Consider the following 227,851-nt stretch of genomic DNA (forward strand, 5'->3'; position numbering starts at 1 on the left):
AGCTATCTAAATTAGTTAATTTAGCGGTATCTTCTTCCTTAGAATTTTTAATAACCTATTCCACATCTATAGCCTAAATCCTAGGGGGTTTAGGGTAGTTACTAGAGAAGTGCCTAGGCTTTCTATAATTATAGCAAGTTATAGGGGTTCCTAGCGTAGTAGCGCTAGGAGTGGCTAGCGTAGCGGATAGGGGTTAATTATTTTAAGGGGTAGTGCCTTGTTGTTACAAGTAGGGCATATAAGGTTTAGCTATTAAAGGTCTATTATAGGGTTTCTAATTAGCGTCTAAATAGGACTAGTTTCTAGAGTATTAGAAGGGGGTTAGACCTTTTCTAGATAACAGAGTAGTCTAGGTAGAAGTAGATAAGGTAGGGTATAGGCGGCGTTCTATATTAAAAGTGGTAAGATAATCTACTATAGTCTTGAAATTATTGTGCTAATTCTGTTAGAAAGCAAGGTTTAGCATCCTTAGGGAAGGTGTAATCTTTATCTAGAGGTAGTAATACTACTCTAATTAGGGTACTTCTCCTCTAATAGCAAGACTCTAGAATTGTAACTTAAAAGTAGGGAACATCTCTATATTAGTTATATATAGGCGGTTAAATACAGTCTAACTCTTAGCTATCTTATTTCTAGTAATAAAGTAAGTTTAAAGGAGGGTAATTATTTCCTTAGCTTTTTAGAATTAAAGACTTAGGGAATTAGATAGGTAACGTGGCTCTAAGTATTCTCTTGCTAGTCCTAAGTAGTGTCCCTAGACTAACGCCATCTAAGCTCTAGAAGAGGGGTAGTAATTAGCGTTAATCTCTAGCCTATCCTAAATAGATGCTTGCTATTATCTAAAAGTAGGATTAGCACTATTACTAAGTGTGGAGATATGCGGCGTCTTTTTAGATTGTCTCTTAGCTTTTATAGTATATACTATAGGGTTTAATATAGAAGCTAAAGACTAGCTAGGTTAGGTAGTACCCTATATCTCCTTATAGAGGGAGGTGTTGTACAACTAATTAGTAAGTTACTTAACTTATTCTTCTAACCTCTCCTTTTTAGATAGGGTTAACATGTATTTATCTTTAAGGGAGGTGTTACTTTAAGATTTCCTAGGAGCCTAAGGTACCTTAAGAGACGGATAGGAAGAGGGTCCTTCTAGGAGGGCGTTGTCAATTAAGTCCTCCTTATCTAATTTCTTTCTATTAGTGAATAGGCTTTTAAAAGTAGCTAAACTAGATGCCCTTCCTTTACCTTTATCTAACATTTTGTAGTTAATAAGAATAACAAATCTTTTCTTTTCTTTTAGGGGGTTTGGTTATAGGAGGATATTAGCTTTGCCTCCAATTCCTCTAGGCTTTTAGTAGTCTCTAGGTCTCTACCTTAACGCAATCTAACGCGATTTTTCTAAAGGTAATCTAGCACCACCTATAGGTCTAGAAGTCTAAACCTATAGGCTTTAGTCGTTAGAAGTTCTAATAGCTGTTCTAACTGTAGAGTTGTAGGGTTAGGTAGCTACTAGAACTAAATTAGTAGCTTAAAATAACAATAAGTGCGATATTCTTAAATGCTGTTACTAGCTAGGATAATATTCTTCTTGTAATGTAACAACTTAGGTAGGTAGGGCATCCAAAAGGTATCCTATACGACTTAAAGGTATATAGGAGTGCGCGTCTATATAGAAAAGGATAAGATTCCTACACCTATAGGTCTTGTACAAAAGGATAAGAAGAATATGCCTATCCTAACTATAGGCGAGCTGTTCTCTATATATATTAGTAAGTCGGGCCTTTATTAGGCCTGACTTAGCATAGAATAATAGGCAGGCAATTCTGCCTTATTGTTACACTTATCTTGCTAAGGCAAAGATAAGTAGCTAAGACGCTAATTGCTAGCAGAAGGAGTAGATAATCCTGTATACGCAAGCTAAGGTATACAACGTTCCTAATATTAAAGGATAGCTTATAGTACAAGATTATCTTAAAGCTCTATCTACTAGGATCTTACTAGATTAGGGTTAAACTATGTTTCAAAGGATTATTAAAAAGTTAGTAATAGGAGAGCTAACTTATAACCTCCCACAGGTTACCAAGATCTATTTATTACTGCTCTAAGAAAACAACATAAGATTAAGCTCTAAGGGTCCTAGAGTGTTTGCAACAATAGGAGCTCTACCTTCTAACTAACCTAAGAAGGAGTCTTTATGTCTATGCAGTAGATCTTACCTATAGAAACCTCCTAAATGCAAAAACGTTATTAAAGCTTAGATTAATATAGGTAACAAGCTCACCACTACTTAACAATTAGAGATTAAGAAAAAGATTAATAGGAATCCAAAATTCAAAGAGTTAAGAAAAACTCTAATTAAGTCCTATCCTATTAATCAAGATTATGGTGGTAAGGCAAAAGAAAACGCGATCACCTATCTAGGCAGTATCTAGGCAGCACTAATTAACCCTATATTAATAGCGGAGAAAACAAACAGGATCTATTTAACCATAGACTTTAAAGCTTACGCTCTATTAAAGAGTACTATCTTTAACAACAGGGGTGCAGTGCACCTAGTTAATAATATAAGCTACCTAGAAGAAAGCTTGTTTAGATTAGTTAAATATAAGATGGTTAAAGTAGGAACTTAAGCTTTTCTAATCTTAGGCAGAGGGACTAGAGTGATCCCTAATACTCTTAATGGACCAAGAGGTCTAAAAACAGAAGATTTGGTGCTTACTAACGTAGTATTAGTAGAAGGTTTTTATGTAAATATTATATTAGAAGCTTGATTGCTTAAAGCAGGAGTTTAGTTCCTTAGGCTAGATACCACCTTGTAGTTTAGATTATTAGGAAAGAGCGTTGTATTAGCCAAGTTACTGCGCAAGTTTAACTTAACTTTCCTAGAATACAAGCCCTCTACCCCTTATTAAATAATCTAAAGCATAGTGCCCAAATAACCCTAGCGATCCTAGATAACTTACCTAAGACACAATAGTAAGGAGCTTTAGCACTAATAATTAGGCTATTTAGGACCTAAGGCGCTTAAAGCTCTAGTTAAGTTAGCAATAAACGTTAGGATTAAAGGAACTCCTAGGAGCAAATGCGAGCACTACGCTATTACACATGCCTAACAGGTTATATTAAGATAACTAAGGGAAAGATTACCACGTCTATACTACTAGGTATTATAGGATCTATTTAATATGCTAATAGGTATAGCTTACAAGCAATAGATCTTAGTATTAAAATGCGACTACTTAGGAAAGCTTTATACCTATCTACTGCAAGCTAAAAACCTTAATAAGATTATGTAGGTGTTTAAAAATTTTAAGAGCTTAATACTTAACTAATATAAGCTTAGTATAGTTAAGATTATACAAGATAACGATGTTGCAACGCTCCCTTAGCGTGGCGAATCTCGCTTTTAGATCTAGGCAGCTAATAATAGTATCAAAATTAAGAGCTCACCTGTATATACCTATAAACCTAATAGAGGAGTAGAAAGAGCAGGGCAGGAGATTATAACAAAATTAATTAAAATAAGGATTAGTGCTAACCTACTAATAAAGCTCTAGCCTAAAATTATTAAAGTAGCAACTTAGCTCTATAATATAAGCCTATCCTATACTTACAATATAATATTACCTAACAAAGTGCTAGATTGTTAGTTTACTAGATACTTTAGGTAGTGGCAACCAGAGCAGATAAGGGAGGCAACTGCTAATCTCTGCCCTAATTAGAGTGGAATATACGCCTATGGCTGTTAAGCTTACCCCCTTAATAGAGATTAAGCAGCTAGGCGTTATAAGAGGGTTTTTAAGGTGAACCCTTAGGGTTATATTAGATATCTAGTAGGATACAGAGCATCTAATATATACAGGATATAGATCCCCTTGCTTAATTAAATTATTACAACGTGGAATGTTACCTTTAATAAGGATCTTTTCTACAAAGAGAAAGATCTAGAGTAGCTTTAATAGTTAGAGGCTTAAAAGATAGTTAACGTTATTAGCAAAGATAAGATCTGTGATGCAGGAGAAGTATATAAAGAGCTTAATATCTTTAATTAGCTTTATATTGCAGCAGAGCAATATAAGGAGTCTAGTAAGTAAGAAGGACTAAACCTAGCGCAGGAGCTAGGGGGTAGGGTAGAGCTAGAGAAGGTAGATAATTAGGCTAGCTAGCCTAGTAATTCACAACCCCCTAAGTAGACACCTCTAGCGTAGGTACTAAGCACGGCTAGCTTAGCACAAAGGATCTATATAAAGTCCCCTAAGCTAACAGGGCTCTAAACTCTTAAACTAACACTAGAACTAAACTTTAGTATAGGAAATAAAGGATCTATACAGGTTATAGATTAGGGTCTTACTACCTAAGATAGTAGTAATCTAACTTACTTTAACGCTATAATAGGTAGCTCCTAGGAAAGACCTAGAGGGGAGAGTGCTATTAGTGGGTCACTCTATAAGAGCACAGAGATAGGTAAGGGCACCCTATCTAGCTCTTATAGGGGTGGTAAGTAGAGCTCCTACCTACCCGCTTTAGGACTAGATTCTGTATCTCCTGCAGATCCCTTATAAGCGGCACCTAGAGCTCCTAGAAAAAGTAGAAAACCGCAAGTTAAAGGACTACCACTAACGCGTGTTAGTAAGCGAGCTTAGGGATAGGACCCTAATAAACCACTAGGAGGCTTTATAAGTATAGGGATATACATAGTAATAGATCTATTAAATATAGATCTAATTAGAAATCCCTTGCACAATCTTTTAGTACATCCTAAACTAAACGCTATAATCCACGCTGTGATCGCAGTAGTAATAGGGAGCAAATCTCCTAAAAACCCTAAAAGGAATACGCACTAGGACGCTCTACAAAAAGAGCTAAAATAATAGAAGGATCTCTATAACTACTAAATAGGATAGCAATTTAGAGATGCAGTATATAAAGAAATTAATACTCTACTAAAAGCTAGTACCTAGGAGGAGATTAATAGGCTAAATACAGGAGAGCGTCTACTCCTACTTAAATAGGTGTTTACATACAAGCTTAATTAGGATAGTTACCTAATTAAGTGCAAAGCAAGGATAGTAGTAAGAGGAGATCTATAGCTTACTAACTTAATTCATTTAACCTACGCAGCTACCCTAGTAGCTTAAACCTTTAGGACTATAATAGCTATTAGAGCTAAGTTTAACCTTAAGATATATTAATATAACGTTGTTAGAGCTTTCCTTAACGCCTTAAGGGATTAACACCCTATAGTTATCTGCGAGCTACCTAAAGGATATTAAATACCTAGGAAGTGCGTTAAGCTTAAACAAGCTCTATATAGATTAAAAGACTTACTATTATTATAGTATAACAAGCTCTTAACTACACTCTAAGAAAATAAGCTTATTGCTTCTAAAGAGGAGCTATGCCTATTCTTTAACAGAGATCGCAGTATCTTGTTAATATTCTATGTAGACGATATCCTATTACTCTATCACCAAAACTACGCAAGCTAAGCTTATAAAGTTATCTAAGCTCTAAAGCAAAGATATACTATAGAAGAGAAGGGACCTGTAAGCTAGTTTCTAGGGGTAAGAGTAATCTAGGATAGAAAGAGACAGATAATAACGCTTATTTATAATAAATACATTAACAAGATTGCAAAGAAATTTAATCTAGTAGAGACAGGAAAATTCCCTGCTACACTACTATTAAGTAAAGATATTAAAAAGAGCACTAGAGAAGCTACCAAAAAGAAGATCAAGGACTATCAGGAGCGCGTTAGATTAATCCTTTACACCTTAATTATGGTGCGCCCTAATATTACCTATGTAGCCTCCTAGCTCTCCTAATACCTTACTAACCTATCTAAACAACACTTTAATACGGTTAATTAAGTAATCATCTATCTATACTAAACTTAATACTAATTAATCTAATATAGGAATAGGGATCCTAATAAGCTTATAATATATAGTAATGCGTTATTTGCTAATAATATTAATACTTAGCAATTATTATATAGATACCTAATTACACTCTTTAGAGGACCTATTATTTAGAAGGCAGCTTAATAAGCAACTATTACTACTTTAACTACTAAGGTAGAGCTCCTTGCACTTAAGCAAGTAAGCAAAGAAGCAATAGTGTTAAAACACTTTTTAACTAAAATACACCTTACTTTAGATACTACCTAGACAATTAATTGTAATAATTAATAAACTATTAGGTTAGTAGTAGGCAATAACAAAAGGATTACTACTAAGCTGCGCTATGTAGATATTTAAAACATGTGGCTTAGGCAAGAGTATATAAAGGGATCTTTCTACATTACCTACCTACCTACTAGTAATATACTAGCTAATAGGCTTACTAAAAACGTAACTATATAATAATTTATAAGGTTTAGGGAGCACCTAAAGTTATATAATAGTAGAGTATATATTATATAGTATTAATTAAAGTAAGGTAGTATATAAGATCTATTAATATATAATACAAAAATAACTAACTATAGCCTACCTCTCTATTATTAACTAGGCAGCTTCCCTAAGGAGCTCTATCACGCGCGCAAAGCGTGCCTTAGAGTCTATAGGGAGCTACCTAGGTTGCCCTATCCTAGGATCTACAGGGGGAACCTTAGAGGAGCTAGAGTCCTTATCTTCTAATAAGGAGCTCTAGGCACTCTTAGCTATAGAAGCAGCCTTGCGCGCAAGCTTAGTAGCAGTAGCAGTAGCTTTTACTAGCTCCTGCTATTTAGCCTTGCTCTCCTTAAGGAGCACTAAGACCCTTTGCTTCTTATCCTTAAGAAGGTCTTAGCTCTTACTTACCTACTTCCTTACTAGGAAGGATAGTATAGAGCGTTAGGTAAGCTTAGGGCTATTAGTTTATTAGTATAAGATCTTACTAAAAGTATTATAAAGGAAAAATTCTTGTATAGATTATATATATTAGGACACAGCTATACCTAGAGGAGCACTACTAGTACTAAGTCCCCCTACTAGAAGAGTTATAGCACTTACTATTAGACTTATTAAAGAGCGCTAAGTGTAGATAATTTAGACAAGTTTTAGCACAACAAATACTAGGCTCTCTATAGCAGGAGGATCTTAGGGTCTCCTTAGGAGCTAGAGAGGGAGCAGGCGCAGGAGTAGGGGCCTTAGGTAGGGTCTAGGGGGGAGCAGGAGCTAGAGTTAGAGCTAGAGTAGTAGAAGCTAGAGCAGGAGCGCCTTACCTTAGCTTCGCGATCTTAGCTATAGTAGTAGTAGCTACGCGCTTAGCTACTACACACTCTATAATAGCCTTACGCTTAGTAGTAGCGCGCTCTTCTTTAGTAGTAGTAGCTTTAGCAACTGTAGCTTTAGCTGCGTAGGAGGTAATAAGGGTAGCGCGGGCAGAGCAAGCGCAAGTAGCAGGTTTTAACTTTAACTAAGATAGGTTAGTAGGGATACAGGTATAGTTTAGATCTTTAGGGTTAGATAATCTTATAACTTAAGCTATAGTAAAGATTATAGTTAGGTAGATAGAGTTATAGAGCTCTATCTAGACAATATCTACGCGTGTAAGCGCAGGCTAAACAAGGAAGGCGCGCTAGTTAGTATCTAAAGGGTAAGCTAATTTAACCCTTTAGATATACAACGCTCTTATTAGCTACACTACCTACTAACTATAAGCGCAACCACAATAACAAAAGATCTACCTACACCTAGGGGGTGTGTTGTAGGAGGGATATTAACTAGATTATAGAGTATCTTAATCCTAATTAATCCTAATTAATCCTAATTAATACCCCTGTATGACCCACTATCTAATTAACTACTAGCTTACTACCAAGTGCCTAACAAAAAGCAGGAGCTCTAGTAAGGAAGGTTTACTAATTATTTACCTTCTAGTAAGGGTAGCTAAAGCTCTATATATATAAGTACGATTGTAATAGATATAATCTAATAATCCATCTCCTAAATCATTCCTAACCTTAGTGATCCAAATTTCCACACTAGTTTATGCTATAGTTTTACTAGCTCTACTATTATTTTAAGGATCTTATATTAAGGGCTTAAACTAATAACGCTATTACTCTACTCGCCCCTACTACTTACTTACGCGCCTATAATTAGTATTAGCTTAGTGCTATTATTCTATCTACTACTAGTGCTCTAGCATTTCCTCTTTAGTCTACTATTACGCCTTTATATAGTAGTTATAGCAACAACAATATTATATAGCTCGCTGCTACTACTAGTATTACCTTCTAGCGCATTAACTAGCGTATAAACAAGACCTAGGCCTAAACTAACCTTTGTATTAATAGGCTTAAGAGCGCTGCTAAGCGCACTACCTAAGGCATTAAGACTCTTATTATTAGTATTGTTTTTCCCTTGTTCCCTTTATATCTATTCTAACGTTTATTTTCTTTAGGCCTAGGGTGCTACGCGCTAGCAAGCTATTAAAGCACTACCCTCTTCCTAATACCGCTACTACTACCACTCGTACTTATTAACTAAGTCGTCCCCTACCTACAACACACGCAAGCGCTACTACTATTACTAAGAGATATAGAGGCGTTAGAATAATATAAATAATAGTTTAGGGGGGGCTAGGGAGGGGTTAGTTATAGATAGTAATAGTATAGATACTACTACCTAATTATTAGCTATATTATAAAACTTTAGTAGTAGGGCACTTGCTTAGAGTGTTATAAGGATAATTAAAAGATTCCTCCTATACCTTTCTACTTCTTAATTATAATAAAGGTCTAAGTTATTATTCTAGTTTCCTTTTGCCCTTACTTCCTAGTTTTTATACGTATTAGGCTATTATTATACGCGGCATCCCTATACTATTCCTTAAACCTATCTAGAGCCTTAGTATCCTATACTACCTCTAGCAGGTGCTATATTAGATTAATATACCTCTTCTATTTTACTAGGACTTAACGCTTCCCTTTTCCTCTTATATTCTTTGTATAAAGGATCTCTTCTACTTCCTATTTATCTAGTGTTATATCTTTATTTTCTAGAGTAACTATTAGACCTAGTTGTAAGTCCTAAAGCTTCTAGCTTAGTAGCAGGTTATTAGTAGCTCTCTCTAGTAGATCTACATGCATAGTCTTATACAAGCTCCCTAGTAAGTCTAATACTACTATAAGTAGAGTAGGAACTTCTATTACTTTATACTTTACCTATAGCTAGTTAAACTTCTTACTTAGTTAGTTTATCTTTATATTACGCATTATAAACTAAACTATATTACCTTTTAGGAACTTTTTAGCTAGGTGTTAGGACTAGTTTATTACTTCCTATTATTATTACTATTAGAACGCGATAGTAGCTTGCGCTAGCTCTACACCCCTCTATAGGTATAATAAGAACGTTATAGCCTCCCTATAAGGATTCTTAGGCTTTACTAGTAGTAATATTAACTTTTATAGCGTGTCTATAGTATACCTATTTAAAAGTAGATTTAGCCTAACACTAGTTATACTAGAGTCCCTATTATTAAGTATAAGTTAGCAGGCTAGCAGGTAGTTAGGCTAGTTAGTCTGCTTAAAGCATACTATTATATATAGCACCGCCTACACTTCTTAGTTTACCTGCTCTATCCCGCTGTCTGTCTAAGGGTAGTATATAGTAGACAGTAACTAGTTTATCTTTATTATCTAGTATAATATTATCTAGAAGGATCCTAACTAGTCTAAACCTTAGTTAGTAATAATAGAGGATAGGAAGCCCTAGAACTACTACTAGTTATCCTAGAAGATCCTTACATAATAATTAGCTACTATAGAGACTATTGCTTTAAGCTAAACATATTTAGATAATCTGTTAGTAATAACTAATAGGGACTAGGGTTTGCTATTATCTTTTGTAGGTAGGTTAACTATAAAATCTATAAATATTTAGGACTAGTATCGTAACGCGACTAGTATAGGTTGCAATAGACCCTATTAGCGCTTCTAGGAGATATAAGCACTATAATAATAGCAGTTTTAAACATACTACATAATATCTCCTAATATTCTATCCTAATAATAGTTGCGGCGTAGTATTTAAAATATTATATTCTTTCCTAGATATCCTACTAAACCTAATTTATATACTTGCTATATAATAGTAGTTATAAGGGGTTCCTATATTAGTAACTAAATAACACCCCTCTAGAGCAAAGTGCTGTGTGCGCTAATTATATAGTCCCTAATCTGTTACTTTATATTAGCTAAAACTAGGAAAGACCTAGCGCCTTTCTAAACTATATTAAGACGTACTTAGTATATCTTATCTTCTAGTACTACTTTGTCCTATAGTATCTATATATGCAGGTTAGTAAAGAGGCTAGCGCCCTTTAGTAACTTAGACGCCTCCTCTGCTTCTAATACTGCAACCTAAATTAATTTAGGGCGCATTACTAACTATAGTGTTACTTTAGAGGAGTTTAAATCTTGTAGTTATCTACTTAAGGTATTAGGTTATCCTATAAGATAGCTAGGCCTATACTATAGGATGTACTAATATTTTAAAAGTTCCTCTGCCTAGTAGCACTATTACTTGCTTAAGCTTTAAAGGCTAGTAAAGTACTCTAAGTTTTTATAGTCTGTAAATATTATAAATAGCTTATAAACGCTCTATAACTCTACTAACTAACTTTTAAGACACTCTATAATAGCAAGCAATTTCTTATTATATATAGTATAGTTTTGTCTCTCTAGCGTTAGTGCTATAGAGTAGTAAGTAACTAGGCGCTAGACGCCCCTAACTTTTTGTAACAAGCAACCCCTAAGAGTATATCCTAAATAGTCTACTTCTAATAATATTTCTCTAGCTAGGTCCTATTATATTAATACTAGTCCTAATATAAACGCCTTTTTTAGCGCATTAAATACACTTTATTCCTCCTCTCCCTATTAGAATAGGGTGTTCTTTCTAGTTAGTTAGTTTAAAGGTACTGCTACTCTAGAAAACTTTGCGATAAAATTATAGTAGAAGTTAGCAAAACCTAGAAAACTCCTTACCTCTCTTATATTCCTAGGGGATTCCTATTCCTATACTGCCCTAAGCCTTTTAGGGTTAGGTCTAAGTAATTTGCCCGCCTTAATAATATAGCCTAGGTAGCGTACCTTCTTAATACTAAAAGCATATTTCTCTAAGTCTAGGTATAGTCCTACTTCTTTTAATAGCGTAAGTATACACTTTACTTTTTCTATATAGTTAAACTAGTCTTCTCCTAAATAAATTAAGATATTATTAAGGTAGGCTATTATATACAATCCTAGTAACTCTATAAGCGCGGTATTAATATATTATTAGAAAGTAGATAGCGCACTACTAAGACTAAATAGATATACTAACTATTTATACAACCTAAACTAGGTGCAGGAAGTAGTTAAGGACTTATAACCTTCTACTATTCTAACTTTATAAAAGGCAGCGTAAATATCTACTTTTATAAACTAATTTACGCTAGATAGTATGCGCAAAGTTTCCTTAATAAGTAGTAGTAGGTATTAGTCTAAGGTTATTATGCTATTAAGCATCTAGTAGTCTATATATAGACGCTAACTACCTAATAGCTTCTTTACTAGCAATACTAGAGCTCTAGCTATAGAAGAGCTTGCTTAGATCTAGCCCTTGTCTATTAATCTAGTAAGTTATATTCTTAGTTCTAGCAATTAATTACGCGATATAGGGTACAGGGGACCCTATAAGGGGTTAGGCTAGGTTCTATCTAGGAGAGTTATTAACTAAATATAGTAATCTATACTACCTTAATAAGGTAGCAAACTACTTGCTAACTCTTTATTAAATAGGTCCTTAAACTCCTATAGTTCTAGTAGCAACTTTATCTTTCTAGTTTTATACTTAGGTTTATAGGGAACTGTGTTACTAGAAATATAGGAGGTGTGTATATTAATAGGACTTCCCTTACTAATACTTCCTAGATATTTTATTAGGCGCAAGTTATATATTGCCTATAATATATCTAGTATATTTATTACAAAAATTTGTACCTATATATCTTCTTATTAGGGTTCTTAATTTAGCAACCCCGCTATAACTAAACCTAAGACAATAGAGATATAGGTAGGATATAGACGTCTCCTGCTTTCTTATACTATTATATTTCCTGCCTTCCTAATTATTAATTTACCTTGTAGAATATCTATAACAACGCCCTCTCTATAAAGCTATAGTCTGCCTAGTATTAGTTAATAGGAAAGACTAGGTACTATATAAGCCAAAAGCTAAGACCGCTAACTATCTAAATTATAGTCTAATACTACTAACTATAAAATTCTTATACCCTTAGCAATTCCCTAGGCATGTTGCAAGGGTCGCGGGGGAATGTTAATAAAGTTCCTACTAATCTATCTTACTAACTTTTCCTTAACCACACTAAAACACTAGCACCCTAAATTAACTATCGCTTGCATATTCTCTACTCTACCTAGGAGGAGGGGAATAAAGAAAGGAGGATTATTTAACCTAGCCTTAATATCTAGGGGATACTTAATAGCCTCTACTATTAATAATTCCTCTATTATAGTGTCCTCCTTATACCCCTAACTTAGCCTAAGGTTAGGGGTGGCTAGTTTCCTAAATTAGTGCCGCTTACTAATACTATAACTATCTTAACACCTACTAGTTACAGCAATAGGGTATTAGGGCATACACGCATAAAGTAACTGCCCTATCTACACTAGGTATAGACCTTTACTAGTTTCTATGCATTAAATAGGTCCTGTAGGATCTAGTTAGGACGTGATATTAGTAGTTTAGTAGGTGTACTTAATAAGGCTGCCACTTCTACTATATTTGTGTCGCCGTCCTAATCTAAGTTAGACTTCTACTAGGGTTCCTTAGACTTACTAGCCTAAAGGAAGCCTAGTTCTAGAGAGGCTATTTTAATATCTACTATAATTGTCTTGTATTCCTCTATAGCTGCGTTATAGTTTGTCCTAGAGACTCCCCTATTAAGGGAAACTAAGCGCATATAACTATTAAGAGATTACTAAAGTTATAAAAGCTTCTATTTATTATCCTAGTATAAACCTCCTAACTATATAAGAAGCTACATAAAATTTATAAAGAACTCTATAAAAGGCTAATTTTAGCCCTAATATAAGTATTCTAATATAACTTAGGCGCGCTCCTGCCTATAATAGTCACTATAATAGAACGCTAGGTAGTTAAGAAACCTGCTTACATCCTAACGCTTGCGTGCACTATCCTTAAAGTATAGTGCTATAGCGCGCTAGACTATAGGCAATAACTAGGACTAAATATATATAAACCTTACCTCCTTATCCCTAATAAAGACCTTATCTACACGCAGTTTAAACTCTATAGTTATTTACTAGGAGGAGAAGTTTACCTTAGTACTATTATATCTTAAGCTAACTAGGAAGGGTTTGTAATATAAGGCGGGAGAGAGCAGAGGTAGCATGTTATTAAACCTAGCGGGCTTAGAGGAGGGTTAGGATAGAATCTAATTACGTATTTCCTTGTTCTATTAACATAGTATAGCTATTATAGCGGAGTCTTAAGCCTATTATTCTATTAAACTATGGACCTATTGTATTAGCCTTTCTACTATATTAGGTTGCACCTGGTTATTCTAAATATCTAGCGCGTCTATCTCTTATTACTATTATAGTATATTTAGAAGAAGATACTAAAATATTATAGACTAGCCTTAAGGGGGGGAATACAATAAGTGTTAATAATAGTATTTAGTATCTTAAAGGAGAGATAAGCCCTCTACGCCTTTTTATAGGTATCTAGTGTGTTCGCTTAGTAGTGGTGTTAGACTTGGTCCGTCTTGTGTTAGACCTAGGCTTAGGCATAAGCCTAAGTCCTTCACACTAACCTCTTTATGCTTTTAGCTATTACTCCTAAAGATAGATCTAAGCGTCTATAATCACCTGTCTATTAACGCACTCGCTATTACTACTATTATTACTCTATCTTAGGCAACTATTTATTAGTATTATGCATTTCTAATATATGCCTTTACCCTAGAAGTTATTTATCCTTTGCTAATATTAGATAGCAAGTAAGCTAAGCAAGATAGAGTATTTAGCAAGCGCGTAATTATAGCTCTTTCTATCTACAAAATAAACTATATAATATATAATCTAGTAGCGCTATGTCTCTAGTAGTTCCTTATAGAATAATTAAGTGCGCTTAGCCTAGACTTCTATTAGGGCGTTTATATTAAAATCTAACTCTTATGCTTATTATATAGCTCTAAAGGTTTAACTTGCACTCCCTTTAGGATCCTATAGGCTAGTAACTAGTATATAGTTAGCTATAGTCTAAATAACCTATATAGGTAAAACTTACTTTCTTTATATACCTACTTTATAGGGGTTTAGATGCTTTTAGGTAGTAGTTAAGATAGCGTGTAAGGTCTAGACTCTTGTAGTCACTATATTAAGGACTAGGGCTCTAGGGAACTATTCTTAGTAGTTCCCTAGCAGACTAATAGGACCCTATAGGTACTATATAGGGGGGAGATAGTAAGGTTAATTAAAGAGGATATAGTGTAGCGTTATACCGCTTGTGTAGGTGTAGATAGTAACTCTAACTAGAACAAGTTTTGTAATATCTAACTTAGCTTTTCTATAGAACTACTAGCTATACTACTATCTATAGAGTTAGGTTTGCGTAATATGCGTTTCTTATATATATTACATGCTGTGGAAATTTGGATCACTAAGGTTAGGAATAATTTGGGAGATAGATTATTAGATTATATCTACTACGATCGTACTCATATATATAGAGCTTCAGCTACCCTTACTAGAAGGTGAATAATTAGTAAACCTTCCTTACTAGAGCTCCTGCTTTTTGTTAGGCACTTGGCAGTAAGCTAGCAGTTAATTAGATAGTAGGTTATACAGGGGTATTAATCAGGATTAATTAGGATTAAGATACTCTATAATCTAGTTAATATCCCTCCTACAATACACCCCCTAGGTATAGGTGGATCTTTTATTGTTATAGTTGCGCTTATAGTTAGTAGGTAGTGTAGCTAATTAGAGCGTTGTATATCTAAAGGGTTAAATTAGCTTACCCTTTAGATACTAACTAGCGCGCCTTCCTTGTTTAGCCTGCGCTTGCGCGCGTAGATATTGTCTAGACAGAGCTCTATAACTCTATCTACCTAACTATAATCTTTACTATAGCTTAAGTTATAAGATTATCTAACCCTAAAGATCTAAACTATACTTATATCTCTACTAACCTATCTTAGTTAAAGTTAAAACCTACTACTCGCGCTTACTCTGCCCGCGCTACCCTTATTGCCTCCTGCGCAGCTAAAGCTATAGTCGCTAAAGCCACTGCTACTAAAGAAGAGCGCGCTACTACTAAGAGTAAGGCTATAGTAGAGTATATAGTAGCTAAGCGCATAGCTACTACTACTATAGCTAAGATCGCGAAGCTAAGGAAGGGTGCTCCTGCTCTAGCTCCTACTACTCTAGCTCTAACTCTAACTCTAGCTCCTGCTCCTCCCTAGACCCCTCCTAAGGCCCCTACTCCTGCTCCTACTCCCTCTCTAGCTCCTAAGGAGACCCTAAGATCCTCCTGCTACAGAGAGCCTAGCATTTATTGTGCTAAAACTTATCTAAATTATCTACGCTTAGCGCTCTTTAACAAGTCTAATAGTAAGTGCTATAATTCTTCTAGTAGGGGGACTTAGTGCTAGTAGTACTCCTCTAGGCATAGCTATATCCTAATATATATAATCTATACAAGAATTTTTCCTTTATAATGCTTAGCAAGATCTTATACTAATAAACTAATAGCCCTAAGCTTACCTAACGCTCTATACTATCCTTCCTAGTAAGGAAGTAGGTAAGTAAGAGCTAAGACCTTCTTAAGGATAAGAAGTAAAGGGTCTTAGTGCTCCTTAAGGAGAGCAAGGCTAAATAGCAGGAGCTAGTAAAAGCTACTGCTACTGCTGCTAAGCTTGCGCGCAAGGCTGCTTCTATAGCTAAGAGTGCCTAGAGCTCCTTATTAGAAGATAAGGACTCTAGCTCCTCTAAGGTTCCCCCTATAGATCCTAGGATAGGGCAACCTAGGTAGCTCCCTATAGACTCTAAGGCACGCTTTGCGCGCGTAATAGAGCTCCTTAGGGAAGCTACCTAGTTAATAATAGAGAGGTAGGCTATAGTTAGTTATTTTTGTATTATATATTAATAGATCTTATATACTACCTTACTTTAATTAATACTATATAATATATACTCTACTATTATATAACTTTAGGTGCTCCCTAAACCTTATAAATTATTATGCAGTTACGTTTTTAGTAAGCCTATTAGCTAGTATATTACTAGTAGGTAGGTAGGTAATATAGAAAGATCCCTTTATATACTCTTGCCTAAGCCACATGTTTTAAATATCTACATAGCGCAGCTTAGTAGTAATCCTTTTATTATTGCCTACTACTAACCTAATAGTTTATTAATTATTATAATTAATCGTCTAGGTAGTATCTAAAGTAAGGTGTATTTTAGTTAAAAAGTGTTTTAACACTATTGCTTCTTTGCTTACTTGCTTAAGCGCAAGGAGCTCTACCTTAGTAGTTAAAGTAGTAATAGTTGCTTATTAAGCTGCCTTCTAAATAATAGGTCCTCTAAAGAGTGTAATTAGGTATCTATATAATAATTGCTAAGTATTAATATTATTAGCAAATAACGTATTACTATATATTATAAGCTTATTAGGATCCCTATTCCTATATTAGATTAATTAGTATTAAGTTTAGTATAGATAGACAATTACTTAATTAACCGCATTAAAGTGTTATTTAGATAGGTTAGTAAGGTATTAGGAGAGCTAGGAGGCTATATAGGTAATATTAGGGCGCACTATAATTAAGGTGTAAAGTATTAATTTAACGCGCTCCTAATAGTCCTTAATCTCTTTTTTAGTAGCTTCTCCTATACTCTTTTTAATATCTTTACTTAATAGTAGTATAGTAGGGAATTTTCCTATCTCTACTAGATTAAATTTCTTTGTAATCTTGTTAATATATTTATTATAAACAAGCGTTATTATCTGTCTCTTTCTATCCTAGATTACTCTTACCCCTAGAAACTAGCTTATAGGTCCCTTCTCTTCTATAGTATATCTTTGCTTTAGAGCTTAGATAACCTTATAAGCTTAGCTTGCGTAGTTTTAGTAATAGAGCGATAGGATATCGTCTATATAGAATATTAACAAGATACTGCGATCTCTATTAAAGAATAGGCATAGCTCCTCTTTAGAAGTAATAAGCTTATTTTCTTAGAGTATAGTTAAGAGCTTGTTATACTATAATAATAGTAAGTCTTTTAATCTATATAGAGCTCGTTTAAGCTTAACGCACTTCCTAGGTATTTAATATCCTTTAGGTAGCTCGCAGATAACTGTAGGGTGTTAATCCCTTAAGGCGTTAAGGAAAGCTCTAACAACGTTATATTAATATATCTTAAGGTTAAACTTAGCTCTAATAGCTATTGTAGTCCTAAAGGTTTAAGCTACTAGGGTAGCTACGTAGGTTAAATAAATTAATTTAGTAAGCTATAGATCTCCTCTTACTACTATCCTTGCTTTGCACTTAATTAGGTAACTATCCTAATTAAGCTTGTATGTAAACACCTATTTAAGTAGGAGTAGATACTCTCCTTTAGTTAGCCTATTAATCTCCTCCTAGGTACTAGCTTTTAGTAGAGTATTAATTTCTTTATATGCTGCGTCTCTAAATTGCTATCCTATTTAGTAGTTATAGAGATCCTTTTATTGTTTTAGCTCCTTTTGTAGAGCGTCCTAGTGCGTATTTCTTTTAGGGTTTTTAGGGGATTTGCTCCCTATTACTACTGTAATTATAGTATAGATTATAGCGTTTAGTTTAGGATATACTAAAAGATTATGCAAGGGATTTCTAATTAGATCTATATCTAATAGATCTATTACTATATATATCCCTGCACTTATAGAGCCTCCTAGTAGTTTATTAGGGTCCTATCCCTAAGCTTGCTTACTAACACGCGTTAGTAGTAGTCCTTTAACTTATAGTTTTCTGCTTCTTCTAGGAGCTCTAGGTGCCGCTTGTAAGGGATCTGCAGGAGATATAGAATCTAGTCCTAAAGTAGGTAGGTAGGAGCTCTGCTTACCACCCCTATAAGAGCTAGATAGGGTGCCCTTACCTATCTCTGTGCTCTTATAGAGTGACCTACTAATAGCACTCTCCCCTCTAGGTCTTTCCTAGGAGCTACCTATTGTGGCGTTAAAGTAAGTTAGATTACTACTATCTTAGGTAGTAAGACCCTAATCTATAACCTGCATAGATCCTTTGTCTCCTGTACTAAAGTTTAGTTCTAGTGTTAGTTTAGGAGTTTAGAGCCCTATTAGCTTAGGGGACTTTGTATAGATCCTTTGTGCCAAGCTAGCCGTGCTTGGTACCTACGCTAGAGGTGTCTACTTAGGGGGTTGTGAATTACTAGGCTAGCTAGCCTAATTATCTACCTCCTCTAGCTCTACCCTACCCCCTAGCTCCTACGCTAGGTTTAGTCCTCCTTGCTTACTAGACTCCTTATATTGCTCTGCTATAATACAAAGCTAATTAAAGATATCAAGCTCTTTATATGCTTCTCCTGTATTATAGATCTTATCTTTGCTAATAATATTAACTATCTTTTAAGCCTCTAACTATTAAAGCTACTCTAGATCTTTCTCTTTATAGAAAAGATCCTTATTAAAGGTAACGTTCCACGTTATAATAATCTAATTAAGCAAGGGGATCTATATCCTGTATATATTAGATGCTCTGTATCCTACTAGATATCTAATATAACCCTAAGGGTTCACCTTAAAAACCCTCTTGTAACGCCTAGCTGCTTAATCTCTATTAAGGGGGTAAGCTTAACAGCCATAGGCGTATATTCCGCTCTAATTAGGGCGGAGATTAGCAGTTGCCTCCCTTATCTGCTCTAGTTACTACCACCTAAAGTATCTAGTAAACTAACAATCTAGCACTTTGTTAGGTAATATTATATTATAAGTATAGGACGGGCTTATATTGTAGAGCTAAGTCGCTGCTTTAACAATTTTAGGCTAGAGCTTTGTTAGTAGGTTAGCACTAATCCTTATTTTAATTAATTTCATTATAATCTCCTGCCCTACTCTTTCTACTCCTCTATTAGGTTTATAGGTATATACGGGTAAGCTCTTAATTTTAATACTATTGTTAGCTGCCTAGATCTAAAAATAAGATTTGCTACGCTAAGGGAGCGTTATAATATTATTATCTTGCATAATCTTAACTATGCTAAGCTTATATTAGTTAAGTATTAAGCTCTTAAAATTTTTAAACACCTACATAATCTTATTAAGGTTTTTAGCTTGCAGTAGATAGGTATAAAGCTTTCCTAAGTAGTCGCATTTTAATACTAAGATCTATTGCTTGTAAGCTATACCTATTAGCATATTAAATAGATCCTATAATACCTAGTAGTATAGACGTGGTAATCTTTCCCTTAGTTATCTTAATATAACCTGTTAGGCATGTGTAATAGCGTAGTGCTCGCATTTGCTCCTAGGAGTTCCTTTAATCCTAACGTTTATTACTAACTTAACTAGAGCTTTAAGCGCCTTAGGTCCTAAATAGCCTAATTATTAGTGCTAAAGCTCCTTACTATTGTGTCTTAGGTAAGTTATCTAGGATCGCTAGGGTTATTTGGGCACTATGCTTTAGATTATTTAATAAGGGGTAGAGGGCTTGTATTCTAGGAAAGTTAAGTTAAACTTGCGCAGTAACTTGGCTAATACAACGCTCTTTCCTAATAATCTAAACTACAAGGTGGTATCTAGCCTAAGGAACTAAACTCCTGCTTTAAGCAATCAAGCTTCTAATATAATATTTACATAAAAACCTTCTACTAATACTACGTTAGTGAGCACCAAATCTTCTGTTTTTAGACCTCTTGGTCTATTAAGAGTATTAGGGATCACTCTAGTCCCTCTGCCTAAGATTAGAAAAGCTTAAGTTCCTACTTTAACCATCTTATATTTAACTAATCTAAACAAGCTTTCTTCTAGGTAGCTTATATTATTAACTAGGTGCACTACACCCCTATTGTTAAAGATAGTGCTCTTTAATAGAGTGTAAGCTTTAAAGTCTATGGTTAAATAGATCCTGTTCGTTTTCTCCGCTATTAACATAGGGTTAATTAGTGCCGCCTAGATACTGCCTAGATAGGTAATCGCGTTTTCTTTTGCCTTACTACCATAATCTTAATTAATAGGATAGGACTTAATTAGAGCTTTTCTTAACTCTTTGAATTTTGGATTCCTATTAATCTTTTTCTTAATCTCTGATTATTAAGTAGTAGTAAGCTTGTTACCTATATTAGTCCAAGCTTTAATAATGTTTTTGTATTTAGGAGGTTTCTATAGGTAAGATCTACTGCATAGGCATAAAGACTCCTTCTTTAGTTAACTAGAAGGTGGAGCTCCTATTGTTGCAAACACTCTAGGACCTTTAGAGCTTAATCTTATGTCGTTTTCTTAGAGAAGTAATAAATAGATCTTAGCAACCTACAGGAGGTTGTAAGTTAGCTCTCCTATTACTAACTTTTTAATAATCCTTTAAAATATATTTTAACTCTAATCTAGTAAGATCCTAGTAGATAGAGCTTTAAGATAATCCTGTACTATAAGCTATCCTTTAATATTAGGAACGTTGTATACCTTAGCTTGCGTATACAGGATTATCTACTCCTTCTACTAGCGATTAGCGTCTTAGCTACTTATCTTCGCCTTAGCAAGATAAGCTTTATACTGCGATCTTGCTAGTGTTACAGCGCTTAAGTTAGTTAGCGCTAGGTTATTGCGGAGCACTTAGATAAGTGCTTAGAGGGTTACTCTTCCTTAATTAACAAGCTCTATATAGGCTAGGGTAAGGATCCCTTAATCTACTATATTATTAACCTATGTAAAGAGGTTCTAGATTGCTAATAACTTTAATGCCTAATCTAATAAGCGGGCTTAGTACTAAGCTATTTAGAGCTTGTACTGCTTGCTTGTTGTGTTAGATAGCGCGATATCTGTTGGCATGTTAGGCTTGATAGGTTTATTCTTAAAGTGGTTTTTAGCATCTAGAGCCTTAGGGTCTACCTCTACCTAGATCCCTTTAGTTAGGGCATGGTATCTGAATTAAATGTACCAGGTGGGCTAGTTAGTTAATCTAGTAAGTAGGATATCCCCCTTTAGGATATAGTCGCTTATAGTAGAAGAGTAATAAGTAAGCTTTTTCTTAAGAAATAGTATAAAGAGTAAAGCTTGCTAGCTTAGTGTCTAAGTTAAATAATACGCTTAAATAGATAGGACAATCTTTAATAAGGTAAAGCGCGAACTAGGCTTATAACTGTTAAATTTTGGATCACTAAGGTTAGGAATGATTTAGGAGATAGATTATTAGATTGTATCTACTACGATCAGACTTATATATATAGAGCTTTAGCTACCCTTACCAGAAGGTGAATAATTAGTAAACCTTCCTTACTAGAGCTCCTGCTTTTTGTTAGGCACTTGGTAGTAAGCTGGCAGTTGATTAGATAGTGGGTCATACAGGGGTATTGACCAGGATTGATTGGGATTGATCGGGATCAAGATGCTCCGTGATCTAGTTAATATCCCTCCTGCAACAATATATATTTAACCTCTAGAATTCTAGTAGTTATTATAGATAGGGTCTAGTTATATTTAATATATAGCTAGTAGAAACCCTATTTAAACTTAGAGACTAACTAAAACCTAATTAAATCTAATTTAGACTAATAGGGCTATTAACACTACTAGTTTTATTATGCTTGCTTAGCTAGCTTAGATATTAAGAGTCCTGCGAGGACGAGTTAAGGATAAGATATTAACTATCTTATCTTCGTCCTTACCCTCCTCGCTATTATTGCCCTTGTCACCCTCTTCACTATTATCTTCCTCTTTATCTTTGCTATTATTGCCCTTGTCTCTATCCTCTTCGCTATTATCCTTACTACAATCCTTACTATAATCCTCCTCGCTATTATCCTTGTTCTGTCTATTATCCTTATTCTGTCTATTATCCTTATTCTGTCTGTTATCTTTAACCTGTCTATTATCTTTAACCTCTTCCTCTCTATCCTTATTATTAAACTACTTAACCTTAGCCTACTTAGCTCTAAAATTAACCTCTTCCTTAGACTTGTCTTTATAAACGTTAATTATTTTAGGTACCTCCTTATCCTTAGCTTTTTACTTTATAGCCTTACTAGTGTCCTTTACTACTACCTTCTTCCTCTTATTAGTTATTACCGCAAGCATTGCCTTTACGTAGTCTTTAGCTATAGTATCTGCTTTAGTAGCAATTTCTGCCTTTAAGCAGTCTCTAGTCTCCTTATTAACAGGCTAGGGGGTAATCTTCTTCTTAGTAATAGGACTAGGAACCTTAGATATAGACTTTAGTATAGTATCTATTATATCTATATCTAAGTTACTATTAACTATCTCTTTAGAGAGAAACAGCCTCTATTACTTAGTAGGTAGTTTAGTATCTTATATAGTCTTAGTGCCCTTACGCTTGTAATTAAGTAGAAGTAGAGCGTTAGCTAGGCTATTAGAAGTAGTAGTATTAGAATTAATAGTAGTAGCAGTCTGCTTCCCCTTCCCCTTACTATAGTAGGCCAAGTCTTTAGACCTAACTCTAGTAGCTAGGTTAGATAGTAAATTAAGCCTCTTATAGAGGGATCCTAGTAGATCCTAAGCGTTAATATTCTTGCTAGTCTTCTTACTAGTCTACTTACTAGAAGAGGGACTAGCTATACTAGATAAGGGACTAGCTATGCTAGATAAGGGACTAGCGTTGCTAGAAGAGGGACTAGCCTTACTAGACAAGGGACTAGCCTTACTAGACGAGGGAGCGCTAATAGGGCTTAGTTTAGTAGGCTTTTTAGTAGGCTTTACTAGGATAAGGGGTAATAGGGTTAGTTCCTTGCTAGTATTAGCCTTACTAATATTTGCCTTACAAGTTAGCTTAATAGGATAAGTAGCAGACTTATAAGTAAGTAAGGCAGCGCGCTCTACTTTCTTAGTGGCCTAGGCTAGGTAGTATTAGTAACTGCTGCACTAAATATATTTGCATATACCTTTTATAGTAGAGTTATAGAATATATCCCCTAAGTTAATCCTATTCTAGATACTTAAGGATTTTATTAAGTAACTAAATATTGCTAGTTTATTCTTAGATATAGTCTCCTAGTTAAGGGCGTTGTAGACTGTGTAGAAGTTAGCATATAAGTCTATTATAGCTAACTAGCAAATTCTAGGATACTTATAATAGGTTATAATAGCGCTAAACATCTTAACACATAAGATTACCTTGCTCTATAGGGGCCTAGTAGGGATAGTAGTAGATATAATAGGTAGGATTAGGCTAATAGGTAGGATTAGGCTAATAGGTAGGGTAGGGCTAATAGGTAGGGTAGGGCTAAGGTTAATTAAATAGTAGGTATAAAATAGGTAGGATAGTAGAGTAAAAAAAGAGTAAAGGAGGGAGGGGGGGAGAGGGGGTTTATATATTCACGCTAGGGCTTATACAGGGCAGATAACATAACCTGCAGCGCTACTAGCGGCGCTAGTAACTAAAGTAAAGGTAAATATTAAAGTCTTGTAACATGCGCCCTAATATAGCTAGGCTAGTACTATAGCTTAGTTAAAAATAATAATATTATTAAAGAAGGAACTAGAAGTTCCTGCTTGCTTGTATAGGAATGCCACTTTATAGACCTTAATATAGGCTTTTTTATAGGTTTTAAAGTGTATTATATAAGGTCTAAAAGAATATATAAGGGAATTTATATAATAGTATATAAGCATATTTAGGATTATTTTAAAAACACGTAAGGCTATTTATATAATTACAAATAAGTAGATTATTATATAGTATTGCTTTATTATTGTGTAAGTATTAATTTTAAAATATATTATAGTAGTAAACCTATTATCTACTATATCCTAACTACTACCTAACCTCCTAGCTACCCTAACTGCTTTACAAAAACTAATACCTAGCCCTAAATAGAAAACCCTAATACTTATACCTACTTTGTACAATTTCTCTAATATTATACTCCCTAAAGTCTAACTCTATAGTAAGTTCTATATTAGCGTCTTTAAGAATTAGCGCAAGTTATTCTAGAACTACTATATTATCTACTACCTTGCAGCGCTGCTTTAATAACTTACGCACTTGCGTTAACTAGCTGCTAGTGGCTTAATTAGTGTCTAGCACCTTAGTAAGAACGCTGTCTATCTATAGGGAGTCTACCTCCTCTATTATACCTTCTAGTGTATAATGCTAGTAGGCACGCTAGCCTTAAACACCTAGTAGTTTCTAAGGGGTGTTAGGGATAGAAGACGGCGCCTTAGTAATATAACTAGTCTAAGACAGCTAGACTATATTATTAGTATCTTAGGTGGCCTAGTAACTCTATATATTAAGCTAAGCATAGATTATAGTTAGTACTTTATTTAGGCCTAGTTGTGTAGTAGTTAACAAGTTATCTTTCTATAGGCTAGATTCCTTTGCTAGGTTACTATTTTTAAGTTAGACAAAGCTATCTAAATTATTAGCTAAGACTACTATATCCTAGCTAACTTTATTATTATCTTAAGAACTAGAAAAGATCTAGGATAGAACTTTAGTATTTAGGTAAGTATATAGCATAGGTAGTGCGTGCTTAATAGCCTATATAAAGGTGCGTATATTAAAGGAGTTATTATTAAAGACTTTAATAATAATATATATATAAGACTATCTAACGCAAATAATATAACTATAGTATTAGTAGTAGGTAGTGTTAGAGGGTGCGGGCCTAGTAAAAATTATATAGGAGTAGTGCTTCTAGCAATTAGTGCTAGTACCCGCCTTTACACTTATAATTAAGACTTTAATCTTAGAGTCTGCCTCTATAGCTATAGTAGCCTGTCTAGAAGATGCAGAAAGTAGCTACTTAAAATAGTTAAGTATAGATGCCTTATTAGCAGCGCTATATTAAGCTAGGAGAGCGACTAATTAGACCCTATATAGGTTTAGGATAGCGTTAAGCAGTTCTTGCTTAGTAGGGTTTAAAGCCTAAATAAGGACTTTATAGCCCTACTAGCCTACCTAGTCTATAATAAGGGCTAGAACTAGCTTAATCTGCTTAGACCTTAAAATAAATATCTAAACAATCTTACCTATCTTAGACTAGGATAGCATATAGGTAGTAGGCTAGTTACTATTATTGCTAGGCTTTATATACAGGAACAAATAAAAGTAGCCCTTAGTAATAACCCCCTCTTAAAATATATTCTAAAGAATCTTAAAGAGGTAGTTAGTATAATAGGCGTTGTTATAGAGGCGCTAGTACTCTAGTATAGTATTATTTTCCCTAACATTGTGCATGTTAGTAGCAAAGAAAAGCAACATATAGAAGGAGCTAAGGTTAAGAATATATTAGAATTTCCTATTAATAAGGAGCTTATTAGTGTTAGTTATATCTAAGCGGTTATAGTAATAGAGCTTCTATATAGTAGGGCCGCTCTTGTTAATCTAAATATTATAAACTGCGTTATTATTAGTAATATACACGCAAATAGGTAGACTTAGCAGTATTAAATTAGCTATAGTATAAGTATTACTAGATAGGTAAGTACTATATTAGCTCTAGTATATCCTATAAAGTATAACTAATTAAAAAATAAGCGCTAATATACGTCTTTATTTAACACTAGTAGTATTATAGTTAAAAAACTTAATAAAGGCACTATAGGTAGCCTAGTACTTTACGTGCAGGTTATCTAGTAAGAATCTAGGGCTGTAGATGTTAGTAAGCTTTCTACCTGTAATAAGCTACTTAGCTTTAGTATCTAGAGCTAGATCTTGTAGAACTATTAATAGCGCTATAAGCTTATTACCTACCTAAACAATAGGTGTGGCTGTTAAAAGATAGTAAAAAGATGCCTATAGCTAATAGATAGCTACCTAAGCATCTGCGCCCTTACTACTAATATTATAAGCTTTATTAATTATAGTAATACTAACTTAAGCTTAAAGGGAATACAGAAACTACAAAGGAGGGGTAGATAGTATCTTTAGAAGAGATTTATTATATAAGGACTATAACTAACACTTAGCATGTCTAAAATCTACTATAGTATAAGGGCTATATCTAGAGGCTAATATTCCCTTACTTATTATAATAACAATGTATGCCTTAAGTAGATTGTTATTAGTTAATAGCGCGTTGTTAATTTCTAGGCGCTCTATTAACTACTAAATACTAGTAGGCAATTTAAAGGCCTTATCGCGCTTATTCTAGTACACGTAGATAATTAGGGTATTAGAGAATTAATAAATATCCTTAGTAGCCTAGGTAACCAAGTGCGAATTAGTAATCTATAAATAGACTCTTGTAGGTATATTACAGGCGTACATCCTAATCTAGTTAAAACGCTTAGCTTAACGTAAAGCGTTTAAGTTAAAGGCACGCTTATTATTAACCTATAGCAAGTTAGTAAGTGTTAAAACCACTACCTATAATATAGTAGGACTTTCTAGCATATAAAGCTAATAGATTTAGCCTAAGCCTTATAGCTACCTAGCAAAATCTAGGTACTAATAGAGCTACTAGAAATAGCTATAGGGTTAAAGGGCAAGGGATATAGTAGGCTAGAAAATTATAGGGTGTTATAGGGGGATAGGGATAGGAATATAATATATACTTACGCCTAGTATAGTACTAACTATAATATTAGACTTGCTAAGTCTAGTACTATCTTTAAGGTAGATACTAACTAGTCCCCTGTTGTTCCTTATTTGCTATAATACTATTTTAACACTCTTTGTAATAGCTACACTTTAGCTCTATAGTAGTATCTCTCTATTTTAGCCTAGTATTAGTAGAACTAAACGCCTCTTAATATATAGCTTAGATAGGGTATTCCTATACTTACTTTATTAAATAGGGGGAGAAATAAATACGCCTAAAAGTAGCTTCTAACGCTCTTGCTACTCTGCATTATCTATATTAATAGCGACTAACTTGCCTCCCTTAGTATTACTACTACTTAGATACTAGCAACTGCTAGTAGGCATATCTTTAGTAACTTCTTTTAGATCTAAAACTACTAAGTTCTTATTAGCGTTTGCTTTAGAAATCTTAATAGTTATATCTTCTTTAATAATAGCCGCACCTATAATACTATAAAGATGTGTGGATTTCTTATAGTACTCTAAACACTTCTCTAATAGCTTAAATCGCAATTTAGGAAATTCTAGCTATATAGGAAATATTTCTCTAATTACTTAGTTAAGGTTATTATATAGGGTAGTGCTAGTAGGACGCAGTATCTTAAGATACTTTAAGGTAAACACGTTGCTATATTATACTACTACCTCTACTTTATCTACAAGCTACTACGCAGTAGACAGGTCTAACTTAGTTAATGTAGTAATATAGTTAGTAATTAGCAAGCTACTATAGTTCTTCTTATTAATCTATTAGTTATCTTAAAAGTCTACTAGCTAGGTGCGGTTAATATTAAAGAGGTAGTTAGACCCTAGCAGGCAAGCTAGGTTACCTTCTATACTACAAAGTTAGTAGAAATATTTATACAATAGATTAAGTAATATATTATTACCCTCTATACCTTATAACTTATAGGCTAGGCGCAGCAGGCGTTAAATAGTAAGCTAGTTAATTACTATAATAAATCTATCTATAAACGTTAACTATGCTATTATATCTATATTAGATAGGGGAACAAAGTCTTTGCTTAAATGTGCCTTACCCTTAGGCCTGTCTAAGTCCTTATTACTGCCTAGTATATGGCCGTTAAGTAAAGGACCTATAAGGGCGCTCTCTACTGTAGCTTCTTAATTATCTACCTTACTACTAGAAGTTTTATTAGTATTGTTTAAGGATTTATCTAAGATTTTATCTAAGGACTTATCCTCTAACTCTTCTAACTAGGTAGTGTGCATGCTTAATATAGTAGGGCTAGTAGCTAGCTTATCTTTACTATTATCTAATATTACACTTATAGCTAACTTAACTTAATCTATAGCCTAATTCCTAGTTATATTCTTCTTTATAGTATAGTTATAATCCTAGCGCTACTTTAATATTAATAAGTACGCTATATAGGCCCTATTATTATAGAGATAAATAGGTATAGTATTAGTTATATAACTAACTAAACTATACTCCTTAAAAAGAGCTAGACGTGTATAGTAGATAAAATAGGTAATCTACTCCTCTAGTAGCTAACTTAGTATCCTATAAAAGCCTAGGATAACTAATAAGGATCCTAGAGTAGAGCGTGCCTAGCTAAGCACCTGCTAGACCTTAGAGAAGGTTACCTACTTACCTTTAGCAATACCTTAAACCGCGCTATATATCTGCTAGAAGTTATCGCCTAGCTAGTTATTAAGAAGACACCTTAAAGTGGCAGCATTATCTAGGCTAAAGTAGGGGGCAAGTACCTTAGTAGAGTTATATAGCCTATAGTTACCTTTAGTAATAGCTACGCTCTTATATAAGAGCGGATTTAAGGTTATTATAGGAAGTAGATTAGGACTTTAGGACTTATTATTGCTTAAGAACTCTATATTATTATCTAATATAATTACTATACACAGGTGCGCTAAGCCCTATTAGTAAGGCAGGATATTCTAGACTAATATCCTCCTAGATTTAACTAGGTTGCTGTAATGCCTAACGCTTAGTTAGATAGTGTAGTAGGTAATAGGAATTAGCTAGGGCACTACTAGTAAATATAGGTGCTATAAATATAGTTAATTCTAATTAAAACTAATAGTTATTATACTATATTATAATACTATTATACTAGTTAATATAATACTAGATATTTACCTTAGCTATACTTAGGTTAGCTTCTATAAGAAGAAGGGAGTTTCTAGGATTATTAGTAGTAGGATTGCTAGGTAATTGTAATTAAAAGTCTGTTACCTTAGGGGGCTCTAGGTTAATCTTGCTTGTTAAATCTGTAAGTTAAAAGCAATTAGTAGATTAGAGGATAGGAGGGAGGGAGGTAGGTAGCTAATAGATATCTATTGCAATGTGTCTATACGCAGTAGTAGTAGTTATTTAACTACGCTACCTAATAGGTACTATTTACTACACTAGTAATAGCCTAGTCCTATTAAAACCTACTACTATCTAGTTATATAACCTCCTTTTTACGCTAGGTAGCATAGCTATATAAATCTAGAATAGGCCTAGTTATTATACTATTAACGCTAGTAGTAAGGCTACAATGTTATTATAGGCGTCCAACGTTCTTTAACCTAGAATCTACTAGGCTAGTGTAAGGTATAGCTTTTCTTCCTTTATATAGGTTTAAATACTTACTCCTCTATATCTTCTTTTAGTTTAACTAAGGGATCTTTTTTCTTTAGTATAATTTCCCTCTACTAGTTACTATATAGGAAATATATTTACGTAATCTAGTTCACGTCTAAATATAGCTAGTTAACTTTATAGTTATCTCTATAGTGCACTATTTCTTAAAAATAGCTGTGAAAGTTGCTATTATTTATAGGCACGAAGTTTAGGTTAACCTTCTAGATTCTTTCTAGCTAACCTATTTATGCTTTTAGCTATCGCTCCTAAAGATAGATCTAAGCGTCTATAATCGCCCGTCTATTAACGCACTCGCTATTGCTACTATTATTACTCTATCTTAGGCAACTATTTATTAGTATTATGTATTTCTAATATATACCTTTACACTAGAAGTTATTTATCCTTTGCTAATATTAGATAGCAAGTAAGCTAAGCAAGATAGAGTATTTAGCAAGCGCGTAATTATAGCTCTTTCTATCTATAAAATAAACTATATAATATATAATCTAGTAGCGCTATATCTCTAGTAGTTTGTTATAGAATAATTAAGTACGCTTAGCCTAGACTTCTATTAGGGCGTTTATATTAAAATCTAATTCTTATACTTATTATGTGGCTCTAAAGGTTTAACTTGCACTCCCTTTAGGATTCTATAGGCTAGTAACTAGTATATAGTTAGCTATAGTCTAAATAACCTATATAGGTAAAACTTACTTTCTTTATATACCTGCTTTATAGGGGTTTAGATGCTTTTAGGTAGTAGTTAAGATAGCATATAAGGTCTAGACTCTTATAGTTACTATATTAAGGACTAGGGCTCTAGGGAACTATTCTTAGTAGTTCCCTAGCAGACTAAAAGGACCCTATAGGTGCTGCGTGGGGGGGAGATAGTAAGGTTAATTAGAGAGGATATAGTGTAGCGTTGTGCCGCTTATACAGGTGTAGATAGTAACTCTAACTAGAACAAGTTTTATAATATCTAACTTAGCTTTTCTATAGAACAACTAGCTATACTACTATCTATAGAGTTAGGTTTTCGTAGTATATATTTCTTATATATATTACATACCTATTTATCTACCTAGTATATCTAGCGTGTTGTATTATTATTAAAGTATTCTCTAAGCACTTAGCGCTAGTAGGAGGGTTAAGGTATATCTTATTAGATAAATATATCTACTATAGCCTTAGCTATTATATCTACCTTATAGTAATATAGACTAGGTAGTTATATAGAGAGGATTATACGCACAATATATAGTTACCTATCTTACCTACCCCTCCTACCTCCCTAAATAAAGCTAATTAAGTAGTCTAGTAGCCTAAACTAAAGGACCACGCAAATATTTAGTATATAGACTCTAACTAGAAAAGTAGTAGTTATAATAAGGATCTTATTAGGCGCTGTAGAGAATATATCTTAGCTAGCTTACTACTCCCCTAGGGGTATTTTGCTATAAAACTTGCTATATTAGATTTAGCTACTTAGTGCTTCTATAAGCGTGGTTATGTTATAATAAACTAACACCTTGCTATATTACTAGTGCTAAGCCCTAATGTACTTAGCTATATTAGGTATATTTTCTTTGCTAGATAGGTTAATAGTTTATACCTGCTAGGTAAGATTAGGTTATAAAGTAGAGACACAAAAGGGGATTGTGTTAGTTAGCACGCCTAGTAGTTAAAAGGTATCTACTTGCTACTAGGCTAGTATAGTAGCTAAGAGGAGGGTAAGCCTTACCCTAAACTAAGTTACCTTTCTTAAATCTAGCAGGTAGGGTTAGTATGTGTAGTTAGGAAGTAGCATATAGTAGAACTTATTAACAACAATCTACTCTAGGCTACTAGTGCTACTAAGGCGCTATGCTATCTCTATAAAGCTAGGTTAAGCAATATATTTAGGCGTAGCTAGGATAATTAATACGCTTTAATTGTAATATCTATCTACCTATATACTAACCCTAATACTATGCTACTTGCATTACTTTATAATATTATATTAAAGGGTAGCTAGGGGTATAATAATAATAGTTTAACTATAGCTAGGAAAATATACTAGAAGGAGAAAGGTTAAGCTTTTGCCGCTGCTAGTCCTAGTAATAAAGGTAACCACAGTTTCCCTACTTATAATAGCTCTAATTACCTTCTCTTATAGGGGCTAGAAGACTACTTACTTTCTAAAGTTTTCCTATAGTAGCTATTTATAGTTACATTAGATGCAGTCTACTATATCCTTTATTCTAGGTTTAGGCTTTAGCAAGTCTAGGGACTTATCTAGCTTAGTTACTAGTTAAAATCTAAGGGCAGCGTGCTACTCTTTTAATACCTAGTACTGTCTATAGGCCTAATTAAACTACCTAGTAAATATATACTAGATATCTAGAGCGTAAATTATACATGCTATTAGTATAGTATATCCTACTTATAACTTGCGTTCTTTATCTTCTACTATATCTACTATTTTATCTACTTCCTCTTTACATAATTCGCCTAGTATTTAATTAGTGCTGCTAATCCTTTATCTTATAGTAATTAGTAAGTATTATATTATACTAAGATTAATCTTCTAGCCTATCTATTATTTAGTTACCTATTTAATGCTCTACCTTAGCTATTTAGAAGAAGTATGTTAGGTCCTACTAGCTTTAGACTAGAGTAGGGAGCTAGTAGCACGCGCTAAATAGCTTTCTTAGACACTTAGGTAGGCGTTATATTAAATTAGTGTGTAGAAAGGGCGTATAAGCTACAAGTACTATATAAAGAGACTACTAATACTTTAAGGTAAAAAGTAGTAGAATATCTTAAGTAATTTATCTCTATTATACCCCTTATAGTACTATAAAACTATAGTAACAAGTCCTTAGTATAAGAAGATATTGCGTAGCATGCTATTGCTAGGATTCTTATAGTAGATACTAAGTAGTTCTGTGCCTCTAGCTAGTTAACTACTACTATAGTAGAAAAGTCTAGCTAGATATTAAAGAAATTCTTGCACTTTCTTATAATACTTAAGCACCTAGCGTAAACTCTACAGGTCTTATAGTAGTATAGGGAGTCCCTGCTTATATGTAGAAAGGAGCTACTCTAAGATAAACTTTAACTACTTAGCAAGAAGTAGGTTATCTAGTAAGAAGATACTAAATCCTAAGGCCTTAGTGTTTAGGTCTTTAATAAGATTATCCTAAGGAATATTAGGTAGTGTGCTACGCTATGCTATAAAAGCAAGCTTATATAGTAAAGTAGATACTCTTTTATACTTATTATAGACTATAGATATAAACTTAGAGAGTGTAGTGCGCGTGCCACGCATAGTTATAGTATTGCTACTCTAGTAGACAAAGGTATCTAGGTTCTTACTATAGCAAAAGCAGCTAAGGTACTAGGCTATGTTAATTAACTAGTTTATTAGAGTAGGGTACTCTATTATTAGGTAGTTATATACCTATATCTTAAATATATCTGCAAGAGATTAGTATACTACCTCTTATAGGTCCTGTAAAGGTAACTTTTAGTCCTTGTGTACTTATAGTTGTTCCTAGAATAATAGCATAGCCTCTTTATAGCTAATAGCGCTATCTATACTAGTAGCTTGCAATACTTTTAGGTTACTAGTAAACTACTCTCTAAACTTTTAAATGCTAGTTAGGCGAATTATCTTCTTTAGAGCAGTAATATTAGTTACAAAGTTATATCCTTCCTAGAAATACTTAGCTTGTAGAGAGATTGTTATAAAAGCTATAGCTACTATAAGGGTAAGCTTAAAGTTGTCCTCTATACTAGTCTACTTAATAAGGGAGAGAAAGAAGGTATAGCAAAGCTATTTAAGTGGCTCTAGGTAGGTCTAGTTATAGAATATATTTACCTCTAAGGGATAGGTGTCCTAATCTAAGTAATACACAACTTAATTCTAAGCATCTTGTTAGGGTAGAGATAGTTATAGTTAGATAGGTGCCTCTAGTTTCTGCATATACACCTAGTAGAAGAAGATAAAGATCTTTTATAATAGTAGTGCATGCTAAAGGGAGAGGGCTTAATAGGTCTTAAGAGGATATAATAGGATATTATATATATCCTCTTGTATTACCTAGATCTAGGTATATTAAGAAGTTTTTATAGTTAAATTTTGCTATATACGTACTATACTTTTAATAGTAGAGTAGAGATAGTATAGGGCAAGGTCTTATAGTGCTATTAGGGTTTGTATATATTAGAGACCTTTATCCTAAGTTATAGGCAAAACCTCTAGGAACTAGGTATAGGCAAGATATAGGTTAGTCTATATAGCATCCCTTTAAGGTATAGTATTAATATAATCCTTCTACTCCTTCTAGGCCTAATAGGTTACGCTTTCTAGTTACGCTTAGAGCCGCTCTAATAGGCCTAGAGATGTATTTCTAGATATATAGGTAGTGTCTTCCTCTAGGGTATCTTATAGCTAGTGCGTAGTAGGTAATAGTTATATTTACTTATTAGTAGGTGTAGAGGGAGCTAGGGTACTAGTTATCTAGGAAGGGATTACTTTAAAAAAGTAGTTTGTATTTAGGCTACTAGCCTTACCTAAAGTCCTAGTAAAGTATTACTAGCTAAAACCTAACTACACAAGGTTAGTAATATCCTCTAAAGTATTAGAATACTTAGCTTTAGGTAGATTATGTGCTTTACGTATATGCTCCCTTATAGTCTTATAAGTACTTTTCTTAGTGTAGATATACCTATAAGATTTATAGATTATATATGTGTGTAATTTAAGAAAGGCAATTTTATTAAGAGGGCTACTATCTAGTTTAAAGAACTAGAAGTTAGCATAGGCTAACTTAAGTTAGGTAGTCTTATATAGCTTGTCTACTTCTGCTTAAAGCTAGATATAGTCCTTAGGTATAATATCTTAACTATAATATTTATTAAGGTGTTTTTTAATATAGCTAGGTAGGATAATAGTTCTATATAAAGTGTAGATAAGGATCCTATAGACTTTATTTAGGTTAAGATAGTAGGAGAGCAAGGATATAGTAGAGGATATTTTAGAATATAGAAATAATAGAGATATAATAGGCAGTATTAAGGGAGATAATATTACAAAACTATAGCTAGAATAAGGAGTGTGTAGTATAAGGATTCCCCTTGCTAGGTAGATTTCTATATACCTACGTTAGTAAATTGTTAGCACTAACTAACCTTAGTGTAATAATTTAGCTGCGTGTTGCGCTAGCAACCCTACTAGCTACTCCTAACTACTTAACCTGTATGTAAGATAGCTTTATAGCACTTTTCCTAGACACTACTGCCTATACTATAACCTAAGGGACTCTAGGATTGTCTCTAGTAGAGATTAAGGGTAATACTAACCTTTCTTACCTAGTCTATAGTGTGTTTAACAAGGTAGACTAGGATAAACTAAAATTCTGCTTTATTACATATATAGTAGAGCCTATCTAAGCATTTATTATATATAACCTAGACACTATACTAAAATAGATATATTAATATATTAGTAAGGACTAGCTTTTATAACTTGTTAACAATATCTATAAGGAAGCTATTAGCGTAGTGCTAGATTCCTTTAATAAAAACGCTGCAAAACGCACCTATACCTGCAAAGAACCTATAACTCGCTAAGTTAACAAGCAACTTAAGGAGAAGTTTAACATTACTATATTAGAGGCTATTATAAATACACAGGACTTTATTAAAGCTAAGTAAGAATATATTATATATAATTCTACTAAGTAATAATACTAAGCGTTTGCAAAGTTATTATATAGTATTAGTGTAAAGGAAGTTACTAAAATAATATACTAGGCAAGTATAGTAGCTATAGTTAACTATTTGTAGGATTAGCGCGTTATCTTAGTTACCTAGCGAGAACTTTATTAAGAGGGTAAGAGGCTCTTTATAAATATAGGGGTGTAGGTGCTAGGGCTAATAGATACTAGTATAATAGAATATGCCACAGGTAATAAAAGTATGCTAGTAACCTAGCTTACCTAGACACGTGGCGTAGGGTAGGGAACAAGCCTTATACTTATAGGAATTAAGGTTGCGAGCTTTTATTAGCTATTAGCTATAGTAAAGTAGAGTAAAATAGCTAATATCTTAGGAGATATATAGCACTAGTAGGTAATAGTAGCACTATACAAGGAGTATAAACGTTTAGAAGGCCTCTTGTAGTAGAGAGTAAAGTTAATAGGTTAGTAAGGGAGGGGCCTTGCTATAGTAGCAAGAGAGTAGTTATTTAGTAAGGTCTATTAGGATAAGAATAGCAACACTATATTAGTGTAGGACAATCTAACAAGCTATTAAGCCTAGTCCTAGTACCTAGAATATAGTAAATAATAGAAAATATTAAAGGATAGGTTTAGGGTTAGGATTTTTGCCCTTCTACTAAGAGGTGGCGTACTAAACTCTTTTATAGAAAGAAGACCCCTATAGGTCTTACAAGAATACATTAAAATAATTGCGTGATATAATAAGAGGGTTAAAGACATAGCTAAGGTAATTAAACTATTATTGCTAAGCTGTCTGCGAGAAGAATAGCCACTAGGGGAGCTATTGTTAGAAATAGTAGATAGTAGAGAACTTAGAGAGTATAACTTGCTAGATTTGCTTCTGCCTGTAGTAGATATGTAAAGAAACTTTAAGGTAGTATTAGATAACATAGACGTTCCTAACTCCTAGTTAGTAGCCTCCTAGCTATTAATATAACGTAGGGATATAGCAAAGCACCTATTAGTAAACTATGCTATTCTATATAACTAATACTTAATTCTAATAGTAGGAAATTACTTAGCTAGAAAGTCCCTAGTTTACCTAATATAACAGCGCAAGTAGCAAATGCCCTATAGCTAACTAGTCTATTCTAGGTTACCTTAGAGCGTAGAAATGCCTAGTGGGTTATTAGTCCTCTTATGCCTAGTATTTTAGGCGCAGTATAGGTAGAAAATTCCTAAGGATCCCTATAATTGCTAGCTTTACCTGTTATAGTTGCTAGTACTTACTATACTACTATTGTCCCCTATTAAACCTATTATAGTGTTTGCATATCTACAATTTTACGCCTCTTCTATAATTTCTAGCTACTTAAGGGATTAAATAGACGTTGCTAAATTACTATAAGTATAGGAAACTATAGTGTTAATAGCTACTATAGAGCTTTCCCTAGTTTTAATAACTAAGTTTGTGTCTAGGTTTTAGTATTCCTCGCTAAGCTAGCTTTTGCTATCTAGCATACTTTTGCTATCTAGCATCCTTTTACTAGTTTTAGTAGCAAAGTTCGTGCAAAAGTTTTAATATTCCTTGCTAAGCTAGCTTTTGCTATCTAGCGTACTTTTGCTATCTAGCGTCCTTTTACTAGTTTTAGTAGCAAAGTTTGTGCAAAGGTTTTAATATTCCTTGCTAAGCTAGCTTTTGCTATCTAGCGTACTTTTACTATCTAGCGTCCTTTTACTAGTTTTGGCGGCAAAGTTTGTTTAAAAGTTTTAATGTTCCTCGCTAAGCTAGCTTTTACTATCTAGCGTCCTAACGCACAAGCTAATTTTTTGGTACTTTAATAGTAAAAGTTCGCAAACTAATATCCTTAGTTTAGTATCTTATATAGTCTTAGTGCCCTTACGCTTATAATTAAGTAGAAGTAGAGCGTTAGCTAGGCTATTAGAAGTAGTAGTATTAGAATTAATAGTAGTAGCAGTCTTCTTTCCCTTTCCCTTACTATAGTAGGCTAAGTCTTTAGACCTAACTCTAGTAGCTAGGTTAGATAGCAAATTAAGCCTCTTATAGAGGGATCCTAGCGGATCCTAAGCGTTAATATTCTTGCTAGTCTTCTTGCTAGTCTACTTACTAGAAGAGGGACTAGCGCTGCTAGATAAGGGACTAGCCTTGCTAGAAGAGGGACTAGCCTTACTAGACAAGGGACTAGCCTTACTAGACGAGGGAGCGCTAATAGGGCTTAGTTTAGTAGGCTTTTTAGTAGGCTTTACTAGGATAAGGGGTAATAGGGTTAGTTCCTTGCTAGTGTTAGCCTTGCTAATATTTACCTTGCAAGTTAGCTTAATAGGATAAGTAGTAGACTTGTAAGTAAGTAAGGTAGCGCGCTCTACTTTCTTAGTAGCCTAGGCTAGGTAGTATTAGTAACTGCTACACTAAATATATTTATATATACCTTTTATAGTAGAGTTATAGAATATATCCCTAGAGTTAATCCTATTCTAGATACTTAAGGATTTTATTAAGTAACTAAATATTACTAGTTTATTCTTAGATATAGTCTCCTAGTTAAGGGTGTTATAGACTGTGTAGAAGTTAGTATATAAGTCTATTATAGCTAACTAGCAAATTCTAGGATACTTGTAATAGGTTATAATAGCGCTAAATATCTTAACACACAAGATTACCTCGCTCTATAGGGGCCTAGTAGGGACAGTAGTAGATATAATAGGTAGGATTAGGCTAATAGGTAGGGTAGGGCTAATAGGTAGGGTAGGGCTAAGGTTAATTAAATAGTAGGTATAAAATAGGTAGGATAGTAGAGTAAAGAAAGAGTAAAGGAGGGAGGAGGGGAGGGGAGGTTTATATATTCACGCTAGGGCTTATGCAGGGCAGATAACATAACCTGCAGCGCTACTAGTAGCGCTAGTAACTAAGGTAAAGGTAAATATTAAAGTCTTGTAACATGCGCCCTAATATAGCTAGGCTAGTACTATAGCTTAGTTAAAAATAATAATATTATTAAAGAAGGAACTAGAAGTTCCTACTTGCTTATATAGGAATGCTACTTTGTAGACCTTAATATAGGCTTTTTTATAAGTTTTAAAGTGTATTATATAAGGTCTAAAAGAACACGCAAGGGAATTTATATAATAGTATATAAGTATATTTAGGATTGTTTTAAAAATATATAAGGCTATTTATATAATTATAAATAAGCTAATAATTATATAGCATTGCTTTATTATTGTGTAAGTGTTAATTTTAAAATATATTGTAGTAGTAAACCTATTATCTACTATATCCTAACCACTACCTAACCTCCTAGCTACCCTAACTCCTTTATAAAAACTAATACCTAGCTATAAATAGAAAAACCTAATACTTGTACCTACTTTATACAATTTCTCTAATATTATACTCCTTAAAGTCTAACTCTATTATAAGTTCTATATTAGCATCTTTAAGAATTAGCGTAAGTTATTCTAGAACTACTATATTATCTACTACCTTATAGCACTACTTTAATAACTTGCGTACTTACGTTAACTAGCTACTAGTAGCTTAATTAGTGTCTAGCACCTTAGTAAGAACACTGTCTATCTATAGGGAGTCTACTTCCTCTATTATACCTTCTAGTGTATAATACTAGTAGGCACGCTAGCCTTAAATACCTAGTAGTTTCTAAGGGGTATTAGGGATAGAAGACCACGCCTTAGCAATATAACTAGTCTAAGATAGCTAGACTATATTATTAGTATCTTAGGTAGCCTAGTAACTCTATATATTAAGCTAAGCATAGATTATAGTTAGCACTTTATTTAGGCCTAGTTGTATAGTAGTTAATAAGTTATCTTCCTATAGGCTAGATTCCTTTACTAGGTTACTATTTTTAAGTTAGACAAAGCTATCTAAACTATTAGCTAAGACTACTATATCCTAGCTAACTTTATTATTATCTTAAGAACTAGAAAAGATCTAGGATAGAACTTTAGTATTTAGGTAAGTATATAGCATAGGTAGTACATGCTTAATAGCCTGTGTAAAGGTACGTATATTAAAGGAGTTATTATTAAAGACTTTAATAATAATATATATATAAGACTATCTAACGCAAATAATATAACTATAGTATTAGTAGTAGGTAGTATTAGAGGATGCGGGCCTAGTAAAAATTATGTAGGAGTAGTGCTTCTAGCAATTAGTGCTAGTACCCGCCTTTATACTTATAATTAAGACTTTAATCTTAGAGTCTGCCTTTATAGCTATAGTAGCCTATCTAGAAGATATAGAAAGTAGCTACTTAAAATAGTTAAGTATAGATACCTTGTTAGCAGCGCTATATTAAGCTAGGAGAGCGACTAATTAGACCCTGTATAGGTTTAGGATAGCGTTAAGCAGTTCTTGCTTAGTAGGGTTTAAAGCCTAAATAAGGACTTTATAGCCCTACTAGCCTACCTAGTCTATAATAAGGGCTAGAACTAGCTTAATCTACTTAGACCTTAAAACAAATGTCTAAATAATCTTACCTATCTTAGACTAGGATAGTATACAGGCAGCAGGCTAGTTGCTATTATTACTAGGCTTTATATACAGGAATAAATATAAGTAGCCCTTAGTAATAACCCCCTCTTAAAATATATTCTAAAGAACCTTAAAGAGGTAGTTAGTATAATAGGCGTTATTATAGAGGCGCTAGTAGTCTAGTATAGTATTATTTTCCCTAATATTATGCATGTTAGTAGCAAAGAAAAGCAACACGTAGAAGGAGCTAAGGTTAAGGATATATTAGAATTTGCTATTAATAAGGAGCTTATTAGTATTAGTTATATCTAAGTGGTTACAGTAATAGAGCTTCTATATAGCAGGGCTACTCTTGTTAATCTAAATGTTATAAACTACGTTGTTATTAGTAACATGCACGCAAATAGGCAGACTTAGTAGTATTAAATTAGCTATAGAATAAGTGTTACTAGATAGGTAAGTAATATATTAGCTCTAGTACGTCCTATAAAGCATAACTAATTAAAAAATAAGCGCTAATATACATCCTTATTTAACACTAGTAGCGTTATAGTTAAAAAACTTAATAAAGGCACTATAGGTAGCCTAGTACTTTACGTGCAAGTTATCTAGCAAGAATCTAGGGCTATAGACGTTAGTAAGCTTTCTACCTGTAATAAGCTACTTAGCTTTAGTATCTAGAGCTAGATCTTATAGAACTATTAATAGTGCTGTAAGCTTGTTGCCTACCTAAATAATAGGTATAGCTATTAAAAGATAGTAAAAAGATGCCTGTAGCTAATAAATAGCTACCTAAGCATCTACGCCCTTACTACTAATATTGTAAGCTTTGTTAATTACAGCAATACTAATTTAACCTTAAAGGGAATATAGAAACTATAAAGGAGGGGTAGATAGTGTTCTTAGAAGAGATTTATTATATAAGGACCACAACTAACGCTTAGTATATCTAAAATCTACTATAGCACAAGGGCTATATCTAGAGGCTAACGTTCCCTTACTTATTATAATAACAACGTGCGCCTTAAGTAGATTATTATTAGTTAATAGCGCGTTATTAATTTCTAGGCGCTCTATTAACTACTAAATACTAGTAGGTAATTTAAAGGCCTTATTACGCTTATTCTAGTATACGTAGATAATTAGGGTATTAGAGAATTAATAAATATCCTTAGTAGCCTAGGTAACTAAGTGTAAATTAGTAATCTATAAATAGACTCTTATAGGCATATTATGGGCGTATATCCTAATCTAGTTAAAACGCTTAGCTTAACGCAAAGCGTTTAAGTTAAAGGCACGCTTATTATTAACCTATAGTAAGTTAGTAAGTGTTAAAACTACTACCTATAATATAGCAGGACTTTCTAGTATATAAAGCTAATAGATTTAGCCTAAGCCTTATAGCTACCTAGTAAAATCTAGGTACTAATAGAGCTACTAGAAATAGCTAGAGGGTTAAAGGGCAAGGGATATAGTAGGCTAGAAAATCACAGGGTGTTATAGGGGGATAGAGATAGGAATATAATATATACTTACGCCTAGTATAGTGCTAACTGTAATATTAGACTTGCTAAGTCTAGTACTATCTCTAAGGTAGATACTAACTAGTCCCCTATTATTCCTTATTTACTATAATACTATTTTAACACTCTTTATAATAGCTACGCTTTAGCTCTATAGTAGTATCTCTCTATTTTAGCCTAGTATTAGTAGAACTAAACGCCTCTTAATATATAGCTTAGATAGGGTATTCCTATACTTACTCTATTAAATAGGGGGAGAAATAAATATGCCTAAAAGTAGCTTCTAACACTCTTGCTACTCTGCATTATCTATATTAATAGCGACTAACTTGCCTCCCTTAGTGTTACTACTACTTAGATACTAGCAACTACAAGTAGGCATGTCTCTAGTAACTTCTTTTAGATCTAAAACTACTAAGTTCTTATTAGCGTTTACTTTAGAAATCTTAATAGTTATATCTTCTATAATAATAGCTACACCTATAATACTATAGAGATATACAGATTTCTTATAGTACTCTAAATACTTCTCTAATAGCTTAAATTGTAATTTAGCAAATTCTAGCTATATAGGAAATATTTCTCTAATTACTTAGTTAAGGTTATTATATAGGGTAGTGCTAGTAGGACGTAGTATCTTAAGATACTTTAAGGTAAACACGTTGCTATATTATGCTACTACCTCTACTTTATCTATAAGCTACTACGCGGCAGATAGGTCTAACTTAGTTAATATAGTAACGTAGTTAGCAATTAGCAAGCTACTATAGTTCTTCTTATTAATCTATTAGTTATCTTAAAAGTCTACTAGCTAGGTGCAGTTAATATTAAAGAGGTAGTTAGACCCTAGTAGGTAAGCTAGGTTACCTTCTATACCGCGAAGTTAGTAGAAATATTTATGTAATAGATTAAGTAATATATTATTACTCTCTACACCTCGCAACTTACAGGCTAGGCGCGGTAGGCGTTAAATAGTAAGCTAGTTAATGTTATAGACTGGCCTTAAGGGAGAATGCAATAAGCGTTAATAATAGTATTTAGTATCTTAAAGGAGAGGTAAGCCCTTAGCGCCTTTTTATAGGTGTGCAATGTGTTCGCTTAGTAGTAGTGTTAGACTTAGTCTATCTTGTGTTAGACCTAGGCTTAGGCATAAGCCTAAGCCCTTTATATACCCCTAACCTTCCCTATAAACTATTATAAAATCGTCTTTCTAGGGGTCTAGGGTTATATCTTTATACCCTATAATCTATTTTAGGCTTTATTTCTATATATTCTTAGGTTTTATTATTATATCTTTATATTCCTTCCTAATTTGTAATAGGCCTATATATTAAGCGGTACGCGCGCATAGCATCTATATACTTATTTTAGCACCCTACTATAAAAGTTCTAATATAGCTATCCTACCCTACTATAAATTTCCTAAACTTACTTTGTTATATAACAGATTTTCCCTACTAATTAGCCCTTTCTCTAATCTTTTTCTATTAATCCTGCCTATCTAGTTCCTATTATATCTTTGTCTATAGCTACTAGTGCTAGTAGTAGGGATCTACTATAAGGTAGTTAGACCCCACGCTAGGCCTACTAAGATAAGGTGCGTACTTCTAGTGTTCTCCCTATATTTCCTGTACTAACTTTTGCTTAGCACACACCTCCCTAAACACAGCTACTTAGTAGCTTTATTATTTCTAGTAACTTAGATAATAAGGAGTATAATAGTAGCTTTATAAAGCTACTTCCCTATAATTAGTATATTAACTAGCTTTATCTCTTTAGCAAGTGTAACTATTAGGAAGGTAGTAGTAAGTTCCCCTTAATTTTTATTTTCTTTATAGCAAGTTCTAACTATGTCTAGGGCGCTTGTGCAAGTCCTGCTATTATAGCCACAAGACCTATACTTAATTAGAAGCTATCCTTGCTAATAATCCTAACGTTCGCTAAGCCCTTTGCAACTAGCTTTAGTTTTATTATAGTTACTAGGAGGATTACCTCTATATTATAAAGAAGGGGACCCTTAGTACCTTTATAGGGAAACCTACTAAAGGCACCTTTTACTAGTTTATACTATAGTTCTACTAGCTCTACTATTATTTTAAGGATCTTATATTAAGGGCTTAAACTAATAACACTATTGCTCTACTTGCCCCTACTACCTACTTACGCGCCTGTTATAGACTGGCCTTAAGGGAGAATGCAATAAGCGTTAATAATAGTATTTAGTATCTTAAAGGAGAGGTAAGCCCTTCACGCCTTTTATATAGGTGTCTAGTGTGTTTGCTTAGTAGTAGTGTAGGACTTAGTCTATCTTGTGTTAGACCTAGGCTTAGGTATAAGCCTAAGCCCTTTATATACCCCCTAACCTTGCCCTATAAACTATTGTAAAATTGTCTTTCTTAGGGTCTAGGGTTATATCTTTGTCCTCTATAATCTGTATTAGGCTTTATTGCTATATTTTTTAGTTTTATTGTTATATCTTTATATTCCTTCCTAATTTATAACAGGCCTGTATATTAAGTAGTACACGCGCGTAGCATCTATGCGCTTATTTTAGTACCCTACTATAAAAGTTCTAATATAGCTATCCTACCCTACTATAAGTTTCCTATACTTACTTTGTTACACAGCAGATTTTCCCTACTAATTAGTCTTATCTCTACTCCTTTTCTATTAGTCTAGCCTATATAGCCTTTATTATATCTCTATCTACTACTACTAGTACTAGTAGTAGGGAACTACCACAAGATAGTTAGACCCTACGCTAGGCCTACTAAGATAAGGTGCGTACTTCCTATATTCTCCTAATATATCCTACACTAACTTTTGCTTAGTATATATCTCCCTAAACCTAGCTACTTAGTAGCTTTATTATTTCTAGTAACTTAGATAATAAGGAGTATAATAGTAGTTTTGTAAAGCTGCTTCCCTATAATTAGTATATTAATTAACTCTATCTCTTTAGCAAGTGTAACTATTAGGAGGGTAGTAGTAAGTTCTTTCTAATTTTTGTATTCTTTATAGCAAGCTCTAACCATGTCTAGGGCGTTTATGCAAGTCTTGTTGTTGTAGTTATAAAACCTGCACTAGGTTAGAGGCTATTCTTGCTAACAATCCTAACGTCTGCTAAGCCCTCTGCAACTAGCTTTAGTTTTATTATAGTTACTAGGAGGATTGCCTCTATATTATAAAGAAAGGGACCCTTAGGACCTTTATAGGAAAACCTACTAAAGGCACTTACTACTAGTTCGTGCTGCAATTCTACTAGCTCTACTATTAGTTTAAGGATCTTATATTAAGGGCCTAAACTAATAATACTATTGCTCTACTTGCCCCCTCTACCCACTTGCGCACCTATAATTAGTACTAGCTTAGTGCTATTATTCCCTCTACTACTAGTGCTCTAGCGTTTCTACTATAATCTACTATTATACCCTTATATAGCAGTTGTAGTAACAACAACGTTATATAGCTTGCTACTACTACTAGTGTTACCTTCTAGCGTATTAACTAGCGTATAAACAAGACTTAGGCCTAAACTAACCTTTATATTAATAGGCTTAAGAGCGCTGCTAAGCGCACTACCTAAGGCATTAAGACTCTTATTATTAGTATTAGTTTTCCCTTATTCTCTTTATATCTATTCTAATATTTATTTTCTTTAGGCCTAGGGTACTACGCGTTAGTAAGCTATTAAAGCACTACCCTCCTCCTAACGCTGCTACTACTACTACTTATACTTGTTAACTAAGTCCTCCCCTACCTGCGCCACGCGTAAGCGTTACTACTATTACTAAGAGACGTAAAGGCGTTAGAATAATATAAATAATAGTTTAGGGGGGGCTAGGGGGGGGTTAGTTATAGATAGTAATAGTATAGATACTACTACCTAATTATTAGCTATATTATAAAGCTTTAGTAGTAAGGCACTTACTTAGAGTGTTGTTAGGATAAATAAAAGATATCTCTAATACTTTTCTACTTCTTAATTATAACAAAGGTTTAAGTTATTATTTTAGTTTCCTTTTACCCTTACCTCCTAGCTTTTATACATATTAGGCTATTATTATACGTAGCATCCCTATACTATTCCTTAAACCTATCTAGAGCCTTAGTATCCTATACTACCTCTAGCAGGTGCTATATTAGATTAACATACCCCTTCTATTTTACTAGGACTTAACACTTTCCTTTTCCTCTTGCGTTCTTTATATAAAGGATCTCTTCTACTTCCTATTTATCTAGTATTGCATCTTTATTTTCTAGGGTAACTATTAGACCTAGTTATAAGTCCTAAAGCTTCTAGCTTAGTAGCAGGTTATTAGTAGCTCTCTCTAGTAGATCTATATACACAGTCTTATATAAGTTCCCTAGTAAGTCTAACACTACTATAAGTAGAGTAGGGACTTCTATTACTTTATACTTAACCTATAGCTAGTTAAACTTTTTACTTAGTTAGTTTATCTTTATATTATGCATTATAAACTAAACTATATTACCTTTTAGGAACTTTTTAGCTAGGCGTTAAGACTAGTTTATTACTTCCTATTATTATTACTATTAGAACGCGATAGTAGCTTACGCTAGCTCTATACCCCTCTATAGGTATAATAAGAACGTTATAGCTTCTCTACAAGGATTCTTAGGCTTTACTAGTAGTAATATTATCTTTTATAGCATGTCTGTAGTATACCTATTTAAAAGTAGATTTAGGCTAACACTAGTTATACTAGAGTCCCTATTATTAAGTGCAAGTTAGCAGGCTAGTAGGTAATTAGGCTAGTTAGTCTACTTAAAGCATACTATTATACGCAGAACAGCCTGCACTTCTTAGTTTGCCTGCTCTATCCTGCTGTCTGTCTAGGGGTAGTATATAGTAGATAGTAACTAGTTTATCTTTATTATCTAGTATAATATTATCTAGAAGGATCCTAACTAGTCTAAACCTTAGTTAGTAATAATAGAGGATAGGAAGCCCTAGAACTACTACTAGTTGTCCTAGAAGATCCTTGCATAATAATTAGCTACTATAGAGACTGTTGCTTTAAGCTAAATATATTTAGATAATCTATTAGTAATAACTAATAGGAACTAAGGTTTGCTATTATCTTTTGTAGGTAGGTTAACTATAAAATCTATAGATATTTAGGACTAGTATTATAACGTAACTAGTATAGGTTATAATAGACCCTATTAGCGCTTCTAGGAGATATAAGCACTATAATAATAGCAGTTCTAAATATACCACGTAACATCTCCTAATATTCTATCCTAATAATAGTCGCGGCGCAGTATTTAAAATATTATATTCTTTCCTAGATATCCTACTAAACCTAATTTATATGCTTGCTATATAATAGTAGTTATAAGGGGTTCCTATATTAGTAACTAAATAACGCCTCTCTAAAGCAAAGTGCTATATATGCTAATTATATAGTCCCTAATCTATTGCTTTATATTAGTAGAAACTAGGAAAGACCTAGCGCCTTTCTAAACTATATTAAGACGCACTTAGTATATCTTATCTTCTAATACTGCTTTGTCCTATAGTGTCTACATATATAGGTTAGTAAAAAGGCTAGCGCTCTTTAGTAACTTAGACGCCTCCTCTACTTCTAATACTATAACCTAAATTAATTTAGGGCGTATTACTAACTATAGTGTTACTTTAGAGGAGTTTAAGTCTTATAGTTGCCTGCTTAAGGTATTAGGTTATCCTGCAAGATAGCTAGGTCTATACTATAGGATGTACTAATATTTTAAAAGTTCCTCTACCTAGTAGTACTATTACTTACTTAAGCTTTAAAGGCTAGTAAAGTACTCTAGGTTTTTATAGTCTATAAATATTATAAATAGTTTATAAACGCTCTATAACTTTACTAACTAGCTTTTAAGACACTTAATAATAGCTAGCAATTCCTTATTATATATAGTATAGTTTTATCTCTCTAGTATTAGTGCTATAGAGTAGTAAGCAACTAGGCGCTAGACGCCCCTAACTTTTTGTAATAAGTAACCCCTAAGAGTGTATCCTAAATAGTCTACTTCTAATAATATTTCCTTAGCTAGGTCCTATTATGTTAGTACTAGTCTAGATATAAATGCCTTTTTTAGTGTATTAAATGCACTCTATTCTTCCTCTCCCTATTAGAATAGGGTATCCTTCCTAGTTAGTTAGTTTAAAGGCGCTACTACTTTAGAAAACTTCGCGATAAAATTGCAGTAGAAGTTAGTAAAACCTAGAAAACTCCTTACCTCTCTTATATTCCTAGGGGGTTCCTATTCCTATACTACCCTAAGCTTTTTAGGGTTAGGTCTAAGTAATTTGCCTGCCTTAATAATATAGCCTAGGTAGCGTACCTCCTTAACACTAAACGCACACTTCTCTAAGTCTAGGTGTAGTCCTACTTCTTTTAATAGTATAAGTACACACTTTACTTTTTCTATATAGTTAAACTAGTCTCCTCCTAAATAAATTAGGATATTATTAAGGTAGGCTATTATATATAATCTAAGTAACTCTATAAGCGTAGTATTAATATATTATTAGAAAGTAGATATTGTACTACTAAGACTAAATAGATATACTAACTATTTATATAACCTAAACTAGGTATAGAAAGCTATTAAGGACTTATAACCTTCTACTATTCTAACTTTATAAAAGGCAGCGCAAATATCTACTTTTATAAACTAATTTACGCTAAATAGTATATATAAAGTTTCCTTAATAAGTAGTAGTAAGTATTAGTCTAATATTATTATGCTATTAAGTATCTAGTAATCTATATAAAGGCGCTAACCGCCTAATAGCTTCTTTACTAGTAATACTAGAGCTCTAGCTATAGAAGAGCTTACTTAGATCTAGCCCTTATCTATTAATCTAGTAAGTTATATTCTTAGTTCTAGCAATTAATTATAAGATATAGGGTATAGGGGACCCTATAGGGGGTTAGGCTAGGTTCTATCTAGGAGAGTTATTAACTAAACATAGTAATCTATACTACCTTAATAGGGTAGCAAACTACTTGCTAACTCTTTGTTAAATAGGTCCCTAAACTCTTATAGTTCTAGTAGCAACTTTTTCTTTCTAGTTTTATACTTAGGCTTATAGGGAACTATGCTATTAGTAATATAGATAGTGTGTATATTAATAGGACTTCCCTTATTAATACTTCCTAGATATTTTATTAGGCCAAGTTATATATTACCTATAAAATATCTAGTATATTTATTATAAAAATTTATACCTATATATCTTCCTATTAGGGTCCTTAATTTAGCAACCCTACTATAACTAAACCTAAGATAATAGAGATATAGGTAGGATATAGGCGTCTCCTGCTCTCCTATACTACTATATTTCCTACCTTCCTAATTATTAATTTGCCTTATAGAATGTCTATAACAACACCCTCTCTACATAGCTATAGTCTACCTAGTATTAGTTAATAGGAGAGACTAGGTACTATATAGGCTAAAAGCTAAGACTGCTAACTATTTAAATTATAGTATAATACTACTAACTATAAAATTCTTGTACCCTTAGCAATTCCCTAGGTATATTACAAGGGTTGCAGGGGAATATCTATAAAGTTCCTACTAATCTATCTTGCTAACTTTTCCTTAACTACACTAAAACACTAGCACCCTAAATTAACTATTGCTTGCACGTTCTCTACTCTACCTAGGAGGAGGGGAATAAAGAAAGGAGGATTATTTAACCTAGCCTTAATATCTAGGGGACACTTAATAGCCTCTACTATTAATAATTCCTTTATTATAGTATCCTCCTTATACCCCTAACTTAGCCTAAAGTTAGGGGCAGCTAGTTTCCTAAATTAGAGCTGCTTGCTAATGCTGTAACTATCTTAACACCTACTAGTTGTAGTAATAGGGCATTAGGGTATATACGCATAAAATAACCGCCCTATCTATACTAGGTATAGACCTTTACTAGTTTCTGTGTATTAAACAGGTCCTATAGGATCTAGTTAGGATGTAATATTAGTAGTTTAGTAGGTACACTTAATAAGGCTACCACTTCTACTATATTTATATCGCTGTCCTAATCTAAGTTAGACTTCTACTAAGGTTCCTTAGACTTACTAGCCTAAAGAAAACCTAGTTCTAGAGAGGCTATTTTAATATCTACTATAATTATCTTATATTCCTCTATAGCTATATTATAGTTTATCCTAGAGACTCCCCTATTAAAGGAAACTAAGCGTATATAACTATTAAGAGATTACTAAAGTTATAAAAGCTTCTATTTATTATCCTAGTATAAACCTCCTAACTATATAAGGAGCTGTATAAAATTTACAAAGAACTCTATAAAAGGCTAATTTTAGCCCTAATATAAGTGTTCTAATATAACTTAGGCACGCTCCTGCCTATAATAGTTGCTATAATAGAATACTAGGTAGTTAAGAAACCTGCTTATATCCTAACGCTTGCGTGCACTATCCTTAAAGTATAGTGCTATACCGCGCTAGACTATAGGTAATAACTAGGACTAAATATATATAAACCTTGCCTCCTTATCCCTAATAAAGACCTTGTCTACACATAGTTTAAACTCTATAGTTATTTACTAGGAGGAGAAGTTTGCCTTAGTACTATTATATAGTAAGCTAACTAGGAAGGGTTTATAATATAAGGTAGGAGAGGGTAGAGGCAGCATATTATTAAACCTAGCGGGCTTAGAGGAGGGTTAGGATAGAATCTAATTGCGTATTTCCTTATTCTATTAACGTAGTATAGCTATTATAGCAGAGTCTTAAGCCTATTATTCTATTAATCTATAGACCTATTGTATTAGCCTTTCTACTATATTAGGTTGCACCTAGTTATTCTAAACATCTAGCGCGTCTATCTCTTATTACTATTATAGTATATTTAGAAGAAGATACTAAAATATTATAGACTAGCCTTAAGAGAGAATGCAATAAGTGTTAATAATAGTATTTAGTATCTTAAAGGAGAGGTAAGCCCTTAGCGCCTTTTTATAGGTGTGCAATGTGTTCGCTTAGTAGTAGTGTTAGACTTAGTCTGTCTTGTGTTAGACCCAGGCTTAGGCATAAGCCTAAGCCCTTCATAGTTAATTGCTATAATAAATCTATCTACAAATATTAACTATGCTATTATATCTATATTAGATATGGGAACAAAGTCTTTACTTAAATATACCTTGCCCTTAGGCCTATCTAAGTCCTTGTTACTGCCTAGTATATAGCTATTAAGTAAAGGACCTATAAGGGCGCTCTCTACTGCAGCTTCTTAATCGTCTACCTTACTACTAGAAGTTTTATTAGTATTGTTTAAGGATTTATCTAAGATTTTATCTAAAGACTTATCCTCTAACTCTTCTAACTAGGTAGTGTGCACGCTTAATATAGCAGGGCTAGTAGCTAGCTTATCTTTGCTATTATCTAATATTACACTCGCAGCTAACTCGCCTTAATCTATAGCCTAATTCCTAGTTACCTTCTTCTTTGTAGTATAGTTATAATCCTAGCACTACTTTAATATTAATAAGTACGCTATATAGGCCCTATTATTATAGAGATAAATAGGTATAGTATTAGTTATATAACTAACTAAACTATACTCCTTAAAAAGAGCTAGACGTGTATAGTAGATAAAATAGGTAATCTACTCCTCTAGTAGCTAACTTAGTATCCTATAAAAGCCTAGGATAACTAATAAGGATCCTAGAGTAGAGCGTGCCTAGCTAAGCACCTGCTAGACCTTAGAGAAGGTTACCTACTTACCTTTAGCAATACCTTAAACCGCGCTATATATCTGCTAGAAGTTATCGCCTAGCTAGTTATTAAGAAGACACCTTAAAGTGGCAGCATTATCTAGGCTAAAGTAGGGGGCAAGTACCTTAGTAGAGTTATATAGCCTATAGTTACCTTTAGTAATAGCTACGCTCTTATATAAGAGTGGATTTAAGGTTATTATAGGAAGTAGATTAGGACTTTAGGACTTATTGTCGCTTAAGAACTCTATGTTATTGTCTAATATAATTACTGTGCGTAGGTACACTAAGCCCTATTAGTAAGGCAGGATATTCTAGACTAATATCCTCCTAGATTTAACTAGGTTACTATAATGCCTAACACTTAGTTAGATAGTGTAGTAGGCAATAGGAATTAGCTAGAGCACTGCTAGTAAATATAGGTGCTATAAACACAGTTAATTCTAATTAAAACTAATAGTTATTATGCTATATTATAACACTATTATACTAGTTAATATAATACTAGATATTTACCTTAGCTATACTTAGGTTAGCTTTTATAAGAAGAAGGGAGTTTCTAGGATTATTAGTAGTAGGATTGCTAGGTAATTGTAATTAAAAGTCTGTTACCTTAGGGGGCTCTAGGTTAATCTTGCTTGTTAAATCTGTAAGTTAAAAGCAATTAGTAGATTAGAGGATAGGAGGGAGGGAGGCAGGTAGCTAATAGATATCTATTATAATGTGTCTATGCGCAGCAGCAGTAGTTATTTAACTACGCTACCTAATAGGTACTATTTACTGCACTAGTAATAGCCTAGTCCTATGAAAACCTACTACTATCTAGTTATATAACCTCCTTTTTACGCTAGGTAGCATAGCTATATAAATCTAGAATAGGCCTAGTTATTATACTATTAACGCTAGTAGTAAGGCTATAACATTATTATAGGCGTCCTATATTCTCTAACCTAGAATCTGCTAGGCTAGTGTAAGGTCTAGCTTTTCTTCCTTTATATAGGTTTAAATACTTACTCCTCTATATCTTCTTTTAGTTTAACTAAGGGATCTTTTTTCTTTAGTATAATTTCCCTCTACTAGTTACTATATAGGAAATATATTTACGTAATCTAGTTTATATCTAAATATAGCTAGTTAACTTTATAGTTATCTCTATAGTGCACTATTTCTTAAAAATAGCTATAAAAGTTGCTGTTATTTATAGGTATAAAGTTTAGGTTAACCTTCTAGATTCTTTCTAGCTAACCTATTTATACTTTTAGCTATCGCTCCTAAAGATAGATCTAATTGTCTATAATCGCCCGTCTATTAACGCACTTGCTATTACTACTATTATTACTCTATCTTAGGTAACTATTTATTAGTATTATATATTTCTAATATATACCTTTACCCTAGAAGTTATTTATCCTTTGCTAATATTAGATAGCAAGTAAGCTAAGCAAGATAGAGTATTTAGCAAGCGCGTAATTATAGCTCTTTCTATCTATAAAATAAACTATATAATATATAATCTAGTAGCGCTATATCTCTAGTAGTTTGTTATAGAATAATTAAGTACGCTTAGCCTAGACTTCTATTAGGGCGTTTATATTAAAATCTAATTCTTATGCTTATTGTGCAGCTCTAAAGGTTTAACTTACACTGCCTTTAGGATTCTATAGGCTAGTAACTAGTATATAGTTAGCTATAGTCTAAATAACCTATATAGGTAAAACTTACTTTCTTTATATACCTACTTTATAGGGGTTTAGATACTTTTAGGTAGTGGTTAAGATAGTATATAAGGTCTAGACTCTTATAGTTGCTGTGTTAAGGACTAGGGCTCTAGGGAACTATTCTTAGTAGTTCCCTAGTAGACTAATAGGACCCTAAAGGTACTGCGTAGGGGGGAGATAGTAAGGTTAATTAGAGAGGATATAGTATAGCGTTATGCCACTTATACAGGTATAGATAGCAACTCTAACTAGAATAAGTTTTATAATATCTAACTTAGCTTTTCTATAGAACTGCTAGCTATACTACTATCTATAGAGTTAGGTTTGTATAATATACATTTCTTATATATATTATATACCTATTTATCTACCTAGTATATCTAGCGTGTTATATTATTATTAAAGTATTCTCTAAGCACTTAGCGCTAGCAGGAGGGTTAAGGCATATCTTGTTAGATAAATATATCTACTATAGCCTTAGCTATTATATCTACCTTATAGTAATGTAGACTAGGTAGTTATATAGAGAGGATTATACGCATAATATATAGTTACCTATCTTACCTGCCCCTTCTGCCTCCCTAAATAAAGCTAATTAAGTAGTCTAGTAGCCTAAACTAAAGGACTGCGCGAATATTTAGTATATAGACTCTAACTAGGAAAGTAGTAGTTATAATAAGGATCCTATTAGGCGCTGTAGAGAATATATCTTAGCTAGCTTACTACTCCCCTAGGGGTATTTTGCTATAAAACTTGCTATATTAGATTTAGCTACTTAGTGCTTCTATAAGCATAGTTATATTATAATAAACTAACACCTTGCTATATTACTAGTGCTAAGCCCTAATGTACTTAGCTATATTAGGTATATTTTCTTTGCTAGATAGGTTAATAGTTTATACCTGCTAGGTAAGATTAGGTTATAAAGTAGAGACACAAAAGGGGATTGTGTTAGTTAGCACGCCTAGTAGTTAAAAGGTATCTACTTGCTACTAGGCTAGTATAGTAGCTAAGAGGAGGGTAAGCCTTACCCTAAACTAAGTTACCTTTCTTAAATCTAGCAGGTAGGGTTAGTATGTGTAGTTAGGAAGTAGTATATAGTAGAACTTATTAATAATAATCTACTCTAGGCTACTAGTGCTACTAAGGCGCTATGCTATCTCTATAAAGCTAGGTTAAGTAATATATTTAGGCGTAGCTAGGATAATTAATACACTTTAATTGTAATATCTATCTACCTATATACTAACCCTAATACTATGCTACTTGCATTACTTTATAATATTATATTAAAGGGTAGCTAGGGGTATAATAATAATAGTTTAACTATAGCTAGGAAAACATGCTAGAAGGAGAAAGGTTAAGCTTTTGCTGCTACTAGTCCTAGCAATAAAGGTAACTACAGTTTCCCTACTTATAATAGCTCTAATTACCTTCTCTTGTAGGGGCTAGAAGACTACTTACTTCCTAAAGTTTTCCTATAGTAGCTATTTGTAGTTGTATTAGATGTAGTCTGCTATATCCTTTATTTTAGGTTTAGGCTTTAGCAAGTCTAGGGACTTATCTAGCTTAGTTGCTAGTTAAAATCTAAGGGCAGCGTGCTACTCTTTTAATACCTAGTACTGTCTATAGGCCTAATTAAACTGCCTAGTAAATATATGCTAGATATCTAGGGCGTAAATTGTGTGTGCTATTAGTGTAGTATGTCCTACTTATAACTTGTATTCTTTATCTTCTACTGCATCTACTATTTTATCTACTTCCTCTTTAGATAATTCGCCTAGTATTTAATTAGCGCTGCTAATCCTTTATCTTATAGTAATTAGTAAGTATTATATTATACTAAGATTAATCTTCTAGCCTATCTATTATTTAGTTACCTATTTAATGCTCTGCCTTAGCTATTTAGAAGAAGTATGTTAGGTGCTACTAGCTTTAGACTAGAGTAGGGAGCTAGTAGCACGCGCTAAATAGCTTTCTTAGATACTTAGGTAGGCATTATATTAAATTAGTGTGTAGAAAGGGCGTATAAGCTACAAGTACTATATAAAGAGACTACTAATACTTTAAGGTAAAAAGTAGTAGACTATCTTAAGTAATTTATCTCTATTATACCCCTTATAATACTATAGAACTATAGTAACAAGTCCTTAGTATAAGAAGATATTGCGCAGCATGCTATTACTAGGATTCTTATAGTAGATACTAAGCAGTTCTATGCCTCTAGCTAGTTAACTACTACTATAGTAGAAAAGTCTAGCTAGATATTAAAGAAATTCTTATACTTTCTTATAATACTTAAGCACCTAGTGTAAACTCTATAGGTCTTATAGTAGTATAGGGAGTCCCTGCTTATATATAGAAAGGAGCTACTCTAAGATAAACTTTAACTACTTAGCAAGAAGTAGGTTATCTAGTAAGAAGATACTAAATCCTAAGGCCTTAGTGTTTAGGTCTTTAATAAGATTATCCTAAGGAATATTAGGTAGTGTGCTATGCTATACTATAAAAGCAAGCTTATATAGTAAAGTAGATGCCCTTTTATACTTATTATAAACTATAGATATAAACTTAGAGAGTATAGTACGCGTGCTACGTATAGTTATAGTGTTACTACTCTAGTAGATAAAGGTATCTAGGTTCTTACTATAGCAAAAGTGGCTAAGGTACTAGGCTATATTAATTAACTAGTTTATTAGAGTAGGGTACTTTATTATTAGGTAGTTATATACCTATATCTTAAATATATCTATAAGAGATTAGTATGCTACCTCTTATAGGTCCTATAAAGGTAACTTTTAGTCCTTATATACTTATAGTTATTCCTAGAATAATAGTATAGCCTCTTTATAGCTAACAGCGCTATCTATACTAGTAGCTTATAATACTTTTAGGTTACTAGTAAACTACTCTCTAAACTTTTAGATACTAGCTAGGCAAATTATCTTCTTTAGAGTAGTAATATTAGTTACAAAGTTATATCCTTCCTAGAAACGCTTAGCTTATAAAGAGATTATTATAAAAGCTATAGCTCCTATAAGGGTAAGCTTAAAGTTGTCCTCTATACTAGTCTACTTAATAAGGGAGAGAAAGAAGGTATAGCAAAGCTATTTAAGTGGCTCTAGGTAGGTCTAGTTATAGAATATATTTACCTCTAAGGGATAGGTGTCCTAATCTAAGTAATACACAACTTAATTCTAAGCATCTTGTTAGGGTAGAGATAGTTATAGTTAGATAGGTGCCTCTAGTTTCTGCATATACACCTAGTAGAAGAAGATAAAGATCTTTTATAATAGTAGTGCATGCTAAAGGGAGAGGGCTTAATAGGTCTTAAGAGGATATAATAGGATATTATATATATCCTCTTGTATTACCTAGATCTAGGTATATTAAGAAGTTTTTATAGTTAAATTTTGCTATATACGTACTATACTTTTAATAGTAGAGTAGAGATAGTATAGGGCAAGGTCTTATAGTGCTATTAGGGTTTGTATATATTAGAGACCTTTATCCTAAGTTATAGGCAAAACCTCTAGGAACTAGGTATAGGCAAGATATAGGTTAGTCTATATAGCATCCCCTTAAGGTATAGTATTAATATAATCCTTCTACTCCTTCTAGGCCTAATAGGTTACGCTTTCTAGTTACGCTTAGAGCCGCTCTAATAGGCCTAGAGATGTATTTCTAGATATATAGGTAGTGTCTTCCTCTAGGGTGTCTTATAGCTAGTGCGTAGTAGGTAATAGTTATATTTACTTATTAGTAGGTGTAGAGGGAGCTAGGGTACTAGTTATCTAGGAAGGGATTACTTTAAAAAAGTAGTTTATATTTAGGCTACTAGCCTTACCTAAAGTCCTAGTAAAGTATTACTAGCTAAAACCTAACTACACAAGGTTAGTAATATCCTCTAAAGTATTAGAATACTTAGCTTTAGGTAGATTATGTGCTTTACGTATATGCTCCCTTATAGTCTTATAAGTACTTTTCTTAGTGTAGATATACCTATAAGATTTATAGATTATATATGTGTGTAATTTAAGAAAGGCAATTTTATTAAGAGGGCTACTATCTAGTTTAAAGAACTAGAAGTTAGCATAGGCTAACTTAAGTTAGGTAGTCTTATATAGCTTGTCTACTTCTGCTTAAAGCTAGATATAGTCCTTAGGTATAATATCTTAACTATAATATTTATTAAGGTGTTTTTTAATATAGCTAGGTAGGATAATAGTTCTATATAAAGTGTAGATAAGGATCCTATAGACTTTATTTAGGTTAAGATAGTAGGAGAGCAAGGATATAGTAGAGGATATTTTAGAATATAGAAATAATAGAGATATAATAGGCAGTATTAAGGGAGATAATATTACAAAACTATAGCTAGAATAAGGAGTGTGTAGTATAAGGATTCCCCTTGCTAGGTAGATTTCTATATACCTACGTTAGTAAATTGTTAGCACTAACTAACCTTAGTGTAATAATTTAGCTGCGTGTTGCGCTAGCAACCCTACTAGCTACTCCTAACTACTTAACCTGTATGTAAGATAGCTTTATAGCACTTTTCCTAGACACTACTGCCTATACTATTGTGCCGTGGTGAGGGATGTATGGGAGAAAAACAAGGCTTAGCCTAAAAGGTTGGGCGGATTGAATGGTATAAAGGCATGAAGGATCAAGAGGATAGGAGAGACTTCACTTCAACCTTACAATATCATCTTTTCACTCATGTTCCCGCATTGAACCATATCCTCCACCATAGCACCACTACTATTAAACCTTGCCCCTCCCACTTCTCCTCGTTTGAATAGGTTACTCTCCCTGACGGTTCAAATGGCGAAGCCCAAGGGCAACTCATCTTATCTTGGTGAAGGGGAGGGCCCAGCAGCATGCAACCAAGAGGACGTTTCTCTAAGAATAAGGAGGGCAGAGAAAAAAAAAAAAAAAATCGAAAAATGGGTGGTGTTGATGATCAACATTGTTAAGGCAAAAATAGTGGGCCTATATTAGGACGTGGCAAACGCGCGTTAGTAGGAATAGAGTAACAACACTAAGAGGCTAACTAGAAAACATCAGAAACACCAGAACAACTAGAACAACCAGAACTAGAATAACTAGAACTAGAACGACTAGAATAACTAGAACTAGAACGACCAGAATAACTAGAACTAGAACGACCAGAATAACTAGAACCAGAACAACTAGAATAACTAGAACTAGAACGACTAGAATAACTAGAACTAGAACAACTAGAATAACTAGAACCAGAACAACTAGAATAACTAGAACTAGAATAACTAGAACTAGAATAACTAGAACTAGAATAACTAGAACTAGAATAACTAGAACTATTAGAATAATTAGAACTACAAGAAGTATTAGCAATGCTAGAAGTGCTAGAACACCTAGAATATTACTACTAATAGAAAAGCTATAGTAAAGGCCACAGGATAGTGTGCGCTATTAGCAGGAAAATAGGGCTAGGCTAAAGTTACTAATATAATAAGAATCTACTAAAAATAAATGCAAGTGCTAGCACTAGTTAGGAAGGGTATTAGGGATATAGCTACTAAGGAAGAGGAGATAGTCTATAAAAGTAAGAGATAGGAAAGGGGGGAAGTAATATAAGCAAGCAGATACTAACTTATCTAATAATTTTAATTAACATTACTAGTTTATATACCTCCTTTAATATTTATAGAAGCCTACTACCTTAACTAAGCCTATCCTTTTTGCTAGGAATAATACCTAGAGAAAGTAATATTACCCTAGGGTTAACTAAAATAGAAACCTCTAGACCCCTAAGAAGAGTCCTTGTCCCTATAAGGCCTAGGAAAACTAACTTTTAGTTCTAGGGGAGGGAGGTTATAGAGTTCCTAGATAACTATAACTGCTAGGTAGAAAATAGGGGGCTAGATAAAGTAGATTAGCTAAAAATTCTGCTAGACTTTTATAATACTGTATACAGAATATTTATAAAGAAGCTTAGACCTTACTAGAAGCAAGACTAGGAGGAGCTGCAGGAAGCTATAAAGGAGCACTAGAGGGACTAGGATATAGCCTAAAGGATAGGTACCTAAACCTTCCTAGATGCGTATATATAAGAAGCCTCTAGGAACTTCCTAGGTCTCTTAGACTACTATACTAATTTTATAGTGTATAGCAATACCTGCCTAGTATCTAAATAGCTACACAAAAGCAAGGTTAGATTCTTCTTCTTTAGAGGGTTACCCTAGGTAGACAAAGAGCTAGTCTTGCTTAGTATACTAGGAGGGCCTAATAGCAATAAGGTAGCAAGCTATAAGCTAGAGAAGATCTATACCTACGTTAAAAGAATCTATTAGTAAAGAGAAGGAATAAAACATATATTAGCTAGCTAAATAGAGGAAGATACTTAGTAGGTATATTAGATATTAGAATTAGCAAAAGCTACGCCTATAAAGGAGGATATTATAGAGGCAGCAAAAGGCGTTAGAAAGGAGCAAGCTACTACCTAACTACTACTAAATATTAACCTAGAAATAGACTAGTTAATTAGGGCACTAGGAAAAATAAAGATAAGTTTAGCTAAGGCTAATAGGCTATAGGAACACTACGTAATAGGCCTGCTACTAAAAAGCCTAGTAAACTAGCTCTACTTTATTTTATATATAACTAACGCTAGGATAGAGCAAGGAATGCGTTAGAATACTATAGTAATTAGGGGGTTACTAATAAACTAGCTAAGAACCTAGGGCCCTACGCAAACAACAACTACTTAGCTAGGGCTATAGAGTTACAGGGGGTATAACAAGAAACTACCTACCTATAATATATGTGGATTAGAAACCTACCTAGTAAGGGACTACCCCCCCTAGTTAGAACTTATAGCGCTAGGGTAGGTAAGCACTTCCTAGAATCTAGAAATAAGGACTAGGATATTTTACTACAGACTATTATATAAAAGACTAGGGCAGGTTACTAAGCTAGCACTATAGAACCTTGCTTTTTACTAGATAAAGAAAAAGTTGCGTAAATACTACAAAGTTACTAAGGATATCCTTAGCTAGCTAGCGTTATAGGTTAAGCTAGAACTATTTAATAGAATAGATTTAAGAGGCTAGTAGTAGAGGCAGACTTAAGGACTAGACTACCTAGCAGCAAAAAGAGCGGGAGCTAACGCGATATCTTCCTAGAATTAAGGATTAGAACTAGGAGATGCTTAAAAAGAATATAAGTAGTTCTTAAACTATTAAATACTATAAACTAGTAAGGAAGACCTAGTAGTAATAACGCTAGATTATGTAGACTTAAGATATATTATCCTAGGATTAGCAGATAAGAATACACCTAGGATCCACGCCTCTATAAGGGAGAAAGAAAAGCAAAGGGACTAAGTCTTAGAGGAAGTAAGGACAGGATTAATCTAGAAGTGCGGGCGAGGAAGACTAACACAAAACCTAGTAAACTAAGAAGAGGGGGTAAGTAAGGAGATAGAACTTAAAGAGACCCTAGAGATTCTATACCTAGCTTAGGCCTATACAGACCCCTTTGCAATAATCTAGCTACTAGATAATGTAGGTAAAGGCTATGCGAATTTAGGGCCTAACTAGGACCTGCTAGTAACAAGAAGAAAAGTATAGTTTAAAGAAGTAAAGAATAAGGAGCTTAAGGGGATAATGCGCCTAAGCCTAAACTAAATAATAGCTGCTTTTCTTAGATAGGAAGTCTAGGGAATTGCGGTAGCTAACCTACTAGGGCAAGATTATCTACAGGAACAAATTAAGACGTTATTACAGGAACCCTAGACTTAAGTCCTGCTAGATAATAACTTTAGTGGGGTAAATATAGTGGAGCTAGGGGGCCTAGAAAGTGCGCTAGTCCTAAATAGGTATCTAAAGGGTGTGCTAATTTCACCCTTTAGATATGTTAACTAATTAGAGGAGCTAGAGGTAAAGGGCCCTGCGCTAGGTTAGCGCAATATACGCGTGATGCTAGAAGTACTTAATACCTAAGTAAGGCTCTAATTTAGATAAAACTTAGATAGGTATAGAAAAGATTTAGTTATATAAGAAGAGAAAGACAAGTCTTGCGCTAACTAGGAATTAAATTAGATAACTCTCTATACAGAACTACTAACCTGCTAGACTAGTATAAGGGGGAATATAGTAAACTACCTAATTAATATAGGGGCATAAATAAATCTCTTAAGATTAAGTACTGCGCAGGCGTTATAGGTACCTATTAAGACACTAACCTAGACCCTAGGGTATACGCAGGGGGTAGTCACGGCTAATAGCAGGATAGACCTATTTATTAGAACCGCGTAGAATGTGCTAGTACGTATAGAGAAGGTAGAGACCCTAACTTATTTTAGGGTAATTATAAACCTAACCTACTTAGCTATATTAGGGGGGCTATAGTGTACCTCTACTAGGCTAGCTATTTAGTACAATATCTACAGGAGGGTTACCTGCTAGGTGCTATCCTTAGATAGGGAAAGGAATGTAGTCTTTATAGCCTTAGATCTAAAGCTAGAAGATAGAGATAAAATAGAAGAGGAAGACAAGTTAGAAAACTAATAGCAGGACCCTTACTTAGGAAAGAGATCCTGCAAAATTAATACCTAGGAGATAAATGCTATATAGTAGAATATATAGCATATTTAAAATTTCTATAAGAGGTAGACTATATAGAGCTATAAGCAGGATTTAGTAAATATAGATAACTATTTACCTTAGAAGATAAAAAGATGCTAGAAAAATAGGCAGCATAAACTATAGGATATAGTATAGGGGCAAGCGAAGACCTATAGGCTATCTAAGAGCTAAACCTAATATTAGTAATATATAAGCTAAATCAAGGTGTATAGCAAAAAGTAGCGCAAATAGTTGCTAAGGTAAGCACTAAGTATAAAAAAGTTAGCAAGAAAATCTAACTAGTAGATAAACTAAAAGAGAAGGATAAGGATATAGAGTTTAGAAGGGAGGACTAGAAAATAGTAGCTAAGGAAAACTAACTGCTAAAGCTTAGTATTCGCGAAAGAGTTAACCTTGGCCCTTTTAACTATCTTTTTAAGAAAAGATATACATTATTTCTAAGAGGGTCTAGGCTAACTGCTAAGAGGATATAAGAATAGAAATTTAGTCTAGACTTATTAGTAGTAGAAAGGACTCTATTTTAAGAAATAATTCTTAATAGAGAAGTAGCTATTGCCTTTAACTTTAGAGAAAGTAGACGTATTACTTAAGACGTTAGCCCGCCTTACTAAATAAAGATAATCCCGCATAAGGCATGGCAAATACGCAGTTTCCTAGTAGCTAAGGCAGTAGAAGAAGAATTTATTTAGATGTTAGAAGAGCGTCTAGATTAAGGAACACTTAAGAGGTGCAATAGCCTGTACTAGAACCTATATTTCTTAGTAGCAAAGAAAGATAGGAAGTACTATCTAGTCTAGAATGCTATCCATATAAACAAGGTTAGCTAGAGGGACGCTAACCTACCTCTAACTATAGATAAATTCTCTAAGAAATTTGCTAGGTGCAAGATATTATCCCTAATAGATATGTTTTTAGAATATAACTAGATTACCCTATACCTAGATAGTAGAGATATAACTGCTATACACACCCCTATTAGCCTGCTACAATCCTGTACTATAGTACAAGGAGCAACAAACTTAGTAGTAGCCTTTTAGAGAATTATAATAAAAATACTACGTAATTATTCCCCTTATATAATACTATTTATAGATAATATAACTACAGGGGGGCCTAAGACTAACTATAGGGGCAAAGAGGCGCTTCCTAGGGTCTAGAGATTTGTGCTTAAGCATGTGCAGCAGCTTAACTAAGTCCTAGCAGATATTAAGCAAGCAGGGGGTACAGTTTTAGGAAAGAAATATTATTAGGGTATAGCTTATCTTAGCGTTATAGGCTATAAGATTAGCTTTAAAGGAAGATACCCTAACTATATAAAGGTAGAAAAGATTGTAAAATAGCTAGAATATAGAAATATAAAGGAAGTCTAGATATTTATTAGGATCTGTGTCTACTACTAGATATAGGTTCCTAGCTTTGCTATCTAAGCAAAGCTATTATTTATACTCCTATAAGGTAACACTAGGTAGATATAGGAAGAACTATAGAGGGTAGTAATAAAAGAGCTTAAGCATTTTATTACCACGGCACCAGCCCTAATAACTATTAATTACAAGACTAGAGGGACTGTCTACCTTATAGTAGACGCTAGTAGGGAAGGCGCAGGAGCTTCCCTAGAATAAATAGGGCTAGATAGAAGGCAATATCTATACTAGTTTAAAAGTACTGTATAGTTAAAGTCTAAAGTAAAGTAGCACTCTACTAAGCTAGAGTGTAGAGCTATGCTATAGGCCCTAAAAAAGTTTAGAGTTTAGCTCTATAGAACACTATTTATTATTAAGATAGACGCTTAAACCTTAATTACTTAGCTTAATTAGTCTTTAAGCAAAATACTATAGGGAGTGATAAATAGGTAGCTTGCTGCTATTTTAGCGTGGGACTTTAAAATTTAACATGTTCTAGGCAAGAGGAATATAGTTGCAGATGCTCTATCACGATATCTAAAAGAGGATAGATAGAAACCCCTAGATAAAACCAAAGATAACGTTAAAGACTTTATTAAGTATATAATTACTAATATTAAGTTATATAATCTAACAAAGGACAAAGTACTATATCCTAAATATAGCGCTAAATTAGAAGGAATTGCCTAGTTTCTAGTTAGGTTTAAAATCCTAGACGTTCTGTAGAAGGAGTTAAGAGTATAGAAGAAACAAGTATTAAACTTCTTTATAAGAGATAGGTTCCTCTTCCACAAGATATCTTAAAATATAGTAGTAAGACAAGTAGTTAATAATAAAGACGTTAGGATTACTGCTATATAGGAAATACATCGCCTTATTAGTTATTATAGGGTAAATAATATCTACTTAATAATAGCTTAGTAATATTAGTAAGAAAGGATATATAAGATAGTAAGGCTTACTCTACGTATGTGTTATAAGTGTTAGAAAAGAAGTAGCAAGAAGAAGGTTAACATGCTTACTAACACCTACTCCTATGCGCTATAGGAGATAGTAGCCATTAACGTAGTCTACATGCCTTATAATTCTAGGAAACAATTCCTAGTAATAGCCTAGGACTATTTAAGTAGGTAGCCTAAAGTATAAGTATTACTAAATAATAGATTAAAAACTATTACTAAATTTATATACAAAGATATCCTATATAGATAGAGCATAGCGCGAAGGATTATAGTTAATAGGGGGCCTAACTTCTAAAAAGTTATTCGTAATTTAGCTACTATCTATAGCATACGTAGGGTTTAGATCTCTACCTATAACCCTTAGGCTAACAGAAAAATTAAAGGAGGGTATAAACTAATTATCAACGCACTTGCAAAGCTCTAGGGGAGCTAGGTCTCTAATTTACTAATAGTACTCCTAGCTAACTAAATATCTATTTAAGAAAATACTAGATACTCTGTATACTAGCTAGTTACTAGTTAGAACCTAGTACTCCTAATTAAACTAGCTCTTCTAATATAGCAGACGCTTCCCTTTAGGCAGATAATAGATAGGGCTTAGCTACTAGTGGTAAGGGCTACTTAGGTTAACCTAAGAGATTAGTTTCTTAAAGATATAGTATTAAGAATTAAGAGGCTGCGCTTATAGAAGAAAGAATATTAGGATAACTATAAGGAAATTTAAAGAGAGGAAATTAGCCCTAGCTTATTAGTACTGCTGTAGGATTTAGCCCGCTAGATAGATATATCTAGAGATAGGAAACTTAGTAACAAATAGCTAGGTCTATACCTAGTAGCGTGGAGCTTTCTAGAGTTAGGGACGTATTAGCTAAAAGATTTAGATAGAGCTAAGTTTGTATATATAACGCTAGGCTAGAGGGTAAAGATCTTCTACTAGAGAAGCTAGGATAAGGTAAACTAGGAAGACTAAGGACTTATAAAGTTGTAGGATAGGGCACTATAGGAAAATAGGCATATCTTCTAAGCGCCGCCTACGCAGTTTAATAAGTTAGGTATAGAGGGAAGAGAAGAAAATAAGGAAGCTAAATTAGAGAATTAGGACTAGGAAATCCTGCAACTAGATATAGGCGGTCCTACTCTTAAGATTAGGCCTAGGACGCTCTTAGACAAAGAACAAGCAGAATACTAATATTTTAACATCTTAGATTCTAGTAAAAGTAATTAAGAGGAGGATAATTAATAATTAAAGAGTTAATAGTATTAATACTTTAGTGTTAAAACTTAGGAAAAATATGCGCTATAGGACGGGCGCAAGATTAGTAGGGGAAGGTAGGAAGCGCGCTAGTCCCAAATAGGTATCTAAAGGGTGCGCTAATTTAACCCTTTGGATATACGACGCTCTAATTAGCTACACTAACTACCTACCTGCGCGTGGACAAGCAATCATAATAAGGATAATAAGAAAGTAAAGGTAGAAGGACAATAAATAAGTAAAGGTAGAAGGATAATAAATAAGTAAAGGTAGAAGGATAATAAAACAAGTAAAGGTGGAACAAAGTAAAGGTAGGAGAACAATAGGAAGGCGCAAGCATAATAGGAAGGCACGCGTGTTCCTGTATATATTCTGCCTGCGCTACTACTACTATAACAAGCTACACTAAAAACTTTAGATATCTAACAAAGCTACAAGTATCTAACAAAGCTACTACTAGAAGATTCTAAACAAAATAATAAGCCCTAAATAGTTATTAGAAGTCTAGAAAGGAAAATAGCTAGTAGTTAAGCTAAGTTTACTAGGATCCCTAATATTAATAGGTTCCCTGCAGCCCCTAAGGTTAAGCCTATAACCTAGAGGGTTACAGCTATAGCCTATAATACCTAGAAGTTTTGCACTAGACTATTAGTATATGTTATAATAGAGGAGTCTTTTAGCTATTAAAAGGTTAGACTTAGTTTAGCCTAAAGAGTTTAACGCGCGGACCTAGGCACTTTATAAAGGTATCCCTCTTCTATAGAAAGGAGGTACAACTATAGGTAGCTAGATTAACAAGATGCGTGTAAGCACTATTATATAATAGAGGAATATTATAGATAACTTTATAGGAGCGCTAGGGGAGCACTTTAATAAAACTTTAGGATTAATAATAGTAGTAGGGAGCTTTATAGAGTCTAGCCTAGCACTTATATAGTTATATAGTAGTGTAGCTAATTTTAGGCTATAGTACCTATTTATAAAGGAAGCGCGTAATACATACAAGAAGTAGCTTAATAAAATACGCTTAGTAATATAGTATATCTACGCTAATTACGCTAAATTTAGTTAGAAATACCTAAGCTAGTTTACCCTACAAGTAGGTTAGACACACTAAGGATATATAGACGTAAGGTACCTCCTATATCGCGTAGGTCTAGACTAGCTTGCTAGCTTCCTAAACTTAGAGGTATACTATAGAATGCAGGGTTAAAACTAGTTAAAAGACAATTTTATTAATATTACTAACTAGCATAGGGTCTAGGTTATAATTGCTAAGCTAATAGGAAAGGTAGATACTATCTTAAAGGCTAAGGAGAAACTAGAGGACTATTTCTTATAATATATTAGGGCAATTATTTATTACTACGTAATAGGCCTATATACCCTACCTAGACTAACGCTTAAAGGTATAAGTAACCTACGTAACTTTAACATGCGCTATAGAGAGGAGGATAGTGCTTACGCTAGGATTTAGCGCCTAGTGCTGCAATAGTATAGGAAGTTAGAGAACTAAGTAGGGGTGCTACTTAGCATAATCCCCCCTAGTAAATAGATATAGAAAGAGGGTATAAGGCTATTAATAAACTATAGGATACTAGTGCTAAAAGAAATTAAAGATATTCTAGCTAGCTCTCTATAAGGAAGCAGAGAAGTAGCTAAAAAGAAAGCGGAGGAGGAGAGGGTAACACAAGAGATTAAGAATCTAGGTTATAACTAGCTACCTAGGACTATATCCTACGCTAGACGCACCTAGACTATACTACTAGACAGGAGTGTAGTCTAGAATAGAGGACTATTAAGGTTAGGAAGTATAGCAAGGGAGTTATAGAGTTATAAGAAGAGGACAGAGGATATACTAGATACTGCCCTAGGAGAAATTAAATTAGCTACCTATATCTTAGAGGAAGAATCTCTAGCAGAATTGCCTATGTAAAGGATAACAAGAGCCTAAGGAAGACACGCTGCCTAGCTCTTAAAAAGGATAGGAGAGAATATTTACTAGGAGTTTAGTATTATTAGCTAATATATAGTAGTAGGCCTATAACTATAGGATACTAATATAGAGGTAATAAATAAATTACGTAACTCTTTACCTAGACTACTTAAGGAACTTAATAAGACTCTATACACTAAGATAATAATACTAGAAGAGGAGGGTATTACTAAAGATAAGTATGCTATAGTTAAGAATAAAGCGCCCTATTAGTGTAAAAACTAACGCTCTACACTATAATTAATTGCCGCTAGGATTAGGAGTAGCGCACTTAATAACACTAAGCAAAGGAAGCTAGTTAAAGCATAGTACTACAAAGTTACTAATTATAGTACTATCTAGGACGCTAAGGGGAGGATAGTGCAGGATTTAAATTAGGTATGCTTTAGCTACTTAAAGTTTATTACTAGCAAGATAGGGCTCTATACTTAGACTCTAAATATAGAGGCAAGTAATAGATAGCTAAACGTGCTATACTATAAGCCTAGAGAATAGGGAAATTTGTAAGCTAACCTAGTTACTATAGTAGCTTTTACTAAGCTATTTAACTAAGATTACACCTCTAAGGATCTGCAAGCTTATTGCTACTAGCTAAAGAAGATAGCACTAATAATTAACTAGGCTTAACTATAATAGGTAATAAGATTTAAGTAAAGTTACTAAGGCTTCTTATAGAAAGAAAGTATAACCCTAGACACCTTTATATAGATCTATAAAGACCTAGAACTAGTAAGGATAGTAGATAAGTGCTTTAAGATATATAAATAGCACTTAAGGGAGATAAAGTAGGTAGCTAATTTAGGGTGGTGCAGGACCATGTACTACTCTATTATTTAATAGCTAGTGCAAGGGGATATAGGATACTAGCTCTAATACGCTATAATCTAGGAAACTATAAACCTAATCTTATACCTATACTACACTAAGTACGCCTAGGCAGGAGACTAGACCTTCTTTTGTTACGTGGACGTGAACCTTTCTAAGGCAGCGCAGTTAGGACAAGGGCTTAAGATAATCTAAGGCTTAGTTTCTTTTAATAATAAGGACTAAGATAACTATACTAAGCTTCTAATTAGGTTTAAAGAAGTATAGAAGAATTAGGTAAATTAGATAGATAGAGAATTAAGGAGGAACAAGAGGGCCTATATCTAAGCATAGGAAGATAGGGTGCACTAGCCTAAAGAGCTAAGGGAGAAGTGCCCTATAGTAAAATAGGAGAAGGAGATCTACTAAAAAGGATAGGTAAGGATTATAAGCCTAGTAATACTATATAGATCTACTAGACCTACTACTTAAATATAGTGTATAGTTCTGCTATAGTATATAAAAGTGCAGGACAATATAATAATAATAGAAGTGCTAGAGATAGGGATATATATAGAGATCGCACTAGCCTACCTATAGATAAGTATAGCCCTAAAGACTCTATTAGGGTACCTAGTTAAATATAGTAGAGTCTAATAGTAGTTTCCTAGGGACGTCTAGGCTACCTACCTAACCTAGATCTTAAAGGCAATTATATATTAGGTTTAATAGGATAACCCTTTAGTAAAGGCAGAGATCTAGAAGTACCTAATAGGAGATTTAAATAGAGAAAAGATAGGAGCATAGATTAGGAAGAGTTAGGTTAAGATAGTAAAAGAGTTAAAGAAGAATTAGGCTATCTGCATTAAGAATAAGAAGCTTGTATTTAGTAAGGATAAGGACGCTAGGGTACTAGACTAATCCTACTTTAGTATAAAGGGAGTACAGCCTACTAAGGTAGGAGAGTAGTAGAGGTATAATAGATAGATTAAGTAATTAGAGACTCTAGAAGCTATTAAAAAGCATCTAGGAGCTATTAAGGAGGAACAGAAGGCGGAGGGATCTAGGCGCCTAGGGCTAGGCTATCTAGGAAGTCTAGCTAGGGCGCGGAGGAGAACTATCTTATTAAGTTTAGGTTCAAGATTAGAGACCCTAGATACTCCTACTCCCTTACCTAAAGCTTAACAAGCTAGGAACTAGGGTCGCAGACTAGGAGGAGGAGAGTAAGGTCTAAGCTTAATAGGGCCAAGCTTAAAGGAGGGGGAGGTTTGTGCCGTAGTAAGGGATGTATAGGAGAAAAACAAGGCTTAGCCTAAAAGGTTAGGCGGATTAAATGGTATAAAGGCATAAAGGATCAAGAGGATAGGAGAGACTTCACTTTAACCTTACAATATCATCTTTTTACTTATGTTCCCGCATTGAACCATATCCTCTACTATAGCACCACTACTATTAAACCTTGCCCCTCCTACTTCTCCTCGTTTGAATAGGTTACTCTCCCTAACGGTTCACTATAACCTAAGGGACTCTAGGATTGTCTCTAGTAGAGATTAAGGGTAATACTAACCTTTCTTACCTAGTCTATAGTGTGTTTAACAAGGTAGACTAGGATAAACTAAAATTCTGCTTTATTACATATATAGTAGAGCCTATCTAAGCATTTATTATATATAACCTAGACACTATACTAAAATAGATATATTAATATATTAGTAAGGACTAGCTTTTATAACTTGTTAACAATATCTATAAGGAAGCTATTAGCGTAGTGCTAGATTCCTTTAATAAAAACGCTGCAAAACGCACCTATACCTGCAAAGAACCTATAACTCGCTAAGTTAACAAGCAACTTAAGGAGAAGTTTAACATTACTATATTAGAGGCTATTATAAATACACAGGACTTTATTAAAGCTAAGTAAGAATATATTATATATAATTCTACTAAGTAATAATACTAAGCGTTTGCAAAGTTATTATATAGTATTAGTGTAAAGGAAGTTACTAAAATAATATACTAGGCAAGTATAGTAGCTATAGTTAACTATTTGTAGGATTAGCGCGTTATCTTAGTTACCTAGCGAGAACTTTATTAAGAGGGTAAGAGGCTCTTTATAAATATAGGGGTGTAGGTGCTAGGGCTAATAGATACTAGTATAATAGAATATGCCACAGGTAATAAAAGTATGCTAGTAACCTAGCTTACCTAGACACGTGGCGTAGGGTAGGGAACAAGCCTTATACTTATAGGAATTAAGGTTGCGAGCTTTTATTAGCTATTAGCTATAGTAAAGTAGAGTAAAATAGCTAATATCTTAGGAGATATATAGCACTAGTAGGTAATAGTAGCACTATACAAGGAGTATAAACGTTTAGAAGGCCTCTTGTAGTAGAGAGTAAAGTTAATAGGTTAGTAAGGGAGGGGCCTTGCTATAGTAGCAAGAGAGCAGTTATTTAGTAAGGTCTATTAGGACAAGAATAGTAACACTATATTAGTGCAGGACAATCTAACAAGCTATTAATCCTAGTCCTAGTACCTAGAATATAGTAAATAATAGAAAATATTAAAGGATAGGTTTAGGGTTAGGATTTTTGCCCTTCTACTAAGAGGTGGCGTACTAAACTCTTTTGTAGAAAGAAGACCCCTATAGGTCTTACAAGAATAGATTAAAATAATTACGCGATGTAACAAGAGGGTTAAAGACATAGCTAAGGTAATTAAACTGTTATTGCTAAGCTATCTGCGAGAAGAATAGCTACTAGGGGAGCTATTATTAGAAATAGTAGATAGTAGAGAACTTAGAGAGTATAACTTGCTAGATTTGCTTCTACCTATAGTAGACACGTAGAGAAACTTTAAGGTAGTATTAGATAATATAGATATTCCTAACTCTTAGTTAGTAGCCTCCTAGCTATTAATATAACGTAGGGACATAGTAAAGCACCTATTAGCAAACTATGCTAATCTATATAACTAATACTTAATTTTGTTGTAAAGTAAGCTTAGCTAGCTAATAGTAGGAAATTACTTAGCTAGAAAGTCCCTAGTTTACCTAATATAACAGCGCAAGTAGCAAATGCCCTATAGCTAACTAGTCTATTCTAGGTTACCTTAGAGCGTAGAAATGCCTAGTGGGTTGTTAGTCCTCTTATGCCTAGTATTTTAGGCGTAGTATAGATAGAAAATTCCTAAGGATCCCTATAATTACTAGCTTTACCTATTATAGTTGCTAGCACTTACTATACTACTATTATCCCCTATTAACACTATTATAGTGTTTATATATCTATAATTTTGCGCCTCTTCTATAATTTCTAGCTACTTAAGGGATTAAATAGACGTTACTAAATTGCTATAAGTATAGGAAACTATAGTGTTAATAGCTACTATATAGCTTTCCTTAGTTTTAATAACTAAGTTTACGTCTAGGTTTTAGTATTCCTTGCTAAGCTAGCTTTTGCTATCTAGCGTACTTTTGCTATCTAGCGTCCTTTTACTAGTTTTAGCAGCAAAGTTTATTTAAAAGTTTTAATATTCCTTGCTAAGCTAGCTTTTGCTATCTAGCGTACTTTTGCTATCTAGTGTCCTTTTACTAGTTTTAGTAGCAAAGTTCGTGTAAAAGTTTTAATATTCCTCGCTAAGCTAGCTTTTGCTATCTAGCGTACTTTTGCTATCTAGCGTCCTTTTGCTAGTTTTAGCGGCAAAGTTTGTGCAAAAGTTTTAATATTCCTTGCCAAGCTAGCTTTTGCTGTCTAGCGTCCTAACGCATAAGCCAATTTTTTCGTACTTTAATAGCAAAAGTTCGTAAACTAATATCCTTAGGGCTTACTATACTATAGTAGGAGACGTTCTAGTACTATCTTATAGACGTATAAAAGAGTAGGATTAAGAGGTTATAAAGGAGATATAGCAAAGATAGAAGCTAGATATCCTTTATAAGGAATATCTTTCTCTTAAGAAGATAATTTATAGTATAGCCTATAGTATAGGTATAAGGGGTATAGGATATAGATCTATAGTAAAGGACTACCTCTTTAAGGTTATATACGCGTCTAATAATAGTTATATACCTAATAAGAGAGATAACCTAGAACTATATAAGCTATTTAGGGGTTTACTAGATTAGGGTAAGAAGTAGAATACTATAAAGAAACGCTTTAGTATAGTTAGGATCTTTAGGCTTCTTCTAAAGAGTATTAGAGTAAACGTCTAGTTTAAATAGGTAACCTAGATATAAGTTACGTAGTAGTTAGAGATAGTAGTAGAGTATAATAAGGATATAATATCCCTAGCGCAATATATTAAGCTACTTTTTATAGTATTTATTAAGGAGCGTCTACTACTATAAGAGTTTCTCTTCTTAGAGTAGGTTAATTAGTATCTAGGGGAGTAACTACTACTAATACTTAATAGGTATATATATATTAAGATAATTTACTCTAAAGCTAATAGTTATATAGTTACTAGGGCACCCCCCTTATAATAAGAAGAGTAGAGGAGGTGCAAGTTAACAAAGACAAGGCCCTTAAATTAACTATTAAGGGGGCGTTTAGGGCTAAGACTACCTTAGAGATAGGCACTATATATAGTAGCATTACTATCCTATAGTTAAGTATATAGATAGTAGTTATTATTAATATATATAATTAGTTATATAAGTATAGGTATAGTAAGGTATAGGAGGGGGATATTTTAGTAAGGGTAATAGGGTGTATTTATAATATAGCTACTAACCCTATTACCCTTAAGTAAACCCTCTATCTATATTAAGACCTCTATATTACTCTATTAGTAATAGAAATAATTTTAATAAATGCTACACCCTTAAATAATAGTCTGTGTAAGAAGAATTCTTTACTAAAGGTAGGACTTTTATAAGGAAATAAGTAGTAGGGGTTATAGGAAATAGGTTTTAGGTCTAGGTTTGCAGGAAATAGGTTTTAGGTAGTAGGGGTCACAGGAAATAGGTTTTAGGTCTAGGTTTGTAGGAAATAGGTTTTAGGTCTAGGTTTGCAGGAAACAGGTTTTAGGTGGTAGGGGTTGCAGGAAATAGGTTTTAGGTCTAGGTTTGCAGGAAATAGGTTTTAGGTCTAGGTTTACAGGAAACAGGTTTTAGGTCTAGGTTTACAGAAAATAGGTTTTAGGTCTAGGTTTGCAGGAAACAGGTTTTAGGTAGTAGGGGTTGCAGGAAACAGGTTTTAGGTAGTAGGGGTTGCAGGAAATAGGTTTTAGGTCTAGGTTTGCAGGAAATAGGTTTTAGGTCTAGGTTTGCAGGAAACAGGTTTTAGGCAGGGGTCGTAGGAAACAGGTTTTAGGTAGTAGGGGTCACAGGAAACAGGTTTTAGGTTTTGATTTTCCTCGCATACTTATTTCCTGCAAGACGCTAGTAGCATACAGTCCTCTTTAGAGTTGTTTCCTAGTAGGAAATAACTTTCCTACAATATGTAGGCCTAATAAGGAAGGCACGCTAGCTCTAAACTAGTATCTAAAGGGTGCGCTAATTTAACCCTTTAGATATATAACACTCTAATTAGCTATACTACCTACTAACTACGCGCGCGTAACTATAACTAAAGATCTACCTACACCTAGGGGGTGTGTTATAGGAGGGATAATAACTAGATTATAGAGTATCTTAATCCTAATTAATCCTAATTAATCCTAGATAATACCTATGTATAACCTACTATCTAATTAACTGCTAGCTTAGTACTAAGTGCCTAATAAAAGAAGGAGCTCTAGTAAGGAAGGTTTACTAATTACACACCTTCTAGTAAGGGTAGCTAAAGCTCTATATATATAAGTCTAATTATAGTAGAGATAATCTAATAATCTATCTCCTAAATTATTCCTAACCTTAGTAATCTAAATTTCTATAGATAGTTATACGTCTACTTAGCTACTACAAACCTTAAGGCTAGCCTACGCCTCTACTATTTCTTTAAATAACTACCTAACTTATTAAAGCGTTTAGATAACTACTTCTAATTTAGTATGCTTATTTAAATATTTATAACCTTTATAGCTACCTATAAGGGTTAGTGTAGACTCCTAGCCTATATTACTACTAAAGATATCCTTGTCTTTAGTACTATATATTATAGCAATATTTATTACTAGTTTAATAGAGCTAAGATAGCCCTAAAATAGCGTGTTTGTAATAATAAGGCAGAATTGCCTGCCTATTATTCTATGCCAAGTCAGGCCTAATAAAGGCCCGACTCACTAATGTATATAGAGAACAGCTCGCCTATAGTTAGGATAGGCATGTTCTTCTTGTCCTTTTATACAAGACCTATAGGTGTAGGAATCTTATCCTTTTCTATACAGACGCGCACTCCTATATGCCTTTAAGTTATATAGGATACCTTTTAGATGCCCTACCTACCTAAGTTATTATATTATAAGAAGAATATTATCCTAGCTAGTAATAGCATTTAAGAATATTGTATTTGTTGTTATTTTAAGCTACTAATTTAGTTCTAGTAGCTACCTAAACCCTGTAACTCTACAGTTAGAATAGCTATTAGAACTTCTAATAACCAAAGCCTATAGGCTTAGACTTCTAGACCTATAGGTAGTGCTAGATTACCTTTAGAAAAATCGCGTTAGATTACGTTAAGGTAGAGACCCAGAGACTACTAAAAGCCTAGAGGAATCAGAGGCAAAGCCAATATCCTCCTACAACCAAACCCCCTAAAGAAAAGATTTATTATTCTTATTAACTACAAAATATTAGACAAAGGTAAAGGAAGGGTATCTAGTTTAGCTACTTTTAAAAGCCTATTTACTAATAGAAAGAAATTAGATAAGGAAGACTTAATTAACAACGCCCTCCTTAAAGGACCCGCTTCCTATCTATCTCTTAAGGTACCTTGTGCTCCTAGGAAATCTTAAAGCAATACCTCCCTTAAAGATAAATATATATTAACCCTATCTAAAAAGGAGAGGTTAGAGGAACAAGTTAAGTAACTTACTAATTAGTTGTACAACACCTCCCTCTATAAGGAGATATAGGGTACTACCTAACCTAGCTAGTCTTTAGCTTCTATATTAAACCCTATAGTGTATACTATAAAAGCTAAGAGACAATCTAAAAAGACGCTAAATATCTCTATACTTAGTAATAGTACTAACCCTACTTTTAGACAATAGTAAGCATCTATTTAGGATAGGCTAGAGATTAACGCTAATTACTACCCCTTTTCTAGAGCTTAGATAGCGTTAGTCTAGGGACACTACTTAGGACTAGTAAGAGAATACTTAGAGCCACGTTACCTATCTAATTCCCTAAGTCTTTAATTCTAAAAAGCTAAGGAAATAATTACCCTCCTTTAAACTTACTTTATTACTAGAAATAAGATAGCTAAGAGTTAGACTATATTTAACTACCTGTATATAACTAATATAGAGACGTTCCCTGCTTTTAAGTTATAATTCTAGAGTCTTGCTATTAGAGGAGAAGTACCCTAATTAGAGTAGTATTACTACCTCTAGATAAAGATTACACCTTCCCTAAGGATGCTAAACCTTGCTTTCTAACAGAATTAGCACAATAATTTTAAGACTATAGTAGATTATCTTACTACTTTTAATATAGAACGCCGCCTATACCCTACCTTATCTACTCCTACCTAGACTACTCTATTATTTAGAAAAGGACTAACCCCCTTCTAACACTCTAGAAACTAGTCCTATTTAGACGCTAATTAGAAACCCTATAATAGACCTTTAATAGCTAAACCTTATATACCCTACTTGTAATAATAAGGCACTACCCCTTAAAACAATTAACCCCTATCTACTACTCTAGCTACTCCTAGCGCTACTATAATAGGAACCCTAGTAACTTACTATAATTATAGAAAGCCTAGGCACTTCTCTAGTAACTGCCCTAAACCCCCTAGGATTTAGGCTATAGATATAGAACAGGTTACTAAGAATTCTAAGGAAGAAGATACCGCTAAATTAACTAATTTAGATAGCTATTAGATAGGAAATAACAACGCCTAGAAGGATTCTCCTTCCTAGGCCTAACTTAATATAACCTATTAAACCTTTCCTTAACTAAATTGTTTTTTAGTTCCTATTTGCTTGCACGTATAACCCTATGCCTTAATAGATCTAGTATTTGCCTAAACGCTTTAGTAGATACTAGGGCCTAAGGTTACTTATTTCTTAATTTAAAAATTACTTATAATATCTCTTCTATACTTAGGGTACCTATCTAAAAGCTACTATACAAGCTTACTATTAAAGGGTTCTAGGATTAGATTACCTCCCTAGTTGCCTACTATATTTAGCTTTATATAATAGTTAGTAGCTAAAAGGTTTACAACTACCCCTTTATAATAGTAGACTTAGGTTCTTAGGATTATATTATTAGATAATACTAGCTAAAATAGTTCTAAATCCTAATTAATATAGATAAATCTTAACTAATCTAGCTAGAGAAATATCCTTTAACCTATAACCCCGCACCTCCTATTCTAGTACAACTCCACTAGCAAGTGCTGTCTACTCTAGTTACCCACGATATCTTGCAAAGAGACGCCCTTTAGGATTAAGAGGAGAACTAGAACTAAAATAGTCCTAGTTTAATTAATAGGATACGTAGTATACTTAAAATTCTAGCTACTTATAGGGCTGCTACTAAACCTATTACGCTACCTACCCTAGTCTAATTACTAACTGTTACCCTACCTATAAAATTCTAAATTGCTACTATTTCTGCTAATACTTTCTATTTTAATATAAAAAAATCTTCTAATAAATTCTTTACTACTAGCCTGTATAAGATTAAGCGTAGGATCCAAACCCTATCTAAATAGGATACTCTTAACACCCGCTTGTTAGATTAGAAGCTCCTATCTAACTATAACTCCTATTAGGACGTCTTTAATAAGGCTAAGGCTAATAAACTTCCTATCTACTAGCCTTATAACCACAAGATAGTCCTAGAGGAACCCCTTCTAAACTACTAGAGTCCCCTCTATTGTTAAAATACTAAGGAACTCTAGGCTACTAAGGAATATATACAAGAGCACCTATAGAAAGGTTTTATTAAGACTAGTTAGAGCCTATTTACCTCTCCTATCCTATACGTTAAGAAGCTAAATAGAGGCCTTAGGATCTGTGTAGATTACTATAAGCTTAATAGCTTAACGCGAAAGGACGCGTATCTAATACCCTATATAGATAATCTATTATCCTAGCTAGCTAAAGCAAAAATCTTTACTAAGCTAGATATTTGTGCTGCCTTTAATAAGATCTAAATAGACCCTAACTTAGAGGAGTACACTACTTTCTGCACTAGATATAGTGCCTATAAATATAAAGTCCTACTATTTAGGCTATATAACAGACCTGTAACCTATTAGTGTTATATAAATAATATACTAATAGATTATTTAGATAACTTCTACATCACCTATTTAGATAATATCCTAATCTACTCTAAAAACCTTGCTACTTATAAGGACTATGTTTAAAAAGTCCTTAAGCGTCTTTATTCTGCTAGATTATAGGCTAATATTAAGAAAAGCGAATTCTATATAACCTATACCTATTACCTTAGATATATCCTAACTAATAAAGGCTTAGAGGTAGACCCTAACAAAGTTAAAGTACTCTAAAACTAGTCCGCTCCTAAGATAATAACTAGAGTAAAGTCCTTCCTAGGATTTACTAGATTCTACTAGTAATTTGTGGAAAACTTCTCTAAGATAGCTAAGCCCTTAACTACTCTCTAGAGTCCTGCTACCCTATTTGTATAGACTTTAGAATGCTAACAAGCCTTTAACTAGCTTAGGAATGCCCTGCTAGCAATCCTAAGCTTAGCTCACTTCTATCCTAAGTACCCTCTAAAACTAGAGACAGACGCCTCTAATAGAGTTATTATAGCTATCCTCTTATAGGAGCATCCTAATAGGAAATAGTACCCTATATCCTTCTTTAGTTAGACCCTTACTAGTTCTAAACTTAACTAGGAAATCTATAATAAAGAATTGTTTATAATAATCTACGCCTTTAAGAAATAGCGTGCTAACCTAATAAGTACTTAGCACCTTATTAGAGTATACATAGACTATAGAGCACTAGAGTACTTTATGTCTACTAAAGTCCTTAGTGCTAGGCAAGCTAGATAGCTAGAGGTTATAAGTCCCTTTAACTTCTAAATTAAGTATACTCCTAGATCTTATAACGCCTAAGTGGATATCCTAAGTAGAAGGGAATAGGATATAGTTAACCTTAAGACTACTTAGAGGGATAATTGTTTATAAGTAATAATTGCCCTAGATAGGTTATACCCCTAAATTAACTCTAACTTAGCGCAAGACTACCTAGCTAAGCGTTCCTTACTAATCCTTGCTTTAATTATAGCAGTTTAGAACCTTATAACTCTTGGATCCCTAGAACTTATTAAAACTCTTCTCTAAGAAAATAGGTCCTTATTCCTAATAGAAAGATTAGAGTTGCCTAAGCACTATTAGATAGAAAATAGACTCCTTCTCTACTAGGATTAACTTTGCGTGCCTACTAGATTAGTCCTATATACTAGACTAATTCGTAAGGCTTATAATTAAGTGTCTACTACCTACCTATTAGCTACTAAAACCTATTAGATTCTAGCCTAATATTACTACTAGAAAGGTATAGAGACTACCTATAAACGCTACGTTTAGAACTATATCCTATATAGGAGAGGGCACCTAAGATAGCACTAACTCCCTAGCATGCTTTAGCCCCTTCCTATCCCTAGTCTACTAATGTAACACTTATACATTAATTTTAAGGATTTTCCCTAGGATTAATGTAGTTATAATTAGATTATGGTTATTATTAATTACCTATTAAAGCAAGCTATTACTATCCCTTGCTATAAAACTATAGACGCCTAAGGTATAGCTACCTTATTTGTTTAGTAGGTATACTAATTTAGACACACTCTAGATACTATTATTTCTAATTAAGGCCCTTAGTTTATATCTAGTTTCTAGTCTAAATTCTATTAGATTATAGGTACTAAAGTTAAGCTCTCTACTGCCTACTATAAATAAACTAATAGATAAACTAAGATTATAAACAAGTATATTAATTAGAGACTAAGGCCTTTTGTATCCTATTACTAAGATAACTAGAGCAACTTACTACCTATAATAGACTGTGCCTAAAGTACTCTCCTATATTTATCTATTAGTATAGCCCTATATTAGCTCCTCTTTAGTTCCTTACTAAAGCAAAGTTAGTATTAGAAACTAGAAAAGACCCTATTTACTATACTAGAGAAACTAAACTATAAGGACGCCTTATCCCTTGCTACTTAGATGCATAACGCCTAGAAGATTGCTAAAGAAAATATAGAAAGAGCTTAAGACTAAATACGCTCTGCTACTAATTACTATTGCTATCTAGTTAACTAGAAGGTTAGTAACTATATTTATCTATCTACTACTAATCTTGCTATTTTATAACCTAGCTAAAAACTATCTAAATAATAGGAAGGCCCCTTTAAGGTATTAGGACAAGTAGGAAACGTGTATCACCTCTAATTGCTACCTAGTTCTAAGATCTATAATATTTTCTCTCCTAATATACTATGCAAAGATCCCTAAGACCTGTTACCTAGATAAGAGGCTCTAAAACCCCCTAGTACCCCTATATAAGGTGTAGAGGAATAGAAGGTAGAAGAAATCCTAGCTAGTAAATTATATTAATCTAAGCTAAAATATAAGGTTAAGTAGGTTAGACACAATCCTAATCCTATTTAGTATCCTACCTCTAACTTTATAGGTGCTCCCTATAAATTATAGGTATTCTACTAATAGTATCTAAATTAGCTAGGTCCCCTACGCAGCTTACTAAAATAGATTTAAGCCTAGGAAAAAGGTAAAGAGGATCTAATATTACTTTACAATAATTATACCTAATATTAGAACTAATTTATATCCTATTTAGCTACGTATTATCTATTAACTACTATCTATTACTATTATTCTTGTTACTATTTATTATTATATCCTATTTAGATTCTTTAAGGTTCCTAGGACACTACCCCTAGGAAACCTCTTTATTCTATATCTATCTCTCTATTAGAACCTAGTTTAGACTCTGTATTAGCTAAGATAGCACCTAGACTATCCTTCTTTACTAGCTTCTAGATAACTAGTGCAGCAGGGATTAGAGCAGGTGCAGGAGCAGGGACAGGAGCTAGGACTAATTTAGATTCCTTCTTGTAAAACGCCTTTATCTTAGCCTACACTAAAAAGGTTACCTCCTAATTTAGCGCTAATTCCTCCTTAAGTTCTTTAATAGCCCTTATTAAGCCCCTAACTACTAAGACTATCTTATAGATACTATTCTAAAGCTAATATAAATTAGATATAGTAGTATAATATATAGCTATAAGGATCTTAGTAGCTTTTATACCCTTAGTCTAAGTATTAGTAATAGTAACGCACTTAGCAAGGTTTTAGGTAGCTTCTTAAATAGTAGCCTTAAACTACTTAATATCCTTCTAATAAGTAACTACAGCCTTATTATCCTTATCCCCTTTAGCAGGGTTTCCTATTAAGCTATAGTACTCTTCTAGGGCACCCCTAAGGGCAGAGTACTCTTAGCTAACAAAAGAAGGAATCTACTAGAATTAGTAAAGGAACCCTATTAGACTTAGATACTTACTAGATTGCAATACTTATTCTAGGAGATATAGTACTAGCACTTCTTAGAATTCTTTAACTTAAAATTAAAATTATTAAACCTGCCCCTAGCTAGAGCCCTAACTGCTCTTATATAGAGAGCGCGATAAGTGATAGGAAGGACTCCTAGTAATACTAGTACTAGTATAGCTAAAGGTTCTAATTTAGATTAGTAACTATTTAATTATATAGATTAAATACTTACTAGATTTTAGATAGATTAGGTTAAATATTTAAAAAATTAGGGATATAGGAATAAGAAAGTTAGTAGGTAGAGGGCTAGTTATATATAGGCTAGGGATAGGGGTCTATACCCTAGGAAGAAGAAGTAAAGGTAAAGGTAGAGGTAAAGGTAGAATTATTTTGCAAAAAGCTCTTCTTTAATAAGGGATCTAAACCTAATCCTAAGGATAGGGACTATCCTTTCTCTATAGGAGGGGGTAGTATAATAATAAGGTAGAATTACCTGCCTATTATTCTATGCCAAGTTAGGCCTAATAAAGGCCTGACTTACTAATGTATATAGAGAACAGCTTGCCTATAGTTAGAATAGGCATGTTCTTCTTGTCCTTTCGTACAAGACCTATAGGTGTAGGAATCTCATCCTTTTCTATACAGACGCGCACTCCTATATGCCTTTGAGTCGTATAGGATACCTTTTGGATGCCCTACCTACCTAAGTCGTTACAGTATTAAGGGCTAATAGTATAGATAAGAGTAGGCTAGAAGGTTAATTTAGAGAAGGGCTATATATCTAAGAAAATAAGCTAGGTATAGCTATAATATATATAATTAATAGAGAATATCTTAAATATTAATTTACTTATATAGGCAAGACTATAATATATTATAGTAGATAGGATATACTAGGTTAAGTTACGTGCTATCTACTTATATAACCTAAATCTAAGTATTACTAAAACCTATCCTATTATTCCTTAGACGCTCTAGCAAGCTTTGCCCTACAGCTAGCGTGATTAGTTAAGGAGTTTTTAGCGCAACGCTAATCCCTTTAGAGTTCCTAGGAGTTTTTAGCGTTGCACTAGCAGGGGTAAAAGCTCGTTAGGGCGTTCTGATGAATGAGATAACCCCCTGCCCTGGAAGCCGAGGCTGGATTCGCAGACTCTGGAACGTGCATTGAAGCCGCAGTGGAAGTCTGGTACGTCGATACTGGCGTTTGAATCCAGGAAACAGCTTGTATAGCAAAAACTTCGGCATACGATGAAAAGTGTCGAATAGTTCAACCGGGATGGTTCTGCAGGTGGAGGAGAGTTTGAACAGCCTGCAGCAGATGTTGATGCTACCTCCTGGTCCAGCGATGGTGACGTAGACATCATGGCAAAAGGCAAAGAGCTACCGTACTGTATGGATTCCTCCGCTTTGCAATAAGTACTATACCGGTAGATCTGGGTTGGGTTAGTCGTTCGTTGGTTTGCTGATCTTTGCCGCACAGATAAGTTAAAAGTTCGCGGGGTCTTCGCGCGAGACTCCACACCTACTCTCGCCCGAAGTTACCGATGGACCACGAACTTGCCATCTTGACCTCAGCAGATCAGCGACCTCGAAAACGGAGAGCTATAACCGCTTGTGTCAGGTGCCGGACCTCCAAAGTCCGATGTGACGGAAGACAGCCATGCCAGCGTTGCGAAAGGAACAACACAGCATGCTTGTTCCACGACGCAGTAAAAGATCCAATCACCTTGCGCATTGAAAACCTCGAGCAAGAGGTGTCTATACTGCGGCAGCAATCAAGCCGATTTGCTTGCAATGGCTCGTCAGTTTCCTCCACAGTTCCCAGATCTGCTATGCATCCATTCTCTCCGTGGAAGATGCAAGGGCAAGATGACCTTTCGAATGCAGTACAGTCGGGTCTGGTATCGCAGGATCAGGCAATTTTCTGGTACAGGAGCTTTTTTGCAGCAAGTCAGTACCTGGTCCCTATCTTTTGCGAACAGCGCGACACATTCGACTCGGTATTCTCTAGGAGCTGCTTTCTCTTTGATACACTGACAAGTATTGGTTGTCGGGCCGAGGAGGGTTTTGACTCTCTTATACATCGCCAACTCCAGTCACGCGTTCGTGACCACTTGACAAGACTCATCGTCGCTTCTGGGACCCCAACCATTGAAGACGTGCAGGCGATGACTGTCATGGCTGCTTATTCTGAAAACGCTTTCGTTCTAATTGCACTCGCTCTGCGTTTCGCTCATCAGCTTCATCTACATCACGCCGTCGATCGTCTCATGGCTCTTGAAGTGGTTACAGGCTCTGAGCCAACATGTACAGAAACGCAAGAGTTATATCGGCGCTCTCGAATCTGGCACGGAATCTGCAATCTGGAGCTTTTGTACGTACGAGTGAATAGTACTAATCAATCAAGGACTAAAGACTTTGTTAGCTTCTCACTGGATGGTGGCAAACTCCCCAGCATGACACTCGACACATCTTCACGAAAGATCAGACGTCTTCTCACGCATCCGGAACGTACTTACGTTGATGTCCGCCTCCTCTCTCAGATTGAGCTAAACATCTTGCGAACCGATGCCTACAGCAAAATTGCACAGGCCGGAGACGATCTTCATATCAAATCCATTGTTCAAGATTCTACTACGGAGCTCTCTCTTTGGTTGCGAGAGTGGACGGATGTAGCGGCCAGCGAGCCTGATCCACAACCGTCCGCCATGGCTCGCCAGAACCTATTGATTCAGCAGGAATGGGCCCTAATGACACTCAACTTAAAGGCAGTTGCTGCCTCCGGCATCGAAAATATCGCCTTCATGACAGATTTTCAGCGCGACCATGTTTTGCGTGCAAAGGAGGCTGCGAAACGGCACCTGCACTACATGTTAAGGGGTGACGCTTCCCTGTCCTCTTCCGAAGCCGACCAAGCATCTACATATCTCAGCATGTTCAAATGGACTCTAGACTATGTTTGGGCCAAATGTGCAGTTTCAGTACTTCTTGCGCTGAAGCTTGCAATCTTGCTTCGCGATCCCGTAGCGACAGTTTTGTCGCTACTACACGACGCGCATCGTGTGCTTGAAGAGCTCAAAACCGTCACAGTTGGCCACATTGCATATTTCCAAATATTGCAGGCAAGCGTAGAAAAATGTGAAGCCGCTTTGAAAGACTATAATTCAGAGCACAATGCCTGTTCAGAAACTAGTATTCCGCGTATTGGCGAGAGCGGCAGTGCCGAAGATGCCTTTCAGGGCTACGTACCTCACGAATTCATCTTTGAGTGGGACTTTCCAGGCCTGAATTTGAAGCACATGCCACTTGGGTGGCAAGACTTGTTTGTCAACATTGACGGATTGTTTTGAGTCTCTGTACCATGGGAATCTCAATATTGGGATTACCAACTAGTTAATCCTTTGCTCTATATCCTACGGGACCTGGTCTTAGTACACGTATATAAAGTCCTCGTTTTTGACATCTGTGACATCATCAAACGCCTTGTCACCGACACCGCTTGCTTGTGCGCTTTCTGCACCTTCAGCGCCTACGTCTTTGGTATCGCTCATGCTGGTGTCCACCACAATAGCTGCTTTCCCCATGCTTTCACGAGTGGCGGCGTGTTTGCTATTCAAAAATTTGATCCAAAACACAGCCAGGATTACAAACACCATAATCGCGACGAAGAGTGCAAGATTTGCCCGCAAGCCGCGATGGTAGTATGGCCTCTCTGAAGGCTTGAAAAGATGAGGGCCTACTATGTTGCCTGCGCTTGCACCGACAAATAGGATGCTAGTCGTTACCTTTCGCTTCGTGTCGCCTCCAGTGTTTTGGCCAGACCATGAGTAGATTAGAGGCGATATGCCTGGATAAAACGACGTCATGTAATAGCCAAAGAGTAAAATGCCACGATTTTCTTTGCCTCGGCCTACAACCAAGAGTATGATGATACCGATGATTGGGGGAATGCAAAGAAGAATCAGGACGGGTGACTTCCTTTTGAGCCAGGTGGCTAGCCAGGCACCACCAATGGTTGCGATGATCTGTACCGCACCGAAGGGCATGTTGAATAGAATGGTCGTAAACTTGCCGAAACCAAAACCTTCGATGATCAAAGGTCCAAATGTTGTGATGCCGCCGCTGGGGATGCTGACCGCAGTCAACATGCAAAACCATAACCAGGTTTTGGGATCAATGAAGGCTTCCAGAACATGATCCCACTTCCATATCCGTGATGCAACCCCCATCTGGTTCATCCTCAGGCGCTCTACAGCAATCAACTTCTCATGGTCGTTAAGAAACTTTGCTTCCATGGGCGAGTCTGGCATGAATACCCAAACAAAGCCTGATACAACGGCTGTCAAAAGGCCGCAGAAGAGGAATATGATCTGATATGAATAGAGCCGATCAGATGATATGTGTCCGAGACCATATGTCAAGAGACTACCGAGAATGTTGACGATTCCGAGCATGGCGTACCATGCTGCGTTGCGATTGGTCTGCTCGCCGCGCTTGTACCACATTTGGACGACTGCGATGAAGGCCGGTGCTACTTTTATCAGTATGAATTTCAGGGTGACAAGAGGTTACGACGTACCAACTGCTGCCTCAAAGGCACCTAGAAGAAATCTAGTTGCCATCAATCCGGCAAAGTCTTTCGCGCCAGCCATTCCACACAGTATACAGCCCCAGGTAAAGACCATTACACCCATGAATTTCCCCATTGGTAACTTGACTAGCAAAACAGCCACAATGGGCTGCATGACAAGTTGCGCAATGTAGACAATACTTCCCAGCCATGAGTATTGCTGCGAGTTTGGGTCGAGATTTGTATCCTCGATGAGGCCGAAGACGGATGCGTAAGAAAGTGTAGTCTTGTCCAAGCTCTGGAGAAAGTATACCGACAACAGAATGGGGAGGATTACAAGATCGATTTTGCGCAAGACCTTTTTGTTCTCAGCGGGGGTAACAATCACTCGCTCGTTAAAAGCAAGGAGTTCAGCCGCTTTATCTTTGCCACGGATTGTCTGAACGGGCTTTCGAATCGATTCAGAGGTCTCGACATGTGTCTTATTAATCTCCAATGGAGGTGTTGACTTGAACATGATGAAAATGAAATATTAAATCTGGGGTAAACTGGGGCGACAAGCGGTCAGTAGGGTTTACACTAGTCTTATACTTGATTCCCCATGGGGAAGACCACAGGAACCATGTCTAGTGTAGGCCGAAGTTGCCGAGCAAAATTCCAAAAATTGTCTTGGTAACCTCGAGACAAGCCCAAAGTGTGCAGCCTATATATAAATGTACATATGTCCTTGAGCAACACATGGTACCTGCTTATGCAGTCTGAAAGTTCCAGCCGTTAGCTCACTTTGTCATGCCACAACTCGAGCAAGTTCCCCGTGGCTATGATGCCGAGCCCGCCACTTCAACATCAGACCCTCTTGTTCATTTGAAATCTCGGTCGAACAACTTTGATTTCACCTTTGAAGCCTTGAAACCAGGCCTTTTCCGCACAACTTTTACATCACCCAAGCACACCCTACCGCCCCACCGTGCGACACGAGTTCCTAAAACAACTCTGAGCAACACTCAAGTTTCGATACTCCAATCCGACATCTCCTCTCAGACCAAAGAATTCAAGGTAGCAGATGTGACTGCCAAGGTTGACTGGTCGAGCGGCCTGCCTTTGATATCTCTACAAGTGCCAGGGCAAAGTGTCCCGGCCCACTCAGATTTGCCAAACCGCTCATACGCAGCTGATGGTCCTGGTATAGCCCATTATACAAGATACAACCATGGGAGTCTTCATCTTGGACTCGGAGAAAAGTCAGCACCCATGGACCTGTCCAATAGACACTTCATCCTCTCAGCCACTGATTGCTTTGGCTATGATACTCACCGCACCGATCCCATGTACAAGCATATTCCTTTGCTCATCAATGCAACTCCTCAAGGATGTGTTGCCATCTTTTCTACTTCCCATGCACGAGGCTTCTACTCCGTGGGCTCCGAAATGGACGGCATGTGGGGCCGATTCAAAGTGTACCGTCAAGACTATGGAGGGCTAGAAGAGTATCTCATTGTTGGAAAATGCTTGGAGCAAGTGACTCGGACATATGCTGACCTGGTGGGCTACCCTATGCTTGTACCACGTTGGGCTTTTGGGTACCTTGCTGGAGGAATGAAATATTCCATGCTGGATGAACCGCGTGCTAGCGATGCTTTGATGGAGTTTGCAGCAAAGCTCAAAAAGCACGACATTCCTTGTAGCGGATTTCAAATGTCATCCGGATATACCGTGGCGGAAACGGAGCCGAAAACACGAAATGTCTTCACCTGGAATAAGCACCGCTTTCCCGATCCACAGGGATTCATTGACGCTTTTCATAAAAAGGGCATCCGTCTGATTGCCAATGTGAAGCCATATGTACTCTCAAATCATCCAGAGTATACCAAGTTGAAAGCTTCGGGTGCATTCTTTACTGATTCTTTAACCTTGGTATCTGCCGAAGCGCGTCTATGGAGTGCTGGAGGTGGTGAGAGCGGTGTTGGTGGACACATCGACTTCACCTCGGCGGCCGGTTACAAATGGTGGTATCAAGGAGTTCAAGAACTTAAGCGTCTCGGTATTGATTGCATATGGAACGACAACAACGAGTACACGATTCCTCATGATGGCTGGCAGTGCGCATTGACTGAGCCATCAGTCATTCAGGACAAAGATAGTAACCACGACAAAACGGTAGGATTCTGGGGACGTGCACTGAATACCGAGTTGATGGGCAAGAGCTCTCACGATGCTTCGCTCGAGGTTGAGCCTAATCAGCGGCCATTTATTCTGACAAGAAGTGCTACAGCAGGTACATTGCGTTATTGTGCAAGCACTTGGTCCGGCGACAATGTCACAAGCTGGGACGGAATGAGAGGTGCAAATGCACTTTCACTCACAGCCGGCATGTGTTTGATGCAATGCTATGGTCACGACATTGGGGGCTTTGAAGGACCTCAGCCATCACCCGAATTACTGGTACGGTGGTGTCAGCAGGGCATCTACTCTCCGCGCTTTGCCATTAATTGCTTCAAGACATCTCCAGAGAACAATAGCGTTGGCGACGTCATTGAACCGTGGATGTACAAAGAGACTACACCGTTGGTCCGCGACATCATCAAACGCCGCTACGAGATTATTCCCTATCTTTACTCACTCTCTTTAGAATCTCACCAGACAGCAACACCACCCCAGCGATGGACGGGCTGGGGCTTCGAGTCTGATACCGAGGTCTGGAGTAACAAGATCCTTCGTGATGGGGAGACTCAGTACTGGCTTGGTGATGCAATCCTAGTGGGCGGAGTGTATGAACCTGGTGTAGAAAAGGCCAAGGTATATCTACCTCGGGAATCAACAGATCCAGACTTGCATTTTCTAGACCTCAACAATACTCCCCAAACATACTATCAATCTGGACAATGGATTGAGATTTCAGCGAAGTGGACCAACAGTATACCGGTGCTCGCAAAAGTCGGCGGCGCAATACCGATAGGTCGACCAGAACAAGTACTGTCTGCAGGAGAGACGGCCAATCCTGCAAATCTTCCTCCAGATGACTATCGTGGTGTCGAGCTATTTCCACCACAGGGTTCTTCTCATGGTAAGGTCTTTTCCAACAAGTGGTACGAAGATGACGGCATCTCACCGCCTCCCGCACGTACATCTATCTTCCAGATTAGTTATCAAACTACCGAGGCTGAAGTGCTGGTCGATTTTAAAAAGATTCTACAACCTGGATTCGCGCCTGCATGGTCCCAGCTGGAAATCATATTGCCAGCTGGGGACGAGCGAAATGTCACATTCAATGGAACAAGGGCGCACAAGTCAGAGACTGATCTGAAGGGTAGGGTTCATTTCAAAACGGATCAGGTTCTCCAACAATCATACTGGTCCAGTCAAGGAGAGTAGTTTTCGAATTTGTACACTGGCCAGTAGCTGTCAAGGTCTTGATCTATTGAGTTTCTATATAACATTTACTTCAAGTATTGAAAATTCAGTAATAAGAGTTTGACAAGACCTAACACGGCCGGTTGTTATCAAAAGGGTTAGTAAACGTAATCTTTTGCCAAGTTTCATGATCCTGGATATTGTGAGAAATCGGAGAGCCAAAGCGATGTGCATCGTCGGCAATTGCATCATACTGGTCCAAGAGACACGAACCAATTTGCTCTGGTGTACACTTTTCCAGTATTCGCAAAACCTCTGTATGTTGTTCAGCAATGATGACGGCCTTGTCCCACCAATGTTGGTTGAATTGGAACAAGAGACCATTTCCATTCCCCGGGCGCAAAAGAGGACATGTAGGGCCACATGTACTCTCACTGCCGTTTGGACCACAGGTCACGCAGTACCGACCGTCATGATGAAAGAGATTCATGAAAACACATCGATTCTTGACATCTGCTGCGATTTGCTTGTGAATCTCCAAGAGCTTAACAATACGAGCATGCAGTCTATCTCGGGCAGGAGTATTGCGGAACTTGGTAGGATCACTCTTGTTGGCTATGTTTCTAACAATGCTGGGCTTGGCGGCTATCGTTTTGCCAGCTCTCGAACTCTTCACAGTGTGGCCAGCTGCTGCAGCGCCCAACGTGCGAGTCAATGGGTCAGGCTTGAGCATTGCTGCAGGTGGATTGATCTTTTTTTGATTTCTTTGCTGGGGTTTTCATGCTTGTGTTGGCTTGCTAAATTGGTCAGATTCGCTCGGAAAATATCCTATCAGTCAGACATATTGTGAAGCAACTATTATCCTTGTGCAAATGTGACAGACAATGATCACACAAAGATAAAACTTGTTGGCTTCACAATGAAATTTAATAGAACCGTGTTTTTGCGCTCTGTGATGTCTAGGAAGATTGCGAAGAGACTAAGAAGTGAAGTTACGAATAGACGAGTTCCATGCGCAGTGTCATCAAGAACTTAGGCGAGAAGAACAAGTAGAAATATCACTATTTGGTTAGTCATTATTTTTATCACAGTAAACTATGTTGGAGAGTTGATTTGCATAAAATATCCGCAACATTGTGCAATCACTATTCACAAAAACGTGTGATACCTCCTGGTGAACAATAAACCATTACAAGACCTGACGATACCAGTCACCGGTCGCCGTTTTTTAACCGCAAATCCTCTGCTACCTCTACGACATTTGAGGAATAGTCAGTCGCATCTGGGTTGCAGTATTACAACAGTTCCGAGTGTGTTCGGACAAGCGAAAATGAAAGCCGCACGGGAATAAAATAACGCCTCCAAGGATCTTCACGACCCTGTCCTCTGTCAAGAGATGCATCAACAATAGCCAATCCATGATCTTGATGAACCCGACAATGGCATTGATCATGTCTAGGTATCTGGCGAGCATGCAAACAGTATGTGTCTTTTTCTAAAATGCTAACCACGACATGTTGCCTCGTATAGAGTAATATATGTCTGACTTAATATTGGAACCAGGCGCCTGCAACCTTGCTTTGCTAAGTAACGTGCGTTTGTCTTGCTCCAAGCTGGCATAAAAGATTCTTGCAAAATTTCTGTGGCCGTGATACAAACCAATCAACATTTGGTCCAAGTCATTGACAAATTATGCCACGCATGATTTGCAGATGATATCAGATGATTGTGCGGGGTGTTGTATGTCTACTAGGAGAATTGCAACTGGTTTGTCAAAATCATATAATAGGTAATCAATAAGCACATAGTCTCGAGAATCGAAACCAATTTGAAGAAATTCCAAGGTAGACAAAGATTTATACAACCCATGCCAGATGGTATTGTAGAGTATTCATTGTGTACCTGTGCCTGTTTCACCAATTTAGCGGGGAATTTTGTCAAGTACCGAAACGAGTACCGGTACCGTTCGTCGAATTGGGCCGATTGAGCGGAGTTGCGCGCGTCACATCTTCACAAGCGTTTATTTGCATCGCGCCCGGCACGGGCTCCTTCACAGCAAAGTGTTAGTTCATTAATGTGAAAGAGGATATGACAGGTCGATCTCAGCGTGGTAAGCTGACAACAAATAGCGGTTTCTCAGCAGTGTGAACATATTGGGCCCCGGCCGGAGAATTACAATAGTTGGATCCTCCGATGGCCTGGACACATGTACCTAGGTATGACGAATCGTACTTTTTAATCTATTTGCATCCTTGTTAGCTGCAATCTATCAAGGCAAAATTGGAAGCGGTTTTTACGCACGTATGCCGAAGTGGAAAAAAATCTGCTTGCGTTCCACAAATCATGTCACGAACATGCCAAGGTCTGTCGAGCATCGACTTGCGACGACAATTAGGCTGCGCCCAGTACGTACCGGTATGGTAATTACGCATGATATCAGCTCTCGCCGATGTGTACAATTTTGTCCCATGAATATAGACAAAACAAACGAATTTTGAGGAAAATGGCAGTGATCAAGGTGAAGCATCTACCTGTACGCCCAGATTCCCGGTATCACATATATTAGATTAGTGCCTGCTGCATGTTCCCATGGTGCCGGTACTGGTATCTCGCACGATCCAAAGGGTTGCGCAACCCGGCAAGCGAGGAAGACCCAGGTACCGGTAAGCGAGGAGTCTACCTGGCATGCAGCAACGGAAGGCTCAGCATGGATCCAAGCCGTAACCACATCTGTATACCAACTCCAGTGTCGGATTCAGAGCTCCGGCTCTGTCGAAAGACGGTGGCGTTGATGCTCAACTTCTCATGCAAACTTTGGGCTAGTCACGTTCCGCAAGTGGCTAGAGACCCATGTAGAGTATGGCTTGTACTGATTAATGGGCAACAGACTCGGTCCGCAGTCTCGTCAACGATATCGGAGATTTTGCAGACTTGAGAGCGCATGGTCCTACCACTGTGGAGAACAGATGAATGTTAAAAAGACTGACGGTGTGATATAAAATCTCCGCGCCTTGCATCGAGTGCCCCGTAGTCGTCGAAATATCCATGGCTTTCTCTCGTACTTCATTATGAAGCTCGGCAACATTCTGCTGTCAGGGCTGGTTGGCTCGACCGGAGCGGTCAAATTCATGGAGGTTGATTCTCTGGCTGCAGAGGGCATGTTCAAATTGGGCATGCACATCGCTGAGAATGGCTATCCGAGCCCAAAGACTTGCACGCTGAAGAATGCTGCCATTAGAAGAGAGTGGTGAGTTTTTGTTATTTCAAGTCACAAAGCCTCTCGACTAATCAAGGCCAGGTCAACATTGTCAAGAACCGAAAAGCTAGACTACCTCAACGCTGTCAATTGTTTAGCAAGGAAACCGGCAAAAACCCCATCAGCCATTGCCGCGGGAGCAAAGAGTCGTTATGACGACCTGGTGGTTACCCACATCCAGCAGAGTCGTGCTATTCACGGCACTGGCAACTTCTTGTCTTGGCATCGTTACTACACGTGGGCCTTTGAACAAATGCTTCGCAATGAGTGTGGCTACCAGGGCCACCAGCCATATTACAATTGGGCTTGGTGGGCAAATGACCCAAAGAGCTCGCCCCTGTTTGACGGAAGTGCGACCAGCATGTCGGGCGATGGAGAGTACATTCCGGGGAGAAACTACAGCTGCATTCCCACGGAAGAAACCTGCCATATAAAGCTCTATCCCTCACATGGAGGTGGATGCGTTACTTCTGGTCCATTCAAAAACTTTACAGTCAATCTGGGTCCCCTTTTGTCCCTGTTGAAGATACCTGACGGACTGCCCCCTAATCCACAAGCCGACGGTCTCGGCTATAACCCCCGCTGTCTACGTCGCGACATTAGCACACAGGCCTCCAACGAGACAAGCGACAAGGCAGTTGCGGCTTTGATCAAAAACAACCCTAACATTGCCGACTTTCAAAGAGTATATCAGGGCGAATTTGCCTTAGGACGCATGGGTGTTCATACCGGCGGCCACTACACTATTGGAGGAGACGCTGGATCTGACTTTTTCAACTCGCCCGCAGATCCTGCTTTTTGGCCCCATCATGGCATGATCGATCGCGTCTGGTGGATTTGGCAAAATCTTGATCTCAAAAACAGGCAAACTGCCGTTGCTGGAAAAAGGGGGTTCGGAGATACAGGCGAGAATACGCTGATAAACGACACCATCACGCTTGGCGACTATATCGGAGCACCAAATATCACGATAGGAGATGCAATGAGTACAATGGCAGGACCATTTTGTTACATTTACCAATGATGTAATAAAAAAACCAAGGCTTTCTGTACCTTTAGTCCTCTTTGATACTTGTAGACGCATACATTTAACATTTGGCTGTAATGTAACATGGCCCCGTTTCTTACGAGGTTTCTCGAAAAACAAATCATGCCGCAATGGCAGCCTCTGTAGCCTTCAGCGCGCCGACTACTGCAAAGCAAATCATGGGCGTAATCGCATAACTAATGGTCAAAAACTTTGCAATGGTCATTTTCATCGACTCTGGCGCTCCCGTCACATCGGTGAGGGCGACGAGAATCATCGCGGGAGGCCCAGTTGGCATGAGCATCATGGAAAACCACAGCATGGGATCGGCGTCCAAAAGCTTGGTCTTGGACGCCATGGCCCAAATGAGCGGTATGCTAATCCTGTTGCTCTGTTAAGAGGGGTTTTGTACAAGATGTGGACAACTTACAATGGCCATAAGATGAAGCGAAGAAATGTAACAATTGCTAGGCTGCCCTTGGCAACTTCTCCACTGTCCTCTCCACGCTTCATCTTGAGCATGCTCTGACTGAGCTTTACTCCAACCACGATGATTTGCATCGATGCAAACAAATCTCCAATATTTTTAATCGACGTGGTGAGCCAAGCATTAAAGTAGCCGCCTTCATTGCTGGGGCTGAAAAAAAGCTTATGGAGCGCAGGCGTAAGCCCAATAATGGCACCCACGATGGCACCCATTAGAGGAGCATTGGCAAACTGCCAGGCGATATCAAGAGTCTCTTGTATCCAGGGCGATAGACCATTGTACCAGTCTAAAGTCTTTAGGTAGCCCGTCTTTTCCAGTTTGTTTGTTGGGCGAGTTATCCGCCGTGGCAAAAGTGAAGTCTGCTCATTGATGATGCCTTCGGGCCCTCGCTCAATGTCACCATTCTCATCATTCTGCTCGGTTTCTTCAACCCCATTCTCTTCTAGTCCATCTTCGTCCTCTGATGCGTCTTCGTCTCCTGGCTTCAATAGTCTCGGGCCCAATGCAAAGGTTAACGAGTTGCTAACCATGGCGTTTATCAAAAAGTAGGATTCAGCACGATCCAACGCAGCACTCCCTAATTCTCCACCAATAAGTATGGCATCTAAGATTCGAGTTTGTTTGAGTGATTGTATTAAAAGAATTGGAAGGCTCGTCGTGTTATTGAAAGCAATGGCTGGTGTAACCCATGCCGGGAGTTTGAAGATGCGGGTAAGGGTTCGACCCAGGAGGACGGAAAGGAGGGTGTAGGCAATCGACCATACTAAATAAGGTTTATGATCTTAGCATTTGTCTCATTTTCAACTCCGTCGAGATCGCATTCCCTTCATTGCCCATCTCATAATGTGCCTGACCCAGAACGTCATCGTCAAGGCAGAATGAAAACGCAAGCTCCCAGGTCAACTGTGGCCATCAGGAATAAGAAAGAGGAAAAAACATACTCAAAATTGGTACATATCGAAGCCCAGTATCCTGTTGTAAATTTGACCCGATTTTATAGATCAAAAGTGCAGGTAGAAACATGCGTACGCAAAGTTTCGAGACCTCTTTTGCTGCTTTCACGGACAGCAGATTGCATTGCGCAGCGAGAACACCAAAAGCGATGGTTAAGAGGACCGAAAAAGCAGCCTGTACAGCGCCGACAAGAGGAACAATAAGCTCAGAGGCCTCTACAGCCATTGTAAATGTTGCCGTGATACCGGTGATTTGGTCGCAAATCTTTTATAAGCGTGTCTGTGTGATTCAAGGCGGACAATCGGCATACTAGCGAAGAATAGATACATGGTATTGCTCACCTTTATATGGGGAAGATATCGTACGGAACTGCACGCGACAGCAGACGCGTTCCTGGGCCGTTTGATGACGTCGGTGCGGATGCCAGCGCCAATGTCACGCCGCGCCGCCATCAGCGGGCTGAGTCTGATTCAATCAGCTATTTTCTGGCATAAAATCCTGGGCGCCGAGACAAAGAATCAAGGAAAGGGCGCCAAGGGTGTCGATTCTCGTTACAGCTGATGAAGAGAATGTAGCTGGGGCGTACTGATACCTATTGATACGGTGAAAAGATGGCCTGTGGAGGTCAAGAGGGGCTTGGAGGGCCCACTTGGGCAATCCCACTTTAGTACGGTAGACAACACGTGATTGAACGACTTGTCCAAACCTTGGAAAAGCGTGCATTGCTATCGAGTCTGGGAAACTGTTTTCGTCTCTCACAAGTAGTCTTCTCGAGCTGTCATCCATCTTCCACCAGAACTGCAGGTGGAAGATCCATAGATTGCAAGTCATCCATGAGACTCTGTATCAACGGCGCCACATCATTCATATAAGCCTCCTCTTCCATGACGGTCTTCGCTGACTGCGCAGTAAAGTTGAATGTTTGGAGATGATGATTGTAACTCCAAGTCCACCAAGTTTTTTCGAGCTTCGGGGCATCTTGTGCGTCATATCTTTGGAAGTGGTCTTCTTTCAAGATTGCCCCCACCAGTGCACAACACTGTTTTCGATGCTTGTGGACGACGTTGTCGTCCCGGAGGGTAATGATGATGGACCTGATGTTTTCCACTCGGCGCATAAAGTCCACCATGACTTTGGTGTGAGTTTTGGCGTTCCAACCATCGAAATGGATAACGGTCAGTCGCTCCAGTCTCAAGGAGTCATTTGCGAAGAAGTTGCTGGGGCTTTGTCGTATCAATGCCTCGAATGGCTCAAAGGGCACAATTAATTTGCGGAGATCTTGTAGCCGTGCAGGTGGGCAACGACAAATGTGCTCATTGACATTGGACCCAGGAAAAAAGGTCGTCCTTTCATAAGCAAGCCTGGAACAGTCGTTGCGAAAGGAGTGACAGACGAGGAGTAGGTTGAGGTTGGGCGCTGAGTGATAGGCCGTGTCTGGAACGAATCCTTTGTATACGTCGGCCGTTGTGCCTTTCCAAACCAAACCAGCATGGCGTGGTTGCTCCAGAACGTATGCTGCGATTTGCAGGCGGAGCTCCACGGGAAGATCCAAGAAGGTAACCATAGTTGCGAGTTGTGACATGATGGACATGCAGCTGTAAGGGAGTGAAGCTTTGGGAAACTAATTAGAATGTTGATGCTAGTTACCTACGATAGGTACTCACCTACCGGTACTTACCTAATGCTCAACTCAGTGTTTGGTTGGTACAAGCAATTGTTTATACTTGGCTAGCATGTGGAGATCCAGTCTACATAATGTATACACCATTTCACTGGTTTTTGTTCATCTCTTCGAGACGGCTAGACTCATTTCCCACATGACAAGAAATATCCCAGACCTGTCCGCTACCTCCATCCGCTGGCCATGACTGATCATGCGGAAGCTGGTGGCGGGCGGCCTGATGGTCAAAGCGTCCGACAGTTTCATCTGATAAGATTCTGCTTCATCCGCCCATCTCCGATCTTTCACCACCTCGTATTCAATCAATGCACATTCATCGAATTTATCCCATCGCTTGCGCATTCGCAAATGTAGCGACTGCTTTGCGCTCGGGAAGATTTTGTCCAGTTGCTTGTGATACCACCCTCAACTATGCAACATTCAAAGATACCGACTCGTGGCTGTCCAAAAAGGTGCAGTCGTGTACAAGTAACCTGCGAATCACTTCACTGTATCTTTGCTACGACGAATACTGTCAGGATGATGCGTTCAAAGCAGAGTCCATTGACGAGCAAAGTCGGTGGTGCAACGAGCACACAAATGTGACCTTACCCGACTATCACTCGGTCGTCAATCGTTGGAAATCAAGTCACCCACGGGACGTGACAAGATTAAGTGCGGAAGATGCATTCAAGTGGCCAGTACCGGTACTGGGGGAGGTGGTGGTGCCGGATGCAAGCTTCTTTGAGAGGGCATTCACTACCATTGTGCGTTGATTGCCCCGCCTTAGTATCATGCTAATTCAACTGTGTAGGAGGCTGCATTCCAGGCCTACGACCTTCACCTCGTCTATGGCTGGTACATGTACTACTTTTGGGCTGCAGTCGTCACTGTGGGTGTTGGTACACGCCTAATGTCCCTCTTTTACAACCTCGGACACAAAGACCACAACAATCAACCGGATGGGAGTTACGGAACCACCACCAACGGTCTGACATTTCTTCAAACCTGGCTTAAACAACACATTACAACTCCAGCCACTTTTGGTAACCGCTGCGCACGGCCATATGGCTGGTGCACCATCCCTCCACGCATTCAGTCACTCACCGTCTTTGCCTTTGTCGCCTTCAACATCATCCTATGCTGCTGTTCCTATCGCTTGACGGACGGCAACCTTTACTGGCCGAAAAAGTCTGCGCAACTGCTGCGTTTTGTCTCGGACCGCACGGGCATCGTTGCGCTTGCAAATCTCCCATTGGTCTGGCTCTTTGGTATGCGCAATGATTTTTTGATGTGGTTGACAGGTTGGGGCTTTGGCACGTACAATGCGTTTCACAAATGGGCTGCAAGAATTGCAACTCTTCAAGCCGTGATCCATAGCGTTGGATACACGGTAATGATCATCCAGAGTCAGTAAGAGACGTCAACCATGTACCATCGGCAGTTTCCTAACCTCACATCAGGCGGGGGTTGGTCGCATTTCCTCGGCTACTGGTCCAAACATTACTTTTGGAATGGCGAGGTGGTGAGTGAATTGATTGCTTGTCAGCCATGTACAGCGCTGACATTTATAGGCTACTGTGGCCATGTGTGCCCTCGTCGCCTTGTCCTTTTACGGCATCCGTAGAGCGCACTACGAGGTATTTCTCATTACCCACATTATCATCTCCATCGCCGCCCTGTGGTCCATGTACTACCACGTGGAAATATTTACCGCAGGCGAATGGAACATATTCATCTGGCCATGTGTCATCATTTGGATCGCTGATCGCGCGATTCGACTTGGTCGAATTCTCTTATTCAATCGCAACCCATTCAACACAATGGCCACAGTGAGCTACGAAGCGAGCAGCAACCTGGTTAGGATGGAGGTGAAAGCTGACACTGCATTAATATTGCCTAATCCTGGAACCTACTACTTTGTACACGTCCTGAACGATGTGCGCTATGCGCATCAGAGTCATCCGTTTACTCTTGCCTACAACTCGGCCAATGTTTCTGCAACACCGTTGTCGCCGATTTCATCGAGACCTACGCCACACCGTACTTGGTCGGCTGAATGGAACGAGTCCGACGCCTTGCTTGCAACGTGCAAGGCAAAAGCCGCATCGAAGCTCGTGTTTCTCATCAGGCCATACGACGGATTCACCTTGCGTCTCAAGTCAACATGCCTCTTGCATCCCAAGAAGCTGAAAGTACTCGTCGAGGGACCCTATGGGCAAACCGCGCCCTTGCACAATTTTCACAGTGTCCTCTTCGTGGTGGGCGGCACTGGCATAGCGGTGGCCCTCTCCCATCTCGCACACTTGCTCTCTTGCAAGTCGCATGTTCAGACGGTCAAAGTAGTGTGGGCAGTCCGCGAACATGCCTTTTTTGCCTCTGTACTGCAGGATCTCAAGAGTCTGTTGGGCGATGAACGAGTCGAAATGGACGTGCACATCACTCGCGACGACCAGGCCAAGGACGTCGTTGTTGGAGAAGTCTTCAAATGTATAAAGAGAAAGACGAATCGGCCAGACGTGCACAATGTTGTCAAAGAATCGGCGCAGGATGCGGGAAGAGCAAGCCTAGCAGTGGTTGCGTGTGGGCCGGCGCTCATGGCTGATCAGGCGAGAAGGGCCAGTGTGGAGATGTTAAGTCAAGGTCATGTTGGCATCGAGTACTTTGAAGAGAGTTTCAAATGGTAGACTGGATTCCCATGAGCGTTTTCAAGTGTTACTAGATGGTGTGCGCTTCACTACTCTTGAGATGAAGATACCATTGCGCAACCTCCCCGACACTCGTATTCAATCCACGAATCTTCTCGCCTTGCAACAATAGACGTTCAGTCAATCTAGAGTCGGCCCGGAATGGCATATTGAGGGGAGTCTTTGACCTGCCAACTTTGAAAGTTCCGCGGTCGATTTCCTGGCCGAATTCTCGTTCAATCATGTCGGCGGCAGCATACCAAACCTCCGCACCCGTTTGGCCTGGCTGTTCAGTCGCAGCAGCAATGAACCATTTTGGCAAATCTTTGCTCCCTGATTTTTCCTCATCCAGAGCCTCGATATGGATTCGTGCGCAATCCTCGAGATGAACAAAGCCAAAGGCGTATCGTGGCTTCACATCGTCGAATAGGAGCGCCTTTGACTGGCGATCTAGTTGCGCGAGCGCCTGCGTTGCTGAAGTAGTGAGCTCTGATGGACCAATCACGGTACCTGGAATGACTTGGGCAATTGAAAATGGAAGCGTGTTGCTCCGACGAAGATGATCAAGGTAGCTCATGCATTGAGCTTTGGCGGAGCAATACGCATTGTGTACCGACGTCAGCGGTGGCCTAAAGGCAAGAGATGCTGCATTGACGTTTACATTTTCTAGAACCGAGTCAGTTGTGCTCACAGGCCGGCTTAGAAATGGCCAGGTACCGTCCAATACTTGTTCCATCCCAGCCCCCAGCGTATCACCGTCCTCGGAGTTGACGAGACCGGCGCCAGCTTGGGTGAAGACGATGCGCCGTACAGTGCCAGATTTTGTAGCAGCTTCAATCATACCCTTGGTGGAGTTGATGAATGGATGATAAATGTCATGTTCAGGATGCAAAGTCTGTGCCTGTTAGTCGTAGTTTGTATGGCAAAGAAGAAGCTTTTTCGTACTGGCACTGGCCATGCCCCTGCAATGTGAACAATGTAATGTGCGCCTGCCACAGCCTCGTCATAGGCACCTGGTGCTGCATTATCAGACACGATTGCATACTCGATGCACTCGGAATACCGCTGCGCCGAAGGACCAGAGCGTATAGCCTGAATGGCGCTTTCGCGACGGACAATGCAGCGCACTCGATATCCCGTCTTGAGGGCGTATACAAGGCATGCATAGCCTATGGTACCATTGGCTCCAGTGATCTGGTTGATTGAGTATGTAATTTCATCGCAAGGAATAGGGAGGATCTTACCGCAACTAGTCCTCTACCTATGGTATCTTTGGCCGGCATCGATCTGATGTGATTGATGCTTGTTGTGAGAAGTTATTGGTGATTTACAATAGAGCAAGGCAGTGGGGCCTGTGATATCAAATCCCCGCTTTACCAAGTATTCTCTAGTGTACCGGTAGATACAATACCTCGTGTGGCTCTAGAAGGTTACCCTTGCTACCGTGCCCCCACATCGCCATCTCTGAGCAAATGTTGTCAATGATTATATCAACGCGTCGAATATGATGAATTAGGAATGCGTCTTGCAAGACGAATTATGCAGAATATAAGGGTAAAGCTTGGTACCTTCTTTCGCATGGAAGCTCATGCTTCAAGACAATGATTGCAACGAGACAATCCACACCGCGCATGTCTCAGCTCATCAAGCAACATGGCATCAGGCAAGACAATCGCACCGTCTTTTGACTCTGAAAACCCTGCCTCTTGCGTGAGATTGAACAAAGCCGTATGATGTTCTCCAACCTACAAGTACACAATATGAACCCAGAACCGCCCGTTGCGGACCAGATCATCGAAAGTCAGTGCAATCCCAAGGACACCACGGTCCAGAATCATCCACCATCCACCACCCACAACACCTCTTCCCCTCCAACCAACCCACCCATGCTCCACGTCCTCATCCCCGGAACCCACCACCGGCCCAACGCCATCACCAGCGCGGCGCCCACGCTCTCGCCGTCCCAAGCCCTCGTCCCCTTGCTCATCTTCATCCTAGCACTTGCCATACTCTGCCTTGATGCCTTTCCCACCGACCAAGATGAAGAAGACGGAGAATGAGTTCTGAGAGAGAGGGCGAGAGAGATGGAGAGAGAGATCATGTGGGTATGAATGGGTAGCGCACGTAGGATAGATGGAAGACGTGGTAGGCAGAAGACGTATGCATGTACTCATGCGGTCGGGTAGTTTGAGCATCATGTGACTTGCCACTGCTACATCCTGTTTTGATGGCACAAGATGAGTAACGTGATGCTCAAACTAGCCAAGCGACAACGAGTTACAGTTGACCCCCCACACAAAGCACTAGGCTCGACATGTGGTCGAGTGCATCCTAGTATTGTTCTTGGGCCGATTGCGTCTGTGGGGAAATAACGGTGCACGGTGCACGCATGGGGCATGGTGCGTGGGTGCGTGCGCAAGGAGGCAAAGGACCGCGGCCGGCGGGTGGCGGATGGGATCGGGTGAGGGATGTGTCGGGGGTAGAATAATGCCGAGATCTTGGGTTTGGGGGTCGGGTAGGGGAAGTGGGAGTGGAAGTGGGAGTGGAAGTGGAAGTGAAAGTGGAAGTGGAAGCGGGAGAGTTGGGATGAAATGAGATGGGTAGGAGAGGAGAGGAGTGAGGGTGTGTGTATGATGAGTCGGAATATTCAAGTTGATTCTCTGGTCATCTTCCTCACTACCAAACTAGACATGTTGTATCTGACCATTTTCAACATAATCCTGAACCAACATCCTGCTCCCAATTAGCGTCTGCGCTTTCCAAATCTCTCGCCTGGTCGTGGCTTCAAGCATGGGAAATAGTCCTCTTGAGCTCATGTCAGCTCAGGTCCATCCCAACCCGCCTGGTTTGCCTTGCTTGGACAAATTGGCAGGATCCCTCCTTGTGCATCGCTGCTTGCAAGCAGTGCAACACGACAACCGCGACTCGGCGTTTCCACTCCAATCGTCGGGGGTAACACGAGTGTTGCTCTCGGCCATCTGAAAAGCCGGGCTCTTCTCCCTACCATCCCCTCGTTTCGACCCTGGAAAGCAGCCCTAGCTTCAGCACGATCCATCCGTAGTTTTACTTTTCCATCTCGCGACAGGCATGGCACATTTGCCAATCACTGAACCTCGTAAATCTGCATGGCACGCTCCAAATCCCTGATGCTCTCCCGCGCCCCATATGCCTCCTCCAACCGCGCATTCCTCGACTTCTCACTGGCGCCGCTGGCCTCGAGGCCGGCAAGCGCACGCTCCATGTCCTCGAGGCTGTTGCGGGCGCCATAGGCATCCATGAGCGCGAGATTCTTCTGCTCCTGCGTCATCTGGGCTGGGGCGTGGACGGCGCGATTGGCCTCGTCGAGGGCGGTCGTGACGCCGAAGCCAATGTTGGCCGTGGCGGCAGGGAGGGTGACAGTCCTGCGGGTTGCCGGGGGAGCGGGCGAGACAAGGCTCTTGGGCAGGTAGAGCATGCCAAAGGCGATGGCGGCGCAGGTGGGGAGGTACCATTTTGCGATGCGGCCTAGTTTGGGGACGGTATTGGCGGCGTGGGTGAATTGGGCGGTTGCAGCATCTTCGATGGAGAGGAGGTTGCGGGTGCGGGCTGAGGAGGTGAAGAGGCGTTGGCGGATGAGGGGGGCGTTGCGGAGGAGAAAGGACATGGTTGTGTGGTGGTTGGTTGGTTGGTTGATTGATTGATGTGATGGTGGTTGATTGATGTGATGGTGGTTGATTGATGTGATGGTGGTTGATTGGTGTGATGGTGGTTGATTGATGTGATGGTGGTTGGTTGGTGTGATGGTGGTTGGTTGGTGTGATGGTGGTTGATTGATGTGATGGTGGGTGAATGTTTGATTGATAGTTTCCAAGATGGTTCAAACCTTGATATGCGTAGTAGCTGAATCCCAAGATCAACTGATCCTCTGACCTGTGTGATAAAAGACAAGACAATCTTTCTTTCTTTCTTTCTCTCTTTCTCTCTCTCTCTCTCCCTCTCCTCTCCAGGCGGAACCGATGCCAGTAATATACCCTTACGCAACCCCCTGCACAGCCTCACGCGTTCGTGCGGGGAAATCAGCCAGGCCCCATCCATGTGATAGCCCGGACGGCTGGGCTGGGCTGGGCTGGGTACCTACATAGTATGTGAGCCCATGCCATACCTAACCTGCCCGCGATGGTCTATTGTCAAACACAACATCCCATCTGGTCTCTCCACCGCCCGCGGGCCGCACCACCAGCTCTGCAACTCTGCCCATCCATCCCGCTCCCCCCCCGTGTCAGGCCACGAAGAGCCGGGGGCGGCCAATCCCCCCCCCCCCAATCATGTCCACCCAAGCCAGTGCCTGCATCTCGTTTGCAAGCCCGTTGGCGCCAAAACGGACCGCTGACGTGGCCTTGTTTTGCCTTGGCTGGTCTTGCGGGTTTCAAAGTCTTGCTCTGCCTTTCACGCGTGTTTGTCGTCGGGGGGTGGAAAGAGGTTGGGCCGGTGAGGAAGGAGGGCTCGGCCGCGGGCGTGACCACACGGCCGCTAACTACATCTGTCCACCGCCGTTATTGCCGCCGTGTGGGCGCACTAGTACCGTTTGGGGTTGGAGGGGGAAAGACAAGCCAGAGCGAACAATGCATGTCTGCTCATCGTGGCCTGAGCCCGAGTGTTGATGTCATTTCCGTGTCTCTCTCTCCACTTTTAGTCACCCACCACTCACAGGTAATCATCACCCGACAACTTCATGCTTTGGGGGCTTTGTGTTTTGTGTGAGGCGATCGTCATCCCCCTAGACCATAGCGGCTGTTCTCCAGCTTGTCCTGACATGGAAGTCAAAGGTCGGGATTGGGGGTATATAGGAGGATTGTGTGAGCAGAGCGAGTGAGTTGTTTGGGTGAGTGGGTGGATGTAGCAAACAAGGTGTCCAGGGGTGAGATGAACTGTGTACCAAAGAAGAAGTAGAGCAAGTCGTTCATAGCACACACACACACACACACACACACACACACAGGCGATGATCAAAAGTTGCAGTCTCATATTCCCTAGAATCCAAACCACCAAACATACCCATCCCCTCAAGCCTACGCACCCCCCGCCACCAAAAAACTCGCCAAACTCCCCGCCGCCAACCCCGCCGTCAAACACAAGGACATGAACCCCCCGGCAGCCTCCAACTCGTGCGCATCCACAAACTCGCCAAACCCCATCATACAGCTACTCCCCAGGTACCCGCTCGTCACCCCGAAGCCGCCCTGGACGACCACCAAGTAAAAGAGGTCGCTATGCACCGCAGCACCACGGCCGCCAATGTTGCAGAGCATGTACAGCGGGATGAAGACGACGCGGAGCAGGGAAAGCAGCAAGACGAGACGGGGCCGGTGGGCCAGGCGGAGAAAGGGGAGGGCGGGGAGCGTGCGGCCGACTAGGTCGCCAAGGTTCCAGAAGAAGAAGGCGAGAGGGATGAAGGCGGGGGGGTGGAGGATGCGCGGCGTCGTCGGGGTGAGGGGGGTTGTGGAGAGGATTTGGACGGTGAAGACGGGGAAGAACATGGTTAGGAAGAAGGTGGTGAAGACGCCGAGGGCAAGGTAGCGGAGTTTGGAAAAAAGGTAGAGGAGAGGTATGGACTTGCGTTCCGAAGGAGCCGCGGGCGAGGCATGGCTGAGCGTTTCGTAGTCGGTAGATGGGGTACGTAGCATGCGGGCTTTGCTACTGGGGCGGGAGAGTAGGTAGAAAAAGGCGAGCAGTGTGGCAGCAGAGACAGCCGTGGCAGTGAGAAAGTAGACAAAAGCCGATGTACTTGATTCTTGCGGGAGACTGGCGTTGCCATGTTGTTGTTTTGGTGGGACGCAGAGTACGGTGATGATTTGGGTCATGGCTGGTAAGACGCCTGCAATCCCTTGTCCCGTCATGATGGCCTGCGTGTATTCCTCCCTGCCAAAGCCCGAGACGTATGCAAAAACGCCGTTTTGACAGAGACCAGTTGCCAGACTGGCGACGAGGACGAGGATCATGAGAAAGGCAAAATAGAGGCCAGCGGAAACATCTAGGAACAGCTTGGTGGACATGGCCAGGAGGGTGAAGGCCGAGGCATACAGCGCCAGGGCGGCAGTGATGCGCTTGGGATAGTTTGCACGAGCTTGGAGTTTGGTCAAGACCAGCATGGATCCCAAGTTGCCCACGGTCGATACGGAGAGAATGGCGGATTGGAAGTTGCGCAACAGGTTGTCATTGGACGCAAAACGGTGTTGGAAATAGGGTGCTGCTGCTAGAAACATGTTCCTGCGACCAGATGTTAGTGCGCAGTCAACCCTGTGTTTGCATGGAAGAGGATCGTTACCATGCCCATAACATGGCAACACCTAGCAGCACAAAGACGGAATAGTCTGTCCATGAAAAGACTTGTTCCTCTGTGCTGATGTGTTCGCCGTTTGTTCGCTCCGAACCTCCTTCCAAGGGCTCATACGATACTGCCTCATCCTGGCGCTCGAATATGCGCCGTATCCGCTCCATTGTAGACTGTCGAGAAGGGTAGTATAATGTATGGAGCCTCGGGAGTGCTGCGGAGTTTGCGGAGTTGCGGAGGTGAGCGGACGCGTTTGGCTGAACAACACAGCCGACGTCTTCAGGGACAAAGTGGAGAGTTGGGATAGGCGTTGTATGAACATGTAGCCGCCATTTCGCCAAAAGAAAAAAGGAAAAGACCAAGAAGCTAAGAAGAACGCATGATCATGGTGTTGCAGATGATGGTATTGATGTATGTACCTAGGCGGCAGCTGTCGATGAATGACCAGCTGATGTCGCGGTAGAGGCTGGACTTGGCATGACGCTAGCGAACAAACCTTGCAAGGTTGTTGCAACAGTTAGTGGCATGTCTTTCGTGCGACTCCACACGCCCCCCATCTTCTCACCATCATTTCCATCGTCACCCAAGAAAGGTACGTGCATAGTCACAGCAACACCGGCAAGCAGGCCAAACAGCTAATCAATCCCAGGCCGTATCCGCACTGCCGCACCTTGTGTCGTAGAGAAATGATAGATACATCAGCCAGAGACATCACATGATAGATCCATCATGTCGCTTCTTCCACCCCAAACCATCTCGCTCAAGCGCAGGCGCACCGAAGCCCCCGTCGACGCGCTGAGATTCGACCAAACAGATTCAAGCAAGCGCCGGAAGAACGACTATGCATACAGACGTCTGACCAAGCCCAACGATGCACCCACACCGTCAATAACGTCACCCGTTCCACCGACAACACCGATGGCAGAACGTAGGTTTCAACTCGAAGCCGCCTCTGCAGCAGGCGGGAAGCGCGTATTTGTCGAAGCACGGCCAACACCACCACCACCACCACAACAACAACAACAACAACAACAACAACAACAGCAACAACAGCAACAACAGCAACAACAGCAACAACAACAAAACCACACAGTCGCAAACAGCCATAGCTATGGCCATCCTCCGCAACAAGCACCAACCTCATCGTCATCACCCTCCTCATCAACTCCCCGCCCCAGAAAACGTCCGGGCGCCGCCAGTGCCCTGGGCCACGCCAGCAAGCCCTCCCTCCACAATCCCATCCGCACCGAGCCCTCCAAGGACGACCTGCGCAAACTCGAAGCCCTATCCCAAGAAGTCGCAAACTCAGACAACCCCAACCCACACCCAACCCCCTCGCCATCAAAATACAAGCCCCGCGCCCCAGCCCTCCGCTTCGCACAACGGAATCCCCACCTCGCTGATTCCGACCCCCACCCAACCGCCAAGACCGCCACCGACACAGACCCAATGGACCTCGACACAGACGACTTCGTAATAGACACGTACATTCGCGAACCGCTCGCGCCCAACGCCCCGCTCCCCCCGGGCACCGTCGGCCTCCTCGTCCTCTCCTCGAGCGACGACGACTGGTGGAACGGGTCGGACACGGCGAGCGAGGAATTCGACACGGACGACGAGGACGAAAACGCAGAAGACTACTACGCAAATGATTACCCAGAGGATGAGCTGAGCGAGGACGACGAGGCGGGGCGCCATGTCTACCAGAAGAAGTACAGGCGGGGCAGCGATGAGGAGGAGTGGGGAATTGATCTTGACGCCGACGCCGACGAGGATGACGATGGGGTGTTGGGGAGTGGAGAGGACGAGGATGATTTACATTATAGGATGACGGTGCCCAAGGTCAAGAGGGCGCCGGTGGGGTATTGGGGTGCGGCTGGGGAGGCGCTATGAGGCAGGACTGTTCGTTCTTGAACCCATCTCATCTGGATTGAGAATGTATCGTGGTTGGCATTCATTCACCGGCCGGGTATCCTTGTTCTGTATAACCATCATGAACGCTCTGCAGCCAGGCGTGTAAAGAAACTGTACTCGTCGTCACCTTTATTCATGCTCGACATTCCCGTCAAGCTCTTTGTTCTCAATGTCATCCCCGTCAAGCTTCTTCCTTCAGCAAGGCCTACCGCTTCCACTTTCTCACCACCACATTTCCATCCATGCCCTTCTCCCTCACTACGCCACTCCACCCACACCCACACTACTCTTCCTCGCCTGTCCTGGCCCAGGTAATTGCCCTGGTAAGATCTGCCTCGGGCCCCCTCCTCCACCACCACCACTTCCTCCTCCACCAGCACCGCCCCCTCCTGTCCCAGTACCGCCATTGACATTGATGGCGCTAGGCCGTCTACTCGCCGTCCCCCCATCCAACCCCGCACTCAGCGGCCCAAACCCCGCGAGGCCCGCACTGTCCGGAAACCGATCTTGACTGGCACTAGCCGGCGCGCCCATCATGCCCAGCCCCAGACCCCCCCGACTCGAACCCATGCCATCCCCCAAGCCCAAGCCCATGCCCATGCCGCTGAATATGGAGCCGCCGCCGCCGGGTGGAGCGCCGAGTGCAGAGCGTATGAGGCCCTTCATGCGAATGTGTTGGTATTTGAAGCGTTGGGGGATGTGAATGTGTGTGGCCGAGGGGGTGGGTCGGTAGCGTGATAGCGCGGCCATGATGCCGTCTTTTTCTTCGTCCGAGTCGACGTCGCCCGAGGGCTCAATATCTTCGGGGAGAGGGGCATTTGCGTCAATAGCAGCGCCTGGAAATGGTTGTTAGCATGGGATAAACTGAAGTACGAAGAAGATTGGTCACCTACGTTGCTGTCTTGCTTGACTTTTCTTTTGGTATTGTGCTAGGAGCATGTCATAGGGCAGACTCCGCCCAGGAACTGCTCGCTTGAGACCCATGCTATGACTCTTGCAGGTCAAACTTCTGGCACAAAACCCCCCGTTCGGAAGAGGAACACCGCACTGCTTTTCCACGTCGACCGGTCCCTTGGGTTTCGCACCCTTGACCTTGGGTTCATCCTTTTTCTTCTTCTTTGCATTGGGCGCCTTGTCCGCATCCCCGTCGAGTTTGCGCTTCTTGCCCTTTTTGGCGCCGTCTCCATCCACGACTGCACCCTTCACTGCCGACTTGCGCGCCGTCAGACCATCGTCGTCTTCTCCCTTTTCTTTGCGGAGAGCGGCGTCCTTGGCTTCTTTCGCTTCCTTCTTCTTCTTGAGCTTCTCTTGCTTCTTGTTGAGGCAGTCGCGAATGTGTGTTGCAGAGGCTGCGCGTAGTACGGGGCGCCGACAGTGCTTGCACTGCACCGTGTCGACCTTGTCGTCGAGGGGGCGGCCGCTGGGGAAGCCGGTAATGGTCTTCTCGTCTAGAGGATTGACAATGGGCGATGTGACTGGTGGCACAGACTTGTCGACGTCTGTTTAGATATACATTAAAAACGCTGTCCTGCTTGCCGTATAGTTACGTGGTGCGCTTAGTAGACATACTGGTCGCATCGCTCTCTTTCCAATTGCCTGCAATCGATGGCTTAGGCACGGGCTTCTTGATTCTAAGTAGTACCTTCCTCTTGCCTGTCTTCTCCGGGCCCATGGCATCTTTGACTGCATTTGTATCGAGCAGTCCTGGCGTGGCGCCTGCAGAGGCTGCGCCGCATTAGCATCACCAGAGCACGAGGGGGTTAGCAGCAGCCTCACGCTTCATGACAAACGTGGCCACTACGTCGGCGGAGTATTTCGGTGGCGTCCGAGCGAGCAGGGTGAGGACTTTAGAGGAGTCAAGAATATTGAAACCGGTGGAATGACGCGTGCAAATGGGGATTGCTGGGGGGTGCGCTTATGTGCGCGTTGCAGAAGGCTGCTCTGGGGAAGCTGCCAAGAACATCATGTTTGGGGCTAACCGGAAGCAGCAGTCCGCGACCAACGAGCAATATGGACGATAGCTGCTCTTGTGTCTTGTAAGCAGGTACTCGCAGTTGTTTAATACATTGTACAACACGCCAACATCGCGACGGTTGAACATTTAATCGAACATGTGTATGCTTGTTCTTATATTCACACTCCCCGGCCCTGTCCTCTTTAGACGCCCATTGGAAATGCTTATCATCACACAATGTCTCCAAGGCCATACAATACACCATCACTCATCCACTTGCAATCAAGGCATACAAGCAGACTATCACAAAACTGCTCTCGCCTTGCTATCATAGCCCATGTCATCCTGATACACGGCAGGCATACTGAGCTCAAGAAGCCAACAACGCCATGTAATGCAAGACTTGAAAACGCCTACAGTGTATGCTCTGACCATTCACCGGGTGATCTTTGGTTTGAAAACGCCGTCTTTGTTTTGACACCAGAAATCATAACACGCAGTACATGTCGTCATAAATAGAGTCTGCATCGGTTACGTTCCAGTCATGAATAGACCAATTTGACCCTCTTGCGTAGTGGGCCGTCTGTCAATACTTGTCTGCCCAAGTAGGCTCGATATGGTAGTCCAACAACATCTCTTCTCAGACGGTGGATACGCTAGCTCTTAGAATATGCTGGTGCCACTCATCGTCGACCCTTAGATTTGCTAGATTTGGCAGTCGCCTTGGCCTTGGTTTTCCGAGGCGGTTCGTACTCGTCATGGTGCACATGTCCATATTCCTCACGCATCATGCTATTTGTCCAGCGGAGACAGCGGGGTCCATCTGAATCTTTTTCCTTGTCGGCCGAGGCTGCCTTTTTGCGTGTAGATATACGTGGCTTGTCTTCAATGTCGGACATTGCGTCCTCGTCCTTGGTCTTTTCCTTGTTGGTCCTCTTATTCAGGTGCTCGCGCATCTTGCCCATATATGTCAATATGTGGTCTTTGTAGAGTAAAATCTCTTTTTTCAAACTTCGCTCGCGCAGGCCGCGTTCATCAAGCCAGGCGAGCAGAGCATCAATGTCGGCAGGATCATCGTAGTAAGCCCATTCGGTCGAACTTGATAGATGAGTCTCGCCCTCTTCCTTGGCCTTGCGCTCTGGAATTGTGAAGCCAAGACGCTCCTTGTCTTGTGAAAGGGCTGGCTCTTCAAGATTGGGCTGAAACTCGTGCTTGTCGGGCCCTTGGACCCAGATGCGGCCATTGGCGTAGCCATACTCTGCAGTGGAACTGTTGGGTATACCACCAAAGGGCATACCATTATGCTCGAACCAGTAATACTTGTTGAGAAAGCGGTCTTTGCCAAGAACTTTGCTGCGGTGTACCAGTGTTTCGCGCAGGTCATCATCAAGCTCACAAATATTGGCTTCGCATTCTGCTAGCTCGGCCCGCTTCTTTTGAATATCCGTCAGTAGCTTCTCCCATTCCTTTTGCTTCTTCAAGAGCTCTGCGGCGGCTTTGGCCTTTTTCGCCTTTTCCTTGCGAGCCTCTTCGGCGGCTGCTTTGCGCTTGTTCTTGTTGATAGGACGCATCTTGCCTTTGGCGGCTTCTTCGTCAGCGTTGCCAAGAGTGGAATCGTCTGCTGCACTCGTCATGGAAACATCCATAGAATCATTTTCCTTTGCCTCGGGTGGTGACGCAGGCGTGTTTTCTGGTAATAATATCTTCCGGTCAAGCTCCATGCGAGCAATGTCGGCCTCGCTGTGTAGTGGTTAGCTATGGGCAATCAAATTTCAGATTCCTAACTTACATTTCCTTGCGCTTGCGCTGATAATCAATCTTTTCCTTGCGCAGCCGAGTCATTTCCTGAGCGGCAGCAATCAGCTGGTCACGAAACGCTTCGGTGGTGACGGTCATTCGCAGCAAGATATCCAGTGCGGAAATCCGCAAATTGACGTCGAGATTAGTGTATTTGGCGGCAATGCTTTCAACGGTATTCTCTTCATCTGCAGGTACAAGCTGTGCAAGAATCTCATCACATGCTTCTTTCAGTAAGGGATCAAAGGAAAATCGGTAGAGCAAGGCGACAACAATGGCTTGCCAGTTACCGTGGCGGAAATTACGGACTTTGCATATTTCAATCCAGTCAAAGTCTTCGACAAACTCGGAAGCATTGTGCAGGTCCTTGGGAGGCTCGGGTGTAGGGGTTCGAGGCTTGACGGCAAGTTGCTGGGCTTCAGACCTTCGTAGGCTGCTGCGAGTAGTTCGGGCAGGTGGTTCGGGCTCTGGCTCAGGGCTAGACTCTTGGTCAGAGTCCTCTTCCTCAGAATCTTCAGCCTCGGTCATGTTTGGGAGGGCTGCCTGAATCTTGCCAGATTCATTGACAATTTGTTTGAGGACAGAGCAATGGACTTCGACAAAGAGTTCACACTCGGTTTCTTCTGACGAAAAGCCCATAGCATCGACAAAATCGTCATACGTAAATGAGTCGAGCATGTAAATGGTGTCGTGGACGTTCAAAGTCTCCCATGCACCCAGCAATGGGCCAATGCTCTTCATCAAAATACCTGTCTTTTCATCGTCGGGGCGTTGATAACCATCAGGGCCATCGTCGGAAAAAAACTTCAGGGTTGGTCGAACCCCAGTCTTGCCCACGTCTTTGATATCCAAGTCTTCACATGGGAATTTGATAGCGGGCACAAAAGGCCGAGCAGGTTGAGGTAGTTGTTGTACTGGCTGTGGTCCAGGAGCTTGAGGAGGTGGTTGAGGAGGATGGTGAGGAAAGCTTGTTTGATAGCCCACGTTTATAGGCAGTGCAGGGCCGCCATGCTGCATGCCTAGCACATGTACAAGGTGAGGAGGCAGAGGACCGGTAATCTGGGGGGGTGGGTGATTAAAACCAAACGGCGGCGGTGCGCTGTGCACTTGGTACGGCAAAGGTCCGCTATTCCACATGGGGTGAACACTGACAGGATGTTGAAGATATGGCGGAGGTCTAGAGAATTGAACAAGAGATTGATTATGACCTTGTTGATGTTGATGTTGATGTTGCTGTTGCTGTTGCTGTTGATGTTGCTGTTGCTGTTGTTGCAGTGGTGGCGGTGGTAGCTGTTGTTGCGCATATGCATGCTGGCCGTTGGCCACAAAACTGTGAAAGCCTGGCTGAATTTGACTTGGTGATGGTAAAGGGCCATGGTGGCCATTTTGATATGGTTGGTGACCATTGGGCGCTTGTTGTTGGGATTGGGGAGGGGCCGGGGGGCCGTTACCGTTTACATTGTCAATCATGGCCTGGCGCTGAGCTGCAATGGCAGCTTGAGTTTTGCGGTGGTCGGGTGCTTTAGTCGGGATATTATAGAGTTTGGCGAGCGTACTCTTGACCATCCAGGGAGCTCCGATCCAGGAATCGCGCTTGATGGTAGCCCGTAGGTACTGTTTTAGGATGAGCTTTGAATAAGTCTTTTTATCTCTTTGGAGGTCTGCGCCCTTGTGCTTGATGACTGTCTCCTTAGTGTCGTCCATGGTGATGATGTAGCCCACGTAACCAGCATTGGTCAGCATTTGGCCATGGTACATTGTATGCACTTGGTTATTATCGGTGAAGCCAGTGACGACGCCGCGTCGGCGAACATTATTGCCATCCTCGACCGTGACTACTTCATCCTGAAAGAATTCTTCTTTGAAATGCTACAAATTTAGGGATTAGTACATTCGACGTAGAATTAGTGTGATGCAGTCATCTTACATCGTATACGGCATTTACTGTCAAAAGTTAGCAATAGTTCTGAAGGTGTAGAAGTCCACGTACCCAAATCATCCATGCGAGTCTCCGTGCGGAACTGGACAAAACCAAGCACAGGCTTCCGCAAGGGCTTCGGAAAGATTTCGTTGATCTCCTTGACAGCTTCCGTCTGCTCCTCTGTTACCTCCCGCTCCAGAACGTGTGGAATAGGCGTTGAGCCTACCTCGCTCTCCTTGGCCTCGAAGTAGGTCAGGTTCGACATGCCAGTCGCTTCGCATGTAAAAGACGTCTGTAAAAAGGTCAGACTTGTGTTTTAACTTGCAGGGCAATTTGCCGAGGCAGACTTGCCTGAAGGTAGTAGTCGCGACTATGTCAAGTCAGCAATGCGCATCGTGCACTAGTCTTTGGTTTTTGGCAAAGAAGATCATACCGAATCAGATAGGCCTCGTAGTCTACAAAGACCTCTCCAGTGCCTTGCATTACCCAGACCTGTCCAACCAAATCAGCATCCGGCCTTGTATGTTTGGTTATATCAACGCACCTCGGTACTGTCATCAAGGCCCTTGGGTTCCGGTAGTAGCTTCACCGGCTTTCGCTTATAAAAGACCTTGGGCCGAATTAGCCATGATGTTGCTTGAAAACATCATTATCGTGTCATACCATTGTATCTGGCGCCCTGGCACATGTATCCTATCACTTCTGAGCGACCGCGTCGCCAACAATCGACAAGTGTCGCGTCGCAACAAGCGCGTCTGATATCACCACTCCGGACTCCCAAAAGGAATGTTCCGGGGCAATGGCCCCTCGGTGGGGTGCTAGAGGCAAGCAAGAGCTTCTTATGCGCGCCCAATCCACCTCTATCGAAAAGTCGTCGCACCCTTGCGAGTCCGAGTGCGGTTCCGAGACGCGTCGCTCAGTTCCGAAGGCGCGTCTAGTCGGTTGGTGGTGGATTTCGGGGGATTCAAATTGCGGTGGTGGAGGAGGTGGGCAGTAGAGAAGAGGACAAGAGTAGAGGAGGGCTACATGAAGGGAAAAGCCAGCGGAAAGGTAGTCTTGCAGCGTGGTTGGCCCTTGGCAGTGCTAGCACTACCCCATTAGGCTTGGACTCTACAACGACCCATCCTCACACTTCAATGCTGTGCACGCCACCAGCATCGCCATATCGGCATGTTTGGACTCTATTTGATCGTCAGAATGGGCTTATTCAAGATGCGACATGAGCGCAGTATGTGAAAAACACATACAGCATGGCATGGCAATATCAAAAGCAGGAGTGACGTCTGGGAGCATGCTCTGCTGGGAGTCACCCTGAGCAAACCCTTGGACAGTCTGACCCACTCGCCTGGCCACAACGCATTGTCCCTTCCGGTGGACCGGTCTGTACTGGGATACTCTGTAAAGTCACTACTTTTTGTTTAGTTATGCTATGTAACTGCACTCTATCAAAGTGTCATAGTGGCTTCAGGCACCTACTCACTCTGGATGATAGTACCACCCACGTCGGCAGTACTACTCGAAAGCATCGTCTATGGGCCCAGAGAAACAATGTTGGACACCATGGCATGTAGTTCAACTGGATCATTCTATTTCTTTGGGGCCATGTGCTATGGGTCCAAAGGCCCTCTTTATCATCTGATCACGGAGCAGTTTCAATGCAACGAGAATACAATATGCTTGGAATGGCAAATCTTCTGGATTGACTGTTTATAAATTCACAATTCAAAATACACTACCAAGAACCCAATCCAGCTGCCCACCACGCCAATGGCCGAGTATGAGCTTGTAAACATGAGTGGAATAAACTCGAAACGGGGACCAAACACAATAGCATGTATCAAGGAACAGTACGCAATGAGGGGTATCGATAGTGCAATGTAGAGCAAGGAAAAGCGATCAAGGAGAAAGATGCGTGGCTTGGGTGATCTACAAGACATTAGCAAACATTGACCAGAGGGCGTGTCCATCCTTACGCTGGAACAAGCCTGTCAAACACCAAGAGGAACAGAACCAGCCAGAAAATGGTGTATACCGTTTTGACTGGAAACTCGGCTGCAGTGAATAACAGTGGGAACAAGGACACGTGGCCCGCAACAGCAAGTGGCCGGAATGCGCTTAGATATCGACGGTCATGCAGCGCAATCAGACTGAATGGTATGATGACGAGTAAAATGGCCTTTTCGTGAACATGCCAGCCAAAGAGAAAAGAGGCATAGCCGCAAAGGGTGACTGCACCAACAAATGTTTCCCAGGTTGGCTTGAATAGGAGGCGCAAAAGGACGGGCTAATGCTCTTAGTAGAAGCCATCTATCAAGGCAGCAGACTTACGATTTGGGCTCCCAAGGTGAGTACAAAGCAAGTCAATGGAACAATATCCGGGAGAACGGCAAAGGTCGAGTCTCCTACAAGACCGCGGGTAACACTATTGACAGCCTCGTAGTTGACGGCAAGTCCCAAACGAGGGGCCACTGGATTCGTCAGCATTGAGTCACGAGTGGCATGGGCAAACATACGGTGAATCAGAACTCTGTCCGAAAACGAATACAAGGCCCAAACGTTTGGTGCCCAGTAGGCGTGAGTCAGTCCACGAGAAAATGGAAACAGACGGCGGAATACTTGATCGAGCTGACCCCATTGTGCAAACGGACCAAAGGCGGCAGCCAATACAGCAATGATGCCTACTCCCAATTTGATGCAGTTTAAGAAGCGTATGTTGAAGTAAGGAAAGGATGAGCGCAGGCCGAGGCAGTATGCGCGAAGGAGGTAGACAAAATAAGCAGGCGCAATGTACATGTATATGTGTTTAAAGCAGAGGAGAAGGGCAAAGAGGAGACCAGAGAGTAATTGCGTGGAATTGTTGCGTGCGAGGACGATGGAGAGGACGAGCATGCCGTACATGAAGCCATTGTACTGAAAGTGGACATGATCAATGATGAGAAGGCCTGGGGAGAGGAGAATGGAGAGCGCAGCAGCATGTGAAGTGGACTTGGACTTGGATGTCTTGACATGGCTGCAGATGGTCAGAATGGCGATTGGGTCAAGCAAAGGGTAGTAGGTGCGAATACAGGTGGAGGGCATATACTAATAGGAGCTCGGTCAAGATGACGGTAGCACGCTGAAAGTAGACTGTTTGCCAGCTGTCATAACCCAGAGCCTCGACTTGGAGCATTGCTGCGTCGACGTGTGCTGCAGCTTGAGACAGCAGCCACTCGAAATAGGCAAAAAAAGGAGGATAATCCAGCGTCCATTCCGAGGTTTTCTAAGCAGGCGTGTGAGTAGGGCAGAGGCCATGGGTGTTTTGCAACAGACTGTCTCCTACTTCATAGTACCACTGGTTTACAGGTAGAGAATGGGTCAAGGCTAGCCAGTTGCGATGAACTTCAAAGTCGGTCGACTTGCTGCCATGGCCAGGTCAGTCAGTGTCAGTCAGGCTTAGAGGAGGACGGTGAATAGGATAGGGTACTGGTATTGGCGGAACAAGGGGGAATTAGACATGGTACTTACTATGCAGGAAACAAGAGCACTTTTAGCGCCGTGGCCACAATGGCGCACTGGGCTATGGAAGGAAACAATTCTGGCATGGAGGCCTTTTTTTTGGATGGCGGTGGTTTAGGTAGACCGTCAAGTCAACGGTAGAGGCGCGACGAGGCACCAAAAGGGTTCAATGTTGAGATGGGCTTGACCGCCGGTAGTCGGTGTCACGTGTTCGTAGGTACAACGGCACAACAGCACGCAGGAGCCCTTAAGCGAGCGCCCTGGCCACATTTCTTCTTTTTTGACGAGCGAGCGAGCGATCCTGCCTAGGCTAGGCTGGCTAGACTGGCTAGACTGGCTAGACTGGGTTAGGCTGGTTAGGCTGGTTAGGCAGGCTCGGTAGGCTGGCTAGGCTAAGCTATGTAGAGTACAGATTGACTTAGCAATACACCCAAGTACTTACTGTAGGTAGAGTATCTACGTACCACACCGAACTGGGGATACGCTGGGCAGCTGGGCAGAGTGAGAACAACGATGCGGGGACGGGAGCAAGTGAAGTTACTACTTGCCGGTAACCTACCCACAAACGCTGCTTGACCCATGTGAACTCTTACTCACAAGCACCAGATCAACCCCACCGTCAAAACAGAGTTTCCCATGTCAATCTGCCATGGGATTGGCGCAAACCGTCTTCTTCCATCTCTACTTGGACTCCCCACCATCGTTTGCTTGTTGGATTGGTTACAAGCGTCAAGAAGAAGGCGCCGCATTTGCCTGTGAAAGCCAGACGAGCAACGTGGCGAGAAAGCGTAGGTATATAGCTACATACTATATGTACCGATGTAGGTACCGTAAAGATCATCAGCTGTCCAACATGTCACCTAGTCAGGGACAAGGCGTGGTTGCATCAGTGCTGATGCAATTACCCGCATTGTGCAGTAACCCGCCGTGTAAGCCAGTCCAATGTGTCGCCGCCGCAACCCTCTGGCAACACAGTCGCAGAGGCACTGGGATGAGAGGAAAAGCAGATTGTCGGTAATCAGAAGTGAGAATCGCTCCCTGCAATGCGCGATCTCTGCCGCACGTCGCCGTGCACACACAAGCGACGTCTTCCGTCCTCTTCTTCAATCTTTGTTGTTCCAAAAGACTAATATACATACATAGGCTACTACCATAGGTCTCTAGTAGTACAGTAGTCTACTCTTTACTAGGTACTGTCTTGTCTTGTCTTCCCCCCTACCACTTGGCGGTCACGGCAGTCTGAATGGTTTGCGCGACTCAGCAGCCGGGGGGGAAGGGGCGAGCGGCCTGCGCGTTTAAAATAAGCAGGCGCCCCCAAGTCACCCTTTCCGCTTTCGGTTGCCTCATTTGCGCCTGCCTCCTGTCTGCCACATTTCTCACCGACCTCCCACGGGTTTTGACTTGTCCACCGCCTCGACCCAGGTCACATCCCCCCCATTTTCTTCGATCCCTTCGCCCTTCGCTCATTCTTCTATCCTTCTATACTTGCATTTGGGGCATCTGGACAAGCAACACCCTCATTTTGCACTCTGCATTACTATTCTTCACTCTTTCTGTCTTCGCATTCCCCCAAACAAAGCCAAGCGACCAAATCGAGTTGGGATTGCACCACTTTCACCTCTCTCCCCCCCCCCATTTGCACCCGCCTTATCTGGAGCCCTGGCACCGCACTGAACTTGCTCGCAACCTCGACGGACGAGGCCTTGAGTCCGCTTAGAAAACGAGTGCACAGTTGGTTTTGGGGGAGCGCAACGAGTCCGAGTCCATTGTGTTGTTGTGAAGCTTTTGCGTCTGCACACCCTACCCACCAAGCGACCCAGCAACCAGGCTTCCTTCATCTCTGATTGGCGCAGTCTCTGTATTCAGGGCCATTGTGCTTTTGCATGTCAGTCTCCCTCTCTTCGTCCACCTTTGTCTCTTCCACGTCACACTGCTAAACTCTCTCCCAGCTTCACTATACCGTTTAATACAGCGAGCGTACATTTTGTTCCCGTAGCAAACTTGATTGCAACCCATTGAACCCATCTTTTCGCCGTCCGGTCCTCCGAGTCCAGGACGCAATTTCTCATCGGCAACACGGCCGTCCTCACACAAAACCCGCGGGACAGCCTCAGTCTGCCCCCGCATCTACTCGCCATGCAGCAACACGACGGCACACAGACGGCTCCAAGCGGACCCCGTCTGCAGTCGAGCTTCCACAGGCAAATGAACGGTGGCCACCACGGCTTCTCCCACGGTGCCTTTGCTACCAACCAACCCGGCTATGCTGACAGGCATCCCGAGAGGTCTAGCAACATGTCCATCAACACGGGTCGTATGAACCCAGGCAACCAAAATGGCAACGACTTGCAGACACCGGGAACTGGATACGACATGAATTTCACGCCCCTCTTGCCTTCACAACTGTTGCTGGGCAGTCCCTTTCAGCCGGGCTCGCCTTCGGCCTTTGCTTCTCCACAATTTCAGCAATACGCCAACTTTGCTAGTCAGAACCAAAGTCAACAAAATCACCAGGGCAACCACGTGGGATCTCCGCTGCAGCAACCACTGTCTCCACAATTGTACCAGAGCCTTGTCTCGCCCACGAGCATGAATGGTCAGGGTTTCTTCGCTGGGCCCCAATCACCAACCAGTGGTTTCATGGGCCATGGTGGTCAGGGTCTAGGCGGTCTTGGTTCCTCGATGCCTATTGCGCCCGGTCTGGTCTCTGGAACGAGCAGGACCGTGTACTTGGGCAACATCCCCCCGGAGACGTCGGCAGAAGAAATTCTGGGCCACGTTAGGAGTGGGCAAATCGAGTCTGTCCGTCTTTTGCCCGATAAGAATTGCGCCTTTATTTCCTTCTTGGACAGCAGCTCCGCTACGCATTTTCATTCGGATGCCATTTTGAAAAAGTTGTCGATTCGAGGCCAAGACATCAAGATTGGTTGGGGAAAGCCGTCGCAGGTGCCGACGTCTGTCGCCCTGGCTGTGCAGCAGTCGGGTGCTTCGCGCAACGTATACCTTGGCAACCTGTCGGAAGACGTTACCGAGGATGAGCTCCGCGAAGATTTAAGCAAGTTTGGCCCCATTGACACGGTCAAAATTGTCCGTGAAAAGGCGATTGGCTTTGTTCACTTTTTATCCATTGGCAACGCCATCAAGGCCGTCGCCCAGCTTCCGCAAGAGCCCAAGTGGCAAGCTCCTAGGCGTGTATACTATGGCAAGGACCGTTGTGCCTATGTTTCCAAGACGCAACAGCAAAATGCTGCACAGTACTTGGGCATCGCTCCCGGCTACGCGCACGTGCTTAACGGTGCCGACCGTGACATGATTTCCAATGCGCTCGCACAACAGTCTGTGGCTGCTGCTGCCGTTGCAACGTCAGCTGGCGGTGTAAACAACCTAGGCAACCGAACAGTATATCTCGGAAACATTCACCCCGAAACCACGATTGAAGAGATCTGCAATGTTGTGCGTGGTGGGCTTTTGCATCACATTCGATACATTCCAGACAAGCACATTTGCTTTGTCACCTTTATTGACCCCACGTCGGCCGCCTCATTTTATGCGCTTAGCAACCTCCAGGGCCTCATGATTCACAACCGCCGTCTAAAGATAGGCTGGGGCAAGCACTCAGGAGCTCTACCTCCAGCCATTGCTCTGGCCGTCAGCGGCGGGGCCTCTCGCAACGTCTACGTTGGTAACCTGGATGAGTCGTGGACCGAGGATCGCCTGAGGCAAGACTTTTCAGAATACGGCGAGATTGAGTTGGTTAATACCCTACGCGAAAAGAGCTGCGCCTTTGTCAATTTTACCAACATTGCCAATGCCATCAAGGCTATTGAAGCTATTCGCGGGCGGGAAGAGTACAAGCGGTTCAAGGTCAACTTTGGCAAGGATCGCTGCGGAAACCCCCCTCGCCAAATGAACAATCAGCAAGCTCAGGCTCAACAGACTGGCAGTGACGGTGTCCAATCCCCATCTCCCATCAATGGTCTGCACCCCAATCGTGCTGGTGCATCTGTATCACCTACAGGATCTGGTGCCCCGGGCTCTGGCAACAGCAACAATGGCCAATTTCCATCCGTACAGGCTCCCGCGCCTACCAATATCCTCAACACGGGCAACAACAATCCTTTGATGATGTACCTGCAGGCTCAACAGCAGCAACAGCAACAGGCCGAGGCCAATATGCAGCAACAGCAGCAACAGCAACAGCAACAGCAACAGCAACAGCAACAGAACCAGCAACAGTCGTTCCAGTCGCCCCAAGCTGCGTTCTACGGTGCCGACCTCAACCCCAGCCCCCAGCCACACCACTCGCATACGTCACACAATAGCACATCGAGCTTCAGTCTCATCAATGGCAACTCGAGCGGGAGCATGTCAGGAACGACTACTGTCGGAGGTCTCTTGGCTCCATCAAACCTCAACGCTCGTGCCCAGCACTCTCGCGCAGTCAGTCTGCCCGCCTTTACACAAGGTCCCTTCAGCTCTGTCCAACAGACACAGGCACCACAACAAAATTCCTTTGGCAGCTTGAGCTCAGGCATCGGTGGTTTCGGATCTGGCAATGGCGGTTACGGCCTCGCCATTCAGGGTGACGGTGGTCTGCCTGGGTGGGCCGAGGAAGAAGTCGGTGCCCAGTAAGACGGACACCTTGACCTTGTGCCGCGTTTATCTATCCCATTCAATGTGCGATACTTGCCCACTTACCACATTTACTCGTTGGTTGCTAGTTTCGCTTTCTATTCTACTTTTTTTTTCTGCATTGGAAACCTGGGGTTCAAGTGAGGACCAGGGTACGGGCGCTTTCTCTTGAGTAAAATTGTTGTAATCTACTCGCTTTGGAAAACACCCCAAAATGCCCTAATACTTTGTTCCATTTCACCATTCGCTTTTCCTTTTCACTCTTCACCGCCGTTCGCTTTTTTTGTTCTTTCTAGATACCTGTAGGGATTAGGTGGGGAGGATGTGTATGGACAGCAAAGCTGGAGGGAAGGACTCTTATGGCGTGTCGGTGCTGGACGTACCTAGGTAGTCAATCTGATCATGTGTCATATATCACTTGCCTGTGCTCTGATTCCTGCTTGACGTGTTTCTGTTTCTTTATGTGTTGTTGCGCGGTTCCTGCCATGACGGCCGTGTTCTCTCTACCTACGACCTCCAATGCCCTTGTCACTCCCAACCCTATCCTAACCTGTATATCACCCACCTCTCCCTTCAAGCGGGCAACCAGCAGTTGGGCTAGCCGAGAGAGAGGTCAAGAGCTACTCCCTCTGTCTTAACGTCTGTAGGCGTGGTGATAAGAACTTTTCCACACCGCCTTTTGTCCCAGCCACCTGTTTGAGTATTCTTGACGGGGAAAGAAGATTGGCTTTGCGTGCTTTTCAAAAAGTTTTTGTTGGTTGTGGTATGGAAGAGTCGAGGGATGGTAAGCAGGGACCGTGATTGTGATTGTGATTGTGACTGTGTTGTGGAGTGCGAGGGATATACATCACGATAGTGATAAGATGGAAAGCAAATGATTTGTTCACGCAAGAGGAGGAGGAGGAGGAAGAGGAGGAAGATGGGGCGAGATGAATATCTTGCGTATGCGACTGCTCACCCTCGCAATCGCAAGACATCACACCAAAGCCGCACCGCCGACTCTCTCCCTCGTTCCTTGTGGCTCGTGAGCGTAGGTGCCATCATGGTCTCTTGGACCTCGGAGCGGCCAATGTCGCGCCCGGATCTGATCATGTTCCAACACGCTCGAATCATCTGTTGTGTGGACTCAAAGTCTACTTGTTCTTCCATCGCTGCGGTCATGTTGCCTCCTTCATCGTCTGAATCTGACAGTCCGACAGACATGCTGATGCAGCACACGACTCCTGGAGATTGTATGGCGCCAGACTGTGGGCCTTCGCGAGTGGCTCGCAGTTCGGCCAAGTGTATGGTAAACATGCCAGCACTGTAGGTGACGCCTTGCTGTACAGTCAAAGTATGTCTTGGTGCCCAAAGCGCAGCCATGTACTGTCGCATTGTAAAGACGTGGGCGTCCTGCTGTTGCAAAGGGATCGATGTAACCGTAGCTTGGCTCGAGGCATTCTGTATGCATATAAATGTGCGGTTCTGATCGAGGCTCGAATGGTGTAGCAAATGTTGGTAGGCGTGCACAGGTGGCTGCCGAGCCGGATTACCCTCGGCATCTGGTACCATAGGCGGAGGATCCTTGGGAGCATTTGCTTCGCGAAAGGCGCGGTAGTTGAGGGACCATGGTGCGTCGCGTCTGATGGAGGGGAACTGCGTCTCGATAGCTTGGACGAGGGCGTTGACGATGGTAAGTGACGCGTCGAGGCTCATGGAGGGGTTGTTGATTAGAAAGAGCCTGTGCGAGGGGTCAGTTCCACAGGGTACAAATTGGGCGGCAGTAATGACCGTACCCGCTGTACTGCATGATTGGCTATGTGTACATGTATGATGGGTTAGGGGTCAAGTGTAGTATTGAATGTGCAAGGTAGTTTCTATGTGTTCTGCGTCCGAGGATTACTGGTATACCGGTACCGGTAGGTAGACGAAGGCAAGCCAGGCACCGGTAGGGTACGGTAGCTACCGTATTGTGTGCGACTGCTACGGTAGACGTGGGGAATGAATGATGAAGTAAAGATGAAGCGTCGCAGCCCTTGTGAGGTTTGTATACAATTTTATTTTATTTTTATTTTCATTATTGTACTTTAATTTCAATTCATAGAATCGACTGTATTCATCCACATGACAAGTATGCCAAAGGAAATGCACCTCGACCGTTGTTGGAACCTTGGAACCTTCGCAACGCAGGAACAGCCGCAACGCATGACTCGAGTGTTCTTGTGGCGTCATCATCATCCCAGACCACCAGACACCCACCCTTGACCAAAGCGTGTGGCCTCTGATTCCAAGTCCCGAATCCCCTTTCCTGTTTCCTTTCCTTGCCTTTCCTTTCTCCTTGTTGAGCTGCGTTCAAGCTATGCATTCCAACTGATCTTGTTATCATCTCGTGTCATTTTCATTCCATTCTTCTCTTGCCATTCTCTCACCCTCTGATCCTTGAAACGTCAGCGTCTTTTGGTCCCATTCGTATCGAAAATCAGATAAAATCTTAGTCCCATGCTGATGCCCTTGACGGCCGTCGCTGTCATCCCACATGGGTCCGCCTCTGCGTCGCATCGTTGTGCTATGCGTGTCTGCGACCCTACTCCTCCTAGCCTTTCGTCAGTTGGGCGCTCGCGACGAGTTTCCCTCGCCAACCTTTACATCTTCGAGCAAGATTGAGCATTCGATACAATGGAATCAACTTTCCATACGATACCCGGTTCCGTCCATGATTGCCCTTCCCAAGGGCACACCTCTCTCCATACCCAAGATACAGCATGAATTTGGAATCGAGACGGAACACAACAAGGCTCAACGGCTTCGCAGACGCGCAGCCGTCAAGGATGCCTTCTTGCACACTTGGGAGGGTTACAAAAAGTACGCATGGCTGCAGGACGAAGTCACTCCCGTCACAGGCGGTTTCAAAAACAGCTTTGGTCAGCGTGGCGCCTCTCTGGTAGACGCCTTGGACACGCTTGTCATCATGGGATTGGAAAAGGAATTCGAGCATGCGGTCAGGGCGATGAAAAAGATAGACTTTACAACGGCAGGCCTGCAGAAATTAAATGTTTTTGAGACTACCATTAGATATTTGGGAGGCCTCTTGAGCGCCTACGATCTCAGCGGCGCAAAGCACCATGTCTTGCTCGATCGAGCTACTCAGCTTGGTGACATGCTGTATGCAGCATTTGACACGCCAAACCGCATGCCCATTACACGATGGGACTGGGAAAAGTGTGCCGAGCCATTCAGGACATGGAATAAAATAGGACTGACGACTTTGTAGTGCTGCTCTCAACGGCCCCCAATCCGCCGACTCGCAGTGTCTTAGTGCTGAACTTGGATCCTTGACCCTGGAGTTTACGCGCTTGTCGCAACTCACAGGCAATCCAAAGTACTATGATGCTGTGCAGAGGATTAGCGATCTTCTTGAAAAGCATCAAAACAATACCAAGCTACCCGGCCTGTTTCCCGTCTTGGTCAGCCCGCTACGCGAGGAGTTCAACACGGGCGAAACCTTCACCATGGGGGGCATGACGGATTCACTATACGAGTACTTTCCAAAGCAATACTTGCTACTGGGAGGGCATGCAGACCAGTACAGGAGATTATACGAAGCTGCCATGGAGCCCGCGAAGAAGCATTTATTCTTTCGTCCGCTCAATCCCAATGACCAAGAAATTCTCGTCGCTGGTGACGCGCGACTTAGCTCAGCCGGCACTGTCAAGCTCGAGCCTGATACTCAACATCTCTCTTGCTTTGCTGGCGGCATGCTTGCTCTTGGATCCAAACTCTTCAATCGAACAGAGGACATGGAGGTTGCTCGCAAGCTCGTCGACGGCTGTGTCTGGGCATACGATGCAATGCCTACTGGCATCATGCCCGAGACGTTTAGAGCTGTGCCTTGCAACGGCGAGGAAGATTGCAAATGGAACGCAGAGAAATGGCATGCAGCTGTAAAGTATTCTTATTCGAGCGACTACAATGCGCTCCGGTTGGATGTTCACGACATCATCAAAGCAGATGGACTGCAGTCAGGGTTTGCCAAGATTGGGGATCCGCGATTCTTGCTCAGGTACGTTCTTTTGGTGCGATCATGGGCCATTCATCCCTATTCATATTTTCACAGGCCCGAAGCCATTGAATCGGTTTTTGTCCTCTACCGCATCACGGGCGATTACTCCCTCCAGGATACTGCCTGGCGCATGTTTGACGCCATCAACACTGCCACCAAGGCTGAATTTGCGCATTCGGCCATTGCCGACGTGACGGTTCCCAAAGGCCAAGAGACTCGAAAGCTGGACGAGTGTGAGAGCTTTTGGATGGCAGAGACGCTCAAGTATTTTTACCTCGTTTTCAGTGAGCCCGAGCTTGTCAGCCTGGACGACTACGTCTTGTAAGTGCTTTTTTGTTGTTGTAATGGATGAGTGGAAGTTAATGCTAATGTCATGCCAGTAACACAGAAGCGCATCCATTTCGTAGGCCACGTGCATCGTGAGCTTGAGAATGGCCGCTAGGTATTGGTCACATGTGATGCCAATTACAACACTTCCCATTACGATTTATCAATTCAACCATAGGCACGAATCGGCATTATCCAATATTACTGTCCGTATAAATGCCAAGCACGAACAGATGACGGGATGCTGTCATTGTAGCCTTGGCGGATTTCTACTTGCTTCACACGGAGGCCGTCATGCCATCTTGATTGAAATGCCGATGTCAACCTCATGATGTTCATCATTCCTGTGTCGTACTAGGCGAGTAACGGGAATTGCGGATCGCGGATATCTTGGGTACTAGATGTAGAGGGCTGGCTTTTATTATAGACGTGTGATGGACTAGGCGTTGCAAGAAGAGAGAATCGTAGTCGATAAAATGACATGATGGTAAGCCTGCAGGACTGAAGGCTACAGTCAGTGTTGTATCTCACGTCTTAGAGTTTAACACTTTGAGTATGGCTTGAGGCCCGCTGGGAGGGTTGATATACACTTCACCTCAATGACTTGCATTCCACTCCTATTGATCAACTCTACACATTACTGTCTTGTATGGTAGGTATTGTTTCCAAATCCCTTCCACTAAAAACACTCTCAGCCTGCGGTGGATACGCTCGAGGCTCTTTGCGAGCTATTCGAGGCTGCTATGGACTTTGGTCAAGAAGAGGTCGTGCATCCCCGTGTTCTAACCTGGAATTGACGCTCCAACAAACCCCAGATTCATGATACCGGTACTCTCGTACATTGGCGTATTGGACGTCCCCGGTCCCGCCAAGTGTCCTCTTGTGCATGGAGCCAATCAGAGCGTCACGAGACCAGGACCGGGCTTACAGGAAGCAAGATAGCCGAATCTACCATCCCGAGAATCCCACCACCACTCGACACGACAGCCGGTTCAACACCACCTACTTGCAACGGAATGGCATGAATTGACGAATGGCGAGATCGATGCCGCACGTGAAGGACCATCGGCGATGATTGCGTGCCGCCGTGGCCTGATCTTACATATCGATCTCCCAGGATTCCAACAGGGGTGAGGGAGCTTAATAAAGCCGTCCGCACCAGCGCGTGAAGTAGCACAGGGACGAGACTAAATACGACCAATACTGGAGATTGCATATACAGGGAGGGTTTCCTTCTTCAAAGCTTTGAATCATTGTTTTCTTTTCTTTCTTTCTTTCTTTTTTTTTGATACCCAGGTTCCTCTCCTAGTCATTGCTGCTCTTCTTTTCTTTTCTTGGCATCTGAGTATATTTGCTCAGCCCCTGAGTATATCACTTCATACCTACCGTCATTCACTCATCCTCACCATGTCGGACGAGCGCAACATTGTCATTGTCGGCGCGTCAACTGCAGGTCTTTCGGCCGCACACTATACCTTGAAGCATATCCTTCCTGTCGTCAAAGCAAAACAAGATGCAAAATATCATGTTTACCTCATTGCGCCTTCGGCACGCTGGTACTACCGTGTAGCCTCCCCACGTGTTGCGGCCTCTACCAGGCGTATGGCTGCCGAAAAGGTTATATTTGATCTTCACAAGAGTTTTGCAAAATATTCAAAGGAAGACTTTACCTTTGTCGAGGCATCTGCTACTGGTCTCGACACCACCTCCCGCACCATTGCATACCGCAGCAACAATAAGGATCCCGAAGAAAAAGAACTGGCCTACCACGCTTTGATCGTGGCCACGGGGACCAAGACTTATCATCCTGCCTTCTCTGCCAGCAGCGACATCCAAGATACCCTCAACGCCATCAAAGAGACCAATGAAAAAATAGCCGCCTCGAAGAAGATCGTGATTGCAGGCGGTGGACCCACGGGCATTGAATTTGCAGGCGAAGTAGCAGAACACCTCAACGGCAAACCCGGCCTGTTCAGCAAACTCCAGCGCAACGCCACCATCACCCTCATAACAACAGATCCCCATCTCCTCCCCACCCTCCGTCCCGCCATTAGCAAATCCGCCGCCGCAAAACTAAAAGGCATGGGCGTTGACATTCTCTACAACACTCGTGTCCTCGACACCGCCACATCCTGCAACATCGACAGCTGCGACCTGTCCAAGGTCGTCAACCTCTCCGACGGCTCCACCCTCGAGGCAGACTACTACGTCCCGGCCTACGGCGTCATTCCCAACTCCACCTGGCTCCCCGATGTCCTGCTAGACGAAAAGAGATATCTTAAAAACAACGCGCATACACTGCGCGTCGATGCCGCAGGACCCCGCGTCTACGCTTTTGGCGACATTGGCTCGCATTCCAACAACACGGCGTGGCAAATCTCGCAGTCACTGCCTGTGCTCGTTGTGAACCTGACGCGCGATTTGCTTGCCTTTGATGCGGCGAATCCAGAGGCTAGGCCCAAGGGCAAGGATCGCCGGTTTGTGCCTGATGCGAGGGAGATGGGGATTGTGCCGATTGGGAGCGTGGGAGGTGTGGGCGCGGTGATGGGATGGAAGGTGCCGAGTTGGTTTGTGTGGTTGATCAAGGGGAGGGATTATATGGTGGGATTGAGTGCGGAGGCGACGGCGAGCGGGGGGAGTGTGGGGAAGAGGGTCAAGCTGGAGAAGGAGGAGGAGGTTATATGAGTCGGGTGGCGTGAATCATGGTGTTGTAAATAGGTGTTTGGTTGATCCTGTGAAGATGTGCATGGAGTTTTATACCAGGGCTACTAATGAACGTCCCTAGCTAAGTACTTACCTACGTACGGTAGGTACCAGTCTATATCGATTTCTTACAAGTCTGTATTTGAAGCTGAATCCAATATCAAGTCCAACTCGTCAGGTCAACGCTCGTAGGTATTGACCAGCATCAAGCAGAGAAAGGGAACTTGGAAATCATCATTTAAAATCCTCCCGACTAACCCTCAGCTTGTGTTTGTAGTGACGACTGACAGGGCAGCTCAAAGTCAGACTTCAATGGTTCGATGACGTGCCAAGGCCGCCCTGAAAAGCGCCTCGGCTAAGCTTTGAGCTCCGATGATATCCCCCCCACCCTTGTCCTGACCGGAACCAACATTGACGATCACCCTCTCCCCTCTCTATTCTATACCTTAAGACTCTTTGACATTGATGTGTCGAGAGAATTGCACGTTACATCAAGAATGTCGGGATTGAGGATATTAGTACCCGTCAAGCGGGTCATTGACTATGCGGTATGTCTGATTCCTCCCACGCCTTTTGAGGTTTCGAGTCTATCGAGAAAATGAGATGGCACGAAGCAAGAAGAAGAAGAGATAGTAGTAGTCATGGTATCAATAGTAGTAGTAACAAACCTCGGCGCATACATGAACAAAACCAACATTGGGAATACCTCACTAACAACACCACCACCAACACCACAGGTCAAACCCCGCGTAAACCGTTCCCAAACTGCCGTCGAGACCGCAAATGTAAAACACTCGATGAACCCCTTTGACGAACTCTCCATTGAAGAAGCCGTCCGGATCCGCGAGAAGAAATCCCACCACGCCTCCGCCCCACCAGTGGCCTCCATCACCGCCGTCTCGGCCGGCCCGCCCAAAGCCCAAGATATCCTGCGCACCGCCATGGCCATGGGCGCCGACAAAGGCATCCACGTCGTCGTCGAGGAAAAAGACGCGCTCGAACCCCTCGGCGTGGCCAAGATGCTCGCCAAACTCGTCGCCACCGAAAAATCCAATCTCGTCATCCTAGGCAAACAGAGCATCGACGACGACGCAGGCCAGACGGGCCAAATGCTCGCAGGACTGTTGAACTGGCCACAGGCTACACAGGCGTCCAAAGTCACGATTACCGGGGACGGCGGCGCGGACGCTGCGTCTGTCGAGGTGGTGCAGGAGGTGGATGGCGGGGTGCAGACGATTCGCGCAAAGCTGCCCATGGTGATTACGACGGATCTGCGCCTCAATGAGCCGCGCTATGCCAGTCTGCCGAATATCATGAAGGCGAAGAAGAAGCCGCTGGAGAAGATGACGCTCGAGGATTTGGGCTTGTCCGGGGCCGCGGCCGCGCTGCGGCTCAAGACGGTCAAGGTGTCTGAGCCGCCGGCGCGCAAGGGTGGCGTCAAGGTCGAGGATGTGGATGGCATGATTGCTAAGCTTAAGGATTTGGGCGCTTTGTAAGGGGGCTCTGGGTTCGGTGGGATAAGGCGTGGTTGGTGGAAAATGGAAGTGGAAATAGAAAAGGAAATGTAAAATAGTACCACTTTTCGGGTACTGGCTTCTCTCTACTATTTTCATTAGAGGAATTGGCACACCGCCCTTTCATTGTCTTGTCTTGTTCTTGTCCGTGTTTATCTCGTCGCTGTGTTGTTGCTTTCCTCTGTCTCTCCTCTTTTCCCCGCATAAATCACACTCATCCTCAACAATGGCCACTCCAACTTCGTCCAACATCATATATACATTTTCCCGACCGTTCGAAGAGTAATACAGATCCACGCGGAGTCGGAACAGATGCAATAAAGCAAAGCTTGGTCCATTATAAAAGTCATCATGATACAATGTTATCATAGTTTTATGCAAAGATATTTCATACACAGGAATATGGTGATGGCGATGATGACTATTCTGAATGTAACCACCATAGCCTAAAATTTATACACAACCTAAAATGTCCACGAATATCTCTGGGATTACATGTTTGCGTGAGATAAACTTCAATGGCGGAGGATAGAGCATCTGTAGTATCGTTGGACTAGCATTGGTTACTACATACCCACTACATACACACTACACTTCACTACCACCACCACCATCTCACAAACCCTAACTCTCAATCCACTACAACATCCACAAAACTTACGGACTACACATCCGCCCTCCTCACAATCGACACATCACGGGCCATGGTCAATCGGCTAGACCTTGCCATTCCTGCGGCGCAAAAAGCGGAGATTAGGATCGTGAGATTGGTTGTTGAATTGGAGGGGTTGATAGAGGAATTTCTACACAGGAAGCCTGCATCGTCGTGAAGGCCGTTCGAGTTGGCGGCTACTACTACTATTGAGGATGGCAATTGTGCCATCTCAGTTGGGCCGACAGGACAGCAGCATGCAGTAAACACAGCCATGGCTTCGACGAGGGTAAAAATAGCGGCATAGGGTCTGGAGCCGAAATGGAAGCCGTAATGCTATCGGATGGCACAATAGTCGATGCCGGAACAGTGTTCATGCGGGCATCTTGGTACGCAGCGTGTCAAGTCGCCTCTGCGCCTGTCGTACAATTTGCGGCCATGCTTCAACCTGTGCAGCCGAATGTGGTTGCTCCAATATACGTCTGAAATGCTCAGTGGCACCTTGATAGTCTCCCACGGACTCGCAGTAATCAGCCAACTGCAGTGCAGCAGGCTTGTGGCCTAGGTTAGAAGCAACCTGAAGCCACTCCCGTGCCAGCATACCCGCATCATCAGGCCTCCACTTCAAGAGCCAGTTGAGCGCCTTTCGCATCCCGCTAGACTTCAGTATAGGCTGTGGGTCTTTGCTGAGCTCCTGGTAAAACTCGGCCAAGTCGAAGCTTGCTTGTGCGTGGCCTGATGCTGCCGCTTTGCTGGTCCATTTGAGCCAATCGGGGCTTGTTCTCGTCTCATATTTGGCTACTTCGTAGCACGACAATGGGTCATCGGCTTCTTTTGCACCAAGCAAAAAGTATGTCTTGGCTTGTGCTTGCACGGTCGGATCTTTGTTTGATGCTAGGAGATAGCCGAGTGCATTCCATGGCGCGATGAGCGGCAGTAACAATGGATTTTTGGCACCAACACCAGGTTGGAGATGAGATCGTTTAATCGCGAGCTGAAATGCCTCTTTTGCTTTTTCCGTCTGTCCTCGCTTTTCAAGAAACAGCCCCTTTAGGGTCAGGCAGTCTGGACCAAGCGCAATCTTTTCCGATTTTGAGCATAGGTCTTCTAGCGTGGAGTGATATTTGGCAATCTCGCTCTCTGGGAACAAGAGGGCTATTTCATGGGCTGTTGCATGAGAAGTTGCCATGTTCAAGTAAATGGCGGAGAGGATATGAACAATGGCCAGCGGGTCAGCATTGTGCGCGCATCCCTGGAGCATGAGGCCGGCCATTGGCTTGTGCTTGCTGGGCGGGAGCTGCCTTTTCTTTTCAGGATCACTGAGGTCTGGTATCATGTATGTGGCCAAAGCAAGGTCGGCAACATCTTCAATCGTACAATTGTATTCTACCAAAGTCAGTATCGAGATTGAGGAGGTGAATCCAGGCTTCATACTCTTGGAAAGTCGCAGGACATTGCTCTTATGATCAATCCTGCTTTTGTGAGCCACAAAGTCGTTGTATATCGCGTTTGCTTTGTCGGCCTCCATCTTGAGTGAGGCTTGAATCTTGCTCAGTTTGTAAAAACCATAGCGGCTACGTTCATCTACATCAGCACGCAGTCTCACCACATCGAGCCTCTGTGTGGCATAAGACCGTCTCCAGATAGTCGTTTTGCATGGCCAATGTTTGCGTTGGGTTGACGACGAGGAGACTTGGTTTCCACCGTTGCAGGGCACAAGTTGGATGCGAGTGGATGCTATACATGATGGGCATGGCCGAATAATGGCTCTGGTTGTCGTTGAGCGCAGCAAAGAGCGAGAAGCAGACATTGACTGTATGATAGGATAGGATTCTCCAAGGAAACATGATGGCCCCTGCACCCAACATGTCGGTGGAGGCGGAGGTCCGCAAAGCACGCTAAGGCCAATAACGTTAACCCTTTGCGTATCGAAAAATTCCCAAATCGCTGCACAAGTGTCAAAGTCTTCAAATGTTTGGGCGAGTAATCAACACTGCTAAACGAATCCTGAGCCGCTCGCCGTCAATACCGGGCCCTCCAAGTGAAGTCTCAGCGACACCACCCGCGGCGACGGTAACCGACACTCACCAGGCCACCATGGTCACGACACGCGGAGGCGTGGAGACGCCAGGCACATGGACGCCCAAGAGCTCCAACAAGAAGCGAGCCGGAAAGCGCGAACTCGCAGCACTCGAGGTGGTGGAGACGCCCACACAGGCCAAGCGACAGAAAAAGGGTGCGCAGGAATCATCTGAAGACAGCTCGGACACCTTCACTGTCACTGTAGCGCCAACCCCCAGCACGCAAGACGCCGGTCAGACAGCAGCGGAAAAGGGAAAGCTAGCCATTCGCCGTCGGTCGAGTCCCCAAGTTGTCGTTGTCGAGAAGCTCTCCCCACCCGCTTCCACGGCAACGGAAAGCTTTGAACAGGCCACAGAAGACGATGCGCCCAGATCTACACAAAAAAGCGATTTTGATACACCGAGGTTGCGATCAGGCACTGCGCATGGCATACCTGTCACCACCAGCAAGGCATCTCGAGAATCGCCAACACCAAAGGCAGGGGCAGTCAAGACCGTCACTCCAGCATCGGCCAAGAAGCAACGAGGAAGGCCTAGAAAGGCGCAAACGGAGACTGACGGCCATTCCATTGAGCTCACACAAACCACCACCACAGCGGTCGACGAAATACCGTCTTCTACATTCGAAAGCGAACAAGCTCCCATACCCTCCCAAGATGCTTTAGTACCATCGCCCAGGCCCACGAAGGCTCACAAGCGATTTGGCAGCGAGGAGCCAATCGACACGGTCGTCGTCGACACAAAATCAGCTGAGCCTGGGCATCAAGACCAAAAAGACGATGACGACGACTCGGCCAGCGACTCTGACGAAGCCCCCGAACTGGTTACGACCGCTGCTGCAACGTCCAAGGCTCAAGCCGCCCAGGCAGAAGCCTCGCGCGCTCTCGTCGCCCAACAAGAAAAAGAAGCTGCCAAACGAAAAGCGCGTGAAGAGCTCGTGGCTGCCCAGCAAGCTGCCAAACGTGAGCGCGAGGAGAAGAAGGCGAAGAGGTTGGCCCGACAGCAGGCCAAGGAGGCTGCAACATCGGCCCCTGAAAGCCAGCAAGAAGAGCAAGACTCAGTGAATTTTGACATTACTAGAAAAGGACTGCCAGCACTCCTCCCTGATTCTCTCCTCTCCACCTTGTCCGATCAGCGCGCACCCACACCGCCTCCCACACGCGGCGGAAAGAGCGAAGAAGAGTTGCGGAGAGAAAAGTTGAAGCACCACATCAAGTTTCTCGAGAGGACGGAAAAGCCGATCAAAGAGATGAAGAAAGGAAAGTTGAGCGTAGCTGTGTTGGCCCAACACAACAAGGTGCTGCCACCCAAGAAGAATAAGGATACGAGCAACGTCAGGGAGCACTGGTTGAAAAGCCGAGGATTGGAGAAGAAGAAGGGGGCCAAACAAAAGTTCAAGACTGGCAAGGTCGAGAGGAGGAGGGTTGGTAATGGGGGATTCTTGAAAAACGGGGATTAGAGGTCGTGGTTGAGTTGTTCTGAGTCGACTATAGAATACGGAGAGAATCATGGTTGAGTTGTTCTAGGTCGATGACAGGATACCAATAGAGAATTGGTTCTGGCCAAGGAAACTCGTGGACAAACTGATTGACGCTGACGAATATCAATAACCTAGTGTTGTGTCTGACTTGAGAAGCCCGAGGCAAGTTGTCCGCCGAGGTATCGTGCAGTTAGTCACGTTGAACATACTTCAGCGTCAGCCTCTACCCGCGGAGATGAGACGACGAGGCTGACCGCCGCTCGTGCAACTGGTGATGAAACTTCTGTCTGAAACCTTGCTGCATGCGCAGAATGGCTAGAAACTCGGCATCGTTCTTTACAGACATATCCAACAATAATCATGCTTGCTTGGCCGAGAACGCAAGCCTGGAAAATATAAATACAGGTCCCCAACTCCTGCCCAACCGCCATCACGGACGGACTCTGCGATATCGCTGTAAGATGTTCCGTTCGGTGGTTGCGCACGTGCACGCCATCCAGACATGTGTCGGGCGCAATCGGGTCCGGAGAAAAGTCGCGGAAACTATTGCCGGGCGGTGGCCGCGAACGTCATTCTTTCACATGTTCATTCACCTTCACTCTCCAGCAGCCAGGCTTGCGACGGGGCGACGCTGATTTCCAAGTACCATCACATGACCACTCTCCATGATGCCTTTGGATTCTACTAATCTTTTTGAGGGCCATATGCAACAACATCTCAGCATAGCCATGATCATCTCCCCGGCCAGTGAGCAGCGTCTAGGTAAAAAGCTGAAGCGAATGGAGCCATGGCATAACTCCACGGTAGTTAGGAGTAGTAGGACTCGGCAAACACAACTCCTCCACACAACCGACCCCCCGGCCGAACTCGAGCTTCCGCTCGCCCACCAAGGCGAATCTGGGGTAGAGCCGTCCCACTACTCTACCCGCCAAGCGTACACCTGCGCCAGTCCACGCGAGCGAATTCTGGGCCTGCGTGCTCGCATCAAGGGCCGAGGCTGGCGGGACAATTGTTTCTTTGGCACGCGTATATCCGCGGATAGTTTTGAAAGTATGACTGTGTTTTGATTGTGAACTTTCCCTTTTACTTGCTGTCGCTACTTCTCTTCTCTTGCTTCAGTGTACAAGAGCATTCTTTTTTTTTCTCTCGTGCCCTTTATCCTACTTAGGGTGCTAGATATTATTTCCCGTCGTGCCTTTGTTTGTTCCTCATAGCTACCTAGCTCCTGGGATTGAGCAAAGCCGAGGCTCGACAGCTACCTAGCTAGTAGCTATTCCATCCGTACCAGCGAAGCTTCCAAAGACTGGGGGTAAATAAGGTCTTGGGGACGATCCTTCCTCTGTCAACAGCGTCATAATTATCATACGTGGGATTGAACCGAATCTACATTTCAGAGGTTCACAGCATTCGCACTCTGCGACCCTTTTGGCAGACTATACAGCCTGAAGCAGGTTCAGAGACACCACAAGAATCATGTCTGCAAAATCGACACAAGGGCCTGGCGGCAAGAAGCCAGCGTCTGTAGCTACAAACCTGATTGGTGAGTCGCACGGATGAATAGAAAAATGCGCAAAAGACACGACTGCTAACATGGGAGAACAGCTGGTGGAGGTGCTGGCATGATGGAAGCGCTCGTGTGCCATCCTCTAGGTAGGTCATGAATGTCCTAGATACATGCATCCACCGTCTCACTGCTTTCAAGATACAATCAAAGTACGCATGCAATTGTCAAGACGAGCTCGCGCACCCGGGGTATGTCCAATCGAAGCCAGAAATTCGCAGCACATGGGAGAGTCACTGACGACTGGCGCAGGCACCCAAGCGTGGATTCCTCACCACGGGTAAAGAAATTGTCAAGAGGGAGACTGCACTGGGTCTCTACAAAGGTCTTGGTGCTGTGCTTACCGGCATTGTGCCAAAAATGGCAATTCGCTTCACCAGTTACGAAAAGTACAAGCAACTATTGGCAGACAAGGACGGGTTGGTTACTTCAAAATCCACCTTTATGGGTTCGTCTCGGAATGGAGTCGCATTTCCATCACAAACCGCTGACAGTGTGCAGCTGGTCTGGCCGCGGGTATTACAGAAGCTGTCCTTGTAGTTACGCCCATGGAAGTCGTAAAGATTCGCCTGCAAGCCCAACATCACTCCATGGCCGATCCCCTCGATGTCCCCAAATACCGCAATGCCGCCCACGCGCTCTACACTGTGTTGAAAGAAGAGGGTGCCGGTGCTCTATGGCGAGGTGTTTCACTTACGGCACTACGTCAGGGAACCAATCAGGCTGCCAACTTTACTGCCTATTCGGAGCTCCGATCCCAACTACAAAAGTTCCATGGCACAAATGATCTGCCTGGCTATGAGACGAGCATGATTGGATTAATCAGTGGTGCTGTTGGGCCGTTTACCAATGCGCCGATTGATACAATCAAGACGAGGTTACAAAAGACACCTGCGGTGCCAGGACAAAGCGCGCTGCAGAGAATCACAGCCATTGCTGCGTAAGTGGCAAATCCCATCTTGTGTGTTGAACCAAGGCGCGGAGCGCTAACCATGGGCAAACAGCGACATGTGGAAACAAGAAGGAATCCGCAGTTTTTACAAGGGTATCACGCCGCGTGTGATGCGTGTCGCGCCCGGTCAGGCTGTCACGTTTACTGTATACGAGTATTTGAAGGGAGTCTTGGAAAAGGGACGGGATATGATTCCTGGTGGACAGTATGAGGAGTAGTTGGTCAATGGTGGATACTCGTGTGGGGGATGGTTGGGCTTGGCTGTTATGACAACGAATATATGATGCATATCAATGGTGTGGATAGGAATAATGTCAAGGTCTGATCATCATGTTGTGTGAGGGGACAGCACATGCAAATATCATGGAGTAGGAGACGAGAATGAATTGTGACGTTGCGGAGAGCGGGGCGCATGGACAGCCCACCCATTGGAAGTTGCCCCACCATGCCACCACAACCACACAGCCTCGCCCTCAACAGACTTCAGCCGTAAACAACAGCAACAACCAGGAACCAACAATCAAGCAACTCATCACTTGAAATCAAAAGTAGCCTGAGCACGCGAGGACATACTTCCACTGGAAAGATGCAGTCTGGAATCTCTGGTAGATTATATGACTTTCTTTTTCACGAGACAGAAGAAGCAGATGAAGAAGGGATATACATGAAGCAGCTGCTAACACTGGCAAGCTTCGCAAGAGCTCAAGTCGGCTCTCGGCTCCCTCATCACCTCGACCTCGCAACGCGGCCTCCTCGCCACTATCGAAAACGAGGCCATTGTACCGGCTGGAACCATTCCAGCGTCTTCGACCTTTACCTCTGATCTCTCCGCACTCCAAGCCCACCTCCAACCCAATGCCGCCCTCTACATTCTCCTCCGCCGCGCAGATTCCCTCTCTTCTTCAGACAAGAGTCTGGTAGCCGTGACCTATGTCCCCAATGCTGCGCACGTTCGCCAGAAAATGCTCTTTGCGTCCACACGCCTCACACTGGTCCGCGAACTTGGTGGAGAACACTTTGCAGAGAGCGTCTTCACCACAGAAGCCTCTGAGCTTACAAGCGAAGGCTGGGAAAAGCATGTCAAGCACGAAGAACTCGCCAATCCATTGACGGCCGAGGAGCAGAGTCTGCAGGATATCAAGGAGGCAGAGGCACTGGAGAGCAGAGGTACACGGGGCCAGGGTCTCGCACAAGCAAGTAAGCTTGCACTCCGTAGCGATGCGGCCGTGAGTGATGCTCTCAAAGCATTGGGCCAAGGTACAGGACACAACTTTGTACAGCTACGCATGGATCCCACCACCGAGACGCTCACTCTCGTCTCGAGCACGACTGCAACCCCCTCATCCCTAGCGTCGGCGATTGACGGTCAAGAACCACGTTACGCCTTTTACCGCCACAATGACGCGGCTTCATCCATTGTCTTCATATCGACGTGTCCAAGTGGTGCCAAGATCAGGGAGCGCATGATTTATGCGGCGAGTCGGGGGAACGTGGTTAGTCTTGCGCAACAGGAGGGCGGGCTGACGGTGGTGAAGAAGTTGGAGGCGACGAACCCAGATGAGGTTACCGAGGAGATTGTATTGGAGGAATTCAAAGTCGAGGACAAGGCGGAGAGCAAGGGGTTTGCAAAGCCAAAGAGGCCGGGAAGGAGGTAGGTAGGGCCTGTGAGGTGACGACAGTGGTTGATTGAGGATGAAGAAAAAAATAAAAAATCGATCACAGTACCGTACCTCCACCATCTACAATGAGTACATGAACTACGAATGCTACAAACCAGACTCTACAAGTCCTGTCCAAGTCAAGTTGCTGATTTGTTCTGCGTGGAGACGGCGCAAGGAGAATGGGGGTCGTTGTGCGGGGAAGAAAGCGAGGTGATTGGCCAGACGCTCATGTCACCGCACTGGCACGCGTCGACCGACACGACTCCAGCATCCCTTGACCCCACCTTTCGCGTCCCAGCGTCCCAATGCGGGGTGAAGAATAAGTCATCTTTCCACATGGACTTCGTCTGTATTCCCCTTCTTGTCGAGACACAGACAACATGCACACATCAACGGTACTAACAAGTCCCTAGTGGGTAAGGCTGCTCGGCGGGTCATCCCAGAAGAAGCGTGCCGCTCCAAACAACCCACAGCAGCGTCTGGCACGCTTCCGGCAGCAATACAACCAAATCCTGGTACACAACTCCCTCACACACACCCGTCCAATCTCCTTGTAGATACCCTCCCATGCTAAGACACGACGACGACAGCAAACATGGCAAAAGTCGACCAATCTGGCCCACGACCGCGAGGCCCTGACCAACATCCGCCGCAGCTTCCAGGCCCTCAGCTCCATCCTCAACGATGAATCCCGCTCTCCAGCTCCCCACATGTGTCTGCAGTTCGCTGCTGCCCAGCAAATATACACGGCCGTGTCCAAGATAGCCGCAACTTCGCACGACGAGGGGGTAGTCCGCGATGCTGTTGCCTTTTACAATGCCCTCATCGACAGCGAAGAGGAGGACTTCCTCGAAAACGACGTCTTCGCCGTCTCCCTCATGAACTTCATCGACCGCACCGTTGGCTCGGGCAGCATGGGTGTGGGCGAGGATATCGAGGCCGATATCGTGGAATTGCTGTTTGGCATCGCAGCAAAGATTCGCTTGCAGCCAGAGATTCTGCCCGTCTGGTTCACCACCTCTGCGCCGGCAGATGCAAAAGCGAGAGTGGTGAATCAAAAGGTCGACTTTGCGGGTGTGACGCAAAAGGAGGATTTCCCGCTGTGTTATCAGCTCATCGATCATGTGCATCACGAAGGTAGGATTGGGGATTTTGCGCGAACCGGTCTGCTGTACATTTTCGAGAGTGCAAGTCGGTCGATTACATTGGAGCAGTGGATTGTCAATAGCGATTTGCCGACACTCATGGCGACGGGGCTGGGTGCATTGTATAGTCAGATGAGTCGGTGGGCTCCCCTTTCTTTTCCCTTTCTTTTTTATGATCTTCGTCTTGACTTGTTTTGCTAACCATGGCCAGAAAACTCTCGATCCAACATCCCGCCGAAGACATGCCACTTGTCCTGTCGCTGTCAGACTATGCAGACTTGCCACCAAATCCACAAGCAGAAAACTTCTTTGGTGCCGACTTTCAAAATCACCTGTCGACCTTCTTGTCGTACCTCACGTTTTGGCAGGATGTGCTCGAACACTGTCGGTCAATTGATGTCAGACACACACTGATAGATCACTTTCAGATTTTGTTTCTGCAACAACTCTTGTTCGTATTGATGCTGGTTCACAATAAGATTGTCATGCTGACGTTGACAGATACCCATCGTTACTAGAATCGTCAGACGCCGACGGTGGTTCATCCGTCGCTGTACTAACGTACCTTCGACACATTTTGGATGCTCTTGACCACCCAGAGCTTGTGCACATGATTTTGCAATATCTACTCGCACTGCTCGATTATACTACGGGTACTTCGAGAGAGCCGCGATCACCAGCTGCAATCAAGAAGAGGCAGTCTTTGATACTACTAAATAGTGCCAAGGAGGACGAGGACCGGCTGAATCCGTCCCTCTTCAATTTGGTGGACCTGATTTTGGGCAGCACTTCTTCGACGAGTCCACAGACTATCACGGCGGCTTTAAAATTAACAACCGTCATACTCGGCAAGAACCATGCATATGCCCTAGGCTCCTTGGTCAAGGTAATGAATATTCACCGAACAGAGCCACACAGAACCGCTGGTGCACTAAACAAGGAACTCGAAACGTACCTGAACCTTGGTATTTCCCTTGCCGGTCTAGAAGGCGTTGACGAAGCTTATGAAAACTATCTCAAAGATGTCCTAAGCTTACTAGAAAGCCATCCTTGCTCCCTCAACACCATATCCCTACCCGGCGCCTCATCCAAGAATCAAAGCTACTTTGACTCTAGCGAAGTGCCCACAAGAGATGTGGATCCCCACTACCTCCTCCCCGAAGATCCTCTCTTTCAAACTCTCACCGACCTCCTCCTCACCTTTCTTACAAACGACATCGAAACCAATCTTGCCCTCACCGAAGCCATCGTCAGCCTTGGAACATGTTCTCAACTCTGCCTCGAAGGCTGGCTCTGCGTCGACCCGGCAGACTACCACTTCGACGCCAACTCCCCAGAGCCCCCATTCTTGTCCAATGAAAATCTACGAAACATGTACCTGGCCGAACGCGCGCCATCGTGGTCTCCCTCGGCAACACCACAACTCCTAAGCTGTCTGACTGAATTGCAACGGCAAATCGAGGCCCTACGAGCAGATATCCCAGACTGGGACGAACATGTTGCCAGCCGCAAAACTGCGTTTCGACTTCACGAGAAAATGCTAGAGGAAATCAAGAGCGGTAAACTTCGACGGACGTCAGAATCCATCATTGGCAACATTCCGGGGGGTTGGGCACCGCAGATTCCGCATCATGTTAGGGGTGGGGAGGGTGGTGTTGTGGGTTCGAGGGCGCAGAGTCCAAGGGGCAGAAAGGAGGCGTTGAGTGAGAGGCGGAATTCGCCGGGGATGAGTGGGGAGAGGGGTAGCTCGCGATTTGGTGGCTCCGGAACGATGACGACGACGGCGATGGGGAGTCCAGGCCGTGGTGTTTCGCCCGGCACGCTTGGAACGCAGGGCTCCCAAAGGGGTGGTGGCGGTGTACTGGAAGACATCGATGCCAATCTCAAAGGCCTAAAGGACGCGGTGCTCATGAAGCGCCGGATCCGCTTTCGCCGTGTCAAGGGCGAAAACAAGGTCGAGGTGCTATTGTCGAAATATCAACCCCCGCCCAAGGACCGGGATGCTCCGTCTCACCCAAAGCCCAAGTCGGAAGCCCAGGGCTCGGGTGATTCGACGGCAGCGACAGAGACCGGCGGGCAGGGAGACGGTGCAGTAGTAGCAGAGTCCGGGGAGCAGCGAAGTAAACAAGACGAGGAGGCTCAGCGTGGGCATGTCCATGACAACAACGACGACGACGAAGCCGACTACGACGACGCAGACACCAAGGAAGCAAGCCTCATGCACATCATTACCAATGTCGTCGTTTTGCAGGACTTTGTGCTCGAACTTGTGGCCCTGGTGCAGGTTCGTGCGAGTTTGTTTGGTGAGGTACGGTTTGCGTAGGATGGTTGTAGGGTGGGATGGGTAGAATGAGATTGAGATGGGGATGCAAGGACTTGGGGATATGTATCTGTTGTGTGTCTGTGTCTGTGTCTGTGTCTTGATACCTAGTGTATGGATTCACTTTGTAATCGCCAGAGCGAGGGGGAACTAGAAGGGAAGGAGGGGGAGTGATATGATTTTAGTGTTGATGATATCGTAACGTTGTATAAATCTTAACATGGTAAAAATCTCTCAAGATTAAAAAATCTTCACCCATCTACCATGACAAGTTTATAAAAACAAGACAAAAACAGACTCGGCCGTTTCCTGGAAATCAGAACAAAATCAGGTCCCCAAACCCATCCTCCTCAACCTCTCCTCCGCCGCCCTCGCCCTCCGCTCCCTCTCCATTCTCGCCCTCGCCTCCCCGCTCAACCCCCTAGCCTCTTCCTCCCTAATCTCTGCCGCACTCTTCCCAACACCCAATGCCCTCCCCTTGCCCATCCTCCCCTCCCTTGCCCTCTCCTCCACCCTCTCACTCTCCCTCCTCACCCGTTCCGTCTCTGCCTTTTTGCGCTCCGCCTCCGCCTTCTCCGCCGCCGCCTTCTCCGCCTTGTCCCGCTCACTGAGCTGCGCGGCCTCGGCGGGCGACAGCGGCGCCGGCACGCCGGCACTATCCCACGCCCATGCTGCTTCGCCGAGGGTGTGGCGAGCGGTGCGGAAGGCATCGCGGGTGGGGCGGTCGCGGGCCAGGGCAAACGGGGTGCGGGCGTCGACGTTGAGTAGGGTGGGGTCGGTGCGGGCTTTTGTGAGGAGCGCGGATACGACGGCGGCGGCGGCGAGGGAGGCGGCGAGGTGTAGAGGGGTAGGGGTGTGGGGGTTTGGGGGTAAGAAGGTGAAGGTTGCGGGTATGGAGTTTGATTCGAGGTAGGAGAGAAGGGCGGGGATTTTGGAGCGTTTAATCAAGGGGATGATTTGCGAGGTGTGGAGTTGGGCAAGTTCTTCTTCTTTTGTGGGTTTGGCAGGTTTGGGCTTGGAGGGGGTGGGTGCCGGTGTGGTGGTGGTGCTTGGGGGGGGGTCGAGGGCGGCTAGGGCGGCTGCGTCGATGGTGCTTTGTTTTACGCGCGTGAGTTCGATAAAGGCGCGCATGAGTTCCTTTTGGGTTGCGCGACGCGTGCTGAATGGGAAACCGCGGTTTCGTGGGTCATTGCTGCGGAGGACTTGCCCTTCATAGGGACCGAAGAGGGTACGTCGATTTGTGGCGCCGGTTGCGCGCACGAAGATGAGGTCCGCGGTGTCGATGAGGCTCTTCCAACTCGCCAAAAGCTCACGGACCTCATTTACCAGTGCGGTCTCGTTGTATCTTCGTATCGAGGAACCAGCTGAGTGTGCATTGCCCTTTGCATTGTCATTCGCCGATTGCGATCCACCCTGTTTCCGGCGAGTGGTATATCGATGGAAAGTCTTGTGGGCTAGGACAGTCGCCGAACGCTCATCAGCTCCCGTATGCTTTTTACCCGTCTTTGGAGCGAGGGCTACAATCATGGCGGCGAAATGGCCACCACCAATCATGCAGAGAAAATAGTGCGGCCCAACGTCTGTAGTAGGTAGAGGTACGCCGCCCTCGTTTGCTTTGATCCTAGGGGCTTGTTTGGGGGATAGTTGCTTCTTGCGTAGAACATCAAGGGCGTGCGCTTCATCCTCTTGCTCTTCATTTGAGAATATAGCCCGGTAGATGCCGAGCGACATATTTTCAGGTATGGCAGGTGAAGAGAACCACAGTAAAGGCGGCTTTCCTGGTCCTCGCTGTTTCCTTCTTGATGCAAAGTCGTCAAACTCTGGATCTGAAATCTTGGCCTGTTTCTTCAGTAGGGCGCTCAGTGTGGAATCTTTGGACTTGCTCCCATCTTCGTCCTCGTCCTCATCCGACTCATCCGACTCGGATCCAGAGATGCTCTCGTCGAGTTCGCCAATCAGCTTCTCAAACTCGGCTTCTCCAACTGGGGTTGCACCCTTGATCTTTTGCTTCAGGTTATACCCATGTAAGTCTGATCGCACATGACTCCGTTGGTCTTCTAATGATGTGAAGCCGAGGCCACATAAATGGCACGATGTCGCCTTGGCCGGTCCTTCGTGCCCCTCGCTCTTTTCAGACGCATCCTTTATCGGCTCTCGCGCTTGTGGCGGCGTTTCTTGGGGTATGCGATCAGATTGGTCCTTCAGCGTGAGTGTCGCAAGAAGCTCTTCGGGTAGATCGAATACTGGTCTTGTTAGTAGAGGGAAATGAATTTTGAGATTAGTTTCGTACCGTAGAGTGGGCGCTGGAGTAGGTGCTCTCCTTTTTGAGCCATAATTGTGTCCTGGCGAAGCGTGAGCCGGAACAGGTCGTTCAAATGTTGGCGGGGCGATGGAAGTTGTCGAAGATGACGTGCATTGCAGAGGCCCTTTTACGAGTCATGTTCGCCAAGCCTCGTCGCGAGCGCGGTCGTGCCCACTCTGGTCCTTCACTTTTCCTTGTGAGCAGGTACTATGTCACCAGGGCAAACCCATCTCAGACTGTCACTCGAGATGCAAATCAGACATTGGTATGCATACGAATGCCATCACCCATGGAAGGAGTTGAGTTGAACAGTTGAACGACTTGGATGAGCCAGGCTGGCATCAACCCAGTCCACCTTCAAGTCGACAACCGCGCAGACTCAAGATCCATCAAATGCAAAGGCGTATTTAGCGGAGTATATGGCGGCCGTGTCATGGTAGCACCTTGTAAGCCTCTATTGACAACATCCAGACTGTGATCTTCCACGCTGAACATAGCCGGATCATCAGCATAATGCTTCAGCACCTCCAGGATCTAACGCACAGTCATACCGGTACGGTACATTCGATCAGGATCTCGTCTCCGCTAGCCTATCTCATCCACAGCTATCACAATCACATGTATTACAACGGTCACCCCTCCTACCAAAACGACCCTACTTCCCTCCATTCCCCAACCCTACTTAAAACCCCCTACACCCATCCCCCTGATCCACACGAACAACATACATCCCCCTCGCCTCCTTTGCCTCCGGATCCCTCTCACGATCCCAACCTAGTCACGCCCCCTCCGTCCACACACGCCGCACTCCATCTGCCCCCACCGCACTCTTCCCAAAGAACCCCTTGCTTGCCACCGTCCGGAGCCCCATCTCCACGCTGGCAGCGCCGAGGCGCCGCATGGCGTCGGGTTTGTTGTGGAAGTTGTGTTGGCGGGTGGTGAGCCAGCGGGTTTGTGGGGGGAGGGAGGTGCAGGAGGGGTCTTTGATTACGGGTGTGAGGGTCCAGGCGGGGGTTGTGGACATGTTGGGGAGTATGGGTGGTGTTGTTGGTGTTGTATGTGTAGGTGGGAAAGAAAAACGTCTAGAGCACTTTGGTAGGGAGAATTTAGGTGTGCAGATGGCGTTCGATATATTAAAGGAACCATTGATATTTATATAACCCTTGTGACATATCTATGAGTCCTAGACTGGGTCAAGACACCAAGACTCATGTTCCAGAATACAACTCACACTCACTGTGAATCTAAAACCCCACAGTCACGAAGCACCGGAGTCCATACCCAACATTCCGCAAGGGGCCTACTCTGATGCAAAACTGCCATTCGATTTAGTCTTGGACATGTTTTCTTTGTTTCGTTATATTCGTAGACAAGGTCTTTATTTGTTACATATATACGGTTGTTACGGCATCGAAGACTGCGCCTCCAGGCGTGAATCATCTGATTAAATAAGAGCCTCACCCCTAAACATAGCCTCGCGAACCTCTCTAACAACGTCAGCGCGATCGCCCGGCCCAAGAAGGACGATACCCCGCCCACGTCGGCCCATGCGTCCGGTACGCCCGAGACGATGGATGAAGTCGATAGTCGTATGTGGTACGTCGTACAAGATAACGTGGCGCACAGACACGGTATCGATACCTCGCGAGCCCAGATCTGTGGTGACGATGACCTTGGTGTTGGGTAGAGTGCGCTTGCCTGCTGTTTCTGGCTTTGCGGGCCAGGCTGAGTCGGCATCCTTGGTGGATCCAGAGCTTGTGAAGGATGCTAGCTTCTGGACCTCGCGACTTTCTCGATGGAATGCCATTGCATCAACGCCCTTCCTGACGAGATAGTCTGCAACTTGCTCGGTGTCTTCGCGATCGTTGACGAAGACGAGGATGCGTTTTGTTGGGATAGCCTCTTTGCCTTCTTCTGGATGGTATTCGCCAGAAGACTTTCCGATCTGCCAGATGGTGTCGGCACAGGCGAGCATCTTGTTGCCATGGTAGGGGTCCTTGTTTACATCCACGACACCGAGTTGTACGCGGCGGGGCACAGCGTGAAGGTTGGGAGTGACTAGGCGGTGCATGTCGGGGTACTTGTCGGCGAGATATTTGTCCAGGTACTTTGGAATGGTGGCAGAGCAGAGAATCAGCTTCTTGAGTGAGGGGTTGGCGCGCTCAAGAATCTCGTTTACGCTGGGCTTGAAGGAGCGGTCAAAGAGCGAGTCTGCTTCGTCGCAAATCACGTGGGTTACGCGGGCGAGGATGTTGGGGTTGCTTTGTACGATACTGATAAGTAGCATTGGCGTGCTAATCACTACATCTACACCGTTGGGATTGAAGAGCTGGTTGCGAATGACGGTCGCAGACATCTTTGCAGAAATGGGGGCCGCGCGAAACTTGACAATATGCGAGAGAGATTTTGCGACAGCGCCCACTTGAGTTACGAGTTCGGCGGAGGGGACGAGGATAATGGCACGGGGACGGGCTGGGTCGACCGCTTTGTTGACTTCGGGCTCTGGGGCAGCAAACATGTCATTTCGCTTTTCAATTGGGTTGGCAACGGCTTCTTTGGCCTCTTCGGCCTCTCTGGCGGCTTGAGCCTCTGCAGCTTCCCTCTCTTGTAATTCTTCGGCTTTGATGGCGTCGAGAGTCGGGAGGAGATAGGCGAGCGTCTTGCCCGAGCCCGTCTCTGCTGCCAGCAAAAACGTCTCTGGCCCTGCACTCTTCGACCTAGCCTTTGTACGGACATTCTTGGAGAGTCCGAGGAGAGCTGGGATGGCAACGGCCTGTGCGGGCGTGGGATTGCGGTATTCGAGGTCTGGGAGCGCATCATTGACGGCTCGTAGTATAGGTTCAGCAAGAGGGAACTTGTCAAACGAGTCGTACTGTTCGACCTGGCGCTTTACTGCGGTTCGGTTGCTGTAGGGTACCTGGTGGAGGGAGCTTTGCATCTTCAGTGCATGGAACGGCTCTGATCTGGTCCTTCTCTTGTCGCCATCCCGACCCGTTGCGGGCCGACTCCCTCGCGCCTCTCTCTGCTCCCGTATCCTCTCCAGCCCGCGAGGCACCTCGGTGCGATTCAAGAAGCCAAAAGCGTCTTGCTTTGATCTGGCAGTTCGGTCATTGGATCGTGGAGATTGGGCCACCGTGTCGGAGAGCACCATGCGAGAAGGCCTGGGCGCATCGCGACCTCTGGATGGCCTTGGTGGTCCAGGTCTGGAGAAGCGAGAGGGTGCACCATGGCGACTTGCTCTTTCATGCAGATTGTCTCTGACGCCCTCATTTCGACCTTCTCGTTGACGTTCGCGCTGGACCTGGGTATATAGGCGAATTTGCTGCTGGCTGCTGCTGCTGCTGTTGCTGTGGGAAGAGAGACGCAGGGGTGCCGTTGGCAGCTCTCCCAACAGTGACCGCACCTCACAAAAGACGCAAGGTCGCGGTAGGCGACGCAGCATAATAGGGCAGAGGGTGTGTGGTTATCACTTTTGTGTGTGTTTGAGAGAGAGAGAGACAGAGACAGAGACAGAAATAAATTTGGCCATGTGACGTCGCTCCAAGATTTCTGGCGCTACCCAAGAGGCGCGGGTCGGGCTAAGGCTAAAATGGGCACCGACCACATTCGGCAAGTGCGCGGGTCGCAGCTGGCCATCACTGCGACAACCGAATCCTTGGCATAAACAACCCAGCTGGTCAACCCGCATCCCGGCTCTGTTTGGCCTTGATAGCGCCCGTCGCCAAACCATATCAACCCGCGCGCATCTGCATCTTCTCCCACTTTCTCCATCGATCGCACAATAGCGCCTGCGCGTGGTAGATGCCATTCACTTTTCATTTCCATCTTTTAATCAGTGCGCGCATCCGTTAAGTTTACCAGCCCTGCCCTGTGCAAATCACTTCACAGTACTACTCCTCGAGGGAGCCCTTCATTCTTCGCAAACATTCCACCACAACGCACACTGCTGTGCCGCATCGACAACAAAGAACCTCGCCTTACAGCCAGTCAGCATGTCGCGCAACGAAGCGGTAAGTCCCCAAGCACAACACTGCCAGTTGACTATTCTCGCGATATGCGTGCTCATCATGGCAACCGCAGGTCTCGCCGCTGCGCATCAATAAGACGCCGACTGCCTCTCCCACAAAGGGCAGCGGCCGTCCACTCTCCGAGATTGGCCCTACTGAGCAGAGGAGGAACTCCCCCAGCTGGAACCAGTCAACAAAGGTATTTATTCTATAGCCTCTGCTGACCTGGCTCAGGCTGCATTCCTTCCATGCAGCAGCCCCGACTAACGTGGCCCAGAAGCCTTACCTCGTCAAGGAAAGCTCACCCTTTAGAGACTCCTCGCCCTTTACCAACAGCCCACGCTTGTTTTGGAAAGAACAGACCGTCTCCCCCAAGAGCCGCTTTGAGTCGTCGGAAAACGAGCATGAAGGCAGCTCGCCAACCGTGCTCTCCCCCAAGCGCAACTCGATTGAAAACCTGAAGAAGCAGTCCCGTGTCAAGAATAGCAACATGTTTGCCCGTGAGCAAAAGTACGAGTACGATCCTGCCGCAGTACAGCCACTGGACCGGCCCCTCGCAACCGGACGGCCTCTGAGCACTGCCATTCAGGGCAATGCCTATGGTGGAAACGGTCTCAATGGCCTAAGGCTTGAGACCGAGGGCGCCTTGGCTCACCGCCACCGCGAGAGCCTGAGCAAGATTCCCACCCTCAGCCCCTCCAAACAATCTCCAACAAAGCCTCACTTGTCCTCTCCATTCTCTTCACCCTCCAAGGATAAGCCTTCGCCACCCGATGCCCGAGCTTCTCCGACCAAATCTTCCCTCGTTAGCAACGGACGCTTCAATTCGCCCCACTACAACCCTGACGAGAGCGTCCTGACGGATGACGACGAGCTAAAGCATCAGACACCGCGCCCATTGCGCCGTCATGCTAAGAGTGTGACTTTCGACACGGCTCCACCCCTGGTCACCGAGTTCGAAATGGTCACACCCGATCCTTCTGTCGCTTCAGTCTCCCGAGAAGGCAGCTACGAGTCGGAAACAGAGACGGAGGATGAGATGAGCTTTGATCAAGACGACAGCTTTGATGCTTCGCTTGAGGACACCGACAAGACACCCGTTGTTTTGCCAGAGGATTGGCGACACATGAGCCCCGATGCTGCAAACACCTCGTTGACAGATGAATACGACGACGTCTTTGACCAGCCCGAGAGCAGCCCTGCGCCAAGTGCGCGTACCAATGGCGCAGTGGGTGATGCTCGTCGAGGCTCCACCCAGTCTGATGGTGAATCCAGGCCTCTACCACCTCTTCCTGGTGTGCAGTTGCCCGAGCGACGACGCGATTCTAGCATTGGACTCTCGGCGGCAGCTGAGCGCGTAAGTGACGCTCGCAGAAATCTTCCTCCGCCACCCAAGGCCGCAGGCATCTCCAAGGCCGACTTGCTCAACTTTCGTGAAAGCTCCATGTCGCTGGAAGATCGATTACGACTAATGAATTTTGACGACAATCGTACCAACACCAGTACGCCTACACAAGAGACGCATGATCAGAAAAAGGTAGAGGAGGGCGTAGAGGTCCACGTCGATGAGATCGAGGTTACGGAAACCGAGGTTGCAGTCGATGAGCAAAAGACCCCACGCATCTCCAGAGAATCCATTCTTCGAAGGGTCAAGAGCCGCACCTTTGACGAATATGAGGAAGGTGACAGCTACGAGTACGATGCAGAGTATAGTCCAGAACGCAGCTATGGTGACCTTGCCGATTTGGACCCCGATGTTGCCATTCCTTCTCGAGAGGCATCGTCCAATTTCGATGAGGTTCCCGGACAGCTCTCTGCTGTGCCTGAGAGCGAGGCTGACAGCGTCCTTGATGCGTATAGCTATGGCGACGTGACCGACGTGGATGGTGTTGACATGGGGGAAGCCGATGCCACGGAACTGTCCGTGCTCGACGAATATGAGCGTGAGTCTTCGGTCATTCGTCATCCTGTAAAACAGGAACTAGTAGATGATGACGAAAGTCGGTACTCTACATCGCCATCTCCACACCCTGAGGAGCAGCCTACCTCCCAGAGCACCATTGACTCGTCTGGTCCACCCACCCCCACTCCCGCAAGCACGTCTCCCGCTCCAGAGGAAAAACCTGCTCGTGAGGATGAGCTCTTTTCGTCTTTTGATGCCAAGCAAGACGTGGATCTGGACGTGGACCCCGTCAAGTGTTCCTTGACAACCGCCCCAAGCCCAATGGATACGGCACCCAGAATAGATGCGATGCGCGACTTCCTACGCCGTCCAGCTACACCCGAACAAGATTCTGTCCATGATCCCGAAGCTGATGAGGAACCTGGAACACCTGACTCTGTGATTCGTCACCCAGTGGCCATGTCCCCGCCACCCCAGGAAGACTCTCCAGAGATTCCACAACGTGAAGCCACCATTCGGGGCGCAGGTGGCAAGCTAAAGACCCGACCATCACTGATACCAGATGAGGTTGACATGGCAGCCACTCGTCGCATAGTGAGCGGCACCCATGCTCCACCCGTTCCCGAACGAAGCCCCAAGCGCCAGTCGCTTGTGCTCGAGATGGGTCATGTAGAAGATGAGGATTCCCAAATTAGCATCTCCAACAAGGAGAACCGTATGCTTGACCTTAGCCTTGGTGATTTGAACCTTGGAGAAGAGTCGCACGATCTCAGCTTTGGTCTAGATCGAGAGTTTGATCACATTATTGCAACGCAAAAGGTACCTGACCTTTTTCCTTTACCCTCGTTTGCCCGTTTCTCCATGTCCAAGGCTACGGTACATGATCCGCAAAGCCAGATTTCCAATACAGGATTTCTCTATGCACAGACTGTCGCTAACGAACGCCCCCGCGAACAGAAGGGATACCTAATGCGCGAGAATACTAAGATGGTAGTCGCCAGCAGTCGCCATTTTAGCGACGAGAAGCGTCCCATGAGTGCTGATGGTGTGATTGAAAACACGAGCAAGGCAAATCAACGCAAGTCGAGCGCAGAGCGCAAGCCTGCTTGGACCAAAGAACCGTGGAATGGCAAGCCCCGTCGAAAGAGCATTCGAACGGCGTCTGGTCGCCGTACGCGTACGTCACTGGACCCTGCGCCTCCTCTGCCTGGCCAAGACTCTGCAGTGGCTGCCGGTCTAGACTCTGTTGCCGAGCAAGGCGACGAGGAGTTTGAGGATGGCGAGGAAAGAGGAAGGGTTTTTGTAAAGGTCGTAGGTGTTAAGGACCTCGACTTGCCATTGCCAAAGAGTACGCTCTTCCCCTGGTTCAACGTCCTGTCGTATGCTAACAATCTCTTTAGACGAACGCACTCAATTTCAACTTACACTGGATAATGGACTACATTGCGTGACAACTGCGTGGCTGGAACTCGGAAAGTCTGCTCCCATTGGGCAGGAGTTTGAGCTAGTCGTTTTGGATGACCTCGAGTTCCAGCTCACTCTCCAGACCAAGCTTGAACCTCCGCCAGTGCCACAGATTACAGCTGCACCTGTCAAGGCTGTGAATCACAAAAAGTCCCAGTCTGCTTTCCGCAACCTTTTGTCTTCGCCCAAAAAGCGCCGGGAGCAGGAGCGCAAGGCACAGGAAGAGGCTGAACGCCTTGCCCTTCAGGAGCAACAAGAGGCCCAGGCTGCTTTGAAACGCAATCAGCAAGCCACCGCTTGGGACCTTTTGCACGACTTGGTTGGAGAAGATGGGTCTTTTGGTCGCGCATACGTGTGCCTAAACAACTATGAGGCTCAAGCCTATGGTCGCCCATATACTGTGGATGTTCCTTGCTTCAACGAATGGGCTGTAGACAACAGTTCAAGCAGTGTCAAGAGTAAGCGTGGTGGAGTTGTCCGAAGGCCGCCTTACCGAGTTGGAAAGCTTACTCTGCAACTGCTCTACGTACCTAAGCCAAAGGGTGCTACGGATGAGGATATGCCAAAGAGCATGAACGCTTGCATCCGCGAGCTCAAGGCTGCCGAGCAAATCAAGGACATATCATTCGAGGGCATCTTGAGCCAACAAGGTGGTGACTGTCCAGTAAGTTTAGTCTTTGTCTACGAAATTGGACCAACTTAACTTTCTTCTAGTATTGGCGACGGAGGTTTTTCCGCCTTGACGGCACGAAACTCACCGCATACCATGAATCGACACGACAGCCACGCGCCACCATCAACCTCGCGAAAGCTTCAAAGCTACTTGACGATAAGAGTGCCCTCCAGCAACCGTCAGCCACCAAAGCTGGTGGTCGCCGCAAGTCGGGCTTTGCGGAAGACGAGGAAGGCTACATGTTTGTGGAAGAAGGCTTCCGAATCCGATTTGCCAATGGGGAGGTGATTGACTTCTACGCTGACAGCCGCGAGCAAAAGGAGGCTTGGATGAAGGTTCTCACCGAGACTGTAGGCAAGGATCTTGCCACCAACAAAGGCTGGGCTGCCATGGTCTTAGACAAAGAGCGCAAGGAAAAGGCTGCGCGATCACAGCCTGGTGCCCCAGCTCCACCTGCCAAGCCACTGCAGGAAACTGGCAATACCAGACGACCGAGCCACCAACGCACTCAGTCCGATACTGCTTCCTACAACAAGTCAGTTCCTTGTAGTCCTGTCAAGGGCTATGCACGAACACAATCCAACGCGCCAACACCTCCAGCAAAGGACGTGCGCTTCTCACAAGCGCCTCTTCCACGACCTCGGGAGACTGGCAGTTCAGGCCGTAGGGAGCAGGTTCGGTCGATGATTTTTTAGACGTCTTTCTTCCTCTATCTCATACTTACTGCGTATCATTATCGATGCCGACTCACTATCTTCTTGGACAACCACTTACTTGCTTTTTGCTTGTAGCAGATGAGACACTTGTCCTCGCTATCGCACCGTATCAGACTGGGATTTCGCGGTAGAAGAACCCGGGGGTCACGAAAGGGTGCTGTGCATTCTTGAAGTGGACACCGCCCGTTGGATGACAGATGAAGTGTAATAGCACCTGCACGCGACCAAGCATGGTCATCTCTTTTATGTCTGTTGGATACGAGAGGGGGAGAGCGCGGATGGGCGTATGCTTGTCAATGGTCGACCTTTTTCTCTTTCATTGCCTCTTGTTGCACTCTGCACCTTGTTTCTTTTTCTCTTCGATCTCACCGTGTAGGGGAGGTGTTGCGGTGTTTACTTTGGGCGTTGGGGAGTGGGCATTGGACAGACACACGCGTACACACAGACACACAGACACAGACACAGCGTTATGATATCTGCATCTGCTGCAATAATGATTTGATTGTGGGGACGATTGAGATGATGCTGATGGGAAGGAGTAGTAAATGAGATTCTTTTTTTATTTAGCGAAGTGCTTTGGTGACAGTTTGGGTTGAAATTCATGTAGTTTGTAAACTTGGCTCTTGTTAACACTTGTACACTGGATCCTGTGCCCGTTTTTTCGACGTTGTGTTGTTTGTATTCAGCGACAAAGGCAGGGATACTAACAATCCTTTCTAAGAAATAGTCTGGAGGTTTTTCAATAGATTTTGATTTGATTGATGCGCTATATGTATGTATGTAGCTGAGATGCATGTATGCAGGTCAAATCTACCAACATCTACAACTTTGAATTCTCAAAACACCATTACATAGCATGAAAATCCCATATTGCAGAGCACTCTGCCCTTTGTAGTTTTAAGAATCCAACATCTACGGCCAACATGTATGCGTTGTGCAGGTATAGATATATAGCTACCTAATGTCTTGCATCTGACTAGATTTGCTACGCGGCTATGCGGACACGCTGGAAAGGTTGTAGATGGATACTATTGTCCTTTGGGTTGGGATGTGGTGGGAGGTATTAGAGAGGAGGGATAGAATGGATTAAAAGGAAGTTGATGCGGAGTGAATAGTATACTATACGATACTACTATACTATATCATGATATACCACACCGCATCGCAAATCCACCCAACTCTTCCCAAACGACACCACGAGGTTAATACTAGTTGAATATCAGCGTGGAATATAAGCATAGATGTGACTTGTGTATGAGCACTAGTCCAGCGTTGCCAGTAGCCCTACAGCACACCACGCTCGCTCCTCCCGCTTATCCCAGTGTTGGCGTTGCTGGTAGTATTCAAGGGGATATATCTGCTGCCTTGATATACAAGCGTGCTATTGTGCGAGTGTGTGTGTTTGTATGGGATGGAGTGTATCCAAGGTATATAGACACTACATGTGCGTGCACATGCTGCAAGCCCGTGCCCGTGCCTGTTGTGCTTGAGACGCTGCGTTGTTGACGCGTGAGTCTTGTAGTGCGTTATAATGACGCCGAGGTCGAGGGGGAAGCTAGGTGAAGTACAACTTTGTGCGTGTGTTTCTGTCTTCTGAGAGACTTCTTGTCTACCCCCCAAGATGGGTATACACTTGCCGACCACGGACAAAAATAGCATGTTGATCTGGCGGCCGTGGATTCGCCCTTGTCCCGGAAAGTTCGACAATCTACATCGTCTTCCTGAGCCTGCGTCTACGCCGTCCACTATCGACCTCAACGCTCTCACTCAAGCTCGTACGCGCACTACGCGGTGTGGAGAAGCGGTCGCGCAATTGTTGTTTGATGGCTTTCTTGGGCCTCTCGCGCTTCAACTGGCGCTCTTCGTCGGGGTCGACGAAGCGATGGACGACGCGGTGGTCGCGGATCCGCTCTTCCTTGTCGTGCTTGCCTTCCTTTTCCGTCTTGGGCCAGGCAAAGCCGTAGAGTTTCGAGTGTCGCTCGCAGCGGGGGCAGTCTTTGCGCGTGTTGTAACCGTCTTGTTGGACGAACCAGTTTTCGCACGTGTAGCACTCATTCCACTTGGAGTACTTGGCTGACAGCAGCGACGAGGATGTCATGTAATCTCCCGGTTTCCGCTTGTTTTCCACGTACTCAAAATCGTCCGTGTCGTCCATGGTAACCGGTGTGCCAAAGTTCTGGATTTCAAAACGAGACTTCGAGCGTGTGGTGCGACGTATGGGTCGGGGCTTGCGCTTGACAATCTGTTCGTTCTCACTGTCAAATTCGAAACTCTCAGATAGTTCGCTGAGATCTGACATGTAGTCTTCTGCGGGAGGGGAGGGCCACGGGGCGTTTACCGTAGTCGTTGTGACCTCCTCTTTCACCATGGCCACTCCAAGAGCCGGGCGGTCGTGTATAATCTCTGGTTCCACTTTGATCTTTGGGCCGGTTGAGTCTGTCAGGAGATCCTCATCAATTGAAGTAGCATCGGTTGAAGTAGCATCTGTCGAATGCGATGATTTGGGCGAATGTGCTGAGGTGGGTGATTGCGGGGTGGTCTCGCGTGATGAGGCAAGATCGTTTCGGATGTCCTGTGAAACTTGTGGGCAGGTTGGCACATTGGTGCTCGGATTCTCGACGCTCGACACGGGAATCTGTTCATGAAGAGCAGACATGCTGTGCGCCTTCTTCAACGTCGCTTCTCGCAGATGTTCCGAGGCACGCTGTTTGCATAGAGAAGACTTCTCTATCCGGACGCGCTTGGAAAATGGCATGCAAGTTTGCGAGAAGTCTTCTTCTGTCGACTCGTCTCGCTTTCTCTTTGGCGGAAAAGGAGTCGGAGGCCCACCATCACTCGCCGGTTCGAGGTCGACTTGCTCAAGATTCTGGCCTTCCTCTATATTTTTGTCCTGCTCTACATTCCCTTCTTGCTCTTCTTCGTCACTTTCTTCCTCCACCCGCTTCATGGGAGCCCAGCCGTTTTGCTGCCGCTCTTCGCACGTGCGACAGAGACACTCCTCGTTGTCATCACCAAAGTAATCGTCGCCGTACGACACTGTAATCTCTTCCCCCTCATCAATGGGCTTTACAGCCACAATCTGCATGCCATCGTATCCCTTGGTAGCCAGTTTCGCATTGGGGTCGCAGTCGTGATTGGCGAAACGCGCAGGCCCCAAAAACAAAGATCGCGTCTTTTTCCTGCTCGAGTAGACGAGACTAAAGTCCTTGCGCTGCAGCTCCAACGTCTTCTCTTGCTCTTCCGTCATGGCGACCTGGACCCCAGTCAAGTATTTAATCTCCTCACGCGCACTGATGTCGCGTCGTGCAGTCACCGAAGCCTCGTGTTCTGTAATAGTGTAGCGGTTCGTCGTCGTGACCTCAAAGGGGCAGTCCGACATGTAGATGTTGACATATCTCCGCAGGTGACGCTTGAACTGCTCTTGATCTCGCTCAGTCTTTAGCCCAGCCACAAATTTGCGCAGGCCAGGCAATTGCAGCAGCTTCACAACTGCCTCAGTCGGATCCTTGTCCCAAATGACGTGCTTGCGGAGGATATTGGCAATGTCCTCTTCGTGCAGGCCACGCAGTGAAGTAAAGCGCCCACCGCGGTTCTTGCGAATAATCGTCCAATAATAGACCTACGCGTGCGCGCAAGGGTGAGCTGGGAGGCGTCGCGCGGGTTCTATGACAGCTTGCTTACCTTGTCCACCAGTGCGTCTGTAATCACGTCGTCGTATTGGGCCAGTGTCTCAAGCGTGAGCTTGGTCTTGCCCGTCGACTTGCCTCTTTGCGAGGGCGCCATGCGTGCGATTTGGGTGGGGAAAAGATGTGGGCTTCCTCGTACGCGCGATTGATTCGTGTCGTGGTATGGGGGAGAAGGGTGGTGTCAAAGGGGCTGGGGCTGACGGTGAGGCAACGATGAAGGAGGAGCGACCGTGCAGGTAATTGGTATCACCGGTGAATGCAGGTACAATACCGGTACCGGTACCGGCGGATAACCCAATAGGAAAGCCGGCGAGGAGCAAACGACAACAAAGCAATTGCGAGGCCAGAGCAACACCTGCAGCAAGCAGCCAGACACGACGGCGCGACGCTCAAATGGCGCAGAGGCCAGAATGGTCAAGGCTGGGGCTGGGCGTTGAATGCGAAAGCGGAAGCGGCCAGCCCTGTCCGGCGGACTGACGCGGGTGAAGGGGGGAAGGTCAACTTGGTGAGGGTGATCCAACTTGCGCGCTAACAGTAAGTCGTGCCTGGGGGAAAAGGAGAAGGGCCGAATCCCCGACGTCGTGCTGCAAACTTGCACTGGGGGCTTTGTGGTATGCCAGCATAGCACCGTCACAAGCAACCAGCGCCTGCGGAGGACGGGAGTCGTCTTCTTACGATAATCCCAAATAGACGGGGCAGTCGCCATGATTCAGCTCAAGGTACGCATCCTCGTTGGTTCTGTGGTGGTGGTGGTGGTGGTGGTTGAGAGCCAGCGGCTCATGCAGTGCACTTCTAGTCCCTCGTCAATTGCATCGACAACTCTGGCGCCGCCATTGTCGAGTGCGTCAATGTTTTGCGATCCAAACGGCCTGCAAAAGTGGGTAGGTAGATCCTAAACAAGATCCATCTGGGGAAGTGGGAGGCGGAGGCTGACATGTCCAGGTGATCGCATCGTAGTCGTCGTCAAGAAGCAACGAAATTTCGGCCCAGAGACTGGCAACAGCGTCTCCATCAGCGCAGCGAACAAGGTGCGGCGAGGAGATGTGCGACATGCCGTCGTAGTGCGCACGGCGAAGAAGTGGCAGCGACCAGATGGAAGCGTGGTCAAGTTTGATGACAACGCCTGCGTCCTCATCAACAAGGCCGGCGAGCCCATCGGCTCAAGAGTTAGTGGCGTGGTGGCAGCAGAGCTGAGGCAAAAGCAATGGTCAAAGATCTTGTCACTGGCGCCCATGCACGTATAAGAGGATAAGAGGGATAGGATGCATTTTCAGGAGTCTATGGAGTGCAGGAAGAATGTAAAATATGTATGCCAGTGGAAAATCTGCCATGGATATTGAAAGAAATGCCCCATAACTCCTCGCAATTGATGACGTGATAAACTCATATGCGCCAGGCCATGCATGTGCTTTTATATCTACGCGCCACCCTCGCCCTGAACGTCGTGGTTGTCCGAGGGGCGCGAGACGGCGCCACAGCCGCAGCAGACATAGTAGAGTGCCTTGGGACAAGTCAGCAAAGCCATGGAGAGATCAGAATAACCTTACCATGCCCGTGTCGGCCGTCCGCTGTTGGCTCTGGAAGAAGACAGCCTCGTTCTCGCCGCACTCTGTGCACTGCTTCTGGATGCGAGGTAACTAGACACAGAGACAGTCAGCAAGCAGGCTTAAACAGCTAGCAAGCAACAGTACAGTGTGTAGGTGTAGCGGTGTCATGACGAGTCTTGGTCCTGCATGTCGTCGTCAAAGCCCTCTTCCTCCATATACCGCTCTGGCTGAGGCTCGGCGGTTGGCTCTTCATCTATGACCTCGAGAGCATAGCCAGGCGCCGACTCTTCGCCGCACTCGACGCACATGATGGGCATACCACACATGGTGCAACAGGGCATCTCTTCATCAAGGGCGGCTTGCGAATCATATTCGGGGCAACGAACCGTGGGATCTTGTGCCACTTCTGCCGTGACACCAGCTGTAGCTCCGACTGTAGATGCGATTTCATGGCGCATCACGCATGATGAGGGCGCCTCTTCGGTGAAGGAACAGGTTCTGCAGGCAAACAACAGCTTGTTCTCGCTTCGGTCTTCGCGGGGGAATAGTAGGTTGGAGCTGGGCAAAGTCAATATTCTCTCTTGCTGGTTGCCAGATTTTTATATATTTTTCACGGAAGCTACCCACCATTCTGAGCAGAAGCGGAAGAGAATAGGTTCCTTTCCGCCCTTTGCGCCGCTTGCTCTCATTTGTGCGGGCGACGACATGGTGATGAGGATGCAGGTGATGTCGCAGTGTTAGGCACAGTATTGTTTCTCTTTGTGTGCAGGCGAGTCGTGTCGTCTCGGTTGAGGCGTCGGGATATGGCTGGCTGATCGTCTATGGGACAAGGGCGCATGAGAAGGTTGGGGGACAAAGATGGAGAAGAACAAAGGCGGTGCCGTCTTCGAACCAAGGGGACGCGGACTACCGTTGTGCCGCAATTGGTTGGCGCCCGAGACATGCAACTTACTAAGTAGGACCTGGGGACTTGCGTAGCTTTGTTTAGAAAGCAGCTTACTAGCAAGCAGGTTCCCCCCCCCCCGCATCAAGCTTGCGCCGATCGTCTCCATCAGCCGCCTGCAAGTCTCAACGTTGCTGCAACAACACTCCATTCCTCGTGAATTGAAATCTCTTCTTTGCTGTCCAGTGCCCGCCGCCTTCGTTGTTGATCGATACTACGCAACTGCGCAACCTTTTTTGAATCCACACTAGAGCTAAAATGGTGAGTTTCCAACATGGACTTGTGATTTCCCCGCTCCCTCCCTCCCTGCCTCTCCCCCCCCCCCCTGGTATACGAGACCAACAAATGCGCAGTCTTCAGAGGAAACTGGACTCCCCGAGGGATGGGAGGTGCGCCGCTCCAACACCAAGAACCTCCCATACTACTTCCAGGCCTCGACCAAGGACTCGCGATGGGAACCTCCTGCAGGCACCGACCCGGAGAAGCTCAAGCAGTACATGGCCATCCACCATAGCTCCAAGGGTGTTGCGCCTGCCGCCTTTCAACCCACCAAAGACAAGATTCGATGCGCGCATCTGCTCGTCAAGCATGCCGACAGCAGACGCCCTGCTAGTTGGCGCGAGCCCAAGATCACGCGCACCAAGGCCGAGGCGATAGAGTTGATTGAAGGATATCAGAGACAGATCCAAGCATACGAGCAAGGCACAGATGACCCCAATGCCAAATCGCTCTCCGAATTGGCCACAACCGAGTCGGATTGTAGTAGCGCTCGAAAGGGCGGTGACCTGTGAGTTTCAGCCACTACCCCCCATTCCCATGTAGGCAAGGCCAGCTGACGTATTGGGTAGGGGTTTCTTTGGCCGGGGCGATATGCAACGGGAGTTTGAAGAGGCAGCTTTCAGGCTGGAAAAGGGGCAAGTCAGTGAGATAGTGGACACGGCTTCAGGAATCCACTTGATTCAAAGGTTGGTACTGCGGACGACGTGGTGCGCCGCTCAAGCTAACTGGGCCCCCACAGGCTCGAATAAGCAGGGTACCCAGTATTTGATAGGGTACACTAGTGACGTGTGCAACCCAAAACAAAAGGTGACGAGTTGGATGCGACCAGTGTCGGAGATCTACGTTGACCTGCCCTTTTTTTGAGGAGGAGGAGGAACTCTTTGTCGCATACCGTGGCGTAAGCAAAGAGGTTGAGCAAGATGCAGTCATTTCCATTTCCACAGCGGATGGACGGTTGCAGGGTTGGTGGTTGGGTGGATGAGAATGACATGATTACGTGTTGACTACCACTCGTTCGTCTATCCTCTGCTTCATGACCCAGGTGTTGCACTTGTTGGGACTTGGGCTTTGAGCTGTATGGTGAAGCAAGCGACCTGTCAGGATGTAGCCAACTACTGGTAATTGCAAGTGATGAATGCCTAATGGATTCGACCCTGACTCCAACGTCACATTTGCGTACATGGTAAGTTTGGTCAGCCCAACCATATACCCATCTACTCTACCGATAGGAGTACTAGCTAGCCCTTGGGTTGCGGTCCCGTGCTTGGTCCTACGACGAAGGACGACGACGACGACGACGTCTTACTGATCGACAGTCAGACAATATAGAGTACTATGATAATCAATAGCCACACCCACACACAACCACACGAGCACATGTCCATCAGGTCGCAGCAAGTTTGGGAGTAGGGGGTTCAACAAAACTGTGGCTGGAGCTGGTTGGAGCGTGTTGTTGGCTGTTGGCTGTTGGTAGTTGGCTGCATTCAGCATCTACCGTAACCTGCCTTGTTGGAACTTGGAAACTTGGCGCTTTTGCCTTTGCCCTCCCCCCCCCTCCCAAACCCAACGAAGGAACCCAACCGGGCTACTACTCTAGGTAGGGTAAGTTCTGAGCATGAGCTGGTCGTCTAACAGTAATATGACGGAGGCACGGTCGTAGTGGGCTGTGAATTCGACGCTGTGACGTGTGGGGGGAGCTGGAAGAAGTGGCCTCTCCCACAGTAGAGTACCATGGGTCATCATGTTACAGACTGGAAAACACTAGAAACAGGGCATGCATGATTCTAGCCCAAAACACATCCACCCAAACGGGCATGGTCCAGCGGCCGGCTCTTCCGGCGCACGGCGGCCCTGTACGCTTCGGGATCTTGTTGCGTCAACGCGATCAAGACAGACATACTGTACTTACAGCACGATACTAGAGTACAGTACTACTGGGTATACAACAATCATCCATGTACTTACGGTCAACTACTTCGACCACACACAGCCACACAGACACAAAAACGCACAAACACACAGTGCAAACGAGACTGGCAGACTTGGGCAGCAAATCTCGCCCCGACCAGTTGGTGCAACACACACACACACACACACACACACACACAGTACTCTAACTCGTTCCATTGTCCGCGCACGTAAGAAGTCAAGAATTATGGTTGTTCACGGACTAGAGGCCATAAGCAGTGAGCCCTAACCTGAAGCCAATCACAGCCAATCACAGCCCTTCACCTCACACGGCAGTCGCTGCCTCTGATAGCAGCTGCCCGCGGCGACCAAGTCGTTCTTGCCTGACGACGACTGCGCTACGTCAGAACATTTTGTAGAAAGGAAGGAGCCATCCGGTCCGCGCCTCAACTCCTTCCGCAAAAGCCTCAGTGCGCGCCTGCCGCCTCCACACCTAACACCGGCCGTTGCTGCTGTTTACAATACCAGCAGCCACTCTTAGCCATCTACGGTATTCTAGTAGGCCCGTCCACCCCGTCCACCCTCCCGATCACCAGCTATCACCGCGATCCCTTCACTTCCCCCTCCCCGCCCCACGTCCTCGACCTCACCCACTCTCGTCGCTCTCTAAATAAAGCTCAACCCTCCTTTGGAACAGTCTCGAACAACACACACACACACACACACACACACACACACACACACACACACCTTTACCAACCAAAAAAGAAACCCCTTCTATCCTCCCCCTTCCTTTTCCAAGTCGCTCTCGCACTCCTTTGAGCATAACCACCACCCTTTGACACTTTTTCTTCTTCTTCTTCTTCTTCTTCTCCTCCTCCTCCTCCTCCTTCCACTACAATCATCGACAAAGAACAATATCAAAACGCCCCACAACCATGGCCACCTCACCCTCTGCCACCCCCATCTATCACGACCCAAGGCCCACAAGAAACCGTCGAAGCTCCAGCCGTAAAAGCCTGGCTTCTCTTTCCAGGTCCGCCTCCCACATCGACACTCCTCGCACCGCCTGCCCCAAGGATAGTGATGCCTTTAGCTACAATCCCGTCCATCTTCGTGCCTGGTTAATACCTCAAGACCTCTGGGACCGCCTTCCGGCACCGGTCCAGTCGAGTCTTGCCGCTGTCCAGCACTCTGGCGCAGCTGTGCTGACTAGTAAGTAATTCATTTCCCTTGTGCGACCTGGAGATCTACAATGGGCTAGTGCTTGCGCGATATTCACGTCTCAAATCTCACCTCCCTGGCTCAGACCAACCGCTAATCGCTCTAGGCTTTGAGCGTCTGGACAAGCAGGCAGAGAGTGCCAGCAGCAGTAGCCATGAGTCCAAGGTGCCCATGGACGAGTTACTCATGAAGCTCGAGGATCTCCCTCTCCCAAAGTTCCGTACCGTCAGCAACGCAAGCAGCGTGGTTCAGTCTGACATATCTTCTCCCATCACGGAAGGATCTTCTGGCTCGCAGTCGCAGTCGGAATGCGCCTCTCCCATGACGTCCTTCTCTTCCACCCAAGCTGTGCCCGTCTCGCCCATCTCCCTAGGCCCTCCTGAACTCTTCAGCCATTCCAGTCGATCCCGTGACCGTTCCTTTTCCACACCACTCGAGCCTCATGATGCCTATTTCGCCACCGAGCTCTCTCACCTCCACACCGAAGCTCTCCCACGACTTCGCCACAAGTGCCACAAGGTCGACACGGAGTGGCACGAGGCCAAGCGCGCCGGCAACTTCACTACTGACGTTATGAACGACTTTGAGAATTGCTGGGCTGAGAAGAAGTGCCTTGTTCTCAGCCTCAATGAGAAGTGCAAGCGTCTAGCCAATGCTCATTGTGTCTCGTCGACGGGCATGGGCTGGGCCGCTTCGTAGTGGTTATTGACGTGGGTTTCCTCTTCTGGTTTCTCCTCGCGCCTTGGCCGGCTTAATCCACCTTGGACATGGACGCTGCCCATGTCGGCACCATGTTGAGTCGGCGTGTCTATCAACCATCATCAGCATTTCTTTTGTTTTCCTGCAACTTCTTCCGCCACCACCCCCATTTTTCCCTTGTTTCCTTAGCGAGGAGTTTGGCTGCATATACTGGAATGGAATCATCATCTACTTGGGAAGACTGAGCTCACACCTCCACCAAACATGAAACGGTTCTAGGCGTCCATGGTTAGAATGAACCTGCACGTCGTTTGTTTTTCCTTTTCATCTCTTCACCCCCTTTGGTGCTTTGGCACCTCGACCCAAAAGGAGAATGGGCGCTTTACACTTGGGACTGATGCGACATGATAGGATACGATGCGAAGACCCAAAACTCTTAGGAGAACGTCTTGGGGTTTTGGTCTTTTGTCTTCTCTTCTTCCCTTTTCTTTGTTCAAGTCTACTTTGGTAGAGGAGAAATTAGCGAATGAGAAAAAACTTGCAAAACGTGAAAGAAGAGTGCACATATGTCATATTTATGCCTGGTGCATTTGTACTGGTTTTTTTATCTCGTTGTTGGACTGATTCTTTAGAGGGGGAGGTTTTTTGTCTGTGTCTACTCCAGTTCCTCCCTTCATTCTACCCCTTTCTTAAGCTTTTCCATGCGGCACTGGGTGCGATGGGATGTAGTGTGCGAGGTAGATGGTGCTGAAAGCATTGTCAAATAAAAGAAGATACGATAGCAGCAGAGTACTCGGGGGGCATAGAATGGCCACATTACGAGGTAAATTGAACCAACAAGTACGAGGCATGGTAGCAATTTAAAGGGGTATGTATATCCGCTGGCCAACAGAACCTCCTTTATCTTGGCCATGGTGCCATGTCTCACACTCACCAGTTTCGTTCTCTCCACGTCTAAAAATTCACACAGACACCATCTACACGATCCCAGGCGCTTACATCTATACACCAGTAACCAAAACTCAAGAAACACTACTTGGATTCGATGTCGGACAAAAAATATCCCTGCAAAGCTGACAGCCTTCGAACTTGCCTTGCACTCGCTGCTGTGCAACCCATGTGACGCCTGCACAGTAGCAAACAAAATCACAAACCATGTTCTTCCACCTTGGACCTTTTTCGTCCCATCACTCTCCGAGGCTTTTTTGCTCTCGCTCAGCGTTGGACTCGTTGTTGACAATACGATCTCGAGGTTTCCAAAGTCGTGCTTTTGGTTTCTGCACCTTGTTTGTTTCGAATCTTGGACTTGGGAAGTTGGACTGCAAGTACCTACGTGTCATGGCGTAGTGTAACTGTGATACTCTGACATTCACTTACCTTTTCTCGCCCATACTTTGCACACCCAACAGCCAGGACCAACTCTACAACGCCAACCTCACCACCAATCACTCCAGTCCTACTATGGGAACATCTCACTCCACACCTAACCCCCTCATCAGTGTCTCCGTCCCCAACGGCGAAGTCCTCGTCCCCTCCGGCTCCCCCCTAACCCTATACCCCCCAAGCCACCTGCACCGCAACCCCCATCCCCTCCTCGACCCCAGTACCGCTCGTTTCAGAAAAGTCTATAGGCCGCCGCACTCGCGCACGACGCCGCACATACCCATCTACACGCCGTGTTCGCCGCACCAGCGGCAGGCGCGCTACGCGGGGTGTCAGCGGCGGGAGGAGTTTGAGGGCGCGGACGTCAGCGAGAGGACGGAGAGCGAGGGGGAGGGTATGATGAGTGGAGGGGATCCGCGGATGGGGATGAGGGGTATGGCTGGCTTGAGAGCCGGACTGGGTGCTGGAAGAGCTGGGTATTTTGACGATGAGAGACCTAGGAGTGCGCCGGAGGTGGGCATGGGTGGACGGACGGGTATGGGGATGGGTATGGGGGTTGGGGGTCAGGATCCTAGGATGGGTGGTATGGGTGGTATGGGCGGTATGGGTGGTATGCCATCAGGATTTGACGGAGGAGGTGGTTCAATGGGTATGGGCATGGGCATGGGTCCCGGTGGCATGCCAGGCGGCATGCCTGATCCACGAACCATGCAACAGCCCCCAAAATACACCTCCAATCCCCAATTCCCTCACTTCAACACCTCTGGCGGCCTCAATGCACCGCTCAATCGGCCCCCACCAGACCAGATGAACACCTACACATCTTCTCCCTTCCACAACCCCACTTCCTTTCACTCTTCCACTTCCTCTACGCGCACCACCCACAGACCGACTCCCCATCGACCATCAAAACCACGTTCCAAAGACTACACTTCCGTCCCCATGGGCGCCTACACAACATCCCAGTATAAACCCCACAAGCCCAGCCACAGAACCACGTCGCCCAATTTCGCCGCGCTGGTCAACCGCGCGGGCGCCGAACGTACCAGAGTCGTAGCCTCGGGCAAAGAGTGGACTGATGGGAATGCCTTCTTAGACGCATGTACATGCACGACGAATTGCAAGTGCAGAAAGAGTCACCGTGTGATTTACCGTCGGGAGCGGCAGCCCAGAGACGGGAATGATGACGATGGCGAGCATAGCGATGCCAGGCAAGAGGTGGGTGAGATTCGGTATATTCTCCGCGACGATTTGGGTAAGGATTGTGGTGATCATTCGGGGTGTAAGAAGGGTGGGGGTGGGAGTGGGAGTGGGAGTGAGAGTGATGGGAGTGGTAGTGGCGGTGGGAAAGGGAGTAGGCGTAAGAGGAAGAGCGAGAAGAAGAAGAAAGAGGAGGAGAAGAAGAAGGAAAAGGAAGAAAAAGACCGTTTTAAGAATTTGAAGGAGGAGATACTCGAGGCGCTGGACGATCGATTCCAAGGCATCAGAGAAGATGGCTTGCACCAGCAGCAACAACAGCAACAACAACAGCAACTCCACCAACAAGCAAGAAACACCGCAGGAATACCACAGTTCCCATTCAGACTCCCACCTTTTGCCCAAGAAGAAACACCCCAGGACCCACGCATAATCCAGCACCAAATCGCCATGATGCGCGCCGCAAATCCCCAACCCATTCACACTACACCCGGCATAATGATGCCCCCAAACATGCCCAACCCCACACACAACTACCATCCCTGGAACCCAGACCTCTACCACATGGACACCCAAACCCCCTTCCCAGACCACAACAACCCTTCCCAACCAGACATGCACACGCGCCACCAAACCTTCACCACAGCACGCAGTCCCCCGGCCCGCCCAGCACGCACACCCTTTCCCGCACACCCACACCACCCCAAAGCCAACCACACCGTCCGATTCCCGCATAAAACTAGACGGACACGGCACGCCGCAGAAACGCCCGGCCGTGCTGCAGCGCCACGACGAGCGCCGCACGTTGAATTTAGCTCCTACGACGAGGACGAGGACGAGGACGAGGAGGCCACGGGTCCTGCACAGCGTCTGGGTCGTGACCGGGAAGTTAGGGGCCGGGTAGTTAGGGGCCAGGTAGTTAGGGGCCGGCGGTATAATGACAGTTTAGATGGGTTTGAAGGTTAGTTTGATGTGGTTTCTTTGGTCTCAATTGTGTTCGTGTTTTCGTGTTCGCTGTCCTCATGCCACGCCGTTTGAGAATGGCGTTGCACGGGCAGAAGCGCAGGGATAAGAGAAGTGATGGCTTGGCTGATGGTGTGTGTTATAGGTATTCGAAGTCATGGTGTGGATGATTGGGTGGCTGTGGCGCCGCGTGCACGCGTGTCTTTGGGTCTGGGGCGTGGTGAGAGATGTGTAGAGAGGGGGGGTGGGGGTGAGAGTGTGGGTAGGATGCAGGCGCGGGCTGAGACGGATGATGATGGGGATGAGGAGTGAGGAGTGAGGGGTATGGGTTTGTGTTTTGGAGATATTGTTTTGGGGGTCGTTGGAGGGGGGGAGAAGAAGTAGATGAATGAGACTATCATGATATTTCCTACGAATAACGTAGCCCCTAGGAAATAAGGCAACCCACGGTTCTCACAAGAGAAATTCACAGATTTCACGACTGTCACGGCTGAGAAGCTATCCTATAGACACTCTCTTATCCTCTGCATACTATTAGCTCCATCGCTAACCATGTTGCCAATTGGGAACCTAAATACAGGATGTAAGTTGAACATCACAGAGACTTTGTCGTCTTCTGCTCACTCTTAAACGCCTAGCTGACCATATTTGAACGAATCATAGTTTGTAAGTAGCTGTCCACGAACATTTTGCAGTATTCTGTTGTAAGCTGCCTGGCTAATCTCGCTTGACCTTTAATTATAGAGAGCGAGTATTTCTATCCCCTGAAGCCACTTAATCTACTAGTACAGTTATTTGCAGCCTGTAAGCAATACCCTAAGTGACTCTGTTACTTTCCTTGCCGAGAGGTGTACTTCTGATCACAGCTCAATTACCATTGCAGGATGTAAGTGCGTATCACAATTTCAGTCGTTGTAACTAGCTGCTTTCTGCATATGAAACAAACTAACTTTATGGGCACAGCAGGTGAGTAAACATTCCTAATCAGCCGTATTGACCTGCTACTAACCAAGCCTGGGTCGGGGTTTCAGTGCTCCGTAAGCACCTCACCACGGAATTTTCTCGTACCTCTAGTGTTGCTGACGCACCATGTAGGGTTACAAGAAACCTACTCAAGTGGCTTGCGGCCAATCTGCATGCTATGTGTCGTTGTATGGAGTTCTCCTAAGACAAGAGTTCAAGCTTGGCCGACTGTAGCAGCGTAGCATGTGTTGAGTTTGCATCAGGCGATGCCTCCCATAATTAGTTTGGATGTGATAAGTTGCTCCGAACGCCATCTTTGGAAGACATCATGTTATCAATGGGGTTTAAATACCTAGTAGATCACTGTCAAGCTCAGCAAAAATTCTTCCAAAGTTACATACGACTTGGTAAATACAGTCTGGTACCCCTCATGCGCACTTTGTGCCATTGTGTCCATTGTGTCCTAACACTAGGGAGATTGAATGTATTGTAAATTAATCCTTAATGAAAACGAGTATCTGTTGCTTGTATTAGGCTACAACCTTGATTATTATCATTTTAGATCCCGTTCTCTCAGATAGAGTATGATAATGTTATAAGACTTATGCATAATACGTTGTATACATGCCTGTTTTTTCAGTACCGTATAGAAGGCAGACTTGTCACTTGTCAGCTAGTCGTCGCTCGGATTGAGTTCGCTTGCAAATTGAGCTTTTTACTGAGCTAAGCAATATAAGCCAGAGATTAGAGGAGAACCTAGATTGCTCGGATTGATTGCAAACTGGTTTTGCTTAAGTGTGGCGAGAGTAGGCTGTAAATGTTGTAGCTACAACTAAGTCACTTGATGAGAAAGCCTATTATGCACGCCTCTTGGACAAGCATGTTACTACTCTAGAAATCTACCATCAATATGCTATGGTAAAAAGCTATAAAATTCACACAGTGTGAGGCGGGTTAAAAACCCGCCTCAATCTCAACATAAGTTTTATATAGTACCTCTGAAAGTGGCACCCGGGCCGAATAATTCTAGCCGACACTTGAAAACATGATACCCAAACTCATCTCGAGTAGAGCCTCTAGGTTATTCGATTTGCTCGGTAATAATTCTAATGGAATGCTACTGGCAATGTGCCGTTGCACATGGTGATGGTGTAGAACTGTGGTGTTAGGTCGTAGCTCTAAAGGTGAATACATGATATCTTTGTCAACCAAGTAGGTAATTATACCTGTCCCTTGCTAGCCTAGATTCGTCTACCCATCTATCACGACAATCATGAGAAATAATGAAACTTTATCTTCTCCCAACTGCTGTGTATCCTTCCATTCACCTTTCCATCCCATGAGTATGATAGTCTTAGTCAAACCTGGCTTCAGCCTTCACCAAGTTGAAACATTACATCTCCCAGAAAGTGCATCAATAGACAACAAAATCTTCCTGCAAGGAGTTCTCCGAAGGTACAAGAATAAGTAGGTGCTATACATTTCCATTATGCTTTGCTCTGATGAAGATGGTTGAGCGTTTCTATGTGCCTACTGGTAGGCCTGTAATAGACTACAAGACATAACCTAGGACCATATTCGGCAAGAAGTTTCCGCCTCATAGTGCTGCTTTATGCACAGGACATATTTTCGAGACTCCTAGGCACAGTACGCCCTTGCTGGCTGCTCGCGCAGATGAGCTCACGATTTGGTGTAGGAAAATTCTGAGCGGGGATAAGCTGGACGTGAATGACCGAAGAATTGTATGTTAGAAACCGCCTAGTGTCTACCACAGTGCAAAATCTGAAAAAATCCGCTCTACACGCATGTACACTTCAAAGTAAAAGCGCGAGGAAAAACGTCTCTGCGCACGTATCCGGGTGACCCGGATATATCTACACACATGCTACATCTGGTATTAATGCTACAGAGGGGATCGACATAGTCGACCATGGCATTGATGGTATTTTCCGTCAAAGACAGCAAATTCCGGGGAAGTTTTCCGAAGCAGAGATACCACTATGATGTGGTCATTTTCAGAACTCTTTGGAGAAAAAAAAATCGATTAAGCTTGAACGAATCTCTCCGAGCGGGGTAAAATTCCTGCCAAAAAGGAATTCTCCGGACGACGTCCCATCCTGTGAGTCTCTAGCTATAACTTCTAACCAAGGCTACTTTCATAAGCTTTTCGGATCTGGTATCGACGCATAAGTGTCTGTTCTGGGATCCGAAGGCGAATTCAAGGGCATCGAGAGCTAAGCGGAACCTGCCATACCAGATGTCTACAGTCTAGCTATGATATGGTCAAATTGATGTAATGGAGTTTCTCGAATTTGCAAGACCACGTGATTAAAATATTGAGCAAGCAATAAGTCCCACACTGGTAACCACATGGGAAAGACAGATAGATTTGGTTGTTGAACACAAGGCGGCTGTGGCGTCGCCTCCGGCTGTTCCGATACTAATAGCCAACTTAGCACCATGACATAATACACCCGTCGTTCATTGTGCAATTAAAAGGCTCCTCCGTGCTCCTCGCGACTAGTTAACGCAATTGGCGCAAAGTAGCGAATGGCAACTGTTCCAGAATGAGGAGCTCAAGCCCCTCAAACCTTCTGCGAGAATCGAAACCTTCAATCAGCCGAACACCAGTTCATGAAGTTCTGAAAGTAGCCAGAGCTCTCTTTAGGGCATGTAGGATGTTCCCGCCATAACCCGGATGTCAAAGGGTACAAGGCCTCATCACCTCAGCATAAGCGCAATTAAGGTTTGGTAGGCAAGAAAGAACTTTCCCTTGTGATCACCAAGTCCATCGATCTAATGTGAATTCTTGGAAAGATCAAGCCCTGCCATGCGTACCTTTGATAGCAAGCAGTACCTCCTTCTATGATTGAGTTGTTTAATATCAACAGCTTTCCTGTTCTAATCACAGAATTTCAGGGTAATCAGATCTGTCAGCTTCAAATTGAGATATTTCCCTGCGCTAGTGAAAGTAGTGACACTAACTGCCATCGGCCCTGTTCAAGTCAGAAGATGTGGATCCTCGAATGTAATTTGGCATACGCTAAGCACACACAGGTGTGGCTCATATCATCGTATCCAGCGAATCACTAAAGAAGTAATTCCATTGATTTTACTAAGAAAGAGACGTACAGTGACAACCAATTTACAAAGTTCTTGATCCATATTTGTGTGAAATTGTCCGACTGCGGTTACCTTACGATAGAAATGGTTAACGCGCAATCACTCGCCAACATGAGCACTACGGTACAAAACCGGTTTACAGTAGCCATATTTATCTAAAGTAGACTAAGAAGTGGTTTAGGTAGAAGAAGTAAACCTAAATAGGGTTTATTATACTATGTATTCCACAAAAGTAAACTACTTTTATTTCTACTTCTATTAATCTACTAGTATTACGTAGTACTGTAATAACTAGTTTCTTACTAACTATCTAAGTATTTTACCCCTCCTTTCTTTAATCTTCTTCACCACCTCTACCACCTCTACCACCACCTCTACTACCTCTACCACCACCTCTACCACCACCTCTACCACCACCTCTATCACCACCTCTATCACCACCTCTATCACCACCTCCACCACCTCTATCACCACCACCACCTCCACCACCTCCACCACCTCCATTACCACCACCACCTCCACCACCTCTATTATCACCACCTCCACCACCTCCACTACCTCTACCACCTCTATTATCACCACCTCTACCACCTCTACCACTACCTCTATCACTACCACCACCTCTATCACTACCACCACCTCTATCACTACCACCACCTCCACCACCTCCACTACCTCTACTACCTCTACCACCACCTCTATCACCACTACCTCTATTATCACCACCTCTATTATCACCACCTCTATTATCACCACCTCCTATTATTACCACCTCCTATTAGTAAAAATATTATCACTTATTATTATGTCATATGTGCGTATAGCGTGAAGCTAATCTTTTCTACCCCTTTTAGTCTTAGTTAGGTATTATAGCGTATAATAGAAATAAAACTACTTTTTATACTTAATTTAAACCCCTACTATAAAAGTAAACTACTACTTTAATAAAAGTAAACCACCACTTTAAACCTATTTACGGGTATACACAAGGTTAGTTTACACCTATATAGTAAACCCCTAGCGTACCATTCTACAGTAAACAATTTTTTACCGTAGTGGAGGTACTACATGGCGTGGACATGCCGGGTCAAAATCTGAAATTATATCACATGATGAAGGTGCATGTAATGCAAGAAGTCACAGAGCTTTAAGAGAATCCATGTTCAAGGTCAAGTGTTCGCATGAATGGACCTGTCAGATTGTATGACTAGCATAAATTTGTCAGCTTTTGGTGCAAACATTAGTTCACTTGGTAACTTGCATCAATGTCTGCTATGTTGCCAAATCATAGGGGAACAATTCCGAGTCTCATTTTCTACTTTTAAGTTCGACTTCTCGTATGGTAGTCTGCCCATTGTACAGCTCCCTTATGTCTCACGTTTGATAGACTAGTACCAACAGGCCAATCCTGGTGATACTTGGGAGTGCACAAAGGTTTGTGTAGGTCGATAGGTATGTCGGGATTAGGTACATAGAGCCAAACCTGCCTCGAGGGCTTTAAAGATGTAACTTTGTTTCAAAGCCATTGGGCTCACGGAAAGATTTGTTGGGCAAGTGGCAATATAACACTAAAGATTGTGTCGCAATCCGCTTACGAACCAATATCTGGGAGAAGGACAGACGCGGAACCGGGAGCCGTGTTGCGCAATTATCGCCCAAGTTTTGTATTCTTTTGCGGAAATTTTCGAGGTATGACTAGCATATCGCTATCCAGGTACAAGGTTGTGTCCCAAACATCGTGCTCTTTGCATCTTCATATTGCACTAGTCCTATCTTCGAAATGCATCTTCTTCACTGCCCGCCTTCCGACATTTGCTTTCTTAATTGTTAGCTCTAAAGTTTCGACAGTCTAATCCGATAGTGCGTAATTCACTCCTGTTGCTACGCAACTTAAGATTCTATTGTCGGGATTCCTAACACCAGGAGTGATCAACTTGGAGAGAGCTTTCGACAACGGAATAGGCCGCCAGCGTTTTGTCGAAACTAAGGATACATACAGGGCAACCGGATCAAAACGTTGCTGCCCAAGTTCACTAGAAACTTAGCCGTGAGTTGGTTCTTGGGTTACAAGGCCCTCTCCCCGAAAATTTTGTCAAGTTCAAGGGGTGTCAACGGCAGCCTGTTGCTCTATGCTTTCTTTTGTGAATGGATTTGTCCACTCACCAGGTCCCTCCAATCTGTATGCAAACTGACCCATTAGGTGTGAACCCTATGTGCGCTATCACAACCCAGGAACCTCAATTTTGCAGTCTATGAAGGCATGAAGTCAAGCCCTGGATATGCTCAAAATTGCTAGGAAGCGGCCAATGGTATCCAACGCATTAGTTGGAATTCTGGCCTTCGAAATAGCTAACAGTCCGTTTAGGGGATGTGATAACCTATGGTCTAGATCAAAAAGTATAGGTTTGACCTGTTGCAACTCATCCTTCCCTGATGACTAGCTTATTGTTATTGTCCCTGTTCCGAAGATATCTCTTTACTTTCGGATACATTGCTCCTAGTTACTCTTCATCCTTGACTCCTTCCCTTTAGATTAGTACCATTTTCATGTCTTCCCTGTATCAAAGATGAGTGTAGCTGAACCCCCCCTCCCCCAAGCCTAACTTTCCCATTTCAAAGATACCATCCCAACCTCCAGCTGAGTAGACCCACATCCATCAAGGAGCTTACTTTCCTTGACGAAGCTGAGAGCCTCGCCATCCTTGACATGTTACTCTATCTTGGTACAGTTGACAGTGCACCCATTACGATCCCAAATCATATAAGTATCGGTACAGTCTGCCTCTTTGCATCTTTTCCTCACCACACTTCAATCATCTCACTTCCAATACATCATTCCATTCAGCTTCATCTTCCCCAATCAATACCCCAAAGTCAACCCAATCATCACCATGCAGTTCTCCATCGTTCTTGCCATCCTTGTCGGCATTGCTGCCGCTGCACCATCCAACCCTCCCATCAAAACACAGGGTCAATTTGAAATATGCGGGCAGGCTCGAGCCCTGTGTGACGCCGATTGCAGTTTCATCCCAAACTGTACTCCCGCTTTCATAAACCGATGTATCTGTGTAAGTTGACCTCGCCAAATGGTTCCACGTTCTCGATTTACCATTGAATATATCGCTGACTTTTGTGCTCTAAATGTAGAGCGTAAGTATTGCCCGACAGAGAACTTTCCCCCCTTTGGTTCTGTATAAGTGTGTTGCTAATCATATCTGTAACTGGCCTGTAGCGAGTAAGTTGAAACCATATCCACGAACATGATAATACCATTTAGATGCTGTTGAAAATGTTTCTAATCTTAATTAAACTCTGATCATAGGAACCAGTAAGTGTATCCATCCAATTGAGCCGTTTAATCATTGCTAATATATTCTCTTTTCTTATTACAGTCTGTAAGTACACAATCCCAAAGAACCAGTGTTGTTGCTACCTGCTTTCTATGAGATACATCGTTAACCTAGTCTAACACTGCTACAGTGCGGCGTAAGTTAAATCCTCCCAGCTACGTTCTATTGGCTTTTTGTAGTTGGACGCATGACTAATCAAGGATGATGGGCTGCCTTTAGTGCCCGGTGAGTTTTCCACGAGTGCCCCTATTACTTTCCGCATTGCTCACAGAATTTATAGTAAAAGGAATACTGAAAACACTTCCGACAATCTTGGACCAACAATCTAGCATGCTACAGATCGTTGTATGGAGTTCTCTTGAAAAGGAAGAGTTTAAGCTCGGCCGACTGTGGCATGTCTCAGAAGGAAATCAGGATCAGGCGATGGTTACGTTTGTTCTTGGGAGCTTGGATATTCTATAAAGTGACTTTCATAGGATGAATATGTATTTGAGGTTTGGGTTTTACTTTTGCTCGCTTGCTTTTATGATCGACGCGTGAAGTAAAATGCGCCAGTGAGATGTACCCGGAAAACAACAGGAAAAATCACATTACTAGCACTTGTTTGCTGCTGCTCAAGAGTTGATTACAACAAAGACTTTAGAAAAGAAATCTTGGCTTTATAAAGTTTTAATAAGCACTTTGTCATTATTGCTAACGACAACACCCTCAGGACAACTAATCATTTGCAATAAGGACATATCTTCAGGTCAAGAGTTATAGCATGTGGCCTTTAGCGTTTAAAGGGGTTTAAACTATATAACAAGAAAATACCTAAAATAAAATAAGTTAAGTTTCTTAGACTCTGCGATGTATATTAAATAGCGTATATTCTTACACAGGCCTTTGCAATAGTTATAATCTTACAACTATACTATTATACATTTCTCTATTTTAAAAAAGATTAGCTAAAATATAAGAGACATAATACTTTTTTTTCACATACAGTTTTAAAGTGATGCTAGTGCCTGCTACCTTGTCTAGTTAGCATTGAAAACTACAAAATTCTCTACTGTCACACGATCTTGGGCAGGTGATCATGTAGCAAAAAAACAAAAACATACAACAGCGGGGATTCGCTAGTGGTCACCCACCTAACTACTAATCCGCCGGTACACTGCTTACATATGGCTGAGCGGACGGGAAGCCTAGTTTTCAGTGTCCTATGGTCGTATGTGAAAGATTGGGTTCGTTGTTATGTACATATCCTTAGATACGTTCTGAAGTAATGAAGATTTTCCGCGGTACCGTACGTGCACAAGCATTTAATTAGGAATGAACTCACACTGCTAGTAAAATCATATAAGAAGACATAGATCCTACTCACATTGTATTGCTCTCGCCTATCTTATGGAATCTTTATCGCGACTTGAGCGCATGCATGTGGAGCGGAGGGTACAGATCATGTGACGATGGTGCATCGAAGGATTCCAGGCCGGGGGGTGTGATGTCACATCTACCGGTACCCCGGTCTTGGCACTCCCGCGGAGCTCGCATGCTGATCAAACAATCCATCGCCCACCGAAATCACACCACAACGAGCATGTCTCGAATACGACCGGGTTGGCACGCATTTCGCCCGCCTGTACGAATCAATCGAACGCTTACCTCCTTCCACCGCCATGTACAAACGCGCTCCTACCAACAACTCCCCTTTGGACGCGGCCCGCAATACAAGCGCTTCGCCTCGACTGGCGGCATCGCGGGCTTCTTGATGCGCTGGGCCGGGCGACCCACTTTCTACCGCGATGTTGGCCTCATAACAGCAGGGACGGCTGGAGTCTACGTCTACAACCTCGAGGAGGTGCCTGTGTCTGGAAGGCGCCGATTCAACATGATATCGCCCATGATGGAGGAGATGCTGGGCAAGTCCACAGTAGAGCAGGTGAGGCAGCAATATCGAGGCCGAATTCTTCCGGATAGCGATCCCAGAGTGCGACTAGTCAAGCGGGTGTTGGCAAGGTTGCTGCCTTATGCAGAGGGCGAAGGCTTGAAGAATCTGGATTGGGAGGTCGCTGTGATTGATAGTCCTGAGCAGAATGCGTTTGTTGCACCGGGCGGCAAGGTCTTTGTCTTCACGGGCATTCTTCCCATGTGCAGGGACGAGGATGGGATTGCGGCAGTGCTGGGGCATGAGATTGCCCATGTTGTCGCACATCATACCGCGTCTGTGTTTTCTCGCCATGTGCCTCTTGTTTTCCCTCGCTGACTTGCAGTATAGCGAACGGATTTCGCAAGCCCCTCTCGTATTACTCGCTGTCCTCTTCCTCTCCCTCTTCGACATATCGTTTTACACTGGTAAAATAGTCATCGACCTCTTTCTGTCCATGCCCGCCTCTCGCAAGCACGAGGGCGAAGCGGATTACATTGGACTGATGATGATGGCTCAAGGATGTTTCCGGCCAGAAGCCGCCATGCAGTTCTGGGCGCGCATGGAAAAGCTGGGCCAGCATGGGCCACCACAGATTCTCTCGACACATCCATCCCATCACAACCGGGAGGCCAAGATTAGAGAGTGGTTACCCAAGGCCATGGAGAAGGCGGAGAGTTCGGATTGTGGGATGACGGGGCGCTATGGTGAGTCTTGCTTGTGTCGGGGGCATTGTGATTTGAGAAATGGGACTGACGCGGTGTACCTAGTTGATCCATTTCATTCGGTGTTTGGTGGGTTTGGACGATTGTGATGTGAGTCAGAGGGTAGGGGAGATGAGTATGCAGCATGTGTGAGTACAGTACAATGGAGGACAGACCAGTGCGGTAACCGTATTTATACTTGTCCATGTGCAGCCTTGAAATGGATAGCATACTCTCAAAGAAAGCAGTACTTGGCCAACCTGTAGCTGGTACTTGGACCGCTGGGGCCATGTTATGTTGTAGCCATGTTTCCTCACACCAACGCGAATATTTGCATGTCTGGCTGTGATGCATTCAGCAATTGATAGCCTTTTGTGATTCTGATTCTGGATTCTGCACGTCTGTTTGTCAAGGTGACTGTGGGCTAGTACCGGGAGTGCCAAGTTTACAGGTGCGCCAAAGGTAGGAGTATGCAATCCCCTCGTCATGCAAGTCAACAGGTAGCCTGACTCGGGCTCTGAAGTGAGGCAGCCAACACGAGTCATGACACGGATGGGAATCTGGTTTGTGACCGCGACAAGTGCCTCGAATGGCGTGCAAAGCTGATGGGAAAAGAAGCTTGCAGATGGGCGCTGGGGTTACCGGTAATAGTCCGGTGTGACAAGACAGCGGTACTCTAATCGTCCGGTATGACAAGAACGGTAACAGACGTGACAGTCACATGCCAAACAACGCCCACGACCAAGTCCAAAGTCCACCACTGGCTCGGATGGTGTCTCCCCGCGGACCAGCCCAAACAGGTTTAGAGCATAGTACTCTACTACTCTACTACTGGTGGCTGATGATGCCGCCCTACCGGATCAAAGCAGTGAACCTAGCTTCCGTTGTCTTTTGTTCGCCATGCACGTTGGGCTCACGTCACCTGTGTTGATGTTGTAGAGTAAGTAGTACCGGTAGTTAGAGTAGCCTGCAGCGCAAGCGTGGACGGGTGATGGACCTGCCCATGCCCTTCTCCATCGTGAGCTTGCTGTGACGGTCGTTCCTCTTCCATGTTGGACTGCAGCCATCTCTCTCCCACCTACCGGCACCGGTCAGTACGGTGTTGATTGGCAACTGCACAACGACTAGATTGGCTGACTTTGGCATGCTTTCACCCGCGCCTTCCCATCTTTTGGCAAAGGAACAGTCGTCACCCACCCTCCAAATCCTTGGGGAAGGAACATCCTGAACAGGGAATCGGCGCTTGAACGGCTGAGGCGCTCTTGCCTTACCGTAGAGTAGCTGGGCATTTACGATCCCAACGCTTTTTCCTTCTCTCCTCCTTCCCTTCTTCCCTTCTTCCCTTGTTTGCTTTTTCTTGCGCAAACCCTCTGCGTGGCAGGCACACGATTCATCCTATGAACTTGCCACTTCTGATAGCAACTCGCTCGATTGCTTTCCATGTAAGCTTCTCGGGCTCTCTCATTTACCTTCACCACTCCCTCCATCCCATTCTACCCTGTCTCCTCCTCGCATTCCATGACCAAACGCACAACCCTCCAGCGACTTCGGGCTCTGTGGCCTAGTTCGCGGCGACCATCTTCAACCACTGACGATATTCTTCTGCTAGTAGACCCATACCCCACCAACTCGTTCCCACCCCTGATAAGATACGCAACAGAGCCTGTAAGCACAGGTAGCCGCCTCCCACCGCTGCCAGTCTTGCCGTCGACCCCGAATCTACCGACCCATGCAATCATGACCGGTGGCAGTACCGGTAACGCCGTCATCGTCTTCTCGCAGCCGGGTGTGCGGCCACCCGTCCATGTCACCACATCGCTGAGTGGCTGGACGGTCCTCGAAATGGACGCAGACAAGACACAGGAGGATTCAGATGAGTTTGTGTTCAAGAAGGAGTTTACCGACGTTGCAGAGGGCACCTACCAATACAAGATTCGCATCGGAGATGACCATTGGGTTCTGGACGAATCGACCGAGTCAGGTAAACTCTCGAATTGCATCTTCCCTTGAAACTACTACTAATACTCTGCAGCCCCCGACGAACATGGCAATCTGAATAATGTGATTCGTGTCCAAGGACAGCCAGCTCCCTCAACAGATTTTCAAGACGAGGAGCATCTGCCTGATGGTCATCTTGAGCCCGTCTCTTTGCCGTCCGATCCTGGCAAGGACGCGGCAGACGCCGAGCCTGACCCGGACGAGGCCAAGGTAGACTCTCCTGTCGATCCTCCGTCGTCAAAGTCTGCAAAAATTCCGCTGTTGGTTGTCGAGAAGACTGATGATGAGCCGGCGCATGGGGACGACTTTGGGGAGCGTGCGACATCTGGTCAAAAGCTGGCTCACCAACAACGAGCTGCCGATGCTTCGCCAGATTGCCTTGTCATAGCAGCTGAGAGCTCGGTATCATCTTCACCCGGCGATGAAGAGGCTACCCCATTGTTTCGCCACGAATCCTTTAAACCCGACGAACGTTCTACAGCTTCCTCCATCGACACTGTTGATGAAGAATCTATCCAATCCTCGACAGATCAGACTAGCTCAGGAAATGTTATAAATACGCCCTCGGAGCCAAATGAATCACAAGATGATGGTGAGCTTGGTAATGGTCCCCTACTGAACCATGAGACTGGTTCTACAAGCCAAATGGATGAGCTCCAGGCGGCCCCATTGTTCTCACACGAAGATGGAAACGACCAAGAAGAGATCAGCGAGCTGGATAAGCCCCCGCTGTTCCCCCATGAGATTGCACTGGATGATGATGACTGTTCCTCGGGCGGTGAAGACGAGCTCGACAAGGCCCCACTGTTGTCTCATGAGACGGGCTTCTCGGATTATAAGAGGAGCGAGATTGTCACTAACGGTGAATACGAAGAGGACGATATGGACGACATGGAGCCTCAGCATTACGGGCCCTACGGCGACGAAGATGACGTACCTCTCCTACCCCATGAACGCGACTCAGCGGTTGTCAGTAAGACTGATTCAGAGGACGACGAGCACTTTTCTTCAAGCCATCAGCCAACTTTTGGGTACGAGACTGACGCTTCACACCAATTGTTTGGAGGAAATCGGATTCCAAATTTCTTCAGGACACGGACAAACAGTAGTACTCTTCCTCACAAGTTGCCGCGGACTGACGAAGACGATGATAATCTGGACGATCCATCATTGGAGCCATTCCCAACGAACCGCGACCAAATCTTCGAGCGGGTCAAGTCCATTGGTCTCCATCTCCCAGAAGATGAACCTACAGATGACCACAGCCACTCGCCACAATTCTCAGTTCTCTCGCAGGCCTGCTCATCAGCTGACCTCGCGCCCGTCAAGTCCTACACCTCACTCGCGTCCGTTCCGGAAGCGGACTGTAGTGACGAAGAGGAAGAAGACGAGGATGTCGAGAGCCTCGCATCACCAATTATGATCGGTGGTGCCTTTACTCGTGCATTTGACAAGGCAGCTGATACAGCGCGTGACGATCTCAAAACGCCCGCAGCAAACGAGAGCAAACAACTTCAACTCCCCGACGCGTTTGAGCCGGAAGTCTCGTCAAGTCCACAAACGACCATGTCCAGTGAGGCAGAGGGTGTGGACAAGACTGATGGCGCAAAGGACACTGTTAGCACCACGGACAAGCTGCAAGATGCCAGTGCACCATCTAGCCTTGCTTCTAATAATGTCTCGGACACCGATACGCCATCGACTTTCCAAGATGGTGAGCCCACCAGCGCTGCCGTAGACTCTGCCACTGCGCCTCTCGACTCCACACTCCGCGAACGTCGCAAAGCCCCGGAGACCAACCCATCACACGCCCAAGACCACATGCACACAGATGCAGAAACACAAGATACTGGTACGGTAACACCCACCACCGCAGGCATGTCTGTTGCGCTACCCCAACCGCAACAACAGTACCCTGCTTCCTTTCTTCAAAACGTCATTCTCACCATTCTAGGTTCTATTGGTCGATTGATCAAGAAATGTGCGGGTGATCGCAGAAAAGCGAGGTGAGAGTTTGCCATGCACGAGTTCTTGACATCCTCTTTTTTGTTTTACATTTGCAAGCTACAGCATATGGGGCCACGGGGATACGAAACCCAGGAAGAGAGAAATTGGAGAAGATGGAGGGTGGTAGGTGTGGCTTGCACATGTTGCATACCCCCTATGTACTCCTTTCTCACCCTTTCTTGTTTTTTTCCTATTTTTTTTGGATTTTCCCTCTTTTCCTATTCCATAATCAGCTTCACCAACCCGGACAATATGGCCTTGACGACGTCATATGACCAGCATAACGGAAACCTGCTAATGCCATAGCTTCCCAGTGTCTCTGCGATTTTAGCCTGTGGTGCGGTGGTGACAGCATGCTGGATTCTGTTCAAGGCATGAGTGCATAGCCATGCCATGTTGTGTTGTTACATTGGAGCGCCGAACGATGAAGGCTCGACATGCCAGTTGTAGGCTGGTGGAATCCGTGCAAATGTGCACGCATGAGCAAGATGGCATGGGATATGACATGACGAGATACGATTCGATGCGATGGCATGTGGCTACGGCATAATGACTTTTTTTGCGTCTAGAGTCGAGTCTGGGTTTGGGATGGGGGTCACTTGGGGCAGAGACAGCGCTTCGGCGTGTTTTGGGGCAAAGATGGGTGTTTGGGACTCTTTATCCTTTTCTTTTGGTGACTTGTTTACCTCAGTATACCTAGGTACCGTCAGATTATTCTTACTGGCAGGTTCTTTTTTTTTTGGTTTTTCAGAGATTTGATTGTGGTGGTGAGAGGAGTGGTGTTGATTTGGCGGTTGGTTGTGCTTTTGCGTGTTTGTGTATGAAGAAGTATGAAGCTAAGATGTTGAAATCATGCCTGCTATTTCCGATCTTCATCACCACCATATCATATCCCCTTCGCCAACCCACCCCCTATCCTCAACGGCAACCCTCACCGCCTAACAAACAAACAAAACTCAAACCGGACCCCCCCTTCCTCCACCACCTCGCCCTCGCCCTCACCCACCTCCTCGCCCACAAAATCCTCAAACTCCCGCCTCCCCGCCCTCCGCCACAACGCACTCTTCTCCACATCCTCGCTCAGATACGTGTCGCACGCAAACTCGGCGTGGATCTTGGTCAGCAGGATGTGTGTGGTACAGGGCAGGGCGAGGGCGGCAGTGTATAGAGACGCGCCGCCGATGAGGAAGGTTTTGTGGATGAGGGGGGTGGGGGGCGAGCAAGGGGCCGAGGGGGTGTAAAGGTGGGCGAGGGCGGAGTGGAGGCTTGGATGGGAGATGGGGCCTTCGTTTTGGCCTCGAGAGCGAGGTGAGGCAGACGACGCAGCGAGACGGCGGGTAAAACCGGGCACGTCCCTCGTCACAACGAGATTGAGCCTGTCCTTTAACGGGCGGAATGTCGTCGGTATACTGTCCCACGTCTTGCGACCCATTATGACGGCGTTGATGGGGGGTTGTGTGGTACTGCCTGCATTACTGCTGCTGCTGCTGCCACCAACCCGCCGCGTGACACGCGTAAAATACGCCATTTCTTTGCGCAGCATTGGCCATGGTAGACCGCCGTTCATGCCGATGCCGAGAGAGGGTGTGGCGGCGAGGATGAGGATGAGGCCTGGTTGGGGGGGCATTGCTTCTGTTGTTGTTGTTGTTGTTGTTTCGGAAATCAAAGGTGCAGGCGCAGGCGCAGGCGCAGTTGCATGTCCATCTTCCGCTTCAACCGGTCCAGTCTGAAGGTTCGCAGTCGTCTCCCGCTCAGCGTGCGTACTCGACACTTCCACGGTGCTGCGACACATGACCCCGGCGTCCTGTGCCACGGCTCCGAGATTTCTCGTCTGCGTGCAAAGCGGCGGCGTGTTTTTGTCCTCGTAAGCTGTGTGTGGGCTACGGCAGTTGGACGTACCTAGTCCTTGGCCGTTCTTTGTACCGTCCCGTCCCGTGCATCGGATAGGTAACCGTAGCCGGGGCGCGCGTGCAAGGAGAAGCAAAACGGGCCAGCTTGACAAAACTCTACAGGATTCAAATCCCACTTGTCTCATTCAACATCTCAAACCTCGTGGGCTGGCATACACCATCATCCCATAACCTCACACCCAATCCGAACGAAACCAACCCTTTAAACCCAAACCCAAACCCAAACCCAAACTACTCTCCAAACCACACCGCAAGCCTCCCCCGCGCCAACAAAGAAAATCGCGCTAGAGACGCGAACGCGAAGAAACGTGATACGCCTTGTTACCGTACCCTGCAGCAGATCGATCGGCCGGTTGCGGTGGAAACCCGGGTTTGGGGTTTGCTTGGGGTAGATCAACTGGCATGCATGGGACGCATCGCACCGCATCGCACCGCACGCTTATCTTCCTTTGAACTCGCGTCGCAGGCTTTGGCTCGGTTTGGATGGGTGCTGCGGGTGTGGGTGTGGGTGTGGGTACGGGTACGGGTACGGGTACGGGTACGGGTACAGGTATGGAATGGAATGGAATGGTAGGGCTACGCGAGGCTGAGGCTGTAGCGAGCTGTGGTGTAGTGTAGTGTGTGATGACTACTTGGAGACTATTATACATCATAGTCATCTACCCCGGCGCAGGAATATTTGTGTATGGGGCAAGAGTGTAAAAGACTACACCAGGGTACCATACAACAACAAAATCTCCAGGGTTCAGCATCGCATTCATCACCCGTACACAGCACACACATCAAAAACACCCCAATCTCACACATCAAAACGAAGCTCTACCATTGCTTGCCACGCTGGCCATGCATCAGGAAATCCCACGGACACCTTCTTCCACGCGTCAACGCTAGTACGAGTACAAACGACGTCGAAACAGGCCATGTCGTGCACGCCCGCAGCAGCAGGCCCGTCTTGTCGAGAATAGCCTGGGCGAAAGATGGAAAAAGAGAGGAGCAAGGAAGTGAGAGAGGGGGAGGGGAAGAAGAAAGAAGAAAGAAGAAAAGGAAAACGAAGCAGAAAGCCTCCCACCCTGCTACACACCAACCTGCGCCGCTATCCCCACAATCCATTCCCTCCCTTTCCTTTCCCTTTCCCTTTCCCAGACACGACGACGCCCACGCCCAAGCCCAAAACCCAGCAGATGGAACAAACCCAAAGAGGCAAATCTGCTGATGACTGCAAGGGAAAAAAACGCCGGAAAAAAGTACACCGTTCCCAATGCCGCTGCAGTAGGAGAGTTATAGTCCCATGAATCCAAGGTAAGCCCCGTCATCGGTCCTGGATTGTTTTCTTCATACAACGTTTATCTTGTTTTGTGCAAGTGTGATGTAGAGGTGTGAGTGTGTGTATGCGAGTGTGTGTGCGAGTGTGTGTGCGAGTGTGTGTGCGAGTGTGTGTGCGAGTGTGTGTGCGAGTGTGTGTGCGAGTGTGTGTGCGAGTGTGTGTGCGAGTGTGTGTGCGAGTGTGTGTGCGAGTGTGTGTGCGAGTGTGTGTGCGAGTGTGTGTGTGCGAGTGTGTGTATGTGTGCGAGTTTGTGTGTGTGCGCCCCCAGGCTTTCCAGTTGGGTATCTTTTTGTACGCGCAGCAGAAAAATACAAAGCTGACGTGCGACTTTTCCTTCTACCATCCACGGCCCTTTCCGCGAATCGACTGCCTTGCCTCTTCCTTTTCTTCCATCCTCGTCTTCAAGCCAAAGACGACTTCTTACCTGGCGACTGTGGTGGTGACCGGTACTATTCGCCTTCACCATTGTCGCCAACGCTCTTCAGCGGTATGGGCAAAATCTTCTTGGGCCCGCCTCCCCCGTCCTTGCCCGAGTTGACGTTTGGTGATTTCCTCCGCAGGCTCCGTAGGCTGCCTGCACTGGTGTTGCTGGCTGTCGAGGCACGACGTTTAGGTCCTGCAGAGGTGGAAATGCTGGCGAGTAGCTCGTCCTCTTCGTCCTCTTCTCGCCGTCGCTTCTCGGATATGCGCTCAGGAGGCGAGCTTGCCGAGGCAGATTTTGGTGATGTGTTGTCGTCCTTGGTCTGTGTGGACATGGACATCTTGTGCGCGGACTCGGGCATCTCCGCCGTGAGTATGTCCATATCGTCATCATCCGCATCGTCATCTGGATAGTTGACCAGTGGTCGCACAGGCGAGGCGCCGTTCAGTATCGACTTTGGAGCCCCACCAATAGGCTCATCCTCGTCGTCGGATGTGTTAAAGTATGCCTCTTCATCTGCATCCACGTCCTTGAGCGCCTGTCCCCACTTGCCGCCATTCATAGCTGCGGCATGTCGTACAGGCGTGTCGCTGTCAACACTGGTAAAGGAGTGGTCGAGTTCCTGCGTCGTGACAGGCTCGTGCATCTGGTCGTATCGCAGTATGAGATTTTGAAAGGTGTCGACATAGGTGATGGCCTGCAGTTTCTCGCGATACGTCTCCACGAGATGTTGGACAATCATCTTGATGTTCTCCCGCTTGATGAATTCGAATAATTCCAGGCAGGCCGAGTTGAGCAGATTGTCTCGAGGCATGGTCTCGAACAAGACCTTCAAAATCGGCTCAAACAGTCGATGTTGCACAATCTGGCGATTGTGCGTCTCGTCATGGAAGCCAATAACAGTGCGGAAGTATTTGAGTGCGGCTGTGGCCGGTCAGCAAGGGAACCTGATTTGGAGAATGCACCAATACTCACTCAGCTTGAGATGTTTCTCAGGGCAGGCCATGAGCTGCGCAACACGCACCGCTAGGCCTTCTGAGAGAATAAAGTATTTACTTCGAAAAGAGTGCTGCCGTATGAAGAAACACAAGACTTCGACCAAGTGCGCGTAGAGGGAGACTTCTTGCATGGAGAGATTGTCCACTGTGACTGGTTAGCCTGGCCGTGGGCAGAGCACTGGACGTTGAGCTTACTAGAGTCCCGCCCTTCAAGATCCTTGAGCGGCTGGAAAAGCTTTCTGGCGGATTCGTCGTAGAAGTTTTGGATAAAAGAATCTGTTTGAGGAATGGAGGGTAGCTGCGTCCTCATCTTGGCCATGAATTCACTGTTGCTACGTCCGAGCGCTTCAATCGAGGCCGAGTTGGCATTGGGGTCCAACAAAATCTTGATCGCATCAGCCATCTGGGCCTTGACTCCGAGGTCTACTTCAATCAAGAGCAATTCAATCAGCGTGTCGGTCAGGGGTTTGGACTTTTCTTGAATCGCCTTGAAGATGTAGCTGCGCACCATGAGCGCATCATGGTCTATAAGAGAGACCAGAATGTCGGTTCCTGCTACGCGGACTGAAGCATCGTGGTGCTTGAGCGCAAACTGTATGACTTCCAAAAGCCCATGGCTAATGAAGTTTTGGTATAGCTGGGTTCGACCACCAGCCTGCAAGCTCTTGGCTATCGCACAGCACTGTTGGATGAACAGCACCGCGTCCTTCTTGCGTGCTAAGCTGCGTTCTTTCGGCCCAAAGATGGCAAAGAGCTCCTTCAAGAAATGGTCGTTTGCCTGGAGGTGCTGCACAATGTCGACTTGGTGGAAGAATATGAGCGAGTTGAGAACCGAAAACGTAGGGTCATCGAGAATGCGGGCGAGGACGACGTCTTTGAGATATTGAAGCCGATACGTGTAGTGGATCTTTTGCTTGATGTTTGCATCCTCGATCCGGACTACTTCTTTGAACTTGGATTCATCCGCGAGGTACTGTCGATGATTGGCTTTGTGTAGCGGAAAGTCGGGGTCGTCTGTCATGGGAATCAGCAAGAATGGCCATGGGCCGCAGCACAGAAGCCTGGCACTCACATTCCAAAGCGCCCACAACGCCTAGAATGATGGGGTCCGTGACGACGTATTCCACAATGGCAGAGTCGTTGAGCAGTATGAGCATCTTCATGATGCTGCACAGGCGATGCAGGTCGGAGACGCTCTCGAGATCCTCGGCCATTTCCACGAGGGGAATCAGCTTGGGTATGTAGTGCTGATTGAGAATGAATTTGGCCAGCGCTTCACGACCGCCCGGTGTCGAATTGGCTGCGCGCATGTGGTTTTCGATTTCGTGAAGGTTGCCCAGGTCGGGATTGGGAAGGAGTATGGGGCTGGCTTGGTCGAGTTCGTCTGAGAGACCATCTTCTGCGTCGGCATTAGCTTCCCGAGAGTGGCGAGCACCCATTGGACGTACCCTGTGCGAGCGACTGCAATTGAGACTGAATGTTGTTGACAAAGTCCCTGTCGCGTGTCAGCGCATGTGGTCAAACGGGCCTAGGACGTTGCGCGGCTCTGCTCACCAAATGTTCGCACAGCCCTCTGGCTCTTGGAAACTGAGGGCCATGTCAATGCCATTGTGCTCGGTCCACACAATGAGCGTGTCTGCGCCGTGTTAGCGACTGCGCTCGGCCCAGGTGGCAGCATGCGCTCGTACCCTGCTGCTTCTGGTAGCCATCGTCCTTGGAGATGCGCGTCTCGAGCAGTTGGCGCGACTGGTCGTCTTCCGAGGTCACGATGATGCGTGCATCCTCGTTCTGCGGGCGGTCACACACGCACACACGTTAGCCTTGGATCAGGGTCCGCAGATGCAGACAGGCGCTGACGGAGCACGACAGGGCGCAAAAATTCTGCGGGGCGGGGGACGACGTACGGATTTGATCTCGCCGCGGCAGAAACCAGTGCCGCGGTCAAACCAGTCGTTGTTCCTGAGCTCGTAGACTTTGACGCGTTTTCGTTCGTTCACGGGAGGCGGGCCTGATGATGCGGACATGGAGGCGACAGCCGAGACAGCACTCCGGAGGGATCACTGGCCCTGGCCGGAGTGAGGCAAGCTGTTTGCGACGGATGCGCGACGTCTGCCTGGGCTGGTCGAGGATCGGGCACCGGGAGTGAGGGGTGAGGGGGATGGGGGGGGAGGGGGGAGGTGATGGGCGATGCGGGCGGGCCGTTGCGATGCGCGCTTCACAATGACGAGGCTGGCAGCGGCGGCGGCGGTGGCGACGGCAACGACGACGACGACGTGGCAGGCAGCGGTGGGGTGGGGGGTTGGGCCAAATTAGGGGTGGCCCGTCAGCGCACGAGGACAAACAACAGCAACAGGCGAGTGCGCGATGGCGATCAGTGAAAGATAGCCTTGGGTTGGGGGGGGGGGGGGGGATGTTGTGTGTGTGGGTGTGGGTGTGGGTGAATGGGTAGGGCGGGCGGCGGAGGTCGTTTGTCGCGTCGTGGATAGACTTTGTGTGGGCTGGGTGGGCTCGGGAAGCGCAGGCAGGCAGGCAGGCAGGCAGGCAGGCTGGCTGGCTGGCTGGCTGGGCGCGCAAGGTGCCTGTGCGGCTTGGAGGTGCGCTGTGCTGTGGGGGGGGGGGGGGAAGAAGGGCACTAACTCGATCGGCGCACCGATAAGATAGTGAAAAAGGGACTCGCTAAGAGGAAGTGGAGAGAGAGAGAGAGAGAGAGAGAGAGAGACAGAGAGACAGACAGAGAGACAGAGAGAGAGAGCCATCAGCGACCAATCACAATCCTGGATTTGGGGGAGAAGCCTGGACCGCGGGCAAGTGTGGCAGCCCAGCGCAGGTCCAGAGCCGCAATAGGTTATGCACGACTTGAGTGGCAGAGTAGAGTGTGATCAGATGTGGTAGCGGTGTATGTATGTATTGCGTCCATCTGCCTGCACGACTGGACCGTGGATGGACAGTGGACGGATGGCGGAATGGCGGGAAATGGTCCTGTGCAGATGAGCACTGCCTATGTAGAGTAACAATGTCGATGGGAAACAAGAGTCGAGTGTGGAGTTGGTAAGTGTGAAAGAGTACGTAGAGTACAGTCTGTCTGTTTCGCACGGCTGTCTGGTACGGTATTGGCTGGGCACTACTAGGTCCTTGGGCCTGCAATGACGCGCCAGAACGCTCCTGCGCCGGAGATGAGATGATCTGGAGTATAATACAACATACAAGACACATTGTCTGTATAATACAATCCACACTGTCTGTATAATACAATCCACACTGTCTGTATAATGCAATCCACATTGTCCTGTACTATCCTACCTACTCTCCTCCACACTGCTGGTCCATCACTGACGCCATCTAGTCTTGGCGCCCCTTCCACATGTCAGCCCTCACTCGCATCGCACCTGCCCTTGCATCCCCGTCACGTGACCGTCTCGTTTCCCACCTCGCCCATCTACTGTGCCTCCTACTACTACTACTACTACTACTACTACTACTACTACTACTACTACTACTACTACTACTACTACTACTACCTACTTACCAAGGTATCATACTCTAGATGCTCTACCGTAAATGCCTACAGCACCCTCACCCTCACCCGTCCACTGTCCACATCCCCCCTCGTCCCAGCCCTCATTCCACCTAGTAGCACTACCAGCTACCATGAGCAAAGACGCCATGCCATCCATCAAACAGCGCCTGTCAACTGGCTCGCCTGCTGCTCCAACCAACTGCCGACGATACTGTGTGGCCATGGTCCCAACACTGCCATGGCTGCATCGTCGCTAGCACGAGCACGCATCAATCTGCTGCTTTGAATCCAATAACTACCTGTCCCAGTGTCGCACAGCTCTCGCTTGACGCTGCAGCCAAGTCCTACCACAATCAATCTACTCATCAACCTTGAAAGCCACACAATCAACCTGAATCTTTTCTGGTCGTGAAAGCAATACGCTCCTCTGCGACTGCTGACGAGAAGAAAGATGGGCTTTGGTACAGGGAACATGGCTTTTACACCATAGTACACCCCACTCCGAACCAGAGGCACGGACATGTCTCCCTTTTTTTTCAACCTCGCCTGGCTGGCCTGTTACCAAGTATAGATGCCCCTAATGCATGGACTCTGCGCCTTCTGAACCTAGACTGTCATGCTTATGGACGGGACAATCTTCCGCACATCTATCGCGAGAGCTAGCTGAAATGGGCAGAACATCCCACGCCTCGACGCCGCACACATCGACCTTTGATATCCAATTTCAACATTCGGCATGCGGGACCACGCAGGCATCCCTGATGCGGCCCGGCTGGCTAATCTCTACACGGCCGCTAAGCCTGCTTTGGGCATCTGTATCGATCGTCTGCGACTTCCTTAGCGTCCTCACAGCCTGGCTGCAGCTCAAACACACAGCTGCTCCACTTAGGCCTCTGATAACGACGGTGCACCGACGGGGGGTCACGCTAGGTAAGCGTTGTATCTATCTGTTGACTTCTTCTTTCGATTAAAGACCATCTTCGTCTCCCAGGAGCCCGGCTCGTCTCATCTGCCCTGGATTCCTGCCGCTATATCTACTACACCCCATATCAATAACAAAACCCACGACATGGCACAAACGCTGCTTCAACCCCAGGGACGAGCCACCGCACTAGACACCCTTGCAAATTCTACTGGTGGTCTCCCTACATCCGAAGAACCCAAATCACGTAGCGTGAGCGCTCAGGAGTTGCAGGCCAGAATCAAAGCAGCCAGGAAGAAGAAGACGACATTTCTCTCCCCACCTACGTTAGCACACCTCAATCCTCGTCAGCCTCGTGAAACAAACGATGCGTTACTCCGTCCAAATGTGACCTCATCGGAACAATATCGGCCCTCCGTTGGAGAATATACCAAAAGTCATGCCGTCGTAGAACAGGTACTGCCCGCAGAAACAAGACAGCCAAATTCAAGGACTCGACACGGCCAATCAGTCCCCATCAGCCACATGTCGCAGCCGCACGGCGGTGTTCTCATAAACGAATCTCCTTCTTTTCATCGCCCGCAAGCGAACCGTACAGCAAGTAGCAGGTCATCCATGATTGCCCGAAAGAGTCCCCTTTCGACAGTATCCCTACCCCAAGGTAAGTCGCTTCCCAAGAAGAGCAACACTTCCATCACGGATCCCCAGGAAGAGTCCTTTGACGTATCACAAACCGAATTCTATACTCCATCCTCCCGTACATCTACCACCTCCTTTTGCTCCACACACTAACGATACTTTAGACTCCTCTTCATCGAACGAAACCCTCTACAGCAAACCAAACAAAGTCATGAGCTCGCCGATAGCATACGAACGATCAACTGAGCAGCGCAATAGCACTGTAGGCAGCGTCACTCCACTGCCCCCTCAGCCTCGCAGCAAGAGCAGACTGAGCTGGCTGGGCCTCACGCGAAGGAGTCGTGTCAGCGCTGTTTAGACGAGTGCAATACGAATGAACGAATCTCCTAGAGCATATACACATTGTCATCACGGCGCTGGAATAGTCATTCACACACAGGCATCTAGAGTATACTCGGGCATCATGGAAATCATGGGGTTCATAATAGACTCTCGCTCACAATGAAAACGCAATGCCATCTGATGTCATCATGTGCAACTAGTGCATCCTGCAGAAGATTGCACGGTGCGGCTCGAGCAGAGCGGAATCGAAAGCAAGCTAAGCATGGACCCTGCATGTCGACTCTCGAGTAAGTTGGCGGCCTTCCTCGGCAACTTTGACGTATCCCGCAGCTACTACCGGTACTATCGATAAGCCCCAAGCCTCATCCATCTCCAAACAAAGCCACCATCCCTCACAACCCCAAACCAGCCACCCCCCCCTCCCCCAAACACACCATGAACCCCTCCGACCGCACAAAAGAAAGCCTCCTCAGTACGCATCCCACCCCACCCCCACAAACACTCACCCCCCATCCCATCCCATCCCATCCAAACCCACCCTAACCAAAACCCTGCCAGACAAGACCGAAAACCTCTGCAACGCCATCATCGATATTCGCAACCCGGACCCCTGGGGCGGCTCCGGCTACCTCAGCACCATCCTGCGCCTTGCTAAACTCGCAGACGCGAGCGCGTACAGCAATGTCGAGGCGCTGGAGCCGGGGATCGATTATGCGACGAGTGCGGGGCGGGAACTGGGGATTAGGGAGCAGGCGGCTGGGGTGGTATGTGTAGATTTTTCTGACGTTTGTGGTTTATTTGATTTGGATTGGTTTTGGGGGGCCCGGCAGAAGCGCGACCATGTATTGTTGGCGACCATTGGCTGGAGTGGCTAACAACTTGTGTGTGCAACAGATCAAGACGGCGCAGGATTTGTCGACGCTGATACGCGATTTGCAGGAGTTGTGGCTGTTTGGGGGGTTGGATACGTTGAGTGGGGAGCGGGATGGGGAGGAGGCGAAGAAAAAGGCGGTGGAGGTTGCGGAGATGATGGAGGGGTTGGCGAGGAGGGGGAGGATACAGCACGGGGACAAGGAGGAGGACAAGAAGAATGGGGTACGGCAAGCTGGTGGTGGAGAGGTGGAAAAGATGTGAGGGGCTGGCAGGAGGCAGAGGCAGGGAAAAAGGATACAAGGATGGAATATAATACCCCCGATGGATGATTATCACAGAATCCACCTAACCCTACACACCCCACCAAACACAACACCCACACTACCTCTCCCTCCCTCCCTCCACCCCCTACCCAACCACCAACCCCCACGCAACCACCAAACTCGCCCCAACAAGCCCATAATGCGCCAACAACCACCCCGCCCCCCAATACCTCCCCCTCCCCCCCTCCCCCCCACTCCTCACATACCCAACCGCATAAACCAGGCGATTGACCGCCCAAACAGCCCCCAACCCACTCGCCAGCCACGGAAACCTCAACCCAGCAATCAACAGCGCCCCCAGCGCACTCGGATGATTCTCATTGAAGTTTTGGTGCGCGCGCTGTGCGGCGTTGAAGGCGAGGAGGTGGGTTGCGCTTGCGGCGGGCGCCGCGCTGACTTGCTCGTACGACGCGTATTCGTACGGATAGGGGATCCCGGCGGCTTTGCGGAAGTGGCCGACGCGGATGGCGTGCCAGGTTGCGAGGAGGAAGGTGCTGGTTGCGGTGGCGAGGACGTAGCTGGATGGGGGGAGGGGGGTGGTGGGTTAGTTGGGGGTTGGAAAGGGGAATTTTGGGGGCGGGGGGGGAGGAGAGACGTACCCGTATTCAGGGGGGATTTCGATGACGGCCATTGTTTTTGGATTGTTTGGTGTTTTTTTTTTCTTAAAAAAAGGGTTGTGGGTTGTAGGTTGTGGGTTGTGGGTTGGTGTGGTGTATGCCGAATCTTTCAAATGTCTCCTGACAAATTGAAACCCTTTAAACGTCCAACTTGAAATCCAATTCCAAATCCAATGCTAACCGCTCTCCGAATCTCAATCACGGTGTATTCACATCAATCAATCTCTGGCTTCCTCTCCCTTTTATATGTCTTGCAAAATAGAAAAACAATCCATTCCGCAATGACAAAGCTTGCCAACTTCCACATCCCATGCATGTTTCAAGACCTTTCCAGTTAGCTGTGCCAAGTTAACGGACTAGTTTTATCGGACCGGAGAGTTTGTTCACCCCGCACTGTGCCCTGATCGGGACAATCGGGACAATTGGGGGAGACGAGTCGGGCGATCTGTTGCGCCGGTGCGGAGTTTCGCACACATACTGTGAGGATGAACCACACGACCCGCCTGGTTGCCTGAAAACGAAACATCACGCACATCCCACAACACACGCAAGAACAAGGCATCCGCTTGCATGGGCTCGCATTGGTAGCCTCGTTACATCGCATCGTCATTCTCTTATTTAAACATCTGCCTAATTGCCCATTGTAACCTACGCTAGGTATTGGTCTTTTAAAGTCTCAAAGAAAGAAAATTGGTTCAAGACTATATCATATCACGTCAGCTCGTGGACAACATCCAAACAGAAGTGCTCCGAGCCAAGACAAAAAGCAAAGAGAGAAAGGGACAGGGCAATGCAAACGCATCCCCTCGATTTTTCTTTTCTTCAGACATGTTCCTCATATTTCATACATGGAGAGGTCATGGCCTTCAAAGACGAGGCCTGCTCGAAACACTCGATGTGCCACTCACCGACTTGTTCTTGAGGTCGAATCGGTCGTTGTTCATAATCTTGTCCCACGCAGCGATAAAGTCCTTGACAAACTTGTCTGTGTTGTCCGCCGTCGCATACGTCTCAGCAATGGCACGGAGCTCGGGGTGCGATCCAAAGACCAGATCGTGCCGGGTGGCCGTCCACTTCTTCTGGCCCGACTTGCGGTCCTTGCCCTCGTACAGCTCGTGTGGCTGGCTGTTGTCAACCGCCTTCCACTCTGTGTTTTGATCGAGTAGGTTGATGAAGAAGTCGTTGGAGAGCTGGCCGGGGCGCTTGGTGAAGACGCCGTGAGACGAGCCATCCCAGTTGGCGTTCAGCGAGCGAAGACCACCGGTAAGAACAACGAGCTCAGGAGCTGTGAGGCGCAAGAGATGGGCCTTGTCAACATCCAGCTGCTCGGTGAGGACACGGTCGTTACCCTTGCCGTAGTTGCGGAAACCATCGGTGACAGGCTCGAGGTGGGCAAACGACTGGACATCAGTCTGCTCCTGGCTGGCATCGGTGCGGCCAGGTGTGAAGGGCACCGAGGTTCCAGAAGCCTTTTCGAGTGCTGCCACACCAGCCAAGACGATGAGATCGGCAAGCGAGACCTTCTTGCTGCCGCTGTTGAACTTGGACTGGACGCCCTCGAGCGCCTTGAGGACCTCGGCAAGCTCCTTGGGGTTGTTGACCTCCCAGTCCTTCTGGGGCGCGAGGCGGATACGAGCACCATTGGCACCACCACGCTTGTCGCTGCCACGGAAAGAGGCTGCCGAAGCCCAGGCTGTGCGGATGAGCTTGGATGGCTCGATGCCAGCATCCAAAATCTGTTTCTTCAGGGTGGCAATGTCAGACTCGCCAATCATCTCACCCTGAGGCTCTGGAATAGGGTCTTCCCAGAGGAGGATCTCCTTGGGGACTTCAGGGCCAAGCCACCTGGATCGAGGGCCCATGTCACGGTGGAGAAGCTTGAACCAGGCACGGACAAAGGCATCGTGGAGCTCCTCTGGATGATCCAACCAACGACGAGTAATCTTCTCGTACGCTGGATCCATGCGCATGGACAGATCGGTGGTCAACATTCTTGGCTTGTGCTTCTTGTTCGGGTCAAAGGCATCGGGGATGATCAACTCATCCGTCTTGGCGACCCACTGGTTGGCACCGGCAGGAGACTTCTCCAGCTCCCACTCAAACTTGTACAGGTACTCGAGGTACTTGTTGCTCCACTTGGTGGGGGTGCCAGTCCAAGTGACTTCAAGACCACTGGTGATGGTGTCTGGTCCCTTGCCACTGCCGTGCTTGTTGATCCATCCAAGACCTTGTGCTGCAACGTCCTCTGAGTTGGGGTCTGGGCCAATGTTCTCCGATGGGGCCGCGCCGTGGGTCTTTCCAAACGAGTGGCCACCAATGATGAGGGCAGCTGTCTCCTCGTCGTTCATGGCCATGCGGCCAAAGGTTGTGCGGATGTCGTGGGCAGCAGCGACTGGGTCAGGAACACCGTCGGGACCTGTACTACTTGTTAGACCACAAGTTTCTGTGTGTGACGTTGGGGTCCCACAACTCACCCTCGGGATTCACGTAAATGAGACCCATGTGCGAGGCAGCCAATGGCTTCTCGAGATCCTCTGCTTCGTGTGAGATTTTGTCGTTGACCTTGTGCTGGTCTCCATCGACGATGCCTTCGCCCTTGACACCCTTGGCTCCTTTGGAATAGCGGATATCGTTTCCTAGCCACTCTGTCTCGCCTCCCCAGTAGACCGACTCGTCAGACTGGAAGGTGTCGGTACGGCCAGCGGCGAAACCGAATGTGGGGCAACCCATGGACTCGAGGGCGACGTTGCCAGCCAGGAGCATGAGGTCGGCATAGGAGATCTTGTTGCCATACTTTTGCTTGATGGGCCACAAGAGGCGACGAGCCTTGTCAAGCGAGACATTGTCGGGCCATGAGTTGAGAGGGGCAAAGCGCTGTTGTCCTTCGCCGCCTCCACCACGGCCATCCGTGACACGATAGGTACCGGCGCCGTGCCATGCCAATCGGATGCTGTGTGTGGGCGGTTAGTTTATATTTGCACAAGCAAGGCAAGAGATGGGAAGCGTGATGATGCTGCTTACAAGAAACCACCGTAGTGGCCAAAGTCGGCAGGCCACCAGTCCTGGGAGTCGGTCATCAAGGCATTGAGATCCTTCTTCAGGGCCTCGTAGTCGAGCTTCTTGAACTCCTCCGCATAGTCGAAGTCGGGACCGAGAGGGTTTTGGCGGGGATCGTGCTGGCGGAGGATGTTGGTCCTCAGCTCGTTTGGCCACCAGTCGACATTCCTAGTACCGGCGCCGGCGACATTGGCGGTCTTTACGGGACACTCGCCTTTGGCCATGATGAATGCTCAAGTCGTTGTGTTTGATGTATGACGTGAGTGGGTGGGTGGGTGGGTGACAGTGAATTGGTGAGAAAAACAAAGTGGCGAGCACTTGTTCTACGGAGCGGCGTGAAGGGCGGAGAGCAAGTATAAGTAGAGTAGAGTACTAGGGGAGGGGAGGGGAGGGTAGCGGGGTTAATCCTATTCATAAGCACGAAACGTCTGGCCAGCCACTCGCTGGTTTGCCCCTCGTGCACACACTCAGTGCACACCACACATGCACTAGGTATACCTACGGTAGTGGTAGGATAGGTAAGCGTCGCATACATACTATTAGTACCACAGTGCTCTAGGTAGGTATGCATCCTGCCGCCGTTTGTCCTGCCCGCCTGCCAGCACACGTCACTAGTAAGGATAAAGCCAACGGGTTCTGCAAAATCAGAATTTCCTCTTGTTTCATTTGCTCCCCATAATGGCTTGCCTTTGTTCACTTTCACAACTTATTCCCCGTCCACCCTCTGATCGGCTGTTTTCCTCTCTCTCTCTCTCTCTCTCTCTCGAACCTTCTGGCATGGCGATGGGCAGAGGGGATGTGGGTCCCGCGAGCACCCCGCCTCCAGTCTCGGAACCGCTCGCGGAATGGCCATACTCGTATTGTACAAGTAAGTAGATGCGATGGATGATCTGATTAGACACTCTCTGTGCATCAAATCACTCGATGCCCATTGGCCACAAGCGATACAGAAATGTACAGGCGCAAGTGGATGGCTACGCCGAGGTACGGGGTGGGGCGGGCGGGGGGGGGAAGTGGAGGGCATGCCAGGCTGGCAGGGAAGAGAGTGACAAGTGACTTCGCGGTGAGGGGCGGCAAATGGCGGATCTGCTTTCGAATGGGGCGCGGGGGGGGGAAAGGCGGGCTGAATCCTGATGTCGTCGATGATGGCTACACTGGGCTAGACAAGGCCATGTTAGGTAAGCCACGTCATAGCCAACATGTGCTGGCGCTACTCCAACTTGGGCTTAGGGTGGTGTACATTGTATTTTGCACAGATCGATGTTCCCAGGTGCCCCACTACACGTGACCTGCTCGACATCTTTCCCCGCATGTCCTGTCGTGGGCAATACATGCCCATTTGTACCCGCTACCGGTATTGCCCCAATACCATTCCAATACTGTGATTATTATGGCAGGAAAGTATCAGTCCAGGCCAAAGGGATAGTGCAGTTGCGCCACAGCGCACCACAGCGCACAGCCATTGTCCTCGAGGCTGGAACATTGCGGAACTACACCCGCCTTCGGCTGTTGGATAGGTATGCTATCCTCTATCGACTCAACCTCCATGAGTCGCCACAATGACGCCCACAAGATCGATATCTCCTGTACCACATACTCTATTAGTACCTACTCTGTGCGGGCCACACCTAATAGTAGATTCCTTTTGATAGTTCCATTGGCTGCCCCTCGCTTCAGACCGCTTTGACTGGCCTCGGCCGAAGAATACAAAGCCCCCTTGGGGCCACCCGCCCACCGCTCGGTGGAATCGTGGTGGAGCTACAACAGAGTACATCCAAGCAGGAGAGGGGCAAGACATACTTTATCGTCTTCTCTCCCGCTCTTTTGTACTTGCACTCGCAGCTCTCCCGTCCTCTTATATCTCCTTATATCTCTCCTCTCAGCTTGTTTTCTCAACTTCCCATTCCGCACCTGACCATGGCCGACGAAAAAGTACAGACTTTTGACATCCCCAAAACCTGCAAAGCAGGTGTTGTCGTCAACGAAGGCCCTGATTTTCATGTAGAAGTACAAGATGTGCCGGTTCCTGAGCCTGGTAAAGGACATGCGCTAAGCTGCCGTCGCGACCAACTAATATTGGGAAATAGGCCCCACCGATGTCCTGATTCGGCTCAATGCGACTGGAATCTGTCACTCAGACCTGCACTTCATGTGCAATGATTGGGCACTACCAAAAATGTCCGTCTTTGGCACTCGGTGCGCAGGTCATGAAGGAGCTGGCGTCATTGTCAAGGTTGGCGACCAGGTCAAGAACCTCAAGCCGGGCATGCGTGCTGGATACAAGGTCAGCTTCTTGCCCAGACAGCTGTCGCGCAGCCGATCCCGAGGCTAACTCTTCCAAAGCCGGTCCAAGATACCTGCGGTGTCTGCAGTCTATGCCGTGATGGCAACGAGTGTTATTGCCCCAAGGCCGTCATGACAGGGCTCATGGTAGATGGATCCTATAAACAATACATCCTGTCACCGGAGCGATACACGACTCTGATCCCCGATGGAGTGAATGACTACATCGCCGGACCCATCATGTGCTCAGCCTCCACCATCTATACCTCAATCAAGGAATCTGGACTCAAACCGGGTGATTGGGCCGTCTTCCCAGGTGCTGGCGGCGGGGTAGGAATCCAGGGTGTCCAGCTTGCCAAAGCCATGGGCCTCCGCGCTGTCGCCGTCGACACTGGCGAAGACAAGAAGAAGATGTGCCTCGACATCGCCGGCGCAGAACACTTTATCGACTTTAAGCAAGTCGACAATGTAGCCGACGAAATTGTGCGCATCTGTGATGGAATCGGCGCCCACGGAGTCTTCGTCACAGCAGTCCAAACCTACCCATCCTCCCTCTCCTACCTCGGTGGACGTGTCGGCGGCAAAGTCATGTGCATCGGCCTCCCCCCAGCGGGTACGCAACACATCGACGTGGATCCCAATCAACTGTGTTTTAAGAAACAGAGCGTGCACGGTACGGTCGTGAGCAGCATGCTGGATGTGGACAAGACGCTCGAATTCGCAAAGCGGGGACTGTTGAAGCCGATTTACACAGTCTATCCACTCAGCCAGTTCAATGAGGCGGTGCAGAAATTGAAGCGTGGAGAGATTGCGGGCAGAGCGGTGGTTGACTTCAACATGGAGTAGTGCGGGGTGTCTGGATGAGCAATAACACAACGTAGACGAAGAAAATCTATGTTGTAGCTAGCCGCCTCATGGCTGATTTGTACAACACGTGTATTTTGAACATGATGGAGCGTGAGAGAATGTGATGGTGGGTAATTAGTGCTTCACTGCAGCTTTGATCCACATCATCAAAAGGAGTCGTGGTTTATTTTTAAACATTTGGGCCTGATCTGCGGCACAGAACGCAAGGATTGGCATGTGACGAACAAGGCTGCCAAGCCACCAGAGTTTGTCACGTTTGTCTCAACCGACTTCAGCCCTACAGCGGCATCTCAATACTAGCATAATAGCACTTGGAACATCGCACACCCCTCGAGATGACTCCTTGAGCAATGCGCCAACAGCTTGCACACCATTATATGTCGAGGGCATGTCCGGCGCATCCCGTAGCCAGTCCCCATATGGACAGGCCGAAGCATCGTCAAGTAGCACATGGAACGCGAAGCAACCCGCCGTCGAGGACGACTACAGCGACGAGGACGCGATATTGGCGGACGATCCATTAGAGCACAATCTACCTGAGCAGTACAGGCTCCCTCGAATTGCATCTACTGTCCACCCCCTCTAATGCTACGACTGCAGAATATCCTTCAAGCGCAAACCCAAGTCCACAGCGCCCTCCTTCGCCCTTCCTCGCTTCCTCTCAGGCGGCGGCGGCGGCAGCAGTAGCAGCCATGCCTCACCTGTTCACAACACACGCCTGCAGGCATTACGTAATAACCCCACATCCAATGACTCGACCGAGCTCATCCTCAATTACCTCGATACTCCCGGCGACCCACTCCAAGACACAAAGGATGCGACAGGCCTGGATTGGTATGTCGAAGGCCCTGGACGCCGAGTCGGCTATGATGACCTCACAGCCATTGACTGGATCTTCGAGTACGCCAAAGAACGACAAAGGTTACGCTACCTGTATTCAAGCGCGAGTGGGGTCCTCGGACAGATAAAGCAACTTGCGGATGCGAGCCAAGTATGGATCATCTTGGTCGCTGCTGGAATTCTGAGTGGAGCTATCGCTGCCTTCATCGACATTGCGAGTGATTGGCTGGGAGACTTGAAGACGGGCTATTGCCACCACGGCGACGGCGATGGCAGGTTCTATTTGAACAAGGCTTTTTGCTGCTGGGGCTATACGAACATGCAAAAATGTCATGATTGGAACTCTTGGGGGCAAGCCATGGGTATTACAGGTCTGGGTGGACAATGGATTGTCGAGTACATTTTCTTCGTACTCTTTTCCGTATGCAGACCTCGACAAGTTTGGGAATTGGAGACGCAATGTAATTGTTGCTAACAGGAGATAGGTACTCTTTGCTGCATGCGCCAGTTTTCTCGTCCGCGAGTTCTCACCCTACGCAAAGCATAGCGGTATTCCAGAGATCAAGACAGTCCTTGGGGGCTTTGTTATACGCCATTTCTTAGGCGGTTGGACATTGGTCACAAAGACAATTGGGCTGGTATGATAGTGTCCGCCTACATGATGAAACAAATCGCTGATATCAGCAGTGCTTGGCTGTTGCGTCTGGCCTTTGGCTCGGCAAAGAGGGCCCCCTTGTCCATGTTGCATGCTGCTCTGCGAATCTTTTCATGAAACTCTTCAGCAACGTGAATGGCAATGAAGGTGGGTGCATCTACATCTTGAGGTGTCGGGGCAGGCACTGACATCAGCATAGCGCGGAAACGAGAAGTACTCTCCGCTGCTGCCGCTGCCGGTATCTCGGTTGCATTTGGCGCGCCCGTCGGCGGCGTGCTGTTCAGTCTTGAGCAGCTCTCCTACTACTTTCCTGATAAGACCATGTGGAGTAGCTTCGTCTGCGCCATGGTTGCCGCTGTGACGCTTCAGCTCTGCAATCCCTTTCGTACAGGCAACCTCGTTCTGTATCAGGTTACATACCACAGCGGCTGGCACGACTTTGAGTTGGTCCCATTTGCCTTTTTAGGCATACTCGGCGGTCTGTTCGGAGGTTTGTTCATCAAGCTCAACATGGGCGTGGCTGAATGGCGCAAGAGTCGGACATACCTCAAAGGACCGGTGAACGAGGTAGTGCTGGTCTCCTTCATCACGGCGTTGGTCAACTACCCAATCAAGTTCATGCGCGCGCAAGCTTCGGAACTTGTACACATACTCTTTGCGGAATGCGCCGATCTCACAGAAGACACACTCGGACTCTGCAAGTCGGGGAAAGCGAACACTGGCGTCATTACACTGCTGCTCGCCTCCTCAGGCCTAGGCATCATCTTATCGAGCTTCACATTTGGTCTCCGAATCCCCGCCGGCATCATACTCCCCTCCATGGCTATCGGCGGCCTCTTCGGTCGCGCCGTAGGTCTCAGCGTTCAAGTCTGTCAACAAGCCTGGCCCAACCTCTTCGTTTTCTCCTCCTGTGAGCCCGACATTGCCTGCGTAACGCCCGGTACCTACGCCATTGTCGGCGCCGCCTCCGCCCTGGCCGGAACAACACGAATGACGGTATCGATCGTGGTCATCATGTTCGAACTCACCGGTGCCCTAACCTACGTTCTCCCCATCATGATTGCCGTCATGATCAGTAAATGGATCGGCGACGCCATCTCCCCGCGCGGCATCTACGAATCCTGGATCCATTTCAATGGCTATCCCTATCTCGATAACCGCGACGACGACGGCAGTTCTATCCCCGACGTCTCCGCCGCACACGTAATGACGCGACTTGAAGACCTCACCACCATCACAGCAACAGGACACACAATCGCCTCACTACGCAACATGCTCTCGCAACACCGATTCCGCGGCTTCCCCGTCATCGACAACTCTCGCGACGCCCTCCTCTTGGGCTACATATCCCGCACTGAACTCAGCTATGCACTGCATGCCGCTTTGTCGCCCCCGCGCAACCTCTCCACCGACACAGAAGCCTATTTCGCACACCAGCCACTCTCCGACCCAACCACCAGTCTTGACCTCCGGCCGTGGATGGATCAAACGCCCATTACTCTGAATGCAAAAGCCAGCTTTCAACTCACCGTCAGCATGTTTCAGAAGTTGGGGCTCAGGTATGTCGTCTTCACAGAGAGGGGCATGCTGAGGGGCCTGTTGACGAAGAAGGATGTGTGGTATGTTTTGAATGGCATGGAAGGCGAGGATCGAGAGGAAGGGGGCGCTGGGGTAGGGATTGCGAGGGGTGGACTGAGGGAGCAGGGAGAGGGCTTGGGAGAGCGGAGTGAGGAGAGGGGGTTGTTGGGTGGCGAGGATGAGGATGGGGATGATAGTTTTCTCCGGGACGGGGATGGGGACGGGGATGGAGATCCGGATGCGGACATAGAAGAGAGGAGGTCAAGGTGATGCGGGATTATTTGTGTGAAGGTGTGAATTTTCATGCGGATTTGAAGTGTCTTGTACAGGCACGCTTATTTGTAGTTTACGTTGAAAACCTGCCAAAGCAAAGTTTCGCCAACACAGCCAACCTCCCCCCATTGTCAGATTTTAGAACCTTGCAAGTTGACGAGACCCCGGGGAACACCGAGTCTAGAGTTTGGAGCTTTAGTTTTCTGGTTGCTTGGTTGGGTGGCCTGGTTGGGGACTTGAATGTCTTGTTTCCATGTCCACGATCTGGGTATTCATCGGCGTTGGCATGCACGTGATCACTCAAGCTGCCAAGCCGTGCTACACGACTTTGAATGTAAGAAACAGACAAGCGTACCTTGCCACGAACCAGGCACCTCAGCATCCTCGCCATCGCCAAGGTCATCCATCATCGAATCGCGCGTCTTCCCATTGAGTTTGTTGATCGCGGTGTGCAAGCGATCCAGTAAGATTGTGTATTTGGCGCAGCGGTGGGTGTGGTTTGTGGCTATGCGCCCGCCGCCCACCGCCTGCCTCGGACTATCCTTACCCCAAACGCAACCTTGGTCCTGCATGGTTATGTAAGGGGAAAAGCCCGATGCTGTCCGCTGTTGTCCGTTTCGAAAGTCTAGCTGCTTTGTTCCTGCGTTGTTGTCTCACCTGCTGGTTACCTACCCACTCGCTTTGTTTACCGGTACGGGTTTCGGGACTCGGGTGTTGACCGGTGCAGTTGAAAAGCGATCGGTTGCAAAGGATAGAGACGCAAGGGCTGAGACGCAAGAATACGGATTACGATTTACGGAGCTACGAACCTGCGAACTTAAAGACCTACCGGCGTTAAATGTTGAGCTTCATATGAAGTGCCTCGAACTCGTGACGCGCGGGTAGCGGCAATGCCTGGAATCTTGCATGCGATACGATTAGGAAGACGAATACGACTAGCAAGCTGAAAGAGCATTGAAGCTTTTGTATACGCCAACTACCGTGTGCGAACATCCACGTTTGTGTCGGGAACTCTGCGATACCTGGTACAGGTCCGACAATGGCGCTTCATCCTGTCGAACCGGAGCAGCGGAGGAAGAAGACGTCGCACACGTCGGTTAAGCCGTGTGAACCACGACCTATTCCGAAGGAGCCCTCGAGACCACCACCGCCATTGCCCGTAGATTCGTTTCTGCAGGACTTTGTGCCGCAGGATCAGGCTGCGTCGACGCAGTATATTGATGTTCTGTCGCCGCTTACCGGTACGCCCCCGTCTCGGCCGCAACTATCTAGCTATCATGCGCTTCCTACGAGTCCACTGCAAAACCCCATGTACCACTCACCGCCTCTGCATCAGTCTCCCTATGGCCAACCACCTGGCTTTCCACCTGCCGAACTACTGGCATCGTATCCAAGTCAATCGACTATACGCTTCGCTCCTGTTCCGCCGCCGAAGCCACATGACTACACCTTCAAAGAGCAAAGGGATAAAATGGACCGTGTGGCTGCAAAGTCCTATAGCAATCTGCGAGATAGCGCTGGAAAGACAATGACCAAGGTGACGACCAACTGTATTGAGCGACCTACGCATTTAGTGGCTATGAAGAGCATGCAGACGTTGTGCAAGGGAGCGGCTCTTTGTGATATCATCAGCTCAAAATTCGACTCGGTCATTACTAGTATTGATGAAGAGAAGTTTAGTGGGAAAGAGCAGGATCTCATCATTTATGACAACCAGCAACAACATGACCAACAGCCACAGCCACCGCAACATGCACCTGCGGTCCGTCCACCAATCGAGGAATCCAAAGTACAGGACTCACATCACGTGGACCCGAATCTTGGAGAACGGAAAGGCTGGAATCATTTTTCAAAGGTGTGGCTGTATGCCAACTCGCGTCTCCCAGCCTATCTACCTCCTTTCAAAGTATACCTGCCGACCTATCCGCTCATCTGCTTAGCAGCAACGTACTCTGAGCGCGTCTACTCTCCACCGGACTCGAAAGAGGCCCGCGAGATGGAAACTCACATCCCCGCCGACTGGCGCACAGGCACCAAAGCCATGGTCCTCAAAGCCGTCCCCGTCGAAGACCTCAACACCGTCGTCTTTGCCATCCGCGGCAGCCAGACCTTCATGGACTGGGCCGTAAACTACAACTCCGCCCCCAGCAGCCCGGAGAACTTCCTCGACGACCCAGATAACCTCTGCCACTCGGGCTTCCTCTACGTCGCCAAGAAAATGGTCAAGCCCGTAGCCAGCCGGCTCAAAGTCCTGCTCGAAGAGAACCCGGCGCGCTCCAACTGCAGCCTCCTCATCACGGGGCACTCGGCCGGCGGCGCCGTCGCAGCCTTGCTCTACGCACACATGATGAGCACCACCATCAACTCCGAACTCAACTACCTCACTAGCTTCTTCAAGCGCGTGCATTGTATCACGTTTGGCGCACCGCCCGTCAGTCTGCACGCGCTGCGCAAACCCCCGGATCTCCGGCACCGCAAGAGTCTGTTCTACAGCTTCATCAACGAGGGCGATCCCATTCCACGCGCGGACAAGAACGTCCTGCGCAGTCTACTGAAATTGTACACTTCGCCGGCGCCGAGCAGCACTCCATCTCTTCTTGCCGACACGACGAACAAGTCGAGGTCGAAACTCAGTCTCGGGCAGAAGAAGAGTCAACAGAAGAATCTCTCGTCCTCGACCGTTGCCCAAGTCCAGCCTTCGAAATCTAAACTCTGTCTTTCCCGCCCCTCTAAATATTCACTTCAACCCACTACCACAACATCAACAACAACATCAACAACAACACTCTCCACATCCCCACCCCCACCCCCACCAGCCACATGGCCCATACCCCCCTGCACCCTCTCCCCAGCCGGCCGCCTCATCGTCCTCCGCCGCCGTCCCTTGCCCGCCACCAAAAGCGACGAGGACGTCGAGGCCGTGACGGTCGACGATGCCTTGTTGCGCCAAGTCGTGTATGGCGATCTGCTGAAGCATCAGATGCGCGTGTATAAGAAGAGGGTGGATTGTATTGCTATTCGCGCGGTCACGGGGGATTATGCGTGATGGATGATTAGGCTGGGGTAGGGAGAGAGGGGATTGGGGGAGGGGTGAGGGAAAAGAGGAGAAAGGGGGGTGAGAGTGGTTGAGTATAGTCAAGATTATTGGGGTTTTTTATGGGTAGGAGTTTGCGGGTCGGTGTTGGTGGTATTGCTTTCATATGGGGTTATTGGGTAATCTGGGGGTGATGTTTATATAATGAGGTCTTGTAAATCTACATGGTATCTAGTCTGTTTTTATATTTTCATTTTTTTCCCTTTCTCGCTTCCCTCTTTCTTTCCTCATCCCCGTTCTACAAACTATCAACCAACGAGTCCTATGCCAAATGTTGACAGTTCGGCTAGAGATGGTTAGTACTATGTTGAGTGTGCATGTGATTTATGTTTCAAACGGTGGTGCTGGTGCGAGCGTGGTTAGAGGAGTCGTTGCGTTCATTTGTATGTTGGGTTTAGCGTGGTTGGAATGGTGGTGGTTGATATAAGCGGGTGTGGCTACCGAGGTGTTGATGCATCGTCTCCACTTCACACGTCTTTACAACACCAATTTCTCTGGAATGCGTGTCTGAGTCCGTAGAACTCCCGCCACTGTTAACCAACTACCGCATCAAGTTTACGCGTGTGCAGGCCTTAGAACTTGTACACGTACGGTATCCTTTCCAGAAAGCGCTAGCAGAAAGCGCTAATCCTATGAAGGCACCGCATACACCGGGACTCTGCAAGCTAGGGAAAGCGAATACTAAATTGTTGTACTACTACTTGCCTCCTTAGGCCTAGGTATCATCCTATCTAGCTTCACAATCAGTCTCTAGGTTAACAAGACTTCAACGCTACAAAAAAGTACCCCAAAACAAAGGCCCTTGACTCCTTCCAGTCCGGATCGTACAGCTCCGTTGTCTGCCATACGGTATGGTAAGTACGGTACGCTTGCCAACGCCTGCTGCGACACCATTTTGAAGATCTCTTCTACATCAGATACATATCTCCATGTGCTAAATACCATCTTCATGCACAGCCAGCGTTTCAAGTGACAGACTAGTCTGCCTCGGTCCGAGCGCGGGGAATTAATTTGGCGGAGAGAATGGGCCCCGCTCATCTTGAGCATTTCTGCCCCAGGAAGTCACTATATTCACTGGCATCTGCAGCAGGAAATACAATCGCACATGTACAAATAAATCCCATTTCTGACTTGGCACATGCCTTGTCCTGGACGAGTGACTGGGTTTAAGACTGAACTCCGCTTCGAAAGAGGAATGAATCACTTCGATGCCTTGGATTTAGCGTTCGTCACGGCCCTGATGCATATTGTGGAAAGTCCAAGGCGTCGGCCAAATCGACAATCAATATGAAGGACACCACCAGTCCTTGATGAAGCAGCAATATCGCTCAACGTGTATAAATCTCCCACTCCACCCGCCTACAATCATAAATCACATTACCATCACCACCAACGGGAAACGAAAAACGAAAAACGGGAAATCCCATATACCCACACTCCATCACACCATAGTCCTCAAACCACCCTCCATACCATAAACACAATGAAACTCCCATCCCTCCTCACCACCGCCCTCCTCGCCGCCACCACCGCCGCAACCGCACTCCCCCACCCAGCATCCAGCCCATCCCTCCAACCACGCCAAGACACAGGCTCCTACACCATCCCCGGACTCGGCGCGCGAAAGCGCCAGGTCACCGCTGCCGGGGCCTCGGTGTTTGACCTGGCAATCGCCATGCTGGAGACTGAGCGTATGGATACGGATGTATGTTTCGTGTAACCCCTGGCTCTTCTCTTGTGTTTGTCGAGTGCTTGTGCGGGACTGGGAGGAAGAGATTGTATGGGATGGCTAAAAAGGGGGTTTTGGGAGCTGAGGATTGATAGTATGTCTATGGTGATAACAAACAAGACGACTCGGCAAACTTTGGCATTTTCAAGCAGAATTGGGGTATGTTGAGAGCGTGTTGTGACAGGTTTAGGGGCCAGGAACAGAGTAGTTGGAATAATGGGGCCCTGTTGAAGTATGTGGAGTTTTCTTCTGTTTTTCGTTTCTTCTCCCTTTGTTCCGCTGTATGTTGGAGAAAAGGCATCCGGTATATATTGTGAACGTTTAGACTATTGCTAACTTCCGGCTCTCCAGCTCCGATCTCCAGGCCGATGTAACTTGCCTGAAGCAATGCCAATCCTTCTACGGTATGGATCGTTGGTTAGCCGGGCACCGCAATGGCGCAACTGGGTTGAGTAATCCGAATACACCGGATATCCAGAGTGAGTTTCAACTTTATCCCCTTTCTTTCTTGCGATGATAACTTCTCCCTGTTACTCTTCTTTGGCAGGCATGGGCTAAATCAGAAACTTGTAGATTATGTCAACGGGGTTAGGTATATTGAGCAGCAGTTGTCGACGCAGCCGGGGGGCTTGACGAATGATGTGAGGTACTGGATTTTCGTTGTTCCGATTTGAGGAAAGGGATGGGATGGGCGGGACATATGGGCAATGGGTTTTTTGGGGGTTGGGAATGATGTGATGAAAGTATTGATTAAAGAATCTATAGACGAGAAGCCAAGGTGGCTAGATATAGATATCCCCACTAGTCCCAAATAGGTGTCTCCCAGACAACCCGGGATAGGGGAGTCGCTAATAGTGGTAGGCAGTCACTATAGCTAATACAGGGTAAGCACTATAGCTAATATAGAAATAATAGTCCCCTAAATCTATAGTAATTATAAATATATAAAGAAAAATATCTATATTAGATAGTAAGCTCTAAGATAAGCTAATTAAGTTTCTCTAATATTAGGCGTGGTAGAGCTTTTATGCATATATTAGCTAGGTTCTCTACTAATATAATATATTAGATAGTATAATTATTAGCTAGGTATTATTCTTAGATAAAATAGTAATAAACGTGGATATATTTAGATTATAATATAAGTTTCTAATCTTAAATAAGTAATATAGCTAGCTTATTATTAATTAATAGATAGTATATTAGGGTATCTAGGAGTTTAGAAATAGTATAGTAAGCCTAGATAAGGTAGGAAGTAGTATATAACGCGGCTATATATTCTGCCTTATAGGTGCTTTTAGCTACACAGCTCTGTCTCTTAGAGGACTAGGAGATAATAGAGCTATTAATCTTTAGGATATAGCTAGAGAAGGATTTACTAGTGTCTAGGTTAGATATATATAAGGCGTCTAAATATATTATTATTATAGCTAGGTTTTAGTATATTAGATAGATAGTAATATTAAGGTAATAGTTAGATATTACCTAGATATATTATAATACCTAAAATACTAATTTTAAGTGTAACTCTAAAGGATTTATATTATAGGAGCTAAGAAGCCTAATAGTATATACTAGATCTAGTTAACTTATAACTACTATAAAGTTAATAGAACTAATAATAGATTAGAACTTCTTCTACCTATCCTTATTAACTAGGATATCTAATAGAGTTTATAGTAGAAATAAACTTAGGTTAATAGGCGTATATTAACTATTATAGTCTACTATATTATATTACTAAAGCACTACTTTAATATATATCCTCTAATAGAGCTAGATGCTTTAACTATTTAGATAAATATCTATTTCTAAACCTATAAGTATCTTAGGTTTGCCTATATTGTAAAATTAAAATCTAGTAGTAGTAAGGGTAAGTATAGACTAAATCTATACGTTTATCCTAGCTATAAGGATATTATCTATATAGATCCCTAATACTAGGTGCTCTAAAATAAATATATAAGGGTTAAAGTTAGATTATATAAAGCCCTAACTCTTTAGCTATTCTAATAGTACTATATACTATTCTCTACTAGATTACTTAAGACTATACAGAGTTTTATAGAGATAAAGTGTAGCTTTATCTAGGACTTAGAGTCCTAGTAGTAGTTAGTAATAGATCTTGTGTTTAAGATACCTATTAAGGTAGGCAGCGTTAAAATTAACCTAGTAAAGTTTCTAGCTATAGATAATAGAGAGTAGTAGTAGGATATAAAGGCTATTATATCTAACTACTAGTAAATATATATTATTATAGTTAAATCCTAGCCTCTATAAAAATCCTTATACTACTAGTCTAGCTTTTCTCTTAATAATTTTACCTAACTTATTTTACTTTATATTAAATACCTACCTAGTGCCTATAAGCTTTATACCTTAAGGTATCTAGTAGGGTAGCGCAATCTCCTATATACTATTATCTTTATAGTTAGCAATTTCCTTATCTATTACTAGCTACTATAGGAGAGTAAATAATAGGCTAACTACCTCTATATATATTTATAGGGTATTAACTATATACTATAATATAGTAAATGCTATAAAGAAGATAGATATATTAGCTATAGTATCCTTATTTAGGGTAGTTAAGAATAAGCCTACTATTATATTATAGCCTTAGTATTATAATAGCTTTTTAGTCTAGTAGCTAATATATATAATTGCTATTAGGGTCTATAGTAATATATCCTAAGGCTATAGGTTCTTTTAACTCTTATAGTTAATATTCTTCCTAGGGTAAGGTATAGTAGGGCTACCTATCTATATCTTATATTACAGTAGTATAGAGATATATTCTAGAGTGCTAAGAAGGTTATTAAATATATTAGTTACTCTTAATCTTAGACTTAGAGTTTAGGGAGCAGTTAAAATATTATCCTATCCCCCTATTATCTTATTAAGAACTTTAATAGGAGGTAATATAGATAGCAATTCCTTTAGCTATAGCACTATAATATTTTTATTCTAGAAGGGATATTCCCTAGCACTATAAATCCTATCCTCTAGGATAGGATAGAAGTTCTAAGGCTTTAGGATAAATAGGGTAAATAATATATCCTATAACTCTATAATAATAGCGCGCTCTAGTATATAGAGATAGCTTGTCTAAGTGCTCTAGCTATACCTAATAAAGATATATTACTTAGCGTAGTATAGGAGCTTTATACTAGGTTTTTAGGCCTCTATAGGAATATACACGTAAGCTTAGATACTAAATAGATATAGGCGTTAAATAGAGGGCCTCTTCCTAAAGAGCTATTTATATAGGGAGTAAAGTAGCTTATCTATAGAATATAGTGTAATATTTTTAATAAAGTTTACTAGGACTATAGCTTTAGCCTATAGGAATAAAAGGTTATCTAAAGGGATTATAGTTCTAGTAATCTAGAAAATAGAGTAATTAAATTGCTTAGGAATTCTATTTATTTTATAGTAATATAGTAGCACTAGCTAATAAATAATTCTAAGGTATTTAAAAAACTTCTATAGGTCTTAGCTAATATATTCCCCTCTATTATCTAATTTAAACCTCTTAATAACTAATAATTATAAGTTAGAGCCTTTAGGTTAGAATTAGGTATTAGTATAGGCGATAAAGTCCTTAATAGCTTATAGGGCGTCTGCTTTAAGCTTTAGGAAGTAAATCTATAAATATCTTGTGTAGTTATCTATAAAAGAGATATAGTACTAGGAACTACTAATACTTTTAGTAGGTATCTTCCTAGACAAGTTAGAATAAATAAGTTTAAGTAGCTTAGTAATTAGGGATTCCCTAGAAGATAGCACTTAATATATAGATTTAGATTGTTAGTATATTATTGTAAAGGGCTTAGGCTTATGCCCAAGCCTAGGTCTAACACAAGACGGACTAAGTCCTACACTACTACTAAGCAAACACACTAGACACCTATATAAAAGGCGTAGAGGGCTTACCTCTCCTTTAAGATACTAAATACTATTATTAACGCTTATTATATTCTCCCTTAAGGCTAGTCTATAATATTTTAGTATCTTCTTCTAAATATACTATAATAGTAATAAGAGATAGATGCGCTAGATATTTAGAATAACTAGGTGCAACCTAATATAGTAGAAAGGCTAATATAATAGGTCTATAGATTAATAGAATAATAGGCTTAAGACTCTGCTATAATAGCTATACTATATTAATAGAATAAGGAAATACGCAATTAGATTCTATCCTAACCCTCCTCTAAGCCTGCTAGGTTTAATAATATACTACCTCTGCCCTCTTCTACCTTATACTATAAACCTTTCCTAGTTAGCTTGCTATATAATAGCACTAAGGTAAACTTCTCTTTCTAGTAAATAACTATAGAGTTTAAACTGCGTGTAGACAAGGTCTTTATTAGGGATAAGAAGGCAAGGTTTATATATATTTAGTCCTAGTTATTACCTATAGTCTAGCGCGCTATAGCACTATACTTTAAGGATAGTACACGCAAATATTAGGATATAAGTAGGTTTCTTAACTACCTAGCGTTCTATTATAGTAACTATTATAGCTAGGAGCGCGCCTAAGTTATATTAGAATATTTATATTAGGGCTAAAATTAGCCTTTTATAGAGTTCTTTATAAATTTTGTATAGCTCCTTATATAGTTAGAAGGTTTATACTAGAATAATAAATAGAAGCTTTTATAACTTTAGTAATCTCTTAATAGTTATATACGCTTAGTTTCCCTTAATAGGGGAGTCTCTAGGACAAACTATAACGTAGCTATAGAGAAATATAAGACAATTATAGTAGATATTAAAATAGCCTCTCTAAAACTAGGCTTTCTTTAGGCTAGTAAGTCTAAGGAACCCTAGTAGAAGTCTAACTTAGATTAGGACAGCAATATAAATATAGTAGAAGTAGTAGCCTTATTAAGTGCACCTACTAAACTACTAATATTATATCCTAACTAGATCCTATAGGACCTGTTTAATATATAGAAACTAGCAAAGGTCTACACCTAGTGTAAATAGGGTAGTTATTTTATATATACATGCCCTAATACCCTATTACTATAACTAGTAGGTATTAAGATAGTTATAGTATTAGCAAGCGGCCCTAATTTAGGAAACTAGCTACCCCTAACTTTAGGCTAAGTTAGGGGTATAAGGAGGACACTATAATAGAGGAATTATTAATAATAGAGGCTATTAAGTGTCCTCTAGATATTAAGGCTAGGCTAAATAATCCTCCTTTCTTTATTCTCCTCCTCCTAAGTAGAGTAGAGAATATGTAAGTAATAGTTAATTTAGGGTGCTAGTATTTTAGTGTAGTTAAGGAAAAGTTAATAAGATAGATTAGTAGGAACTTTATTAATATTCCCCTGCGACCCTTATAATATACCTAGGGAATTACTAAGGGTACAAGAATTTTATAGTTAGTAGTATTAGACTATAATTTAGATAGTTAGCGGTCTTAGCTTCTAGCTTATATAGTACCTAGTCTCTCCTATTAACTAATACTAGGTAGACTATAGCTATATAGAGAGGGCGTTATTATAGATATTCTATAAGGTAAATTAATAATTAGGAAAGTAGGAAATATAGTAGTATAAGAGAGCAGGAGACGTCTATATTCTACCTGTATCTCTACTATCTTAGGTTTAGTTATAGCAGGGTTACTAAGTTAAGGATCCTAATAGGAAGATATATAGGTATAAATTCTTATAACAAATATACTAGATATTTTATAAGTAATATATAACTTGTGCCTAATAAAATATCTAGGAAGTGTTAGTAAGGGAGGTCCTAATAATATACACACTATCTATATTGCTAGTAATATAGTTCCCTATAAACCTAAGTATAAAACTAGAAAGATAAAGTTGCTACTAGAACTGCAAGAGTTTAAAGACCTATTTAACAAAGAGTTAGCAAGTAGTTTACTACCTTATTAAGGTAGTATAGATTACTATATTTAGTTAATAACCCTCCTAGATAGAACCTAGCCTAACCCCCTATAAGGTCCCCTGTACCCTATATTACGTAACTAATTACTAGAACTAAGAATATAACTTACTAGATTAATAGATAAGGGCTAGATCTAAGCAAGCTCTTCTATAGCTAGAGCTCTAGTATTACTAGTAAAGAAGCTATTAGGTGGTTAGCGCCTTTATATAGATTACTAGATACTTAATAGCATAATAATATTAGACTAATACCTACTACTACTTATTAAGGAAACTTTACGCACACTATCTAGTGTAAGTTAGTTTATAAAAGTAGATATTTACGCTACCTTTTATAAAGTTAGAATAGTAGAAGGTTATAAGTCCTTAATAGCTTTCTACACCTAGTTTAGGTTATATAAATAGTTAGTATATCTATTTAGTCTTAGTAGTGCGCTATCTACTTTCTAATAATATATTAATACTATACTTATAGAGTTACTTAGATTATATATAATAGCCTACCTTAATAATATCCTAATTTATTTAGGAGGAGACTAGTTTAACTATATAAGAAAAGTAAAGTGTATACTTACGCTATTAAAAGAAGTAGGACTATACCTAGACTTAGAGAAATATACTTTTAGTATTAAGGAGGTACGCTACCTAGGCTATATTATTAAGGCAGGCAAATTACTTAGACCTAACCCTAAAAAGCTTAGGGTAGTATAGGAATAGGAATCCCCTAGGAATATAAGAGAGGTAAGGAGTTTTCTAGGTTTTACTAACTTCTACTATAATTTTATTATAAAGTTTTCTAAAGTAGTAGCACCTTTAAACTAACTAACTAGGAGGAATACCCTATTCTAATAGGGAGAGGAAGAATAAAGTGCATTTAATGCGCTAAAAAAGGCGTTTATATTAGGACTAGTATTAATATAATAGGACCTAGCTAAAGAAATATTATTAGAAGTAGACTATTTAGGATATACTCTTAGGGGTTGCTTATTGCAAAAAGTTAGGGGCGTCTAGCGCCTAGTTGCTTACTACTCTATAGCACTAACGCTAGAGAGACAAAACTATACTATATATAACAAGGAATTACTTACTATTATTAAGTGTCTTAAAAGTTAGTTAGTAGAGTTATAGAGTATTTATAAGCTATTTATAATATTTATAGACTATAAAAACTTAGAGTACTTTACTAGCCTTTAAAACTTAAGCAAGTAATAGTACTACTAGGCAGAGGAACTTTTAAAATATTAGTACATCCTATAGTATAGGCCTAGCTATCTTATAGGATAACCTAATACCTTAAGTAGATAACTATAAGATTTAAACTCCCCTAAAGCAATACTATAGTTAGTAATACGCCCTAAATTAATTTAGGTTATAGTATTAGAAGTAGAGGAGGCGTCTAACTTACTAAAGGGCGCTAGCCTCTTTGCTAACCTGCATATATAGATACTATAGGACAAAGCAGTACTAGAAGATAAGATATACTAAGTACGTCTTAATGTAGTTTAGAAAGGCGCTAGGTCTTTCCTAGTTTTAGCTAATATAAAGTAATAAATTAGGGACTATATAATTAGCGCACATGGCACTTTGCTCTAGAGGGGTGTTATTTAGTTACTAATATAGGAACCCCTTATAACTACTATTATATAGCAAGTATATAAATTAGGTTTAGTAGAATATCTAGGAAAGAATATAATATTTTAAATACTACGCTATAACTATTATTAGAATAGAATATTAAGAGATATTACGTGGTATATTTAAAACTACTATTATTATAGTGCCTATATCTCCTAGAAGCGCTAATAGGGTCTATTATAACCTATACTAGTTGCGTTATAATACTAGTCCTAAATATCTATAGATTTTATAGTTAACCTACCTATAAAAGATAATAGCAAACCCTAGTCCCTATTAGTTATTACTAATAGATTATCTAAATATGTTTAGCTTAAAGTAATAGTCTCTATAGTAGTAGATTATTATATAAGGATCTTCTAGGACAACTAGTAGTAGTTCTAGGGCTTCCTATCCTCTATTATTACTAACTAAGGTTTAGACTAGTTAGGATCCTTTTAGATAATATTATACTAGATAATAAAGATAAACTAGTTACTATCTACTATATACCACCCCTAGATAGATAGCGGGATAGAGCGGGCAAACTAAGAAGTGTAGGCTATTCTATGTATAATAGTATGCTTTAAGCAGACTAACTAGCCTAATTACCTACTAGCCTGCTAACTTGCACTTTGTTATAGACTGGCCTTAAGGGAGAATGCAATAAGCGTTAATAATAGTATTTAGTATCTTAAAGGAGAGGTAAGCCCTCCACGCCTTTTATATAGGTGTCTAGTGTGTTCGCTTAGTAGTAGTATAGGACTTAGTCTATCTTATATTAGACCTAGGCTTAGGTATAAGCCTAAGCCCTTTATATACCCCCTAACCTTCCCCTATAAACTATTGTAAAATTGTCTTTCTTAGGGTCTAGGGTTATATCTTTATCCTCTATAATCTATATTAGGCTTTATTACTATATTTTTTAGTTTTATTATTATATCTTTATATTCCTTCCTAATTTATAACAGGCCTATATATTAAGTAGTATACATGTGTGGCGTCTATACGCTTATTTTAGCACCCTACTATAAAAGTTCTAATATAGCTATCCTACCCTACTATAAGTTTCTTACACTTACTTTATTATATAGTAGATTTTCCCTACTAATTAGTCTTATCTCTACTCCTTTTCTATTAGTCTAGCCTATATAGCCTTTATTATATCTCTATCTACTACTACTAGTACTAGTAGTAGGGAACTACTATAAGATAGTTAGACCCTATACTAGGCCTACTAAGATAAGGTGTGTACTTCCTATATTCTCCTAATATATCCTATACTAACTTTTGCTTAGTATATATCTCCCTAAACCTAGCTACTTAGTAGCTTTATTATTTCTAGTAACTTAGATAATAAGGAGTATAATAGTAGTTTTATAAAGCCGCTTCCCTATAATTAGTATATTAACTAACTCTATCTCTTTAGTAAGTATAACTATTAGGAGGGTAGTAGTAAGTTCTTCCTAATTTTTATATTCTTTATAGTAAGCTCTAACTATATCTAGGGCGTTTATATAAGTCTTGTTATTATAGTTATAAAACCTATACTAGGTTAGAGGCTATTCTTACTAATAATCCTAACGTCTACTAAGCCCTTTATAACTAGCTTTAGATTTATTATAGTTACTAGGAGGATTACCTCTATATTGCGAAGAAAGGGACCCTTAGGACCTTTATAGGAAAACCTACTAAAGGCACTTACTACTAGTTTGTGCTACAATTCTACTAGCTCTGCTATTAGTTTAAGGATCTTATATTAAGGGCCTAAACTAATAACACTATTACTCTACTTGCCTCCTCTACCTACTTGCGCGCCTATAATTAGTACTAGCTTAGTGCTATTATTCCCTCTACTACTAGTACTCTAGTATTTCTACTATAATCTACTATTACGCCCTTATATAGCAGTTATAGTAACAACAATATTATATAGCTTGCTACTACTGCTAGTATTACCTTCTAGCGTATTAACTAGTGTATAAATAAGACTTAGGCCTAAACTAACCTTTATATTAATAGGCTTAAGAGTGCTACTAAGCGCACTACCTAAGGTATTAAGACTCTTATTATTAGTATTAGTTTTCCCTTATTCCCTTTATATCTATTCTAACGTTTATTTTCTTTAGGCCTAGGGTGCTACGCGTTAGTAAGCTATTAAAGCACTACCCTCCTCCTAACGCTACTACTACTACTACTCGTACTTGTTAACTAAGTCCTCCCCTACCTGCGCCACGCGCAAGCGTTACTGCTATTGCTAAGAGATATAAAGGTGTTAGAATAACATAAACAATAGTTTAGGGGGGGCTAGGGAGGGGTTAGTTGTAGATAGTAATAGTATAGATATTAGAGTGTTATTAGGATAAATAAAAGATATCTCTAATACTTTTCTACTTCTTAATTGTAATAAAGGTCTAAGTTATTATTTTAGTTTCCTTTTACCCTTACCTCCTAGCTTTTGTGCGTATTAGGCTATTATTATGCGTAGCATCCCTATACTATTCCTTAAACCTATCTAGAGCCTTAGTATCCTACACTACCTCTAGTAGGTGCTATATTAGATTAATATACCCCTTTTATTTTACTAGGACTTAACACTTTCCTTTTTCTCTTGCGTTCTTTATATAAAGGATCTCTTCTACTTCCTATTTATCTAGTATTATATCTTTATTTTCTAGGGTAACTATTAGACCTAGTTATAAGTCCTAAAGCTTCTAGCTTAGTAGTAGGTTATTAGTAGCTCTCTCTAGTAGATCTATATACACAGTCTTATATAAGTTCCCTAGTAAGTCTAACACTACTATAAGTAGAGTAGGGACTTCTATTACTTTATACTTAACCTATAGCTAGTTAAACTTTTTACTTAGTTAGTTTATCTTTATATTATATATTATAAACTAAACTATATTACCTTTTAAGAACTTTTTAGCTAGGCGTTAAGACTAGTTTATTACTTCCTATTATTATTACTATTAGAATATAATAGTAGCTTACGCTAGCTCTACACCCCTCTATAGGTGTAATAAGAATGTTATAGCTTCTCTATAAGGATTCTTAGGCTTTACTAGTAGTAATATTATCTTTTATAGCGTGTCTATAGTATACCTATTTAAAAGTAGATTTAGGCTAACACTAGTTATACTAGAGTCCCTATTATTAAGTGTAAGTTAGTAGGCTAGTAGGTAATTAGGCTAGTTAGTCTGCTTAAAGCATACTATTATGCGCAGAATAGCCTGCACTTCTTAGTTTGCCTGCTCTATCCTGCTGTCTATCTAGGGGTGGTATGCAGTAGACAGTAACTAGTTTATCTTTATTATCTAGTATAATATTGTCTAGAAGGATCCTAACTAGTCTAAACCTTAGTTAGTAATAATAGAGGATAGGAAGCCCTAGAACTACTACTAGTTATCCTAGAAGATCCTTATATAATAATCTACTACTATAGAGACTATTACTTTAAGCTAAACATATTTAGATAATCTGTTAGTAATAACTAATAGGGACTAGGGTTTGCTATTATCTTTTGTAGGTAGGTTAACTATAAAATCTATAGATATTTAGGACTAGTATTATAACGCGACTAGTATAGGTTATAATAGACCCTATTAGCGCTTCTAGGAGATATAGGTACTATAATAATAGTAGTTTTAAATATACTACGCAACGTCTCCTAATATTCTATCCTAATAATAGTTATAGCGCAGTATTTAAAATATTATATTCTTCCCTAGATATCCTACTAAACCTAATTTATATGCTTGCTATATAATAGTAGTTATAAGGGGTTCCTATATTAGTAACTAAATAACACCCCTTTAGAGTAAAGTGCTGTATGCACTAATTATATAGTCCCTAATTTGTTGCTTTGTGTTAGCTAAAACTAGGAAAGACCTAGCGCCTTTCTAAACTATATTAAGACGTACTTAGTATATCTTATCTTCTAGTACTACTTTGTCCTATAGTATCTATATATATAGGTTAGCAAAGAGGCTAGCGCCCTTTAGTAACTTAGACGCCTCCTCTACTTCTAATACTATAACCTAAATTAATTTAGGGCGTATTACTAACTATAGTGTTGCTTTAGGGGAGTTTAAATCTTATAGTTATCTACTTAAGGTATTAGGTTATCCTATAAGATAGCTAGGCCTATACTATAGGATGTACTAATATTTTAAAAGTTTCTCTGCCTAGCAGTATTATTACTTACTTAAGCTTTAAAGGCTAGTAAAGTACTCTAAGTTTTTATAGTCTATAAATATTATAAATAGCTTATAAACGCTCTATAACTCTACTAACTAACTTTTAAGACACTTAATAATAGTAAGTAATTCCTTGTTGTGTATAGTATAGTTTTATCTCTCTAGTATTAGTGCTATAGAGTAGTAAGCAACTAGGCGCTAGACGCCCCTAACTTTTTATAATAAGTAACCCTTAAAAGTATATCCTAAATAGTCTGCTTCTAATAATATTTCTTTAGCTAGGTCCTATTATATTAATACTAGTCCTAATATAAACGCCTTTTTTAGCGTATTAAATATACTTTATTCTTTCTCTTTATATTAGAATAGGGTATTCCTCCTAGTTAGTTAGTTTAAAGGTGCTGCCACTTTAGAAAACTTCGCGATAAAATTATAGTAGAAGTTAGTAAAACCTAGAAAACTTCTTACCTCTCTTATATTCCTAGGGGATTCCTATTCCTATACTATCCTAAGCTTTTTAGGGTTAGGTCTAAGTAATTTACCTACCTTAATAATATAGCCTAGGTAGCATACCTTCTTAACACTAAAAGTATATTTCTCTAAGTCTAGGTATAGTCCTACTTCTTTTAATAGTATAAGTACACGCTTTACTTTTTCTATATAGTTAAACTAGTCTCCTCCTAAATAAATTAGGATATTATTAAGGTAGGCTATTATATATAATCTAAGTAACTCTATAAGCGTAGTATTAATATATTATTAGAAAGTAGATAGCGCACTACTAAGACTAAATAGATATACTAACTATTTATATAACCTAAACTAGGTGTAGAAAGCTATTAAGGACTTATAACCTTCTACTATTCTAACTTTATAAAAGGTAGTGCAAATATCTACTTTTATAAACTAACTTATACTAGATAGTATACGTAAAGTTTCCTTAATAAGTAGTAGTAGGTATTAGTCTAATATTATTATACTATTAAGTATCTAGTAATCTATATAAAGGCGCTAACTGCCTAATAGCTTCTTTACTAGTAATACTAGAGCTCTAGCTATAGAAGAGCTTACTTAGATCTAGCCCTTGTCTATTAATCTAGTAAGTTATATTCTTAGTTCTAGTAATTAGTCACGTAATATAGGGTATAGGGGACCCTATAGGGGGTTAGGCTAGGTTCTATCTAGGAGGGTTATTAACTAAATATAGTAATCTATACTACCTTAATAAGGTAGCAAACTACTTACTAACTCTTTGTTAAACAGGTCTTTAAACTCTTATAGTTCTAGTAGTAACTTTATCTTTCTAGTTTTATACTTAGGTTTATAAAGAACTATATTACTAGTAATATAGATAGTGTATATGTTATTAGGACCTCCCTTACTAATACTTTCTAGATATTTTATTAGGTGTAAGTTATATATTACCTATAAAATATCTAGTATATTTATTATAAAAATTTATACCTATATATCTTCCTATTAGGATCCTTAACTTAGCAACCCTACTATAACTAAACCTAAGATAGTAGAGATACAGGTAGGATATAGACGTCTTCTACTCTCTTGTACTACTATATTTCCTGCCTTCCTAATTATTAATTTGCCTTATAGAATATCTATAACAACGCCCTCTCTGCATAGCTATAGTCTGCCTAGTATTAGTTAATAGGAGAGACTAGGTACTATATAAGCTAGAAGCTAAGACTACTAACTATCTAAATTATAGTCTAATACTACTAACTATAAAATTCTTATACCCTTAGTAATTCCCTAGGTATATTATAAGGGTCGCAGGGGAATATTAATAAAGTTCCTACTAATCTATCTTATTAACTTTTCCTTAACTACACTAAAATACTAGCACCCTAAATTAACTATTACTTACATATTCTCTACTCTACTTAGGAGGAGGAGAATAAAGAAAGGAGGATTATTTAGCCTAGCCTTAATATCTAGAGGACACTTAATAGCCTCTATTATTAATAATTCCTCTATTATAGTGTCCTCCTTATACCCCTAACTTAGCCTAAAGTTAGGGGCAGCTAGTTTCCTAAATTAGGGCTGCTTGCTAATACTATAACTATCTTAACACCTACTAGTTGTAGTAATAGGGTATTAGGGCATGCACGTATAAAATAACTACCCTATCTACACTAGGTGCAGACCTTTGCTAGTTTCTATGCATTAAATAGGTCCTGTAGGATCTAGTTAGGACGTAATATTAGTAGTTTAGTAGGTGCACTTAATAAGGCTACCACTTCTACTATATTTATATTGCTATCCTAATCTAAGTTAGACTTCTACTAGGGTTCCTTAGACTTACTAGCCTAAAGAAAGCCTAGTTCTAGAGAGGCTATTTTAATATCTACTATAATTGTCTTATATTTCTCTATAGCTACGTTATAGTTTATCCTAGAGACTCCCCTATTAAGGGAAACTAAGCGCATATAACTATTAAGAGATTACTAAAGTTATAAAAGCTTCTATTTATTATCCTAGTATAAACCTCCTAATTATATAAGAAGCTATATAAAATTTATAAAGAACTCTATAAAAGGCTAATTTTAGCCCTAATATAGGTATTCTAACGCGACTTAGGCGCGCTCCTGCCTATAATAGTTACTATAATAGAATACTAGGTAGTTAAGAAACCTGCTTATATCCTAATATTTACGTGTACTATCCTTAAAGTATAGTGCTATAGCGCGCTAGACTATAGGTAATAACTAGGACTAAATATATATAAACCTTACCTCCTTATTCCTAATAAAGACCTTGTCTGCACGCAGTTTAAACTCTATAGTTATTTACTAGGAGGAGAAGTTTGCCTTAGTACTATTATATAGTAAGCTAACTAGGAAAGGTTTATAGTATAAGGTAGGAGAGGGCAGAGGTAGTATATTATTAAACCTAGCGGGCTTAGAGGAGGGTTAGGATAGAATCTAATTACGTATTTCCTTATTCTATTAATATAGTATAGCTATTATAGTAGAGTCTTAAGCCTATTATTCTATTAATCTATAGACCTATTATATTAGCCTTTCTACTATATTAGGTTGCACCTAGTTATTCTAAATATCTAGCGCATCTATCTCTTATTACTATTATAGTATATTTAGAAGAAGATACTAAAATATTATAGACTAGCCTTAAGGGAGAATACAATAAGCGTTAATAATAGTATTTAGTATCTTAAAGGAGAGGTAAGCCCTCTACGCCTTTTATATAGGTGTCTAGTGTGTTCGCTTAGTAGTAGTGTGGGACTTGGTCTGTCTTGTGTTAGACCTAGGCTTAGGCATAAGCCTAAGCCCTTCACACACTTAATAATAGGGACTCTAGTATAACTAGTATTAGCCTAAATCTGCTTTTAAATAGGTATACTATAGATACGCTACAAAAGATAATATTACTACTAGTAAAGCCTAAGAATCCTTGTAGAGAAGCTATAATATTCTTGTTACACCTATAGAGGGGTGTAGAGCTAGCGCAAGCTGCTATTACGTTCTAATAGTAATAATAATAGGAAGTAATAAACTAGTCTTAACGCCTAGCTAAAAAGTTCTTAAAAGGTAATATAGTTTAGTTTATAATATATAATATAAAGATAAACTAACTAAGTAAAAAGTTTAACTAGCTACAGGTTAAGTATAAAGTAATAGAAGTCCCTACTCTACTTATAGTAGTGTTAGACTTACTAGGGAACTTGTATAAGACTATATATATAGATCTACTAGAAAGAGCTACTAATAACCTACTACTAAGCTAGAAGCTTTAGGACTTATAACTAGGTCTAATAGTTACCCTAGAAAATAAAGATATAACGCTAGATAAATAGGAAGTAGAAGAGATCCTTTATATAAAGAATATAAGAGGAAAAGGAAAGTGTTAAGTCCTAGTAAAATAGAAGGGGTATGTTAATCTAATATAGCACCTGCTAGAGGTAGTGTAGGATACTAAGGCTCTAGATAGGTTTAAGGAATAGTATAAGGATGCTGCGTATAATAATAGCCTAATATATATAAAAGCTAGGAGGTAAGGGTAAAAGGAAACTAAAATAATAACTTAGACCTTTGTTATAATTAAGAAGTAGAAAAGTATTAGAGATATCTTTTATTTATCCTAATAACACTCTAAGTAAGTGCCCTGCTACTAAAGCTTTATAATATAGCTAATAATTAGGTAGTAGTATCTATACTATTACTATCTATAACTAACCCCCCTTTAGCCCCCCCTAAACTATTGTTTATATTATTCTAACGCCTTTGCGTCTCTTAGTAATAGTAGTAACGCTTACGCGTAGTATAGGTAGGGGAGGACTTAGTTAATAAGTATAAGTAGTAGTAGTAGCGGCGTTAGGAGGAGGGTAGTGCTTTAATAGCTTGCTAACACGTAGTACCCTAGGCCTAAAGAAAATAAATATTAGAATAGATATAAAGGGAATAAGGGAAAACTAATACTAATAATAAGAGTCTTAATACCTTAGGTAGTGCGCTTAGTAGCGCTCTTAAGCCTATTAATATAAAGGTTAGTTTAGGCCTAAGTCTTATTTATACGCTAGTTAATACGCTAGAAGGTAATACTAGTAGTAGTAGCAAGCTATATAATATTATTATTACTATAACTACTATATAAGGGTGTAATAGTAGATTATAGTAGAAATACTAGAGCACTAGTAGTAGAGGGAATAATAGTACTAAGCTAGTACTAATTATAGGCGCGCAAGTAGGTAGAGAGGGTAAGTAGAGTAATAGTATTATTAGTTTAGGCCCTTAATATAAGATCCTTAAACTAATAATAGAGCTAGTAGAATTATAGCATAAACTAGTAGTAAGTGCCTTTAGTAGGTTTTCCTATAAAGGTCCTAAGGGTCCCTTTCTTTATAATATAGAGGTAATCCTCCTAGTAACTATAATAAAACTAAAGCTAGTTATAGAGGGCTTAGTAGATATTAGGATTATTAGTAAGAATAGCCTCTAACCTAGTATAGGTTTTATAACTATAATAATAAGACTTGTATAAACGCTCTAGATATAGTTAGAGCTTGCTATAAAGAATATAAAAATTAGGAAGAACTTACTACTACCCTCCTAATAGTTATACTTGCTAAAGAGATAGAGTTAGTTAATATACTAATTATAGGGAAGCGGCTTTATAAAACTACTATTATACTCCTTATTATCTAAGTTACTAGAAATAATAAAGCTACTAAGTAGCTAGGTTTAGGGAGATATATACTAAGCAAAAGTTAGTATAGGATATATTAGGAGAATATAGGAAGTACGCACCTTATTTTAGTAGGCCTAGCGCAGGGTCTAACTATCTTATAGTAGTTCCCTACTACTAGTACTAGTAGTAGTAGATAGAGATATAATAAAGGCTATATAAGCTAGACTAATAGAAAAGGAGTAGAGATAAGACTAATTAGTAGGGAAAATCTACTATATAACAAAGTAAGTGTAGGAAACTTATAGTAGGGTAGGATAGCTATATTAGAACTTTTATAGTAGGGTGCTAAAATAAGCGTATAGATACTATACGCGTGTACTACTTAATATATAGGCCTGTTATAAATTAGGAAGGAATATAAAGATATAATAATAAAACTAAAAAATATAGTAATAAAGCCTAATATAGATTATAGAGGATAAAGATATAACCCTAGACCCTAAGAAAGACAATTTTACAATAGTTTATAGGGGAAGGTTAGGGGGTATATAAAGGGCTTAGGCTTATACCTAAGCCTAGGTCTAATATAAGATAGACTAAGTCCTATACTACTACTAAGCGAACACACTAGACACCTATATAAAAGGCGTGGAGGGCTTACCTCTCCTTTAAGATACTAAATACTATTATTAACGCTTATTGCATTCTCCCTTAAGGCTAGTCTATAACAATTATATATAAAAAGTTTTCTAGTTAAGGTAGTACTAATTTACTATTAGTAAACACCTATAATAGGTTTAGTATATTTAGGTGTCCTATAGCCTTATAGAATTTCTAATATAACCTAAATTATATATCCTTTACCTTTATTACTACTACTATTCCTATTATCTATATTATAAATATATAACTATATATTAGAGATTAGGAGGTAGGCGTTAGCAAAGGGCTTAGTACTATATAGGAAGTTACTATTAGAGGCTTAATATAGGAGGATATGCTTATAAGTAGCGTATTTATAGGTAGATATAGTAGAGCTTCTATCTATATTTAAATAAGACTATTAATATATCTAGCCTATAGTGTGTATATTCTATATTATAATAGGTAAAGGTTATCCTTTTTAGCGTAGAGCTTAAAATCTAGGTAGCAAATATACGTCTATAAGAATAGCTAAGTACTAAAAGGTTTAGTGCTATAAAGCATGTTTATTAGTTTAGCTACCTTAGTAGATCTATTAGGGAGTCTATATTATAATCTAACTATCCTGCTACCTTATATAGGTAATTTAATGCCGCTAGCGATAGTAATTATACCTATTCTAGGAACAAGGAATATAAAGTTTTCTATACTACCTAATATATACTTTAAGGCACTAGTGTTAAATAGCTATATAGGTAGGTTAGCAATAGTTAGTTTTTTAATAGTAGTATAAGCACTTACTAATTTTCTTAGGCGTTTACTATTTATATTTATTATTAGTAGAGACTCTATAAGATTAATATAATAAATAGTGTAGCTAATAACTATAGTTAAGCTATTATTATCTAAATTATTAGTATTGTTAGTAGTAGTATTATATGCCTTCTATTATTTAGTAGGCTAGTATATCTTATCCTTAGTCTTGTAACAATAAGGCAGAATTGCCTGCCTATTGTTCCATGCCGAGTCAGGCCTAATAAAGGCCCGACTCACTAATATATATAGAGAACAGCTCGCCTATAGTTAGGATAGGTATGTTCTTCTTATCCTTTCGTACAAGACCTATAGGTGTAGGAATCTTATCCTTTTCTGTACAGACGCGCACTCCTATATGCCTTTAAGTTGTATAGGATACCTTTTAGATGCCCTACCTACCTAAGTTGTTACATTACAAGAAGAACATTATCCTAGCTAGTGACGGTATTTAAGAATATCGCACTTGTTGTTATTTAAGCTACTAATTTAGTTCTAGTAGCTACCTAACCCTGTAACTCCACAGTTAGAATAGCTATTAGAACTTCTAATAACTAAAGCCTATAGGTTTAGACTTCTAGACCTATAGGTAGTGCTAGATTACCTTTAGAAAAATCGCGTTAGATTGCGTTAAGGTAGAGACCTAGAGACTACTAAAAGCCTAGAGGAATTAGAGGCAAAGCTAATATCCTCCTATAACCAAACCCCCTAAAAGAAAAGAAAAGATTTATTATTCTTATTAACTACAAAATGTTAGATAAAGGTAAAGGAAGGGTATCTAGTTTAGCTGCTTTTAAAAGCCTATTCACTAATAGAAAGAAATTAGATAAGGAGGACTTGATTAACAACGCCCTCCTAGAAGGACCCTCTTCCTATCTGTCTCTTAAGGTACCTTAGGCTCCTAGGAAATCTTAAAGCAACACCTCCCTTAAAGATAAATACATATTAACCCTATCTAAAAAGGAGAGGTTAGAAGAATAAGTTAAGCAACTTACTAATTAGTTATATAACACCTCCCTCTATAAGGAGATATAGGGTACTACCTAACCTAGCTAGTCTTTAGCTTCTATATTAAACCCTATAGTGTATACTATAAAAGCTAAGAGATAATCTAAAAAGACGCTAAATATCTCCACACTTAGTAATAGTGCTAATCCCACTTTTAGATAATAGCAAGCATCTATTTAGGATAGGCTAGAGATTAACGCTAATTACTACCCCTCTTCTAGAGCTTAGATAGCGTTAGTCTAGGGACACTGCTTAGGACTAGCAAGAGAATACTTAGAGCCACGTTACCTATCTAATTCCCTAAGTCTTTAATTCTAAAAAGCTAAGGAAATAATTACCCTCCTTTAAACTTACTTTATTACTAGAAATAAGATAGCTAAGAGTTAGACTACATTTAACCGCCTGTACATAACTAATATAGAGACGTTCCCTGCTTTTAAGTTATAATTCTAGAGTCTTGCTATTAGAGGAGAAGTACCCTAATTAGAGTAGTATTACTACCTCTAGATAAAGATTACACCTTCCCTAAGGATGCCAAACCTTGCTTTCTAATAGAATTAGCATAATAATTTCAAGACTATAGTAGATTATCTTACTGCTTTTAATATAGAACACTACCTATACCCTACCTTGTCTGCTCCTCCCTAGACTACTCTGTTATCTAGAAAAGGACTAACCCCCTTCTAACACTCTAGAAACCAGTCCTATTTAGACGCTAATTAGAAACCCTATAATAGACCTTTAATAGCTAAACCTTATGTGCCCTACTTGCAATAATAAGGCACTACCCCTTAAAATAATTAACCCCTATCTACTACGCCAGCCACTCCTAGCGCTACCACGCTAGGAACCCCTGTAACTTGCTATAATTATAGAAAGCCTAGGCACTTCTCTAGTAACTGCCCTAAACCCCCTAGGATTTAGGCTATAGATATAGAATAGGTTGTTAAAAATTCTAAGGAAGAAGATACCGCTGAATTAACTAATTCAGATAGCTATTAGATAGGAAACAACGACGCCTAGGAGGATCCTCCTTCCTAGGCCTAACTTAATATAACCTGTTAAACCTTTCCTTAACTAAATTATTTATTAGTTCCTATTTACTTGCATGTATAACCCTATGCCTTAATAGATCTAGTGTTTAACTAAACGCTTTAGTAGATACTAGGGCCTAAGGTTACTTATTTCTTAATTTAAAAATTGCTTATAATATCTCTTCTACGCTTAGGGTACCTATCTAAAAGCTACTATATAAGCTTACTATTAAAGGGTTCTAGGATTAAATTACCTCCCTAGTTGCCTACTACATTCAGCTTCACATAATAGTTAGTGGCTAAAAGGTTCACAACTACCCCTTTGTAATAGTAGACTTAGGTTCTTAGGATTGTATTATTAGACAACACTAGCTAAAATAGTTCTAAATCCTAATTAATACAGATAAATATTAACTAATCTAGCCAGAGAAATATCCTCTAACCTACAACCCCACCCCTCCTATTCTAGTACAACTCTACTAGCAAGTGCTATCTACTCTAGTTACCTATAATATCTTGCAAAGAGACGCCCTTTAGGATTAAGAGGAGAACTAGAACTAAAACAGTCCTAGTTTAATTAATAGGATACGTAGTATACTTAAAATTCTAGCTGCTTATAGGGCTGCTACTAAACCTATCACGCTACCTACCCTAGTCTAATCGCTAACTGTTACCCTACCCGCAAAATTCTAAATTGCTACTATTTCTGCTAATGCTTTCTATTTTAATATAAAAAAATCTTCTAATAAATTCTTTACTACTAGCCTGTATAAGATTAAGCGTAGGATCCAAACCCTATCTAAATAGGATACTCTTAACCACCGCTTATTAGATTAGAAGCTCCTATCTAACTATAACTCCTATTAGGACGTCTTTAACAAGGCTAAGGCTAACAAACTTCTAGTCTACTAGCCTTATAACTATAAGATAGTCCTAGAGGAACCCCTTCTAAACTACTAGAGTCCCCTCTATTATTAAAATGCTAAGGAACTCTAGGCTACTAAGGAATATGTATAAGAGCACCTATAGAAAGGTTTTATTAAGACTAGTTAGAGCCTATTTACCTCTCCTATCCTATGCGTTAAGAAGCTAAATAGAGGCCTTAGGATCTATATAGATTACTATAAGCTTAACAGCTTAACGCAAAAGGACGCGTATCTAATACCCTATATAGACAATCTATTATCCTAGCTAGCTAAAGCAAAAATCTTTACTAAGCTAGATATTTGTGCTACCTTTAATAAGATCTAAATAGACCCTAACTTAGAGGAGTACACTACTTTCCGCACTAGATATAGTACCTATAAATACAAAGTCCTACTATTTAGGCTATATAACAGACTAGCAACCTATTAGCGTTATATAAATAATATACTAATAGATTATTTAGATAACTTCTACATCACCTATCTAGATAATATCCTAATCTACTCTA

The 227,851-nt window shown here is 43.4% G+C and overlaps 55 protein-coding genes across 55 annotated transcripts; 31 read left to right on the forward strand and 24 right to left on the reverse strand.

Moving 5' to 3' along the window:
- Positions 1-81,894: 81,894 nt before the first annotated feature.
- On the forward strand, positions 81,895-83,700 carry IAQ61_007062 (uncharacterized protein; the record flags this gene model as incomplete). Its single annotated transcript, XM_066097424.1, has 1 exon — positions 81,895-83,700. One exon carries the CDS (start codon positions 81,895-81,897, stop codon positions 83,698-83,700), a length of 1,806 nt encoding a protein of 601 aa, XP_065952466.1.
- A 78-nt stretch (positions 83,701-83,778) lies between these two features.
- On the reverse strand, positions 83,779-85,437 carry IAQ61_007063 (uncharacterized protein; the record flags this gene model as incomplete). Its single annotated transcript, XM_003840959.1, has 2 exons — positions 83,779-84,881; positions 84,930-85,437. 2 exons carry the CDS (start codon positions 85,435-85,437, stop codon positions 83,779-83,781), a joined length of 1,611 nt encoding a protein of 536 aa, XP_003841007.1.
- Positions 85,438-85,709: 272 nt separating this feature from the next.
- On the forward strand, positions 85,710-88,292 carry IAQ61_007064 (uncharacterized protein; the record flags this gene model as incomplete). Its single annotated transcript, XM_003840958.1, has 1 exon — positions 85,710-88,292. The coding sequence occupies one exon, from the start codon at positions 85,710-85,712 to the stop codon at positions 88,290-88,292; it is 2,583 nt and encodes an 860-aa protein (XP_003841006.1).
- A 109-nt stretch (positions 88,293-88,401) lies between these two features.
- Positions 88,402-89,004, reverse strand: IAQ61_007065 (uncharacterized protein; the record flags this gene model as incomplete). Its single annotated transcript, XM_066097425.1, has 1 exon — positions 88,402-89,004. One exon carries the CDS (start codon positions 89,002-89,004, stop codon positions 88,402-88,404), a length of 603 nt encoding a protein of 200 aa, XP_065952467.1.
- A 2,335-nt stretch (positions 89,005-91,339) lies between these two features.
- Positions 91,340-92,551, forward strand: IAQ61_007066 (uncharacterized protein; the record flags this gene model as incomplete). Its single annotated transcript, XM_003840956.2, has 2 exons — positions 91,340-91,518; positions 91,570-92,551. 2 exons carry the CDS (start codon positions 91,340-91,342, stop codon positions 92,549-92,551), a joined length of 1,161 nt encoding a protein of 386 aa, XP_003841004.1.
- A 124-nt stretch (positions 92,552-92,675) lies between these two features.
- IAQ61_007067 (uncharacterized protein) lies at positions 92,676-94,259 on the reverse strand (the record flags this gene model as incomplete). The annotated part of the gene is made up of 3 exons (XM_003840955.2): positions 92,676-92,937; positions 92,985-93,804; positions 93,983-94,259. Coding segments are annotated over 3 exons (1,359 nt in total), but the record flags the coding sequence as incomplete, so codon positions are not given.
- A 514-nt stretch (positions 94,260-94,773) lies between these two features.
- IAQ61_007068 (uncharacterized protein) lies at positions 94,774-95,577 on the reverse strand (the record flags this gene model as incomplete). Its single annotated transcript, XM_003840954.1, has 1 exon — positions 94,774-95,577. One exon carries the CDS (start codon positions 95,575-95,577, stop codon positions 94,774-94,776), a length of 804 nt encoding a protein of 267 aa, XP_003841002.1.
- Positions 95,578-95,831: 254 nt separating this feature from the next.
- IAQ61_007069 (uncharacterized protein) lies at positions 95,832-98,342 on the forward strand (the record flags this gene model as incomplete). Its single annotated transcript, XM_066097426.1, has 5 exons — positions 95,832-95,899; positions 96,031-96,422; positions 96,470-97,064; positions 97,119-97,180; positions 97,230-98,342. The coding sequence occupies exons 1-5, from the start codon at positions 95,860-95,862 to the stop codon at positions 98,340-98,342; spliced, it is 2,202 nt and encodes a 733-aa protein (XP_065952468.1). The 5' UTR covers positions 95,832-95,859.
- A 31-nt stretch (positions 98,343-98,373) lies between these two features.
- On the reverse strand, positions 98,374-99,625 carry IAQ61_007070 (uncharacterized protein; the record flags this gene model as incomplete). Its single annotated transcript, XM_066097427.1, has 4 exons — positions 98,374-99,008; positions 99,060-99,237; positions 99,288-99,536; positions 99,587-99,625. The coding sequence occupies 4 exons, from the start codon at positions 99,623-99,625 to the stop codon at positions 98,374-98,376; spliced, it is 1,101 nt and encodes a 366-aa protein (XP_065952469.1).
- A 477-nt stretch (positions 99,626-100,102) lies between these two features.
- IAQ61_007071 (uncharacterized protein) lies at positions 100,103-100,402 on the forward strand (the record flags this gene model as incomplete). The annotated part of the gene is made up of 1 exon (XM_003840951.2): positions 100,103-100,402. The coding sequence occupies one exon, from the start codon at positions 100,103-100,105 to the stop codon at positions 100,400-100,402; it is 300 nt and encodes a 99-aa protein (XP_003840999.2).
- A 1,043-nt stretch (positions 100,403-101,445) lies between these two features.
- Positions 101,446-101,985, reverse strand: IAQ61_007072 (uncharacterized protein; the record flags this gene model as incomplete). The annotated part of the gene is made up of 1 exon (XM_003840950.2): positions 101,446-101,985. One exon carries the CDS (start codon positions 101,983-101,985, stop codon positions 101,446-101,448), a length of 540 nt encoding a protein of 179 aa, XP_003840998.1.
- Positions 101,986-102,586: 601 nt separating this feature from the next.
- Positions 102,587-105,122, reverse strand: IAQ61_007073 (uncharacterized protein). Its single transcript, XM_003840948.2, has 2 exons — positions 104,647-105,122; positions 102,587-104,588 (listed from the first exon to the last, which is right to left on the reverse strand). The coding sequence occupies exons 1-2, from the start codon at positions 104,817-104,819 to the stop codon at positions 103,391-103,393; spliced, it is 1,371 nt and encodes a 456-aa protein (XP_003840996.1). The 5' UTR covers positions 104,820-105,122; the 3' UTR covers positions 102,587-103,390.
- Positions 105,123-105,381: 259 nt separating this feature from the next.
- On the forward strand, positions 105,382-106,545 carry IAQ61_007074 (uncharacterized protein; the record flags this gene model as incomplete). Its single annotated transcript, XM_003840947.2, has 1 exon — positions 105,382-106,545. The coding sequence occupies one exon, from the start codon at positions 105,382-105,384 to the stop codon at positions 106,543-106,545; it is 1,164 nt and encodes a 387-aa protein (XP_003840995.2).
- A 279-nt stretch (positions 106,546-106,824) lies between these two features.
- IAQ61_007075 (uncharacterized protein) lies at positions 106,825-108,349 on the reverse strand (the record flags this gene model as incomplete). Its single annotated transcript, XM_003840946.2, has 4 exons — positions 106,825-107,402; positions 107,460-108,065; positions 108,136-108,291; positions 108,343-108,349. The coding sequence occupies 4 exons, from the start codon at positions 108,347-108,349 to the stop codon at positions 106,825-106,827; spliced, it is 1,347 nt and encodes a 448-aa protein (XP_003840994.2).
- An 854-nt stretch (positions 108,350-109,203) lies between these two features.
- Positions 109,204-112,904, reverse strand: IAQ61_007076 (uncharacterized protein; the record flags this gene model as incomplete). The annotated part of the gene is made up of 9 exons (XM_066097428.1): positions 109,204-110,260; positions 110,310-112,186; positions 112,245-112,261; positions 112,308-112,410; positions 112,465-112,530; positions 112,590-112,608; positions 112,672-112,730; positions 112,783-112,848; positions 112,902-112,904. The coding sequence occupies 9 exons, from the start codon at positions 112,902-112,904 to the stop codon at positions 109,204-109,206; spliced, it is 3,267 nt and encodes a 1,088-aa protein (XP_065952470.1).
- A 1,049-nt stretch (positions 112,905-113,953) lies between these two features.
- Positions 113,954-115,819, reverse strand: ALG8 (glycosyl transferase; the record flags this gene model as incomplete). The annotated part of the gene is made up of 7 exons (XM_066097429.1): positions 113,954-114,164; positions 114,212-114,522; positions 114,567-114,706; positions 114,752-115,248; positions 115,304-115,497; positions 115,558-115,636; positions 115,743-115,819. 7 exons carry the CDS (start codon positions 115,817-115,819, stop codon positions 113,954-113,956), a joined length of 1,509 nt encoding a protein of 502 aa, XP_065952471.1.
- A 2,050-nt stretch (positions 115,820-117,869) lies between these two features.
- IAQ61_007078 (uncharacterized protein) lies at positions 117,870-120,365 on the forward strand (the record flags this gene model as incomplete). Its single annotated transcript, XM_003840944.1, has 1 exon — positions 117,870-120,365. The coding sequence occupies one exon, from the start codon at positions 117,870-117,872 to the stop codon at positions 120,363-120,365; it is 2,496 nt and encodes an 831-aa protein (XP_003840992.1).
- Positions 120,366-121,319: 954 nt separating this feature from the next.
- IAQ61_007079 (uncharacterized protein) lies at positions 121,320-122,154 on the reverse strand (the record flags this gene model as incomplete). Its single annotated transcript, XM_003840943.2, has 2 exons — positions 121,320-122,085; positions 122,141-122,154. The coding sequence occupies 2 exons, from the start codon at positions 122,152-122,154 to the stop codon at positions 121,320-121,322; spliced, it is 780 nt and encodes a 259-aa protein (XP_003840991.2).
- Positions 122,155-122,592: 438 nt separating this feature from the next.
- IAQ61_007080 (uncharacterized protein) lies at positions 122,593-125,535 on the forward strand. The gene is made up of 5 exons (XM_003840942.2): positions 122,593-123,563; positions 123,616-124,404; positions 124,459-124,725; positions 124,785-125,232; positions 125,320-125,535. Exons 1-4 carry the CDS (start codon positions 122,881-122,883, stop codon positions 124,825-124,827), a joined length of 1,782 nt encoding a protein of 593 aa, XP_003840990.1. The 5' UTR covers positions 122,593-122,880; the 3' UTR covers positions 124,828-125,232; positions 125,320-125,535.
- A 603-nt stretch (positions 125,536-126,138) lies between these two features.
- Positions 126,139-127,416, forward strand: IAQ61_007081 (uncharacterized protein; the record flags this gene model as incomplete). The annotated part of the gene is made up of 1 exon (XM_003840940.2): positions 126,139-127,416. The coding sequence occupies one exon, from the start codon at positions 126,139-126,141 to the stop codon at positions 127,414-127,416; it is 1,278 nt and encodes a 425-aa protein (XP_003840988.2).
- Positions 127,417-127,931: 515 nt separating this feature from the next.
- Positions 127,932-128,930, forward strand: IAQ61_007082 (uncharacterized protein; the record flags this gene model as incomplete). Its single annotated transcript, XM_003840939.2, has 2 exons — positions 127,932-127,982; positions 128,172-128,930. 2 exons carry the CDS (start codon positions 127,932-127,934, stop codon positions 128,928-128,930), a joined length of 810 nt encoding a protein of 269 aa, XP_003840987.2.
- A 554-nt stretch (positions 128,931-129,484) lies between these two features.
- On the reverse strand, positions 129,485-131,420 carry IAQ61_007083 (uncharacterized protein). The gene is made up of 2 exons (XM_066097430.1): positions 131,035-131,420; positions 129,485-130,986 (listed from the first exon to the last, which is right to left on the reverse strand). Exons 1-2 carry the CDS (start codon positions 131,408-131,410, stop codon positions 129,974-129,976), a joined length of 1,389 nt encoding a protein of 462 aa, XP_065952472.1. The 5' UTR covers positions 131,411-131,420; the 3' UTR covers positions 129,485-129,973.
- A 151-nt stretch (positions 131,421-131,571) lies between these two features.
- On the forward strand, positions 131,572-133,140 carry IAQ61_007084 (uncharacterized protein; the record flags this gene model as incomplete). The annotated part of the gene is made up of 1 exon (XM_003840936.2): positions 131,572-133,140. The coding sequence occupies one exon, from the start codon at positions 131,572-131,574 to the stop codon at positions 133,138-133,140; it is 1,569 nt and encodes a 522-aa protein (XP_003840984.2).
- A 689-nt stretch (positions 133,141-133,829) lies between these two features.
- On the forward strand, positions 133,830-134,228 carry IAQ61_007085 (uncharacterized protein; the record flags this gene model as incomplete). The annotated part of the gene is made up of 1 exon (XM_066097431.1): positions 133,830-134,228. The coding sequence occupies one exon, from the start codon at positions 133,830-133,832 to the stop codon at positions 134,226-134,228; it is 399 nt and encodes a 132-aa protein (XP_065952473.1).
- A 406-nt stretch (positions 134,229-134,634) lies between these two features.
- Positions 134,635-135,892, forward strand: SFC1 (Mitochondrial succinate-fumarate transporter; the record flags this gene model as incomplete). The annotated part of the gene is made up of 6 exons (XM_003840935.1): positions 134,635-134,701; positions 134,764-134,811; positions 134,864-134,913; positions 134,975-135,170; positions 135,224-135,662; positions 135,727-135,892. 6 exons carry the CDS (start codon positions 134,635-134,637, stop codon positions 135,890-135,892), a joined length of 966 nt encoding a protein of 321 aa, XP_003840983.1.
- A 368-nt stretch (positions 135,893-136,260) lies between these two features.
- On the forward strand, positions 136,261-140,803 carry IAQ61_007087 (uncharacterized protein; the record flags this gene model as incomplete). Its single annotated transcript, XM_003840933.2, has 7 exons — positions 136,261-136,279; positions 136,365-137,325; positions 137,452-137,680; positions 137,749-137,850; positions 137,926-138,620; positions 138,692-138,931; positions 138,982-140,803. The coding sequence occupies 7 exons, from the start codon at positions 136,261-136,263 to the stop codon at positions 140,801-140,803; spliced, it is 4,068 nt and encodes a 1,355-aa protein (XP_003840981.2).
- A 324-nt stretch (positions 140,804-141,127) lies between these two features.
- On the reverse strand, positions 141,128-143,133 carry IAQ61_007088 (uncharacterized protein; the record flags this gene model as incomplete). Its single annotated transcript, XM_003840932.2, has 2 exons — positions 141,128-143,043; positions 143,091-143,133. 2 exons carry the CDS (start codon positions 143,131-143,133, stop codon positions 141,128-141,130), a joined length of 1,959 nt encoding a protein of 652 aa, XP_003840980.2.
- Positions 143,134-143,238: 105 nt separating this feature from the next.
- Positions 143,239-143,616, forward strand: IAQ61_007089 (uncharacterized protein; the record flags this gene model as incomplete). Its single annotated transcript, XM_066097432.1, has 3 exons — positions 143,239-143,367; positions 143,437-143,548; positions 143,612-143,616. 3 exons carry the CDS (start codon positions 143,239-143,241, stop codon positions 143,614-143,616), a joined length of 246 nt encoding a protein of 81 aa, XP_065952474.1.
- Positions 143,617-143,880: 264 nt separating this feature from the next.
- On the reverse strand, positions 143,881-144,126 carry IAQ61_007090 (uncharacterized protein; the record flags this gene model as incomplete). The annotated part of the gene is made up of 1 exon (XM_003840931.1): positions 143,881-144,126. One exon carries the CDS (start codon positions 144,124-144,126, stop codon positions 143,881-143,883), a length of 246 nt encoding a protein of 81 aa, XP_003840979.1.
- A 420-nt stretch (positions 144,127-144,546) lies between these two features.
- On the reverse strand, positions 144,547-146,544 carry MRH4 (RNA helicase; the record flags this gene model as incomplete). The annotated part of the gene is made up of 1 exon (XM_003840930.1): positions 144,547-146,544. The coding sequence occupies one exon, from the start codon at positions 146,542-146,544 to the stop codon at positions 144,547-144,549; it is 1,998 nt and encodes a 665-aa protein (XP_003840978.1).
- Positions 146,545-147,094: 550 nt separating this feature from the next.
- IAQ61_007092 (uncharacterized protein) lies at positions 147,095-151,844 on the forward strand (the record flags this gene model as incomplete). Its single annotated transcript, XM_066097433.1, has 6 exons — positions 147,095-147,112; positions 147,183-147,308; positions 147,387-149,831; positions 149,970-150,360; positions 150,413-151,140; positions 151,191-151,844. 6 exons carry the CDS (start codon positions 147,095-147,097, stop codon positions 151,842-151,844), a joined length of 4,362 nt encoding a protein of 1,453 aa, XP_065952475.1.
- Positions 151,845-153,573: 1,729 nt separating this feature from the next.
- SET9 (Histone-lysine N-methyltransferase set9) lies at positions 153,574-155,648 on the reverse strand (the record flags this gene model as incomplete). The annotated part of the gene is made up of 2 exons (XM_003840928.1): positions 153,574-155,484; positions 155,547-155,648. The coding sequence occupies 2 exons, from the start codon at positions 155,646-155,648 to the stop codon at positions 153,574-153,576; spliced, it is 2,013 nt and encodes a 670-aa protein (XP_003840976.1).
- Positions 155,649-156,255: 607 nt separating this feature from the next.
- Positions 156,256-156,795, forward strand: IAQ61_007094 (mitochondrial 54S ribosomal protein uL14m; the record flags this gene model as incomplete). Its single annotated transcript, XM_003840927.1, has 3 exons — positions 156,256-156,270; positions 156,348-156,432; positions 156,494-156,795. The coding sequence occupies 3 exons, from the start codon at positions 156,256-156,258 to the stop codon at positions 156,793-156,795; spliced, it is 402 nt and encodes a 133-aa protein (XP_003840975.1).
- Positions 156,796-156,968: 173 nt separating this feature from the next.
- Positions 156,969-157,805, reverse strand: IAQ61_007095 (uncharacterized protein; the record flags this gene model as incomplete). The annotated part of the gene is made up of 4 exons (XM_003840926.2): positions 156,969-157,052; positions 157,099-157,188; positions 157,485-157,656; positions 157,726-157,805. The coding sequence occupies 4 exons, from the start codon at positions 157,803-157,805 to the stop codon at positions 156,969-156,971; spliced, it is 426 nt and encodes a 141-aa protein (XP_003840974.2).
- A 494-nt stretch (positions 157,806-158,299) lies between these two features.
- SSP1 (protein kinase ssp1) lies at positions 158,300-159,069 on the forward strand (the record flags this gene model as incomplete). The annotated part of the gene is made up of 4 exons (XM_066097434.1): positions 158,300-158,302; positions 158,395-158,828; positions 158,890-159,006; positions 159,060-159,069. 4 exons carry the CDS (start codon positions 158,300-158,302, stop codon positions 159,067-159,069), a joined length of 564 nt encoding a protein of 187 aa, XP_065952476.1.
- Positions 159,070-160,240: 1,171 nt separating this feature from the next.
- Positions 160,241-163,085, forward strand: IAQ61_007097 (uncharacterized protein). Its single transcript, XM_066097435.1, has 2 exons — positions 160,241-161,443; positions 161,559-163,085. The coding sequence occupies exons 1-2, from the start codon at positions 161,167-161,169 to the stop codon at positions 162,149-162,151; spliced, it is 870 nt and encodes a 289-aa protein (XP_065952477.1). The 5' UTR covers positions 160,241-161,166; the 3' UTR covers positions 162,152-163,085.
- Positions 163,086-163,930: 845 nt separating this feature from the next.
- Positions 163,931-165,697, forward strand: IAQ61_007098 (uncharacterized protein; the record flags this gene model as incomplete). Its single annotated transcript, XM_003840923.2, has 1 exon — positions 163,931-165,697. One exon carries the CDS (start codon positions 163,931-163,933, stop codon positions 165,695-165,697), a length of 1,767 nt encoding a protein of 588 aa, XP_003840971.2.
- Positions 165,698-167,897: 2,200 nt separating this feature from the next.
- IAQ61_007099 (uncharacterized protein) lies at positions 167,898-168,661 on the forward strand (the record flags this gene model as incomplete). The annotated part of the gene is made up of 3 exons (XM_003840921.2): positions 167,898-168,124; positions 168,228-168,399; positions 168,569-168,661. Coding segments are annotated over 3 exons (492 nt in total), but the record flags the coding sequence as incomplete, so codon positions are not given.
- A 3,932-nt stretch (positions 168,662-172,593) lies between these two features.
- IAQ61_007100 (uncharacterized protein) lies at positions 172,594-173,053 on the reverse strand (the record flags this gene model as incomplete). Its single annotated transcript, XM_066097436.1, has 2 exons — positions 172,594-172,917; positions 173,051-173,053. The coding sequence occupies 2 exons, from the start codon at positions 173,051-173,053 to the stop codon at positions 172,594-172,596; spliced, it is 327 nt and encodes a 108-aa protein (XP_065952478.1).
- A 1,621-nt stretch (positions 173,054-174,674) lies between these two features.
- On the forward strand, positions 174,675-176,100 carry IAQ61_007101 (uncharacterized protein). The gene is made up of 3 exons (XM_066097437.1): positions 174,675-175,335; positions 175,391-175,746; positions 175,810-176,100. Exons 1-3 carry the CDS (start codon positions 174,713-174,715, stop codon positions 175,851-175,853), a joined length of 1,023 nt encoding a protein of 340 aa, XP_065952479.1. The 5' UTR covers positions 174,675-174,712; the 3' UTR covers positions 175,854-176,100.
- Positions 176,101-176,746: 646 nt separating this feature from the next.
- On the forward strand, positions 176,747-180,126 carry IAQ61_007102 (uncharacterized protein; the record flags this gene model as incomplete). Its single annotated transcript, XM_066097438.1, has 5 exons — positions 176,747-176,761; positions 177,125-177,185; positions 177,356-177,724; positions 177,776-179,747; positions 180,063-180,126. The coding sequence occupies 5 exons, from the start codon at positions 176,747-176,749 to the stop codon at positions 180,124-180,126; spliced, it is 2,481 nt and encodes an 826-aa protein (XP_065952480.1).
- A 161-nt stretch (positions 180,127-180,287) lies between these two features.
- On the reverse strand, positions 180,288-182,971 carry IAQ61_007103 (uncharacterized protein; the record flags this gene model as incomplete). The annotated part of the gene is given in 7 exon segments (XM_066097439.1): positions 180,288-180,444; positions 180,684-181,628; positions 181,648-181,754; positions 181,894-181,975; positions 181,989-182,297; positions 182,462-182,624; positions 182,740-182,971. 7 exon segments carry the CDS (start codon positions 182,969-182,971, stop codon positions 180,288-180,290), a joined length of 1,995 nt encoding a protein of 664 aa, XP_065952481.1.
- A 460-nt stretch (positions 182,972-183,431) lies between these two features.
- Positions 183,432-186,559, reverse strand: IAQ61_007104 (uncharacterized protein; the record flags this gene model as incomplete). The annotated part of the gene is made up of 8 exons (XM_003840914.2): positions 186,306-186,559; positions 186,090-186,189; positions 185,956-186,037; positions 185,850-185,896; positions 185,474-185,800; positions 184,597-185,415; positions 184,379-184,546; positions 183,432-184,327 (listed from the first exon to the last, which is right to left on the reverse strand). Exons 1-8 carry the CDS (start codon positions 186,423-186,425, stop codon positions 183,432-183,434), a joined length of 2,559 nt encoding a protein of 852 aa, XP_003840962.1. The 5' UTR covers positions 186,426-186,559.
- A 22-nt stretch (positions 186,560-186,581) lies between these two features.
- Positions 186,582-186,779, forward strand: IAQ61_007105 (uncharacterized protein; the record flags this gene model as incomplete). Its single annotated transcript, XM_066097440.1, has 1 exon — positions 186,582-186,779. The coding sequence occupies one exon, from the start codon at positions 186,582-186,584 to the stop codon at positions 186,777-186,779; it is 198 nt and encodes a 65-aa protein (XP_065952482.1).
- Positions 186,780-188,074: 1,295 nt separating this feature from the next.
- Positions 188,075-188,392, reverse strand: IAQ61_007106 (uncharacterized protein; the record flags this gene model as incomplete). Its single annotated transcript, XM_066097441.1, has 1 exon — positions 188,075-188,392. One exon carries the CDS (start codon positions 188,390-188,392, stop codon positions 188,075-188,077), a length of 318 nt encoding a protein of 105 aa, XP_065952483.1.
- Positions 188,393-188,586: 194 nt separating this feature from the next.
- IAQ61_007107 (uncharacterized protein) lies at positions 188,587-188,974 on the forward strand (the record flags this gene model as incomplete). The annotated part of the gene is made up of 2 exons (XM_066097442.1): positions 188,587-188,848; positions 188,910-188,974. The coding sequence occupies 2 exons, from the start codon at positions 188,587-188,589 to the stop codon at positions 188,972-188,974; spliced, it is 327 nt and encodes a 108-aa protein (XP_065952484.1).
- Positions 188,975-188,987: 13 nt separating this feature from the next.
- On the forward strand, positions 188,988-189,837 carry IAQ61_007108 (uncharacterized protein; the record flags this gene model as incomplete). The annotated part of the gene is made up of 2 exons (XM_003840913.2): positions 188,988-189,501; positions 189,644-189,837. The coding sequence occupies 2 exons, from the start codon at positions 188,988-188,990 to the stop codon at positions 189,835-189,837; spliced, it is 708 nt and encodes a 235-aa protein (XP_003840961.2).
- Positions 189,838-190,256: 419 nt separating this feature from the next.
- On the forward strand, positions 190,257-190,955 carry IAQ61_007109 (uncharacterized protein; the record flags this gene model as incomplete). The annotated part of the gene is made up of 3 exons (XM_003840912.1): positions 190,257-190,293; positions 190,380-190,585; positions 190,716-190,955. 3 exons carry the CDS (start codon positions 190,257-190,259, stop codon positions 190,953-190,955), a joined length of 483 nt encoding a protein of 160 aa, XP_003840960.1.
- Positions 190,956-191,215: 260 nt separating this feature from the next.
- IAQ61_007110 (uncharacterized protein) lies at positions 191,216-191,648 on the reverse strand (the record flags this gene model as incomplete). The annotated part of the gene is made up of 3 exons (XM_066097443.1): positions 191,216-191,271; positions 191,324-191,535; positions 191,617-191,648. The coding sequence occupies 3 exons, from the start codon at positions 191,646-191,648 to the stop codon at positions 191,216-191,218; spliced, it is 300 nt and encodes a 99-aa protein (XP_065952485.1).
- An 852-nt stretch (positions 191,649-192,500) lies between these two features.
- Positions 192,501-194,915, reverse strand: IAQ61_007111 (uncharacterized protein; the record flags this gene model as incomplete). Its single annotated transcript, XM_003840911.2, has 3 exons — positions 192,501-194,050; positions 194,109-194,584; positions 194,656-194,915. 3 exons carry the CDS (start codon positions 194,913-194,915, stop codon positions 192,501-192,503), a joined length of 2,286 nt encoding a protein of 761 aa, XP_003840959.2.
- A 1,693-nt stretch (positions 194,916-196,608) lies between these two features.
- Positions 196,609-197,820, forward strand: IAQ61_007112 (uncharacterized protein; the record flags this gene model as incomplete). The annotated part of the gene is made up of 2 exons (XM_066097444.1): positions 196,609-196,726; positions 196,943-197,820. The coding sequence occupies 2 exons, from the start codon at positions 196,609-196,611 to the stop codon at positions 197,818-197,820; spliced, it is 996 nt and encodes a 331-aa protein (XP_065952486.1).
- Positions 197,821-198,229: 409 nt separating this feature from the next.
- IAQ61_007113 (uncharacterized protein) lies at positions 198,230-200,966 on the forward strand (the record flags this gene model as incomplete). The annotated part of the gene is made up of 6 exons (XM_066097445.1): positions 198,230-198,384; positions 198,442-199,102; positions 199,167-199,319; positions 199,369-199,483; positions 199,536-200,895; positions 200,948-200,966. The coding sequence occupies 6 exons, from the start codon at positions 198,230-198,232 to the stop codon at positions 200,964-200,966; spliced, it is 2,463 nt and encodes an 820-aa protein (XP_065952487.1).
- A 517-nt stretch (positions 200,967-201,483) lies between these two features.
- IAQ61_007114 (uncharacterized protein) lies at positions 201,484-201,759 on the reverse strand (the record flags this gene model as incomplete). The annotated part of the gene is made up of 1 exon (XM_066097446.1): positions 201,484-201,759. One exon carries the CDS (start codon positions 201,757-201,759, stop codon positions 201,484-201,486), a length of 276 nt encoding a protein of 91 aa, XP_065952488.1.
- A 467-nt stretch (positions 201,760-202,226) lies between these two features.
- Positions 202,227-204,233, forward strand: IAQ61_007115 (uncharacterized protein; the record flags this gene model as incomplete). The annotated part of the gene is made up of 1 exon (XM_003840908.2): positions 202,227-204,233. The coding sequence occupies one exon, from the start codon at positions 202,227-202,229 to the stop codon at positions 204,231-204,233; it is 2,007 nt and encodes a 668-aa protein (XP_003840956.2).
- Positions 204,234-205,764: 1,531 nt separating this feature from the next.
- Positions 205,765-206,684, forward strand: IAQ61_007116 (uncharacterized protein; the record flags this gene model as incomplete). The annotated part of the gene is made up of 4 exons (XM_003840907.1): positions 205,765-205,986; positions 206,106-206,242; positions 206,362-206,489; positions 206,584-206,684. The coding sequence occupies 4 exons, from the start codon at positions 205,765-205,767 to the stop codon at positions 206,682-206,684; spliced, it is 588 nt and encodes a 195-aa protein (XP_003840955.1).
- Between the last annotated feature and the right edge of the window lie 21,167 nt (positions 206,685-227,851).

This window comes from Plenodomus lingam (genome assembly GCF_022343315.1).
Source record: "Plenodomus lingam strain CAN1 chromosome Unknown contig_27, whole genome shotgun sequence".
Taxonomy (NCBI): Eukaryota; Fungi; Ascomycota; class Dothideomycetes; order Pleosporales; family Leptosphaeriaceae; genus Plenodomus; species Plenodomus lingam.

Excerpts from the sequence above, each read along its gene's own strand:
- IAQ61_007073 (XM_003840948.2), bottom strand. The coding sequence starts at position 104,819 with ATGGAGCGGATACGGCGCATATTCGAGCGCCAGGATGAGGCAGTATCG. Across the intron at positions 104,589-104,646 it reads GTTGCCATGTTATGGGCATG|GAACATGTTTCTAGCAGCAG; the intron begins GTAACGATCCTC and ends ATCTGGTCGCAG.
- IAQ61_007080 (XM_003840942.2), top strand. The coding sequence starts at position 122,881 with ATGGGTCCGCCTCTGCGTCGCATCGTTGTGCTATGCGTGTCTGCGACC. Across the intron at positions 123,564-123,615 it reads ACACGATGGGACTGGGAAAA|TGCTGCTCTCAACGGCCCCC; the intron begins GTGTGCCGAGCC and ends ACGACTTTGTAG. Across the intron at positions 124,405-124,458 it reads GATCCGCGATTCTTGCTCAG|GCCCGAAGCCATTGAATCGG; the intron begins GTACGTTCTTTT and ends ATATTTTCACAG.
- IAQ61_007083 (XM_066097430.1), bottom strand. The coding sequence starts at position 131,410 with ATGTCTGCTTCTCGCTCTTTGCTGCGCTCAACGACAACCAGAGCCATT. Across the intron at positions 130,987-131,034 it reads TGTCCTGCGACTTTCCAAGA|AATACAATTGTACGATTGAA; the intron begins GTATGAAGCCTG and ends TGACTTTGGTAG.
- IAQ61_007097 (XM_066097435.1), top strand. The coding sequence starts at position 161,167 with ATGGCCACCTCACCCTCTGCCACCCCCATCTATCACGACCCAAGGCCC. Across the intron at positions 161,444-161,558 it reads TGGCGCAGCTGTGCTGACTA|GCTTTGAGCGTCTGGACAAG; the intron begins GTAAGTAATTCA and ends TAATCGCTCTAG.
- IAQ61_007101 (XM_066097437.1), top strand. The coding sequence starts at position 174,713 with ATGTCTCGAATACGACCGGGTTGGCACGCATTTCGCCCGCCTGTACGA. Across the intron at positions 175,336-175,390 it reads GTTGTCGCACATCATACCGC|CGAACGGATTTCGCAAGCCC; the intron begins GTCTGTGTTTTC and ends CTTGCAGTATAG. Across the intron at positions 175,747-175,809 it reads TGGGATGACGGGGCGCTATG|TTGATCCATTTCATTCGGTG; the intron begins GTGAGTCTTGCT and ends CGGTGTACCTAG.